The sequence below is a fragment of the Myiozetetes cayanensis genome, unplaced genomic scaffold, assembly GCF_022539395.1.
Source record: "Myiozetetes cayanensis isolate MyiCay16 unplaced genomic scaffold, myiCay2020 scf33, whole genome shotgun sequence".
NCBI classification, from domain to species: domain Eukaryota; kingdom Metazoa; phylum Chordata; class Aves; order Passeriformes; family Tyrannidae; genus Myiozetetes; species Myiozetetes cayanensis.
The window spans coordinates 611285-899642 of record NW_026087555.1 but is presented as its reverse complement, the minus strand read 5'-3'; the positions used below and the strand labels follow the sequence as shown (position 1 = coordinate 899642).

Genomic DNA, 288358 nt, shown 5'->3' with positions numbered 1-288358 from the left:
AAAAAAGATGTTAAGGAAGAAAGACAAAAAATTATTCTTACTTAGCTGCTTTGTCTGTATTGCCAAGTTCCTAACAAAGGCTACACCTTCATTTAACTGGTAAATAAGAAATCCATTCTAAACCAGGTATAGCAACAGTGGCATTGCACAACAACACTGCACCTGCTTTAACCCCAGTGCATTTATAGGATTCTACTGTTATTAACTATGATCCAAGCTGGATCATTCAGGAAAAAACATTCCCATTGCTTCCCTGCATAGGGATGCAACAGAAATGTTCTGTGTTAAAATAAGATTTCTTCAAATGTGTCTCTTGTTTGGAAAACTTCCTAAAAGTAAGTCGAACAAGCCCCCACAAGGTGTTAAGAGTCTACTGCTGCCACCTAACGTTGTATTTGAGACTGTTAGCCCAGCATTACACACTTTTAACACAAAGCCTCAGCACGGTATCATTCTCTTCCTCCCCAGGACACCTTTGTATCCAGCAGCTTATACCCCATGCTCTGTCACAATGAAGAAAGAAAGCTGCATCTCGAGGAAATAAGACAGGATAAAATTTCAAAGTAGTAGAAGGGTTTACTTTAAGTCTTGCTTTTTATAAAACCAGAGGTTCTTCAACTTTGCAAAAGCAACTACAGAAGGCATACAATTTACCCAATTTACACAGGAAAGAGTAGCAAATATTTCCTACCCAGTTTATCTGAGACACAAATCAGTTCATTAAAACTTTTCTTTAAAAATGCACTGAGCTGTGCATACATGAGAATTACTCTCTCAGCCAAAATAACAAATGCACAACAGCAAAACTCTTGACCACATAGGTACAACACATCTGAAGCACCTTCCTGGTGATGACATTTACCTGTGGGTTTCTCCTTCCCAACAGAAGGGGACGGACAGGGGAAATAAGCAATTTTAGAATATAATTATGCTGTAACCAATGATGTTTTATTTACCCGAGCTAATAATATAATATTTTCACTCTGTTTTCAATCATTTCGATGTCAGATTAGTCCACTAACATGATTAGCTCAGTTTGTAGTGTGCAGTCAAAGTCCCAGTGCAAACAGAGCAATGCAAGGAAGAATTAGCCCTATGTAATGTTTTTAAATATGGGGGCAAGGAGAATAGCACTATGAATTTTAAATTTTATACTTTTTGGGTTTGATGTATTTTAGAAAGAGCTATTAAACATTTTTTTTTAAAGTACATGCCAAAAATTTAAATTCAGTATCTTATAAAGGGAACAGTCCCACTTTTAAGTTAAACAATTAGCAGAGTTAAATTTTATCCTGCACAACCAGGAAAAACAATTCTACATTTATTTTCTCAGTTTGGTATCCATTCAAAAAGTGACCTCAGTTCAAATTAAAAACAAATACCGCATTTGAACTCCAAACAGTTAAATCACTCAGCTGGCTTTTAAGGTCTCTTCCAATCCAAGACATTTTACGATTCTATGATATCACTGTGCACTGTGCTTCTGTCTTCCCTTCTAGAAATTAAACATATTCCAAAGATGAAAGGCATAAACAAGTCCAATATTGAGAATTTTACCCTTCTCCCAATCTTCACTGACCCATCAAGAGGTGATATAAAAAGGATTGCCAAGAACATGACACCAAACAGGAGTACCAGAGGCTCAGGGAACCACCCTGGCACAGACCAAACAGTGGATATACCCAGCAAACCTGTAGGCCACTGGAAAACTTCAGTAAAGAAAACAGGAGATGGGATAAACGGATTCCTCTGATGAAAAATGCTGACCACAGGGGCCCTTCGCTCCTGAGGAGACCACAAGGTTCTAAGCTTTCTTTCAAATCACTGAGGAAACAAAGAACTACCAAGTTGACTTTTTGCAAGTCAAACAAATTTCAAGACTAAATTTGATCACACTTTAAACAGTGGCTTAAAGGTGCATTTACAAAACCCGGTAGTACTTGTTTGACTTATATTAAATATCTCTATAGATATGACCACAGACTATATTTAAATCCAGACCAAATTCCTATCTTTCCAGTACCTGTATTAGCAGCACTAAATTCTGCCTTTGTTTTAATTAACTTTTTTTCAGTGTACCTTAGCCTGTGATACTGCTTAAGACATACAAGAAAGATATGACTCCAAGAGATGGTTTAATAACATGCAAATTTGTAGCTCCATGCAGAAAATGAAATATCCTAAATCTTTACATCACATCAGATTCATATGTGCATTGAAAGCAAATAAATCATTTAAACCACGATACAGAGAACCTTTTTAAATTTGCATTTATCTACAGTAAATACTGCCATGTTCTTTAATAGCTTGCTAGTGCAATCTTAGCAAAGTAATGATTTATGGTTTTGACATTTTAAAAATCAGAAATCTGTCATTTTATGACATCCAGTAGAAAGTCAGCTCGAGTTACATTACTCTGAATTTAAACTCAAATGCATGAAACACATATAGCAAAGCACTGTACCAACTGTCCATTCATTATTGCAGCACTTCCCTCCCTAGCTACACATCTAAAAGTTATTCTAACATTTTTACTTCAAATAAAAATACATTTTTTTCAGGAACCAGACACGGGTAACTTCATCAAGCACTTAACTTTTTGTCAATTCTAGAAATATCACCCATTAGCAAACAAAACCAATCTGCTGTACACTGAGAGACACAGACCAACCATACCTCAGTCACCAAGCTGCACAGGTCTGCATCATGTCCTGTCTTAAGGAAGGAGCCCAAAAGACAACATTTCTTAATACCACATTAATCCACAAGTTCAGAGTGGGAAACAAACCCTACAGTCAGGATGACTTCACAGGGAATACCCTCCTTGTGCACACCTCCATCAGTCAAGACATTTACAGTGCATGCTGTGGGCAGAAGTGAATTCATTCAGCCCACAGGCCAAGTCAGAAAAAACCCAACACTGACACCACACCTGAACAAATATAACTGTGGTTCACATATACTTAAAAATAAGGGCCCACACAGAAGTTAGACAGGTAGGTTAAAATGATCAAAGACTGATTCCCAGTGGCAAAGAACAGAACCTTCTCTTGCAATGGCCAGTGAAAGAAAAAAAATTCAAGTCCAATCAAAGATTTTGAGACACCTAGAAAAACAAAAAACCACTTACCTGAAACAATTTGTCCAGGCTTTCTTGCAATCAAATTACATTTTCTAACCTGCTTAGTATTCAGCATCTGAACAAACTAACTTTTATTGGGGGTGCATGGTCAACATTGATTTTTACTGATGGGGTAGATGCCAGAGAACAGGCAATATATCCCCATATTTTTCTCCAGAAATGGTAGACCTGTCTGGTATTTTACAGTGGATCGAGGGTCAGGGGTAGGAAGCCACCACTCTTTACAGAATCTAAAGTTTGCATCCTGCAAGTCTTACACAAGCAATTCTTTGCAGAACTTTGTAACTTTTGACTTAAAGTGGATATCCATTTAGTGATACTTGCAAAGTACATTTTTTAAAAAAGTGTGTAGCAGTTGAATTCTAGGAGTAAAAGGAAGGTTATGAGTTTATTCTAGAAAACATGTGTAAAAATATTTTGCCAGCTTGTAGAGACTAAGGAGTAACAGCTACAAGGGGGAAAGGCAAAGTAAACAAAGGAAATCACAGAAAACTAACAAAAGAGAACAAGTTCCAGACACGGAATTGTGTAAGAATAACAAAGAATAAACTTACATGGGAAATAAACTGAAGCTCAAAAAGTCAAGAAAGAACACAGGATGAAGTGATTAATCAGTTTACTTATAATGTTCTGGCAGGTTTTATCAGATTTAGCAACCATAAAGTCAAGTATTTCCCATCCTGCTGAAAGGCACAGCCCCTCCTATAGCACGTGCCAGAAGCAAATGTGTGACAGCTCCTCCACTGCCCTCACATTTCACAGCTCAGCGGACAAGTTGCAGTGAATTTCAGCACAACTAAAGGCACCAGGTTACAAATTCCTACAGAAACAAAGAACCAGCACATCTGCTTCTGTCATTTCTGGCACTGCCTCGATCCAGAGCAGCTGGAAAACACCATACTTGCCTTCTCAGGACTGGCAGAGAGTGCTGCCACAGCTACAGCAGAGACAGTGACGAGTTTGGACGTAAGAAATGCTAAATGATACACTACAGGAAACGTAACATTCAGCTTTCCAATTTTTTTCCATTTTTTAGATTTTCTGTAGCTGTGATCAACATGGGAAAACCGTGCAAATGATCCTGGCTAGAACAAAGAACAATAAATAACAGCCTTTTGTTTATTCTTACCAAGAAATTACTTTTTTTGCCTTCAGATTTCACCCCACCTTCTTGCCCCCCTCAGATTTTTGCCACTCCACTGCTTAGAGTTTAAAAATGGATATTATTGGAAGCCAGTGTATTAAGTGTTCTGAAACATTGCTAAACTAATGATTTCTACTAACTACACCAGAGGAAAAAGCTCCCTTTGTGAGAACAGGTACATCAGCAAAGCCACCGCAACTACACCATTTTATTTCTTTCAATTCCCACGAAACAATACTGAAAGCAAGGACAGAAATATGACCCTGATAATGTTTGTTACAAGTGGCTTACGTTTCTGTCTTTGCAAAACATTTTAAAGCTTTCCCTCCTCCCTGATTTGCCACAACACTGGTTGGTTGGGTTTTTTCCTGCTAGTGTAGAAGCTACTGCTACTAGTACTATTACTCCAAGGCGCCAACCCATCTTGATTTCTCCCTTGTCCCTGTTCTCAGCACGTAACAATGACTGAATGCAAATTGTCTCCAAGGAATAGGTACAACTGTAAAGGAGAGGAAAAAAACCTCACAAAACCATAAAGAAACAAGTAAAGAAAGACGATTAGTGTTGCATATGTTATCACTATCACCTACAAATACACTCTCCTGTTTACAATGGCCCCGCTCTTCTTCAGGTAAGTTCTTCCCCTAATAAATTCCGGTTGTTCTCTTAATCACCCTGTAGGACAACTTTTTTTCCACTTGGCTTTTTCCACTTTCATAGAAAACAATGTATTTCTGACTTAGCTGTACAATATCTGCCCACACAACCTGAAAGGAGGTTGTAGCCAGGTGGGCGTCGGTCTCTTCTCCCAGGCAACCAGCGGTAGGACAAGAGGGAACAATTAAATTGTGCCAGGAGAGGTTTAGTTGGATATTAGGAAGGAATTTTTTACAGAGAGAGTAATCAGACATAGGAATGGGCTGCCCAGGGAGGTGGTGGATTCACCATCCCTGGAGGTTTTTAAGATGAGACTGGATGTGGCACTGAGTGCCGTGGTCTGGTAACCACGGCAGGGTTGGACCAAGGGTTGGATTTGATGGTCTCAGAAGTCTTTTCCAACCTGGCTGATACTATGATTCTATGATTTAGCTAAGCAGCTCTACTCATCCAGTTCACAGCAGTTTCTTTAATTTAATTAATTTAATTAATTAATTAAATTAATTAATTAATTCTGAGTTTCTTAAATATCTGTCTCTCTTATATGAATTGTATTTATTTAATAAATTGGTAATCAAATACTTCCAACAGCAACTGCCACGTATTCTACAGAAAACCTGGCGAGACCCTTCCATTCCCTGTGACCAACTGCAGTTTGGACTGGAGGGAAGTAACAACTGTTAAGACAAAAGGGGTTTGATTTACATATTGAAGCAAGCATTTAGCCAGCAAAGCCAGCATTTGCTTAGGCTTGACCTCTGCTATTTTTAACTTTAGAAGAATTTTTTTAAACACCAAATTCAACAGATTTATCATGAATTCTGATAAAAACATACCATTAATGGTGTTCTCACCGTTCTTTCATCAACACTGTCACATCGTGTATCTGGATTCTAAGGCAAAAAGGCTTTTTCTGGAATTACTACACTCATAAGGATTTAAGTATTTAGAAGAATGCTTACACACTCCCCCCCCAAAAAAAAAAAACAACTGTGAATCAAAACTAAATTATTATCCACAAGTGATAATGCATATAACCTGAAAAAGGCTACATCCAAATAATGTATGGGTATGTGACATGGTGTTTCTTAGAGTACTCTTTTCCCTGTGAAAAGTATGATTAAATGAACAATAAATCTTGCTTCAGTGAGACAGTGAAGGAAAGAACATCTGCCACTGTGAAAAGCTACTCAACTTGAACACAAAGTATCATTATCTAAGGAGAGCTTAATGCCATCAAAACAAAGAACAGTACAATCTTTTTAGCATAATCTTCTATTTCATTCCATATCCAAATTATTTTCCCTTTCCTTCTTTAGTTTTAACAGCCACTGTAGTCCTACAGACTTTCCCTCAAATTCTGTTAGTAAGATCCCAAAATAATAAAAAACCAAGTAATCACCTTCCTAGTTTCTTAAAATCTGTCTCACTTACATGAATTATATTTATTTAATAAAACAAGCTTCAAAGAAACATGTGACATCTATCATAGTCATGGATTCTGGGACTGAAAGGGTAACTACAGAATCTACAAATTAAAAAAAACACTTGGAAATCATACAGGACTTCAAATATTTTTCATCTAAACAATAAACAGAAAAAAAATCTTCAGCTTTTAAATAAAACATTTTGATTTAAATTCTGAGCCTGGAGATCAGTGAAGCTTCTAACAGAGGAGCTATTTCATTCTACTATTGCCTTCTACTGGCATATTATTTCCAGAAATAAAGTTTTGCCAAGCAATTTCAGTGCTATGGAGAATCACAGATGCATTCCCCAAAGCTTATCAAATCAAGCCCTTAGTAACAGCATTTCCCGTGACTTTCCACAGACGTAAATATTTACTTCTAAGAGAAATTTCCCAATACAACAACAGAAAAAGTAATTGCCACAAAAATGATGAAACAAGTTTCAAGAGAGCAACCCGACAACAGTATAAACTGTGGTCTCTTAGGTGTGAAGCCCAAGACCAGCACGAGTATTTGATATCTGCAGTGAGAAAAGGGAGTATGTCTTGAAATTAATGGATATATACGCCTTTAAGAGGAAGATGGGGGGAAAAAAAACACAACAACAAAAAGAACAACAGCCTTTAACGTTTCCTTTTCCTTTCAGTCTGCACATTACCTTTTGTTCCAGTGTAACTCTGGAGAACAAAGCCAAAAGAGCAATACTAATCACCATCTGCTCCAGCACTAACACTGGTGTGTACATACACATTCTTCTGTATAGTTCATCATACTTTTCTGAGTAGAAAGACAACTTTAAGGTGGTGGCTGCAACTTCATGAGATGAAATTACTATTAAAGTTACACCAACTTTATTCATACAGTAAGCTTCAGTGTTGGGTTTTTTTTTTGGTCAAAGGTTAAGTCATGTAGCATTGTTCCAAAACTCCAGAGTCATTCCAGTGTGCCCATTTCTGTGTAAGGCATACCCAAATTCACTAATTACTCTCACATCTCAAGTTCTCCCAACTTAAAGGATATTTGTCTATTCCCCTTAATTGCGCAACAAAGCATACAGCTCACAGTATCTGTAGTTTTTCCACTCCTTCTGTTTCTGCACAGAAAACATACGTTAAAAAAAAAAATAGCCATTTCATCGGTACTATTTCTGTTGCTGTTTGGAATACAGAAAACTCTTCCCAAAGCCAAGATAAATGCAAAAAGTAGTTTCCTGAAACTTATAATTCCACAATCTTTTCCCACCACTTCGGAAAAACCACTTGCAGGGGGGAAAGCACATTGCTTGCTGAAACTGATATCATCATGGCTATGTTTCCTGCTGCTCCTCATTGACTGAATTATGAACTTGCCCAAGACAACAGCCCTGGTTTCCTGATGTATTACCCAGGAGACACCTGAGGAACCCACAGGTCTTGGGACTCTTCAGTTGTGAAACAGCTGGAACACTCACTGAAACTGCAATCCTTAGGACTTCCACACTCCCAGACCAACCAGGTACTCTAAAACTCAGAATTCAGAGCTGCAAATTGCCTGGGCTCAGGCTCTCAGGGAAGTGAACAAAAAGCTCTTAAAGAAAAAAACAAAACAAAACAAAGAGCTGGCACAAACTCACATAATAAATAAATAAACCACTTTGATTACAGTATAATCCTGTCAGATTATCATCACACTTTTTTTCTAAACAGAAACATTTCTTTTTTTGTCAGAAAAGTCAATTCATCAACAGCTTGCTTCATTATAAAATTCTGAAGTGAAACAGTGAAAAATCACTCAAAAAAGACTGTTGCACATTTAAAGCCTAATTTCCATACTTCAGAAGTGGAAAAATCCACAGTCTCATCTCTAGTTATCTAAAAAAAAAGGTTCAAATAGGTATAGCAGAAATCAACCACTGCAAGCAATTGTTTTTCCCAAGCTACTCAATGTCCAGTTGTAGGGAGGTATTACCACAAGCACTTTTATAAAGTAAGGATGGCTTAAAATGATTAACACAAACCTACATCAAACCTGAGGTACTCTGCACACAAAATAAACTCAAGTACAGCAACCCAGCTCTTCTACCTGTGCTTGTTCTTCCACACAAGTGATAAGCTCCTCTTTATGCAGTTACACTGTGATGTGACAGCAACCTGAGTAACTAAAAATATAATTTGCTTCACACTGTAAAGACTTGAAAAGGAAAATTATCAAATGATATGTGATGTTCTCTCCCAACCCTTTTATAATTAACCAATAATGGTAAGGAGCTTCATCTCAAATTCAAATTCCTCCAAAACTTCACGCAGAAAGTGCATATGCCAGTGTAGTCAAACATCATGCCAATGCAAAGTTACTGCTTTTCATTACCTAGTCCCTCTTACTCTTTTCATAATGCCCATTATGACTGTCATAGTGTCTCTACATAGAATTAGTTTAATAGCTGCAAATGAGATAAATATAAAGAATTACTAGTGAACTGTCACATGTGGTCAGATCCACAAAGAGACTTACTTTTTTCTTCTGTTTTTTTAAAACACTGATAAAAGAGTGTTGTAGCAGCAGGGAGGAATAGGGATTGCAGAAAGTTCAAAAAAGCAAATGTGGACCTGATTCACTTACATGCTGTTTGAGGTATAAGGAAAACCACAAGGTCTTTAAACAAGTTTCCTAAAAAAACCCGAATATTTCATTTATATAGATGACGTAATCAGGATGTAGCACATGAAAACTGATCCTACCAGCATACAATTAAATTCTTGACTTTATATTCACATTTGGTTTTGCCGTTATAATAAGTTATTCACACTTCAGTCTGAAAATATTTCTAGGGTGGACTGTAACAAAAAGAACACTTGCTCCAACTTCAGGTACTTCTCAGAAGTGACAGGCACTCATGAGGTTAGAGCAAGGTGGGGGTTGATCTCTTCTTCCAAGTAACAAGCAAAATGAAAATGGACAAAAATGAAATGGAAGAGGAGGTTTATCTTGGATACTGGGAAACATTACTGCACAAAAAGGGTTGTAAAGCACCAGATTATGCTGCCCAGGGCAGTGAATGAGTCATTTTCCCTGGAGGTATTTAAAAGATGTGTAGGTTTGGCACTTGGGAACATGGTTTAATGCCGAGCTTGGCAGTACTGGGTTAATGGCTGGACTCAATGATCTTCAGGGTTTTTTCCAATCTAAGTGATTCTGTGTATTGTAAACAGACAGGAAATTCTGCCATTTGATTTTATTTTTTTTTACATTTTAAAACTCATTGAATGCATTATTTAGTTGCTAGTGAAAGATTCAGACCATTCACTTAAGAGTTGAACTCGATGATCCTTGTGGGTGCCTTCCAACTCAGGATATTCTGTGATTTCCAATCACTTATTCTACACCTGCTTAAACTGATCCCTCCAAAACCTAAACAGGCTTGAAATTACACACATAGGTCCAATGCCTTCTCTGCTGCTCAAGACAAGAAGCCATTAATGCTGACAGCTGAGTCAGCCATAGTGGTTGGAACAGCTGGAGAGCTGCCCTTTCTGAAATACTAAATTTCAGGACGCTGCCTTCAAAAATTAGTTATTTTAATAAGGTAATAATTCATTTTAAATAGTTGATTAAGAAAACAATAGCCATTTGTTGTAGCTGGGATAACATTGCTTCACAACTGCTGAAGAGGATACAAGACTGCTCACTCCAAAACCTATTTTCATCTCAACTACAACTTATTATATGAATTGCTTGTCTCAAATCATAAAAACATAGAAAGAAAAAGCAGTTCTTAGTGTAAAGCCAAATCCACACAAGTACTTCAGTAATCATTTCATTGTACAGTAGTTTTCTTAATGTACAATAAACAGAAAGTGCAAAATAGGTGTTTTCATTTTGGCAAAACTTTGAACTTTGTGTTTTAAGCTTTATTCTTAACAAATTTAGAAGTTCTATCATCAGTTCAGTAATTTATTATTATTACAAGACCTCTAGTTCTCTTTACACACTCCTATGAGAATGAAAATACTGATTCCTGGGGAACTGCACTTAAACTTAATTCTCTGAAAACCTGAAACCTGCTTTCTTGGAATTGTTCAATATGAGGTTTGTACTCCTTGAAAAATACCAGTATCTGATGAGAGATGAGTTTTTCTGGGCCATGAAACAAAAACACTTTTTGGAATAAAACAATTCTCAGAGATGTCACTTTTAAGAATTGTCAAAATGGTTGAGGTTCAAAATTGGTGTTTTCGTCATATGAGTTGTAGGTACACATTCTCCTCATTTATACTTTCAGCAGAGGTATTTTTTTCTGACACCAACACAACAATCTCCTGGATTTATTTCATAGTCCATCTTCACTTCTTCCATAATCAGCAACTTCCTTGAAGCACTGCAGCATTATTTCTTGTAAAATGAAACATTCCAAAACAGGGCAGGTAAACCAGCAAACAAGTGAAGAAGAAAGGAAAAAACAACAGATCTGAAGGCACACAGCAAAAGGAATTATTTTTAAGAGACAACACATAGAATGAGAATTACAGACTTTCATCTCAGTGAAACAGTATGTCGAGAAGACTAAATCTGAAAGCAAATTCCCTAGGTTTCTCATAGAGAAGGAAAGTTCGCCAGATACAAAGGGTTTCAAGGGAGCAATGCTGGAGTCTGAAAAGGAGAAACCAATACTGATTTTTCACTATATTTTCATATATCATAGAATCGTATCGTAGAAATAGTTACAAAAATCATATTACGTTTGCACCTCTCCCTGGTTTCCTCTTCTGCTCATGCTGGTATTTACTACTCCTAGCTGTTGGGTACCAGGCAGACATCAGGCCTGGGAAAGCAGGTGCAGTTGCTCAGCAAGAGGCCTTGGAGATAAGGATGGAATCCAGCAAACAGCCATGGACACTCAGTGAGAGCGAGAGAAGAAGCTACTAAACTTCTGCAGAAGAACATCATGCAGCAGGCACCTGCAGCTCAAGTTAAAACTGAAAGAAAAGGACTTTTAACCCCTACTTTACCTGTAGAAAAAATATAGCCTTATATGTAGCAATACCAGAGTGCCATATGACAGTGTAAAAGTGTTTGAATAGAGTGAGTAAGTTTTAAAAAATTGTATAACTGTGTGCCAAGTAGTTCCTAGCATGCTCCCTGCCCTGCAGCCTGTAAGACCCCTGTGCCAGGTGTGATAAATATGCTTAATGTCAACATTGCATTCCAAAATTGGCTCTTCAGCCATTTCTGGTGCTGCTCTCCACTTCCCCCACCCTGCTGCGCACAAGACGAAGAGGATGAATAAAGAAGAGGAAGAGTAAAACCCTCATTTTTGCTGCTGCAGTCAAGTTCTCTTTATTTCACCACCAAGCCTGCAAACAGCTAGGTACCAAAAAAGTCCTAGTTAGAGAGCTGGTTTAGGGAAGCGGACATTGGCACCTAGCTTCATTCAGCTTTCCCATAAATATTCTTAGAACAGAAATCTCCTTTGTATAGGCTTGCTTGCTCATTGTGGAGTTAAAAAAACATTTGTTCTTGCCCTACCTCTTCATTCTTAAATCTTATCTGACCTTCAAATACCACTCATTCACATACTTTATCAAAGAATCACAGAATTATCATATGCAGCTTATAATAAGGAGAGAAGGGAGAAACGTTAAACTCTTACTAACTAAGGCAGGAAGAATCAGAGAGTCATAGAATGGTTTGGGTTGGAAAGGAGCTTAAAGCTCATCCGGTTCCAATCCTCTGCCATGGGCAAGGACACCCCCCGCCCCCAGACCAGGTGGCTCAAAGCCCCATCCAGCCTGGCCTTGAACACTTCCAGGATGGGGCATCCACAGCTTCTCTGGGCAACCTGTGCTGCCAGTGCCTCACCACCCTCACAGTAAAGAATTTCACCTAATACCTAATCTATACCTGCTCTCTTTCAGTCTAAAGCCATTATACATTATTCTATCACTAAACAGCCTTGTAAGAAGTCCCTCTCCATCACCCTTGGAACCTCTTTATATACTGAATAAAAGGCTTTTGTAAGGTCTCCCTGGAGCTTTTCCTCCTCCAGGCTGAACAACTCCAACTCTCTCAGCCTTTCCTCATAGGAGAGGTGTTCCATCCCTAATCATCCCAACATATATGATTCAGCATCACTACACAAATGACAGAGCTGCTTCTTTCACTATCATCATCAGTTTGAAAATTAGCCAAAAAGACTTTCAGAATCCTCCTTGCTCATCTCTCTCAGCCTCCTATACAATGCATCTCGGACTGTAACTTGGCATCATTTGAAACTGTCTGTCCCACTCATTTCAGCACATCCATACCATTTGTGAATCCTTCTGTTCCAGATGAAGTTAGACATTCCATAACGGTAACTTTTAATTCCATTTTCTCAAAGGAAATTCAGCCAGAGCTTACTCTTCCCCCCCCCCCATAAAAATGGAAGAAACTCTTCCTTTCAGTTGGTACTTGTCTTTACTTACTCTGTGTCCACTTCTGATTTTGCCTGTGTTTTTCTATAAAGGTGCTCTTCTCAAGAACTTTAGTGTCTTATATTTATATTGCCCTAATACTGCCTTTAGCAGTCACTGATAGAACAGAACATGGAGGCAATTACAATTCAAGTTTCTTATTTCAGCAAAGCTACAGTAATTTGAAAAAGAGGGGGAAAAAAAAAAAACCCACAAACCAAAACGACAAAAAAACCCCTATAAAACACACAATAGAAACATTGATCATAGCACCATTCACTGAATTTGGAAGGGAAAAGAAGTTTCCAGAGGAAAAAGATTTTTCCTGTCCTCTTGTTGTGATCTAATTGAAGTAGCCTGTAGAAAGACTGTCTTTGTACAAAACCAACCTTTGAATACCTCCACTAGATCAACTCATCAAGTTTAAAGCTGTCCTCATTTTCAGAGCCTGTAATCTCTGCTAATAATACTTAGCAGATACTTTCCTTGAGTGTGTCCTAGCTTAGTCAATTATAACAGTGGTGCTGGTCACTTCATTCCACTTTGCATACAACCAAACCCTTCTTTTGATATCCATGTCTCAATATTGGTAACTCCTTCCTTGGGAGTTCATCTACGTCAGTTGTGTCCTCTTGTGTCCTGGATTTCCTCCCAGGCCCCCCAGACCGTTCAGGTTATAACTCTCAAAATACCAGTAAAACCAGTTTGGAACAGAATGAAAAATAACATATTTGGTTCTACTGTGCTACAGCCCACTCTTAAGTATTTCTGTAAACTTACTTCAAAAAGATGACTCTCCCGACCTCCTCCTCTTATTTTGCTATTTCTGCCCATTTTGCACCTGAAATTACACAGTGCACTTTCAGAAAACAGCACTGGAGCTTCTAACACTGAGTGCAGCTCAGTGAAAGAGTATCCCCTATGAAAGCAGGTTGAGAAAGTTGGGGCTGCTCAGCCTGGAGAAGAGAAGGTTGCATAGAGGCCTCACAGCAACCTTCCAGTATCTGAAAGGGGCTTACAAAAGAGGAGCCAGAGGGGTAATCTTTGTCAGGGACTGTAGTGACAGGGCAAGGAGTAACAGGTTTAAACTGAGAGAAAATTTAGGTTAGATACATGGAAGAAATTCTGTACTGTGAGCGTGGTGAGGCCCTGGCAGAGGTTGCCCAGAGAAGCTGTGGATGCCCCATCCCTGGAAGTGTTCAAGGCCAGGCTGGATGGGGCCCTGAACAACCTGGTCTAATGGAAGGTGTCCCTGCCCATGGCAGGGGGGTTGGAACTAGATGATCTTTAAGGTCCCTTCCTACCCAAACTATTCTATGATCCTCCCTGTCTTAGTTAATTAGGAGTCTAACATTTCTCCCTTCTCTCCTTGTTCTAGGCTGCCTGCCTAAGTCAAAGGAAAACACAGACAAACTAATCAAACCCCTACAAAAAGTCATTACAGAGCCAAACACAATAGTGTGGATTAGTAGCAGAATGTTTCCTGAATAATAAAGAAAACTTCCATGGATCTTTGAAGAAAAAAAAAAAAAAAAAAAGGAAATAAAGCAGCACAAAAATGATATACGTCTGTAAATTTGTCTATCCTTTGGTTATTTAGAAGCGGGTTTTTAGTATAGAAAAATGAGGTACTAACCTATCATTTGTGTAAACTAGCAACAAATACATCTTTCCAAAAATAACCACAGATATCAAGACTGTTTTTACACATACTTCAAAATAGTACAGCAATGGGTATTTTACTGCCAGTTGATTTTTGTTCTTTTTCCTCCTCTTAGAAAGGCAAGAATGCTATCCAGTGCATCCTCACTTGAAATTCAGAACAATACACAGACCTGCTGCTACACAGAAACAAGACTGATGAGCACCATCTCATGGGCATTTCGGGTAACAGATTTTGAATAGAAAAAAGAACTTTGTATATGGATCTACCTTCCAAAATAAACACATTGAAATTATGCTTGCATGCTATTCAATTTCAAAGTTTCAGATGCTTAGATGTGAAAATGTGGCACAAGTTAATGGAGTTTTCTAAAAACTAGTCACTGTAAATATATCAGACAAGAACACTGACACATTCACAAAGGAAGAATTTCAGAAGTATTTAAACACTAAAAAAGGTATTTTTAAGGAGTTATGTACATTAAATTAACTTCACCCCCATCCCAAAGAATCCACTTTCTGGCACAGGAACTCTAAAGTAAAGTTCTCAAACAATGAGAGTAGTGCAAACAAAATTCTTATTTTCCCTTTTAAGCCTGTACACAACCCAAAGAATAATTTTAAAAGCATGATTACGTACTTGTATATTTTCTTTTCAGCTTTACAATAATTAATGAGAATCTCACAGATTGTTTACCTCTATTCCTGCAGATCCTAGAATGACTATAACATGACTCCTTAAAAACAGTCTTGTGGGCCGTATTACTTCGAGTACTTGACATTCAACAATACAGTTGAAATTTTACCCAGTAATAGCAGTACCTCAGAAAGAACATCCCCTTTCACTTGTCTACTAGTTCAGGTTACAAAGATACTCCTGTTGTAGCATATAACACTTCGATCTTTCTTCAGGTAATTGAAAAGTTTAATACCAAATAAACTTACAGACAACTCACCTTGCTAAGCACATTTCTGATAAATAAAATTTTGTTCATTACAATTTCTGTAAGATTCATAGGTAAAATGTCTTGTAATAGTCACAGTCAAACTAGTTTTGTTCCTTTAAGTGCTTTCACCAGCCCTGCACATCAAATGAAACTTTGTTTACTGGTTTCATTTATTGGATACCAGTTAACAAACAAACCAAGAACCAAAACAAAATATTAATCACAGCATTTTAAGTATCTCTGCAGTAAATAGAGTAAATTGTGGTAGTGTATACAAAGCTACTCCTGGCTAAGTACTCCACTACAAAAAACTAGACTGTTAATTCTAGAGAAACATCATTTTTTTGAGAGCTATAAAAGCACAGTTTTGTCCCTCCCTGCCCTGACCACAATCTAATTCTGGGAAAGGCATTAATTAGAACATCATGGTCAGCACGTGGAAGAGGAGGCCACAGTTCTCCAACCAGTGACTGTATTGTCACTCGGCTGCACCAGCTTTGCAATCATTTCACTGCTGCTGAGGGTCAAACCAGATCTAATATTTCAGATGCAGATCAGAATGACTCTGTGTAATCCTTCCGAGCAAACCCTACAGTGTTTCCTTGGCTTCCTTCCAAAACTCACTACAGTGATCTCTGTGCACAGCCTCCTCCAGCACTGAGGCTCAGCCAGCTCCCACTCACAATGTCTTAATAAATTTGCTGGTCTAGATCCTTCACAGATGATAAGGAGGATAATGTTATAAATTGCTGTTACAGAATTTTTCTTATTATCACATGAATCTCTGTGAAACTATCAGGATCAAAACAAATGTCTTTTCCCAAGGTCACTTTTAGCAGGACAAGTGCATAAACTCTCAATCAGCTGAAATAATTCTCAGCAACTCACCTGTAGAAATTCAGCACAGAAGAAACTAAGTTTGGTCACCAACCCTGCCTGGTGACAAACATTTCAGCTTCATCCTATGAATTTCATCTCACATCAAAAAATTAACCCTAGGGCAAGACATATTTTGTATGAAGGAGAACATAATTATCAGAGCCACTTCAACATCTTTCTGCTCCTGACCCAGGCAGGTCCATACCAGTTCAAATATCACATAACTGAGGTTTCCAGATTTCCCTAATAAAGAGGACAGATTACTGCAAGGCCAAACACATAAGTTCCACCCAATGTATTGAGTCAATTTTAGCATCTTTGGCTGGGCTTTCATTAGAGCACTGAAATTTCTTTCCTTTACAGTTTATGCATCATTTATTGTAGTATTCCACAAAACCCGGCTATTTTTAGTCTACAAGGGTGATCTGCACTCCTTAAGACCCCATGGAACTAATTTTAGTACAGTGTTTCCAACATCTCCAAATCTCTGGCAGAACACCTCATATAAGAAACACTTGGCTATTGTTAAGGTTTTGCACTGTTAAACTTACTGCCACTGAAACCTGAACAACTGCTTATTGGCAATTGTTCTAAGCTGTCCCCTAATCCACTTTGCCAAGATTTATTGGCAACACTTAGTCTGCAGACTAACTGCATAAAATATTAGTTGGCCTTATGGCTGATGTTATGCAGGAGGTCACATTAACACATTGATCGCTCCCTCTCATAATCTATACCTGACACTCTTTCAAGGGAAGCCTTTATTGGCAACTGTCAGTTTTCAAGTGCTATTCCAAGACAGCCCTTTCAGTACCTGAATTTTAGGAAGAACATTGCTCAAGATATCAAACATTTGTATCTTGTTTTTTAAACACTTACATGTTTGATTGCTTAGATATTACAACACAACAATCCCTGCCCCCTACCTTTTTATTTCAAACACCACAGTTATGTCACAGAATACTACATTTCTAACTCTGTACCACTCTGCCTCAATGGAATTTTACTAACTGGTTTTGTTAAACAATATTATGGTTCTCTTAGACTTTTATGTAGGACCACAAATAAAAAAAAAAAAAAAAAAAAAAAAAAAACAACAACCAAAAAACATACCTATAGACACCACGTGTGTACAAGACCACAGAGAATAAGACTTGCATCATATGCAGGCAAGCTTAAATAAAAAGCTAAAATATAAGGTTTTATCATAAATTCAAAAAGTTTGAAATTAAATACTTTTCCTGTGTAAATTGCTATGTCCTAATGTACACTAAGTACATCATAAATAGCTTTATACACTTCACTGCAAATCTAACCCAGCTCAGTCTCTAAGTGTCAACATCTCCACTGTGTTACCCAGATAGAGTTAATACAAAAACCCAAAGTAAACTTCTCCTGTCCTCCTACTGGCATGACAGGTGAGCATACTATTGGCATTACAGAACACTTCACTTTCTGTAACTGAAAACTGAAGAAAGAAATACAAATATAGATTTTGGCACAACCACCACATTATTCCAGCTCTATCAATTGCTAAGTTACAGAAAGACAAACTGCCTCTATTTACTCAAACACTTGCACTAAGTGCAACGAGGTCTTGAGAAGCCAACTGAACTTACAAACCCTGTTTCCTGTAATACCCTTAAAATGTTTGGAAAGTATGGTATTTTCCACCCAGCAAAGTCTCAGTTTTCCTTCTGAGATTTATGATATAGTTTTTTCCTATTTAGTATTTACTTAAGACTGAATTATGCAGCATGGGTGAAGCAGATTAACATTTTATCCACATTAATCCCTCTTCAAAGGAATAAGTCTGTGGAAGCACATGGGTGCCCCATGTATGACTACTTAGCTGTACAACTGTAGCATTCTTACTTTATACAATGACATCACTACTTGCATGTATTTATACTGTGAAATTACACACTTCCAAAAAATCAGGTCTTGTTTTAAACAAAATCAGTTTAACTGAAATAGTAAAAAAAAATATAATTCTATACCAAAACTGGGGAAAATACAGTGGCAGCGGATGGAAGGTGAAAGGAAAAATAGTATTATTTTCTTCATGTATAACTTAAAAAGTGAACAATCTCATCCTTTTTTAATTTATTATTGGACACTTTTAGCAAAGCATTCAGCACAGAATACAACTCTTACTTAAGAAACCATTCTTATTTCAAAATGAACCCAAAACTTATTTCATCCTTTCTGCCATTCACCTGTTTTCTTTTATATGCAGTGCTGTCTTTGGCAAAACTTCTACCTAGACACAACTGGCCAATCTAAAATACAAAAGGCTGCTGTGATACAAGACACCATTATTCATAAGTACTTCAATATGAAAATTTCAGCTGTGTCTTCATTCCTTCCTCTCATGCAAATTTTGAGATGAGAGACAGGAAAGGGACATGTGAAACACATTTATGTTCAGCCCAACCAAATCATAATGAAAGATTTAAGGAAATGTTCAGGAAGTAAAAGCTACAGAAAGAAGAAATTCAAGTGACACTTATTTGTAACCTCATCAAGATATAAAGGTAGTGTCAATCATACTCAGACAAAATGCTGCCAGCTACAGTTTGTAACCTTTGCACAAAGCCATTTACAGACAAGCCAGGAAACAGCTTACGGCATCTAGATTAATTTTAGCAAATAAGCATTTGACTGCAACAGTGACAAAAGACTTTTAATACCTATGAATGAGTTGACATAATCAGTGGAATAGTAAAGTTCCCTTTTTTTCAAAAACAAGGTGAACAAAGCTGTAACTAGAGATCAAAATCCCTTTAAATGTAATTGTCAATCCACCACATTACTGAATCACAAGCATCTTGGTGACTTGTCACCACCCTTCCAATTCAAAAGGTCATATGAAGCAAGGTTCTATTTTTGATTTAAGTATTTCTCATTAAGACAACTAGCCAGAGTTGTGAGCATTATATTCACCACTGTTTCTTAAAGTCCACAGGCTGTTTGCAAAAGGCTGGAGCTCATTTAACTGTTTAATTCTGGAGACCGATACAACTCCTGGTGCCACCAAAGTAAAGAACAATCATCACAGTGGTTCTCTCTCCTTCAGCAAAGAAGAAGCTGCAGAAAATGACACCTAAAGCACTAACACAGCTCTCTACTGAGCAGAAAATAGAGACTAAACAGGCAGCAAAAGCATTCTCTCCAAGAAAACTTACCAGTGACAATCACTTCACTGCCACCACAGCTCTGCACTGAGAGAACCAAAGGGGAAAGCAGTGGGTTATGGCAAACAAAGCTACATATAAAAACTCCCTCTCCATGGTAGACTCTTAAATTCCTAAAATATTACACACTCATTTGCTTAGCAACCATTTTTAATTTAACTGTGTTTATCCTATTATACTACTTTAACTGTGTTGCACATGGCACTACAGATGGTGCTAAATGACTCCAGGTAATCAGAAGAATGCTCTTGTGAGATAATAACATTTAAGAAGAGACAAAATTAGATTTCTTTTTCTTGTTATGTTTCAGTCCTATTCCTCTCTGTGTTTAATATAAAACTAATTTCAGATTTATGGAGCAGTAACATTTCTGGAACCTAAAAATATGTGAATGAAGTCGATCATGCAAAAAAAAAACAAACTTTGTAAGAATGTCATAAATAAACTGAGAAATGCATCATTAAAGGAAGAATTTTAAGGAACTTGGTGGGGAGACAGGAGTAAATTCCTTTGCTTATCCCTCCAAAAATTAATAATAGCTTTTATTCACACTACATAACAATGTTACATTTATGAAATAATCCAGTCCACGTATTTCAATATTTAATATGCATTTAGTCCACAAATCGCCATGCTAGCCCTTAATTCTTTCCATGAATTCCACAAGTAGACACTCATAAATTCAAGATCATCCTAGTGGACAAGAGACCTTAATTTTTTCAACTTACACTAGGCCAGTTACCAATTTAAGAAACTTTACACATTGGGAGTGTATAACATAAAAGCTCTTGTTTGTATCCTCAAATGGTTATTGGCAGTAACCGTGATTATGACCATCTGCAGTGATGGCAGTGACAACAGCTGCACCCACAGCAAAGCCACCTAGATACTTCAAATTATAACACATCTGTGCTTCCTCAGACATCCTCCTTCACACTTGGCATGTGCTGCACAGAACTAGGCAACTCACGGATTTGCCCACAACGGATCTATCTCACATAATATACAGGGACTCTGAAGAGCTTTAGCTGAAAATTACACGTTTCTGACTTCACATTTGAAAAAAATGAGAATTTTCATTTCCACGTTGAGATCTTTCTCCATTCCAAGCTGCTTCTTCAGTACATACACTCCAGAGAATCAGCAGGTAGAAGAGAAAAACAATTCCCGCTGTTATTATTCTCAGGGCCTAGTAAATAGGACTAACTTCTGTATTTTCAACATGCTTTCTTTAGTAATTATTTTCCAATACAAAAAGTATTACTTCTACGGATACATGGTATTCTTCACTTTAAAAAAAAAACAAAAAGAAAAAGAAACATTTCTCATTCCACACCTACTGATATTGGGTTTCAAGGAAGTATCACATTGAAGTTCTCCCGTGAATTGACTTCAGGATACCCTGCTTCAGAAACCTGCCTGTACAACACAGCCTTCACAGAACCAAGCCTCTCATACACTGTCAGTCACCAAGAACAGCTTTTGTGTTCACTTCCTCCTGCATAACCAAGCATTATGAAAAGTAGTGGTTGGCATTGAGATTCTCAATACAGAAACATGCTAAAATCTCATCGTTCACTGCAGTTAGCAGAAGGTTAACTTTAGGGGACAATAACCTGAGAATAACAAAACACAAAAGTCTGTTGTTTTCCCAATAGATTAAATAAAAAAAAAAAAAGTAGCTCCTCAGCCTCAAGAAGTCTCACCAGAGGACTGGAGTGTTGAATTTTCTGCAGTGACAAAGAACAAAGGCATAACTGTGAAATATCTCTTGGTGGAGCTGCACAGAAAGCACAGCCCAGGAGGAAGGTGTCCTACAGCTGCACGCAGCTGCCCTGGACAACCCCTGTTACGGCACAAGCGTGATGGGTGCTGCTGCAACTCTTAATTTTTCATTCCAGCTGGGTGGCTATTTATCGGTATAGTCATGTTCTGAGTAACAGCAAATACATTTGGAGCCTTAATTCAGCATTAGCCACCAAATTCAGAAAGGTACCAGCACAGTTGTTTTCCTTCAAGATTATGACTGACAATACTCTGTTTGCAACTTCTAATTAGGAACTGTAACTACTTACGACTTCTAGTTAGGATAGTTTTTATGTCACAATATCTTTCGGTGTTATTAAGTCAAGCACACTGAAAAAATTAAAAATATATTTTCTCCAAAATCAAATTACTCTTTGCCAAAAAAATGGACATATAATTCATAACCAACAACAGTTTCAGCTGTTTCCTGGAAGAAGAGGTTGTTTCCAAGGAAGGGTCACTGGTTCCTTCTCTCAAGTTTCAAAAACTAAAAGGGAAGAGGAGGATCACCATATTTGCTAAACTCTTCAAATTATGAAGATACTTCATGTCTTTGCATATACAATGAGGATGAAGAGTTAATTCTCTAAAAGGGAATTCTCCCTGTCCAAGCAAAGCTGTCTTTTTCAGTACTTTTTGGAAAGAATACCCTGCTGAGGTAATATGAAATGAAGACAGTAGCAGAAGGTGCACAGAGGCTGCTATTTTGGCTCATGGAAGCACTAAAGCTACCAAAATTTTGAAAAATATTTCAGGGCTTTGGAATGAAACTTAAGTCAGGGTTTAAAGCCTTCAAGTGCCACTGGAGTTACAGAAACAAGCACCACAGCAGATAACAGGACACAGATAACACCCCAGGTATCACTGGACCCAGGCTATTATCATATCTCTCTTCTCAGGAGGTGAGGCAAGTGCAGAAGAAGGAAACAGAAATATTAACAGAGTTACACACTGTCCCATGATGATGGCTGTAAGATGCCTGAATTGGATACAACTTCCCTTCTTCCTTTTAGAGGCAAAAGGAGTTTAGCTTCACATAAAAACACAATGCAACAAACGTAATGAGGCAGCTAGAGCCAGGTACTAAACAGTCTTAACGTTCCTTGATTTCCAAGTAGGAAGTGTAGGAACCTGCTGGGCTGAGTAGTTGGAAGGCCAATACCACTGTTCTCCTTTTCTAGCTTCCAATTTAGCTTGGTGCCTGACCCCACCAACAGAAAACACATATTTGCTGCTGCGCTGAAAGCACAGAATCATAAAATGGTTTGGGTTGGGAGGGACCCTAAACATCACCTAGTTTCAAACCGTGGACACAGATGCCACCCACTAGATCAGGTTGCTCAGCTTGCTCCAACCTGGATTGGAGGCAGGGATAGGGCATTCACAACCGCTCTGGGCAACCTGTTCCAGTGCTTCACCATCCACTGAGTAAAGAATTTCCTCATAACATCTAACCTAAACCTACCTGCTTTCAGTAGGGACAGCCTGTGTGCAGCAAGAGTCTGTGTGTTAGAAGAGGTTATCTGAACAAAGGCTGAACCCACACGTCTCTGGGGCACAGTGTCATACAGTAGCTGTAAAAAATCTGAGTAGAATTTCAGAGAAAATCCTTGGAAATTGCTAGAAACAGAAGACATCAGGTAATCTTAATGTATGAACCAATGACCCTTGAGAGTAACTTTTCAATTACTTCAACATCTTCCCTATTTTTTATTTTAAAAATCCCAAGATTCCATCTTGAGGAACTAAATTGATTCTTTCACATTTTCAGAGCTTAATTCTGAAGATTTTAAATTTAACCCAAGTGATGCAGTCCAGGAGAAGTAAAGATGCCATTGATTTACATCTGGACCAGGTCACATGAAGAAAATGGACATTCCAAGTGTTTCTGTAAAAGAGTTTATCTATAAACTCATAAAAGCTTTTGAAGATCAAGCTCTTTTTTGCCAATGCTGAATCTACATTGTGGACTGTAAGAACAAACTATACAAAAATGCAAAGACAGAACTTCTCACTGACTTATGCTGCCATTAGATCAAGGGCATGACTTAGAAATATCTCTTGATGGAGCTGCACAGGAAGCACAGCCCAGGAGCAATTGCATGCAGTTGGCTCGAAGCGCTTTAGCTGGCATCACCTACCCAGAATTATCACTAGTTCTACCAGTTCTCTGCTGCCCTATGCCTGAACGCTTCCAAGGGCAATAGTTCCTGTACAGTAGCAGTTTTTTCTAGTCCTTTGATACCCTAAGTATCCTTAAAGTCTTGTAGAAAATCCTGACTTTCATTCCTCATCCCAAGAGACTTAAATTTAATGAATGTGCAGTTATCAGTCATGGCCACCTGCTTCGAGGAAGTAAAACTTAATTCTGCCTGCAGACATTTTGATGCACCTGATGGATGGAAAGAGTCCAGTTTGACTCTTAGGGGCCCTGCTTATGTTTACGGAATTAGTGAGTAAAAACATCACTTTATTCTCCTCGTTTTTATACCACCCATCTTTGATATGGGAATCATTCAAGCAAGAGGCACGAACATCTGTTAAAGAGGAATATTCTTCTTCATAATACCAAAGGCAGTGACTGTATAAATACCTTACAGGGTCACAGCACCAGAACATGGAAACACGACACAGATCACAACTGCAGCATCACACATAACAAAACACTGCCTGAAGATGAAAACCACATGCTTGGGTAATTAGTATTTAATTCATACAGTTGCCATACATACATTTGATTATTATATTTTCTTTCTGGTAATGGACAACAGCTCCTCTTGGCCAAATTGTTGACCTTCTTAAACAAAGGCATCTTTTCCTTCAAAATTCTGGATTAATATTGAGGTTCATGCACATTTTAATATAGGAATTTGCACATACAATTACTGCAACTGAGAAATCCTTTACTCTGCATTGATCCCATTGTTAAAGTGATCAATACCTATTTTAAGAATCCATATGTGCTTTCAAGCATTTTTTCCAATGGACACAGTAAGGTCACAAGCAAATAAACCCATTTAGATAAACAAAGCTCCTAGACAAAGTTGAGAAACAGGATTCTAACTATGTCTCCAGGCTCATATATGTGAACTACAGAGCTGTAGGAAACATTACGGCTGACTATTAGAAGTTGTCAAGTCAAACACTCAACTGGAAGAGAACTACGAATAAACATTTAAAGCTGTTCACCTCCTTGAACAGGAAATGGAAGCATCAAGATCAGTCAGTGCTACAGAACTCAAATACCCTACCAGAGCACAGAAGATACACAGTATTTCAAAACTAAAGAGCTATTCCACAAAATAGATGTAATGGATGCCACAAAATGGTCATTAAGCTTGTGTCTCACTAGTCCTATTGCCAGTACTACGTGGCATTACTATATTGCAATGCAGAGAAATATCCTATTCAGGAAGATACTGGCCTTCAGCTACCAGAGTAGGAAAGAGCCATGAAACCCTCATTAAACCCTTCATGTCAGCAGCAACAGCTACGGGACTAATATACAGTGTCACACTCCAGAGCAAATGAAAACAGACTCTAAGCAATACATGACAGAGAGGGACACGTCAAAATCCACTGAAATAATTCCCCTCCCCGTGACTCCACATGTAAGTTAAGCTTAAATTTCTGACACTCTTGTGTACTTAAAAGTCATATCTCCCATAGAGATCAACAAAGAATCACCAAATTACCAAATCACCCAATGGTCTGGTTTGGAAAGGACCTTAAAGATCATCTAGCCATGGGCAGGGCAGGGACATCTTTCACTACAACAGGTTGCTCAAATCCCCATTCGACCTACCTTTCAACATTCCAGGGATGGTGCATTCACAACTTTTCTGGGAAACCTGTGCAAGTGCCTTACCACCCTCACAGTAGAGAATTTCTTCCTTGTATCTAATCTAAATCTCTCTTTCAGTTTAAAATCATTACCCCTCATCCTCTCACTAAACACCCTCATAAAATGTCCCTCCCAGTTTTCTTGTAGTCCCCTGGAAGGCTTGTAGCCATACTGGAAGGCTGCTCTAAGATATCCTTGGCAACTTCTCCAGCCTAAACAACCCTAGCTCTCAGACTGTCCTCCTACAGGAGGTGCTCCAGTCAGTTGATCATCTTCCTATCCCTCCTCTCGACCTACACAAGCATGTCCACATCCTTCTTATGCTGGAGGCTCCAGAGCTCAATGCAATACTCCAGGTAGAGTCTCATGGAAGTCGAACTGAGGGGCAGAACCCCCTCTCTTGACCTGCTGGTCACGCTGCTTTTGATGCAGTCCAGGACACAATTGGCTTTCTGGGCTGCCAGAGAACGTCACTGAATAATGTTGGGCTTTGTGACCATGAACACCCCAAAGTCCTTCTCCCTGGGGCTAATCTCCATCCATTCTCTGCCCAACCTGTATTTGTGCTTGGGATTGCCCTGACTCAGGAGCAGGACCTTGCACTTGGCCTTGTGCAGCTTCATGAGGTTCACAAGGGCCCACCTCTCAAGCCTGTCCAGGTCCCTCTGGATGGCATCCAGTTTGTGAACTGCACCACACAACCTGATTTCACCAGCAAACTTACCGACCACTCAATCCCACTGTCTGTGTCACCAACAAAATGTTAAATACTACTTGCCCCAATAACAACCCCTGAGGAACACCACTTGGCACTGGACTCCATTTGGACACAGAGTCGCTGACCTCAACTCCTTGTGTGACATGTCATTCCAGTCAATTCCTTATCCAACAAGTGGTCCGTTCATCAAATCTACGCCTCTCCAGTTTATAGAAAACAACTTTGTATGGTACAGTGTCAAATGCTTTGCACAAGTCCAAACAGACAACATCAACTGTTCTTCCCTTAGCCACCAGTGCTGCAATCCCACCACTGAAGCCACCAAATTTGCTAGGCATGATTTGTCCTTACTGAAGCCTTGTTGGCTGTCACTGATCACCTCCTTATTTTCTACGTGCCTTAGCAGAGTTTCCAGGACGGTGTGCTCCATGATCTTGTCAGGCACAGAGGTGAGACTGAACAGCCTGTAGTTCCCTGGGTCTTCCTTCCCCCACACCCTTTTAAAATTAGGAGTTACATTTTCCTTTTTCCAGTCACTGGTAACTTCACCAGTCTGCCAGGACTTTTCTAATATGATGGATCGTGACAAGATCATGAGATATACAGAGTCAGACTTTGAATTCAGAAGTTTGAATTTGAAACAAATAGTTTATAATCAAGTTTTACTAGAGTAGGTTACAGTGATTAAACTGAACTATTCATTTGTGATGTTATTTTAAGATCACTTCTTTGGGCAGAGTTAGGTTGCTCCTCTAAAATTTTACCTCTACTTCTATTCATATGACTGAACTGAAAGAGATCCAAACAACTCTTTGCTAACCTAATTAAAAATCCCTAGGAACATATCCATCTTTAAAGTGCTAAGAACAACAAAGACATCAAGACTAAGTTAGTTCTCAAGTGAAATTTCAATATTTTTCTCCCATTTCCAATCTCTCAGGCCTCTCAATTTGCACACACAAACTCTAGCTGAGGGAAAGCCTGAACCAACAAGTTTCCTGGTTACAGTCCTCGACATCATCTGACAATGTGAAAATTTATTTTCACCCTACACTTTTGGGGTTTTTTTGGGGGGTGGAGAGGCAGACTATACATGACACTAATTTGTTTCTAAAAGCCTTACATGAATTTTTTTCAGTTTCCTCGTGGCTTCTCTCAAGACAGGACACAGAAGTACCCAGCACACTCCTAAAACTAGATCTAGTTGGAAACAGGGATATCACCTGAAAAATGATAGCTCTATGCAGAAGCAAGAAATCGAAGCTTCTGCCATTTGAATTCCATCTTTCTGAAGTATGTCTAAGCAATTCTGGTGATTGTTCACTCACCAGACAAACCCCTTCACCTGGAAATAATTCACTTTCCAGGAAGAAAATCAGGATTCTGTACATCATAAAGAAACCTTTGGTAAAGTCCTAACATGTGGGTAAGAAATGCACTGTCTTCCAGCTCCAAACCTTCCCTGTCGTGCATGAGTGACTGGAGAACTTGATTCAAACATCTTCACCACAAGGTCTGAGACTTGTTTCTTTCTGTGCCTTCTCTCCATACTGATGAATCTGGCATTCTGCCCTGTATTTGAGCCTGGTCTTTGCAGAAGAGGTGTTACAAATGTCCCTCTACAAGTCACACCACCATCATTCTGCACCCCTGACAAACGGCAATTTGAATTCTCTTCCTGCCAAGGACAGAAATCAGGGTGGCTTTCATTTCCTGAAAAGGTGAGACTTCACTAAACCAGTAAAATTCCTGAAGAGCAATACACATTTCACTTTAAAGGCAGTACACAGGAAGAGCACAAGCCTTTAGCACCAAGTCTGAGATGAGTCATGGAATAAACATCTCCCCAAAGGCAATGCCCCTGACAATCAGCTGATCCACAGCAAGTGCAGCACACAGTGGCATTCACAGCTTCCCAGTCCTCTACAGAACCCAGTGAATGCTCAGGACTCGTTTCCGCAGCCAAGGATGGAGGCAGCAGGTGCCGGGTCACAGAAGAAGAGGCGAGGAGGCACAGAAAGGACAAAGCAGTGTCCTGGGGTGAGGTCAGACAGTAGATAATTTAGCATGGCACAAAACTTTTGAGGAAGAAACGGGCAAGAAAACATGGCAATATTTGGCAATATTTTCTCCATAAGCATTTATTGATTTATATATAAAGATAGAAAACCACTGGTAGTTTCTGATCCTGAGAACTCTTCACAGCACTTTACTGTTAAACTGGGACACCACTGTCTAACTCAAGGAAATGTGAATTGTTAAGAATGTAATAGCTTCAGAAGGTGACCCGTGGCTGTAGATTACAAATTGGGCAGAGAACCTTTAGCAATCCCAATGAAATATCCATTCCCAGCATCTCAGTGTTCTCTCATTCTGTAACAGCAGTAATACATTAAACATACACAGCTCCCCATCTCATGTCAGGTGTTTCAAAATGCATTCTAAAAAAACACAGTCACAGTTACTCAGCTTCATACTCCATATCAGACACCTAAAAGCCAGGCATTAGGGAACTTAAATTATACTCTGGAATGAAATCCTACAGAATAACTAAACTCCCACTAGTGAGGGACAAAAAAAAAAAAAAAAAAGCTTGCAAGTTCTTTTCAATCAAGTTCACAACAGCAACTACAGACAAATCACATGCTTAGTTTCAACAAAAACATTAGCAGGAGGCAGATGCTGACTGAGCTGATAGTTTCCATTTGTTTATTTAACAGTCATGCACCATTACCAACATTAGTCATTTGGTTCCTATATTCCCCCCAGTTGCATTGTTTTAAGGCTTATCAGCAATTCTACTTCTGTATCATTGGCCATTTTGTGTAACTTAAGTCTGTAAGTCCACATAAAGAACCTCTTGGGGGTTTTTTATTGGGTTTTTTTTAAGCACTACTTGATTCCAAGGTCCACCTGGATCATTAATAATCCTGCAAAAAACAACTGCCCTTAGGAACGCTGTTTTAATCCCAAGAAGTGTAAACAGCACAACTCAGAGATTTCTCTAATAATGGACTACTAAAACTTAAAAGTTTATGATCTGTAAAAGCAATTCAGCAATCCTACAGCAACAGGGTTTACCTTACTGCCCCATCTACCCTCATCTTAATCATATTTGGGAAAGCAAACAGTACAACTCCCACCCAAATCTATGGATTTTGGTAAAGGAACCACTCCATGAGATTTATCGAGCAAACATCCAGTTTCCTGGACTCAATAATCACATATTTCCCAGTTCACTGCAAGATGCTGCTGGTTCTCTTGTTGGTCGTCTTATTACAGAAATTGCTCTCCTGTTGCAGTTACCATCTTACCTGCTCCTTCCTGGTGCCTCTAGTCTTTCAGCATTCCCAAAGAAAGAAAGAAGAAGCTGCAGGTCACCACATGCAGTCTTATAGTCACTGTTTTACAGGCCTAGTCCAGTACAAACCTAGAAATTTGGAGTATCTAAGTGGGGCAAATAGAATAGGCTCAATTTCACGAATTTATTTCTGTAGCTTCTCACACCTCAGAGAACATCTGCTGATGCAAAAGGGAGACGCTGCCACAAACACACATAACACACTTTCACAGAACAGATGAGTCCTACACAGTTACTCTGGTTTTGATTTGCAGCTGCAAAGGAAAGATAACCCAGCAGATTTCTTCAGCTGCATCGACAAAATAGAACAGGCTTTTGGTTGAACAACTCATTTCCAAGTTTTCAGTCACACAAAAAATAATCTGAATTTGCTGTATAGTACATACGAAATTTTTTTCCCAGATATATTGTAGAATACAAAACCAACAGAACTACTCATACTCAGGCTGCAGCGGAGGGACTTGCAGCTCAAACTCTCAGAGCACTTACAAGAGGCAACAGAGCACATCCTATTCCCACTAGCAATTCTCATTTAAATATCTTCTCGAGGCAGCTATTAACAAGAAAATCATGCCTGGGACATAGCTGCTCCCAGCTCCCCGGTTACTACTAGGGGAATCCAGTGCAACAGAAGGCATTAGATTTTTTCCTCTCCACAAATTAGTTTCTATTTAGAAACTACTTATGCCTATTTGTGACGCCCTGGAATCTAAAGCACTGTAGCAATGCAAGCTCTTCACAAATTACTCCAAGCTTCCAGTATCAGCACAAAGACTACAGTGTCTCAGGGAAAGGTGCTATTGCAACTCGTGCAGTATCATTCTTTAGAGAATTTGCTTACAGCAGTTCCGCAAGGCTGCATCTCGATTGCTATCTGCTCTAAATACAGAGTACTGCATGCTGGAAACTACAGTCTCCACTGGCCACACACTATAAAAAAAAAAGCAGGTGGCAATAGTATCCTGTTTTACGCATATTCATTTGAGCCCTCAGACTCCTGGCATATGGCCAGAGCTCCCAGACAAAGCCTGGAGGGTTCCCAGAGTAAAATAAAAATGGTCAAACTAGTTTTCGGACAGGTAATAACATTATGCTCCAGCCCAATATCAAGTCTAACAGAAAAATCCAGAATGAGTTAAAGCAGAAATTTAATCTAAATTAGGACATTAGTAATTAGGTCAAGCTAATACCAAAAACCATCATGCTAAACCTTACGAAGAGGCCAGCAAAGCCTCTGGGGGCTGGGGAAGACACTTGAATGGCAGAAAGTTAGCTAACTGTAATTAGCGATTATGAACAAAAACCTTCTTCCAGATTGACCCATTTAAAATAAATAGAAGTTCTTTAAAAAGATATGCATAAATTTAATGCACGCAAGACTGAATCTGACAGAATAGATTCTTAAAGGGTTTTATACACCAAAACACCAAAGGTAGCAAGAAGCTATTTCACATCCAGTGACTAAACTGTAGAGCTTATTTCATCTGTGCAGTGGAATAAAGCTTCCTCCTTAAGGCTCATAAAGAACTTCATGACTGCGTGAAGACAGAAGCTATCAGTGCTTTAAGGTGGAAATTTATCTAGCAAAAAATAAAAGGTCAGAACACCATCAGGTGAGACACAGTTCAGAACGACTGCAGGTTAGATTCCCCAATAGGTGGTAAAACAAATGTACATAAAGTGAAAGAAACCAAACATAAAACTCATTTTTATCTTTCAGAGTTCATACCTTAATATACACTCCAAAAAAAAAAAAAAGAAAATCACACAATGATTTTTCAAAAGAGTGAGACTTCACAGCAAGGTTCAGCATCCTCAGCAACCGAGTAGCCACTGAGAACCAAACACTGAACCAAACCAACACTACCTCAAAAAAAAAAAAAAAATTAAGCATATACTTCATATTTGATTTTCCTCAATTTCCCATGTTCATCCAATACAGTCACTTCAAAAAACTTCACTCACTCCTCTTGAAAGAGATTATTGAAGAGTCAAACCAAAGTGTACAGATTCAACATACATGAATAATTATCTATTTTTATCTCACTCTGCCATGCCCAGCCTTTGAGGCAACCTTGACATGCCATCCACCTGTTTCCCTGATGCTTTTGACTAATTTCATTCTATTCCCTAATCCGCAAATGCTTTTCCTGAGCCAGTCCATATGGCCACTACATTGCTGTGCTCTCTGCACTGCTGGGTCAGGCCCATGGTCCATCCAGCCCAGTACTGTCTGACAGAAGCAACACAAAATACGACCTAGAGACAGCAAAGCAACCACAGCAGAAACCTGACTCTCTCTCCTTTGTTACCAGACACCAACTAGAAAAATCTGTCATTGAACTGATGCACTCACCTCCAAAGGGGAATTCTAAGCTAGGCTATGAACACATTTGGAACAGGATGCTTATTAAAAACTGTCTAACAAATACTGCATTATTAAGACATGATATATGTAAATGCCTAGTTCAGACTTGCTTTTTTAGCTTTATGTTTGTACAGAGCCTACTAATGTCAGTACAGGATGCCAACGCTTCTGAAAAACACAGAGTATGTCATTCGCAGGCTTTCACAGACACCTGAAACCGCAAATCAGACATGAGAAGCCCTAAAAATCTGGTGAGTTAGAGTAAGAAAAACGGAACATTTTCCCACGGGGTCTTAAGATTTTGTCCTCAATATTTTGCTGTCCTATACTGTGTTTTAAGCAGCAGTGAAAGAAGTGAGTTGATGCTATGGCCAAAGTACAAATCAGCTCTTCTTCAGAGAGGAAAACTGTCTAGACCATTTTCTGAGCATGCCTAATTCAAGACTGCCATTACCACCTCACTTACTACATTCCAAAGCTTTCTCTCCTGACCACAAGATTTCCCTCAATTCCTACACCTACTATCCAGGGTGATATTTCCACTAACTACAAAGTAATGTCTGAGTGGCATCAACACCTGAGAAAACCCCAGTTTGCATCACTTCAATACTAGGTGTATCCACAGCTACTCAGAACACATCCTAGCAAGATCAAGTCATTAATTCCCGTTTTAAGGGAAAAACGAGTTACTCCCATTACTCAACAGTTCTGAACCAGATAACGTCTGGTCAAAGACATCTCAGCCTCATTTGGTCAGCTAAACTTATCAAAATCATCTTTTACTGTTACCAGATCCCAGGTCAGATGTCTTCAAAAGCATAAAGATGGACTTGGAATCGAGGAGCCTAAATTCATTCCTCAAACTGGGCACAAGCCTCCCACAGTGAAGGGGTCAGCAAGAAGTAAGTTTGCACCTGAAGGGCTTTGAGACAGATTTGGAAGCAGTAGAGATATTTTGCTGAATTCCACTCACTCAACAAGAGTAAAACCATGCACGACCACTAAGACAGCTGACTGTTCGATTTACTATGATTTTTAAAAAGAAAAAAAAAAAACAAAACTATGAGCTTGACCCAGCTAAAGCCCCAGACTTACCTTATCATCTACACTGTGAGTGGACAGAAGTGACTGAACTAGGATAACTGTAGCCAGAGGTGCACCTACCAGGGAAGTCTGCATATATTAAGAAATCCAGTGTTCAGCAATGCTTTAGAAACTACTTGGTTACTCTCATTTGCCATCAGCATTGGTAACTTCATGTAGAAAATAAAGTCTAGCACTCCCTAAAAACACAGAGTAAAGTAATGGAAAAAATGCATTGTTATAAAGACATTTATGGTGCAATTTTACTACTGCAATATGTCTAATTCTATCAGCATTAGCTTTGTGGGTTTTCTACAAGATGGTACATGCAAAATGAGTCTATGACCAGAGATGAGAAAAGGGGAATTTATACTTCATAGAATCCATTGCACTAGCGTTCCAGAAGCACCCATACCAAATTAGAAACCTGTTGTATCAGCAGGAAAGTAAACTGTAAGAATTTTTAACAGTTACATTGACTTTTGTCTGTGGTTTTAGTAAAGTCTGGCAGAAGTGAAGGTGACAAATGAAATTTACAAATAATTTTAGTCTGTGCTCCTCAGATCTGATTATTTTTTCCTCCAAAGGTGATAAAAACTAATATTTCTTTTGCTTGCACTAGGGAAGTCTTGGTGAGGACCTCATAATCCATGAGTAGAATCAGAAGCAATAGCACGTTCTCCTCACCAGAGACAGAACATTTAAAAAACAGGCCTTTGCAACACGGACTGAGGGGAAAAAAATTGAACTAAATCAAATAACTATCTATTCTATACTCAATAAAACAATTAGAAGCGTTAAAGCTTTTTAAAACAAAATTGGTTTAGCTCAAGGCACGGCACTTCTTTAGAGAGGAGCAGAATATACACTAGTCGGCTTGAGACCCAAGTAAATTCTGGCGTGAAGTCCCCAAACTGAATTATACCGACACCACAGAGAAGGACAACAGTTGCTCAGTCATCTGCTTGAAGTGTAGCAGATTTTTTCCAGAACATCCCTGTCCCTTGGCAAGCCCAGTAATGCAGCACAGTTAACCCTGCACATACAGCACCCATTATGCACAAAACACCTGCCAGTGAGAGCCCTTTACCTACTGAAAGACAAGGATATCCAGTGGTCTAAGTTTTATATATAAACAGGAAACTTGCAATAACTTGGACAAGACAACACTGACATATGATACAACATAAGCCTGTTTAGAGCAGAGTAGATGAGAAGCTCCACTGAGAATTTCAACCTTGAAAAGACTTTGCAGGATCTCCTTCATTTCCCATGCAGGTTGTGTAGCCTTCAGAACAGAATTTATACTCTACACCTGAGAACTTCAGATCCTAGAAATCTAACTTTTGCTAATTGCTGAATTATTTCTACTACTCCATCTAGAAGGTTTTTTTTAATAGCAAGTCAACTTGTCTTTCTGTTTTCCTATGAAAGCCACAGTTATTTTAAGTCAGTAACAGATCCCACTGTAAGTAATTTATTTTTCCATTCTATCATCTTCCCCTACCAGTAGGTTTATTTTATTTTAATAAACAAAGGAGGGAGGGGCAAATATGAGGTCTTTTCTGTCATGCACAGAAATTCACCTGATTTGTATACAAAGGAATTTTGAGGAGTTATTGCTGCCCAAAGTCAATTAAAAACAAGCCCACAATGCATGAGGAATATATATCCATAATATAGCTCATTCTGTCAAAAAAAGTAACAGAACAGATTAATACTGGAACAAGAATATGCTTTCAAAGTTTTTCACAGAATAATCATCCTCTTTAAATTCTCTATTTCCCTCTTCAATTTTAAGAGGTGCTGAAATACACAAAGCCACATCTAACATGGGCTGGAAAACTATGTTCATCAAAAATACTGACCAAAACAAAGCAGATCTATTTAAATATTTCTAAGAATAGAATTTCCAAAGACAGTAAAATGAGACCACTTTGATGCATGCTGGAAGTGAGCTCCCTAAGCAATCTGTTACACTGCTGGACAGAGAAAATGTTGTCAGTGGTTCCCAGCTCCAAGATCCAACACTGCTGAACTAAACAAGGTATTTGCTTGGGCAATCAGGACTACAGAAGTTTAAATTTCTTCAATAAGCAGCAGACCAATTACTGTGCACTTTAGATTTTTGACCTTCTGAGTCTTTCACATATAGAGAATGACCATCTCTTAAATACTTCAAGACAAACATCAAGACAGCACTTTGTGCTTCCCTGCATGTGCTACAGCAAGCTTGAAGGGCATAACTAAGAGCAACATGCTTTCTCAAGAAATTAAAATTAGGTCAGCTAACACCCCTTTTTAAAAAATAAACCCTTCCTATTTAAGGGTGGTTACGCTATAAAGAATATGTAAAACAACCTTTCGACAAAGATTTGCCCAGCCCTGCCTGCACTTTGGTTTAAAGACATCTCACTTGTCACTTTAGTGATCAAAAAATCCCCCAAATACTGTATCTCTGCTCTTCTCAAAGTACAAGAAGCAGGGCAGCTGATTTCTGCTCACACCCCTGAGGTAGTGCAGTTATGAGTCACCAAACAGAACGAAACCCAACAGGAGGGGATACCTTGGGCTTAACCCCATTAGTAATAACAGATTACAGCACGATTCCAGTTGAACCTGCACACACATGAGCAAACCCGCTCTGAAAGCTATTGGGAAACAAACTACTGGAAAAGCCATAGCTAGAGAATCACTTCTTCATATAAAAGTTACATATTTTCTGTACACACAGAGAGAAAAATAAGTACACCGCTGCTAACCAATACTTCACATGCCTTAAATTCTGATCAGTGTGATTTCAGTGGTACTAACTGACAAAATGGTCACAGCTAACAACTGAACAGAGGTAGAACTCAGTGACAGGTAAAGGAGTATTGCTTTGTAGGGAGATTTCATATCCTGAAAAGCTACATCAAAAAGTCAGTTTAACAGTCTTTACCAAAAAAAAACCTACCAAGCTATTGGTTGTTTCACGGTACCTATCAACTGATACAATAATGTGGGGCACAAGCTTGACCTTTAGCCTCCCACACTGCAGGCAGGTGTGCTGAAATGGTTGAGGAACCTTCTCAGAGAGGTCAGGGATGTTGTTTCACTTGGAGAAAAAGTCAGAACGCACTTTCAAAAGCTTCCAGGGACAGAAACTCTCCCTTATCTATTTAGAAAATGAAGATCCGGGAAAATACATTCCATAGGTCAATTCTCCAGACCTCTTAAACCAAAAATTAAGGATTCTCTGAATCAAGCTTAATTTTTTTGCTCTTCTCTTGCTCAAAATGGAGCAGAACAGGAATCCAAGGAATAAAGGAGTTTTTACATTTTTTATTATTCTGCTGAACCTCTTTCCACTGATGCCATAAAATACATCTCCAGTACACCACTCAAAAGACCACACTAGAAACAAGGTAATGCTCATGAACAATTTCCCCTCACACAAGTGTCCTAAATCATAAACTATTCAACAGAATTTCCTTTTGAACTTCATGTCCTTATATCTGAGCACTAGCTTTTGTCCAGGACAATAGCCAAGCAGACTCCAAGTAACTTAAATCACTTCCTCATACTTGAAGCATCCATGAAACCTCTGATATGCACTTTATTTTTGTCACTACTTCAATTCCTCTGTACTGAGACTTCCATCCAAACAATTCAGAGCATGACTCTGTACAAAAATATTCAAAAAATAAACATTCACCGTAACCCAAGAAGATAACACCAAAAAAAACATTAAATAGACACAGCACACAAATATTTAGTGACCATGAAAATTTGCATGTAGCAAAGAATGCTATTAACAAAATAACTGAAATGCAAACAGCATTTAAAAAACCCAGTATGACTTTTGCCTCAACTTTCCTTGTTACTGAGCTTTATACTATTACACGTTCTCACTTCCTGGTTTGTCAGAAACCACATTGTTTCAAAGTCAAAGCTGCTCACTTAAAGGAAGGAGGAGCGGTGATAGGTATTTTTAGAGAGGCAGTAAGACCTCTGATAACAGCAGAGTATCTTTGTAAACTTAAAGACAGGTTTTCTCCTAATGACTGGTCTCCTGCATCAAAGAAACATTATTAACTAACCTAATTGCTTTAAACTGCAACTTAAAGCAATTGACCCAAGAAATTCAACGTATATTATGTCTGCAGCTTCAGCAGGAAAAGCTGTATCCTCAATTTTTAGTGAGATCTGCTAGGAAGTATTAAACACATCCACGTGGTATTCAAAAAATAGCAGCTGACTGACTCCCTAATTCATTAATAAAAAAAGGACACTGAAACCACATTCTACTCTTCCCAACAAGCAGACTATGTAACGAATTTGAATTAACTGCTCCCTGAAACCCTCATTCCCTGTACATGGAAGTTCTACCTACTTCCAAAGTAAATGAGAAGCACAGAGAAGCAAAGAGGGGCATAAATATCTTCGTGGGAAAACTTGTTTTGACTTAAAACAACAATATGTATGTTTTGATGACAGTTTGAGTTACTAAATCAACATTTAACTTTCTTGTTGAGCACGCCTGTTAAATGTTTAAACATAACAATACGCTTCCCAGATCTAAATAAAGCAACAATTTCTCTGAGGCTAACTAAGGAGGATGCTGTTTAGAGTTGTTTCAAGCTTAAGTATGAATGTTTAGAAGCTCACATCCTTTTTCTTTTTTTCAGTTTTTGTGATAAGTAAAAACAATTTAGTTGAAATCCAGTATGGAGAAAGTGTAAACATGTAAACAATTACTAACAGAAAGATAACATCAAAAAACTGTGGGATTCTTTTGCATGCCGGTGCTGTTCTTTTCCTTCATTCAGGCAATCAACTTACCAGATTAAACACAGTGTCGACTATGTCTCTGTTGGACACTTCACCAACTTCCACCAGCCCTGTCAGCACAGCAAATTTCATCTTGATACCTCGGATGGGGACTCCTGGATTCAAAGGCTGCAGCACACTTCCCCCTTCAGCAGCATTTCCTTCTTTTCCCGCTCCTCCTCCTCCTCCATCATCACCTGTTGGCTGAACAACTTGTTTGTCCTCACTCGCCATGGCCAGTTCACCGCAGGTTACGGCTTCCAGCGCCAGCTCCGGGAAAAAGGAGCGACCTGTGCAGCCGGGAAGGTGAGCAGCGGGCCCACTCCTTCCTTCCCTTCAGCCGCGGCTCTCGGGGAAAGCGGCGTCCGGCGGGGGAGGGTGTCAGGCAGGGAGGACGCGCCCTCGGAATCCCGGCTCTCTCCTCGGCAGGAGGCGTCTGTCACAGCGCTCTGCCCCCGGGCAGGTACTTACAGCCCTGAAGGACAACGCGAGGGGTGTTTCAGACCGCGGAGCTGCCCCACAGCCCGCGGGGCCGCCCCGGGAGCGCTCACGCCTCTCCCCGCGGAAGTGCTCCGGGACGCGCCGCGCTCCGAGCCGGGGCGCCAGGGGTTTAATCTCTCTCTCTCTCTCTCTTTAATATTATAGTTGTTGTTATTACTATTATCTTTTTCTTACAGGGAATCCGCTCCTCCTGCCCGCCGCGCCCCCACCCTCTCCCCCGCCCGGCTCCTGCCCCGGCACCGCCGCAGGTGCAGCGCCCCAGCCAAGTTCGCACTCACCGCGGGCTGCGCAGGGGGCGCGGGGCTGCCCCGACGCGCCGCTCCGGGGCCGGGAGGCGGCTGCGCTGCCGCGCTGCCCGCTGCGCTGGGCTGGGCTGGGCTGCGCCGGCCGCCCCTCCGCCCGCCGACAGGCGCCCGAAGTTCCAGCCGCCGCCGCCTCCGCCGCTGCTGCTGCTGCCGCCGCCACCTCACACAGCGGTGCCGACCAGCCCCATGTCCTTCCTGCCGGCGCTGCCGCTCGCTGCCGCCATGACAGCGCGGAGCCCCCGGAGCGCCTGCGCGGGCCGGGCGCGGGCGGGGCCGGCGCGCGGGGCGGGAGCGGCGGGCTGCGCGAGCGCAGGTGAGGCAGGTGAGCGCAGGTGCCACAGGTGAGGGGCGGGGCGAGGGGGGCACGGAAAGGGAGCGCTCCGGCCTGCCCTGCCCTGCGCCTCCGGGAGCGTCCCGGCGGGCAAGCTGCTCACCCCCGGGGATGAGGCGGCACCTGCGTGCGCCCGGCCGGTGCCGCAGACTTTATGGCGCTGTTCACAGAGTCACAGAATCGTTAGGGCTGGAAGGGACCCCCGCAGATTATCCCGTCCGACCCCACTGCTAGGGCAGGCTCACCTGGAGCAGGTGACGCCGGGAACGCGTCCAGGTGGGTTTGGAATGTCTCCGGAGAGGGAGACTCCACGACCTCTTAGGGCAGCCTGTTCAGTGCTCGGCCGCCCTCAAAGCAAAGACGTTCTTCCTCGTGCCGAGGTGGAACTTCTTGTGTTTTACTTTATGGCCATTGCTCCTCGTCCTGTCGGTGGGCACCAGTGAAAAGGGTCTGGCACCATCCTCTTGGCACCCGCCTTTGAGATATTTATATGTAATAATGAGATCCTCTCTGTCTTCTCTTCTTTAGACTGAAGAAGACCCAGCTCCCACTGCCCCTCCTCGTAAGAGATGCTCCAGACCCCTCATCACCTCTGTGCCCGCTGCTGGAGCCTCTCCAGTAGCTCCTTGTCTTTCGTGTTCTGAGGAGCCCAGAACTGGACACAGCACTCCAGATGTGCCCCTCACGAGGGCCGAGTTCTGTAACTGCTTGAAGTCTGCCGCTCCTGAAGCATTTTTTTTTCCAGAGAGGGGTGGGTTTGGAGTTATTTTTTTATTTCTTTATTTCTTTTTTTATTTATTTATTTGTTTTATTATTTATTTAAAAATAAACCATACGCGAACAGCGGGTCCCAAGCTGCGTTCGCAGCTCTAACCCCGAGGAAAACCAGAGGGGGACAGGGAGCGCCTGTGCTGGGGTGGGGGGGAGAGGAGCTTTTCCAGCTCCAGCTCCTGCCGCCGCAGCGATCCCGGGGAAGCGGGTGAGCCGCTTCCCCACCCAAACCTCCAGCATGAGCGGGCGGACGTCCTCCTTCCTCCTCCTCCTCTGGGCGCTGCTCCCTGGGGAGCGCAGGGGGCGCGAATATGGGTCAAGCGAGACGCCGCCCAGACGTGACGAGCTGAGGTAAAAGGGGTGCAGCAGGGGGGAAGGAAAACTCGCCCTCTTCCCTCAGGTTAAAAGCCTGTGAGAGAGAGCTGCGCCGGTTGTTTTGGTTTCCCAGAGCCGGTGTCACACCCGCTCCCACCGAAGGGGCGGCAGTGCCGAAAGCCGGGGCCCCGGGATGGGCGGTGTAACCTCCACGTACAACTGCGGGTCCTGCTCCTGCCTGCTGTTTAGCAAGAGAAGTGGTGCCCTCTCTCTTCTTCCTCCCAGGGTGACCTGAGCTATAAATCCCATCCCATCTCGGACGCGAGGAGGCTTTTGTTTGACCTTTCAAAGAATCTATTTGATATTAACCCGACTATCTGTTAATAAAGAAGGAGGAGGTTCTGCTCCTCCGAACTCTTCATTCAAGGAGTCTTCAGCTCTGCATTTTTAAGGAGACTGCTTGTGTTAATGGGGATTAGACACGCTTCTAAAGACTGGAGGGTCTTGTACCGGCTGTTTAACACGCAGACAAGTGCTTGAGTTTTGTTAACACAGTATCACAGCCAACATGGCAGCAGCAGAGATTTCCAAAGGAAGGATCATCTCAGGGATGTGAGCATAACTTACAGATACACAAACAGATGTTGAAAACAATTATAAGTATGCACACACTTTAAAGCTTCACATCCTCTGTGATACGCAAAGCTGTCATTTATTCTATGGAGGGAAAGGGAATAAATCTTTAAATGGGTTAAAATTTCTGCATTTTGAAATCTAGCATTAAAGAAACTCCAAAAAGTATGACGGGTGTTTTGTTTGGGAAATAAAAAGTGCACCTTATTCTTCATACTACACCATGTTTGGGACAGAATTTTTTATATGTACACCTCCCTGACCTTGTTTACACCAAAAGAAAGTACAAACAAACTCAAACCACAGCTTTCTAGAAAATGCTTTTCTGAAGTGATATGCAATGTTCCTGACAAGCATGTTAAATATGATTGTAATATTTAATATAAACTATTATACGAACTGGATTTATTATTAAATAAAATTTTAACTTGCCTGTGGCCTGATTTGGGAATGCCATACTTTGTGTGTGTTGGTATCCAGTTTCCCATGGTTTTTGGCCAAAAAAATTAAAGACACTCCACAACACTTTCTGTTTCAGTGCTTGTTCCATTCCCTTCCTACATAGTTTTCTCACATTGTTACTTTTATCTATAGAGAGTGTGTCAAGACTAAAATATTTCATAGCTGCTCTCCTGTTTGAATTTCCAAGTCCTAAAAGAGGACTAAGCTCCTTTTTTCCTTTCTTTCCTCATTTCTCTTAGTTATATACATACATACGTTATGTTGGTTACACACATACATACACATATGTATGATGATATCTAATTTGAACTGCAAACATCTGCAGTTTCTTCCTCGGAATTAGAAATGTTTAAAACTGTAATGCTGACACATTCAGCCTCTACAAAGCTACAGTGAGCTTGTGTGGTTATACACGTGCTGTGTAATCTTGAAATTTTAATCTTAAGAGTATGCTGCTGCCAGCATTTCTTAGGCATGTTTTGGATTCCTCACATCTACTGCTTGAGCTTCCTTGTCTTTCTGAGTCACCTGTAGTTTCCTAAACTATTGTCTTCCCTATTGTAAGGAAAATACAATTATTTGAGCCTTTAAACTGGCTAAGTACACATTTTCACACACCAGTTTTACCTGCCTGCTTTTAAGTATTCCCTGGTTGGCCTTTATCTTTAAGCTTTCCATCAAGGTATCTGCCACCAGGCAACAGCAGAAGTGAAATAAAGTTTGGAATTCTTTACGTACCTAGTGACTGGGAGTATGAGTTCTATTTGTGGCCCCTCCTGTTATCTGAATAGAATGTAACATTTGTTCTTAATATTTTCTTCTTTTTTTTTCTTTTTTCTTTGTTTTAACATCACACTGTAAAGGAAATAAATAAAATAATATTAATTGCAAAAATCCAGCTTAATGGATTTCAGATGTTTTCATCTAAACTGCATACTCCAATAGCCAGCAAATCCAGTTTGCCAGTACAGACAGTATTGTCACGCTGAATCCTGTCAGATCTTCCTGTATTTCATTACAGAAAAATAAATACTTCCTGACTGATCTTGGTTGTTAAAGGCAGTGGGGTATGTGCATTAGTCAAGGCAGGTAAAGTTCAGCAGACTGCCAGTTTAGGGTTCCAAAGACAATTGTTTTAATTTGATTTTTCATTAGATATAAGTTATTTACACTACAGCTGAGAACTGAGAATGAACCCTGCCTTAATCCTTTGTCCTGAGCTTCCCTAGTGTGGGTTACAAGTTTAATGCTGGTTCTGCCTCCCACAAAAAAGTGGAAATGTTGAGATAAGGGAATTAAAAAATGTTTTCTCTAAACCTTAAAACCCAAAAGTATGGATTAAAAATGAACTTAAACCCCCAGATTGGGAATGAACCCCATACTATTTTATGGCAAGTACTAATAAAGTCTCTAAAGTACAAGGAACACGAGGACATACTGGAGCAGGTCCTGTGGCAGGCCACAGACATGGTGAAGAGACTCAAGCATGTGATGTAGGAGGAGAGGCTGAGAGAGCTGAAGGAAGAGAAGTCTTGGGGGTATCTTTTCAATGTTCATTAATAGCTAGTGTGGGAGTGAAGTACAGCAGCTGAGGAACAGACCCACTGCCAGCTTCACTGTATCTGTTGTAAGAGCAATTTTTGGCAGCTGGAGCCATTACCCTTTTAAATTGCTGCAGATAAATCTGAACAGTGCTCAGGGATCAGATCTTTTACGTAGAAGTCTCCATTTAGTTCATATAGGGAAAAAAAAAGCAAGTGTCTACAGTAACTCATAACTTTCTTCTGCTTACATAGCCCAACTAAATTAACGTGTTCAGTTTTGTTGGGCTTTGGGGGGGCTTCATGACACCAAGCAATTGCAGACAAAGTTTTAAATTAAGTACATTTCAGCAATTAAGTACTCTGCCTTTAAGCAAAATGAGGGAAAAGAAATAGTATATAATATTATAACTTTTTATGACAAAATGCTTCCTTATCTTCATCTCAAACATTGGATGACAAGAAACGGCCTCAAGTTGTGCTAGGTTTAGACTGGATATTAGGATGGAAGGGTTGTCAAGCACTGGGACAGGCTGCCCAGGGGAGTGGTTGAGTCACCATCCCGGAGGTATCTGCAAGACATGTAGGTGTGGCACTGGGGGGGATGGCTTAGTGGTGGACTGGGCAGTGCTGGGTTAAGGGATGGATGGACTCAATGATCTCAGAGGGTTTTTTCCAACCTAAATGACTCTAAGATTCTGTGAGTAGGAGCTTTTTTAAAAATCCTTGACAAGAAATAAAAATGCAAATTGAAAAGCTGCTTTTAAATACTGTTGACCTTAAACATGAGAGGCCCACTCAGTGTTTACAGGGAGCATAATACTTCAAGAGAGCAACATCATCCCAAAACAAAGATTAGGAAGCTTTCTTTTGATTAAGTGTGAAGGCTTTTTCAGCATGTGTTAGATGGTATTGTTTTATTTTTAAAATATACTTCAGTGCATTTTTATAATGTAGAACTTTACTTTTTTTAATAATGTATTTTTTAAAATGCATATGGTGATTTTTCCTCATTTTTGTTTAGAAGTGTAATCAGTTTATCCCTTCATTTGTCAACATTACATTTTCAGCATTACTGCATTGCTGCTATCAGTGTTTTTAGAATTAATTCTGAATTAATAAATGAATGCCTAATGAATCTAAAATTAATAAAGGAATGCCTAATGAATCCCAGCTAGGTGGCATTGGAAAATGCATTTCCATTCTCTAAGGAAATTATGCAGGTACTGAGCTGAAGAAGCTGCTTTAGCTCATCTCTTTAGGGTCTTCAAAATGCCAGTGTAATTCCTTACACTATCCAAGCTATAGCAGGAAATATCTCATGAACTTTTACCACAGCAAATTCTGAATAAATTTATGAAACACCTCATTGTGCACTACTTTTAATGAGAACTCCTTACTTTTCCTTTAGATTGTGCACCCTGATTTTGTTACCCTTTTTTCCACTCTCTCATTTGTACTAAAAGATATAATTGTAGTCATGAAAATCCCCTTAAGAATAGGGTTTCTGGCAGCACTGTAAGACACGTTTGCTCTGTTTTCTGCTTTGGGAGTAAACCCTACATTGTTTTTGGGCGAAACAAAGGTGCATGGCATTAGCAAACAGCAGACACTACAAATCATGTTTCTTCACTGAAAGCCAAGTTTAAATGCCATATTCATCAGAACAGACATCTGTAAACTTGCAGAGTGTGCTGCAGGGAGGTATCTTTGCACCTGTGCTTACCTTGCTGCGGAGGACCCAAAGGGTTCTGTGAGCCTGTGGAAGCAGCTGCTCCCAGCCTGGCTGCAGCTGTGCCCATCCCTCATTACACACGGCTTGCACTGCAGTCGTTTCACACGTACTGTTCGAACTCTCCAGCCAAGCCTGTTCCAAAAGACGCATAAGATCCAGAAATAGCTCCATATTAGACTTTTGAGAGGGATTATGAGAGGTTTTCTGCATAAAACTCTAGTATGATCTCAGAGGATGTTTTGAAATCCCCAACAAATTACTTCTCACAGAGGCTGGATTAAGATCTGTGGAGTAAATGCAGTTGCAGGCCTGTGCTACATCACAGAAAGGAATAAGTAACAAAAACTGGAATTATTATCAGTATTACGGAAACAGCTCATTGTTGGTATGTGTTGCTTCAGTCTTTCAGTTCTATTGTATAGTTTGAACAACAAAGATTAGAGATGGTCCTGTAATAAGCAATGAACATGAAAGTTGTATAATCTCCCTCTGGCTTTAAGTACTTCTCTGGATCACAACAGTGAAGTAAAAACAGTTAGAAGAGAACACACAAGCCTGAGGATTTTGGCTAAGTCATTGTTTCCCAGGGACTGCATAGCAACTGGTGGCTACACAGAAAGGAAAGAAAATAAGGGAGATGGGGTGTCTCTGAAAATTCATGCTGTATTTCATTTTCTTCTTTTTAAACCAGTCTATGTACATTTTGGATGCTGTATTAATTTTGGCTCACCTGAAACCTTTCTATTATAACTACTAATTCCTTCTATTTTTATCCGTCACACATTTTTTCGCTATCTCATTTTCTTTTCAATAAAGCTCCCCCTGAATTAATGCTTGTGTAGGATTCAGAGGGAGGACGGCTCTGTTGGAGGGAGGAAATTTAATAGGGCTGTGTGTAGGAGGATGAGCAGGTCAAGGAAGAGGAGGTGAACCTTATGCTTTGTAAGGAAGGATAAGGATGGTATCAAAATAATGAGGTGCATTAAACAGAAGAGAGAACAGCAGAAAGTGAAAGGAATGGAATGACCTTGTTTTAATAGAAACAGGGATCAATGGCAAGGGAAGTGTTCAGGGAGACAATCCATACAGAGCAGTAATGAATCACGGGAATCAGTGCTTTAGGAATAAGATGCAAACAGGAATAAAATATTTAGAAGACTGCCGCATTTACCAGGCTCTTCCAAACTGCAGTGTCTTTCATGAGATTATTAAAACAGTCGTGTACTAAGGAACATTCTTTTACATACTTACTTACTTTAAGAAGTCACAAAATGATCAAGGATTGTCTGACTAGATTAGCTGTGGTATTTTGCATATCAAGGCACTCAAACTGACTACTTTGCAAGGCAGCCAGGTGCTGGAAGACAGGAGCTTACTGTTAAGGATCAAGCACAGTGGAAATCAGTATTTCCTGAAGATACAAATCTTTTACATAATCCTTTCTGTATTATCCCCTATATCCTATCCCCCACTAGATTTATGAAACCAGCGATTCACCACTGATCCGATTACGCCAGTTAGCACCAACTGAAAACAAAACAAAAAAACCACAACGTACCTTCACCTCAAAATGCTGCCAACATCCAGCTGACTCTGGGGAAATAAGAGCTCCAAGAAAAATCTGGGATCTGGCAGCAATTATTGGCAGTAGTATTAGGACACAGAATTAAGGAACTAATTGAGCAAAGGTAGATCTAAATAATTTCCGTAGCATTATGTCCATCTTGGTCTGGTTACACTTGACCAGATGGTAATACATTGATAAGAGGTGCTACTGACATTACAACAAATAATCTGTGGAACTACCAGTAAGGAACACAAAGCCAGTCACAGCTGTTACCTAGATGGATACTCTGTGTGAAATTTTTCTTCTTTATGTTCATGAGAGGTGAATTGTGCAATGAGCCCACTGAGTTAGTGTACTGACTTAAATATGATGTCAAATGATCACCCAAAAACGTTGATCATAATGTTATTAGTAAAAGCTGGACCACTATATCTCTGCAGCTGCCAGCCACCTACTTACCTACTTCAGGGATAAGCAGATCTGTTTCTGTTAATGAGGATTAGACACCGTTATGGAAACTATTGATTTACATATGCCCAGATAAATGAAATTAAACTTGTGATATGCTATTGTACTTCATTCAAAAAACAAAAAACAAAAAACAAACAAAAAACCAAACCAACAAACAAACAAACAAAAACAAAAACAACAACAACAAAAAAAACCAAACAAAACAAACAAACAAACAAACAAAAACCAAAACATAAAAACAGCAGTATCCTAGAACTTGAAAAGCCTGCAAGAATTCTGATCCAGACTATGACACATCGCAGCCACATTATCCTGACTGTCTAGAATTATCTTTTTTACTGCTCTCTGCTGCAGAGTTTCACAAACGTACTTCAGGATTGTTTCATTGCACTGGTACTACAATCCTGATGAACGCAAAAAGGCCCCAAATATCCAGAGATTTTTCAAAAATTAGTCTAGTGGTTCTCATAAATCCTAAACTCACAGAGAAATTTTCAAGAGAAAACGATCCTGGAAGATTTAGCTTTTCACGTTCACGAATGGAAGGCCAGAGAGATGCTCGATAGGATTTGTTTTAACCAAGTGCACCAGATGAAGAAGCTGTACACTTCATGTCAGTGAAAAATGCCAAAGGAAGAGGAAGAGCAGAAGGTTAGCAACGCACAGCTTATTTTCCTAATTTATGGTCCATTTAGGAATGGACATTTTTTCATATGGGAGAAGTAGAGATGGGAGCATTCTGCAGGAACTATTGCGCGACTGTGATTATCTAACAGCTGAGTAGGCACTGGAAACCTTCAGCCAGAGCTTCACACATCATGGCACACAGACCACTGCCAAGCAACATGCTATCCAGGAAAGAGCCAAGAACTGCTGCTGCCACAACAGCTTCCAATAGCAACTTCAGGTACTGCACACCCTCCCCTTCAGGCCAGGGCCCCTGGAGCACTGTGATAGTTCGGATCTGGCTCCCTGCCAAATGCCCGAAATTCACAGTAGCGGCCCCCTTCCCCCCTCCCTTCTTCCCTTAGGGCAAAGGAAAAAAAAACTATAAAAATTAAAGAACCCAAAGTCAAGCTACTTATATAAAAATATATATATTTACATATATTACACTTATATACAGTTAAGATACTATGTACACAGGAAAAGGGGATCCAAACACCCCCTAAAGGGATAGGGAAAGGGGAAAAAGGGACAAAAGGGACACCGAACAGGTATATGCAATCAAACTCAAGAACTATACTAATAACTAGCAAAACAGATCTCACCACGTCCCTTAGAAAAGCAGGATTGGCAGACACGGCCAGCACTCTCCAAACCTCCACGTGGCAGGACAGTGGACGCTGCAGGTCTCAGCCTTAGATAAGCAAGACCAACGCAAGGACCCACTGCTCCTGAACCTCACCAGAAGAGAAGAAAACAAGGTGTCTAATCTCCAACTTATTTATACTCTGGTTTATGTAAAAATTGTGTGGAATACTGGGTACATGGCCACTTCCTTGGTTACAAACTGGTCACCAGGAAGGCCTAGACCAAAACCATCACAAGCACACAGACAGAGGGCTTTGTGTAGGAAGTTGGTGTATCCTCCTCCAATTAACACTTTTAGGTGTGATTCACTTCTGGACACCTCAGATATCTGAGGGAAGATTTAACCATCTAGGTTATTCCACATCCTAGACTTCGATAATTCTGAGGTGCCCAGGGTGAGTATTATTATTTTTTCAAGCATAGCTAACTTCGCATTATAATAATATTTTTTATTATTCTTAACTAACTCTTGCTCTTTTTTTAATTATAATTTTTTAATTTCTCTGCCAAATTCGCCACTAATGGGTTCCCCTTCCACAAAAAAAGCTAGCTTTCTTCTGCATGTTTCCATTCCTTTGTTATGTTCTTATGAGCTTGCAAATCTGTAAGCACTTTTCTCCATTTGCAGGCCAATGCGGGGAGGTCAGGATGTTTATAAGGACCTGGAATTCCAAAAAATTCATTTTGTATTTTAGTTTTGATTGTTGCCACTTAAGCATAATGACAACATCCATCCAGCTAAAAGTTCAGTTTCATTGGAAGTTGCTTTTTTTTTTTTCCAGTGAACCACTGCTAATCAAAAATGTATGAGCAATGCTTTCATAAGTAAAAAAAGAAATAGTAAAATAGTCTCATAAGTAAAATAAAATAAAAAATGGAGAGTGAACAACTTTCTGTTCTAACGTGGCCATCTGTCATTTATAAAGACATCACCCCATTAACCTGTCTAATCAACTCCATTCTTTTTTCAAAGTTGGTTAAGTAAGTTTATGAGGAGACGTAGATGTTCTCTTGATTAAATCTGTTGTAAAACGGCCTCCCTGGTGTTCTGCTTTGTGTGCATTTACACATATAAAGGTAATTACAAGTACATATCACTACTGTAAATTCCATGCTTGTCATATTACAGTACATGACATTTTCATTTCCTCCTGGTGAAAATGAAATCTGATATTTTCTGTTCAAGCAATAATGACCAATTAGAATTTGTTATTATTAATGTTTATCCTGAAGTGTTCCAAGTCATGAGGTGGTTTCCTCCTAGGCAGTTGAATTTACAATGTGGAAAAAAGGGGGTTGACATGTTGCTATACCACCTTCAGCCATTCCCCCTCAAGCCTGGTTATTCCTTCAACAAGCTGGGAGATCCTTACGGAAACCCCACAATGCAAGGGAGAATATTACTGAATTCAAGTTTAAAGTTGAAATTCTGAAACAGAGTTAAAATAGAGCTGATTCTCCCCAGCAGAAATGTCTGTCTCTCAGCTTTCCTGCCTGACATTTTGCTTTTATCACAGGAACCAGAGCTCAGTTCTCCTGCAAGTGCCCGTAGCTCTGGAGAAGTCACAGTCAGTTAAGTTGCATTAGTCCTGATGCAACGTGGTCACTTATCTGCATCAGGATTTCTTCAGGGCCTTCAGGTTCCTCCAGTAATGGGGAAACTATTGCAAACTGACCCTTAGAAGAACTGCCCAAGGAATGAAATCAAATAACTGTGCTCTACTGGAACCACAACAGGAAGGCTTCTATAGCATGCAGTCAAAGTTTATGTAAATACCTGAAATACCAAGTGCGTTTTAAATGCTTTACTAGTCACTTAGATAAGTCCTAAATAGGTTGTATTTGATAAAATGCCAGTTTTGTCACTGCAAATTTCAGCACTAGGATAATTTTTTTTAATTAACTGACTCTTCTTTTGTTTAAAATAAAATACTTGTCCTCAAGTAAAAATAAAATCTTGTCCTCAGAGACGAGTAGATTTACGCATATGGAGAATTTTTTTAAAGATGCTTCAATGGTCATGGAAAGCACATTTATTTTTAAAGGAGTTTGAGAACAAAATCTCTGTACATTAGATGTGAAATCTTCCCTCTAGAAACTCTCCTCTCTAGAGATAACTTAAGAGATAGGCAACGCACAAACCCACGGTGAAGAGAGGAGGAAAGACGGCTCTATATCATACGTGGAGAGAGAGAGTGAGAGGGTTAAAAAGAGCAAGCAGTTGGAATTATGTTGTGACACATCATATGATAGAAAGCAGATGACAACTTTTGAGGTGCTCCATTTGGAAGATGGGAACAGATCTCCTCTACCCTCACTGAAATGCCATGGAGAAAGCTGGTAAAGAATCTGTTGAGGAGTGTTAAGGCTCAAGAGGGACCAGTACATCTCCTGACAGATCTCGGGGTGTTAGAAATTCAAAGGAGCATAAAAATATTCAAAAATTAAATACCCATAACCTTGTATCAAGCACAGAGACACAAGAAAGGAGAACCTGACTTGCCACTTTTTCTCCTTTCCTCTTTCCCAGGCCATAAGTACCTGTATAATAGTCACAAAGAGGCGGTTGTTTCACTCCCTTTTTCTCTCCCTGAAGAAAACTGATGCTTGGAAAAACAAAGAGTAAGCTTACGCCACCTTTACAGTCTGAAGGCAACTGGATATAATACCATGCAGCAGCTAAAACTCTAATCTAGTGCTGGCAATTTTAAAAGATGCGTCGTTTTGCACAGTTTGAGCTTTACTGGCTCTTCCCTTAGAATTTTATTTTTTCTCAAAAGCAAAGGAAGGTAGTAGTAGCAGAAGCAGAGTAGAAGCAACAGTGGCAGACTAAATACTCTGAACTTCAGCTTGTGCAGGCAGCAGGCATGAGAAGCTGTGGATGCCCCATCCCTGGAAGTGTTCCAGGCCAGGTTGGATGGGGTTTTGAGCAATCTGGTCTATTGAAGGTGTCCCTACCCATGGCAGGGGGCTGGAAACAGATGATCTTTTAAGGTCCCTTTCAAAACAAATCATTTTGTGATTCTATGATTCATGGGAGGGTGCTCTGAGGGGCAAAGGGCCACAGAGACTGGTCAGTCTTGGAGGCCAGCCTCCTGAAAGCAGAAGGACAGTCCATCCTGAACTGCAGGAAAATGGGTGTTCACAGCAGGCAGCCAGACTGGTTGAACAGGAAATTCCTAACTCAGTTCAAATGTGAAAAGGAAGTGTGTGGGGCTGGAAGTGTGGATGGGCTGAGCAGTAGAAATGGAAGTTTTGTGGCTCTGAAGGGATGGAGTTGGGTGTTACATGCTGTTGCACATTGCCAGAGAGGCTGTGGAGTCCACAACCTTGAAAATTTAAAAAGCTTGAATGCATAAGACCCTAAGCAATCTGACTGTACTTTCCAAACTAAATTACTCAATCGCTCTACATTCTTCCCAGAATTAAGAGTCATACAGGCCAGCCTAGACCACTTTGCTCAGGGCACTGTCCAGATGAGTTTTTATTATCCCTACAGAAAGGCTACTTGCAATTTTAACTTAATTGAACCCAATTTAAACTTAATCCTTACTGGTTCATTTCTGGCAGCCTTTCTTTTCAATCTGTGTGAAATGTATGTACCAGTACGTGGGTTTCTTTCTTGGAGGGAATGTCATTTTTCAAATCAGGATCTGCATTGTCAGGAACATTTTAAAGATGGAATCAATTAACGCCTGATTTAACATAGAATAAATTTTTTTCAAGTCAAATACAGACTGGAGGCTATCTTTTAGTTGTTCTTTCCTATGGATATAGGCAATTTATAAAAGTATAATGTGATATTTTGAAATTAGAAGTATTTCAAGTTATTGTTAAAAATGGTCTCATTTTGAATATTGGCTGTTATAAAAAATGAGATTTACAAATATTTTCTGATACTCAGTCACATCAGAGGTACAAAAACCCTGTGTGTTGCTGGCATGATTAAAAACAAATTATATGAGAATAGCATGGGTTTTCTACAACATTCACTGCACTTTTTATTCAACATTTTATATAGAATGATCTAAAAATACTTCCAGTAGGGAAGTGAACTAGGTGATTTCTTGATGGCACTTCCTGTAAAATATTTCTGTGGTTTCTTTGTCAAGAAATTATTACAGATCCGAACCCAGCGTTGAGAAGTCTTTCTGCATAAACCCATGCCTATTGAAATGCACTGAGGTCTCTTTAGTTAGATCATTGTATTTAGCTGAAGGAGATCCAAAAAAGAAGGCTTAGGTGTAGAAATAAAAGGTTTACATGCTCTGATAGTGCAGCTATACTAGTTTTGATGACAAAAAAATGTTCTGGGTGGTTATTTCCTGCTCTTTTATTTTAAGCTCACCTGCAGTAGCATGGACAGGGTATTTATCCATTTCAGATGGATCTCTCTTTTTCAACTTCAATTTGTATCTTAAGAGGATACAAAATTAAAATAGATGTTAGCAGATGTCAGCACATAACCTCACTGTTTGAATTTAATAAATATTGCAAATTGGAGTCTCACTTAAAGAAAGGAGCAAAAATTGAATAAAGGGTTTGGGATTCAGCTGTAAAAAATAACCGTAAGTATCCACATGTTTTTAAAGGCTTGAATTCCAGCGTTACAAGAGTGTGAATGTTGTTGGGGACTGGATATAGTATTATTCTAGTGCTAAGTCCATTTTCTGCTTTTTGAAAAAGAATTTTCCACTAAGATTATGACTGCCAGCTTTCCTACACCACTTGCTACCCTCAAATATTTTGGAGGTTCCCATCATCTTAATACAAGCTGTAAAAGGGATGATTTGGCCCTGGGACTACAGACGTGCCAGTTCCTGTGACACTTCAGACACCTGGTAGTCTGAAGAGTGCAATTTGAAAACACTTATGTGAGCAAATAACTGTGCTCTCCACTTACTAAATTAATTTAACGAGCCACATCGTAAAATTATACTGCAAGGCATTCATGATCCTTGAGATGAAACACGTTACTCTTCAAATAATGCTGTACAGTGAAATACTTATGCCTTGAAAGGGGAAAAAAAAGGGACAGAAATATCTTAATTTAACTGTGGCATCTGATCTTTCATATTTTTAACATATTGGCCTCGTACAACTGATGATTGGGTAAATAGACATTCAGGCATATGCCTTTTAGACAAAAACTTCTAAAGTCTCCTTTTCTTAATTTGAAGTGGGTGCTGGATAAAATGCATGAGGAAAGTCAGATTTTACTGCCAACTACAGCATAGTGGAAATCTTCTTGCATAATGAAGTGTTAACTAAGTCATGCTTTTGGAGAATGATTTAAAGTGTGATTCCAGCACCAAGAGACTGTAAAAAAAGTAGGGCTCCATGGTGTCTCAGTAATTGCAGCATAAGATATGCTGAGTTTGCATGGAAAAATGGTGGGAATGTTTGGTTTGGGATTTTTCCCCCTCCTAATTTCCAGTTCCCCAAACTCCTCCTTTGGGCTTTTTACATCTCATGCATCATTAGATGGAATAAATTATCATCACACTAAATTGCATGGTTAACTATGGCTGAGTTGGCAGTAGATGGGGAGAGACTTTAACCTGCAGCATAGGCAAATTTGGTGGGAATTAACTGATAAAGAAAATGGTTAATCACCTCACTAGGGCTCTTTTACAAAATAATCATTTATAGAAGAATCAGAGCTTTCAGAAAAGCATAATGAGCTAAAACAAGTTTGTATAAAAAGGTGCATGATATCCTAGTTTCAGGAAAACTCAATACCAGTTTTATGGGTAAATTTTAGATTGTTCTATCACATATAAGGAAAAAAACCCAGAGAACTGAGAAACACAGAGATAAATAAAATTTTTGTATTCAATCTTTTGCTTAAGAAAATAAAAAAGAAAAAGGTAGAGAGAATACATAAAAATGCCCTAAAACAGGAAAATCTGAATAATCCACTAAAGTATAATCTAAAACAAGCAGAGGATTACAGAGCACTATCTGTGCCCCCTACCCTGTTTAATTTGCAGAAGTAAAAAATTAAGAGGCAACATATAACATCTGTTCTCTATTCCCCACAGAGACCAGATTTAATTGCACTTATACTAAGAGACCATTATTTTTGTCTAAACAGCTTTCTGCTCCTTCAAGCAGAGTACTCTTAGTACCTTGGCTCTGCTTGTGCAGTCTCTCCAGCCCACCCTCCAAAGCAGCAGCAGAAGGGGATGGGGATTTTGTGGGAGAGGGCAGAAGTGGCCCACTCCCAGAGAAGGGAAACTCCCTTCCCTTCCCATTCCCCGATGCTGGGGTGGGGGGAGCTGCATGGAAAAGGCTGTGACCTCAGCAGGCAATACAAGAGGTGAGAGGGGCTAGAAATGCAGTGTGCTTGCTCCCTGTTATTAGGAATGCTGGGAAGTGATCCATGCTAGCAGTAGTTTTTTCTTCATAATTTATGTGTTATGCCGTAATGTTTTGCTACAGTGGGATTCAAACTATTCGAAGTATTTTTAATTAACGAGGACCATAAAGGAAGAAAGCTATATCCGCAGAAGAAAATAGGACAACAGGGAGCCAGGGTTCTAAGGAAAATACTGTCAATGAGGCATAAGGCTGCCTGAGTCTTGACTTACGTTGTGGTGTAAATATTTAGGGCCAGCTAAATAATGTAAATTTGAAGCAAAATCAAAAGCAGAACGTTAAATAGGCTGTAATAGTGCTGTGGAAAAGCATATACTCACCAAGAATGGACACTGCCTGGCAGAGCACTTGAACCATGATTTTTTTCTGCCTAAATTACACATGAACTCTTGACTAATGTTACTCTAGATGAAATTTAGGTTTGATTAATCTGTTCCTTAATACCTGCTTGTTGTTGGCAAAAGTAAAGAGTTATACATAACAAAATTAAATATTTTTCTTCCCTAAATTAGAGGCTTTTAGGTATAAAGCTAGCTGAAGTGAATTTGCCATGGAAGCAGGCCACCAGGCTCTAGCTCACTCTGCAGAGGTGCAGAGTTGGTTTTGCTTTTTTGCTGCGCAAGTTATTTCTGTAGATTTACCCTGTCTGTAAGATTTGCTAAACTGGAAGTGCAAAAACAGTTGTAGGAGTTATCTGAGAAGGAGAGAGGAGAATTTAAAACAAAGAGCTTGTGTTTCACTTTGCTTGTAAGCTAAAAGTAAAGGGAAATTTGGGGATGTATATTATGTATGCTTTATGGCAGCTAAAATGAAAGGGAAGATTGGGGGTTTTTTACATCTGGAAGGAATAATTTTCTTGATTCAGATACTAAGTAAAATGATGATAATTCTTTCCCCAAATATGGAGTACATAAATAAGTTATACAAGAATACTGATTTTGTTGTGCAGTGTATTCATAAATATTAGATAAAAAAAGAATCTCAGTTACAGAAAGTAACAAAAACTAGTGCAGTCTCTTGAGTTTTCCTTTTATTAAAATAAATTAGCAGTCTTGCTTGGATTCTTAAAAATAATTTCTACCCAGAAGTTAAACACATTTAAACAAAGTGACTGCATAGATCTTCCAAAGTAAGAAAGGCCCAACACTACTGCCAGATTTATGCAGAAAGTTTCTTGGGTTTATCTGGAGGATTAAAAAGTATATGTTAAATAAAACATGGTTTCTGTTGATTACCTGATAATAGTTTGTATGACCTGTATATAAAAAACCCTGCAGGTTTCTCTAAAAGAGTCTGTTTTTGCAGGAACTGCAAGTTTGAAGTGGTGGGTTTTTTAAAAAATTAAATAAAAAGGTACCAGAAGGTTACATTTTTTAGGAACACTTAAAAATATCATTGAAACACATAGCAATAAGAAAGTGTTATTCAAAGCTTGATCATTTAAATAGAATTAATAGAAATCCATTTTGTTTAGAGTGGAAACCTGAAAGGACGGGACTGAACAAGACTCTCTTCCCCCCCCATTTTTCTAAAAACAAACAGTCATACCCTGAAGTGTTGACTGAGCTGTGAAGTCTCAGCTCCCTGTGACTTTACATGTGCCCTTCTCTCTGTCTGCACTGTGTGATAACAGAAGTGACTTCTCCTTCCTTGTAACCTGTATAAAGATCCTTGGGACTGAATTGATTTGATTTAGGGAAGCTCAGATCAGGAAAGTTTCCGGTACTTCCACTGTCCTTATCTTACATAATGATTACTAGAAAAAGACACTACAGAACCCCTTCACACTGAGAAAGCTGATGGCAAAGGCCAGTAATTTTAGGTGCTAAAGACAAAATCTCAAAGCAGTTAAACAGTTTCACGGGAAATGGTCAAAGCTAGAGGAGAAGATAGGAGATGTTGTTTCCTCCATGTTTCCAATGATTTACAGGGAGGTACATAACACATCTGGCTTCTGAATTACAAACTCACATTTATTCCTAGGTGGGGGTTACAACCCCTTACAAGGAGACAAATAGTTTCTTTTCCCACAAAGCCTTTCTGCTAGAAAATAGGGATGCTAGACCTTAGTAATTGATTCTTCACAGGTATCTTTCAAACTCAGGAGAACACATAACCAGTTCTGACCACAGGAACTTATTTTGTCTGAGATGGTGGATATAAAAACCACATTGCACAGCTTACCTTCAGTTCTTCTGCCTCCCACCAGTCACCAGGCACCTCCCTCATGGGCTGGTCTGATGGGCCAGTGGACAGGAGTAGCTCTGTTTCTTACAGCCTCTGGTGAAGCCACCTTGTTTAGAGTGGTAGCAAAGTTTAAAGGTCCTTCCCCTTTCTTTACTCTGCACTGGTGATGCCACACCTGGAGAGCTGTAGTTCAGCTTTGACCAGTGGCAGATCTTTCTTGCATCCTGCTGGAACTGGTTCTGTCTGCCACAGGGGCAGTTTCTGGTGTCTTCACAGAAGCCACCCCTGCAGCTCTGCTGCTACCAAAACCTGGACACATGAACCCAATACAGAAGAAAATAATACAAAAACTGAGAGGGTACAAGAATCATAGGCGAAAATTTAAAAATACATTGAACTACATAGAGGAGAACATTGACAGAAAATTTTAAAAGGGACAAGAAACAAAATATAGCGGGAGAAATTTGTCAGTGATCTGGATGAGGTGACTGAGTGCACCCTCAGTCAATTTGCAGGTGACACCAAGTTGGGTGGGAGTGTTGATCTGCTGGAGGACAGCAAGGGTCTGCAGAGGGATCTGGACAGGCTGGATCAATGGGTCAAGGCCAATGGTATGAGGTTTAATATGGTGAAGTGCCGAGGCCTGCACTTGGATTGCAACAGTCTCGTGCAGTGCTACAGGCAGGGGACAGTGTGGCTGGAAAGCTGCTTGTCAGAGAGGAACCTGCAGGTGCTGGTTGACAGCAGCTGAAGAACATGAGCTAGCAGTGTGCCCAGATGGCCAAGAAGGCCAATGGCATTCTGGCTCTGTATCAGGAAGAATGCAACTAGTGTGGCCAGCAGGACCGGGACTGTCCCCCTGTACTCAGCACTGATGAAGTCACACCTCAAGTGCTGTGTCCAGTCCTGGACCCCTCAATAAAAGAAAGACATTAAGGTGTTTGAGGAAGTTCAGAGAAGGACTGGTGAAGAGTCTGGAGCACAGGTTTTATGAGAAGGGTCTGAGGGAGCTTGGGGTGTTTAGTCTAGAGAAAAGGAGGCTCAAGCTGGGGGGGGGAGGAGACGTTTTCACTCTCTACAACTGCCTGGAAGGAGGCTGTAGCGAACTGAGGGTCAGCCTCTTTTCCCGGGTAACAGAACTCCAGCAGGCTCACGGGGAGTAGGCACGGGACAAGGCTGCAGTGCCCCTCTCTGCCAGCAGGCGGCGGCAGCCAGGGCTGGACGGGCGCTGCAGGGCCCCGCTCGGGCCACGGGGCGGCGCCAGCAGCAGCTCCCGCTCCCGCTCCCACCCGAATCCCGCTCCTCAGCAGCCCGCCGGATCGCCCTGCGCTCACCGCAGTCGGAGAAGCGAAAGCTAAATCTCACCTGACGCCGTTTCATCTCCCTCTCGGGGCAGGAAGAGCTCCCAAGACAGGAGGGGGAAAGAATGAAGTGCCGTGGGGATGCCAGTTTCGGGGCCGCGTGGCTCAAGTGCGCTGCACGTAGCTTTGGTGAACATTAAGGGAAATGAATACAAATACGTGCAGCCTGGTCTCTGAGGAGGAAGGCTGATGCTTTTTGTCCCATGTCAACGAGCTGCTGAGAAAGCTCGCTCTAGTGTCCCAGGGAGACCCTGCAGAAAAGCAAGTCTCAGCAATTTCATTCCTCCAGCAAGGCAGACTAGCGTCACAGCTTGGAAGGCAATTCTTACACGGTAATTACTCTGGTACATTTAAATCAACTTACTATTACCATCTTAGTCCTTTTCCCATCTAAGGAGTAGAAAAATTCCCATTTTTGCCACAGTACCATCAACTTTATAAACTGCTGCATGCTACAGACTTCATTTCTTTATTGTTACTTTACTCGCTGGGGAGTTTTGTTTTCCACCTTTCTCCCATAAAGTGGGCAGCAGAAGATGAGCAATCCAAGCAACTTTTTAGGGCTTACTGTAGCTTTCTGTTGTCTTTGTGAGCCAGATGTGTGGGTATGCAGATGCTACACGTGCCTCCCTAGAGCAGAGAGCCTGCACCCAGAGGTCTTTCCACAGCTGTGACCATCAAGCAGTTTCTTCACAGGCAGTGCAGCATCTTGCGCTCACCTGTCCTTAGAGTGGTACTTGCTAGTACTGGGATCTGTGCTTCTCGGTCAAACATACATCTCCAGGGATTTGCATGGTATTCCAGCCTCCTCGTGTCTCTGAGGGTGGCTTTGGCTCTGCAGTCCAGGGAAGGAAATCTTTTTCAACGTTCTCCCCAGGCACAGGCGGAGACCTGACACAAAAGTTCTGCTGTGGCAGAGTTGGCCGAGAGTGGGATATCCAGGGAACCCAGATACCTGAGCTGCTCCTGCCTGTGGGCAGCACTATTCCTTCCTGCAGGCACCTCTCCTGCAGGCTTCCCTCAGAGCCCAAACTGAAGCTGGGAATTCAAAAATGGGTTTTCCAGCCACTGGCTCCTGTGGCACTGTACAGCCAATCCCTAAGAGAGCTGCCGACAGCGGGGAACCACAGCCCTGGCCAGACACGGGACACAACAGCAAAGACACACCTGTCACCCACGGGCTGCAGATCTCAGCAGGACCTGGCTGGTGTTCGTGCTTTGTGCTCTTTTTTATTCCTGTAGCTGGCATTCACAAAGTCTTTTCAATAAAAGGGAAATACTTTCTAATATGGATCAGTGCAATGGGAATTGCAATGCGACTTATTTGCCTGACCTGAGGGTCATGTTTCGTGATGTATTTCTGTACCAGAGTCTGAGGTTATATTTAATGTGTCCTTTGGGTGCTCGCTGGGAATGAGGAAGGTAGATGAGCAGACACATGTCTTAGAAGAACTGCTGAGTTCAGAGCTGGTCCTGATGACTAGCAGCAAGACACAAAGGTAATTTTGTCAGTGGGTAATGCATTTACAAATATATTGCATTTCCAACGGAGCAGGTGTTGGCTGCCCTATACAGACAAGGGCACAAGGGAGGATAGCTCTGTGGGGACCCAGACTGTTGCCCATATAATGACTCATGGAAAGGGCATTAGAATAACTTTGAAGTCCATCTGCCACCTCAAGCCCAGCTTTTTCTGTTGCCCAAGATGTGTATGAGTTGTAAATACTCAGATGCCCTCAGTCTGGCCTTCGTGTGGTTTTTGCTTTCTTCCTCATTAAGGCCGTTTTGTCTTCAGTATTCCCACCAAACACTTCCCATAAACTGCAGTTTTGATTGCAGCACATCTAAAGAGGTGGGTGATGAGCTGGTGTTGTCCAGTGGGTGCCTGTAGCACTGCTTTGCCCTCAGATTGCGGAGAAGCCTGGCTGTCTCATTTTGGTGAAGCATCAGTGACTGGACCAACTTTCAGACTAGCCAGGGAACACTTGCTGAACAGGTAGGAAGGCATGGAATAAAAAGCTGTCTCAATTCATTACTGTGGATGTGTGTTTGTAATTCTGCACCTGTGTTATGGTTTAACCCCAGTCAGCAACTCAGCCTCACTCACTCCATCCCTCCCTTTCCCTGGTAGGATGAGGAGAGAATCAGAGGGGTAAGAGTGAGAAATCTCATGGGTTGAGATAAAGAGTGTTTAATAGGCAAAGCAAAAGCTCCACACACAGGCAAAATGAAACAAGGAATTAATTCACTTCTTCCCGTGGCCATGGAGGTGCTCAGCCATCTCCGGGAGAGCAGGGCCCCATCACATGTAACAGTGACTTGGGAAGACAAACGCTCATCAACCTGAATGTCCCTCCCTTCCTCCTTTTTCCCTCAGCTTTATATGCAGAGCATGTCACCATACGGTGTGGGATATCCCTTTGGTCAGTTGGGGTCAGCTGTCCTGGCTGTGTCCCCTCCCAGCTCCTTGTGCATCCCCAGCCCACTCACTGCTGGGGTGGGGTGATGAGCAGAAAAGGCCTTGGCTCTGTGTAAGCACTGCTTAGCAGTAGCTAAAACATCCCTGTGTTATCAACACAGTTTGTTTCCAGCACAAACCAGCTACTGTTAAGAAAATTAACTCTACCCCAGCCAAAACCAGCACAGCCTGGTCCTATGAAAGGCCCTAGTTCTCGAGAAGAAGGTACAAGGAGGTCCCCTAACAGCAACATCCTAACCAGACCTTTTCCTTTAGCACCCAAGAGAGACCACAATGAGATAATCAAAAGGCATCGTCTTCACCCATCGAGGCTGAAAACGAAACCAAATGGGTAAGTCACCTGAAAATTTCACAGCAATCCAGTCATTCCAGATAAACACCTGCACAGCATGACAGACAGGTTTTCCTGGTGTCAGGCAATTAAATTTTTATCCAGGTATAAATCAAAACACCAGCTTACAAATTACCATCATAAAACATTGCTGGAGGTTATGTTTCCCTGTTTCTTTTCTACCTGTATCTTTCTGGAACGTGCTGGTTTAGATTTGTCATAGAGTAAAGCAGAAATGGAATTCAGGTATACGGATGAGCCTTAAAACATTGGAAACAACATTGTGAACATTTTTTAAAGCTGCTTGTGCCTTCATTCATTGGATATTATACTCACTTGAATCCATTTTGTGTTATTATGGGGATGCATGCACAGACATAAAGCTACCACAGGAGTTACAGCTACTCACTGTGTTCGCCTTCAAAGAAGCTGAAGGTCTGTCCTGTCAGCTGGATTGTCCACTTGTAACTGATACCCCCCTCCCTGATTTACACATGTTGGGAAAGTGCCCAAGAAGGAGCTGGGCCATCCGCCAGTTTGCTGACTTCTTACTGTCATAGACTGAGGTCTGTGAAATTAGACTTTACTGCACTACAGAATGACTTAAGTGCATTACCTCGCCCCTTTGAGACAAACAAATTAAATTTGCTGCTGCTGGTGTATTCTATGCTATACTGGGCACTCTGCCTTTTCTTTATTCTAGCCTTATAGCATCAAAACATTAATTGAAAGACGGTGGTAACATACTGTCTGCATTAAGTGACATTTTACCATGCAGGCCTATCTCCTTTATGTTTTTTCTAGTCAGATGTTTCTGAAATTTCAGTAAGAAATAAGGAAAATATTTTGCATGGCTTTGTCAAATGTTTTGAATGTAGTTTGGGTAAAGGTCAAGTGTTCCTATGTGGTCAACAAGTGACAACCAACGTTTAACAACATGCCATTTAAAATGTGTTAGTTAAAGAAATCTAAAAGTGCTGCTTTTCCAAAGGCTCATGCAGTAATATGCTGAATTCAGAAACAGGTACATTGTGACTGTTGTGGTAAGAAGAGGCCCAAGGGTCAAAGCAAAGAAAAAGGGGATGAGGTGCCTGTGGAGAAGAGAAGGTATAAATCTTGCTGAAACAGTAGGCAACTCAACTCACCTTGCATAGGGTATTAATGCTGATCCTCACTGCTGGTCTTCTGGTCTTGGCTTCCCTGAAATTAAGACCAGGGGCCCATGTCTCCTGAGTGCCAGGAGTACTGGTTATCAGCCCCTTCAGAGACGTCTTGTGGAACAGCTGTGTCTCCTTCCCAGCTGCCCAGAGCCTGCTTATGGATGCTGCAGCATGTGGAAAGGATCCTCCACTCCATCTCTGCAGTTTCAGCCCAGACCTAAAGCAGCATACTGGAAAAGATGCACTCCAGCATCTCATTCGCTGTTCACACTGTGATTTAGGATTAACAGCTGTTAGGATAGAAGGAGAATACATTCAGGGTTTTGTTTGTTGCAAGGGTGTTTAAAAACAGACCTTGTAAATCCTCAAACAACGGAGGCGTTGGCAGGGTGCAACTGCATCACACTGTGCTCTGCGTAAGAGGGAACTCTGGCCAGCCATAGTTGGAGCAAGATGATCTCAGGGAGGCAGGGAGGGAATGGGGCCAGAGAAGGGGGAGATTTAACAGAAGTTAAATGTACTTTCATGGAATATAGGTCTGCCTCCATGCCTCTAAACAGTTTCTGAGAGAAGCCTCACATCAAGGCTTTGCAGCAAGGTAGCAAAGGCACACGGACTGTGGGGAGGCATCAGAAGAAAATTATTCTCGTGCCTTTTTACTCTATGGCAGCAGGAACAATCTCTAAACTTCCAGCCAGAAACAATGAAAAGTCTGCCCCCAGAGAAACCAGCACTGCTGGGGCATCCAGTCAGGCTCTCACAGGGCTGGTGACAAACACCAGGCAAATGCCCTCCATTAGGATCACTGTTAAACACATTTTCCATGAGCAGCACTTGTTTTCTTTAAGATTCTTAGGTCAGTTCTGCCAAAACTGCCTTAAATCTCAGATGTCCATAGCAAATAGGGATGGCAATCCAAGTCAGAATACATCACTAAACCCTTGGAGGAGAGTAGAAGATGGTTCTTCTTTATATTAATGTCACCTCTCCACCATTAATGGCTTTACATTCCTATTGATAATAAATATGGAATATGGGATTGAAAGATAAATTATGGGATGCCCCAGACACTTAAGATATAAGACCAAAAAAAAAGGAATGTGGGCTTTGCTCAGTTAAGAGCTGTACTTGATACTCCTTTGAAAAGGAATCACAAGTCACTAGCATTTTCTTAGGGTGTGGGAGTGGAGGGCAGATGAATGAGAAATAAAGCTCCCCATTCCCTGGAGCTGCTGGATGAGGGAGCAGACAACAGTGAGCACAGCCAGCTTCTCCACCCATCAGGATGCCTATAGGAGATCACCACCAAAAGGTGGTGTCCTTGCTTGTCTGGAGAAAAGTCTGGCAGGCAGAGAAAGAGCTTGCCTCTGTGCTCCAGGGCTGTTGGACAGCGAGGAACTGTGCATGACCTGGCAGCATCTTAAACAAGTGCCTTTAATATTGCAAAGCTGATTCGAATCCAGGAGGATCCTTATTAGTATGCATTGATCTCTAAAGAAGAGTGGTTGCTAAGGAAACCACTTAAAAGCCTGCTTTAAAATATTTGCTACATATTCAAAAGCCAGAACAATTTCCTGCTGTCAAATTACAACAGCTCTTCAAAGATCATTAGGAATATTCTTCAGTCATTAAGAAAGAAATATCCACATGGTTCTTCTCAGCAGACAGATGATGGAATTCTGATACGGGATATTATCTTTGCAAAACTGAACTTTTGGCACTGACACAAAATCAGCTGTGCTACAGCACAGCCATTCCAAGGATCAGATTTTTCAACTACATATTCCTAATACAAAGTTATCATGTCTGACATCCTAATATTTTGAAGTATCACAGCTTCTAACTTACACTTCCCTAGAGTCATAGAATCATTTAGGTTAAAAAAGTTCAAGGAGAAATTCAATTTGCACAGCTAACATGCTGTAAGTGGAGAATGCCAAAGGCACAACGTGAAGGGCTAGAAACATTCTGTTCTAACTCATTTTCCCTGGCATTTAAGAGGACATATTCTTCACTAGGGACACAGAAAGCTCAGCAAAAACCTTTCTTTCTGTTTCCAAATAAACTGCTGAATACTCAAAAGCCATTAAAAGTCAGGATAAACAATTCAACCATATTCTTTTACTTTCAGAAAACACAGTGTATTTGAAGGGTGTGTTAGTTAACTTCACTCGTAGTAGCCCTCATAGTGCTGTGCTTTTTATTTGTAGCTGGAGTGGTGTTTAAAACACAACAGTGTTTTGGTTGCTGCTGAGCAGAGCTGGCACTGCTCGCTGAGGAGGGCAAGTGATAGAGTGGCTTTGTGGGTGAGGTCAACCCACCCGAGGTCAACCCACCGCTCCTGAGATCATCAAGCACAGAAACCTGACTTTGGTTTTAATGACAACAGCCAATCCTCTAGGCATGCTCTTGGTCTGACCTTCCCAGAAAATTTATGGTGTTCATGTATAGGAGCTTATTTTCCATCTTCACCAGGACAGAAACAAGCCATGACATCTGAATTCAGAGGAATCCTCCAGGAACAGATGTACATTTGACTCTCACCTTTCCTAGGAATCAGAACTGGTTTAGAGCCAGCAGTTTGATCTGGGTGCTCCTGGGATTGTGCTGAAGTTACACCATCACCCTCGTGTTTCAGAGTGCCTTCTGTCTGTGTGTAAGTCATGAGTCCCAAATGAGACAGAAACTTATTGAGTAAGATAACCAGAGGAAAAAAGATTACCATGTCACACATCTAGCTCACAAGAAGTGATGTCACATCACCTGTAAAAGTATAGAGCATGAGTTGGAGAATTAGGCATTGCACAACATTTGAACAGTGCCAAAACCAACAGGGTTTCACTTTTCTATTTCTTGTTTCTAATCAGAACACCTGCCAGCTTGCTTAGTCATGTTTCAATGTTAACACCAGGATTATTTATGCAAGGACAGTACTTGGCAAGGGTGCCAAAAAGCACATTTCCCGGGAAGAAGAAAGCTGCTTTTCACCCACACCCTGAGGACTGTGTGCAGCGTCTGTCAGCAAGGAGAAGCATGGTTGCTCCACCAAGGCCGGGATAAGGGTAACGGTGAAGCAGACAGGGACCTCACTGATAGCTCCAGGGCACCTGAACAGGGAGAGCCAGGCCAGTTGGTGACAGCAATAGGCAGAGCCTGCAGAGTTTCTCAGCACACAACAGCAGCCATGCACGCCTTTCCCACAATAGCTCACCTGACCTTGTAGGGCTGCCTCTGGAAAGTGCTGTGAGAAATTACAGCTGCTGCCAGTTATTTCAAAGTCAGGGTTAAGACAGTGGCTACTTCCCTTCACCGCCACCACAGGATGTTTTCTGGTCTCTTCTGATCTGCTAGAGAGATAATTAGCTAAAAGTGTGCCATAAGGCAAAATCCTTCACCTATGAGGATAGAAAGTTGTAAAAGTTCTCCCGCTTGTAATGTCAGGCATTGCAGAGCACGTGCTGGTGAGAAGAGCACAGTGTTCAGACCCAGTTTGCTCTGCATTTATAGCTTGATCAGAGATCTAATACATGGAGATTACAATGGACATTTGTTTTCCACCCAGCCCAGAATCCCAGCTGCTGTGTGTTCAGTTACAACTCTGGGCAGGACAGCTTGCTAGCACATGGGCAAACAACCTGCCCTCACCCGCAGTAGTTTGGTTTGTTTTCCAGTCACTCAAGACAGTTGATTAACGTTTTAGAATCTGATGATGGAAGCATGCAGGAAAGAAGGATGAGTGAAAAAGGGAAGAGAGGTAGCAGGAGAGAAATAATCACAGAGAAACATGTGCAAATCATGAAGGGAAAGGAGAACAAAATAAAGTAGAATAGGTGGCAGGGGAGGGAAAGGTCAGGAACATGACAAAGAAGCAAAACCAGAGGCAGGAAGACAGATAAGAACAAGGGAGATAATCTTTCAGGAGCAGAAATTCTTTATGAGGAGAGCTGGAATCTAGAAAACTTAATTCATCCTTTAGGAAAAAAAAAAATGCAAGGGAAAATCCGAATTAACAGTTTGCAGTCAAAACCAGATGTTGCATAGCTCAAGTTCCTGCCCTTCCGGTTTCTGATTTCTTTTTGCCTCCCATCCTCTGAGTCCTGCCAGAGGCCCCCCAGAGTACCAACTGCTGCACCATAGCCCATCCCCTTGCCCCATGCCCCAATCTGGTCCTCTGCATATCCTTGCTGTTGTGCCCTGGCTTTGTCTTCAAGCCTGCTGCCTTCTCACAGAGCTATTTCTTCTGCTTTCTATTCTTTCTCCAGTCACCTCAAATTCCATACTGCTGCCACTTCAGCTGCCTCCCACTTGCCTTCCAAAACCCCATAAATGTAAGAGTAATTCCACTGCACATAAAGCAGTAGAAACATTTATAACTTCCACGCTGGCCTCTCACTGCAAAGTATATGGGGCAGAAATTGTCTCCTGGCACTTGTGTCCTCCATATCATATACGACCCTGACACTTCTTGGAAGCCCCTGCTGATGCCACTCTGTAAATTTTTGGTTTTGTTTTACAGGTAATGTGCTGGTTTTGTTCTCAATAACTCACTGTGCTAGTCTGGGTCACTTCTGCTCAGGAGATCTGCTGCTCTTTGTCCAATGCCAGGAGAGCTAGTTTCCATGATGCATTGTTTTTCCTCCATCTCACCACAGAAAAATGGGAACCAGGGAAATACAACCTGCAGTGACAGATGACAGCGTTGCCATCCCCAAAGGATTCACAAGGTCAAATTTCATTCTAAATGCTGAGACACCACACAGCTGGAAACCAGAGCACTCTGGTAGGTGCTCCCTGCTTACCTAGCCTCGTCATCTACACGTAGACCTGTACAGTGAGAGCTCTGAGGGATTTTACTGCTGCTTCTCTGGCCAGAAGTTGATGGGTTTTGCAGTCAAGGCACATCGTGCAGTGGGCAATAGGACTGCTTAGCTGTCCCCTCCTGAATACAGAAGGGAGACAGCTGAAATCAAGCTTCTTTCAGAACACAGCAAAGGTGACATTGCAGTGGATGCTAACATGAATGGCAGCTTTGACAGGTTAAGGATTGCCACCTAATAACAGCACTCAGTATAGATACAGAGGTCTAAGTTTTTAAGAATCTGTATCCATAGTCAGGAGACCAAAGAACTTAGTTTCCTGGAATATTGGTGCCTTTGTGAAGTCCCTGGTTGGGAAATTGAAATTGTCAGTTTGTAAACCTATGGGACCAATATCATGTCTTAATGGGCTTTTTACAAGGTGATGTTAATCACAAAGAAAAGTTAGAGGAGATAATGCTCTTAAAACAAAAACAAACAAACCAAACCCCTCACTTCAACAAAACAAAAGCTTTCTTACCTCACAAATATCTGGGATAAACTTGACAGTGGCCCCCTTAAGCTCCCATGGAAACTGCCCTGGCTCTCTTTTTTCTCTTCAGGTGCCTGTTTTCAAGCCCTCTGGTCCCCAGCAGACAGCACAGGGTGGAAGGGACGGCGTGTTTCAAAGGCTTTTGTAATAAGAGCCATCTGATTTGCCAAATTGCGTCAAAGGTCAAAGACTGTGTCGGTAGGAGCACAGCACAAAGCTAATGATCTCTTTATGCTCCCACTTGGACACGGGTCACTTAAGGAGGCAGCAAGGCCTTTCTCATAGAGACGGCCACCTTCGGAGCAGCGCACACAAGGGTGTTTTGAATATGTGGATGTATTTTTCTGTAAAGACGTCACCGCTGTTTCCACAGGCCTCTTGAGCAGCCCTGGGGCAGCAGCTGCAGGCACAGCCTGGCTGTCCCCACAATGGAGCTTCCACCTGCCGACAGCTAAAGGGGTCTGTAGCCAGGTGGGGCTCTGCCTCTTCTCCCAGGACGAGAGGACGTGGTCTTAGAGCTGCGCCGAGGGGGTTTACGTGTGACACAGGAAGACTTTCTTCACAGGAGGGGTGATCAGACACTGGAATGGGCTGCCCAGGGAGGTGGTGGAGTCACCACCCCCCAGAGGTGTCTAGGGAAAGACTGGACGTGGCACTTGGTGCCATGGCCTAGTTGACATGGTGGTGTTGGATGACAGTCCGGACTTGATCTCTTTTCCAACCTATTTGACTCTGCGATTCTGTGCAGCCGGGGGCTGCGCAGGGACACCGCCACCAGCCCGCCTCCAGCGCCTCGGCCAAGGCCATTCCCGCCTCCCGCCTCCCTCCTCCTCCCCTGGCCGCAGCCCCTCTCTCCCGCGTGAGGGGGAGGCGGGAGCCCCGCGGGAGGCGGGGCGGGGGCGGGGGAGGCTCGGCCGCCGCCGGGGCCGATTGGCGGGGCCGATTGGCTGGGGCCGGCTGGGCGGGCGGGGCCGGGGCGCGGCCGGCGGCGGCAGCGGGGCCGCGCTCGCAGGCTCGGCCAGGGAGGTGCCGCTCTCGCACCGCTGGGGCGCTGCCGCCGGTGCCCGGGCGCGGGAGGAGGTAAGAGCCGCCGCTCCCCGGGCCAGGCCGGCCCCCCGGGGCAGCGCCGGGGCTGGGGGTGAGGGAGGGGAGGACACCAGAGGGAGCGGGGCGGGATCCGGGGCGCGGAAGCGTCTCCCGGCGGCTGCTGGGCGGGAAGGGCCGCGGCAGGGCCGCCGCTGCCCCCGCGGGGCTGGCACGGCACGGAGAGGGGCTGGGAACGGCAGGGAGCGGGGCTGGGAACGGCAGGGAGCGGGGCTGGGAACGGCAGGGAGCGGGGCTGGGAATGTCAGGGAGCGGGGCTGGGAATGCCAGGGAGCGGGGGCTCGAACGCCGCTGCCCGACGAACCGCGCGGCTTTTGTCATGATGCACAGAATAAATCCGGCTCCGTGATTAAAAAATGAGTAATTCGTGCTTGGTAAATTGCAGCGGCGGAGTCGTCTTTAAATTGCTGCTGTTTGTGTGCAGTTTGCTGTCCAGGCTGGGGGGAGGCGAGATTAGGTTGTCACCGGTTTGAAAAAAAACAACCAACCAACCAACCCTCTGATTTAAGCCGAGCTGAACATAACAGTTAACATACCCCGCGGTCCTGCCTGCGTCTGTGGGGTTTGGAAGGCGTGCGAAGCAAGTGCACTTGGAGTTGTACATTCCTTTTCACATACGTCGGATCCCCCGGGGCAGCAGGCATGCCTTCGCTTTCTTCCGGGTTTCCTTTTTTTTCCCCCCCTTCTCTTCTGGCAGCCTGGAAAATTTCCATCTGCCGAGCGGCAGCAGCCAGCCCTGTAAAAAGGGGCACCACGCATGTTGAACTACATCGCTCACCGCTTTAAGCATTCTATTTCCCTTCCCGCCTGCAGGAACTGTTTCTCTGAGTTCAGTGTGTACAGGTGAACAGGATCAGATGGAGCGCAGAAATCAAAGCAGATTTCCATCTAGAACTGTCCATCTTGGACTTTGGTTTTAGCAGCAGTGCCTCTCCCCCCCACCTTCCCTCCCCTTTTCAATACCTCAGTTCGTGTTTGCAGACATACCAGCTAGCAAAGCACGGACTGTTGTGTGTCCAGCTGAAAGCAACGCTGTTTACATAACAGGAACTGAAGAGCAGGTTCCTGCTCCTGACTTGCAGAGACGCTTGAAAACCAAAACTGTCGTCAGCATTTATTTTTGGCCAGAATAAGAGGCCTTCTGAGAGTTGAATTTGATAGGGAACAAATGCATGAATTAGCTGGTGAATTTGGACTGATCCTCTGCTTCATGCTGTGGATACAGGGGAATCTAAATATAGGTAGCATTTCATGTTCTCTTCTCAAGCTGACAGAAGTGAAAAGGAGTGTGGGTTTTGTTAATTATCAGGCTTTCTATTTGTTGGTGCTTTGTTTCACAGAAGGAGGTTAATGTGCTCTTGTTATGAGTCAAGGATAACAGGAAGGAAAAAGCAACTCAAGAAGTAAATCAGTTTTTAAATACCTGTACGTACACTGAAATAGGGGTGTGATATTGCCATCACCCTTCAGTAAAATGGAAAATCTTAAATTCCAAGTGGTTCCACATTCAACTGATGTAACAACAGTGATTTCCAGAACATTCAGCCTTTTATCAAGTCAAGAGTTAATTTTTAAGTGCTAAGTAAAGAAACCTTTCCTCTTTCCATGCAGAAATTGCATGAAAGGTAAACAGAGAGCGTCTAAACCAACATGCTTTGAGCTGTGAATGAGTTTAACGAAGACCTCCCAAAAGCTGTGTCACTGCCATTTTCTACTGAAGCAACCACTTACTAAGTTACCTTTGACTGCATGTTTTTTACAACCACACGGATTTTATGTGGCAATTTAAAAACACATTTTTAACAAATATCTCGGATCTACAGATACACTTGTGATTGGCTTGGGGAAAGTACGAGAGCAAGGCATGGCAGCCCAGAATTATGATGTCTCTGGGGTACACGTGTTGCTCTTTTCTGTTTGATTACGTCAGGCTACTCTGCTGCCTTTTTTTTTTTTTTTGCATTCACCATAAGCCTGGATATTTTTAGTTCCTTTATTATGGCATATAATACCTTCCACTCATAATTTTGCTCTCAGCAAACTTTAAGCAATTAAGTTAGAAATCCCTCTCTTAAAATTTTGTATGGTTGGTTAAAGTGATCTGATGGTCCAGTTCAAATTACTCTGGTGCAACAACATGTAGTTATCACAAACTGCATCCCAGACTTTCACTGAGTTAGCTTTTACTGTACAAAAGGTCAAATAAGCCAATCTTTCTACATTTTTCAGCGTGCTAGATGAGTCATCATTAGTGAATTTTTGTCTGTGCTGAGCCAAGGAGAGTGTTTTAATTTGTCTGGATGGCAGAAGAGATTTGAAAAGCCAGCAGAAGATCTTGCTTGCCTGTGTGAGCCAAAGGAATACATTTCAGGGTTATGTGGCAGAGAACTTCAGGACAGACAAAACAGCAAATAGCTACATGGGCTTTGTTTGAGGGGGAAGGTTGCGGGTGCAATTGTGGATGTCCATGGATACACTCTTAGTGGTCATTCTTAGCACAAAAAAAAAAAATCACAATTAACTTTGCAGGTTTGTGATGAAAAGCATTGTTCAAGACCTCCATAAATGTGACAGAACTGAATATCCTGTACAGATGAAAAAATGCTTTAAAATCCAGGCAAATACATTTCTTCCCCCTTTTCCCCTGGGGAGCCACAGTGCGGATGTTTGAAGAGCATGCACGATAAGCTCATTTTCACAACCTTATCTCCTATTTTCACCCACTCATATTTTAGAAAAGTCATTATCACTCTGATTTGCTCCATCACAACCACCCCAACCACTGAAAATTCAGGATGTCATTTTGCAGGTGGCCAGCAGGAATGCCTTACCTTGTTCTGGTTTAGATGTGGGCTGCTGAGTGTGGGATAGTTTCTCAGTGAGTCACACAGACCGCACTGCGCTTGCTTCTAGGCAGAGCTGTGCTCGGCATGATTAGCGGGCTCTGAGGGTGACACTGTTTCCTGAATGATGTAACTGAAAATTCCCTTTCCCGCGCTTCTTGTTTCCTGATCAGTTTCCTCATTGTTCTCCAGGACGTTCCGGCAGCCACAGTATCTTTTACTCCTGATCTTTTTTTTTTTTCCTGAGAATCTCTGTGAAGACAAGTTATGTCAACAGCTACTTTAATTAATTTGGTACGAAATGGAGGGTATCAAGTAAGAAGGAGAGCCGTGCTCACGTCCCGCCTCTTGCAAGACGAGAAGCGCCCGACAGGCGCCTGCTACACCTCCAGCTCTGAGCGCCATGCTTCCCGCTTCGATCCGGATGGGAGTGGGCGGCCGACCACATGGGACACCTTTGGCATCTGGGACAATCGCATTGATGAGCCCATTCTCCTCCCACCAAGCATAAAGTATGGGAAGCCGATTCCTAAAGTGAGCCTGACCAACGTGGGCTGCGCGAGCCACATCGGGAAGCGCAGGGAGAATGAAGACCGGTTCGATTATTCTCAGCTGACGGAGGATATCCTGTACTTTGCAGTATACGATGGACACGGTGGGGCAGCAGCAGCTGACTTCTGTGACAAGTACATGGAAAAATATATTAAGTAAGTGCACATCAAGTGAATGTGTGTCAAATAAATGTCAGTAGAGATTCCATCCTTAGGACTGAGGGAGAATTGGAGGGTTTTACAATGTTGCTAATCCTCCTAGATTATGTAGCCACCTGTCCTAATAGGACAGCAGGAGCATCAGGTGAAACAGACACGCCACGAACTACTTATTCTGTGGTGTGGCTGCCCCATGGAGCAAGCCCATAAGGGTGAGAGAGGAAAACACAATTGTACTCACCATCCAGGAAATGACTGGGAACACAGGGAGAGTGTGAATTGACGTGGGGTCACTGTGATTGCTGACCTACAGCTTGCTTACACTCTCACTGTGATTGCTGACCTACAGCTTGCTTACACTCTTTTATCTCTATCCCATCCCTGGATGCTGGAAGAGGAATTTACATATTTGTAAAATTACTTCCAGTAAATTGCTTCCAGTGCAGGTCATTAGTAAAATCATGTTACCTTTTCACTGAAATGCAGCATTATTCAATGTGTACAAGGAGGAGATAGGAATATGAAGCAGATTAATCAAGATGGGTATTTCTTGGAAAGAAATTTAGTTTTTTGTTTGCTTGTTTGTTTCCAGGGAATTTCTTGCTGAGGAGGAGAACTTGGAGAATGTTTTGAGCAAAGCTTTTCTAGAAATAAACAAAGCATATGAAAGGCATGCTAATCTCTCTGCTGATGGTAGGTAAAAAGATATTCTACTCATATGGGTGTGGACAATAATGTATGTCTTATTTCTCAGTAGTATTGCAGTAAAATGTCTAGAAAAGTGCTTGAAAACAGTTTTACTTAACACAGGATTTAGCTCTGACCACTTAACTGCAAATGAAACAATTATGGTTTACCTCCTTAAAAAAAACCAGCTACTAAAAGTCTCAATCAAATTTACTGTGGGAGTTATGAATCTGAACATTAGCACAATTATCAGTGAATTTCTCTTAATGTGATTCTGTCAAGGACAGTGTTTGTCAACATAGCAAAGAGCAATTTAGATTTGTGAGGACCACAATTTTATTGTGCAAGAAATGTGGAGGGAGGGCTGGTTTTGTTGGGCTTTTTTTTGTGTGTGGGGAAAGTGGTGTTTTTATATGTTTGTTTGTTTGTTTTGAAGCTGTTATTCCTATGGTTTAAAAGCAGCAGTGTCAAAGTTCCCCTTTCTAACTTGGCTGCTGCGCCTGAGGAGGAACATAAGCCACAATTAATGCAATTGATATTGCTTCTGCACAAACAGAATCACAGGAGTAGCTGAGTGTGAAAGGGAAAAAAGCAGTGAAGAGGAAAACAAGTTTGGCTGTGGTAAGGCTGTGGTAAAGCTGACACCAGCCCTTTTAGACTCCGTAATCCTGGCTGTTAATGAAGTTCTTGTGTATGTGTCTAGAGACTAAGTACATCTGAAGTTCCAGTTCCAGCAACTGGAGCTTACGGAGAGTAACTTGGGAAGGGAAATAGAGGTGCCTGTCCCAGTTCTGTCGCAGGAGTTTTCTTGGCCATGATATAAAATTTTGAGAGTCAGTTTAGCCAGTCTTAAAAATAAAACCAAAACCAAGCCCAATTAAAATAAAAACACACCAACAACCTACAACAATAAAAAGACCCCAGCCACCAAACCCATCTTCCCCACCCCAAACAAACAAAACATCTGTCCCAGTGCTGGTGCAGGCTCTGGCAAAAGCAACCTGACTGTGGCTGTTCCAGAATAGAAACTGTAAAAGTCTTCTCTCCAAGAAAGACTGGAAACCAACAAGCCCTCTAGGGACTGAAGTGATACTGTATTCTCAAGCTGCTTTTCTTAAGCAGGGAATGACTACAATCAAGTAATGGAAAGGCCTCCTGCACTTTAACTGCTAGATGAATCTAAGTAGACTCAAATTATTTCCTGGTGGGGCAGGTAGCCTGACTGTTGCAGCACTGTGAGGGATACATACCTTTCCTCTTCCTTGGTATAGGCTAAGGTATCAGGAAAAAATTCTTCAGTCCTGAAATGCAGCCCTTAAAGGTATTAAATCTATAAATTTCATTTTCCCATTGTATTTCAGTGGTAAAAAAGTCAGGAGTCAGTTTTGACCTATGGGGTGAGTTTTAATTGAGCTCATGAGAGACTCATCAGTAGAGCAGTTGTGCTTTTTGTCCTAGAGCCTCCTTGCAAATATGTTTTCTTAGAAGCCCAAATCCAATACAGCATTTGAATGCTAGTTTATGTGCTTCCCTGGATCAGAACCTTTAATTGTCATTAACATGAAGATCTATTCGTCCCCCTCCCTGCTCCCCTTTGAGTAGGACAGCTCTTGGTTTGGCTCATTGCAGTGACCTCTTTAGGTGTCAGAGTGGCTCCTTGATGAGAAGGATTGAGAACTGTGCTTGATATATTATTCTGTTATTCTGAAAATGGTTTCCAATTAGAATATTTTGTACCTGAGACTTACAGAACTGGATTAGAACAGTATTTCACAGACAAGTTATGCAGCAAGCTGAGCATTTTAGAACTGCTTGTAGGATTTTTTTCATATCATTTAACTAACTGGTGCTGCCTAATGCCAGCAAACTTATGCAATGGTTACCAGGGTACTGGACAAGCCCTCTTAATTAAAAAAGCTTGAGGTCAAGCAAAATAGGAGGTAAAAGCGTTGTCAGACATCCACAGGGGCCACACTCTGGCAGGCACTCAGTGTTTCTCAGGTAGGCTGAGCCACCTGCAAGCTCTTGAAGGAGCCTGTGGGATCTAAGTGCCCAGTGCTCTTGGCTGAAAATCAAGGTCCAAGGCAAAGAATGGAGTAACATGGTGTGGACTTATGAACGGATTAAACTTGTTGCATGTCGGTTGCTAAAATAATTCAATACCATGTTTTGACTGCTTTGTGTGGATATTTTTGTTGTTGCTCATGTTTTGAAAGTTACATAAAATTTCAGTGCTTGGCATGTGTCTGGTAGAAGCCTAGTTCCAAACTGATTCACTTTGCCAGCAAAATGTCTGATTAACTGTGGCTATTCTAGATGTGACAGTCAAGACGGTTGCTAGAACATCTTGAAGATAGTGGCTGGTTGTGTAATGGTGTGTCTGGGATACGCTGGATGCTCCTCAGGACTGACCTCCTTTAGAAACCTGGCCGCAGCTGATGAGTGGAGAATGATAGCTTAGTCTTGTTCCCGTAGATGTCCCTTCCAGGGCTCACTCCTTTCTCTGTGTCTGCAAAAAAAAACCAGTGCATGTTGAGGATGTCCTGGTCTTTACTAACACATAGCCAAATTTGACCTGGGTGTGTACCTACCTGGGTGTTTGAAGGAACCTAAGTCCTGGGACAAATCCCTGTAGCCAAGAGTGTATGTTTGAGGCATTGTTTCTATTTACTATTTGAGGGGTAAAACCCTTACATAATGGCACAAATTTAGCAGAACTAGAGATGTCCCTTGTTGGATCCCTAGCTACATCTTCAAGAGCATGGCCCTTTGTAGGTCCACTTTACAATTATAACATATTGGAAATTACAGATGGAAAATGCATAGCATAATAGTTTCTATGAGCTTTCAATAATAATAATAAAAAAAAAGAGGTACTGTACTGTGTTTGGCATGCAGTTCACTAGTGCTGTTGGAGGGCTGTGCTGGCCTGCTGGAGACTGTCACTCTGACAGCGATCTGTACCTGTTATTTCACACAAAAGCATAAGAAACTTGCTGTAGGCGTGTCTGGGATAATCTGTCCTCTGCCTAAATCCTGTCTAATCATTAACAGCTTGGAGATAGGCCTGAGCCCTGGGGCTTGGTGTTTGGTATCTCTTCAAAAATGCATTTTCATTCTCATCCACACATTTAAATATAACCAGTCACTTTCAAGTCACAGCTAAACTTAGGTATAGGACATAGCAAAGGAAGCTCACATCCAACCGATGTCATTATCCATTGGACAACTGCCACAGATGGGCAGAATTTCTGGATATTTTTGACCAGCCATAAAAACTGAAATGTAAAGGCTGAATAGCCTTACTCGGCAAGGGCTGAAATAAGAATGTGAATTGTGTGCCTGAGGGAATGTGAGCACTTCCCTGGAGAAATGTAAGATAAACCCTCTCCTGCCTCAGTGCAGTCATACAAGGTATTGTTACTGCTCCTGTTCACTGCGAGCCACTGCTCAGAGAGAAACTACAGGGATTCTGTCCCTCAACTTCCACAGTCAGTGCATCCAACTCTAACCACATTGACCACTCACTTCTGGAATAGCCATCTTGTTAAAACATAGCCAGGTATTAACTGGTGTATCTATATTTGAAAGGCACCTCTTGAACATTATTATGCTGAGCAAACAGCAAAAGTTATTTAAAAATAATGAAATTTTTAAAGTAGTGGGGTGTGGGTTTGTTGGTTTTTTTCAAGTTGCCATTCAAAAAATGATTTCTATTTCTTTACATATGTTAACCTGCAACACTGAGGAAAAGGGGGAACTGCAGAAATTGTACTTAAGTATTTCCTAAAACCATCAACATTGCAAATGAAGCTTTTTTATCCAAGGACCCTGATTATTACCTAATCAAGTTAGAAGTTTTAAAGGGATGTTAATTTTGCATATTTCCCATGGGTCAGAACAATTCACATACTTCTATTCGGTGCCTATAAGATGGCCTCATTTCAGTTGACACTGGTTTGGACTCCCCATTTTGGTGTTATATATAAATATATATATAAAAATAAATAAATTGAAGAAACAGATTTGGCCAAATTTTGTACTAAAGATGTTCTTCAAAGTGGCCACTCTTGCCATATATGAGGCAGCTGGCCCTCTAGCATTGATAAAATTCTTTAGTTGATTTGTTGGTTGGTTACTTGCCTCCACAGGGGGGGACAAAAAATGTAGATTTCATTTTGTCTGAATTTAAAGTAGTTTTGTCACAGAGATATAGAAAGAAGGTGAGAACAGTGGCAATTTCCCAGAAGCACTGAGGCTGATTTATCTGTGGCCAGAGATGCACATGCAAGCCTGAAGTGCTTCCCATCTGACCTGCACAGACAGTGCAGGCAAACCCAAGAGTGATATATCCCCTTGTTCTGCAGCCCTTACTCTTTCATCTCCAGTGTTGCAGGTTTATTTTGTTTGAACAAAGTCCCTGGGTGAATTTCCTATTTGCCTCTGTGTGCGTGTTATTTGTGGCAGACACTGTACCTGGTCAGCAGCTCTAGAACTGGAGGCCCTGGACATGTGCTGGGCTTCAGTGGAAAGAGAGATCTGCTTAATTTTGTCCCAGGTGAAGGAGTCCGGCGGTTCCTAGCCTGGACTACTGGAAGGTTCCCACATCCTCTTTGTCACATTAGTTGAGATGACTTGCAGTAAAAGTTGTCCAGTGAGTGTTAAGAACCTATTGAAAGATCTTAGTTTTATAGTGATATTGCTAGGAAAACAAAATAAACTCTTTAATTGTTAAAACCAGTACATATGCTGATGCAATGTATTTTGTATTGTTAAATAAACTAGCAGCAGTTGTAGTAAAGCGTTAGAAATGTTATCCCATCATCATTCCTGTGGGTTTGAGCTGTGCTAGAAATCACATAATGCTGCATCCACGTTCTTGCATCCCTACTCAGATCATGAACAAGAAAAGATCATGAGCAGGATTCGTGTTTTTTTCTACAAGTGCTATTTAACTAATAAACAGTCAAGTCACTATGTCCATTACCACAATTCTGGAAAATATCTTGACTTGTTCTTTAATACCATCGCTTGATTTTATGATAGCAGCTCTTTCCTTTGGGAGTTTGCACTCAAAAGATGCAGGTTCACCCAAATGTCCAAATGTTCCCAAGTCTTCTAAGATTTAAAGGCTATGGATCTTAACTTTTCAGAAACAGCTTGTGCTTCTCAGCATAGACCCAAAACCACAGAATGAAATGGGAAAGTAGCAGCAATTCTGCATTAATTTTAATGTCTAAGTAAAATCTATTTTCTGTAAAAAAAAAAAAAAGGTAGTTTTAGGTAGGTTCTTTATTTCACTTCTTTTAACTGTTGGCTAAAACAGGTATTTTACTGGTTCTACTAAAATTCCTAATCACAGTGGTACTTGTTAGCATCTCACTTTCGTAATGTGCCTCAAAGTGAGGCTGCACCAGACTAGTCCTTGCTTCAAATTAGAAACAGGATGTCAGTGTTTGCCTGAATAGTCCAAAGCTGCCAGCCTCTAGTTTGGAATATCACAGCCTGCATGGCAGCCGTGACATAGTCCAAGGTTTGACTTGCCTGATGTTCACGATGGACGTCTTGTTTCAGTGTACAGCTAAACCAAGTCCTTGCTGCAGTAATAATACCTGTTTTAAATAATAACACAAGCTTAGTTAACACTGTTTTGTGAGGGTGTTTTCCCTTTTGATCCATCAACTCGCTGATTTCACTGCACAACAAGGCTCGATGCATCTTCCAGGGCTTTGTGCACTTCAGTTTACTCCCACCTCTGTTTTACTTACAGGGTGCTAAGGCCTCAGAGGGTTGGGGAAAGAGGTTGTCAAGACCCCAGAGCACTTGCATTCCTGTTGCTGTTTGCTGGCAGCTGGTCAGGGATGGGGCTGGCTGGCATTCATTGGGATCAAACATGCAGTCCTATCTCAGATCTGTCTCCATTCTTCAGAGTCAGGGCTGCAGGGCCGGGTAGTTGTAGCTGAGCTCTGCAGAAGCAGTGATGGAAAGATATTTAACTATTACTGACATGAAAACAGGAATATAACAGGGGATTCACATTCCTGAGTAAGCCCAAAACTCACCTCGAATTAGCTTGCTTTGAAAAACTGGAACAACGGGAAAAGCCCAGAATGCAGGTGACCTACAGAGGGCCTTTCAAGGGGATTTGGCTGTGAATGCAAATGTTTTCCAGGCTTGTCCTGGCCAGACGTTTTACAATAATAGCTCAAGTCAGCAGGAGTTACTGCTTTCCAGGCACCTCTTACTGGGTTATCTTTGCAGAATTTGCAGGAAGGGAAGGTACTAACTGTAAAATGGGACTACTCCTTTCAAAAAGCAAAGAAAAAAAGGAAAGCTGAGCAGTTCTTCTCAGATTTTCTTCACTGCAGATAAAACTACAGGTCTTTTCTAAAATATGCAGAGTCACGTTTCTTGTTTTCAAGCACTTCTATTTATTCCTGGGCATTGTAAAAATCTAAATGAAAAGCCCTTAAATTTACTTGCACAAGTAATCCAAGGTCCCTGAGGGCAGTCAGCCAGCTCAGCCCTCTGTAAGAGAAGGAGCACAGCATCCAGGGCTCTGTTTTGCCCTCTAGGCAGTCACTCTACACCCTGTAAATGATCCCAGCAAGGCCCCTGGGCAGGTTGTCTGGGCAGCCACTGCCACCTGACTGCATCAGTTTGCAGGCACAAGGCAAGGCAAAATCCCAGAATCCAGCTTCACCTTTTCACTGGGACCTCCAGCAAGTTGGCAGGATCTGAAGGGAGTAGCGTTCCCCCCTGAAAAAGGTCAGTGCCCTGTTGGCTGAACTCTTCCCTTGGCAAAGCTAGGGGAAGCAGAGAGGGAGTGTAACAGTTCTGACAGCAACAGGAGGGTGCCACAGACTGGTAAAGGAGGGATCTATTGCTTCTCCTCTGCTGACCTACATGGAGCTACAATGACTATTCTCAATTGCCTACTTCACTACCTAACAGAAGGGAAGAGCCATCACCTTTATGGTGAGCTACCTGTGCAGCCACTGTGCCCAGGGATAAGGACAGTAACACTGTAACTCGCGGTGAGCTACTGGGACAGAAAAAACTATTTGCTACAGGCTGAAAGGAAGCCCATGTAACTTGCAGTGCTTTTGTTCCACTTGCCCTGTTTGCATGGAGCCATGTTGTTGCACAGAAATACTTATCCTTTCCACGTCCTCTCTCTTTCCCCAGTCCTACATGCATGCATGTTTGCTCTGTTCTTTTTTTTTTTTTTTTAATGTGTAGATTTAGTTTAAACTTAGAAGCAGTTACTTACTGGTTATGTAGAGCACATGTTGTCTTCATGTTACCAGTTGAAACTGTTGCTGCTATAAACAGTTCCACGCTTTGAGGCAGTGCTAAAACCTCTCTTTCGTATGACATTTATAGCAACTCTGCTGAACTCTGGGACCACTGCAACAGTGGCTCTGCTCCGGGATGGCATTGAGCTGGTGGTGGCAAGTGTGGGAGACAGTCGTGCTCTGCTGTGCCGAAAGGGAAAGGCCATGAAACTCACCATTGACCATACTCCAGAAAGAAAGGAGGAGAAGGAAAGGTACCTGCTGGCTGATGATGGGGCTTCCCAGAGCACGGCCTCAGTCAGGATGGGCTTATGTTCTGCTGCTGGGTTGGGCCAGGAAGAAAGTAGAGATGAACGTAGTGCTCTGAGGCCACCTCTGAGCTGGCAGTAAACAGCACAGCTCCAGTTAACTCATTGGGTTCCATTTAGAGGACTGTGGATGTGGAGAGCCCTCCATGAGCATAAACTGTCTCAACAGTAAAATCAGCATAACTGAGATTCAGTACAGAGCCATGACCACATGGTTCAGACTTGTCCAAGACTGCCAAGTTAGAACCAAGACATGAGGAAATGCACTGTGGTTCCCAGGTCTGGACTCAGCCCACCAAGGCACATCCCTTCCATGGAACCTTCAAACAGCTAAAGCCAACCCTCAGTGTCCCAGCTTAGGCACTCCATACCTCATTCCCCATTGTAGCTAGGGACAGAAAATTGTGGTAAGAGAGGGGGGTAATGGTGTGAAGCACTAACTCACGTTCACTTCTCCTTTTGTGCCTCTGGACAGGATTAAGAAGTGCGGTGGCTTCGTTTCCTGGAACAGTGTGGGACAACCTCACGTGAATGGTAGACTTGCAATGACGCGGAGCATAGGAGATTTGGATCTTAAAAACAGTGGTGTGATAGCCCTGCCAGAAACAAAAAGGATTCAGGTAAAAGAAGGTCTGGTTAGCAGGGACAGCAACGTTCGGACTAAGGGGCATCATAGGTATTTGATGGAGGTGGCAGCACCCACACGACATGAGCCCAGGTGAAGCCTGACGGCCACGTTTTTTACTAAAGAAACCAGAGAGCAATTCTAATTAAGTTGTTTCAGATTAACACTTAAAGGACAGAAAAGAATCTGGTACTAGATTAAACCAGATCAACCTCTAAATCCCATTTCTCACAGAAGAATATGTCAGGGGAGAAAGATAAAGTATGATATCCATTACTGAAATACAGGAGTGTTAGTCCATTTGGGTCTTGTGGTCAAATGAGTAACTTTGAGGTGAGCGCTGGTATAAAACCATCACTGAGAACCAGGTGGGATATGGATGGGCCACTATCAAAAAAAGTAGGATATGTAGAGGTTTGCACAGTTGAGAGGAAAGAGGGAAGAAGGAAAGGGCAGCTGGATGCATCTTACCATAGCTGTAGTTGAGCGGAATACTAATTAACGACCCAGAAGGTATTCAGCACAGTTGCCTTCACTTTGGCAGGAAGGCTCTCCTTTCAGCTCACGTTCTGTTTGTTACTTTTTCCAATGCGCCTCCCAGGACCCCGGGAACTTAAATTCAATTGGTCCTAATAAAATGCCACCCACGAGGCCTGAGGGGTTTAGGGAGGTTACTGCAGTGCTATCTTGTCTCCTTTGAAATCCTGAGTTTCAGAAAGAATTTTGCTGACTGGACAATGTACCTGATCTCTTGTAATGGATCTGGCCTTTTGGCTTCCTAGAACTGGAAGCACCTTAAGACACTCTCCTCCAGTACAGGGAACACAGTCTGTGGGACCCATGGATGTACCTGAGGACTCAAGGTGCAGCCTTTGGCTAGCCAAGAACTGAGGGTTCCAGTTAGTCCTCACACAGAGAGCAGGAGAGCAGGCAGTAGCCCTGGAAAAAGTACTTTGCAACAGTTAATCTGCCTTGCAGCACTCACCCCTTCGTTGTGCATTCCGTGTGCCTTTATTGCAGTTGCATCACGCAGATGACAGCTTTCTGGTCCTTACCACAGACGGGATTAACTTCATAGTGAACAGCCAGGAGATCTGCGACTTCATCAGCCAGTGCCATGATCCTGCTGAAGCTGCCCACTTTGTTACTGAGCAGGTAACGCCAGGGCTTCTCTGGGCACCACATGCTTGTTGTTTTGGTTTTTTGTTTGTTTTGGTTAAAAAAAACCCAAGTATACAACCACACGTCCAAGAGATTTGGACTTTTCTCCTTACCCTGGGTTTCGCCACATCCTTGCCAGGCATCAGGTCAATTAACTTGCTTAGCTCACAGTCCACTGTAACTGCAGCTTGTTCCTGTGCTGAATATGTCATCGGCATAGACAGAAACGGACGGTGTCTCACCGCGGTTCTGGATGGTGGCATATCCTGTGGAAAACTCTGGAGCACACCAGAGCGGAGCATCAGGGCTGACACTGTGTTTCTCCTCTCAGGCAGTGCAGTTTGGCTCTGAAGACAACAGCACGATTGTCATAGTGCCCTTTGGAGCTTGGGGCAAGTACAAGAACGGCGAGGTCAGCTTCTCCTTCAGCCGCAGCTTCGCTTCCAGCGGGAGGTGGGCCTGAAGACCTGCCACAGCCATCTTTCCCTGCCACCGTCCGGACACAGGAGAACATATCCATCTGTCCATAGGCTGACTCAGTGTCTTGTCCGTCTCCTACGTTCCCAGTGTTTAGAAGGTGCCACTGCTCCCTTGGTGCGTAGCGCCCCGTTGTTGCTTACGGCTGACTGTGTTCTGCTGCCTGCCTTCATTCCAGTCGGCACTGAGGCAGCCGTTTGGGATTGCAGTCCCGGCAGCTCCGCACATCACTTTGTTCACATAGACGAGGCTCTGCTGGGCTTTCACCTGAGGCTGGAGGGGTTGCACAGTTGTTCCACACCTCCCTGTATTCCCCAGGACCCTTAGTGACCTGGCAGCTGTGTAAGCCCGAGCCCCACGCCGGCTCCCTTGTACGTTAATACATGGGGGAACAAACGCATAGTTGTTGTTGGGTAGGCAGAAAGAGGGCGTGTTGTCTTCCTCTGCTGCAGCCACCCAAAACTCCCCTGTGCTTCAGGAGAAGTGGGTGAAAAATAAGGGAGAAGTTTCAGAAGTGTTCAGGTTCTGATGCCAGTGGCATTCGTGGTAGCTGTACAGCTTCCCGAGACAGTGCTGCTTTGCAGGGCTTTATGCTCTCACCGCCATCATCCATGATCCTCTAGCTCCAAGGAGACAGACCAGGCTGGAGCCACGTGCTGTTGGACACATGGGAACCTTTCTCCATTGGGTCCAAAGCCTGTACAGTCTCTGTGGACCATGCAGCAGCCCCTGCACTGTCTTCTCTTTGCTGTGTCAGTGCTTGTCAGGAGCACAAAAGAGGGAAAAAGACGCACAGTTTTGATACCAGAGACTCTCATCAACTTGAATTTTTTTTTTTTTTTTTTTTTAATAAAGAAAATAAGCTAATTTCAAAGAGTTTTCTCTTCGAGATTTGATGTGCAAGACAGTTATTTCCTCATGAATACATGAGGATTTTTGTGCCCTCTGCTGAATTGTCTGAGTAAGCTGTGATGTCCCTTGTCTCTGTATGGTATGCAGGCAGATGTAAAATGCCCCAAGCAGGCTAGAGAAAGGAGAGAGCATAACTTTAAGTAATGTTTTTAAGTTGTGGGTGTTGTTTCTAGGAGGTGTCAGATATTCAGACACCACAAGATAGTTTTATACTTGAAGGAAGTGTTTCCACTTCTCTTGTTGGGGCAAGTCTGTGTCCAGTGAGGCATGGGGGGACCAAAGCTCTGAGCCAGCTCATTTTGCTGCTGTGACATGGACTGCAGGTGACAATGTTGGCAGCAGGTGAAGATCTGTCCCAGCATGTCTTGTTGTCTTGTTCTGACATCCTTCTTCCTCCATTTCACGTCAGGTATGCAGCTCCTGTGGCCTCCTGGTCACCCTGTTGCAATGAAATACGGGCAGAGAAAAATTGATCTTTTCTCAGGCTTGCTGCAGTATTTCTCATTCTGTAGATGTTTCCAACTGCACAATTGTAAAATCGAAAGAGGCAAAAAATACTAAGTCACCTTGCAAAAAAAATTTCTGAGGTGCCTGGCCTGATGTTCATTTGCCAGTGTGAAGCACATATCTTCTTTACTTTTATCCCTTTCCTTTTAGTCCAGGGTTACTTAGTCCCTTAGCCCGTCATTCCACAGATTTTTCCGTGCCTCTGTTCAAAGACCTCGCAGCACCCAGCAGAGCACTGTGTTGTACTGACATCATTAGGTGCTTGGTGTTTGGAGTGTGCTGGTTTTGCCCCATCACTTGGTGTGTTACATGGTGCGTATAATGTGTATATTCCGTTTATAAGCACAGAGAGCTTGTGAATCTGTGTGTATAAATCTCTGTTGCATGGTGCCCAGGCCTCTGTAATGAGCACTCCACTGTTGTACAGTCATAATTCCTTCTGTCTCCTCAGATGTTCCCCAGGGCTGTGGTTTGGTGTTTGCCTGAGGTCAGACTGGTTGCTGATCCTGGGCTCAGCCTGGCTCACCTGAGGCTGGGACAGCACTTTTAGCTGGTACCAGCAAGAGCAGGTTCTCAGTCTGCAGCAAGTTTGAAGATTCCCACAACCCATTTGTGGCAAAAACTGCAAAACACAGCCTCTCCAGAGCACCTGAGGAGACACTGCACCTGACAGAGGCTCAGAGAGCTGCTCTGGTTTGTGCTGCAGCAGGAACATCTGACAGTCTTCCTCCTGCTCAAAGTGTCCTGCTAAAACAGCAAGTCTGATAGTTCCTAGCAAAGGGTTAACCACAGCAGGCAGCAGTTACTCCAGGCACAGGGAATGGTTGGAATCAGCCTTTGGAGAGGGAGTTGCTGGGGGTGTGTGGCTTTGGTATCAAGTGTCAGACCCACTTGAGGGGCACTGCAGGGAGCTGGACAAGCTCCAGACACACTGTCCCGTTCCAAATGCTGCTCATTCCAGTTTGGCCTGCTAGCCATCTATCCAGGGTGGCTGGGGGTGTTCGTGACAAGTAAACACAGATTTATTTTTTTTTATGAGCAGTGCTGGGTACTTGCCAAGCTGAATACGTGGTATTAAATGCAGGCTGTTAATGAAAAACTCCGCAAATGAAGAGCAGGTGCTCTGAGGAGTGACCTGGCAGCTAAAACAGCTTCTAAACATTGACCCAGATGTAATATGAAGTGAGTGTTTTCCTTCTCACCACAGATTTTTGGGGCTTTGGTTTTTTTTATCCCTGTGTGGTTGTCTGATTGCATAGAGAATAAAAGCAGCTGGGGCTTTTATTCCTCCTAAGAGAGTAGCTATCCTCTCAGAGGAGGGTCCATCCATAACTTTTTAAGTTTATAAAGGAAGGGATAAGGCAAATTCTGTGAAATAGATGATTAGATAAAAACGTACTGGTGGTTGCTATTACTGCTTTCTTACAATCATAGAAACACTTAAGACTGGGAAGGACTCCTGGGCATTATCTTGCCTCCTGTCTTTACCAGTCCATTAATTTGGGTGGCCCCTTAACAGCTCAGTTCCCTCTCAGTTCACGTACACAGGCTCCCAACTCACCACCATCCCACTTCCTCATGCTCCCCTGCTCACGTGGGAAGAACCAGGGTGCCCCATGCAGCATGTGCCTGGGGCAGGAGAGGAGTGGGGCACCCCTGATAGCCAAGAGGCCCGTAGGGATGAGGAGGCAGAGAGCAGCTTCAGTTTTGGACCCAAGAAGACACTGTCTCCACAGCGGGTGTATCCATACCCAGGCAGCGCATTGCTGCCAAGCTGTTGCGATGCTGGGACACTTTGAATCGCTGTCCTCCACGTGGCCTGTGTGCACAGGACATCCTCTGGATCTTTGGAGACCTCATCTTCGTGTAGATCACTTCAGATGGCTCCCAGCACTGCTGATTCTCTCAGATACTGGATGCCCTCATCTCCATCAGTCCCCTCTGCAGGGGACTTCACAAGACCATCCTCACACTTGGGAAGAGCCACCTCCAGGGACTGCAAATTGCTGCCTCTTTTCCAACTCCTCTCTTAATTCCCCACTTCCTAGCAAGGGATCCCAGCTGTTGGGCTTCCTTACCTTCCAGTTGCTCACTGTCAGTCCTGTTATCCCAGCCAGCTGTTGGATCAGCCAAGGCAGCAATCAGCTCACTTGGAGTCCTGTAATCTTCCCACATGTCTCAAAGCTCCAATGGGGTCAGGGACAGGGTAGTTTCTGCTTCTTGTCTGAATTCACTCACTCCTTCCTCCAGTTTATTTGCTGGAGGACCAGCATCTTGATCAAACCTTTCCTCTTCTTCCTCCTTCCTTAGTAACTGATGACGTGGACCTGTTTTTTTCCTTGACCACAGCTTCTTTTTCACTCCTGGGGCAATTCCTGTAGTTGCTCCTGTTGTTTGGGTCCTGCCTCAACCACAGCCCCCTGAGAGCACTGAACTGTGGCTCCATAGGCACAGGTGAGGGGCTGCTGGTTTTCACTGGGGTAAGGCCAGGCCCCCTTCCATCAGGTGACACATCAGCTTTCCAGGGTTGCTTGCCTGTTCAGGTGCAAAGTCTCAAGACTATGGGGGTGATATCTGTCCTAGGAACCTGCCCAGATACTTCCCCATGCCCTGCCACCCAGGGAATGCCGCCTCAGGGCACATTTCAGTATTGCCTCACCTAAAACCTTCTCTTACACCATCACAACACTGGATTCCACCAACCCACAACATGCCACCACTGTTGATTAGTACCGTTAAGAGCTCACGTAGGTGTGAACAAGAGCCTCTGGAACCTGCACAGTCATCCACATCAGTCCTGAGTAGGGAGAGGGAGATGAATTCCCCCATCCTCTTGTGGAGATGAGACAGCTCCCACACAACAGCAAGGCCATCAGTGCCAGGGACAAATCCCAGACCCGTTGTTTGTACTAACGTGTTCCCAAGTTCAGCAAAAGAGATAAGCAGTGCAGCCAACACACTCCATGACTCACCCAGGAGCTTCCCACTCAGTAACTGCTGTAGCTGTAGCACACTGGAAACAGAGCTGCCCTTGTCTCGTGCCTCACGTCGGTGCCAAAAAGGACCGTGGAGGGTTGACCCTGTCTGGACATCAGGTGCCCACCAAGCTGCTCTATCGCTCCCCTTCTCAGCAGGATAGGGGTGGGGGGAGAAAATAAAAAGGAAAAACCCCTACATTGGCCAAGACAAAAAAGGATTTTAACAAAGTGGATTAAATAAAGATTCAGTCTTTACCATCAGCTGGAGGTGTCTGGCCACTTCCCGGGATGTAGGGCTTCAAGCGCACGGTGGTTGCTCTAGAAGACAAATGTAATAACAAACGTTTTCCCCCTCCTCCTAACATTTTTTGAAGGGCAGAGTGAGAGGTGAATGTTGGACAGACAGTGCTGATGCTGTGGGAGCACCGCTCAGCAGTAGCCACAACACTGGTGTGTCACCCAGCCCCTCAGTAGGTACCACTGTCCAACCCAGCACCGCGGGGCTGCTGTGGGGAATGAGCTCCATCTCAGCCAGACCCTGCCCACACTTCTAGCTTTTCTTCTCTCTCCTGCTGCCTGTGGCAAGCTCTGCAAGCAACCAGCTGTACACCCCAGGGACCAGCAAAATGCTCCTGCACCGCAGAGAGCTCCTTTCAGCTTGAGGACAAAGAGCAAATTGTCCTAATGACAGCAGCTGCCTGTCAGGGAGGTTTATTATTCCAGGGTATTGAGGGATCTCACACTTATAACGAAAAGAAACGGAATCTGTTTGCTCTCTAGCTCACTGTCTTTCTCATGCATCTGACATTCCAACAAAAAACATTTTTTGTTTATTGCAGGCTGAATCAAACAGTAAGGGTGACCTACTGAGAAGATCTTAACGAGTGTTTGCTTTCCCCATGCCTTTTAGGGAATGGATTCCAAAGCCCAGTGGATCTGATAAGAGTATTTCTTTGCCTGAACGCTCCCCCTGGAGCAGGGCAATCTCTCATTGTACAGGCACTGCAGGAGGGGGAGTTGTGGCAGCTGAAAGGCAAAAAGTGCTGTCCAGCTGGGTACTCCTTTTCACTGTAAGGATATGGAAGGCAAGGGGAGACCACAGGTTGCTGGAGGATTTACTAGGAGCGGTGTTCATGCAGCAGCTGAACAGAAACAGACAGCAGGTGTTCAGAAACCAGCTTAGTCACTGCCACCTGGAAAGGGGGGTGGTGGTTTGTGCTTTATAGAGGGAACTCACATACATGTCATTTAGAGCCTTGATTTAGGAGAGCTGATCTCTCTGGGTGCTGAACACAGTGCAAGAGACTGAAACGGGGATGAGATCCAGTAGTTCATTTAATATGGGCCTTCATTGCAATCAGTCCCTTTGGACAGAAATGCTCAGGGCTGGAGAATAACCATGGAGCACAGCTTGTGCTTGAGAATGGGGGTGTGGAGAGAAATCAACACCACTGCTTTTTACATACTTGGGGGATATCAAAATTATGGGGAGCTTAGACTCACCACAGGATTTCTGCTGACTTCCACAGGATCAGGGTATCAGGCCACCTTTTCTGTCTCAGCAGGTGGATGAGCTCTGGTCAAAGGCATTGGGATTTCTACCTAAGGGAGAAGCACAAACCAACAGATACCACTGGAACTGGTTTGATATGAAATTTTCTTGAACAACAGTCAGCTGGGCACTGCTAGGTCGTTGGTCACTTGCCCAACAAGCTGAATATATGGTACAGCAGCACTCTGGGTATTCCTTGATTCCAAAACTGCTGCTCTCCATGCAGAGATATCCATCAGGACCCAGGATATCGAGTGCTTGGGCAGTGGTGTGTGTCATAACTTTCTACAGACTCAAGTGCAATTGCATACATTCATTGCATAGTTTGCCTTAGGACCGTGTGTAATTCCTGTGGTTTGATGTTTATCTTTGACGTAATCATTGTCCAAATTTCATCTACATTTTACAGAGCTGTCCATTTTCCCTTTGTGTTTTTTTTTCCCCTCTAAAAATATTTGTACATTTTCATCAACTACAAGCTACAGTGGAGGATATAAGTCTGTACTGGAATGCTTACAAGATCTTGTAATAAAGCATTTGCTTCTAGGAGTTGTGTCACTACAAATGGATTTTTCTCCTTCCCCTGCACTGCAAACTACCAGAACAGTTTCATCTTCTCAAGCTGTGTTACGACTGTCCTGTTAAGCCCCTGTACTCAGCTCCTGCCATAAAAAACATGTGATAACCAAAGCTTTGCCTGCAAAGACGTTCTCCCAGTGATAACCAGTGCACAGTACCTTCTGTCTCTGGGCTTTGCTGCATCAGGGTGACATGTTCTAACTTGCTATTTTTGTCTGCCTGGGCGGCTGTCACGGTGAGCAATGTCATCCTGTGACACAGCACAAAGAAATAAATTGGGCCTCCTCAGGAAAAGAATGTATTTTTGCTTCTGCATGAATTCAAGACTTTCCTGTTACACTCTAAGAGATTTTAAGGAGAAAGTAAGAGCCAAGGGTTTTTAACTAATCTGCAGAAGTAGCCCTGAGTTCACTAGTATTTTTTTTTAGTACAGATTTTTCCAGCTGGGCTCAAACCTATTTTACTCTCCCTCCCTTGAAATAAGCAGCCTTGACGTCACTAAAGTCTTAGCAGCTTCCTTTGGCTGAGCCCCAGCCCTCCCTTTTGGGACCAAAGTGAGTCTTTTTTCCTTTTCGCTGAGCTAATCCCAGGGTCTTTTTTGTTATCCTTTGTGTCCAATCTGCGTCTCAGCTCAGTTTGGAGCTGATCAGCTCTTACATACATGCACATGTCCCGTGGCGGTATCGTAATCACTGCTCAGATGGGTGAATTCTGAGAGCTTGGGTAGTGCGTCGGGAAACCCACTGGGCTGCTCTGCCCTTTCACAGTAGTTGGGAAATGGCTCCCAGGTTACTCTGCAGTCGGAGCACTTGTCCTGTAACGAGCATCCCTGTGACCTGATGCTTTGCCTGCAGGAGAGGAGGAGAGCAGCTGGATCCCAGCAGCACCACGGTGGTTCCCTACCCAGCTTCATCAAGGTGGTCTGGGGAGAGTAGCCAAGCCTTAAGAGCAGCAGTCCTTGATCTCACACGGCAGAAGCTGGCCCCAGGCTGGCTGGCCCCTGGGAAGGGCTGGAAGCTCTTCCCGGTGCTTGTGTCAACACCAGCGCCTCGCAGCTCACCTGCACGGGGCGGGGGTCGAGGCTGATGGCGCAGCGCTTTCGTCACTGCTGTTGGGCAAGAGCCTTGCTACACACCCCCCACACCTCAGTGTTTACAGTGGAAACTTACCCTTGCCCAGAGGTTGTCTCTGCTCTCAGACAGCTCTGCCCAGCACAGCAGAGCAGAGCAGGCAGCACAGGCTGCCGGGAATGGGGAGGGAGCTGCTCCTCCTCCCGGGAGGAGGTGCAGGTGAATCAGCCAAAGGCCCAGCTGGATTTGGGCTATCACTGGCTCTCAGCAGCCTGGGTTTTTTACCCTTTACTTATTTAACGTGGGCATTACTTTTTTTTTTTTGGGTTATTCCCCTCCATGACTTCACAGCTTTCCCTACATGTTGCCACTTCAAAAAAAACCTCACCACATCTCCTGCTGGCCTGCCCAACAGCACAGAGGCCCTTGGCTGGGGGCTGTGGTGCACTCTTGAGTAGGTATGACTGTATTTAGGTTTATCTGTGGCCATGGTTAAGTTCTGGTCCCATTTATTGCCCTTTTTTGGGGGCCAGATACATACTCTCTGCAGTGTCACTCAATTCCCTCAGGAATGGGGCAGGATTTGGCTCCCAGCACATCATCCTGCTTCTGTTCTTGCATACCCCATCCTCTCTGCATGGTGTGGCATGTCCTGACATGGAGACAGATATGTCTTGAATGCATTTTCTACAGCACAGAACACTTGAGCTTGGAAAGCAGCTCCGCCTTTTTGAATTGCCAGTTATTGCAACTGTCACGAAAATCAATTTGGTCACAGCAAATTGGCCACAAATTGGGTTTTACCTGCTAAATTGAAGGCCTGGTCATGGGCGGTGCTTCTGCCTGCCAGGAGCTGCGGTAGAGCCAGAGTTAAAGGCTGGTGCACTCACCATGAGCTGCCCGTCACTCACCCACTGCGTTGTTTCACCCCAAAACTGGCTGCTGGCCCAGCTGTCGCCTGTTGGATTTTACAGTTCTAACACCAACATTAGAGCTGCCACAAATTCCCAGGGCACCTTTTCTGCCTTCTCCTGGACCCAGGTTTAGTGCAGGAAGCTCCCAAAAGGCTATGGCTTTCCTTTTGTTTGGACAGAAGGGAGCCAAATTAACTCTCCCAACAACCCGATTTGCAACAGGGACTCCAAGCAGCACTATCTTAATGCTGACACTGAAGCCTGTGCTCCATGGGGCATGGGTGGGACTGCAGTTCCCCAGTCAAAAGGTCCATCAGGACTGTGGGCCCTGCCCTGTGCTTGTTCCCAGCACCTCCACTCTCCTCCATGCCTGGGGGATGCCAGTGCTGGTCATGCTTTGGCCACGACCCTCAGCCTATGGCTTCAAAACCTGTTTGGGAAACAAAAAGGGCAATTTTTTTGTTGTTGTTTTGCCAAGGCAGGCTCTCTTGAAAGGCCTGTGGAAGGGAGGCTTCAAGCACGCCACAGGTTGGCAGAGTAGAGAGGTGCAGAGGGCAAGGGCTGCAAAATCACCTCATGAGGCTGGATCACCTTCCAACAGCGGAGCCGGGCCCTCCATCAGATGACAAGCTGTGGAGATGAGGCACTGCTGGCACTCTCCAGGCAGGATGGGACACTGTCGGCAAGTTCTCTGTGCCATTCAAAAGGTTGCACCAAGTTAAGCCCATGTTAAGTGCCTTAACATGGCACAGGCCAAAGAAGGTGGCCAATTAATTTTTTCCCAGGGAAAATAGGTTGAAATACTCCTTATACTCAATGATTTGGCTGCACAGCCCAGCCCGGAGCTACTTGTGGTAGGGTATCTCTCCCCAGAAAGAGTGGGAGGTGATGCCAGACCCCACAACCCACAGTCAGCATGGTTACCTGGCTCAGACTGCTTCGGTGAGGTTCATCCATGACCTGCTCCATGACAGCAGAGTGCTGGGCTGCAGCTGTCGGTGCCTGCAGCCACGCTGAGAATCACAGGGACTCCCTCATAACTGTTAGAGAGAAAGTATTTTTTTTTCAGTGTATGAAAAGATTTAAAATGTGGGGATGCCTTGAACCTATGAAAAGGGGATATTACCAATTCTATATAACCAAGATGTGGCTTAGGAAGGGCCATGAAAACGGCTTCTATAACTACTGCTCAAGAGCACACTGAAGTGTAACTAAAAAACCCCAAGAGTTCACAGGAGGAGTTGATGTGAAACACAGTACACACAGACAGTAGTACACATGGGTAGATGTTCCTTTTCTTTTACATCTAAAGAAATCACTTGCTGTCAAATTCCAAGAATGTTCTGGTGCCCATCAGCCAAGGAACATGGCAGGCCCACACGCGTCAAAGCCCAGTTTTTAGTTGGAGATGAACTGGTGGCCACCAGTGCTGGCACATAATTAACTGCCAACAAGAAACCTCACATTCTTTAGCATTACCAGCTTAGAAAAGGGTATAAAAATGGATAGAAGAATCAGTAAAATAATTCAACATTTGGGGATATTAGGCTATTCCTCACCAGACAAGGTCAAGTTCTGCTCTAGAAGTCATATACTCTCCTTGAGGAAGGTAATTTAAACTGGATTTTGACACAACCACCTTTTTTCCACTGTCCTTATCCCAGCATGACTCATACAGTTATTCTGTCTGCTTTCTCTATATTGGCACAGCCTGTTCTTCTACACATCTTCAAATTCTTAGTTCATACTCTATAGTGACAAAAGCAAAAAAGAATAAACTAAGACATATTATTTCATGCTGCATCATTATGGATGGCCGTACCCGCATTCAGAAACCAAAACTGCAACAAGCAATAGAAATTTACTCCTTGTGATGATACAGAAACATGTTACTCATTAGTTACCACACCCGCGTTAAAAATGTTTATTCAGCTGCAAATGTTGCATCTTTCCAACAAATGCAAAACAGCTTTTTGGTGGTAAATAGCAGGTATTTATTTGAAATGAAAAAAAAAATACTTCAGTACCTGAACTATTGCATTTAATCATGTATTGTTGTAATTGTGTTACTCTACCTTTTTGCATTGGAGACAAATATACAATGAACATTCAGATATCACAGATTGCACACTAGATAGTAAATCGTCAGGCCTTTTACGTAACCACCAAAAAACAGATATTGGATTCTGCAATATAGTACAAAATTCCACACTCCAGTCTTAGCCAGTTATCTTCAATTTACTCCCGATGCTGTACAAATAAATGGCCATTTAACTAGGGCTTACAAGTTAATAACAGGACAAAAAAAAATATACATTGCACTGACACAAAAAGTCAGCTGTGTTAATAGTCATGCAACAAGTAACCAAACTTGCTGAAATTAAAAATACTTTCTAAAAACAGTTTTAACTGCATAAGTATTTTATACACAGTTCATTTACTGAAACAAAAGGAGTCTTTAAATGATACAAAGCAAATATAAGTTTCTACCAATTTTATACATAAGAAAGTGCAAAATAACTTATCTAAAGTGTTTTGCTATTGAACTGGTGAATGTTGGCTGGAGGCAGCCAACCCCCTCTCAAAAGCATGACATTACAGTTGCACACTACATACGAATGTTAAGAGTACATGGATAAGTTTACTACAAAGAACAAGGCAGGAGAAGACATGTGAGGTACTTGCAGAGAATACAGTCTACCAATGTTAGTGTACATGAGTATATTTTCGCTCAACAGATTTTTACATGGAAAACAAAGCAAGTCTTTGCCTTAGAAGCTCGAATGAAATGGAAAAATCCCCCACTCCCACGTGAACACAACAGTTGCCCACAGCACCAGCTGCCAGAGGAAATACGAGCAGGTGTGTTTTTTCCCTCCACCTCCAGCAAGAAAGAACGTGGTTTTTTTTTTGGGAACAGCGCAACTGAAGAATCAGGTCAGAGGGCTGTGCTGGTTTGTTTGCAAAATGTAAATTGGGACTAACCTCTACACCATGGAAATCGTAAAGAATAATATTGGTTTTTGTTTTTTTTTTAGTACGCTGCCAAACATCAAAGGTGTACAACACCACCCGTGCTGGACGCAGTTGACCACCTGTGCCCCGATGGCCCGCTGTCCCCCTGAGCCTGCATTAGCACTGCATGCCAACTGCTTGCTTTTAGTGTTACCTTGTTTTTATTAGGGTTTAATGGTGTGGCTGTACAAGTTCCAGCCCACAGAAAAGAAGACTTCCTTAAATTTGGGCTTGATTTGAAATCTGGAGGCAAAGGGAGGAGAAGCTCTGTGGACTCAAAGGCATTTAGGAGTTGTTGAAACAGCCTTTTGCTCAAACGGAAAACATTAAGGCCACTAGCCTGTCTTCTGAACTATGCTGGTTTTGCATCATTTTGGGAAGGGTGAAGGCAACGTTAAGAGAGAACAGCTGAACACAGAAATTCCAGTGCTCTGCACATGCTTACCAAGGACCTTTTCCTGTTTTTAGGGTCAAATCTGTAGGGTAGCCACACAGTGTGGCTACTTGACCATCACTCTTTGGATCCAAAATTTGGGTCAGCTAAGCTCAACAAACCTGCATTTACTCAACAGTGTGCAAGGGCTCTAGAGAAGCCTTTCTGTTCATTTGGGGACCTAGTATACATACCAAAACAGGAATATATCTCATTTTACAGACCAGCACATACATAATAAACAAACAAGTATCAAAATACATATTTAACCTTCAGTGCATAAACATGTGATACCAGGGTAAATAGTAAGTGGTCAGAATTAACAAATTATTCACTGCTAAAAGTTCAAATCAAGAGAAGACAGGTGTGCCCCCACAGTGCCAAGGACCTTCTTGGAAGGAGCTCACGCCAGCACAGAGGGGCCTGGCATTTCAGATGGTGCGATTCTGGTAACAGCGATGGTTTTCATTATTTGCCACCCCAGGGCCAGACTCTGCCCAACTCATTCCAAGTGAAGTTGTGAGTGACGGCACTCACTGAAGTGCTAACAGAGCCAACACGAGGCCACCTGTCTTCTGTTGGTCTGGGCCATATCCTTACTGCTATTTAAAAGAATCCATCGTGAATATATCTAGATCTAGATCAGTCTGTCACCCATTTACAAAATATATACACATATGTTAAAAACCAAAACCAAACCAAACACCAGCCTGCCCGATGCCCTCCCTCTCCACCCTCACCCAACCAAAAACCCACCGGCAAGACCTCATGCAGAAATTAAGTCCACGTCCATGGGCCTATATCCAATGCACGTGTTCCAATCCCAGCAGATATCAGTGTCTCTACTTCATCCCACATGTAGTGCAAAATAAATGACATAGTAGTAAAAAAATACTGCAATTAAATTCATATTGGAACATAAAAAACCATAATGGAAATCTACTGCTGTCCTCAGGTTGATGCCATGTGCTGAAAGACAAAGAGAGCTCCGAGAAGCATTTCTGACATGACTAAATATCACCCTGTTTTAGAGCAATGCCTATTGTTCCAAAAGGTTGGTTTGTTTTTTTTGCAAACAAGCTACAGGACAACAGCGGTTAAATTTTATGCACAAGGAATTCATTCTGTACCTATCTGCAAGCCAATTGCTATTGACTAAAGAAGGTAAAAGCTGGTTCTTGCACTGCATGAATCAGCTGCTAACGAACAGTAAGTAATTAATAAAACTGTAGCTCTGACATATGTATAAAAGAGGCCTTATTAAATATGAACAACACTGAGGTGGTAAATAGTTTGGTATAAAATGCAACACAAGTGTACAATTTAGTTCCTGGTTATCTTACAGCTAGAATAAAATACTCCAAGTTCCTATTCTCAAAAATGTTTTTTTGTTTTTCTTTTTTGAAAAAATCCATGTAATTCTATGAATAGCCTCACTTAAATTAAGATACTGTGGGCAACTGAAAGAACAAACATGCACAGACTGGATTTGTAACAGAAATACACATAATGCCTTCGAGTTTTCTCATTTGTTTGTTTTGTTTTTTGTTTGTTTTTTTTTAAACATTCGTATTTAAATTGGTAGATGAGATAAAGATGCCACACAAAGTACAGTGGTTAATCTGAAGTCCCATGTAACAGGCAGTTAAGTTCATATTTAGATAAAAAGGCCGTTATACCTATTTACAATATACACAGTTGCTTGCGAAGAAGGCAGATTTACAACTATCTTCTAAAAAGCCTTCCCCTCCCCCTCCCCCCCCGGTTAAGATGACTAGCTCTACAAAAACAAGACAAGAAGGGGTGTTTAGGATAAGTGAGGATTTTCTCCATAGCCACGTCACATAGGTTTAGGGGTTGACAGTTCTGTTGGATTTGCGGTTACTAATCGTGTCTTCCTGGGCCTTGCTCTTCACTTCATTTTGCTGTCAGCCTCGTTTACCTTCTGTCAACACAAACCAATTCAATGATCCCTTTTTACTTTTAGTGCTTAAAATGCAGTATAAACGTAAGTGTAAACAGACAATATTCTAATCCCTTCCCATCACCGCACAGTACTCTCACTAGTCCTTGGAGTGACAGCGGGGCTGGGTGAGGTCTCCGTTTGTCAGGACCCTGTCAATTTCTGGGCCCCTCCTCTGAACCCCGCTCGTGCTGCAGGTTGTAGAAGCAGTTCTGGCACACTCTGACCGGTGAGGAAATCTTCAGCCGTTTGATTTCAGACTGGAACCTGCTGCACCTGTAGAGAAAAGGCAAAGCATTGCTGAACACAAATCCCCTCCATTTCTACGTGTTTGCTATCCAGCTGTGGATCATGACATCAGAAAACTGTCCAACATTATCTTGACATGAAAATGCAACGCAAGGTGGCAGAAGCAGAATTTAACTCCTATGATCGCCACAGAATCAGTGCAGTGACTGAGTGGCAGCTTAAACACAGCTGTTGTCACCAATTTAAACTCAAAGCAGAGCTACAGAGATGAAACTAGAAATACCATCCCTGACCCAGTGGGCCAGAAAGGAGCCCTCCACTTCAGTTCGTGGATAAGAGGAGCTCACATACAGACACTTCATATGTCTTCCAGGGGCTCCTAAATCAGCACCCTACAGTCCTGCACAACAGATTAAGTCGGTAAAGGAAACCTCAATCTTTCACCAGAGTTCTGTGGCGTGCAGCAGCTTTACCCAGCCTACAATTCTGCATGGAAAAGAGCCCAAAGGAGACTGCTGGCTGGCTTACTTCTGGCAGAAGAGCTGTCCACAGTTCCTGCAATGGTGCCGCCTCTCAGTGAGTGAGAACCTGACGGTGCAGCCCGAGCAGCTGTCTCCCCCCTCGTCCTTCACCCAGTGGTCAGCTGCGGATCGACCCGGCTGATCGCTTACGGACCAGCTGAACACCCTGCCCCGGCCATCCCCAATAAGAATCCTGCTGTGATCCCTGCAAGAAAAAAGCAAAAGCACTCCTGCAACAACTCCGGCACAGTAACACACAGGCACTGATGGTCGATTTTACATGTCAGAGTCTGTATCATGTTAAACTACTGCACAATAACTAACATACCAGTTGTCCTGGTCTGACTGAGAAATGGAGCTACAACACTCTATGCAACATAATGCAGTTGAATAAGTCTACTTATTTCAGTGTTTCAATCTGTGTTCTTGAAGAAGGCTGCCCCAAAACAGCATTGTGCAAAGAGCAATGGTTGGTTGGTACCACTGATCCCTGTGTGGGTTATTCACCTAAGAGCTGGACTCGATGATCCTTGTGGGTCACTTGCAACTCAGAATATTCTGTGATTCTGACACTTCCTGCTGACAACACACAAGAACGTTTCAAGCAATCGCTTGCGAGTTACTCACTTGGAGATGCCGAGTGCAGTGATTTCTGCTGGGTGTGCGTTGTCTTTGCGATCGAATGCCGTGTGCATAGTTAGTTTGCTTCTAAACACCAACTGGCGCTCCCATCTGTATCCTAGAAATGAGTGGGAAGGAGGAAGGGATAAAGCAAACTTGCTGGTTCTCATTTTTGTTCCCTCCTCCCCCGTTATACTTGTACATGTGACTCTGCAGAAAGAAAAGATGTCCCCCCCCAGAGATCACTCTTTATGGCTCAAGTTTCACTCAGGGAAAACAGTTTTCAACTGCTCTCCAATGCATGTGTGTGTGGAGAGGATACACAACAATGCACAAAGCCTCCAATTTCTCTGGCTCCACTTGGGAGCTGCAGAGAATGGGGACATCTTGAAGCCCTGTGCCAAAGCCTGACAGGACTGGGAGAGTCTCTCTTTTTTTATTTATTTAATTTATTTTAACCATTTTATTGCATTTTTCAAGTAAAGACTTAGATTTCCAACTGTCATTAATTTTCTTCATAAAAGGTCACATGATGCTGCGTTTTGGGTGACTGCAACAGTTTTGATTACATTCCAGTTCTTTGCCTGTTGTTCAGTAGTTCTTGCAGTGTGTCAAGGTTTTCTCTTTCTCCCCACTTGGTAGCCCACCCCCTGTGAGGGGTTTGGAGGCATGCAGAAAGCTGGAGGGGGCACAAGGTGCACAGCTGACTCAAACCAACCTAAGGGGTCTTCCACACTGTATAACATTACACTAAATGGGGAATAAAAACCAAGGAGTGTGCCCAATTTCTTTTACCTGGTTTAAGCTTGCTGTAGTGCCGTGCTTCAGCATAGCTGGGGTGTGGGTGGTTAACCTGAGCATGGGGATGTATTTTTGCTTGTCCCTCAGAATAATTCACAAAGATAAAACCATCTTTCTCATCCAAGCTGAGCTGGTCTGACCAACGCCTGGAGTCATCAGAGCCGCTGTCTGCTGACCACGCTGCTGCTGCTCTGTTGGATGATGACCTGGGCCTGTGGCTGGTGCTGCTTGGTTGACTCTGGCACTCCTGCAGTTTTGTGTCCTGGCCTATGCATGGATCATCTGCCTCGGAGTCACTGCTGTCTTCTTCGTGGGCTTCCTGCCCTGGATTCACACAACAAGAGAGATGTTGATAGTAAGGCTGCACATGGCCTCAGCTTATGCCCTGCTCAGACACTGCACTGCCCACAGCCCAACAGGTACCACCACTGCATGGAGAGTGGGAAATGGCATGCAGGTATCTCAAAGCCTTTGCAGAGATTCAGCTCCTGCCAGGAATCCCACTATTCATCTCTTTTGCACTGGTCTGTCAGAAATCAACACTCCTTAGCTGAAGATATTTCCTGCAACAGTCCATCTGAGATAGGCTATGACAGACACAAGGAGTGAAACCTTCAAAAATGCTCAAGTTGGCAAAACCTTTCAGCAAAACTTGCACAAGTAAGCACACTCAGCTAGACTGAAACTTTCTGACTGAAAAATATGATGCAGATTTGCTAATCCAAAAAAGCAATTACCAAAGACATTTATACTCCCAGTGATACAGCAAAAGAAAGTTGCTTTTATATAATGATTACTAAGGAGTATCATGAGATCCAGATCCAAATCCAGACCATATCTTTAATATGAAGATAGCAGGAGGAAAATGAGATGGCTAAACAAAACAATCAGCAAGAACAGACCAAAATCTTCCAACAGGGGAAAATAATATCATTGCTTGCCTAAACAGCATGCTGTTCCATCAGTAGATTTTTTTAACTCTGTTGTTATGCTACAATTCCATTTCAGACTAAAAGAATAAGTAGCTTCTGGACAATGGTAGCATCTATTGGGTTCACTGATAGCAGAAACAACCACACAGAGAAAAGTTCCATCTTCAGGAAAAAAAGCTATGACAGGCAACACTTTTTCTTACTCACAGCAACGTGAAACTACCTTGGGCAAGGTGCTGAACAAAACTCAGATACTCTACGTACTGTGCCCACTGGATGCCTACTGTCTTTAAGATAAAATCTCCATCATCCATCCTGCACTGTGTAACCACAGGATTTCACCTATATATAGTGAAGATCAGATAAAAGGCAAATACAAAACATACCTATTTGTGCTTCCTGACAATCCTCTGGCATTTCCAGCATCTCTACAGGCTCCGGAGCTGGTGTTTCTGGTACTTGCAAGAACTCCATCCGCCAGAACTGAAGGGACAAGGGATAGGCAAAGTGGCACTTACTGAGCTCTTGTCTTTCTTCTGAGCTACTTAGAGAGTTAAAACAGGTTAGTAGAACTGTGTATTTGCACTGGTAGCATGCGAGGCAGGTCACATCCCCCTGATTTTGGGGATTAGATACTGTAAAAGGATGCCTGAACCCAGTCCACAGAGCCATCTCACCAGCAGACTCTGTTTAAGGCAGGCCCAGGGCTGCACACAAAAGTACTGAAAATTGAGTTAGACTCATTTCTCTTTTCTTTCTAGGCAACAAATTGAAATGTCTCAAGGTGTGTAAAACAAAAATGGTGAACAAAAAATGCAACCTCCAGGCACGAAAGCTGGTGACCAAAAAGTGATCAAAACAGAGCAGGAAGGAAGACGTATGCTACTGACAATTCCCTAGTTACCACATCCCAATGGGTGCATCAAAGGGGAGAAAGAACTGCTCAGGTGAAACACCCAAGTACAGCAGGACTGCTTTTATTACTGGCCAGGACACTGTGTTGGACAGACATGGCTTCTCTAAATACTGTTACTACTAAGGTGTAAAATTAATTTTCCAAGTGGCGATTCCTGGTACTTACCCGGACAACTCCGTCCGAATGCCCCGTTACTATGACATTCTGGGTATCCCACTCATTCATCTCTGACACAAAGCAGCACATAATTTGCTGGCTTCGGCCAGTGAAAGTGTTGACACTTGCAGTTGGGCTGCCATTAATGCTCCACACGTGGATGTAAGTGCCAGCACAGGATACAATATCTCCCTGTAAAGACAAATTAACACCTCCGTATTACAGTATAAGTCGCAGGTGTTCTTCAGCAAAAATGTAAGCCAGGTTCAATCATAAGCCAAGTTCAGCCAAGTTCAGGCTGGCACTTTTCAAGAAGTTTTTAGTCAAGTTGAGTTTGGCCACCTGAAGGAACTTTTGGGATTATATGCATTTTTTTTTAAATTGTACCTATAAAACTAGATTTACTAGCAACCTATTTGTTGTATTTACAGGGTACAATGAGTTGACCAATTCCTCCACTATTCACAACGTAACAATCCAACAGCACATTTTCAGTATTTTCCGTTCTCAGTTTCCAAAGACGCTGCTCATGTTGACGCTTCTCTTTTTCACAGACAGGTACCACCTTAAATTTCATTTGCTTCCTTACTGGGAACAGTCCAAACTAGTGCAAAGAGGAAACAGGAGCTGCAGTCTAAAGCACTGTCAACACTACAACCACACCACTAACTGATAATAAACTGTGCCTCTTGCTACCCCCTCTGTGCATTACAGCCCCATTTTGTCTTGATTTCAACCACTACATCTGCTCCAGTTGCAACAGGGCCCATCCAGCCCTGCTGACCATGCATGGAAGCTGGATAAATGATGACCTGTAACTCATAGGACCACCACCACAAGCTTTTAGGATATGTCCATTTCCACTACAACTCACACTGCAGCTTCACCCAAGGTATCTTCTGCTTCCTTTAAATTAAGCTCAAGAGAACTCAGCCAAGGTCACATATCAAAACCCTTTCTTAGCTCCTGTGGCAGGTCTGACAACCCACTCTGAATGCCACACTAGCTGTACTGCTTCCAGCACTGTTAATAACCTCTCCCGAGCTCAAGCTACACTGCATAGAATGAATCCATGTGTGACTCTGGACAGAAGACACAAATTATTCCCTAAACCAGCTAATTAGGTTTTCAGGTGATTTATATGAGTTTTGCCAAACTAACAGAAGAGCCCAGTTTGTTTTCCTTCGGTTTAATGATTTCCGACTCTTGCTACTGTTCCCACAGGGAATGGCATTGAGTGAGTGGCATTTGGTTCTTACCGTTAATTCATTTATACAGAGAGCTGAAACTGGAGCCCTGTGACCTCGAAGCTGCGTTAGAAAGGAGAGTTTATTCAAATCCCAGATGATGCAGGTGCGATCCCGTGATCCACTCACAATTATGTGATAAGCCAGTGATGCAGTTAAGCACGTGACAGTGTCAGTATGACCCAGTAATGCCTGCAAAACACAAGTCAGGAAGAACCAGCTGAAATCAGGAGAGAGCACAAGAATTGCACATTAAAGCCTCTTATCTGGAAGATTCAGATAACATAACATGAATATTCTACCAGAAGATGCAGCTGCGTTACAAACATTCAGTTGATAACTATTTTCATAATTGAAAATGATAGATTAATAATTTTTTTGCATTTAAAAATTACTTTGTCAAAACAACATTTCAAGAGTCTAATGGCATAGATCCTTCCACTGAAAAAAACCCAATTCTGCAGCAATGGGCTGTTTATAGGGTCAGAATGTGTTCCAGGTTGCACCTGAAATTACATTCTGAAAACACAGAATGTAATGTCCTTTATAAACTTCTGTTGATGTTTAAAAGAAGATAAAAGAGACAAGAAAGAGTTGCAAAAAGGCAAAGTCAATTGGAAGAAGGAGTAAAACACAAGCATCTACTCATATGAGGCCCTACTTCTACATTTTAGGCTTAACTGCAGCTTACTCAGTCACAAATCACTGGCTAAGGTACAATAAATGGCCTTCAATGTGCTGCCCTGAAGTTTAAGATACAGTGTTTTATCTTGCACTGCTCTGAAGCAAAATGCTTTGGAAACACAGCTTTGTACAGTTGTTGGATAGAGAGCAAGGGAAGTTATTAAATAATTCTCTAAATTTCTTAAGTGAAAGCTTTTCTCTAAAAAAAAGTCCTAACTACCTATAATAATTTACACACAGCTGCTAGAACATTTTGGTTTAGTTGGAGTTGGTTTTTTTGGTTTTTTTGGTGGGTGCTTTTTGTGATTTTGTGTTTGTTTTTTCTTAGTAAACACACAAAACTTACTCTATACTTAGCTGCAACTAAGCATGGCTGCTTCTTTACATTAAAAGTTGCTGTTCTAAATTAATAAAGCAAGAAAAAACTTAAGGTGATACTAAAGAAGTATACTCTGCTTCACAAACATTACTGCCAGAAAGACAAAAGTTTTGCACAGAAATGTAATTTAAACATATATATTTTTAAAGAAAAAGTAATTAAAAAAAATTTAAAAAGAGGAAAATTAACCTTCAAGGCAGCCTCCCTTCACTGTCCTTCCTGACACAGTTTTTAGAGGTTACATATAACACTACAATAAAGCAGATCATTTGCACAAAACACACCTGTATAATTTTGTTAACACCACTACCAAAAGCTCCTGGTGTTCCACTACCCTTAAATATGATGCAATTTTAAAGATGCATTTTGCCCACTTTCGATGTAGATTAGTACTATTCCCTTCTCCACAGATCTGCTGGACTCATGGCTTCAAAGGTTACTGAGGGAGAAATAATTACTTTGATCTTGTAACATTAATTTAAATAAAAGTAATTTTTACTATATTTTACCTGTTTCAGTGTGAGAGCTTTAGCTTTTTCTTTGGAGACACCCATTTCCCACACACACACGGCTGTGCTTGTTCCTCCAGTGATAACAAGTTTGGGGTTGGGGCAAATGGCACACAGTATCTGACCCCATTCTGACAAACATTCATAAACAATCACTGCCTAAAAATAAAGAAAACAAAGAAGAATTACTTGCAGGACTAGCATTTGGTAGGATACAAAATAAAATCCTGCCGCTTTCCATTCATTAAGTCACTAAGATATCACTGCTACCACTTATGCAGTTTTTCCTCAAACAGAAGCAATTCCAGCCTCTGCCATAAGACCCCTCCTGAGATAATATGAGATGAGCTTTAATTGCACAGATTTAACTCATTCACGTTTTGCAGATCTGGCAAAAAAATTATTATTAGTTGGCGTATGTTTTTCTGCCAGCACTCGTATGAAGAAAACCAGGTAGGGAGCAAAAAACCAAATTTATTTCATTCATGTTGTTTAATTTTTTTCACTACTGAGTACTAATTGCTTTGGTACATTCAGCACTGAAACAGATTATAGATTACCAACCTTGTCTGACTCATAGGTACCCAGTCTGCAGCTGAGGTCTGCATAGCCCCAAGCAAAGGTTTTATTCCACGTCGGTGGGATGAGAACCTTATTCTGTTCTACTGCCAGAATGCCTTTATCAGTGCACACAATCTGTCCCACTGGTTCCTTGAGCTCTAAAAAAGAAGATGGGGTTATGTTTTATTGCTGGGAGAGATAAATACCATCTGATCCCATTAAATACCCGCTGCTCTGCAAAAGCAAGGCCTCTGCAGTGGCTGTTTATACAAATCTTTGTTTCAGCTGCAGTGATGGCAGCTTTTGCTCCATTCCTAACAAATGCAGAGCTAAGCACCATCAGCAGCGGCAAGAATACCCTGAGGGTCACAGACAGCTCTGATCCTACCTATGAGGCTGCACAAGGTGTTCCTCAGACAAGATGCCTGTGGTCATTAAAAGTGATTGCGACATTTTTGGCACAAATAAAAACAAGTTTTTGGTATTGATTCCAACATCTTGGACAAGCATTCCCACAAGCTGCTTTCCCAACTACACTCTGTAGTGTCCTTTTTTTTTTTTCCCAAGCCTTGTAAATATAGATTAGTCCTTTCTAATTTCCTGATTTAAGAGTCTACACTTAAGGCCTACTATGGCCTGTGTGATAGTATGTCCTCTCTCTTTACAGCAGGCAGGCACAGTCACTTACTCAGCTAGGAAAGAAATCACTGTACAGCGTTTACCTGCCTCACAGACAATTAACTTTTGCTCAGTATAATGTCAAAAATGAAGTCAAAAGCCACCTTCTTTTGTTTCTGTGCAGCTACCAACACCATCCTTTCCTGCCAATACTTCTCAGTGTTTCTTGGCACTGCAACAAAGAATCCTTTTGCCATGAAAATCACAAAAATTGAGGCTATTGCAGGCCCAGAAGCAAAATACCCTGAATGCTGTTTGTTACACTAAAACTCTATAAAGAGGTGCTTGGGCCCCATTTTATCCCTCTATTTAAACTAAGTTATATTAAACTGGTAGAGATTTGGTGTTTCCCAAGTACACTGTAAGGCAGCCAAGAACATAATCTTACATCACTAGGGTATTTTAAATTTGTCCTTCTCACAAACCAACAGGCAGTACAATTATCAGAACTAACCAAAAGATGGAAAAGGACTATCTTGCTGAAACTCTGAATGCTTGGGTGATAAAACAGGAACAATTACTGCAGCTTTAAAGTTTACCTTTCACTGGAGCAAGAGATGGACGCAGGTTGTCCAAATGGTGGAAGAAAATCTTGTCACCTGTGGAACCAGGAGGCACAGAGGTGCCCACAGCCTCTCCATTCAGTCGGCTTCTAACACGCTTTGGTGGGTGTGGTTTTTTGAAGAGCTGAAATTCATCAAGAAACTAATTATCATCAAAAATTACAGGCTTACATGGGCACAAGCTGAAAAAGATCATAAACGAGTCTAATTTACCAACAAAAAAATTCTGCAGGTCAGCAAATGATACTTAATGCTCTCAGTATTCACCAATAACTTCTGGTGACCATTTTCAACAAACAATACAAAATCCTACAAGGAGCAACATTTTTTTTAAAGATACCTCCAGTTGCAAAAGCAACTGAAGTAAAGCAAGCAAAAACCCCAAAGCTGATGCATAACACGGTAAGAAATTCTAACCCATGGTAAACTGAAAGTTAAGTTTTGGCGTTGAGACAAATTGTGCCCCACAAAGAGCAGCTCACTTTTTTGGAGGTGGTAAGGCCACCAAAGAGCAGAGTAACAGAATGGGTGGGCATGGAATGGGACCCCGTATGACAATCATACACAAGAAAGGCATCTTAGTCCCTGATTATCTTCTGCATAGCTTTTCATTATAAGGGACTGAATTTCCATTTTATCACTTCCGTGACCATTCCAGTGTTAAACAAGGCAATCACTGCTTCCAATGAGCCGTGATCATCAGTGACACACACTAAGGTTTATGATAAATTAATAACAAACATCTTAGGTGGTAAATACTATGTATTACAATATGTAACTGGCAAATACAAACACTGAGTGGTATTTTGCAAGATTTCAACAGCTCTTTTACAGAGAGGCTACTACAGCATTGAAAGGAGAACTGAAATTCCAGTGCTGAAACTTGTTTTCCTTTGAGCCCCTCGAAATGTGCTACCTGTTTTGCCTTTCCAAAGCAGAGGGAACATGCATAAGCCTGAGGTCACTGAACTATGACTGTGTAGACATGTTTCTACGGCTTGCACCAACCCCCTGGGTACAAATAACATGGCCTACATGCCACCTCTCTCCCTGAATGACAGCATGCCTCCCATCTGGCTGGGCTATGGGAAGACTGAGAGAGAAGGTCCATCCTACAGTGTTTCACAACAACTGTTCTCAAAACTCTCCAATTCCAGCAACAAAAAAACCCAACTCCTCCTTTCAGTGACTGTTCCTCTTGCTTATTCATTTTGCTCTGCCCCCTCAGGCTGTGGCACCTTGGGCCCATTGCAGAGTCTGTGAGAGCTCTCTCCCACACACAGCATCAGCTCTGCAGTGTTTTGCATCACAGCCTTTTAAAATGGAAAACCAAACTACAAAGAGTATTACTAGTGTAAGGGATGAGATAAAGAAGATGTGGTCCCCATGTTACATCTCCATGCAGCAAAGAAGTGAAAAAGGGCAGAGCAGACGCGTCACTGAGACAGCCTGCCCTGGATCCTCCATGGAAAGTCACAGGGTAACAGAAAAACTCAACCATGACATAAAAATGTGCTCTAAGAGCACTCACCACCAATAATGACTTAAGGAAGTTCTGAGTTTCCTGCAGTTTATTTCCTCATGCAGTTGCTGGGAGATCTCGCCACATTTATATCTAACAGGCATCGGAGGATTCAGGCAGACCTTTGGACTCAGCTGCAATGCTCTTCCACGGCCCTGCCCCACCCCTGTCTGTTCATCTGGCTTTAGCTGGGCCATGTCTGATTATCATCACAACCCACTGATTGGTTATTATGTAAGAGGAGAAAACCCTGCAGCCACTACATAATTAGATTACTGAGAGAGAGCAAGGAAGGGGAGAAAAGCCACAGAGGACAGATGAACAGTTCTTAGCCTTCCTTCCAAGCTGTGAAAGACACACAGCTGTCAGTGGGTTGCCACAGGAAATATCCCGTGGCTGCCCTGAAACATTAAGTGCTGAGAGCCGAGTCTAAAGTTTCCAACACTGGGTTGGGTTCCCAGCGAATTGCTGAAGGTACCTGTGGTTTCCACCAGATCTAGGATTGAAAAAATTCATCAATGACATTTGAAAATTTCACTGGATAGTACAAAGACTTTAAAGAAATACCCAATTAAAAAACCAAACAAAACCCACAAACAAAAACCAAACAAAAACACCAAACAAAAATGCAAAAAAAAAAAAAAACCCACCAAAAAACCCCCCAAACAAAAACCCCACAAAACCCAAAAAACACTCAATCTCTCCAAACCTAAACCCTCATGAAGTAAAACTTTAAACTTAATATTACATTTATTAATTTAATCTCTTAAAGAGGACAAAAACACTAAAGCTTTAAAATGTGTCTATCTCAACTACAGTGGTCCTAGAAGAGTCCTATCTTCCTAATTTAAAGTCTTAATTTTTATTTGCAGCATATTCTTCAAATAAAAGATGTGGCCAATCCCTGCAGGATGGCAAGAGACTGGTGTAAAAAAGGGAAGCATAGTTAATATAGAAATTATTTTATTACAGGATAACCTAAAATACCTAAATACTAGGCTTTACTTTGAAATTACACTTTCACTCCTCCACTCTGACTTTGCAGCAAGAACATACTTTTTTTTTTTTTTGATACTGATTTTTAGAGTTGAGCCATAATTCATTTTCCCTTTTATTTTAAGGATGTAAAGGGGAAAAAAAGACATTTCTAATCTCACAGGGAAAGCCCAAAGTTAATCATTGCATCATGTATGACAGAAATGTAAATGATTTCATATCACTGGAAGAACAAGTTTTACCCCTAAAACACCTTCTTGCTCCATATTGATACGTTTCAATTTAAGTGTTAACTGCAAAATAAAATTATAAAAAGGGTATACCTGCTTTGGTATCTGTCCAAAGTTATTAATGAATCCTATCGTAGCTGTCTCTTTTAATGGGTCATTGATGTTATATATGTCCACTTGCCCCTCATAGAAGAGATGGTGAAAGACATTTACAGCTTCTACTGCAGCAGGACCTTGCTGTTTATAGCCAAAGATCAAGTCAATCCACTCATGCAGGTGTGCGCTCACAAAGTCACATTCCAGAGCCTGAAATTCAAAGGGCACGCATTAAAACTAGACAGACTGGTCATTGGTTGAGCTTACTACCCCTGCCACAAAGAAAAATGCAGAACATATTCGGACACGTTTTTGTTGTGTTCTGATACAGCTTTTCACTGAAGCAAGTCTTGCCTCAATGTACTCCCTGGCCAAAAAGGAAGGGGAGGAAACGTTGGGTCTATAGACCTTGACAACAATCAGCCATCAACTCTGAACTCACAAACTGGCTGCTAACTGCGACCACACAAACTGAGCTTAGATTTATAGGTATTGGAAAGTCCCAGCTGAGGTTTTCTATTGTCACTACTAAAGTGAAAATTACCTCCCGATGAACTCTGATAAATTCACGAGGATCTCCTTTTGCCCATGGAGGGAGTATTACATCACCAAGTTTAGTGCCATTTTGTTTGCAACCTAGTAAAAAAACAAAAATAAGAAAAACGTTTGGAGAGAAGCACTGAAACACACTGCAACAGCAGAGGTGAAAAAATATTATGAATTTTTAAAAAAATTCAAATTCTAACACCTTTCCTTCACCAAGGAAGCTATTTCAGTCTTTTCTTTAAAATACTATGTTGTTTTTAAATGCCAAGTAATAAAATATGAAAAATTCTGCCTTGGTTGTTCATGCAAGATTGCTTGCAGAAGGAAGAATTCAAATATTCCATGCTAAGTTTTCTGAAGAAGTGATTCAGCATATGGTCTTCAAAACTAACATTACTCTTTTAGCCAGTGGTCTTGATTAGGTTACACATCCTCAGTCTTCACAACGCTGGAATGTACAGTCTGAACTCAAAACCTTTATGTTTCTCTGTTAAGTGCTTTTGGAACATGATTATTTTGTCTATTTTTCTATTTATGCTACATTTCTGCTTATCTCTTCCTGTCATGGGAAACACCCACTGCCATGCATTAAAGCTAATGCAAACACCAGCCAGTAAAACAGCCCTCTGTGATCACTGCACAGCCAGAACCTTGTTGCGCCAGTTTAGCTCACACCTGAGCAGCCAACCCTGCTACTGGGAACTGCTACCATAGCAGCCGCCCATTTTGCACCCAGAGGAATCAGCACAGCAAGTTTCATTTTCTTATCTCTCTTTTACTCCATTGTTCTCATTCTGTGAGGAAAACTGGAATAAATGTGCTGGCCCCAACTTAAGAGAGGGCAATAACTTGTACTTAGGCATCTGTTTAGCATGTATATAGGAATTACATGTCAAATGAGTGTGTTTTGAAGAAAAAGCCCACTATGAGACAGTGTAACAGCAAACTGTACTGAGAGGCCTTGGGGGAAAACATCACAATACTAACATTCTGTACCATGTAGTGGAATTATTGTTTATCCATGAGAATGGCTACACATTACAGGAGTACAGGCTAAATAGTTATTTCCTAACAGTGAAGAGCTAACTAGTATCCCCCCAAGCTCCATGTCCAAGGATATAAGTGATTCCCCTGGGCACAACACACTCATCCTGTCCTGGGCAGACCCATTCCCACTCTGAACATTAAGTAGTGTCATGTTGTGATCACCAAAAATGCATTTGGTAAGACTTCTGTTATATTCTTATTCTGCCACTTGGTAGATTCACAGCACAGAGCTCAGAATGTAAGAGCTTAATGCCACTCTTAAGAGTGACAAAAAACCCTAAGTAACATGCATGTCCTACAGACAACAGGTGTGAAATTTGACTCCTGTTGAATATCACTGTCACAAAAGTTGTGACATTTCAACAAAACCATTAGGAATACTTTAAAATAAAGTTCTAAAAGCAAAGACTGTCAAATAGATTTTGCAAAGCTTAAAAAATAAGCACACAAAGATGGTGAACGCCATCATGGAGTAGCAAATTACATGAAGAAAAATGCAAAGCAGAAAAACTCCAACTAAAATATGATTATCTGTGTATTTTGAATGGGAAACATCCCCCCTCCTGCCCCCCCAAATCGACTAAAACACACCACTTAAAACAAAAATCCTTTCTGGGTATTTCAGAGACTTGTTCAGCAATTCTCAAACTTTGTATGAACTGCTTAAAATGAACACTCACTGCTTGAGAAAATATCTTAAGTGATAAATCTGAAAAAATAAATCTGAGGTATCACAGTGGAAAGAACAACTCCTGCTACACTCTTGCCAGTGAAATGATGAGTTGAATCATTCAGACTTTCATATACAATACTGAGTAAACATACAATATCAGGAAATATCGTAAGTACTCCTGATTTTCCTTTCGTGTAAGAATGTGCAAGCCACTTGTTTCAGTTCCACCTGTATCACGAGACACTTTTATCTCATGTTGGACTGTCTGGCACTGTTCTCCCACCCACAGAGATGCTATCCAGCTCTTATAGCCTACCCAGGTCAAAATTGTTGGAATTCAGCAGGAACTCAGGGAGGTAGAAGAACTCTGGGATGAGCTCCTTCACGTCTGCCATGTTGTGCTTCGACGCTGAGTACCAGGCCTCCCGCACGCTGTGGAACATTCGGTCAGCCAGGTCAAAGTGACCACCCTGAGGGACAGAAACAGAGGCACACCAACATCAGAGTTACCTCCCAGCACAACAGGTGTTACCAAGAAGGCAAATCAGAGCATCCTCTGCCTAATAAAGACACGAGAACGTTGCATGTTTCTTCCTCTAACACAGCGGATTTGATCAGCTCTATTACCTTTTGGTACACAAATAATAGTAAACACAGAGCACTGAGATACAGATAGACAGAACTTTAGGAAAAGAGGTATCTAGTCTGACTTCAGTCTCTTCCAGAGAAACACAAATCATTTTTGCCTGATGGCTTCTGTCTAGGAAAATAAGTGATATGTAATATTACAAATTGCATTACCCATCAAACTGGCAAACAATTCCAGGATCTGCAAGCTTTTGTTTATTTTAACACTCAGTATTAAAGTGTTTCTTTGGATAAACATACTGGTTTAAAATAAAAATCTTTCAACACCTGCAGCACAGAACTAAACAACTGGCATATGATTCTTTCAGCAACATTAAAATAAAGCACGGCTAGCAAAGAATTTTTCACAATGAAACTTGCTTTGTTTTTTGTCTGGTGATATTTTGTTCTGCATACATTTAGAAAAATGTTCAAACTACAAGGAAAAAAAAAAGTGTATTTCATGACATCTTTTTAAAAGACATCAGAAAACTGCCAGGCAGTAAAAACTCTGCCAAAATGTATTTCTTCCATGATATTTGATGAAAACAAAGCTGGCTGATCATATTTTTCAGTTACGTCTGAAATACGCATCAGGCAAGAAATATGAAGTGATGTCATTTTTACCTGTAACCGTAAGAAAATCTGAGTAAAAGGCTCCATCCGGACCAGGTAGGAAGCCACTATCATGGCTGATGAATAGTGGGTCCCATAGTGATAAGCTGGGGTTTCCCCTACAGATTAAACATCAGAAATATAGAACAAATAAAGCAGTCAGGTGACAGATCCAGTACTAACTGGAAAAAAAAAAACATTACTGTATTTTAATTACTCTGTGAACTGTGGACACACATAAAATTGGAATCTGTAATTTTCATTCTCAGAAATCTGAAAGCTTTATATTTTGTCAAGGCCATCCCTTGAGTTTTGGCCGCACTCCAGTAGCCCTAATTCAGTGGGCCTCTGCAAAGCAATACTGAATGGTTAGTCATTTTTAATTTTAACTAACTGAAGTGTTGCAGTGCAGCTGTGGAGATTTCTGCTGAAGAAACTTTTAAAAAAACCCACCTGTAATTTTCATTTTACTTTTAGACTTATTGGTTACTGTGGAATTAAAGCCTTAGGCAGAAATACATATCAGAATTGTTGCCTACATATTTTGTACAGCTTTCACTTTCTTAATTTCCTGGTGAAAAGTCATTATAAACACACTTGGAAAATATTGAAACATTTCTAGAAATGAATGTCTCTGCCACCTACTGTTGTGTTTGATATAGAACAGCACTGCAGTAGTTAAACAGGCCTCTGTCTTCGATAAAAACACATAAGAGTTTCCTTGCCAAAAAAAAGGTTTTTTTCAATACATAAGGAAGCTCTAAAATCATGAATATGTAGCTTAACTGCATCTCATTCTGAGTTTTTCTAGAGAACAAACTGCTGTTTCTTTAGCCAAAACACATGCATTAAGACTAGAAATGAAAAAGGTACAATACTGCTAATGCAGAAGTATTCTCATTCTTTGTAGTACTTATGTTCATGAAGCAGCACTCAAATTGTATTAGCAGACAGAGCTGGTTGTGCTTCATGTGCCTGCCCATTACAGTCTTCAGACAATTTTAAACTCCTCTAAATGTGCATCTGTTTTGTCTTTGTTTTTACATATAAACAAAACCTGCCATTTGTATTTAAAACAAACAGCAAGAAAACCAACACCCCTTTGCTCTAATTCAGTGTTGTTGGGCAGTCACTAAAAAACATAGTAGAGTTCTGCACATCCATATCCAGACCTCTTTGCCCATAATGTAAAAATCCTCAAGTCTCTCCCATGACATGATAGGCACATGTCCCTTTGCTCTTCCTGAAGGATGGGTCAGTACTTACCATTGGGATCCTCCCAGTCTTTGTATCGCTTCTTGTACTGGGCTAACCTGTCTTCTGTTTGAGCTCCCATGGGCTTCGCCAGGTTTCTGAATGTTTTGGGATTTGTAAGATCCAGTTCCTTTAAAAATAAAACAGATAACAATTTTATCAAACCAAACCAAACCCTTTCAACACTGTTGATTACTAAATTTAACGCCACATACCTCCTGAGCCTGTTACCTTTGCTTTTGACACACACAGCACATGCAATGTCGGATATGCTTAAAACAGTCCTTCAGTCTGATCCAAGAGAGTCAGTGTGTTTTATTTTAAATCACATCTGGGCTATGGATAATTTTTGTCCTGCTCCCCTCATCCTGTCCCCAATTCCCCCTAATTCTGTTCTTGAATACTCCACAAGCACCCTAACAATATTTTATGTTATGGTCTGTCTGATGGCAATGCCTGCCCACAAAAGCATTAATAGGATGTTTCATCTTTTTCAGAAGCAAATTCTTCACTGTGTGGCCAGATTTCATTGTAGCCTCCACCACAGCCTTCTGGAGAAAGATGCTTTCTCTGCTGGGCTTAGCAGACTTCAGGGTATTCAGTAGAAAGCTAATGCAAAGACTTACAGGAACTAATGCAACCTAGAGAGGCAAGTGCCTCTCTACAAATCCCAAGCCCTCACCTATGTACCGTAACATCTGCAAAATCAGCACAGGCAAGGACCTGCACACATGAAATAGCCAGGAATCTCTCCTACCCTACCACTGGTAAGCTGGAGGAACAAAATAAACTGAATTAAAGAAATATTGATAAAGGTAAACCTTGGTTTTACCTGGGCATGAGCCAACTGTAATATCTGCAAAACCACCAACTTATAAAAGATTACTAGCAAGGCTGGCAAGATACTTTATTTACCTCTGAGTCGTAGTCTGCGAGGATCCAGGGAAAGACAGGGTACTGCATGAGATCATTATAGGATCTGCCGGCCAGAGTGTTTAAGTGCATCAGGTACTGGAAGTTACTGATTTCTCCTCTCTTAAGGAAGACAGATAACAGCACTGTAAAGTTTTCACTTTGCAACAACCAAATGTCTACAATGCCAGACTGTCAGTGTTCTCCCCCAAACATATGAAACTTATTTCAATATTACAATGCTCACCTTACTTTGACCACGGCCGCACCCCACCCTGGCTGCATTTTCAATGGCACAATCGTTTCGTATTTGAAGATGATGCAATGAAATACTACAAACTAAAATGCTGAGATACACTTTCTATAGTAGTATATTCCAGCTGATTGAGTAAGAGGATGAAGCTTATGTGTACTGATTACATATCACTACAAAATGTAGAATTTAATACAAAATAACCCCTAAAATTTTCATACTTACTTCCCATCTTTGAGTAACAGATTTTTCTCCCACTAAAGTGCTAAGCAAGCCAGACCTAATGGGAAGAAGAACGTGCATTTTCTGACTTAGCAGTAAGATCTGGGTTACATCTTCACAAGACAATCCAAAGTTTCAAGAATAAAACTTGTAAATTGAAACAATTATATAAAAAAATGGGTCTTTAGCAGTACTCTTTTTTACATCCAAACACATACTGTAGAAATTATGTAGAATATGTAGAAATTATGCATGCAATAACTTGTGTAATACAGCTGTGCAATTCAGTGCCTGTGGTGTCTGATGAGGAAAATATTTTTAACAACTTGGACAAATCTAATGGCTTCAGGACTCCAATTCCTTTCAGAATGTATCTGTATACTGACAACATTAAGCCTGATAGTCTATATTAATTAGTAAGAGGATACACCAATGCTGCCAATGACATTAGTACGCTTAAAAGTAACTGGAACACATCATCACTAGTTACTTATTTTGATGATGCCCAATTATAAATGGAGGTTGTAGAATTCCCCAGATAATCCTGACATTAATGCAATTGTCATTTACTGGAAACTGATGAGTTCTAGAGCTTGTGAGGAACAGAGTCACCTACCCTTGCTCTACGCTGGTGTTTGGCCTCTGCCCAGACACCGACTCCGAGCTGTCGGTCAGAGACGGCACCACAGCCAGAAACCTGCATCAGCAGTGAAAAGGAGATTACAGTTAGTGCTTCTGTCCCGGGTATGTCATCTCCTGAGAATCAGAGTTTATTTACTACAGTTAAAGACTTTGTTTTGAGTCTGCTACGGAACATCTTCAACAAAATCAAATGACAGGTTTCTCACTGAAGGCATTTAGCGCCTTCTAGTGGTTCTTTCGTGCAGCACTGAGATGCTACCACGTATCAAAACCGGCTCAACACATATTTGCAAATACTCATTTTAAATGTTCCAACTTATTTTACAATACCTTTGATAAACTTTGTTTCTAACGCCTTTTTGGAAAGCTAGAAGATAGTTTCGTCCATCTCCTGAGAAAACTTCAATTGCAATTGGCTGAAAACAAAGAGGACAAACCCACGTCAACACTAACTTGTCACCTCTGGAGGTCAGGTGCAGACCAACTTAGTCATATTACATCTGGCACCAAGATAGGGAGAAGCAGATTTTGCTTAGTGCAGCCAGATGTTTTATTTTTGAACCACTTATATTGACTGACACACAGAGTAAACTAAACCATGGTGAGCCAACAAGGATGCTCAACTTGAACACAGTGAATAGCTTCACTTTCCAAATACTGATGAGTTACATACTGATTTTACTTATTGAAAATGACAACATCACAAAACTTCAAAGTTGTCTTCTCAATGCAAATGTGGTGTTCAAGTTACCTGCAAAAGGTATCTCCTTTTATGCACTTCCTTGATATCTTCATATGCAAAAATGCTGCAAGTTCTTTTGAGCTGACTTGGACCTTGCCTTGCTCCTCTAGGTATGATTGGCTCATGCATCCTGTAAATCAACATAAACAGGCAAGAGAGAAATGGTTAAAAAGAAGAGAAATTAGAAGATTATTCTCTTAATTCATGAGAGTCCCGTTACAGAAGAATCTGATTTTCACAATATACCATACTACACTGAGCAATTTATAAGCTGAGAGGAAATTGCACCTGAGGTCTTCCTGCACCTTGCACTGTTTTGGAGTTGCCTCCTCAAAAATCCCATTAAATACTTCTTGTTCAGCTATCAGAGAGTGAGGAAACTCTGTTAATCCACTCACTTAGGAGGCAGTGTCTCGATGTCCCGTATTTCTCTGGTGGCTGTCATGGTGAATCCGTCAATGACATAGAAGTGCTCCTTCCCAAAGAGCAGCAGCCCTTCACTGGTGTCAAGGCCCTGGACCCGAGCACAGCGGTACATGTGCTGGATCTGGAATCAAAAGCAAACAGAGAAAACCCTTTAATGAGCTCAGGCTCAGACCACCACCTTGTTAGAACAAGCCACAGACCTTTGTCACTTGTAGATACAGCAAAAATCCTGTCATTTTCTCCCTTAATCAGAGATAATGCCTGCAACTAGCAACTGGGAAGTTAAATAAAGCTTTCTCAGTATGATATAGATTTATCTATTTATCAATTTATCCACTTGAACTATGCTTCCTGAACACATTTCAGAACCTGCAGACCACTCAATTATGATCACAACTGTATTTACTGGGACACTTCAGATGGACAAAGTCTGAATACACAGCATGGTAAATCAAAATTGTTCTTGGGAAAAAAATACTAGTGATCAATGTTTTTCATTCTAATGAAGGCAACAACTAATTACAGACAGTGTGCCATGTTCAGCATTCATATTTTCACTATGTATTTTCCCTCTAGACTCAATAAGCTGAAACTTTATTCCAAGCATGGGATAACTCATAGCTTTCATTTCAGGACATGTTCATTTTTCCCTTTTAGGCAGAAGTTAAAAAACCCAGAATGTTCCCAGTACAGGGTTTTCAGGGTCAGGATCTCTTTGAACCAAAGCTCAGATTTGGTTTCAAAGAGGAATCTGATAAAACATACAGCAAATTCAGCTGCAGATCAGGGAAGTTATATAGGACATTATTCATGCTTGTGACATGTAATGCAGAAATTCCAATGCAGTAAGTTCTTAGTGTGTTTGAAGTACACAGTACCTTCTCTCCTTCTTCAAGAAGTCGAAGCAAAGTTGTATTGTCAGTCTTCTCCTCTTCATCAATCGAACTCCCCTCAACAATTTGATCCTGTGACTGGTCCTGGTTCTCATCATCTCCTCCATCAGGAGCAGAGCGAGATCGTTTCAGGGGAGGTTTCACCAGGCCTGGAAAAGAAGAACAGAGACAAATAAATAAAACCCTGAAACATAAAAAATTAACTTCACAAAACCTTTCAAATTACTGACCCAATGCCAAGACAAAAAAACCCAAGAGTCCTACAGGTTCCTTATGGTTATCTTTACGCAAATGCATGAGAAGATATAAAGGCAGATAAATTGAAAGAAAACAGTTCAGGACAACCCAAATATCTAACCTTTGACTCTTGCAATAGTGTCCTCCCCGTGTTCTGGCTCCTGCTGAGTTGTTTCACCCACTGTATTCTCTTCAATAGCATCCTGGAAGACTGCAGGGTTTCCAGAAGCCAGGCGCATGTAGTACTCCTTGCTGTCATAGCTTATGGCTCTTCGGTAACGAGCAGGTTTCTTGGAAATAATTGAAGAAATTGCTTGGTCAGTCAACTCCTCACTCAGTGAAGGTGTTTCAGGAACATGGGGTGCAGCACAGTGCATGCCCATCAAGTGCTTTGTGCGTGCTCAGTCATACACCAACACATACAGGAACAGAGACCCCTCAGGAGACCTGATCTGTCAGCTAATTTGCAAGGCAGCTACTAAGCCACTCAAGTAATAGCAGGGTTGCAGAAAAGCCTGCAGATAAATCTACAACATGGGAAATAGGAAGTGTAGCCAGTATGTTATGAAGTGACACGAAAGGCTGGGATGCTTGTGCTTAAAACTGATTGATCAGGTGGCCATTTTGTCACCTTTCATAACTCCCTACAACACATGCAGCTTATTTGTTAGCCAGCTGACTTCTTCGTAAGGTAATAGTTTGAATAAAAAATTGCCTCAAGGAAAGATATAGATATGTGGAAGCTGATATGAACTAAAAGCACTAAAAGGATCTGCTTTAAGGCTCAAAAATTCTTCACTAATTCAGGTGTTTCTTTTTTTAGAAAAGATTCTTATGGTTCATGGGCAGTAGACTGGCACAAGAGTATGCATTTCACTGAAGCAATTCTTTAAACGCTGTTTGTACCTGTGGCTGGTGGTTTTGGTCTTTTCTTTTGGTTTGGGGGTTTTAGTTTTGTTGAGGGTTTCTTGTTTTGGTTTGGAATTTTTTGTGTGTCTGTGGTGGTTTTTTCCCCTCTTTGTCCATCCCATCCCCCATCACAGGCTAATCCTTATGTTCCTCTCTTGATTATGGAGGCAACATTCAGAAGAACTAAATGAGGACAATTTATATGTCAGAATGGCCACAGAAAGTATAGGTGAAGATAGAAGTGTTATTAGGGAGCCAAGGGTCTTTCCAAAATTGAAACACATGGATGAAAACCCATTGATTTTATATTGCAGTTGGAAATTTTCTTCTCTGACTACTGTTTAACCCCACACTCAAACTCTAGAAAGTTTTTATAATTTGTTCAGTTCTCCATTACAATAAATTTTTTTTTGTTTTGTAGCCTTATCTCCCATTAATTGCAAAATTAGGTTGAGATAATGACAAAATATTATTATTATAAATCCAGTTCAGTGCTTTACATTATGCTGAATTGTAGAATATCACTGTCATTTAAGTTAAGATCTTCCCTTCTCCACTTTTGCAGTATTAACTGGAAATACATAAAATAAGAAATTAATTACTTTTTTTTTGGTTGTTTATCTGTGATTAAGATCAGCAAGATGGAGATTTATTGTTTCATGTAAAATTGGTTGTGCCCAAAGTAAAAAATGGAAGGCACTGTGATCTAATTTGCTCACTTATGTTCAGCTAAGTCTTCACCCCTAATCACCACAAAAATGCCACTTAAACAATGCTTAAAACGCCTGTGGAAACAATTTATGTATAGCCTACAAAGAGAAATCCTAAAAAGCACTGCTAAGAGGAAGAAAGGACAACAGCAACAATTTATATTAGATATTCTGTATAACAGAATTACTTTCATTTATATGTATTAGTTTCTTGTTGAAGGTAATTCAAAATAAGTGAACGCACATTACACATTGTACTTAGTGATGGGCAAGACTGCAAATCTAATTAACAGAGAAGCACATAATACTCAAAAGAGTAATACTGCAGAAAAGCCACTTCCAAGCAAGTCTGTTCTTTTCAAGGCAGGATTCACGTTTTTTAGACAAATATGTATATTTCATTAATAGTAAAACTGAGAAGAGCCAGCTAAGACAAAATTAATAAGGGTTTTAATGGAGCAGGCCTGTTACAGGCCATTAGATGGCTCAAAAGGAGAAAAACTGCTTTCCAGATCCTCTCTTACGAAGAAACACTTTCCCACTAAGTGCTTCCCAGTGATTGTGTTGCCCATTACTAAACATGTTCCACCGACCATTAGTTCAGACCCCAAAGCCACAACACTTCACACAGTGAGAACAGTGGTAGCACAGCCCAACACAGCCTGTTAGTGTGCAGCAAAGAAGGTAAGATCTACAGACAGTTTTATTAGGTGAAGGTTGAGGAGAGCACAGTAACATCTTCTAATGTGATTACTGAAAAAACCCTCAGGCCTGGAATTATTTACTGAAAGAGCAAGTTGAAAGCCAAATGTAGAAGCCTTGTTAAGGTTGCCTAACATGCAGGAGGAAAAAAAGTTATTTCTGTTTTACATTCTTTCAGTCAGTGTGCTTGTTTCTTTACCTTTTGAGGAATGGTATCATCAGATGTCTCAGGAAGTCTACTTGAGAAGTCAGACTGAAAACAGGGCATCAATTACATAAGCATCAGAGAAAGAACACTTTTGAGAAGAATGCATGATGGCATGTTCTCTACTTCATGTGAAACAGACTGTCACCACAGCTACTGCGTGTCAGATCACAAGCAGGCAAGATATACCTGATGGTTTAAAACTGACAGACTGCTATGACTGACTTGTTTTAAGTACTTTGGCACTCAGGCTTCATTTGAGGAAAAAAATTCCTGCATGCATACTCAAATGCCTAACAAGACACAATAAAGACTGTTCCATTTCTTAAAAATCATGCTCCAAAATGAAAAGGAGCTAACTGTCAAGCTTTCAAAGGCCACACATTTCTGCTACACAGCCCACCTTCATAATCACAGATGGATGAAAGTACATTTCACAGACTAAGGCCTATATCCTCTTTGGTTTTTAACTTTTTTTTTTTCCCCAGATCACTGTTTAACACATTATCTAGAACAAGGAGGAGAACTCAGATGAAACCTCCCATAGTTATGGTACTTCTCAGCCTCTAGAGGCTGGTGAAGTTGCCTGTGCTGTTTGCTGGGAGGATCACTCAGCATACCTCACCTGATGTAGCAATTACTAGTCTTCAAGTTTGATAATTTTGAGCCAAGTGATTCAGTCCCTTCCCTAAATACACCATGAGGAACACCTGGACTTTACCAACCATTCAGGACATATAGACAGAACACCAGGTAATACCAACAGAGGAAAATACATTGCTTAAGAAAAACTTATATTAGAAAAGAAAATAGGTTTTGCAGCAGGACATAAAATTACCCATCACAAACTCTTGAATACTTACCAGCAAGTTTGTTTCTTGCTCAGCTTCAGGCATGTAGGGATACTGAGTATAAAACATGTCATTCCGCACCATCTTCTTCCTCATTCTGCAGGGACCCTCAGTCATCTCCAACATCCACTTGTCCAGATGGGAGCCAATGGGGGGACCCCACAAGCCTCGCTCTCGGAGTAACTCGTATTCAATCTGAGACCACTCCTCTGTCACGTATTTTAATGCATTCTGCTGACGCTGAACACAAAGACATCGGTAAGTGCATCAGGAGCGAGGCTTTTAAACCTGTCTCTGATATGAGCAGAGGTATCTTCACTACACTAAGGAAAGACAAATATTAAGTCATAATTCCAGCACCACTTTCCAGTATTGGTGGTGTCAGTTAACATGAAAGCAGCGCTCAAACTGTAATCTTCTCAAAAAAAAGAAGGTGGTAAAAGCTCTGCTTTTCGGTTTGCATTGTTAATTGAGTATATTTCTAAATGGCAAACATGAAAGAAATGTTAACACTAAAGCACCGAATTTGAAAAAGGACTTTAAGTATGAAATCATTTTGGAGGTCTTCCTGCCTATTTCTGCACTGTAGAGAGAAGTTTAATGAAGCAGAGTTTGGTAATTTTAAAGTTTTTTTACTAATTGCTTTCAATGACCTGTTTCTCTCAGAAGTTGATTTCTTAGGATTTATAGCACGCAGCTCAGCAACTACTTTGAACCAAATGTCTTTGAGAATGTTTGGAAGAAACCACAGGGTGCAACACTTTCATTCTGGAAAGCACAGAGCAGCCACTTATTATCACTGCACGATACCAGAAAATTTTACGCCTCTCCACATCTTCTCTTACTTCTGCACAATGTTTTAGAAAGTGTATCTCCAATATCTCTCTTTCTGTTCCCTGCTTTTTATTTTCTTCACACTTGCAAGGAAAGACTATTTAAGCTTGAAAAAAATTAAGATTTAAACAAGCAACATTGCTACAAGAGTTTCAATCTACAACCAAATCAAAATTAATTTCCTCACTTGTTTATTTGATTGCACTTAAAAACTCCTTAAAAATGACAACTGTACCTAAACATTTCAGTGCTTCACCTATGACAAGCCAGTATTTTATAAGCCCCATGCTGAGAAATGGCATTGGCATAACCTAACAGACCAAAGCAGCAGTGTCAAGTAACTAATCCTCTAAGCCACCATACCTCCTGGTATTCTTTATACTGCATATCAACCAGGTCCCGAACCACTGCAATGTGAGTAAACATCCACTGGGAAATTTCCTAATACAAAGATAAGAGAACAGATAGAATGACACTTTATAAAGATCTTGTTTGAATGAAAATGTGTATTAATAAATGTGTATGAAAAGGTGTACTAATTCATCCCCTTGCTAAACTTGCTTGCAAATAATAGTTTCTTTTAAAAAATTACTTAGATAATTAATTTCAAACTGCTGCACAAGGAAGTATTTAAGGTTTTGTTTGGTGTTTTCTTGTTCCTTTTTTTAAAGGAGATAAAATTATGCGTATGAATATCCTTAAAAAAAAAACAAACAACTGGTAAACATTTAGAAAATATTTGAAACACATGACTAACAGCTCAGAACATTCCCAAACAGTCAAAGATTGACACCCATCCCTCCTCACTCTGTCCCACAATATGCCTGTTTTCAATTATTACTTCCTCTACTGACACAGTCAGCAACAGTTCCCATCAGCTCTTGGTGAGTTTCCTCCCTTTCAGTGTATGCCTACTCACCAGGAAAAGGACTGAGAACACAGAGTTCTCTACTTTATCAAAGCTATTGGCTAGTTTTCAGATCAGAAAGAAAACCAGGAACGTGTTTTTTCCAGAGGACACAAACTCAGATTAAGTCAAACAGGAGTTAAACATTTCCTTGTGACAGGAATACACCTTGAACCAACATGTCCCCAACGTTTCAAGTACTAAATACAGTAAGAACTTAATCCTCCAAAACTTTCACATCCCTCTTTCCTTTGTTTTCAATGCCCCAATTAATTTACACTAACTCCTTGCACTGCCCCACTAGGTACTGTTCTATTGAGAGCACCAGCACCATGGCTCTAGACTTCTTTTTACATTATTTTTTTAAAGCAAGCAGGTTTGCAAAGCAGATGTCCAGTTCTACCACGACATGTTGCTTTGCTGAACTCTTCTTTGTAATACAATAAAAACAGCACAAAGCAGCATTTGTTTATTCATGATACATGCATAGTCACACAGGGATTATTCCTAAACCACATAATCTTGAGGGAAGGATGGAAAAAAAGGACAAACATCTGTCTCACAGCTTCCATTTCAGTGCAGTAGAGCAAACTGAAGACCCAGACTAGCAAAACCATAAAGCACATACATATCCAGAAGCAGCTGAGCAGTCTGACCAACAACAAAGAGTTTAACTCTTGGCTTAATGTTACAGATATGCAGATGGACCTATTACATGAGGACACACAGTAGGAAGATGCCCAGTCCGGACAGTCAAAAAAGGGAAAGAAAACAAAACACCAGATACCACTTTAAACTCTGGAAGATTCCCTCCATTGGGATATTTATCACAAGCCCTCCACATACACTGCTGGATTTTAGACTGCATGTTATTAACTGACAGAAATTACCTGTGTAGAGAGGTTGTGTTTATTCAGCCCACTCTCCTTGCGGTTTCTCCGGGAGCCAGTTAGTTTAGAGAGGCCAAAGCCACTGCTAACTCGTGAAAGTTTGGACTGTGTGGTTGGAACCAAAGCCTCCCCTCTACTGATGCATTTCTTCTCATGAGCTGAAAAACAAAGTGTTGGGAGCACTTTTTAGATATTTTTCCCCATTATATATATTTTTTTTTAAATAGAAAACCTTTTCTGTTGCTTCAAAAAGGCCTAACTCCACTGAAAACATGTCTGCAAATATACTACCAGGGAGATACTGGAAAACTGAGCAAACATCAGCCAGGAACAAAGCACATCTAAAAATACAGAGACTACAAAAACAAGTACTCCAGGTTTCCAGAAATTCTTTCCGTACATCCAGGTTAACCTCAATTATCTCAGAATTGTGTAATCATCAAAGGAGTCACATCTATAGCATTTTATTGTCTGCTCTCTAAACTCTTGCTAATTCAATCAAGCATCAGTTGACCTTCTTTATTATATGGGCACAGAACTAACTTGTGCTTAACTTGTTGTCCACCAGGATTCCCAGGTCCTTTTCCTGGAAAACTGCTTCCTGAACAGGTTTCTGAGCCAAAAAGTAGCTATAGCATCACTGCTGCTAGAGAAGGACCACTCAGTCACCCATTTCCAATCTTATCCCTAGACCAAGAGTTTGCAGGTCTCCCTCCCTCGCAGGTTCACTCCTAGGAAATCCACTGTTCAGGACAAATGAATCCTCAGTTACACTTACCCAAATGATTTTGCCAACACTTTAAACTCGCTTCCTCAATAAAAGGTCTTGCAACGGTTATGTCCACTTGGCCACGATCATTGACAGGCAGAGTCACTTTGAAAACTTCTTCTAAAACTTGCTTTTTACTGTGGATCAGCTCTGTCCACACTCTGTTTATGGCTTTTAAAAGAAGCTGGCGACCTGCATAAGTACAAGATCACAAACAGCAAGCTCTCTACAGTGCTTACAGTACTGGTATTTTTACAGTAGTGAAATGAATGATTTCTGCAATTATACTCTACTTTCTTCCCCTCTTGTCTGATGTGGGAAATGCTTTGGTCAGACTGTCTTTTTTTGCCATTACTATGCTATCAATTAACTTTGGCCATTTTCCCCCCGTGAATTTGAAACGCTGGCTCTGATTAGCTGTGATTCATCTCCCACACGCATCTATTAACAAAATGACATTGAAACAAACCTTACAGAAGTCTGTGTCTGTATGTATGTTTTCCATACATACTTTAAGCTTGAGTATTTTTACATGACTGTATGCCTAAGTACACACACGCATAAACATTAAACATACATATGTAAGAAAAAAAAGAATCACTGAATATTTTCTTCCACAGCTAGTTCATAAATTTCCTTTGAGTGGAAGATCCTGAAGATGCCACTAAATAATAATTTTATAGTTTATACCAACCCACTTTCTATTGCATTTAACACTGTGCATATAACACAGTATTTCTAATTCTGCTGCACGTCTAGACAACAATAAATAGCTCTTACAATTTTAACAAAACACTAACTTATCCTGGATATGTCTATCTTGATATTTCCAACTGTCTTTTCATTAATTTTTAACATATTTTTATACACATACATACCCCTCCAGAGAGTAACTGGGTAACACCCCCACCCCCCGCCACAACCCGTTGCCCCAAGTAACTGGGGTAGAAGATTAGTGACGACAATACAGAAGCACCATTATGAGACATCTGTGGCTTTGTCACTCTCAGATTACCTTCACTGACATCTTGATTGTAGACTCCATCTGGTTCTATATCAGAGGGGATCATAATGTGCCAAGTTGTCATCCTGGCTTCTGCTTCCAATCCAAACCCATCAACATTGCTACAAACACACAATGAATTAACAACTACCAGAAAAAAACCCCAAAACAACAATAACACACCAAGCTAAGGCATTTGATCCCCTCTAACAATATCACAAAGACTAATACATGCTACTACAGCAAAGTATCTTCACTTCTGTCCACCTGAGTCCTGACAATCCGTGGTCACAAGCTGAACTGCAAGTTTATGAAAAATTGACATGCCGTGGACACTGGTGTCACTAGAGGAAGATAGTGATATTTGAAGAAACACAAAATAGACAAGGCCAGAAATAGAGAACAGAGTTTGATGATGCTTGCCAAGTGTCTTTGGATGAAACACAAGTTGTGCATCTTTTTGGAAAGAACAAATGAAAATGCCAGGTTGGCATTTGAAGCAATACAGAAAAGTGGGTGTCTACAGCATTTGTCATGGACACTTGATTTAATGCATGACTGGACTTACCCAATACTATACATAAAAGTACTAAGATACTGAATTTGTATGAAATTATTCAGTAGGTAATAAATCAAGTGAGGGGACCCTTTATTAATTACCTAGCACCAGTGTTTCTATCTTTAAAACATTTCAAATTACAAAAGGATAACAACAAAATGGTTAGATAAACACTTGTCAGCACTTTAAAATACCTCTGCAAAAGGACATAAAAACGGTCTCTACACCCAAGATCTTCAAACCTGATTTTGTTTCAAAATGAATCTCTTCAGACTGTTTGCAAGTCACTGGCTGGAAAGTTACAACCAATTATCCAGCATTTGCTGACTTATTTTCAAGGTGAGAAAGAACAGGACATTTTGGTACTTCACAGCCCTGGTTCTGGAATGAACTCCTGTCTGAGATATTTACCTTCCTCCATGCAGATTAATCAAGCAGTGAGCCAGGCAGCTGATGAATTCTTGATCGTGATTCCCAGGTCCCAAAATTAAGTTTCTGTTCACAGTAAGGACCCTTAGAGAATCAAGGAGAGCCACTTGCTGAGGAACAGTTTTGTGCGCTCTTGAGAATTGATACAGGATGGTTCTGTTCAGGCAGTGATAAATGGCATCCAGCGATAGTCCCTGAGATCTTCTTTTTGACTGATGTGGAGCAAAAAAATCAGAGTCAGATAGCAGCAGAAAATCATTTTACTGGCACAAAATCTTCCCTTGAATTGATCCATACTCATTTTTCACGATTGGTATTTTACCAGAAGTGCCAATTCCATGAATTTCAAGGACGAAAATGACATTAACAATAATACATTTATAATTTTAACATCTGTAAAGATGTTGCTGATTTCTAACAGGAATAGTATTCTAACAATCTCCAATAAAAGTATATGAGGAAGCTTTCAAAAATACCAAGATAAGTTTAGGAAGCTTCCAAAAATTCCTGCAAGGTGTATTTGTTTATTTTGGTGGATTTCTAAAAAATAATGTCATCTGAGAGCAATTTTTACTCAGCTGCCCATATTAAAGGACTCCACAGTGACAAGATGAGTTAAGAAAGCTCAGTAAAGAGAGAGGAAGCCGGGGGAAGAAAAGAATATTTCTGTGCTGACCTGACATGTGTCACTAGCAGGTTGCTTAGTGACACCACTCCATGCATTTCAACCTGACCTTCAAAAATAGTTTTGCAAGCAGGCTAACAGAACAACACTGTTACCTGTGCAATGAGCTGGATTATGAAGTCCACTAGAAGCTTGGACTCTTTGTTGAACATGCCCTGCCAAAGCTTATCTACCACACGCTGTGTAAAATAAAACACATTGTTCACCAGGACTTGATAGCTTCCTCCACTCGTTATAGGGAGAGATGCATCTTCACCTAGGTAACAAAAAACACAAAAGTTTTCTTCATTTATCAGAAAAACCCATCTGCATAAATACACTTACATAAGTTTATGCTTTCTAGACTTCCGTAAAAGAGATTCAGTCAAAGTTAAAGGTAAAACCTCATGGCTTCCAATAAGCTTTGACAGTAAGCAAACATAATTCTGGATTTATTTTATTAAAGCACTGCACCCAGAAGAAGACAAATCACTGCTGCGGCAAGAAATGGGGAGCCTTACAAGCACTTTTGAACAGAAATGCATACAGCCCCATGACACCTAGGATGGAGATACAGCAGACCTAGAGCTCCTGGGAAATCAAGCAGGCCACCATGAAGTCCAACTGGATCCCTGAGCAGCCAATACTCCTACAGGCCCCTTCCTGATCATCTAAATCAAAGCACTGGTGGAACAGCCTACCCTACTGCCATCCAAGCTACAAGCTTCTAATTCTCTTCCTGTCCATTTATCAATGGAGTGCTAATCCTTTTTTCTGGGGTGCTGCCTTCATAATAAAACTACAGTAGGAGGGAATGGAAACAAAGCTAACTTTTAACCCATGATAAATTGACCAAAGTTCCAGATCCTCTACCAAGGTAATAAGGACATGAGAGATGATGCAAGATCCAGTTTCAGTTCTTTTTGATGTGACTGCGATTTGTCTGACTTTCACATCCAAAAGATTTATGCAATGTAATTTTTTTGAATAACCTATTTTACAGCTTTGGCACAATCAAGGTAGTGAGGGAACATGCAAGCACAGCAACACCATTTACACATCGAAGGAAAGGAAAGGGCAGAGAGCAAAATAAAGACAATCAAGATGCAAAATAACAGGACAACAAAAAAGAAAACATCATAGAATCAAAACCTTGTGTTCCAATCAATAAATTGATAATTAAAGTTTGTTATATTACCCAATAAAACATCAGCTGCAAGTAAGTGGTCCATCACTCCATCCAAAACATATGTCTGAAACTCCTTCTGCTGTGTTCGTGTTGATCTTTCAGGGGAAGCCTGAAAAAGGATATTAAGATAATATTCAGATAATTAATATCTCTGAGCAAAGAAAGAAGGAGAGGAAGGCTGTCCTAGGTGATTTCCTCTTTTTCAGCTCTTGTGAACTACTTTTATTTTGTCTTAACATTCTGTGCCAAGCAAAAAGTTTTGGCTTTATCTAAAAATTTAAGCAGGCATGTCAAGCATACACTGGCTGCAGGCAACCTTAACAGAGCAGGCATTATTTCTACTTAAATTCAGTAAATTTACCTTCTGCCATAATAGGAACTGGAAAAGAACACTTTCTGAACAGGTGAACAAAACTAACTATAGTTAAACATATGGTTAAACTGTGATCTCCTCAGTTGACACAGTCATCTTCTTCAGTAAAATATGAGTAAATGGGACAGATCAAACATGTAATCAATCATTGTTTCTATGTGGGGTTCTGCATGTTACTAAATCAGCCTTGATAAAGTCATATAATAAATGGATGGGCTAAACTAAAGGGGAAAATGACTTTATCATCTTGTGTTGGTCAGTGAACACACACTCACTCCTAACCGAACATTTCACTGGAACAGTCCTAGAAAGCAATACAGCATTAAGTTTAGCAGTTTACATACCCAATTCTCTTTATTCTAAGGGACCAGTAACACTGATGAGTGACAACAAGTTAAAACAGCTGTAAAGCAATGGTAACCCACTGAACACGGTCTCAAACACGCTTCCTGATGTCAGTGGATAACTGCATCTTTTGACATTTCATATTTCGCTTTGTGACAGCACAGAGGTGCCCAATTGCCCCAGGAAATTTCTTAGGAAATATACAAGCATGGTCCAAAATTCCTGCAGCTTTCAAAAAAGATCAGGGAGACTCAGCAACACATAAGATGAGGTGACAAATAGGTAGGTCAAGGAAGAATGAGAACTGATGTGACCTGAACGTTTCAAAATATTCTGTCTGAAGAAGGTGTGGGCAGTTAAACTCCTCACTGCCTGAACTCCTGCAAGTAACTGAACTCCTCACCTCCCTGCCTCAGCATTAACGGGATGATACTTTCATCAAGTGTAACAAGCTTTAAAACAGTTATTTTGTGACGTTTTATAGCATATGGCACCATGGTCTTTTTATCTAATTGGTGCAATCTATGGCACCATTTCTTTTTATCTAATATGAATAAAACAGAAACCTTAATATTTCTGCAGGGATTTTATATTCTCAATGAAGTCAATACAGCTGTTATGGTCGGAAAGGTGTTTAACAAATGAAACATACTTCACAAAACTAAAACTTGGAAGAAAGCTACGACTTCACAAGTAGTTCAAATAATAAAACCAAACCAAAACACAAACCCCAAAGAAACTCTACCTCTAGCAGAAGATCCACCAGTGGAGTCTGTTTGCTGGCTGGTGTGAGACACAAGTTATCAATAATCATCACACGCATGAAGTCAAACACAAACTTTTTGGCAGGATGGTTGGTTAGGTATGTCTTGGTCCCAACATTGCAGTATTCTGACTGGCTCCTGTTCATGCCAGAATCAGCTGCAAAGGCTTTAAACTCTTCAGCTGGGGACCCAACTTCATCATCAAGATCAGTGACCTGTGAAAAACAGCATGTTAAAACTGTAGAGATCAGCAAATTAATGGCAGCTTTTTCACTTTTCTATTCTTTGCTTGTCTAAAGCTTTTTAGCTTCATATTTTGCTTCTTAAGAAGCATTTTTACAAGATTATGATGTTCAGGATAAGTTCCCTAATACACAACAGGAGAAACATCCAGTTTCAGGTTCCCAAGGTAAACAAGAATCAGTGAAGACTGGTGAGAGTTACATTTCACATTCACTGACCAACAGAAGTACTTGAGCAATTTCTAAATACTTGGCAAAAATAAATTTTCCCATTGCAAAAAAAAAAAAGAAAAAAGAAAAAAAAAGTTTTGAAAAAGTTATTAACTAAAGTAGTTAAAATAAAACCAAGACAGAAACCAACTAAAAAAAGGCCATCAAGCTTACATAACAGAAAACAAAAAAGTAACTGAGCCTTTTCTTTTTTTAATACGATACCTTCATCAGAGTGCAGTTATGGGTAAGCCGGTTTCCCAAAAATCTCTAAAAAAAGAGAAAAAAAAAAAGGGTCTCCACAGCTTTCCCATTTCTGATGAACAGAAACCTTTGAGAGGCTAGCTCTTAAAGAGGACTGCAACAAAAGCACAAACAGTAATGAAAGCTGTCAAATCCAAGAGACTGACTCTTTTTACGTAACTCCCTCCTCTAAGTGAAAGAAGATACAGTATGATTTACCTCAACAAGCTTATCCATCACCAGTTTACATGTAAAATAACCAGACATTTTGAACATTTGGTCTGCTTTAGCAGGAGAGTTTTCTCAAGAAATTAAGAGAAGTCCAAATGTGTGTTCTTTCTAGTTTTAATAGCTGTCTCAGAAAAGTTGAAAGACCAGTTAAGAATTTTCTCTCAAGGTTGAATTTGGATTCTAATGTTTTGTTGCAGAAATCTGGCTGGTTTTCAGCTATACTTCACAAGGGATTTATTTAGGCAGGGGGAATACCAATTTGGAGTCACGAGAGCCTTCAAACTGCGAAGAGCTCAAGTTGTCAGGCAGGTACAAAAAGTTTCAAGGGATCTAGCAGTTAAAACAAAACCTGCTCAGAGACACAAGGCTTCTCCAAAAATTCTACAGGTGAGCATCAAATCAGCATAACTAGTTTGTTAAGTAGCACTTTTTTGAGAGGTACCAAGCTCCTGTTAATATAAAAGCAAAAAATCCCTTATTTTTTATGAGAGACTCATCAGTGTGCTCTGTTAAAAACTGATCTCCCACTTTTATTGACAAAAACGATAATATGCCACCAGCAAGTATTTCCTGAAGTGTTTTATCATACCCTCCATTGTTCTAGCATTTGGCAACTTGTAGTCCAACTATCCTTCCATGTTCTTAATAAAATTACTTTTAGATGTTGGCTAGCAGTATCTGTTTCTTTCCATTCATATTCTAGAAATAGTATTATTTGTAAATGGCACTAAGCTCAAAGAACACTTCAGGCAGCAATGTCGAATTCACACCCTCTCCTGGCCTGAACTCAGAAGTTCCAGGAAATGCAAGAACACTGTTTTGTGGTTAGACCACAAAAGCAGAAATGGGAAGTGGAAGAAAAAAGAAGTTTTAGATTTTATCACATCCTCCAGAGCAGAGGGCTGAATGCACAGGCTGACTCAGTCTTTTTTGCTTCTGTAAATCTGAGCTAACATTTTTCATGTAATTGAAAATAATGGTCCATTAGAAAACAAACGAGTTGTGTATGTTCCCCCTGAAATGCTGCTCTGTTGAACAAGCATTTCTCTCAGCTCCAAAACCCAAGAACAAAATGTCCAGCCCAGCCTTGACAATGCCCTCTTTTGCAGGGTGAGTTATGAGTGTTAATTGAGAAATCCTCAAAAGTAACATTCAGGGGAAAAATAAACCAGCTAAATAGTTGGATTTCCTACCATCTCCGAGTAAGGTCGTATGTTGAAAGGGAACACTGTTGCTGCCAGCGCACACAGGAACTCTGGACTCATCCACAAGGAAATGAGGTCTGGCACATTGTGATACAAATACCGAAAGAACTGCATCAGGGTGACTGGATATTCTCTAAGCCAAGAGCCTTCCTCCTCTGACTGCCAAGGCTGGGTTGAAAAACAAACACCGGATTAGCACAGATAGCACTAATTGAAGAATGCTTATTTCAGAAAGGAAGAGAAGCTGCAGGGTCAAATACGCAATCAAACACGCTGTCAAACATGCAATGACATACACGATGAGACGTGATCAGAGATGGGGCCAAATGCGATCAGCCACATGGACAAGCACTTGTTCAAGCAGAGCAGAAATAAGTGATTGAACAGGGGGCCAAGCACATGACCAGCTGTGAAAAGCACATCGAGAACACGTCAATGTGTGTTGAAGGACTTGTCAGAACACCCGACTGAAGACATGGTGTCTGAACATGTGACCTAATATCTGATCAAACAAGTGACAGAAAATGAGTTTGAGCACATCACCAACACAAACCCGACTCAATGTGACAGAACACACATCTGAGCACGTCACCATACGATAAACACCCGACCAAACATGTGACCACGCATCATGACAGATCACCAGTAAGAGACAGACCATATTACAACATGAATGTGCCCTGCAGCAGGTCATGAAGGCATAAACAGCACACATGTCCAGAGGATGCTTCTAAACGTGTTAGCATGGGGGAATCATGCAAGCAGAATCACGAGCACATCACAAACACATGACCACCAAACAGGTGACCGCCAGACAGGTGTTGCCTTTAAAACATTGGGAGAGATAATTTTCAGCAGATAACACACTCAAGCCTCAAGGAAATACAGAATTTTCCCACTGAGAGACCAACTTCCACTACTCCTGACATTAGATTCAAAGATGAGAAGATGACACATTTTTCTGGCAGTAAATTCATTTCCTCCAGCATGTGGCTATTCATAGTCAGGGGACTTCTCTGCATGTGGAAGGTTCATGTACAAAATCTGCAAGTCGCACAGCTCTGAGCAGATGGGATATACTCTCTCTAACATGCCCCCACGATGTTAATTGGGAAAGAAATTCAATTATCTCTGCCAAGGACATTTTATCCTTCTGCTTTCTTGTTTTGTTTTAATTGCAGCTAAACAGAAAGCCCAGCCTTTTTGTGGCCACTAATATTTCCACAGACACTGGAAAAAAGTAACATAGAATAACCCACTAAAATGACAGTTTTCACCCAATTATTACGAGCCTATCTCACAGCTGGTTTTGTCGTGACACTTCACAATTTTCACCACATGACAAACTCAAACAACTCACAATATTCAAATACAAGTAAAATTTTTTTTATGCTTACAGAATTCAGCATGCTCCGCAGCATTCCCAGTAACAAGAAGGCAGCTTCTGTGCAAACACTGTGTATTGAAGAGGTAACAGTGCCACAGGAGGCAGGAACTCCAAATATGAACGTCCAAATAGAGTCTAAATCAAACTGCAAGAGGTGAAAGGGAAGAAGGAATACATGAAACAATCCCTTTCTCGTATTCAATTGGATACTGCTTTTTATTACACATGCAATGCACTCATTTGGCAGTATCTAAAAAATTGTTTTGTGTCCTCCAAATTTTATCATCACAAGTTTCATATGAAAGTCACATGTCACTGAGGAAAATTTCTTTCAACAATGGGTTAATGTAACTGCAACTCTTCTCAAAGTATTTGTTTTGAAACAAAAGAGCACACATGCTGCACAATCCCCTCAGTTTACTTCACTCACATCTAGCAGTAAAACCCACATGGTATCCCACAGAAGAAAAAAGATACAAACAGCACAAAAAAATCAAGTTGCAATTTCCAGCAAGTCAAAATAATTAAATCAATTAAAAAATAAAAGAGGACACAGTTCTCACTCCTGAACTTAGGAGTTGAATTTAGTTTTGATTTAACTGTGTCATATTTCAATGCTGTAAGCAGATGAGTGAGCTTCATGCCTCTACTTCATGGTAGCACCGTGCTGAATGTGCTGTCAAGTACTGCTCTTGAGAACACAGGCAGGCAGAATACCACCTGGTCTGAAAACTTCTACTTTTCAGTTCTCACTGATAAATAAGTGTTAGCACTGCATCCATTCTAAACAGGCACTTTGTCTATCTCGAGTGTGGCTTTTCATCATAAAGCACTACCCTAGGCCTTCTAGGACTCTGTTGTAGACTTTATAATATCTACTCATTTACACACAATTCCAACAAGCCCAAAATCAACCTTCTCAGAATAAGAGCAACCAACATTTTCCAGCAACAACTGGCTTGTCTCCCTAAAGAAACCACAGAGACCTTTTGAAATAAAAGCTACTTTGTTTTGTCTGTAACCTTGTGAACCCTCTTTAACACAGCAACTCTCTACTTCTTAAAACAAAAACCACAAAAAAACCCCCACAACCAAAAAAAGCAAGCAAAAAATGATGTCCCCTTCAATGCCCACACCACATCAGATTGAACTAGGGATCTGGTTCTCATTTGACCCCAAAACGGACTAGAATGACACCAGTGACAGCTAAGCCATAACAGCCTGGCTTCCACATGCTCCCCAGGGTACCCTGTCCTCCCACCCCAGACAGCTCAGCACTAAACGCCACACCCTGACTGAGTCAGCTGCAGAGAAGAAGGAGGGAGTCTGGTTAATTCATTATTTTCTTTCATGACAGACAGAACTACATTTATATCTTACTAGATAATCCCTACCTGGCAACCCTGATTACACTGGCTGCTGATGACAGGTGCACTGACCTGCAGGTTTTCAGGCAGTTCAGTGACTGGCTGCTGCAGGAAAAGGGCCATGAGAAGGAAATAGAGTGCAGGTACATTAGTGTGCTTCGGGAGAAGGGACTGCAGAACGGGAAAGCCTGGGAAGTGACAAGCATCCCGGTTGATCTCCCGGACCGTCGATCTGCCACCAGCACTCCTGCCCACATTGAACCCTAAGATGAAAAACAAGACACAAAGACAGGAATGTTAACAGGGTAAGAATGAACATTCTTACCCATGTAGTGAACTTGAGAGGGTGCCTCCTCAGAAACTCATGCTGTAAAAAATGAATGTGTGCATACAGACTGTCACACACATATGCCACCATTCTGCTTCAGATGACTAATTTTTTGAAACAATTAAAAAAAAAAAAAAAAAGGAAAAGATTGCCTTCCAGTAGCACACAGATGACACTGCTCCATACAGACTGCCTATTGCTACTACTTACACACACAGATCCATTTTCTGACTGCAACCACGATTTCTGACTTCTGAAATACCCAAACTTTTGAAAAAAATATTTTGCTGGCTAAGAGGGAAGTTATCACCTTAATCTCAGTTACAGATTTATATTACCAAGCAGCAATTCCATGGCCCATTTAAGTCTATGGGCAGCTAATTTTTCTCCAAAGATGTCTCAGGGGCATCTTATTTCAGATGTTTTGTTAATGATTAATCAGCCGGTATTAAGCATTAAATGCTCTTATTTTGTGCCTTATTCTAATTTAAGTGCTGCCAGAGCCACCTTTTGTGACCCTGCTGCTGCCTAGGTATTTGAATTTCCTCTTTAATGAAAAAAAATCCCAAAACATCAGGATGGTAGAAGCTCTTATTTTCAAGTAATGAAGAAGGCAGGAAGACAGTTCAGTTTCCACATCAGCAGAGCGAGTCATTCTTCTGACACTGCCAGAGGTCAGGTTGTTTTTCTGAGACTCAAATACAGATACGCTTTCCACCAGAAATTGTCTTTTTAAACAACATCTATCAGGAATCAGACCAATGAAATCTGTGCCACAAAGTTGCGGGAATTCCATCTGTAACCTTCAACAAAAATGGCTCGTACTTCATTCCATGAGAAATTTTGGAGCCAATATGTTATGATTTACTAAAAAATACAGGGTAAAAAAATTAGATAATCTGTCACTATCAGTTGATGAGACACAGGTTTAAAAATATCTGTTTGGACATAGTCTAGGCTAGATTCAATAAAGTGATACTATAATAAGAAAAACAGGAAAACTCTACAAATGGTCTTCAAATGTGATTGTATATAAAAATCTTATTTAGAGAGATTTTGTGACTGAAGAAAGTGTTTATGATATTGGACGTTTAAAGCAGACACTGAATAAACAACAGTCTATTCCCTAAGGTACCAAGGGTTTTCAAGTTTTTAAGGCACAACCATGCAAGGGAAATGCTCGCACAAAAATTGTTTCTTAAACAAAATGCAGAACATTAATGAAAAATTAGTCAAACAACAGGTGCTTTTTGTGATAACAATAAATATTTGCATGTGTTATATGGCTTCAGAAACACTGTTTTCCCTAATCTTCCTAATTTTTAATGCAAATCATTATTAATGCAAAGAACCATCCTATGCTCCTAGCTGAATATCCCAAGGGATATATTATGGGAAACTGTAAACATACAAACTTAACAGAGTTTTATTTATGCAGAAAAATAACAGGATGGCATACTTTGAAACCTATCAAAGAGATAAAGAAGAAAAAAACCATTTAAAAAATATTTTTATACTTTCGTTTCAGGAAGAGCCCTCTTCCTGAAGTAAGATCACTTTCAACAACACTTCACAATTATTTCTTTATAATAAACCAATGCAGAAAAGCCTTTGGCGCAGAAACAGATAATATACTGCTGCAACACAGAGAAGTGGCTCCTTGTACAGTTATTTTAGGAACAGTATTAAGCTGAAAGTACTATGATACCAGTGCCCTGGTCTAAAGGCTACTCAACCTCCTGAAAGACTCCCTTTAACATCAATCAGCATGTTTGCACCAGGGCCTGAATGGACATTCATCAAAAAAATTCCATCTTATTTGGACTGAAAAAACCCCCCAGGTCCACGGAAAATTGCTGCTACACCTGTCTACAAAGAACTGACATCCATTACTTCAGGTGTTTGGAGACGCATTTCAGACAGCTGAGAGATGCTCAAAATGGGTACAGCAGACTGAAGTGTTATACACTGAATTCTAGGTCACCTGGGGTAACTGAGAGTTCTGATAACCCTGGTAAATGAGGCTTTGAGAACGTGCAAAAAAAGTCTTTAATAAGACAGAGAGCATGTTTGTGTATGGAGGAACATAGGAGAGGGAAAGAAACCTTGAGATGATACCATGAACACAGGAATTCCTAAGGTAAGAGAAGTCCAAACAGGTAAATCTGATTGACACAGAACTCACTAGACAAAGCAGCTCAGGTATAACACCACACAATGCTCTAACTAATAAAAGTAAACAAGCCAGTAAATTTTACTGAATCTTTGTCAGCTGTGTACACAACGTGCTATGCTATACTACCTTTGCATCTATAGCTTAGACGTGCCTGCCCATGGGATATATTTAACTTACCATGATGGTAACAGAAAAAAACAATTGGCTGCCCAGGCCTTGTGCAGATGACGAGCCAGAACTGAACCACAATGACATCTATGCAATGTCAACTGGAGGGCAGTTTTGTAAAACCGCTCCCTTTTGCCCAGGAAACCTTAAATCTTAGTTTTAAGAAAAATGAGGAGCAGAAGATTCTGATTGCAGCAGAAACAGTAAGAGAAAGGATGCACCTCCCAGACAGCATCCACACAATAACCCCCTCCTCAACACATGAGCACAGGCGCTCCCAGTGACCCCTAAATCCCGCGGGGCTGAGATGCGTACCTAGCACAGTACCAATCTTATTGGTCAGGACAGAATCCGTCTGATCCAGCCAGCCTCCACCACTGAGACCCTCCTTAAACTTGATAAGGATGGACTGATTACTCAACAGGACCACAAGAATTCGCATGGCTGCTGTGACTGTGGTGGAATGCAGATGTTCTTCCATAAACATCATAATCCAATCAAAACCCAGTGTCTTGACCAGTTCTTCACAAGCCCTAAGTAAAGAGAGTAAAGAAAAGAAAAGGTCACATTTTACAGCATTTAGTTTCCTACTAGACAGCAAAAAACAACGTCCTTCAGTGCAGGGCAAACTTCAAGAGCAAATTCAGATCTATGAAAGAGTTAACTGAATCCTTGTTAAGTTTGCTACAAACACGAAATGTCACTCATTGAATCTTGTTAGATGGAATAGGTAAGTTGCATTTATTTAGAAGAAAGGAAAAACTAACTACAGCTCCTGGGACTATTATATTGCATGATATTTTTCTAATTGTTGCTTGTGATAACAAATATGGAATTCTGAACTGGAAACTTTTTGTTAAGCCACACAGGAAGTGTTCACGAGTCTTCTTAATAAACTGGTATTAAAAAAAGTGAAGGAAGGTTGTTTGTTTGGTTTTATTACAGGAAGAGTTGCTTGGAAATATTTGAAAATATGTGCGGGTTTTTTCCCTTTTTTTAAAGCAGTATTCCTGAAAAGCTTAAACAGGTTTGAGTTGTGTGTCCATCAACACTCAGTCAACTACTACATAACTACAGATTCCATATATTCCCAAAATGCTACCAACAGACTTCAGACAGACTACTGGGTTGAAAGCTGTATTTTGTCAAGGTTTAACTTGAGAGTGATTCAATGTCTCTTCTCCAACTTCCCATATGACTCTATGGACTCATTAAACTAAAGTATTATTCTTCCCTCACGTGCAATTTTAAGTAATTTAGGGGCATTCTACGGTCAATGATCCCAACAATAACCCCTCCTGGAGCCGTTTGATCTCAACCAAATGAGAAGCTGATTACCCCAGTTCTCTAAAAACACAAGTTTTCTCTTTGACAGATTTTATTTTCTCTATAGCCACACACGAAGTTATGAGAAAGCAGCACCATGAATCACGTATTCCATCCCTACTAGCATACTTAAAGGTAATTCAGTGAATCAAATGGGGGCTGTGTAATTCTCACCCTTGATATAAAAAATTATAACCTTTCTCTACCTCAAGGGGGTTTTTTGTACTTACTGCAAATTAACAGTTGTCTTTTCTTTAGATGTATATAGAAGCTTCAGAAGGATATCTAAAAGCCTGTTCCGTAGCAGAATAAGATTAGCTGACACGAGTCCTCCAAAATCATCCTCTGTTCCTAAATATTATGAAAATAATAAAAAAACCCAACAAAATTAGGTTTTTGGAACTTGGGCATTTTAAAGGTTATTCATAAATTCCTATCCATAAGCAAAGGAAGGTGTACTTAAGTGCTCCTGAGAAGTGTTTGGTGCCCCATTACCACTGTCACACACACAGTTTGGGCAGTTTGAAGAACAGGCAAAAGGGAATCACAATTCCTCAGAAAATAATCGAAAGCAGTAACTTCTGGCAGGCAGAGGTACAAAAACAATCAAACACCACCCCATTCATATTCCCCTCCCTTCTCTCAAAACTGTATAACGTGGTAACTAAATGAACATTTAGCATTTTGAAAGCTGGGTGGGTGGGGGTGGGAATCCTGATACTTCCCAAATCTCTCCAAATCTAAGAAATTGAGAGAAAAATTAGTTTTCTTTTCTTTCAACAGATCCCCAAGCTCATCATCAGATGAAAAACACACTTACTGCAGCCAAGCCAACCTATGTAGTTCAGGACCAGCTTTACAGTTATTTTGCAAATCCCTCTTTCCATACCTTATACTATCAGAGGAGGGTCATGCTTTTACATTATTTAAAATAAATAAAATCACAACTTGAGGCAACATGTGCAAAAATAAAGACAGATAAATGGATACTTTCTGAGTCAAGGTTGTGTGCACAAAATGCAGACACAAAGCATCTTCTGTGGCAGAAATACAGCAAAACTGGTGAACACCACTAGCCTAAAAGTTTCTCTTCCTCTGCCTCAAAAGCTTCTCTCTCCATTCCTGCCACATCCTGAATTTCTCCCCAAGGTTCTTCAGTCCCCCAGACAGGCAAAAAACAGCTCAGGCTGTGGTTAGCCTGGGAAAAAAAAATCATGGCTGGTCTGTAGTGAGAACACCAATCCAGATCTCTCTGCAATATCCACAACCTCTTTTTTTATTAAAAAACTCAAATTTATTCATCTTTGAGACGACAAAAAGCAAAAGTATTGAGAAGGAAGAGGTGAGGCACAGCAGAAAAATGATGAATCCCACTGGACCACAGAATGGTTTGGGTTGGAAGGGAGCTTTAAAAATCATGTAGTTCCAAACTCCTCTGCTATAGGTAGGGACACCTTTCAGTAGAGCAGGTTGCTTGCTCAAAGTTCCATCCAACTTCCAAGGATGGGGCATCCACAATTTCTCCAGGTAACCTGTTCCAGAGCCTCACCACCTGACAGTAAAGAATTTGTTCCTAATATCTAATCTAAACCTACTTTCAGTTTAAAGCCATTCCCCCTTATCCCATCACTATGTGCCCTAGTGGAAAGTCTCTCTGCAGAATGTGCAGACTGTCTCAACCTTATTTGTCAGGAAACCAGACCAATAAAACTAAAGCAGAAATACTTCTCTCTCACTTGTCCCTGTTCACCAGTATATTCCCAAGAGATGCAGAAATATAGCACCTTTAGGTACTCCTTCTAGTTATGTGGGTGACATCCGCTGTGGGACTAAAGCACTTCTGTTGAGGGAGACTGACTGAAAATGCAACTGCATAAGCCTTTTATCTTTAGGAAAACAAGGGCAGAAATGGTCTCAAAACAACTCAATATAAAAATTATTGAGGACAGTAACTTTTTTTTTGCCTAAGAAAAATAAGTAGGTTGTCTTAGTCAATTCTTTCACTTCTTCCACACCTGGAGGGAAGATGCACTTAGTAACCAGTTGTCTTTTTTTTCCCCTGTCCACATAAAGAAGCAGAGATGCACAGCTGATTTGTAGGAGCAAGTGAAGGAAAGAGAACAAAACCATACAGTGTTAAATGAGGGAAACAAAATAAAAGTAAACAGGTTTTGCTCTGCTTTGCATTCAATACTGAAAACCATACCAGTACTAACTGGTAGCCAAGTTATAACAAAATTACAACATTGCTAATGACAGTATTTCTACATTTCATGTGTTCAAGCACAGAAGAGATCACAAAGTATTTTTATTCTACTGCTTCTAAGCAATGTCAACCCTTACCACTGTCAAGCTTCTCTTCATTGTTTATTTCCATGACCACAAACTTCTCACAGACTGCAAACGTAGGTAAAGTGGAAGAGATGAACTGTCCAAACCTTGATGTATATAGAAAAAACATGACTCACTGATATGACAGATGCATTCTCATCTATCAGTCATTCACCTTAAATATAAAACTGTGACACTAGTGACAGGGTGATATCCAGAAATGTCAGCTTTCTCACATCTAAAGATTGAGGAAAATTGTCTCTAATTGAAGTAACTAGCCAAAACCCAAATTAACTTGTAGTAATTAATGGAATCTTTGCAGACAAGTCTGCAGGTAAGGGACTCAGAAAATGCTAAGATTCAAGAAAGATGATATCTCAGAGTCCTAGTAAAACGAACACCTCAAGTTAAGGAGAGAACAAAAACATTATTCTCAACCCCTTAGAGATGAACAATTATTTCATCAATTGTTACAGTGATTACTCAACTCTGGAATAAGATTTATGTCTATAGCTTGAGGTTATGTAACTCAAGGTCATGGGTTTCTATGACAAGACGTTGATGTAGTCAAAGAAAGGAGATGCAATATATTCCTCTTTCTGCTGCAAATAACCTTAAATGATCCCTAGACAGTGTAACTTTTCCAGAGTTATGCAATATTTTTCATTTTTTATTTCCAGGAAGGAAAACAAGGAAAATTCAGACAGACATCCTACAATCTGTTCTGTAACCATTTAAGCTTAAAATCAATGGTTTTATTCTTGAATCATTTTTTTGTTCTGTATAATTAAAGCAAAGACAGGTCAGATGTTCAGGTTGAGGCTTCTGATACCTTTAATTGTAGTTAAAGTAAGAAGCTGAAAACATGACCACTCATATGCAAAGAACTCCCAAGCCCTGCAATATGTTATCCATTTTCTTTATAATGAAATGGGAGATCAGAAAAATCAAGTTATCAAGGGTTTCAACTAATTTTAAAGCATTTAAAATACTCCTGTATTTATGAATTGCAATAATTTGTGTAATTTCCATCAGTCTGAATTAATGGCACCGTATCTGACAGTCTTAAATATTTTTTTTAATACCGTGATGATTAAGAAAAAATCTGTAACTAAACCTTTCACTCAGGATAGTAATTAAAACTGCACTTTAACCTGAAGTATCATTACAGCTCCTCTCAAGTAATAATCATAATATTCAATAATGGTATTTAAGAGAAGTGCTCAGTGCTTCCCATGAACAAGGGAGTTGCAATTCAGCACCTTTAACTTTTCACCTGTAGAACATTAAGCCAGTTTGATAATCCAGTCATACCTGATCAGATACAAACTGAAAATAATATGCAAATCAAGGCTTTAACATACTGGCTATGTCTAGTTCAGTCTAGTTCTTTGAGAAGCAAAAAAAAGAATCAGTATATGAGTATTCCATATTACACACTCCATGGCCAAATGATCATTTAGTATTTTTGACAGAGATCACAATATAATAAAGACAAGAAAGAGAGAACTATCAATGGTGTGGGCTACCTGAGTAAGTCATAGCTGCTGGGGAAGCCTTGAAGCAAAAAGCTCAGCACATTACTAATTGCAGCAATAGTGGGCTGGGACAGAGACATGTCTCGAAGAGTCAGGAGCAGTCTTGGGATGAGCTGGAATTCTCTCATTAACTTTGCATTCTTTGCTGCTTCGCTGGAAGAAGGAAAGAAAGGAGGTAGCAATTTAAAATTAATTGGGGTATCCTCTACATGTTACCTAATCCTGTAAGTCCCATTACCAGGCTTGCATTGGCTCATACCTTGACTCTGTGAGAAGTTCAATGAAGTGCTCAAATAATGACAGATGAAGCTCGTAGGGTGCATGAAGCCAGACCTGAAATACAGAACAAACAATGATGTGTTTGGTGCACAAACTGACTTCAAGAATAAAAATGGACATTAAAGTACCAAAGTTTATGAAAGGCTTGAAGAGATTAAAACCATTCCTGCGCACGACTATTTACCTGGCCATAAACAAACACACACTTCCAAACATTTATATTCTCTGTCAGCGTATCATGCTGAGAACTTCTAAAGAGTTCTAGACGAAAAGTTACACAATTATCTGGAATGCTTCTTCAAACAGATGGTGCAGAGCAGTTATCAGGGCTGATGTCAAATGCTGTATTAAGTTTATCTGGCTTAATTGAAGATTTTTATCTTTGTAAAATTAACCTACTATCTTCTGCCTAGATTAAACTCAAGGTCTTCCCTGATTTTGATTTTTTTTTTTGCCCAGCATTTCCTGCATTTAAATTATTTAGATTCTCTATAAAAAAGAAAAAAATCAATTGTTCAATCAATAGAAGAAATAAAAGATATAAAACCCAGAAAGCTCACAGTTATAGCTGCAAATCTTAAAATTGACTTGCTATAGAACAAAGCATAATTAATACTCGTGCTCTGGTGTATAAAACTGGCTTAAATGAAAAGCTTTCTAGCTTTTGCTTTTCTTCTAATCTTATAATCTAAAATGATGAGAACAAATCTTTTAATTTTCCTGTTCCGCATGAGTAAGAACATCTAATTTATCCAATTTAAGTGAAATGCTTGGGTCACTGATTTCTGAATGCAGAAAAAATAAATAATTAAAAAACAAAACCAAAAAAAACCACAAAAAACCCTAACTAAGCAAAAAAAAGTTTCTTCTTAGTACTCACAGACCTACTACCTGCACGTTTTTAATTTTTTTTTAATCTGTTGAGTGCATTAATTCTCCAGTTGCTCTTGGTCTTCAGGGAATAAAGAGACAGGCACAAACTAAACAACATGAAATTGCATCTTTTGTAGTTGCTTCTGAGAGGCTATACACCACTGATAAAATTTCTCAGCTGGTTCTTTTACAGGGGAAGAAAACAAAAAGGGGAAAAAAAAAAAAAAAGAGTACTCTTCCACAGAATTAATTTACAGCCCCACTGTAGGAGCTGGGCTGTGATTCACACTCTTCTCTGCTAAGTGTTCACCTAACTTAGGATCTCTACTACAAACATCACCTCTTGCAGATGTAGTAACTTCTATTAAGTTTACGTTTAATTTTCTGCGGACAAAGGAAGCATTTTGTAACTTATAAGGCTTGTTAAAGATTAACTAGTTACATGATACTGAAAAACCTATGTTTAGACACAGCACAAGCTTATTCCTTGTTTTAACATTATATTAAAAAAAAAAAAGAAAAAAAATGGAAACTTTGTTGGATGACAAATTTCCTCTGTTTTATAACCCTACTAAGGTTAAAAAACCCGAGGCTCATTTCCTCTTCCTATGTGCTTCAATTAGAGCATATTGTTGATTTTGACAAGTGGGGACGTGGGGTGACTTGAAGAGGTTGAGAAAAAGCAAACTTAACAAAACCAGCTGATTTTATTAAAATAAATGCTATAGTAAGCAGCAGGAGCTTTTTTCATAGACAAGACCCTTCCAAAAGGTTTTCAGGAGTGCTCTGAAATACTCAAATAGACATCTACAAAAAGGAAGTGGGTAAGTCTGTAAAGTCATTTGTGCAAGATGGACTTGTGATATTAAGTCAGTACCTATAACTAGCTTAGCAGTAGTAGTAGTACTTTTATTTATTTATTTATTTTAGTATCTGTGAGTCAGAATTCCTTTACTCAGCCTGTGTTAGGTACAGATAACACCAAAGGAGCAAACAGTAAAGGACAAGATCTACGAATCGTTTATCAGCCTCTACCACATTAGCATTTCCTTCTGAACTTCGCTACTTTCCTTAGTTTAACAAAACTACACTTAAATATTTCACAGGTTGTGAAAGACGAATTTTAACTCCCTTACTACTCCCTGCAGGAGATATATGATAAAATGATTACCATGTTTCGTGTTGAAAGTTTACCTATTACTGTTACTTTCAGTGCATCTTTCATGCCTTGACACGTGCACTGCAGTAGAACACAAGGGTTACAAGAAGTTGATGAACCAAAAACTACGAAATGTATCCTCTAGAACAACATAAAGCATAAACATCTGTGGCACCCATTCAGTGCTTCTGCAGTGATTCAAGCTATTTCAGCAGCAAAAGTCACCAATAATCTTGTTGCTCAGTTGCTTTACTGTACTATGTAAGAAACAGTAAGTTCTCAGGATAACAACCTAGTTTGCTGTTGTTCAATGTTTAAGGTAATCACTATCCAGCATCACCACCACTTCTCTGTGCAGCTTTACATACTTCAAAATCACAGAGCAGATCCTGGAAGGCAGCAGAATTTGGAATAATGGATGTCTCGTGCCCGCTATCAACAGTTCCCACCAAGGAAAAGGTCAGATGGAGGATGTGGCTGTTCAGAAGGGATCGTTTCTTCTTTAGCAGCATTGCCAGCAACTGGAACAAGTAAACAGAAAAGGAATTAGCAGCCAATGAGCACACAGCAATGTTGTCTAAGCACAAAAAGTACCGATGAATGTCTGCATCCCTTCTTAGAAGGTCCTTAAAGTACACCTGATAAAAGAGCTTGAAAGTGGCATTACAGTTGGCTACAAAAGAGGCACATCCAGGACATCCTCCAGCTCATAAAACATCTGTTTTACACTGCAGACAGTATCTAGGCCCTGAGGATTAGGTGCACAGACAAACACACCTTTCAGCTCTCTGGCAGTCGTCACAGTTTTAGAATCTCTCCCAAACCACACTATTTGGTGATGTCAATACAAGTGGAATGTAAGGTCATATGTGATGATCCACTGACTACTTACGGTACAAGGAGGACACTGTCTCGGTTATTTTGGTCAAAAGTAAGCCAAGGTCTGCAACAGGCTACTTGGAATGATATGTTGTGACATAACTACACCAGGCATCAGCTCTACAGGGTCTGTAAATGCACTGCCCAAACCACAGAGCTTTCTGTTGCAGTAAAGCAGTCTTCATGAGGAACATAAAATTCATGGCTCATGTGAAGATCTTTTCAAATCAGCCAACCAATCCTTCTGCATAACTGACTGCCCTTTCCCCATCCTGATGGAGACGTAATAGGTCTTCAGCTTGAAAGCAAACAGTCTCACCAACCACAAGTCTGTGCAGTCTCCTCAGAATGATGATTCTGGGAGTCCACTTATTGGTCTCCATGTGTCCCTATCCCCCTCTCTCGCTGGCAGATCAGAGAGACAGAAGACTTGCAGAGATAGATTCAAAAATCATGGATAAAGAATCATCTAAGTACCACAGTTGTGCTCTTATGTGCTGTCAATGAAGGCTCAGTTTCACCAAAGCAGCTAAACGTGCACAACGGCTTAGCAAAAAAATTTCCCCCTCTCCTTTAAAAGCCATCCTAAATAACTCATCTGTGCTAATTAGCCAAGAGCTCAGTAAACTTGAGAACAGAAACTCAGGTTACCACAATACAACAGGGAATTTCCATGGGAACTGCTGTGACAGACAGTGAAATTCAATCAGTGTGATCTGTTTTAAGACATTTCTTACATACCTGATAACCCCTGATTCTTTCCATCTCTTTGCTGGCCAGTGGATTGCTCTTTACCACACAGACCAAGGCCTTTACAGCTGCATACAAGCCTTCCACATCTGATGCCATGGCTACAAGTCCCAGAATAGCAGCAGCTCCACCAATGTACTGCAGTGTAGTGGCAACAGGCTTGGGCACAAATGTTCTTACTCCTAAGCATAGGCAGAGAAAATATATTAGAATAAAATAAAATATAATGACCTAAGGTAAAGTAATTATAGTATATTTTCATAATGATACATCATACAAATAAAACAAGTATCCTATAATAGCAAAAAAAGGATAACTATATCCATGGAATTAAAAAATGTTCAATAAATATAACAATGCACCATTCATCAATTACACGATTTATCTTCTAGATTTAAGTTCTTATTGACAAGTAATTAATCATTTTTAAACATTATTCTCCAGTACTCAACTCACCCAAATACCCTATCAAAGCTGCACCAATGGAGCGTGCTGGTCCATTCAAATGCCCTGCTGAGTTATGGAGCAGCTTCACAGGCGTGGCATTTTCATGAGAAGAAATTGCCAGCTGAAGAAAACAAGAAAAAAAAGTAGGGGTTGAAGTGAAGATTTTTTTTTAATGCAAGTCTAGATAGAACTTGTGTATTTTCCTCCTGTGATAAGGAGTAACATGTAACAAAACAGAAGTAGAGTCATTAAGACAATCTCTGAAGTTAAGAGAAATCTCCAGTCTCCAAAGTTTAGGGAAGATGAATCTAACTTCTAAATCAATCCCACTAGACCATAGAACAAGTTTGGGTTGAAAGGGACATTTAAAAATAATCTAGTTCAATCCACTTCCTGTGGGCAAGGACATCTTTCACTATATCAGGTTGCTCAAAGCACCACCCAACCTGACCTCAAACACTTCCAGGAACTGAGCATTCACAGCTTCTCTAGGCAATTTCTTCTGGTGCCTCACCACCCTCACCATCAAAAGTTTCATCCTTATGCCCAATATAAATCCAGCTTCTTCCAGTTTAAAACCACTGCCCCTTGTCCTATCACAACAGACTCTGCCAAAAAAAAAAGTCTTTCTCCATTATTCTTGTAAGCCTCCCACAGGTACTGGAAGGCTCCCATAAGGTCCTCCTGAAGCCTCTTCTTCAGGTTGAGTCAGCCTAAGTCTCAGCCTTTCCTCATAGATGGTCTTTTGAAAAAAAATTCACTGACTTCTAACGCACTTCGAAGAAGAAAGTAAACTAATGTTCTGGTTCCCAGATACGAGTCACGACCCCAGGAGTAAGGTAACAGCTCTGTTCATCTGCAACAGCAGAAATATTGTTCAACAACATAATCTTAACTGTGTTTCAACAGAAGAATAAATATCATCTACATTTAAAAAGACAAAATACCTCCAGTAGGTGCTAAGATACAGGACTAACAGTAAATCCAAGAATGCATATAAAATTTAGGAGTAATTTCAAGGATATGAATAAAATGTAGGGGTACCAGTCTTCCTCTTTCTCCCCCTCTTCCCACCCCTCACCCCGCCCCCCTCCAAAAACAGCAGTCATCATGGATAACTCTCCTGACAAGTACCTTATTGTTCCTGGTTGCATTGACTAACTAAGAAGTTAAAAGAAAGCAACAAGTCACACAGGTTAACCAACTGATTTCCCAACATACCTGTTTGGCAATAGCTTTACTATCCAACTTGTTGTAAACTTTCCTTATTTTTGCTACTGTAAATGAAGAAACTGACAGTGCGTAGAGACCAAAAGACACCTTCTCTTCTGGTACCAAAGATACTGGAGATGGATGGATTCCTTCAGACTTTGAATCTTTGCCTTAAAGACAAAATAAAAGTTCATTTCAGTAACAGCACTGTTTTCCTTTTCAGTTTCAAGAGTAAAATCTTAAGAAATTTATATTGCAGGATAAGTATAGAGGAAAGATTTGCAAATAGCTGAGATGTGATATTGTCCAGCCTAAGGGCTGCTCACTTCCCTTCCCATCTGAAGGAAAACAAAGTAATCGAAAACCAGAGAAGTACTGGGTACATCTGCATCTCAGTGTGTGAAAAGACTTTCTACAATGATTTACTAGAAAAAACACGTTTCAAAAGAAGCAAGACTCAAGAAGAATAGACAACTGTATCTTTAATATTTTCTATCCACTGCTCTGAAAGTGGATGCTTCTTGAGAGGCACTGCAAGCACTGTGATTGACAGTTGTCTACAACCTCAGAGGAAGCATGCAAAACTCAGCATCTAAAAGCTCAACACAGAAATTCACTTCTGCAGCTCCCTTCAGGTCAAAAGGTGCAACCCTGGTGAACCACATGAATGGAATTTAAAAAGCATGAAGGCTCCTCACCTAACACAGAAACAAGAGACAAGCTGGGCATCTACATGATTTGTTGAAACAGAGTCAAGTCTGTCAAACCTCACTTGGGTGAGAATAGTTCACTTGGGCATCTGAATATTTAAAAACAGGGCTATGGACACACACTTCTAACAAGGTTATTTAAATCTTTTTGTGTTGCACTTCCCTCAATTTCAGAGAAGAACACTTACAAAATATAACAGAATTACCCATTTTTGCTAGCTACAAATATTTAAAGGTTTAAATACTTAAAGACTATTGGCTGCACCACAATCTCTCCCTGTTTAACATTTCTTCTCAGTTGACCCATTTGGGCCTTACAAATGACATTTCAAGAGAGCTGTGTTTGAAGTACAGAATAGATTGCAGATTTGCAAATGAGTGTTATCACCAGAAGCTGACAGGTTAAAGTGCCTTTCTAATTTCACTTTCTACAGATAAATATAATATACAGTACAAATAATGACAGCTTTAAGCATTTCTAACTAGTTTAAACCGAAGCAAGGAATAGAAGCACTTCTATCTATCCTATCTCAGTACAAGAACTACCAGAAGTACGTTAAAACAGTAATTTGGATTTCTATCATCCTCTTCAATAGCAGCTACTAATCTTCTTACTATGAACAGCCATGGCTTTTCCCCTCTGCCACTGCATACTCTCTCACCCCTTCTGCACACAAAAGATTTCCACCACACCCAGGCCAAGCTACCAGCTGCCATTTGAACTGTACTTACATGGCACATATACTGCTTGGAAGCTTCCGACGTAATTTGGCCCCAGCTCGTAGATGGTGCTGATTCCTGGGGCAGGCAAAACCTCCTCCAGGAAATGCGTGGGGCCCAAACGCCACACCAAGGACGAGAGCTGGCGCTGTGCGGGCGGGGTGCCAATGTAGGCGTAAACGGTGCTGACCACAGGTGGATTGGCAGAACCAGAGCCACTGGGGCTGCTGTGAATGTAGTGAAGCTGTAAAGGAGAGAAACGCAGGGAAGTTACTGCGAGAGCACGGGTACTGCGGCAAGATCAGAAATTTGGGAAAGCGTTTTTGCACACCAGGGGAGGTATCGAACATCTGCTATGGAACATATGGTCTTCTGATACTGTGCTGAAATAGGCAGTGAAAAACATTACACTGAAAGTAAATGCAAAGACCAGAAGTTAAATGGCTTTCAAAAGATGAAGCTGTATATGGCAGCACAGGGCGAAAATATGAGGATTCTATGATTAAAGAAGCTGTACCTTGATTCTAAAAACATGGTGCTCTATGACCATCATTGTTTTTTGCAAAAACAGTAAGACAATCTCAAAGTTGTGATCTTTCTCCTTTTTCACCCAGTGAAAACATACCTTTGGTAATTATACTGTTTTAAGCTGAAGTGCAAATGTGATGAACTAAATTCAATACGATTTTTCAAACAATAAAGCAAATACATGAGTAAGATCCTGGCCTATATATAATGACAATAATAATCTCACAGGCTTTTTCTATCTGCATTGTAAAAATTCTGTTACCAGCTATTCAACGTAGTCATGTATGACAAGACAGATGGCCAGACACACGCTCATGTATCACAGCTATTAGCAGAACAAGTTACTCTAGTCCTCTTTCTGCAGAAGGAATACTGCAAGGTAAACTTTGAAAGACAACATATGGTTGCCTATGTACAGTAACATTAGCTAATTTACACCCCACACCATGTTTTGCTTTCTCCCTTAAAGCCTACACTTGCCAAGCGATGTTTGGTTATCTCTTACGAGTTCGGAGTACTTTGTGTTCAGTGGACAGGCCCACAGCAATCTTCCCTGCTCTCTGCTTTTGGCCTCCAAGTTTCTTCCATGTAACAAGAAGATACTGACCTTTACAACTAACTGTGGTGTGTCATCTACAATCAATGAATAAAAACACTGGACACCTTGGGATGTTATTTCTGGGGTGGGAATAGGGTTGGGAAAGGAACAACCTGAACAGATTATTCTATAGGCAATGATTAGATTGGCAAAGCTGTGTAATTTTCCTATTATTCAGTCTTAGATCTGCTACATGGTCCTGGGATAAGTCATCTTCTGCTTTTTATGATCCTTCTAATTAGTTAGCAGTATAGCTGTGCCACACTTGCCTCACAATCCATGTAACACGTTTACCTTTTATCTTCTCCTCTTAAGAGGACTAGGGTTGGGTCTGAGCGGTGTAGTGAGCAAAGACTCCTTTTTTCCCCAAGGCTCTTCATTTTGTGTTTTTACTTGTTTGTTGTTTTGTTGGTTGTTTTGTTTGGGGTTTTTTGTTGTATTGGGGGGTTGGTGGGGTTTTTTTGCCTTTTCTGTGTGTTTGGGGTTTTTTTGTTTTGGTTTTTTTTTATTTATTTATTATTTATTTTTTGCTTTTTCTTCTGGTGGTGAGGGGGAGAGGGGATGGTGTTGGTTTGTCTTGTTCATGTTTTTTGTGGTTTTTCTGTGCATAAATTATGCAAACACAGAGAAAAATCACTCCAAGCAGTAAAAATGAGGTTTGAAAGATTTATATTACCTTAACAGTGTTAACAAGCTGTCCATCGAGGTAGAGAGCAGCTGTGCTGTTCTTTAGCATGCCTTTACTCATGACCAGAACTAGGTGATGCCACTGGCCTTCCACAATGAGGTCACCGCAGCGGAAACGGGCACAACAGGGAAGAATTTCATAAAACGATGATTCCTCACTGAAGTCATCAACTAAAGGAAAAATATCAGTTAGTGGGCTCCAGTAAGAGCTTAAAACAGACAAATATGTAATCAGAATTTATGCAATATGAACTACAGCAGTACATTAAAGCCATTTTTCTGAAAGCAAGTAAGTGACAAAAACACAGCAATATAAGAATAAAACCATACAATTAACAAGTATTACTTTCGACTTTCAAATTCAAGGACTGAACGAATGAAATCAGATTTTCTGGGAAAGTATTCCGACCAAATAGTCCCAGTCTGACAGGCTGACAATCCTTAAATACTTGCACATTAACAAACCATTACAGTTTTGGTATTATCAGCAACAGATCTCCACTTCCTTTGAATTCTCTAAGAAAATTCTCAGGATACATTTAGACTTTTGACCTTCTCCCCTCCCTTTGAAACTTTAGCTGGAATTACTAGTTTCCTCAAGTATTTACTAACTTTCTCATGCCACCATGCAAATCACAGAAAGATCTTTTGTTGATTTTCTAAAAACGTTTTTATTGCAGTAGTCACCAAGAAATAAAGATGTCTCCCCAAACCCACAGAGCTTTTTTTCCACTTTTCTCACACTGTGGAGAGAATAATACCGATATTTTCAGTCATTCTCTTCCTAGTTTTCCCTGCTCCACCACGGTCTCCTCCACAGATCCTACTGCGTGCTCCACTGTGGTCCTTTCCAGGGGTCACTGGGAATCTCTGCTCCAGTGCCTGTAACACCCTCTCCCCTCCTTTCCTCTCACCTTCACATTCCCAGGTTTTGTCTCACATTTTTTCCCCTTATTCCTTGCACCATGAAGTGTTTCACTCTTTTTTCCCCAGAGGCACCACCAGCCTGGCTGCTGGGCTCAGCTGTGTCCTGCAGGGAATAAGCTGTGGAGCTGGTCAAACCCAGCCACATGTGCCATGGGCAGCACTGGCCCTTCTCTCACAGAAGCCTCCTCCTGACTCCCCGCACCTGGCCAGAGACTCAGTATGAACTTACCAGTATCTTGCTTGAACCATTAGGTCACACATAAAGGAAAATACAAGTGAAAAGATTGCCTTTCAAAGCCTCTGCATCAGAATCATGCTAAATCACAAAGCATAAGTGAAGTTAAAGATGAGGCTGAAAGGCTGAGACATTTCTCCTTAATAAAAGCTGCAAATAGGATGTCTGGCTGGTCCAGACACATGGACACAGGAACACATTCTCAGCCTCTCCACAAGGGCTGAAAACAAGCTGCTGACCACCCAAGCCCAATTCACCCACTCACACTCCTCAAGCATTTCCCAGGTCTTTTTCACTAATGGGTTCCCAATTCTCCTCTCCTGAATGTTGAAATACTTTTTATTCCTCAAGCATAGAGTTTTTTAATTTCTCCAAAAGGCATCCTTTGACTTCATACCAGAGGGCAAGATTAGTTCGCAGGTGCATTAACTTCTCCATCACAAAACAGAATGACCCACACTCTACTTGAAAGCCTCCTCCAACAAAAAAAGATTGAAAATAGAATTAAAAAAAAAAACAAACAGCCCAGGGAATGGTTCAACAGAAAACAGGAACTTTTCAGATCTCTCTTCATTCTTTCACACTGAAGGAAAAGGAACCATTAATCCTCTTAACCACAACAGCTGCCTGAACACCGAGAACACTCATTTCTTTAGAAATAGCACAAGGGAAATGATAAAAGCAGAGTATTTGGAACTAACTTTCAGATACAAAATTAATTTCAAGTTCTTTTCTCAGCAAAACATCTTTGAGAATAATTCTTGCTTACCCAGTCCTTAAACCACATCATCTATTCTTACAACAGGCCGTCAAGCACTTCCAATCCCTGTGTTGGTGGGCCTGTCATCTCAGTTCCTCAGGTACTCAACTGCTCAGCACTTGATGGTAACACCACCAATTATGATTTAGCCACAACAGGATAGCACTCAAGTAAAGCAAAGTATCGTGGTCCAATTAAAAACTAGTCTTTTAGATGGACACCTTCATATCTTTTCTGACAAAGTCTCTTCAAATCCAATCTCTTTCAAGGAGTTAGATAGTCAGGGCTTACAAACTATAAACATATGATCTATACCTCCACTGCAGGCTAAAGCAGTTAATATGAAGATAAACTTGTTTCATTTCCTAAGAATTCACTCTTCTGAGAAAGAAAACACTGCCAGTACCTTCGTAATTTAATAGGTTTCATTCTACTTCATTCTATGGGTTTTCAGCTCTCAAGTTTCAGATTTTGAATCTCAGTTCTACTGAGGGAGACAGCTGCCATTAAGGACGTGAATGTCTGCTTACAGAATATTCCTTATTTTCTTGGTAACAGTCCATTTAACTGTTTGTGTTGTTTTGTTTGGGGTTTTTTTGTTTTGTTTTGGTGTTTTTTTGGTCTTTTTGTTGTTGTTGCTGTGTTTTTTTTAATAGCAATAGTTGTATAAATTCTTTATTAGTGCCTGCTACTCAAAAGGAAAGAACAGAAGCAGGAGCAGATTTTTGACAACCACTTGTAACCCAGTGTGTTGGTCTGGTGAAAAGCTAAGCCTGAAACACATGCAGAAGGCTGCCCTGCTCCTCTCAGCTCCCTCCATAGGCCCAGCATGTAAACTGGCCTGTCAAAACTGACCACTTTTGGAGGCTCTGATGGAGGACAAGGCAGAAGACAGGAGGTGGCTAATTCTGAAGCCTCTGACTGCACTGATAGCATTCTCTAGCAGATTTACTGGCATCACCAGCTTCACCTAGATCTTCACCTGGATCTCTTGGAATTCCACCTCTGGTCACAGATACTGAATGAAGCTACAAACTATTTCTGAAAACTGACCACAGCATTAAAACATGAAATGAATGATTGCCTTCAAACAGCCCTCCAGACTATCCAGACTGAAAAACCCTTCACAATACTTCCAAACAGTTAAAATTTGTACCTCAAGAGATGATGTCTAAAACAAAAAACACAAGATAAGTAAAAGGCAAAAACGTTCCAAACCCATAACATAGTGAATATACAGTACTTGGGACTTTGGCAAATTTTTTTCTTTATATACAGACATCTTATTTGGAAATTATAAAAGCTCCCTAATTTCTACATGAATGATCAAATTTTGCATTTTTTCATTGTCAAAACCCACTAGGAACTGGTGAAGCTGCAATGGAATTTGCATCAGACAGGATTCTTCTTGACACCAGGTTTAAAATAAACTTGCTGCAGCATCCCCATAATATTGTCAGCATTAGCTGATGACATGACACAACTCTTACCATAATTTTGAAGTAATTCTTCTTTAGTTGAGACAATCAGTGACCGGTCCTTTGCCGAGAGGACAATGGCAAGGCATACGTAATGCTGCTCCGAGGAGTTTGCACGGCGCACTACAGTCAGAAGTCTCACAGGATGGTTATTAGGAGGGGTACTAAAATGTTCAATACAAAACCAAGTGGAGTAGCTTAAACCAGATGGTGGTGGGAAAAATCTTTCACCTAAAACCAAAAAAAGAAAGCCCATTACACAGTTGCAGTAGTTAGTACTTAGGATATCTACCTGTTCCTTTTTCCATATCTGACACCAGCTGTGCCTTCTCAAACTTTTCCTTCCTGGACTTCAGTGTTACTTCTTACATTTCTGGCTCAAGTTTGAAGGAAAAGCCACATAAAGCTAGCTCAGAGGGGTCTCTCTCAAAATGAAGTAAAGCAAGAATTGGCCACTATTCTTTCCTATTCTAAAAAAAAAAAAAAAAAAAAAAAAAACAACCAACCAAACAAAAAAAAACAACTCAACTCTGAAGCTGTAAAAGCAAACACTTTAGATGAGATTTTTTTGGATGATGTGTGCAATTACACCTGTAATAAATGCAGTCAAGAATTCAGCAGTCACAAGTCACAAGTACGGCATCATAATTAATTCCATGTTTCTTATGCTCTTCACACTACTACCTCAATTTCTTCTTAATGCCTCTGGGTTCATTATTCATATGCTTTGCTTGATTACAATTTCACCTGCTGAAAGCCTTGTGTTTTAAAGCAATCACAGGTTTATATTTTATATTTTATATTACTTTTCATTGCCCTGGGGGCAAAAATACACACACAAAAAAAAGACACAAGAAATTCTAGATTATGAGTGCACAGTGTCCAACACCAACTTCATGGCTAACAAAGACATAAGAGAACTAAACATCAGATACAAAACACTGCTGGTAGTCATACTTCAGTACTTACCAGTTCCAATTCCACTGACAACAGCACCATCAACAAGTCCTGTTGTAACAGCATTATTTGTAGGTGCATTGTGGGGAGCCAAACTTGGCAAGAACAGGCAGCTGTTAAACAGAAGACCAGCAACACACCAGAGTTTATGGAAGTCAATATAAGCAGAGTTCATTACAAACAAAATATAGCCTAGGAAAATATACTATAAGCACACAATGACTCTTCATGACTTAATGTATTAATGAGAAATAGAAATGAATTCTCAAGATTGCTCCTTGTGAGAAGTAGAGCCTCCTTGTGAGGCCAAACTACCTCCTGCACAGAGCTCTTGGTCCTTACAACAGCCACTGATGCTGTGGACACAACAGAAACAAACATAAGGAGTCCCTCTCTTAGGTACTAAAAGAGCTCAGTTTCAGTGATCAACCTATCCGAGATGGAGTGAATGCCCACAGGAGTTCAGCTTCCAATGTATATAGATAGTCCTATTGGAGGAAAGATGATGGCTCTTCCACTTACTGAGAGTCATCACTTTGTTGACATTTACATCAGTTTAAGTATATTGTAGTTGATTTGCCTGACAGTGCTAGAAGTTATTTTGTTCTCTCATAAAGAGTTAACTTGACCGCTCATCTCAAAAGTAACAACAACCGAGGGTTCTGGTCACTAGTATCTTTTTTTGGACTACAGTTGTCGTTATATACTTCTTCCTCCCTCTTGAAAATGTTGTTCTCTGGGTGAATTCCCCGTGGTCAATGGTACTACAAGCAAGTTCTCTCTAAGCAGGTAACTTGCAAGGGTCCACTAACTGTGGATTTCATGAAACTTCCTGGTACTTAAAAACAAATTAAAAAGTTTTAGGTTTTTAAGTGATTACCACAGCCTTCTTAAGTGATTTGCTGAAATTACAAGAAGTCACAGCTGCATTATGTGAGTTACTTTTGGACACATTACCAGCACCTACAAATCTCTGGAAGCAACGACAATGACAACTCATTTTGCCAGCTTATTGCAAGTTGTTCTTAGGTCCCAAGTATTTTCTCTTCTCTTATGAAGGATGTAGAACAGAGCTTAGAGTACCATTTGTTATAAAAAAACCCAGTCTGTCCCTGACTATATTGGATATGAAGACTAGATGTAAAATGGGTGTTTCATTCTTGCTTTGCAAAGGTGAGAAGAGAATGCACAGCAGCAGAGTTCCTAAATATTCAGAGGTTTCTATTCAATTTTTATAGCCAAAAAGACAAAACATTTTCCTTAAAAAGACACTAAGAATAGTGTCATGTTTTAATCTTCTGAACAGTCAAGTTAAATCATATTACACGATCCTCATAAAGTACTTCATTCAGTAGGTGTTTAATTAGAGAGAGAAAACCAGTAAGTGATACTGGGTGCTAAAAGAAAAAAATGAGTTAAGCATGATATTCGGGCTCTGCCTCCAGTTAATACTACTTTTCCAGTTATTTGAACTCATCATAGCTGCCTTATCTGCTTTACTTGTATTTCTGATTTGCCCACTTCCACATCTCCGAGTTCCTCAGCAATTTTAAGTGGGTCTCAGAACAACTGGGCCATACAAATGTCACACGTAAATCCCAGTAACCCTTCAAGGATATGTAAGCATTCCTTCGTTTTAAAAGGCACGTGAAACCCAGGACTGAGAGGCTCCTATCAATGTTTAAACACATAACTACTACTACTTTCACACATGACAAGCATTTGCTCTCAAGGCATTAATGAACGAGAATGAATTTATGTGACTTGAAGTATTCCTTTCTCTTCTTTAAAGAACTCATTTGCTCCTTGCTTGCAAACAGTCTATTAAAAATTACAAGTATTCCTCAGAAAACAAAGGAAGTAACACAACATTGCAGCGTGCCCCACGCTATTTGAGAGCACCGCAGGACCTTACCCGAACCCTTCAAGAGACGTGTCAAACTCGATGAACGCCGGCGTGACCGATGATCCGTGAAGCCTGATATCATGTGGGGTTGTCATGGAGACCAAACACTTCACTCTCGTCAGGGGTACTGTGCTCCCTTCTGCTGGCTTGAGCAGGCTCTTGCTTATCCGGTAGTGGCTGTCCTCGTGCACGCCGAAGACGCTGTCAGAACCCAGACCTTCCGTTGAGGTAACCATGCTATCTACAGTGGAAGCCAAGAAACAACACAGCATTGCAAAAGGGAGGCCTTTTCAGACTGTACTCGGACTTTTCAAGTACCGCTTCTGATGCAATAGCTGAACTGTCAATCATCCTCTATTAGTTCAGCCTCTCAGAAGGTAATGAGTTGGGAACTATTGCTCTCATTATAAAAACGCTTGACCCAGGCAGAAAGACAAGCATCTTGTGCAACGTAATATGGAATGTTTGTGGTAAAGCCAAAAAACCGAGCCAAGAGGCCATCTCATTTCCTATCATCCACCCTAATGTAGCTAACTAATTAATGCTCTGGTCAAGAGATAAGTTGAATCTCTTCCTCTCTCCTCTTCTAAAATGTACTGAACACAATGATACAACATGAATTCAGTTAATTAATTCAGTTTATTTATTTCATTATTTAATGCTTAATCAACACCATCTAGGATACGTCCTAGTTCCTTTTTAAGTAATTCAAACATTTCTACTAAGGTATTTTTAACTATGTGTTACAATGAGCCATACAATGACCAAACTGACACACAGAAATAAGTATCACATGCTTTGGAAACTTTACAATAATTTCTTTGTATTACAATTTACTAAGACTCTCCTACAGCATGTGAACAGCTATTCCCAAGCTCTACACCTCATGGACAATAACAGGAGAGAGTGCAGTTATTTTATCTGACACCTTACCAAACCCATGAGAGATGATACTACACAGGTTTAATGACATATGATGTGCATATGAAAGGATCTGAGAAAAAAATAATGTTAAATATCTACAAATGCAAGGTCTTTTCTAGACTTAAAAACAAACTACTACCTTATTAAACAGTACTGTTCCTAAAATAAGAAATGATAATCACCTTGCTGGATATACATTAAATACAAGTACTACATTCTCTCTGCTTTCAGAACTTTTCCAGTCAAACTGTTCTGATGATTTTACATTCATATGAAGCTGGGGTGAAGTTAAGTTTCTATGGATCGTTATCTACAGATTTTACTAAGTATGCAATTGGGGGATGTAAGAGAAGCATTCTTTACACAAATTTTTAGCACTTCAGCACCTACTTCTCATTTCTGGTTCAAAGCTCAGTGAGCTGGGTTTGTGCACTCGGTACTGCTTCAACAGCTTTTTGTCCCAGGCTCCGCAATTCAAAGGATTTCCCAAGCGTAAAAATTCCCTAAGAAAGAGAATAAAAAAATTTGCAAATAATTTTGTCTATTTATTTGTCCATAATTGCACAAAATCTAAACCCACCTTTTTGGAAAGACAGTAATTACTTGCAATGAACATAACTTTCAAGTAAGAAAATAAACCAATGCATAATTAAAAGAAACGTATTTGATCCATTCGAAACTATTTAATGTTTGAACATATGGTCTAAAAAGTTGACATTATTTGAACTAATCAAACAACTTTGATAAAGTTTCTGATTTCCTTCTCTTCATTCCAAAGGCTCGGCAGGAGGCTGCTGCACCCCATCAGGGCACTCAGGGCATGTTCAGCAAGCTGAACTCCTCTGGAGAGGCAGACCACAGGCTGAAGTAAGTGACCTCAGCTTTGTTTTATCCCTGCGTCCTGTTTGGTTGGGGGAATAATTTCACAGATATCAACATGTGCATCTATAGACAACAATATTATCTATATATACAGCTACCTAGGCTATTGCTATCTATGCTTAGAGAAGCCTAAGTCCTGTGATGTTGCAAGCACCAAGTCCACTTGCAGAACCACTTCTGACACAGCTACATGCCACTGAGGTGAACCAAGCAGCTGTCCTGACTGCAGGTCAGCCAGCCAGCAATCCACAGGAGATAATACAATTAAGTTCCTTATTACAGCTGAGATCACAGAATCACAGGATGGTCTGGGTTGGAAGGGACCTTTAAAGGTCATCTAGTCTAAGCACTCTGCTGCGGGCTGGGCTTATATTGATTGCTAAAAGCTCCTTCCAACCTGACCTTGAACAATTCCAATGATGGGGCACTCAGAGCTTCTCTGGACAAGATTTTCCAATGTCTCACCAACCACACTGCAAAAAATGTCTTCCTTATGTTCAGTCTAAATCCAGCCTCTTTCAGTTCAAAACCCATGGCACTGGTCCTGTCACTATGAGCCCTGGTAAGAATTCTCTCCCTGTCGTTATTGCAATCCTTCTTTTCAAGTTGAAAGGCCTCAAGGTCTCCCCAGAATCTAACAAGCAATCCAAACCATCATTCAGCTGTGTGAGCATTTAATTCATAATATGCTCATAAATTTTTCAAGCTTGCTTTTATGCAGACAGATGAACCTTCTAAAGCTATGCATCCCCATATTTTTTCCAGACACCTTTTGTATCGCATTTCTGCATTTCCTTCACAGAAAAAAATAGAAGTGCTGGCCTGAAGGTTTTCTAATCTGACGTATTTAGCATCACACAGAAAAGTCAAGAAATCCATCCTCATATTTCCTCTTCCTGAGGACATAGCCAAGAATGGCATTTTTGATATCCTCGCAAGATTTGCAGGAAGAAAACAATCATTTAACTTCAGTACAGTCTCTGTGAGAAACACCAGATCTCCCAGGCTCCATACTTCTCCCTTCTCTGCAAATACCAGTGTCTCCAGGGTTACATGCTGATTAACAAAAGCGAGACAGTCTATTTGATGAGAAATTAAAATGGGACCTTATGCTATCAACTACCGTATCAGGTCACTCAGGCTCTCTACACTCCGAGTCATTTACAGTGAGCCAGCAACAGCGCGGGCAGGGGGCTCAGTCCACCTGAACTTCCAGCCTATCTTTCTGACCTCAACACCATTGGCTGCAGAGCCTGGGAGGCCAGCCTTTCGAACATCCTTTGGAGTGGTGGATGCAGTGAGTGGTCCTCATCTGCCAGAGCGGCGCTGCATCTCTGCAGAAGTCGTGCATGGAGCCCGGCTTCGCACATGACCTGCTGGTTTCTTTCCGTGTGCACCAGAGACTGCAGGATGTTCGCCACTGCCAGCTGGAGATCCAGTGCATGCTGAAAACAAAAACAGCACAAAACTTCAGAAGTGCAAATTGAAAGGGGAAATAAAATAAAGGCTTTACGCATAATAACAAAAAGGAAAACTACCATTAGCAATAACTACACAAAATGACCTATATGTGCATGCACGTGTGTGTTTTGGGGGGGTGCGTGTCTGTGTGAAGAAACACACTTTACAAAAAAGGGCACTAAGTTATATGAAGGATTATCACAACTATTGTCAAGAAAAACATCTCTACTTTTCACCAGAAAAGAGAATCAGTTTGGAAGTTCTAAGTGCTTGGAGAGAACTACGGACTTTCATTTTTGTGACCTAATAACTTAATATGGAAACATAATCATTTAGGTTGGAAAAGACCAGCACTGCCATGTCCACCACTAAACCATGTTCCCAAATGCCACACCTACATGTCTTTTAAACACCTCGGCAGGCTGTTCCAATGCTTGACAACCCTTTTGGTGAACATATTCTTCCTAGTATCCAACCTAAACCTTCCCTGGCACAACTTGAGGCCATTTACTCATCCTATCATTTGTTTGACTTGCTGAGACTGACCCCCACCTTGTTGCAACCTCCTTTCAGGTAGTTGTAGACATAAAGTCTCCCCTGAGCCTCCTTTTCTCCAGGCTAAACAGTGATAGTTCCCTGAGGCACTCCTCAGGAAACTCTAGATCCTTCCCCAGCTTTGCTGTCCTCCTCTGGACATGCTCCAGCACTGCGCTGTCCTTCTGGTAGTGAGTGGCCCAAACTGAACACGGAATTTGGGGTGTGGCCTCACCAGTGCCGAGTACAGGGGGGATGATCACTTCCCTAGTCCCGCTGCTCATACTATTCCTGATCCAGGCCAGGATGCCATTGGCCTTCTTGGCCACCTGGGCACACACTGATGGCTCATGTTCAGCTGCTGTCAACCAGCACCACCAAGTCCTTTTCTACAAGCCACTCTTCCAAGCCACTCTTCCCTGAGCCTGTAGCATTGCATGGGGCTGTTGTGACCCAAGGGCAGGACTGGGCATTTGGCCTTGCTGAGCCTCAAATCTTTAGCCTCAGCCCATTGATCCAGCCTGTCCAGGTCCCTCTGCAAAGCCTTCCTACCCTTCAGTAGATCAACATTCCCACCCAACTTGGTGTCACCCACAAGCTGACTGAGGGTGTACTTGATCCCCTTATACAGATCATTGATAAAGATACAAAACAGAACTGGCCCCAGTCCTGAGCCCTGGGGAACACCAGTGGTGACCAGCACCCAACTGGGTCTAACTCCATTCACCACCAGCCAGCCAGTTTTTAACACAGCAAAGAATATACCCACCCAAGCCATGAGCAGCCAGTTTCTCCAAGAGAATGCTGTGGGAAACTATGTCAAAACCTGAGTCCACATAAACAACATCCACTGCCTTTCCCTCATCAACTAAGTAGGTTGCCTTGTCATAGGAGACCAGGTTAGTCAAGCAGAACATGCCTTTCATAAACCCATTTTAGCTGGGCTTGATTCCGTGACTGTTCAGTGCATGCTGTGTCTTGGCACACATGATGATCTGCTCCATAACCTTCCCCAGCACTGAGGTCAGACTGACAGACCTGTGGTTCCCCTGATCCTCTTTCCAGCCAGTCTTGTAGATGGGCATTACGTTCACTAATCTCCAGTTAACTGGAACCTCCCCAACTAGCCAGGACTGCTGACAGATGATGGAAAGTGCCTTAGTGAGCCCTTCCAACAGCTCTATCAGTACCCTTGAGAAGATCCCATCAGCCCCATAGACTTGTGTGTGTCTAAGTGGTGCACCAGGTTGCTCATCGCTTCCCCTTTGATGGAAGGGGTTTCATTCTGCTCCCTGCCATCATCATAATAATCGCTACAAAATGTAAGATATATGCAAACAGCACATATGCCCCAAGCTATAACACTCAATCCTGCATCCTCCTCACACTAGGCAGTAACACCTGATACATTGGAGAAAACATGAATTAATCCCAGTGTTTGGAAACATATCTGATGGCCACTTCAGACCTTTCTTTAAATTTACATTGCTGCCAGGAATTTGAAAGAGATAAACAAAACAAAGCCTATGAAATAAAACAATTCCTATCAGGCCTCTATGTCACCAGTCATTCAACTCAAATAGTCTATGAAATATATTAAGTTTTTCAGCACAAAACAAAAGGACATGATCAGCTTTCCTATTTCCCACAGTCATCCTTTTTCCCCGGTCACTCTCAAAGCTTGAAGACCGCAGAATATTTTTCCCTACCTCTGGGTGTGTAGCTGATCCAACAGAGGCCAGAAGATCCAGCATTGCAAGCATAGCACCAGGGTGAATAATGACCGCATCAGAGCTTTGTATGGACGTGGCTCCTGTTTGGAGTTTCACATCAGCTATGTTTTTCTGAGGGCAAACAGGAGGTGTTGAAACAGAATGATATGCGTGCCTGCAGGACAGAAAACATCTCATGGTTACAACACCCATCTATTACGAGCTCTGTTAAATTACAGCTGTAAAATTGTACTGGCCTATAGACTTTACTCCCCTCTCCTTTCTCTTCACTCAGTTAGACCAAGTGTGTTCCTCTTCTCAAACCTGTAGGGCATGTTTCCCTAAAGACAGCCTGGAAGGGTTTCAATTTCTCAACTGTTCTGGAACTCGGAAGTCTTCTCCCCAGGTGCTACACAGTTTGAAGAACCTGGAGGTTGCCTTTATTGCCTCCCTCTTTTTATTCTAGTTGCAGTGGCAGCACACAACAACTGCAGTGTGCAACCTACCACTGCTCCTGTTCTGAGGGGTGAATTCAGCTTTGAATATGTTTCTCTCCTTTTGTTTTTCATTAGCAATTGATTATAAAACTCATTATTACAAAATTCTCAGCAATCTCCAATCAGCTCTGGGAACAGAAAGGTGGTCTCTGTGCATACCTCTGCCAGTAAACCGTATGCTCTCAGTCTTTCCACCACTGCTATGGTAATTTAGTTTCACATTAACCTTCTTTAGTCTGATCCAGGCAAAAGAGGCTTTGACACACTGACTTAGGAGTAATGACTTGTCCTGTGAACTGTAGACATGTTCCCCACTGAAACTCTTGGAGGTATCAGCTTGATGCCGTTCTTCTTTCAGCATGAGGTTCAATACACAAACAGCATGAGCAGCTTACTGAGCTATGCTTTCAAGACCGTACTTTAGAAATAAAAGAGAAATCGAAAGGCTCATGCTCACCTCAAAAAAAAGAAAACAAAAAGAAAAAACCCACACCAACCCTCCCCCCCCAAAAAACCACAAACCAGAAAAACCTCAACCCAAACCACCCATATTCTCACGCTATTTATCATAAACACTTATTGTTAAGATGAAATAGAACAAACTCTGTGTAACAATTTTTCTTGAAGATCACATATTGCCTTCTGTTTTACAAGAAATTGATCGAGCCAAAAAGGGTCTCTTTTTATCAAATCAGTTGAAAGAGGCATTTACTCTCTTCTTTTCTCAGTGACAGAGATTTATCTAAACCCTAACACAAGTAACACTTGGAGACTTGCTGTGTCTCACCCATTAAGACACTTCCAAGGAGGCAATCTTTTCTCCTGGGAGAAAGAGGACATAGACTGGAGATAAGGAATTCTGCAAATGCAATTCTATCCTAAACACACATACACAGTCCACCCACTCAGCAAGAAATATATATGCGGGGGAAGGCTGAGAGAGTGGATTATTTAGCCTAAAACAGCACTAGGAAGTACAGCACAAGCTTCTTGTGCTGACTGAAAAACATGTTCAATAATGTTCCAATAAAGGATTCCTAGTGAAAAGTTTGGCACCTGAACAATCTAAGAGTACTGATTCCTAGTGTTTTTTATAAACCCTTAGCCATTAATTTCCTAAACTTCTCTATCAGACCCATTGATTGAAACATCTGGCAGGTAAGGAAGATTTGTCTCTTTTAAAGTTAAACTGCATTAAGAGAAGCATAACAACTGATAATACTATCACAGAGAGATGTTATCTCAAGTCTTTTCTCTGCCTTAATGCAGAGATTGAAATGCAATTCTAACAGCACTGCTCCTCATCTGAAGGAGAAAACTGCTCCCTCTTTCTAATATCACCTTGAGCATCTCAATGCAAGTTTTACAGATGCAGTTTAAAAAGTAAATATCCATTTATATTAAAAAACGCTCTTCAGTCTAGTGAAATTCCATTCTCCAACACATTCTTGAAGATAAAGCTTCTGTCCACTTTCAAGCACAAATTTTACTTCTCAGCCTGCTGATTTGCACCATCCCATTCAAGTCATTAGGTACATTGTGAGGTTATAACACAATAGTAACAGGGAGAGCATAATAAAAACCTGAGACATTGCTCAGTGTGATTCACAAACATGAATGTGATCTTGGTTTCAAACTGCCTGGACTGAAACCCTACATACAACTGGAAAGAAAATACATTCAAGACTAGGCTTTCTGTTATGTCCTTAATGCATATATTACTCTAAGTTTTTAATGTAATTTTAAAATATCTTCTGTATTTAGTTTTTCCACATAAGGAGTACTTGTATCAATACAAGAGGGGAAAAAAAACCCCACCAGTTCATAAAGATATCTCTAGGTAGGAAAGAGAAAACAGATACTACAAAATCCTGCAAAAATATTAACTGCATGTTATAGGTCTATGGGCCAGTGAGGAACCTGCAATAAATTAATGTAGCCATGCTCCTACATTCTTCATATGACCCCTTTAGAGAAGAAGAAAAGAAGAAGTGGGCAATGGAAAAAGACAGTGTACTGAAGATGACGTACAGATCCGTCTAATTTAACAAAAAATGTAATTGAAAAATACTTAAAACTTTAGCTATATAATTAATTACAACTCTTGATAAGAATGACAACAACATTTTCATCTGAAAAGAAAGGGTAGATAAACCCTCGGCATATGATTTGCCAAGAGTAATCACCATCCAAACCTTCTAAAAACAACAGCTAAAAGTACTGCAAAGTCAAAGCTACATTCTGTTCTCTACGTCATCCTGTCAGGCCCAAAGTATCCTCTCAAAAAAAAAAAAAAAAAAAAAGAGAATGTCCCATCAAGGTAAGTTTATTTCTGCCAGAATTTACAGCAATCAAACAGCTGAAAAAGCTGGAGTTCTTGATTAAAATTATACAGGTGTGGAAGAACAAAGCATTCCAGGTAACAGGGCAGACAGCCATATACTGCCATCCCAATCCTTGTGCTGCAGGAGTCCTACCTGCTCTGCTTCCATAAAGGATAACACTTGGAGGGCACCAGTCCATAGGGAAATACAGCTTTGAGAAGTGGCAGACATGTCCGAGACATTACCATATCAGTCCAAAGAGAACTGTTCTAGACTGTGTGCAAAAGCAGAACTGTACTATTTTTATTTATAAGAGTTATTTGTGTGCAGTGTCTGCTTGCTCTTTTCACCAAACACCACAGAGCTCTCTCCCTCCGGCACCTGTCTTACAAGTCAAAAGGGAGAAAACCAGGCGGCAACAGCAAGGGAGATCCCAGGGATGTAAAGTAAAGAAGACAGAAAACACTAAGAGAAGAGCAAACACTTCTCCCAGAAGAGTCAACTCTGACAGAATCTGACCGTGTCTGACATTTAAGGAGAAAAAATAACATTGCACTACAAACCCCAAGCTGCTTACTTTTGAAAGTAGAAGGATCCCAGCTACTGGCACTGAATTCACTAGGAATGACAAACATGATGCTGAACAACTGTGAGAAAGCAGACAGCTGTTCAAATAGAACAGCTTTTTGGAAAGCCTAGTCCTATTTTTTTGCTTGAAAACATGCGTTTACAGAAACTATTTGAAAAGTCACCCAGTCCAGCACGATCATTTCTGTCCACTTTTGCTTTGAGTCTTACGCAATTTGTTACAACCCAAAGGCCTTTTCTATTTGTGAAAATCCCTTTCCAAGGCACTCTTTACCCCAGCAAGTACGTACATTACTATACTGATGCTTACCTGAACTGCTCAAGGCACACCACAGGGATAATGACTTTTTAAATTGCCCAATCTTTGCCTCGGGTTTTCAAGTAACTGCTTTCATTTTCAGTACTACAAAAAACGAGGGAAGCCTAACGTATCTATTCACATATAGCTATATTTATATTTTAATTATCAGGCTGTGTCAACAACCCATCTGGCACTCTTTATTCATTACACCTTGGAATCAGCTCCTGTTTGGCAGGCACTGTGTGTGTTCTGCTGCAAGCCTTTGCATATCCATGTGTTGGAGTAATTCAGTGAACCTAAGTAGCCATACCTGTTACACCTGGGAGAACAGCAAAATGTAGTGCAGGAAAGGGCAATCTGCAAAAACTGGGGGTTAGTATCAGGGCTGAAGCTGTAAAGAGTCTCCCTAAGAACTGTTGTTTTCTTTCAAGCTTCTTGAATGAGAGGGAATGAGAGGGAAAGGATTTTGGCAGCTAAGGGGTTTTTTTATTTTGTAAACTACAACGTTTGCTCCTAAGTGCCTCAGTGTTAGAAAAGAAAGGAAGTGGCAGTCTAAGAGGTTCTGGATTACTGTGAAGGTGGCCTTTTCCAAGCCACTCCCTGTAGAATACCCAGGTATGACTTGGGTAACAACACTCAGCAAGACAGAAAAAGGGTTCTCTTTACTAACCTGCTCGAGCATCAACATTTCTTTCAAAGCAGTTTCCAAAAGCACCTTTGGTTGCTTCCCTTTGCAAAATATTTTACATTCCAAACATGAAACTTGATGGCTTATTTTTAGCAGTACACCAGGCAAAAATGTCTGTATTTTCCACACATGGCACCTGCATCTCAGAGAACCCTGAGTCTTCCAAATGTCTTTTTAGCATTCAAAAGCAAATCTCTGCCTAACCTACATCTTCAGATGGCAAAGGGCTGCTCCCTTCCCTGGGGACTCTGGGAAAAATCTTTTCATCATTTGCACAAGCCTGTAAGTAACACTGTTGTTTGAACAGTAACCTTTATTTAAAAAAAATAAAAAATAAAAAAAACTACCAGACACATTAACATGCATAAGAAAAGACAGTAGCTTGTGAGTGGAAGTGGGTACTAGGATTTCTGAATTGTGCCATTTGTGCTTTCTTTCCAAACCTTTTAATTTAGCATGTCTCTACATCATTTGGTAGTCAAGTACTGACAGGTTTATTCTTTACTTTTTATTCTGTGCAATTACTAACAAATGAGCACCTTAACAAGCCATCCACTTTTCTACTGAAAATACCTTTTCTTGAAAAATTATTCGAGAAAAATAAATCCTGCTGTATTCATTGGTCTACAAGCTTAGTCTGAATGTCTTTGAACTGCTCATGAGAGTATCATGTATACTGCCCTTAGACTTATATAGGCCTCTTATACTAGGCCTTATTTGGGTTTGAATCATGAACCCAACTTTCAGTGCTTGGGGAGTCTGGAGACACCTCTAATCTCACCCATCAGCATCACTGCCTAAGCCTGGCTATGAAACATGCCCTCACCTTTATCCAGTAAACACACAAGTGAAAATGCAAACCTCAGGAAAAACCTGCAACTTGAGAAAACTGCCCCTCCCCCCCGCCAAACTAAGAAACACAACAGCGAGAGAGAAATCAGAAGTGAAATCAACTTCTCTTTGAAGGGTCGGTACCTTTTCCTGGACAAAGCTGGCGTACCCCAAGGAGAGGGGAGAGAAGTCTCATTTGTCAGGCAAGGAGGGATCTGTTCTGCACGACTACAGACAAAACAGACAGGGGTAGGACAGAGAGGTTAGAGAAGAAACCAGAGGCCATACATACATAAGCTTGTTAGTTTTACAAAAGCACCAGTAAAATCTTCATTAGGATCCATTCTTCAGAAACAACACGGATGACACAGGACACTATGGAACGACAGCATCAGGTAAACATCCAGACATGCAAAGCGTGTACTGCTCTTGTGGAATGACTCTGCAGTGCTTGTTCACTGCTCTGCAGAGATTTATTGACACCAGTAAAGCAGAACATCTTCCAGTGTTAAACAGCAGAAATTCAGAGGAGAAAGTAAAGCCTCAGTAAATTAGGTATAACCAAAAGAGCTAAGACATAAAGTCAATGTAAACTTTACAATGAATGATGATCAGGAAATTTAAAAAAGCAGGAAGAATGCAGTCACTGAAAAGAACAGCCAAAAAACCCAAAGAGGAACTTAGGGTATCTTAAGCAACATCACCATGGGATTTACTTACCCCACTGTTTCCTCATTCTCTACCATTAGCCAGTGTCGTAACTTCTACAGGCTGTGTAACACATTCTTAATATAAATTTTCCTCCCACTATCTGAATGCTTTAATAATACTTTAAAATGAGATCAAATGAATCGATTTCTGGAGTTGGCTTTTAATTTTGTTTTGGGTGGAGGGAGGAGGAGTGTTGGGTGGTGGTTTGTTTTTTTTTTTTGTTTTTGTTTTTTTTTGTTTTTTTTGTTTTTTTTTGTTTGTTTGTTTGTTTGTTTTGTTTTTTTTTTTTTAAAGAAGAAAAAAGCATTAAGATTTGCTGCTTTGGTGACAAAATGTTCCTAACAAGAGCATCAAGTTTGTGCTTTACTAGTCACTGAGTTTTAACTGGCAGCTCTGTTAATGTATCAATATACACAGCCATACCTTCAATATTTGGAAAATCAGACCCTGTATTTGACTAACTAGACAGTCCATCTGATTAAAACAGTCGTACGCATTCAACAGTTGAAGTGTAGAAGCTTCAGAGGTCCCAGATAAGCAGCTCAGGTCTGCATTTTACTATTTTGTACCTTAAATTAAGGTACAAATTAAGATAAATTAAGGGTAAAAACCACTTTAAGACAAGCCGAACTTCAACATACACTTCACCAAGTTTTGCTGTCAATTCGAATCAACTTTAAGACATACATTTGTGTTTTAAAAAATAGTAATTTACAGACTAGAACTTTAAAGAACATGCAAATCCATCTAAAACAAGACGTCAGTCTTGATGTGTTAGCAAGGAGAAAAGAAGGCTCAAGGGAGACGTTACAACTCTCTACAACTACCTGAGAGATGGCTGTAGCACGGAGAGTGTTCATCTCTTCTCCCAAATAACAAGCGATATGGCAAGTGGAAGTGAGCTCAAGTTGAACCAGGGGAGGTTAAGATTGGATATTTGGAAAAATTTCTTCACCAAAAGGGTTATCAAGCATTGGAACAGGCTGCCCAGGGAAAGGGTTGAGTCATCATCCCTGGAGGTTTTTAAAAGACCTGCAGATGTGGCACTTAGTGACACAGTTTAGAGGTGCACTTGTTAGTGCTAGATTTATAGTTAGACTGTTTTCCAACCTAAATGATTCTATGTTTCTGAATGAATCATGTTACCTTATCACTTAAAGTTCTGTATCAAAGGAAACATGAAGTTAAGACGTGACATTCAACAACGAGTCTTCCATTTGACTTAATAAAAGCATAAAAATTTTGTAAATAAAAGCTCAAAAATTTTGTAGTTCTGTACCATAACACAACCTACATGCCTGCCTATATCAACCAACAGGCTGCTTCACAACATCAAACCTAACCATAAACTTGTACCTCTATCTTAACTGATGCCATGACAAAAACATTCAACACCAGAGAGAATGCTGCATACCCTGGAGAACACCGGCAAGCTAAGTCATTATTTGGTCAGATGTTGACACCTTATAATCCCTCTCACTAAAGTGAAATAACAAAAGAATAGATTAAAATGGAAACACAAAACCTTGCAGTGAAGATATTTGAAAGAAAACTATTTTGGGTAACACCACTGGGAGGGCAGGCAGGGTGAGAAGATAAAAAAAAGCAAGGGGGGAGAAAAAAAGCAAAGTTCATACCTGTCAAAAGAATCTGTTGCTACCTTGTAGAGGTAAATAAAAAGTTTGCTGCAGTGTCTGAGAGTAGGTGAAACAGAATCCAGGGATATTAGGTCATCGTCCAAAAGCCTTTGAAATAGTTGTGTATTTGAAGGGAAGACATTCAAGGGACTTATTTTTCTCAAGTCTGAGAAGCAGCCAAGTAATCGAACAGCATCTGCCAGTTTTTCATACTGGATCTCTGTTTTGAAGAAGTGAGAGTTGGCTGGCTCGTAGCGCATCGCTGCAGTCAATGTGCAGAACACAGTGTGAAGCAGTTCAAACACTTGATTCTGGTTTACTTTTTCCCAGCCATTCTTAGGAGGCGAGGACAAAGATCTCTCCATAGCAACGAGTAAAGATGTGACATACACAAATCCACCAACTTTCCTAAAAACTGTTCTTGTGCGGTGACTTTCTCTCAGCACCAAGAGTAGGGCCTATGGACAAAACAAACAATCAAAACAGAGAACCAACAACAAAAGGCAGCAGCATTATAAACAGCTTGGAAAAAGGTGGGAACATTTTTGTTCACAAAATGCTGATGTGCCAGCAAAATCCTCATGTCATTTGTCAGAAGTGGGTAATGCCTGAAGTCTCCACAACCAACTTTGTACTGCAGGAGTCCTCATACTCAAAAGCTTACAAAATAAAAAGAGAAAGAGTGAAGGAGAAAGTAGAGCATTGCCTCTAATTTAGAAATAAGAAACTAAGCAGAAAGAAACCTGTCAGCAGAAAAGATCTGACCAAGCCTAGAACAGAGCCCAAAATTCCCAGGTAATTTTCTTAGTGATAAGGTGGAGAATATAGTATTGGAAAGGAATCTTCTGTGCCATCACACTTCACAATTTCAAATAAGAGTGGGCAAATGACTGCTTGAAGCAATGAGGAATCTAAACCTTGAAGCATCCTAAAACAAGTCTCCTAGAAATCTACAATGCAGAAGCACCTGGCAGCTCTGAACCCAGAATAGCACCCAAATATAACAACTCAGTTAGTGAATTCAGGTAGCAAATAATTAGCCAAAAAAGTTTTAGCTTTCCTCTATAAATCTCTGAATTGAGTGAGACTTCATTCTAAGAGTTGCTGTCTAAAAATAAGCCTGAGCGAGAAACAAAAGTGGATAAAACCTTACTTGCTAAACAAATAAATATAAAGCCACAGTATAGACAGCAGAAAATACATGAACCTGGGTACTAGAGAATAATACACATTTATCTGTGAAATCTGGGAGTGGAAAGGCCTCTCCACACAACCAAAAGCAAGCAAAAAAACCCACTTGTCATGGGAAGTTTGACACACATGTGAATATGGAATACAGAAGAAAAAGTTTTGTATTACAGGAAGCACCATAAACAACAGAAAACTGTCATGTACACACAAAAGTAAGCTAGTGGGGAGTCTTCTATGACCAAAAGTTTACTTCTTCAGAACCATGCTGCTATTTTTTTTAAGCACTGAGAAGATGGGTATTGAAATAGGTAGACTGTCATTCCTATGAAGGCAGGATCTCATCTCCTGACAAACCTGAACAAACAGTAAGAGACATATCACTACACTGTTCTGGACTGCCAGTTCCATAACCAAAACTTCTGAAAACGGCACTGATGGAAGACAAGTACAACAGATCACATGAAAGACAGAAATCCCGATTTTGTATTTTAAATCCTTTGGGGAACTGCAATATCCTTTCTCTTCCCTTAAGTATTTTGAGTAACACATGCTCAAAAATAACTGAATACTTCAATAGACAAACCACTGCAAATTAATAACTTTATTACTAGCTTTCCTTTCTGTCTTTTGGAATAATATGAAGCTGCTCATCTGCCAGAGAATTAGTACAGCTTCTTTGAAAAGAGACAAACCTAGATGTCTCCAAGCTCTCTAAATGAGTAAGACTCATTTACTTATTACTACTTGCCTCAGCTTTTCTACTCTAAAATAAATGGTATTATGTCAATTTACAAAAATAACATGAGCTACTCTGAGAAGAAATTCTGGGTCTAGATTAATAGACAAAAACCCTAATACAATAGGAAACAGAGAAGACTTTTCTCTCTTCTTCCTCTACTCACAGCCTTACTCCCCTCCCTTTTCACTATTTTCCTTAAGCATGTAAGTTCTTTGGCTTTATCTTCTACAGTGATCAGTACAACTCACATTTATATTAACTATTTCAGCATTCATGGCTAAAAAATTGGTAAAATTAAATAAGCTTGCTACAGGAAAATGCAAGCCAGCACTGAAAATAAGCTTATGTTTTACACGCGTGCTTTTTTCTCCCCACACATTCTCATTAATTTTAACTGAACAATACCCCACTAGGAAAAATTATCATAACTGTAGAAACTCATTTTTTATCCACTAAGACTGATTCCAATGATGATGCTAAAAACACACTCACTCTGATTCTGAAACCTACCACGGATAGATGGAAGAAAATAAAAACCATGGATCAAATTGGTACAAATGCACATTTCAGCTCCAGAGATGATCTACATTCAGTAGCTAAACACCATCCACACAATCTAATCCCCTTCTCTGTGTTTTCTTTTCTGAAACAACATCAGGAGCAAGAGTCATGAACAACAATAGTTCACTTACCCTTAAGATGTCTGTTTTCAGCTGCAGTTCTGTAGGTGGAGCCGAGTGCATCAGTCCCAGCAAGGTGCCCATATCATCCTCTCCACTGGGTGATAACACCAGCTGCTGGATGATCATCAGGGCATGCTGGCGGCACTGCGGATACTTCACTATGTTGTGGACACATCTCGCACCACCGAACTCCCTGAAAATACCTAATTGGAAAAAGGGGTGAGGATAAGCACATAAGGAGTGTGAAAAATATGATCAGTAACAAATAAAGACAACAAAACAATGCAGAAGGTGTTTATTTTCATTTCTAGAGACTGCATGGCAGAGTTTCTAGCCTTATGGATGTTTAGTAACTTACTACTATCTTTCCTCTCCTGCAACAAATAAAAATAGAACTTGAAAGCCTTCTAACAATATTTTTCATTAGAGGTGTTAAGTACAGGGATAGTTCTAAGAATTTCCTCAATAATTCTGTTTCTCCATCTCTTTTCATGTCAGAGCTCAAAGAGTCTCAGGATGAAATAAAAAAATATACCAAGCCCTCCATCTTTTGTGAAGACGCTGTACAGTTTTGGTTAAGGGTAGTGTTTATATTACATTTAGCAATGAACTAAATGTAATATGAACTAAAAATATAACTAGGTTGTTTCTGGGCAAGATGAGCAAACTAGGAGCATTGGTTGAGAAGTGGTTCTGTCTATCCATAAGATATGTACGATTCTGCAGAAGTCTTCTTGTGGTAAGACTTACCTCTGCAGAGATTAAGCTTAAGTCAAATAATAATTTCCAAATTTACTGGCTACTCAGAACAACACGTGCAATATTAACTGAAAATTATATGAAAATTGATTCTGAAAACATCATAAAACCCAAAGTGGGATATATCTGACATATATTACATGTGTTTAGTACACTGTCAGCACCCAGAGCACTGCCCTATGTTAATTACTGAAAATGAAAACAGAGTAGGGAAATGGGTCAATGCTGCATTAATGCATCAAAAAGGATCATTTTTATTGTGACCATAAACCAAAAGGGCTGTTTAAATGACCAAATTCAGGATTAACAAGTAAGACAATGTTTATTCCCTTTAACGTACATAAACAAACATTAATCCCACTATGCATTTCCCATTTCCTGCCCCTTGCTTTCTCTGGTGTCCTTTGGATGAGATATGGTCTTAGTGTGAAAGGAGAGGCCTCAGACCCTGAGACACGTAAGGTGGTTCCACCCCCTCATAGGCAAAGTGATCTCCTCAGTGGTCAGGTCTCCTGTTCTCAGAGAGACTGAAGTAACATTACTTCTCCCACTCTTGATGTTGGTTCTCATCTATCCAAGAAACCTGTGTGAGTCTGGACACCCAAATTTCCTATTGAGAATAGTTAGCAGTTATGGAATATGCAGGAAACCTTATCGAAGACACTGGCTGAACAACAGCTTTGAATGTGGTATGAATCACTGCAAGGCTGCACAATGCCTACTTATGCCTCTGTGATGACCTATAAGCCCTGCTGTCCTCTGGCTACAGCGGCACTGAGCCCACATCCCAGTCACACTGCACAGACATTGGGAAATGGTTTCTCAACTCCTTTTGTATACGCAGGGCAGTCCTACTCCTAAACTGGGAGAGCTACTGATGAAATGAGGCCCTTTAACTCTCCAAGAGTCTTCAGAAACAACATCTGTGGCATCATCCCAAAGTCCTGATGTCTTTTATGCTATCCTATGTTGTCTCTCCGGTGCATTAACTCAGAGATTAACTCAGTACAAGTAGCAGTGAGGTACTGATGGCTGATTCATGCTTCCTAGGTGAGGTCAGGAGTGCCATTTAACAGCAGCCAAGGATTTGTCACAAGTCAGGTGGATGCTATCATGGTTGGATCACCATCCATAGATCACAAGAGCAAGGCTCAGCTACCACAGATCCTGATGCTACACAGGTACATGGTCCAGTGCTGTGAACCAAGCCTTGCTGCTTCTAAAATATGAGGCAGCTCTAGTCTTTCATAAATGCTATCTTTACATATACATCACCTGCTCTCATTCATCCTCAGAAAGCAAACAATCCTGAGGTTTTTTTGTTTGAGGTTTGTTTTAGTTTGCTGAATTTCTCCTTATATAAAAGCCCCTGCATTGTACCTTCAAGCCACTTCTTTTTCATTAGTTTCTAATTCTGCCTTTTCTTACATGGCAAAACCATGTATTGGCATGTTGGCAAAACCAAAGATCAGTGACGAATACAATTCACCTGTGATCAATACCAATTCCTCTCTAAAACCTGCTAATTTCAGCCTATTAATTCGCTGCTGTTCATCATAGAACTGAATCCTCTAATAAATCAAAATGATGGGGTTTTTTTCCTTTCCCTTGACAGGAGGAGTAGCTTGGGGGACAAAGGGAAGTGGCAAAAGAGACTCACAATGGCTTCAGCAAAGTTTCTGGCAGTGTCATCCACAGCTTTCTCAAAAGCAACCCAACCAAACGGTCTATGTGCAATCCTGACAGACTGAACGTAACACTAATGGAAATATCTGCTCGGAGCGATCTCTGCTTCGCTGCAATGCCCTTCTGCTTTGACTAAGGGTATGCAACTGGGGTTTATCTCAAGTGCCATGAATAATGCCTTTCCTGATGGAATGAAGAATTTGCTTATCAAGAACGTGGACAAAGCCAAGCTGGTAGATGCTATAAACACTCAGTGGGCAGAATTCAAAAGCCATCTTTGAAAGTGGTTTGAAACCACAAGCTGACATGCAACACAAGTGCAGGAGTTAAACGACACAGACAATACTGGACATTGCTCCAACACTGGGCCTAAATTTAAACAAAAAAATTGCCCAGGTAAAAGCAGAAATGAAATAAGTTACAAGCCTTAAGTCACTAGCCCAGAAATTGATATTTAAACAGTGAGCTATCAACCAAGCTGGAAAATTTTCAAGATTTCTTTCTTAAACATTTATATCAAAGACTAGTTTCTCCTACTTATATGAACAAAGACAGAAGTTAAAAAAACCAGTCAAATTTGAAAAAGAGGAAAAAGACCTGCTAAAATAAAGATGTTTCATGGCCTCCAAGGCCAGAAACATCCTGGTTCCTTAGGGTGGAGTCCGCTTCACCCCACCTGATCATTTTCTTCTTAGTCTAACAGAACAAATGGTTTAAAAACATTTATCATCCTTACTCAATCTGCTATTTCAATCTCCCAGAGACAGCTTTTACCATTATGAAATACACATAGTGTCTATTTCAAAATCACTAAGTCTTGACTAATGGAGCATAATATAAAACTGCCTGATTTAGAAGAGGACAATCATAACAGAGCCCTATTTATATATACTGACTGGGTACAAGCCTTTGAGAATCAAAAAAAAATCTTTAACTAAAAACGTAAGCATTGCTAATCACATTTAAGAAGATGTGACACTGAACACTGAACTACATTTCTAATTATGTGCCAATTTTTTGGATACACAAACTGTGTTAAAAGCACTACTACAGATTATTATAGTACTGTTGGAGTGGTGGGGTGTGGTGGTTGCCTTCATGTAAACGACAGCAAAAAAACACAAGTTAAAACACTATTTTGTACTCCTTTATTTTATGCACTCTAAATTATGATGTCTATTCTCTTTACTCGAAAAACACAGCAAGAGAGAATTACTTGTTTGATTACTTGTCTGAAGACAAAGTGGAGACATGATTTTCTGTGTTACTCTTTTATATCTATTTTGGCAGCAATCTCTACTTACCTGCATTTGTGTTTGATCCTTGTAGTAGTACTGTCAAGGTCTCCATTACCAATAAAGCCAGCTGCTTTTGGTCCTCAAATGAACTGTTTCTTGAATCCACTAAAAAATAATTTCAGAAGCTAAAGTCATAGTAAATATCACACTAAAATGCCTCCTGATACTTTCCATCAACACTTTTATTTTCTCTGCTTCCCCAGACAGCAGGCAGCCTAACCATTTTCCAAAGCAAATTAAGATTCAGTCTACACATGCATTCCTGGGAAAGCTTAGCTTAGCTATGAATCATTTGAGAAGTTAATTTATAAAGACAAGAATTTAAATGAAACTTTTGAGCACTGCGAGCTCAGCAGTCTGACACTACAGCTGTAGGTGTAGTTTCACATCCTCAGCTATTGTTTGTCAAAGCCACAAAACCATTCCACAGCAGAAGAATTAAGAGGATCTGCTCTTGTTCAGTATTCAGTACTTCAAAGGAGAAATTCCACACAAAACTACAGTCACATAATTACAGCAAATATGCTCATGACTCAACAGGTGTAACAGAACAACCAACGCCACAAGCAGCATCTCAACACAGAATCACATTCCCAAAAAAAGTGGGGGTTTGAGTTTTCTAAATTACTCTAATAAAAGAAAAGCCACAACCTTATCTTATCATATGAAAGCTTTGTCCATTTATTTACAAGAACATGAGGACTCGTGTTTTTCAACAGAGTTTCTGGTAAAACAAAGCTTTGTAACTCTAATCTGCAGTTACCACTCAATGAGGCTTCACACAATTAAACTCAGGTGAAACATCCAACAATTATGGTTAAAAAGTAAGTGACACTGATGCATACTAACTTGATCGCAGTTTGAATAAAGAATGTAAAAAATAAAAACTACCAACAATTCTCCGTGTCTGCATGTATGCTCCTATGGCACTTGGCAGTGCCTGCTTAGCAGGCCTAGCAGCTATGCAGCTTATCTCTATGATGTTCAATTCTGGAGATAAGATAGCTAATTTTAATATTTTTTTTTTTTAATGCTTAGAAAAACGCAGATCCAAATTATAAAAAAGTCTGCAAACTTGAATGCATACTCCTATTAAGAGCTTAGGTTTGAGCTCTCCAGTATTTTTTCAAAGCTGGGGCTAGACACAAGAAAACCCCACAAGTATCTTTTGTTAGGAAGAATATGAATGTTAGGCATTTCTCCTTTACTTTTTTCATGTTAAGTAACGAATATTAAGCCAACACATCGAAAAGACATTTAAAAAGGAAAATACAAACTCCTAATATTTTGTATTCATACAGTGTTTTTCACTAAAGGTTGCCTTGAGCTTCTCTGAGGACATTAAGAGAGAAGTAATTCCCATGAGCTTTTAACACGGCACAGCAGCCCCAGCTTGATTCAGCCCTTGGGGTACATGTTCAGACTCTCTTGTTCCTCCTCTTAAGTGACAGACTCCACTATGTCCAGTCAAAAAAAGACATGTATTAGAAAAACAAAAGGGGACACACTACCTTGATCATTCAGCGCCTGAGTGGGATCTTTCAAAAGGGCTGCATATTTATGAAGAAGATTTACCATCACCTCCAGAAGTCCCACTTCCCTGAAGACATCCTTAAAGATGTAGTCATGACGGGTGAACTTCAGGAGTGTCTTCATGGCAATGATGCTACACTGAAAAGAAGTGCTGGATTTTAAAAGGATGCTCACACTGATCAGTTCTTTACAGGGTATGTAATTCAAGCTGAAGACAACCAATTCCAGCATCTCAAAGTATTTGGTCTGCACTTCTGGAAGTCTGGGAATTTTTTCTGCAAACTGAGACAATGTGTGCTGGGATTCCAAAATGAAGTAGTTGGCATTGTCCGCCATATAAATATTCGTGATGGCATCAAGGATGATTTGTGCTAGATAGTTGGTTTTTGCTCTCAAAAATGCATTCTGGAGGACAGAAAACGCTTGAATATTCCTCACACTATGACCTAAATCAGGAAACAAAGTGGGATGGGAGGAAAAAGGAAAGAGAAAGTTCTTAATCATCATAAACAATGAGTACAATTATTAATAACAATTCATGCATTTTAACAAGTGGGAATTAAATAACAATATATGTTATGTATAATAAGAAGCCTCTACACAACCACTTACATTGCAAATCCTACAATCTCCTGCTCATTACAATGGCATCTTCAGCTTTGCAAGTCTTTACATAAGCAGATAAATCAAAGACAATACCTTTAAAATAGGTAAGTATGCTGATTTAGTGCTAAAATGTACAACAGGATAAGTTCCAGAGTCAAAACAAAGCCTGCCTGTCATTTACTCAGGCCATAGGACAACATATTATAGCAACAGTAACATGTTCTATACTCCATAAGGCGGAACACAACTCCGGCAGGTTAAGTTTAGAACAACAGCCACCTACATCCCCTCACTCAATGGAGTGATGAGCAATGACAAGTCTTTGTCAGTCAGTGTCAAAGCCAGGCAACCTACACAGCCACCAAATTCTCTGCTCGCTTCCTCTTTTTGGCAACTGCCTGTGTAGAGAAACTCCACAGGGCAGTTTGTACAAATTTCTTCTCATAAGTACCTCATTCATTTAGCCAAAGAATGCCTCATTTATGAGTGCTTTCTGTGCTCCCCAGAACTTTCCATGGGCAGATATTACTCTTATTCTACTAAAAATGCCTCAAAGACAACTTTTTTAACTTCTGCAGGAACAGTACAAATCACAGAGGGCAAATCCCACGATACAGAAAACAACTAATGGTAAAAAATAATTTTAACAAAATAAACAACCAAGAGTGAGACCTTAAAGACATTCTAAACAAAGCATTTAGAACGTTTTAACAATAAAATCTTATTTTCAAACAAGATCTATGCAAACTGATAACCTGATTTAAAAACCCTTTCATAAACACAGAATTCTGATTTATTACATATTCTCTGTGGAACACTACCTTCTTAATTGTTTATAAACTAAGCTGTCCAATTTAACAACAAATTCAATTATGTTCATGCCTAGCCTCACCACCTCCCATGCCAGTATTTCTCTAGAAAACAACAGGAAACTCCCTTGAAAACGAACATGGAGCAATTTCACATACTGGAAGAATATCAGTTCCATTATAAGTCACAGTTCTTTCTAAAAGAACTTTTTAACATGCTTTCCTTACTACAAAAAATGTCAAAAGGGGGGATTTAGAGCTTATTAAATGTTTCAGGAATATGGTGCCAGATATAATTATTTATATTCTAATTTAGTATCAACAGTTGTTCCAGGCAATCAAGAAGATTAATAAATTAACTTTGATTATTATGAGGACCTCTGAAGAAACGAAATTTTAACCAGCTCTTCAGAATTCAAGAACTAACATGATTTAAATAGAAGCAATTAAAAAAATTAGTATGGTCTTTATGAAACGACAACTTGCACCCAAAATGAAAAGTAGGTAAAAGGAACTGAGACATGTCAAGACATATACGACAACATTAAAAAACTCTTTTGCAAATTGCAACAGGCCATGGTTCTCTTATGCTACTGTATCAGAAAAGCTGATCAGCCTAAACAAAAATTAATATTATTATCAAAACATGGAGAAATTAAACTCTGAATGTATTGCCACCCTTCTCTATTTAGTGCAAAAGAAAAACAAATCCCATGAACAATGAACTCTCTCAATACCTGAGAAAGGAAGTCATTGTCCCAGGAACACGAGAAACAGTGAAAATAAACCCATTAGCCCATAAATCTATAAATGCAATCCTATCACAAACCTTTTTATCAGTGGTATTAGTAAATCTGATAAAAAGTTCAAGTAATAAAGTAGCTCCACAATGACTATGACATTCCAAACTCCTTAGTTACATACAAGACTTGCCTGAATTTTAAGTTTATGCACAGGACATGAAACATAAGCTTATTTTTATAAAACCCTTTCTCCCCTGAGATTTCCTCAACCTTATCTCTCTGTATCATAATTGACTGTGGTTGCAAGCACACCACAGATTTTATCACTCCGTGAACACTGGTGATGAAACAACAGATTCCAGCTCACAAGTTACATTTGTGTACGCTGAAAAAAGCTAACAGAAAGCAAAATGGGGTGGGAGGGGGATTTAAAAATCAAGCCAGCACATCAATCTTTCATATCAGTTTAGTAAGAGCATCTTAAAACACAGTAAATCAACTCAGTGCATCTCTCCACTATGATAATCTCTTACAATGTCCACATAGAAAGTGTCAGCTTTGCAGTGAGAAAGACTGGACTTAGCTTTAGTCCTTGAAGACATAAGCCCTGCACTTTTGTTCTTTGGGTACTAACCCCAAAATAAAATCTTTGAGACCAACATAACTGAGTATTTGATATGCAATCTTAGATAAAGAACCTAGACTCAGTTGCAAACAGTTTGTGTAGTATACAGCTTCCCTGTATTTTATTGTTTATATTTCAAACAACAAAAAGCCAAACAGAGAGAGAGGAAGCAAGCAGACTCACCTTTGCCTGCAGGCTGTGGGACTGCAAATCCAGGTAGCAGGAAAGGTACCCCTGTGGTAACACCTGCTGGCTTTAATTCATTGACACCATATGTTGTTAAGGAAGTGATCAAATTAACTAAGTCCTTCAGAGCATCCTTAGATTCAGCTTCTTTTGCCTGTTCTAATCTAAAGAAAATACAACAGATCAGGTTAGCAAGCACTAGTTTATTTCACCTCAAATAATTTTAATAAGACCCATTTTCCTCAATTACTTTAGAGACCACAGTTTTACTGCCCTATCCTGCAGTATCTTACATGTTCACAGTCATACCATTAAGTCAAACACTGAACCTGTCAGAGCTTATAGTTATTTGCCATAGAAATTCACCTCATAAATCTTCCTTTGAACTCAATAGTCTGTTAAAAAGCAGTGCAGACATGAAAATTACTTTAAAAATCCTCTCACAGACATGAAGCTATTGGATATGAAAGCACATATATAGTCTGTAATTAAATAAATCCATAATGAACTTGCTAGATTACATCTGCCACTTCGAGAGTTAATATTTTATGTTAATGAAATGGTATCTTGGTAGAAGCCTAACACTTAGAACCACTGGATGAAGCACCCTCATTAGAACTCCAAACTTTTACCTTTGAGCACAAGAGAACGGAAATGTAACATCCCATTCCAACCATTGTTTCCTGCCAGCAGCACACCATCAGACCAAACCCTAAAAACTAACTCTGAACCCTAGAACCATGCTCATTTTCTTTCCACTTCATCAAAAAATATACCATGTGTAATTATATGCTAATTGTTTAGCCTCTATAGATCCCAGGAGTAAGCTGGGGACCACGATCTCCCACTTGCTCATGCAACGCAAACTCTGTTTTTCTTCCTGCTGACAAGCAATCGTGGGAGCCCTTTAGAAGCAGCTCATTCTTCATCCTCCATCTTCTTCTCAGTCAGACATGGCTGAGGAACAATCTTCTTTAAACAGGAACCTCCTGCAAACAGTCACTACAAAAGCACTGAGCTCATCTACTGCCATTCTACTGATCCTCCACCCTGCCCTTTCACACTGTCTGGGTGAAATTACACACTTGCTCCTCCAGCCCTCAAAGACCTTCTGCGGTTTCTTACTAGGCCATCTTCTTCACACATTCTTCTGCTTTTCCAGCTCCAAAGCCTTTCTGTTTTGCAGTTTGAGGCCCAGTGTCCAGATTTCACACCCTTATGCGACAATCATTTCACAAATAGTGCCATTAGAGCTGGACAAGTGTCTGTCAGTAGGTTTGACCCAAAACATGTGCAGGGAGAATATGTTACCGTTGTTCATCACCGACCAATACACAGGCTCATTCAAGATGACTGTTTTTTCAAAAATACCTTTATTTGCTCCTAGAAGACCACCTTGGGAAGAAGAGGATAACGCATTTCTATGTTATTAACCTTTACTGATGTCACCTGATGATCAGACATGCAAATCTCAAGTCTTTGCTAGGGATACCCCATTCTTTGATTTAAAGAATGAGCAAGCTCAGGAGAGAGTTTGGTTAAAACAAAAACACATGCTCTACAGAGGATCACTTTTGTACTCGAAGATGAAAATGTTAATGACAGTGCATTCCCCTCATATTTCACCAAAACTTTGGCTTAAAGTTTCTGGGAAACAACTGTGCTTGAATTACACTGCTTTGAATTAATGCATTAGTAAATATAACATACTACAAAACTCCATTTATACAACAAGAAAAATAACAATTCCTTAGTAGGCATTCTAGTTTTTGTGGCACCAAAGATAATTTATGACTAATTTTGACCATGATCAAAAATTTCAAATGCCATGTCTACATCTGGTATCCTTTTAAAACAAACAACCCCCCTCAAAATTATGTAGTGGAAGATCTAGTTCAAATATTTGGGTGACAAAACCCAGTATCCTAGTACCCAAAAATGAATGACTTGAAAGAGGGAGATAACAACATTAACTCTTCTCATTAAGAGCCAGTGTTTTTAAGCACCTTTGGCCCAAGTATACTTCATAAGGTACACATTTGTAGACATAATTTCCAAGTTTCCCTCTCGGACTTGTAAAACAACACATATATATATTTCAAACAGCTAAGCATCCTTCTTCAGAGCTTCATATCCTAACAAAGCAACATAGAGTGATTATGGATTTTACACAAATAGCGCAACAGACACTAATTTGTTGACTGAGAAAGGAAAGAAAAAAGTTTCTTCCATAGAAAGAACTAAAATCTTGGATAGATCATACATCCAAGTTTTGTTTGGGCAGGTATTTTCATTACCATATTTTCTGATGCACTAAAGACCTTTAAGATCATTGACTCCAGCTGTTAAATCAGTAATGCCAAGCCCATCACAAAACCATGTCCCTAGACAAAACAAAACAAATCCCCAACCAAACATCAAAAATCACTAATTGCAGCCAAAATTTTATGTTCTGAATTATTTCTAAATATTTAGTACCAGTTGTTTTTAAGCATCCATTTTCTTTACAAGAACACAGAAATATTTAGTAATAAACCACCACTGAAGACTAAAGAGTTAAACAGTGTAGTTCCATAAATTGAGAGAACCACATAATGTAATGTCTTCATTCCATAATAATCTATAATCAGTCATTTGTTCCAATCTCTTCACCACCTATTCTTTATTATGAAATCTTTTTTTGAAAAAAACCTCAGTGATCTGTCTGCACTTCTTCAAGCACTTTTACATACCTGAGGAGAAGGTCACAGAGGAAGTTGTATCCTTGCCATATCCTAAAATCATCCAACAACGTTTGGGATACATCACTGGAGTCTTTGAGAAAACAAGAAAGTCCAGCAAACATCTCAACTATTTCTAGGGGAGAAAGGTCATCAGACTGCTGCATGTTCTGGACACACGTGGACAAACATTCCTTTTCTGAAAAGAATTGCAATTAAGAAATTTAGGATTTTATTGACATTAATCATAACTAGAAGTATAACTAGTACTATAAATATAAATACAGCAGTAAGGTAACTTATTCAAGTATCTCTTGTATGTATCACTGTATGTATCAAATGTAACACTGAGTATCATAGAGTACTTGAAGATGAGAAGGATCCTCAAGTGGTTTCAGATTTGAACTCTAACCTCTTTTTGCCAACCCACTACTCCCTTTTATAATCTTTACCCTTATAAGGAGGAAACTGGTAGATAAATACTGGTTTTTGCCTAAAAAGTCTGACCAGATAACTCAACATCATAAAAAGACAAATATGGCAACTGTAAATAATTCTAAAACACAGTTTTTTCTTTTAAAATACAAAACTATACTGAACACTGAGTTAAACTGTTATTGTTGTTAGGTAAAACCCTACACATAGGCCTTTATACCGTGTCTTCCTATTGCTGTTCTGGTTAGCATTTCTTTGGCTGGTATCAAAGAGAGGCAGCTTGTCTTGTTCTGCATAATTCTCACACTTCATCAGTTCACTGGTCAGTAGCAAAAGGTTTTCCCAAATCTACAGTGAGATTTTAGGTTGCATTCCATTTTAAAAATGCTCCCCCTTCAATAATTTGCTATTTTACCTTTGCAGCATGCACAACGCAAAAGCACTAATCTTTCTAGCTAGACTGATAACAAAATTTCCCAGAGGCCAAATTAAAGCATAAGACAGTGAAAGGATGCTCCTTTGCATATGATGAAATGTCTAAACTTTTTTCCCTGAATATCAGATGAGCCTCTTCACAGATGTTATCTCTTAAGTTATGTTCATTTTTGTAATCAACAAGCGAGAGGGAATGCCGACTGCTTTTAAGATTTTATTTCCCTTTGTAAAGAACCCAGAGTATCTTCTGACATGCCAGCTTCACTCCTCTGTGCATGAAGCCCATAGAAAACAGATAATAGTAGTAGTTGTAATAGGCCAAATGACACAGTCAAATGTCTAGTTATTTTCTTTGTTGCCCTTCATAACATTTTCACATATGCACATACACCTTCTACACTCACCAAAAACCCACCAGAAGGCTGTTGCAGATGCAGGCAAAAAGCCTATCACCTTTTAAGCCCTCTCTGAAAATACTTCACTGATGACTATGCTGTGCTTTCAAGAGATACTGTACATTCACAGCTTTTTGATTGGAACTGCAAACACACCGCTAGCACAAGAAAAAACACAGACTGAAATTTTCTGTGAAGTATATGAGAGCAGGGTGACATATTTAATAAACTGTCAAAATGGTTCTTTCTGTGGAGCCTTGTAACTACTTGCTTTCCAGGGTGTGAGCAAACTGTGGGTTTCTTTTTCTCCAGTAGGTGTACACAGCCAAAATGTATGATAACGATCTTAGTTCACTTTAACAGTCCATCCAATTAAAAAACTACAAATGCTTCTTTTATGTGGTCCTACAGCCAAAATTATTTTACCAAATTTCCTAATTCAAGTCCTACATACCTGAACACCCACACAGTTTTCAATTAATGCAACTTGAGTATTTTGTATGCAAAGCTGCTTCCAAGCAGCTCCAATACTGGTTTTCATCTTGTTTTGCTCTTCCAAGTTCTTTGTCATGAACCAGCTTGGCAGCCTCCCCTTTACCAGTCCCTTGCAAGATACATGATGAGTAAACTACTACTTTGATTAGCTACCAAAACCTGTAACCAGTTAGAGAAATGCCCCAGTACACCACAGTTTCCATGCCTGCAACAGTCAGGATGCTACTTGTCTCAAAAATGGACAGGAGTTAAAAAGGAATGATTCTGGATACTTTGTTTTTTTGGTGGCTTGCACGCTGGATTAAGCCCATGAGGTATTTTTAATTTGACCTTCAGGATGCAGAAAACATGTAGTCTGTAAGGTGTATGGCAAAGTGGGGAAGACTTGGGGAAGAAATGCAGGTTGTCTGAATAGTCAGCAGTCTAGTCAGACAGCAGGGAAAACAGAGGGGCTGCAAACCCATCCAGCAGCCAGGCTCTTCCTAGTTGTGTCCCAAAATCTCTGCACTCTAGGGTAAGTTTCTTAGGAGCACCAGTCCTGAGAGACTGTCTCACCACAGGTGAGGTTCTCAGTCAAGTGAAGAGCAGCTTCCCTGGGCCAGGCTCTAGGGACAACATTCTTGGGTTGGGACCACAGGGCAGGAAGGCAGTTGCCTGTTCCATCCATCAGCACTTGGAGGTTTGCAGTCAAGTGTTTCTGTACCCATGCTCCCTTGACCATTTCTTAGAGCCCATATTACACAGGTTTTGTTGTTACCAGGGTACATCACTCCTGATGCTCTGGAGAATGGAGAGTACATTGCAAATCAGCGGTGGTTTTAACAGCCTCATCCAGCCTTTTCCCGCAAAAGCAAGATGTCTTGGAGAAAGAATCTTCTCCCAGCATACCCAAATTAGCTCTCCCTGGTTTGCATAATGCACCAGTATTTATTACAGGACAGCAGCTTTCATGGCCTTCTAATAGCTCCAACTGCGTCAGCAGAACACATGGAGCTGGTTCCTCTTCCTGTGGCTTCCTCAGATGTCTCTAAACTTTTATTGCCAGCTATAGTGGTACCCAGACAAGCAGCTGTAAACAGGGCACTGCTACCTTGCCTCATGCCTCTACAAGGGGCTGCTGCTGACAATTCAAACACAGGACCAAACCCAACTTATTCCTACTAAGAATTAATGTTCACAGCAAAAATGACAAATTTATGCATCTTCCCAATTAATATTTTCCATACAGTTACTTAAGTTACTGGAAGCTTTTCCTTTTGCTCATCATAAACTCTACACCAAAATATGAGGGGAAACTCTATCTCCAATGTTATACTGAAAAGTGAATGAAACAGACTCTCTCACTACACAAAAGAGCTTTGAAATTCCACCTGTGTGTAAATATTCACACACCCAAACCAAAAGCCTGTAAGCTTTCCTTGAGCTATTATTTTCATGCCTATTTCCGAAGTACAAAAACTGTGAAAGAAGAAGAACAGAAAAGACCCCAACAAATAATATTGAAGAAAAACGCATACCATGAATGTATTTCACTACATTGACACTAAGGCCATGACGAGATATGGTCATTAGTACTTCTCCTGCACTCTTCCTCCAAGGCAGATTATAGGGAGGGCACCATGAGGTTATTGCACTGAAAAGAAGCTGGAGATCATCCTTTTGAGCCAGTTCTTCCGCCGGGGACACAAAACTGCACAATTTTACTAGGATCTGAAAAAATAATAAGTCATTTAAACAACTAGCATTAACACACTAATCATTGCTACTTTTGCCTAGACTTAGGAAAAGACGAAATATTCTTCCATTTAGCAAGCACATTAAAAAGAGTAACATGCCATTTTCCCTTTGTGTGTTTCTGTATTTGGAATTGAAGACAAGGTTATTCAGCACTTGGTTATTTCCAGTCCCAGTTCAGTTTAAAACGACTACCAAAAGATTAGTAGCAGAGTTCAAATATCTTCAGCTGGCATAGCATACTTATATGGATACCATGTTTTTCCATTCTTGGAGAATCTACCAGTTGCCTAATTTACAGGTCTAAATGCTGCATTAGGTAGAGGTTCTGTGAAGCAAACTGCTGTATCCCTTCCTAATGCAGGAAGAAGGCTATCAATGGGTTGTTGGCAGAGCAGCACCCATTAATATCTTGGTCAAATGAAAACAGCCAAAACAGTGTGTCAGGAAAGGCTACAGCAACACCGTAGACCTACCTCAAAAACTGGCACCTGGATCTGAATTTCCAAGTTGCCATAAACAAGACAAAATGTAGCCACGCAAGTGAACCTACTATGTTGCACTCCCTTTTCTGCGTGTTTTGAGGACATCTGATCTCCATTTTGTGTCTTATGCAGGAAAAGACTGAGACTCCCTATCATAAAACTAGAAGACGACTTTGGAAGGCTGTCAGCATCTGGAAGGGCAGGTTTGGAAGCTATCTGAAACCTCGCCCATTCCATCCAGCCTATTTGTGAGCACCACTTTATGCCCTTTGAAGAGGAACAGAAAAGAGCTGAGTGATAGTAGGTTGGGGGGGACCCTATGTGGTAGCATCGGTCATTAACTCTGCTGATTGAAACACAACAGAGCAATTTCTAAAAGACACCTTGCAGCACATCGTGGTTTCTGATTTGGAAGACAGCACCAAAATGCCTGTCAGATGTTATACTTACAAATCCTGGCGTTGCTGTCAAATTCCTGAAGGATGCAAGTTCTGACAGACCTCTGTGGTTTTGCATACATGGCTACAACAACCCTGCACAGAGATGTAACCAATTTGCACACTGACACTGGGTAGTGTGACCACTGACCCCTTTCTAACAGTAAGTGTCAGCTCCTTCTAAAAGTTTCATCAGGAGAACACACAGGAGTTTCTTTGCAGGATCTCCAACTGGAACTTCAGAAAGGAGCAGGTCCTTGATCTCCCTGGGAAATCTGAGGGATAATTTTAATAGTAACTGCAAGCTCAGATTGCTCCCATGTTTAAATTACTTGTTTCTCCAGTCATGGGGTTTTTTTTCATAATTATAGGGAAAAATGGCATATGTTATATAAATCAATAAATTATTATCAATACTAATGGTTTTTTACTATGTCTATTTCAATCAGTAACAGCCAAAGATACCAAATACTAGGACCACTTAGATGAAAACAGAATAATAGTGCACATGTTGCTCCTCTTAAGCATCTGTGTGGCAGAGTTGCATGAATTTCTGTGGTGGAGGTATTTGCCAAGGACAAAAACTACCAGAGGAGTGGAAATTTAACCTCAACTGTGCTTGCAGGAAAATCCACCTTTCTCAGTGCCATCAGTTTGTGAAAAATTAAGGAAGAGTAAAACCTGGTTCAAGTGAAAAGTTTCTGACTTCTCTCACACGCAGCATTTCCATTCCTCTTGCAAATTCCATGACCTATTTTACCTTTCTTACCTGTACAAAGACTTTCTGTAGTAGCGCTCGGCGCTCTGCGAGAGGTAGTTCATTCTGTGCTCCTCCAACTACCTCAGGCACATGTGGAAGGTCAAAAAACAGATATAGACATTTAACAAGTGTGGAAGGCACTGACATTGTAGTCATGCAGTCCACAGTTTTCTGAGGAAGAAGAAAACAGAACAAAAAAAAAGAACACCAGTTCAGCATATTACTCTATTTAAAAAGTCACGCTCCTATAATGCAGTTGATTGAAATGCTGGTTTTTCTTTCTCACACCTTTGGTGAGGTATTCACATGACAGTACAGATTCACCATCTATTTTTGAATGCCTACCTAAACTGTAACTTTAAAAAGAGGATAATTTATTTACAGGACAATAGTATCTAAAAGCTACAGTTCTGAGCAGTCACTGCACAGGAGAGAAACAAAACCTGCCAGTCTCTGCCAACAGAAGCTTACAAGTTAATTACAAGACCTTCAGCCAAGGCCTCATCAGTTATTTACTCTTTGTAGCAGTGGAAAGAGGAGGGGGAGGAGGACTATTCAATTTATGCTCTCACTTCGCATGAAGGTATAAAGCAGGTGTAAGAAGCAAGGTAGTAGAAAATACGAAAGCATCAGTGGGAAGAAAAGACAAATTGGAGTGGAGGCTGCTGACATACTAAAACACAGATCAAATGATGTGCTGAATTATAAAGGCAGATTAGAGCAGAAATAACAAACCACGCAGCTGTCCAGCAAAGTGCCAGAGATCGGCTCCCTGGGAGGGCAGCACCAGAAGCAGAGGCAATAGTGATTCATGACAATACCCACTCATCACTGCTGCTGGCTTTGCTTTTTTGGAACTGCTGCTGCCCTCCTTCAGTGAGGTGCCCAAAGTTCAAAGTCTGAACTACTTAGGTGAGTTATGTGACACGCATCTCACGGGGCGCTAAGTAGCAGCATGCAAGAGAAGCCTTTGGGAAGCAATAGAAGTTGCATGCATAATTCAAAAGAACATTATGAATTAAAGTTCCAAAATTATCTTTTTTTTTTTTTAAGCAACTGAAACCAAGGAGCTAAAGCAGAAGTCCTGTGGTAGTATAAGAGAAAAAGGATTTTAACACAGTAAGCAGAATATAGTTACATCTTTTAGTGAGTGTTCATGCAGTTCATTATATTATTGTTTTTGTCTCTTCCACCCCACAAATTCTTTTTAGCTTTGCTGTTTAAGACTAACCTGTCCTGACGAAGCTAGTAAATTGATTGTGGTGAGCAGCATCCAACCTCTGCTTGCTTCTTCACTTTGATTAACCTCCAGAAACTGGACTATGGCACGACTTGCAGCCTCTGTAGGGGACAGTTAAAAAAGTACAGTAAGAATTCAGTCCGATAGTCTGCAGAGGGAACATGTCCTCTCCCAGCAGTCCTGAGCACTGAGCATAAATTCACCTCTACAGTATTACTTGAAAAAAAGGACTAGGCTTAGGCCTACACTTTCCAGACACGCGTTCCAGTCTTCCACATGCACTTGGTTTTTGACACCAGCGAGGTTGCGAAAAGTACGTTATTAGGTCACGCATCATCCCGTAACCAGACAGATTTCGGGTACATGCAGCAACTTTTGTTTTGAGTATTTTGGCTTTAATAAATAGAACACAGTCTTTCCTAAAGACATGAAGTTACTATCACTTAATGGTCTCAGTGGAAAAAGTTGATATTCAGATTCTGGAAAAAACCACTGCACTGAAAGAACAGCATGGAGAATAATGGGAAAAGACTGGATGGAAGGAAAGGTGCAGAAAGACAAAAGGAATAAAAACAAGGAAAAAAAGTAAAATTAAGACCGAGGTCAGCAATTACAACATCCTCATCCTACATTTTTTGGAAAAATACTAATGCACTAACAAGGCTAATTCTTATGATCCAGGGACCATTTCTGGAATTGGATCCTATTCCATATCAGTCAGAGCCCCAGACAGATATTCTGCCAAGTAAACAAGTTATCAGCCTAAATAAATAAATGAACAGAAAATGCAATCCTATTTCACTGTTGTCTGAATACACACTTATGTTAAGAAGTCCATAATGCCAGTTGTGATGACTGTCCATTACCTTTAAGGGAAATCTAAAACCAATTTTCATTAATAACTATGTATCAATCATCTTCAGTGCTTTTAGTGTCAACTAGGACAGAAAAGGAAGGTGAACAATATCACTGAAAGGAATTACAAAGGAATTACTAAAGGAGGAATAAATCCACAACTGAAGAAAAATCCAATTTTAATATTGGTTTGTTTGCTTCATCTGCTGTCAAAATGTCCCAGCACATACCTGTGACGGAGCTTATTCAAAAGCAAACACATTCCACAGGGTAAAGTATTTATCAGACTTCTAGCACTGACTACATTGAGAAGATAATTTTCTGAAGCACCAGATTGTAAGTTATGTTGGACTAATAAACCTATGAAGTAGGTGATCCTAGATGTCTACAGTTGTTTGGTTTACACTCCTAATGACAAATTTTCACAAGAGCAACTACAACTATATGGAGTGAACAGCATCAGCCATCATCACGGGTGAATTAACATAACAAAATTCAAGCTGTAAAGAAACCCTCTTATCAGCAGGAGGACAGCTGGTAGATGAAGTGTAGTGACTAAACCCCTCTGCACAACAGCCCTTAGATCACATGTGGAATGCCACGTCCAGTTTTGGTCCCAGTGCAATACAGGGAAGACAATGATCAACAGGAGTTCAGCTGAGAGCCACTGCAATATTTGGGGGTTGGAGCACCAACCCTGTAAAGAGAGGCTGAGGAACCAGGGCTTGCTCAGCTGGGAGAGAGGGCAGCCTCAGGCAAACTGAGCAGCAGCCTCAGTGTCCACGGTGGAGGGAGCTGCCAAGAAGCCAGAGACAGGTTCCTCACGGCACTGTATGGCCAGAGGGCAAGAAAAATTGGCTTAAATCAAGACAGCTTCAGACTGAATGTAAGGAGAAGTTTCCCCCTGCCCCAGGGACAAAGATGCACTGTAATGAGGCCCAGAGAGGCAGTGCTGTCCCCAGCCTTCAAGGTTTTCAGGACATGACAGGATTGAGCCCTGCACAACCTGGCCCCATCTCACAGTTGGTTTGGCTGTGAGCAGGAGGTCAGGCAACAGACCTCTCTTATTCTATGACTTTCTCTCATGCAGAAAAAGCTCTATTTGATGTGAGATCTCCCTGAGATCACCCATGCTGGCAAGTTTCATTCTCTTCCAGTGCAAAGAGGATATATATTTTCCTAAAGCCAAGAAACCCTTCTATAGTCAATAATTATAGGGAAAAAAGAACAACAACAACAAAACCAGAGAGAAACATATTTAAGGTAAAAATTCAGATTTGTTTCATTTGTGCAACAGCTCTTTTGCCATGTTTTTGTTTTGCAGACTTCCTCCTGTAACAGAATTTTGTACAAATCACTGGCTTTTCCAATTGTGATGCTGAAGTAAGGAGAGGCCCCTACTGCTTCCCTGCATGAGACTGAGATAAAACAAAGCTTGAAATACCAATGTGAAAGGTAAAGCAATTTTTAAAACTCACACAAATGTGGACAAGCAGCAATTTCCTGGCATGCTGACCCAAAGTACCTGGTGGGCACTTTGTTTCCCCAAACTACCAGTGCAAAACGTTGGTAAGGTGGTTGGGTGTATGAGTAGATCAACTCAGAAAGCACAACCACCATGCCACAAGTTGTATTTCCTATGCTAAAGGTATAGGTAAAATGCCAGAATTCCTGACAAAAGCCGTTTCTCCTAAATTCTGAGAGTCAAGCATGCCTAAAGCATGCACTGCTTCTACAATGACTGTACCCAACCAGCCCAGAGTTAGGTGTGATTTTGTAGGCCTGCTCTCTTTCTGTCTGCCCACAGACAGAGCTGGGCCAGAGCACCCTCTGACTCCAGGCAGATACAACTGGTGCCAAACAGCGTGTGCACAGCCTCCTTTGGGAATAGTCTCCAAAAGCCACCTGTGGAACAGGGTCTCCTTTAGTCATCTTTGAAAGTGAGACTCAGGGGTTAAGTCCATGCTTCTGAGGAAGTTGTCATGCTGCTGGCATCCTAAATGGCATAATAGTTGAACATTATAAATAGCAGTTTCAAAACTGTCAGTCTTAATTAAGCACTACCTAAAACACAGACAGCATTTTAAGTGCTGGAAGACGTTCTCCTGTCATCTGCTCGGAGCAAATTTGATAGCACTATCATTTAAGATTAATTTCTATCATCAGCACTGGTCTTAATTTATTTCTTGTACCTTTTCCCTGGTCTTGAAGTGCTCAAGTCACCTTTTACTATAACATCTTTTATGTGCACCACTCAGATATCCTTAGCCCTTCAACTTCTGCTGCAGAAGAAACCACTCTAGGATTGGGATATCTATGTAGTAAAAACAGAAAAAAAAAGCAAAGAAAAAACCCTATAAAATAATGTGTAAACATACATGTTGTGACACCTGTGCAAGTATGTATCCATAAGTATGAGCACAATTATGTGTTTATATGTTAATACACAGGAGTCAGGTTTTCCATCATGGATTCAGTGCATACGGGATAGAGGTTTGGATAAAACAGCAGCATTTGCTTTATATGTAAGAGATGACACAGGTCTTTGCATCCTGGGCTTCAGAAAACCGGCAGGTAGAAAGCAACAGGATTAGGCCCATTCAGACTGCGAGTAACAATCAGTGCTGCACTACAAGCAACCTTATCACCTATAGCAACAGTACTAAGGGCAAATTCAGTACATGAAGCTTTTAGTTAGATGTTCTAGTACCTTAAACGGCATATAATAGTGTCATCAGACTTTTGTATAGCTTATTCTTATTCTAGAGTGGAGTAATAATAAAAAATAAATACCTGTGCATATGCCAAGGAGGGTGAAGATGGAGTGGGAGGTATAGGTGAGTGTGTCAGGGGGGGTGGTGAGGCTGAAGTCAAGGATCCCTCCTCTAACTGAACCTTCAAGAAGTCTCTACTACTTCTTGTGGAGAATGCCTGCACACACAGGTATCTAGACTTACAGAATACAAATCACTCCAACTACCTACATAGTAATAGAGAAGTATCAACCCAAATGCAAATGGGATGGCAAAACATCTGCCTTCAATCACCAGGAATCGAACAGGGCTGTCATCACAAGTCACAGATATGAAGTGGCTGATGCCTTTGCAGTGTGTAGAAATGGAGGGCTGCTCATCCAAAGATAAACAACCCAACTGTGCCAGCATTTAGCCTCAGTAACTCAGACGCTAAAAGAATGGGCTTTCTAGGATCTCCTGGAAAGGCTCTGTACTGCACTACATTTACCTCCCATCAGGTCTGTTAAAAAGCACCAACAGTAAACAGAAAGTTAACCAAAAGTACTAAGATATAAGTCATCGATCAGAACTGACTCCTGATGAATAGCAGCTGATAGGACACTTCTTTTTCCCTTTCAAAGCAATTTCAATAAATTCAAAGCAGAATCACCCTGTATAGCAAAGTCAACCACAGGAAAAAGATATATATATATACGAAAAAACCAAGACAATTCTGGTCACAGCATGTGAGATTTCCACAGCACGTGAGATTTCCAACCTGAGTCTCTTCTCTGCAGAAGAAAAGTTAACATACCAAAAAAGTCTGAAAGCTGCCCCCAGGTCCACTTATTTTATCAAGGAAGTTCCTTAACTCTTCAAAGAGAAGCAGAGACTACAACTGACACTATCAGGAAAACTTCAGGCTCCATTTAGGGAGGAGCCCGAAAGGCTGCTTAGTAGTGGAAGATAAGAAGATCCTTTTAACTATCATCTGTAACTCACCCAAATGCAAGATGCACTGGGACAAATTACACTAGCTTTCGTATATTTAGGACAAAAATGAAATTAGTTCTGCTGATGTGATAGAGATAAACTGCAATAAAAATGAACAATAAAAACAGTTTGCAGATCAATAGAATAATTCTTTAAGAAGAATATTCTTTAAGAAGAATAAAGGTAGGCATTGTCAGAGGCCAAAGACAAACCACCAATGTGATTTTCTGCAACAGTTAAACATTATGATGATGAATGTTTATCAGTTTGATCTCCCAAAGCGGTTTGAAGATGAGATAATGACAGTCTTTTACCAGATCTGTTAGAGAAGTGTCTAAAGAGGTTTAAAGCATATTCAGTGGTGAAACAGTTTGAGTAAATCTGTGAAATTAAGAGGAAAAGAAAGCAAGCAGGGGGCAGAACCACAAAAAAAAGCTAAAAAAACCCAAACAAAACAAAAAATAATTTAAAAACCAGGGGAAAAACTCCAACCAACCAAAAAAACCCAAAAAAACCCCACAAAAAAACCCAAAAACAAAACAACACCAAAAAGAACCACACCACCACAACATTCAGAGGATATAAACAGTAACTGAAAGTGTTGTTTCTGGAGGCAGGAAGGATTAGCTGAACAGTCTAGAAGCATAGTAAAAATAAACTTGTCATTAAATAGTAAATACTGAGACAATTGCATACAGAAAATGTTGTAAATACAAAATGAAACATTGACTGAAGTTAATGAAGACGCAACTGAATTGAAGAGGTGCATAAAATAGTGATATCCACAGAATAGCTCATGTAAAATCGTTAGAAAAACCAAACCACCACCAAACTTTTGAAATTAACTTTGAAAGGAGGCTAAGAAGTTCCAGCCCAGTGTTCTACCATTTTGTTTTCTCACTCTTCAATCTTCTACCCTTCTGCACAGTTTTCACAAACACAAATTCTGATTAGGGTATGACCTTCCAGGATTCAGGACTGCCCATCACTAAGGGAATCATTTTGAACCTCCTGCATTGCCTGTGCCCTGTTGTGCTGTCCCTCCAACAGATACTGGGGTTGTTGAAGTCCCCCATGAAGACCAGGGGTTGTGAACGTGAGGTTGGTCCTATCTGCCTACAGGGAGCCTCATCCACTCTGTCTTCCCGGTCGAGCAGTCCTCCACTACAACATCACCTGCGCCTGCTCTCCCTTTAATTCTGAACCATATTATCTTGGTCAGCACATCCATCCCCAGGCAGAGCACCACACACTCCAGCTGACCACTGATAGAGAGAATGACACCCAGCCCTCATCTTTCCTGCCTGCCCTTTCAAAGAACCTATATCCTTCCATTGCAACACTCCAGTCACAGGAGCCACCCCATCATATCTCCACGATGCTAGCAAGATAGCCCTGCAGTGTGTGAAGTCTCCTAATTCCTCCTGTTAATCCTCATGCTGTGTGCATTTGCATAGAGACATTTTATCTGTGTCTCTGATGAAGCCGAACTACTGGTTGGTGTGACTGGAATTCCTTTGTGCTGCTCTTCAGGTGCTTTCCTGCTGACCTGGGATCCCTCTCCAGGCTCTGGGAATCTCTTGCTGACACTGGTATCAAACTGGTAGGAATGGGATGGATTGAGGCTCCCTTTCCCCATGAATTTTAAAGACGTGTTGTTGGAATATCTGCAAAATCACAGAGGAACCAATTGCGTCCAGGATATGTCTTTTCAAAAACATATTAAATGAAAGTGTTGCTTCCCCTCCAGCCAAAGTAGCCATTAGTAACCACATTTATTCAAGATTCCAGATGTCCCTTTCCCTTTTTTCAGAAGTCTATCTTTTTCAGCTCTGAGCCAGATGCACTTGCCCCCAAAAGAAAGATTCATTTCAGAACCAAGACTACCCTAGAAATAGCTGTTTGAACATACATTTTACATAGCACTACCATAACTTTGTGATCAATTCAGACACAAAACTGCATTTATTTGTGGAAAATGTTGCAGCTAAAAATCCCAAGTATATAGGAGTATCTCAGCCATAACCTCACCATCTGCTAAAACAGACTACATATCCCATGGCAAGGGAAACCATTCACTAATCCTCATAGATACAATTATTGCTGCCACCTGAAAATCCTCACTGTTGTACACCAAAGAATTAAATGCAAAAGATAATTCAACTCAGTTTTAACTGCTGCATTTTCCTTACTCCAAGATTACATCCATCCAAGAGAAATAAGACAGTTGAAACTGTAGTCGAACACACAACTACAGTGGCAATGTTCAGAGACCACTCGAGATAAGGTGCTGGCACAGTTACTACTGAATCACAAAACACCGTTCTAAGGAAACTTCGACAGTCTGCCAAGAATAACTGAGATATGCCTCCACGATGGCAGGCATTACTCACACAGTTATTAGCATAAATATTCAAAGGCCTGATGAAAATAATTGCCCTGTGTTCCATTACGGGATGGAGGAGAAAAAAAAAAAGGAAAAAAACCCCAACCAAACCACAACACAATGACAGGTAAGATTTAATCATACCACATTCCCAACTGTAAAATGCTGCCAACACATTTATAGAAATCAAGCTCTTGTAAAGTTCTTCCCTTTCATTAAATATCTGAAGTTGACTTTTGATTATGTTTGTATGGAAAGCTTGTCTCTAAAACAAGCTCAGCAATTTTGTAGACTTAAATGGTGCACTTCACACCATCGGGAATTTGCACTTGTATATTACCAGTGACATTTCCTGCATGTAGTTGTTTCTGAAGTTTTTTTCCCTTTTAAAAACATGCTAGGAGATATAAATACCTGTCAACAGCTATTAAGATATGCTCTACTGTTTTGTTTGGGACACAGAAAGAATGAAAGTTTAGAAAAAAAAATAATGCAAGAACCTTCACAATCCATAGACACAATATTATGCTTTTAACATAACAGTATTTTAAACAGTTCCCGGGCAGGTGGAGCTCGTTAGCCTTTAAAAAGGCAATCCACCTACGTCCTAAGGACCTCGCTGCCACCGTCCAAGCTCGCTTGGCCCCGGCAGATGATAATAATAATGGCCAGCCTTCGCGAGCGAAGATCCGGGGAAGGTCTTTACACCTTCCAGCCTGCGCATTGGATTTTTTAGGTGAGACACAGTGTGCGCGGAACTGAGCCCACCCTTTAATCCTAAGGTTCATCTGCCGGGGCCAAGCAAGCTTGGACGGTGGCAGCGAGGTCCTTAGGACGTAGGTGGGTTGCCTATTAAGGGTTAACGAGCTCCATCAGCCCGGAGAGTGGCCCTGACCGGGAATCGAACCCGGGTCTCGGCGGTGACAGTGCCGCGCCTTTACCACTAGACCACCAGGGGCTCCCATAGATGAACCTTAGGATTAAAGGGTGGGCTCAGTTCCGCGCACACTGTGTCTCACCTAAAAAATCCAATGCGCAGGCTGGAAGGTGGAAAGACCTTCCCCGGATCTTCGCTCGCGAAGACTGGCCATTATTATTTTAAACAGCTAATAATTTCTATTTTTAAAATCAGTATCACAAAAAATGTGTATCTAGCTGTAATCAGGTTAACACAGAATTCTACAAACTATGAGTATTAACAGCTTGTTAATTGGTTATTTTGCAGAGGGAACTGCAATCACCTGATCACAATGCAATCGCAGAACATGGACCTACCAGGCTTTCTTTACAGGAGGTATAAACAGGATTTACTGACCAGAGTAACAGCAATCCTGCTAACAGAGGAAAAACGACTGCTTTCTGTTTTAATAGAAACATTGGTACTCACCACATTAAGGCTTAGAAAAGCCCCAAACTGTCTTTTAAAGTCATTGTGGTCAAGTTTCCAAGTGGGGTAGAAAACAAGAAAAAAATCCCAAACCCACCACCACCAACAAAAATCAAGGATAACAACTGAAGTAATAAACACACAAGAATGGTTATTCCCAGCAGAACATGAGTGTCAAGTGGGCATAACAGATGTTCCCCAGGAAAAAAGGTCAAGCAAACACCACCATTCTGCCAGTGCGGTTGTTGGACATTTATTTCTCCTAAATACCCACATGAAAGACATTTTGCGCCTGTTTACCCATAGAGAACAGGTTTTGTCTATGATATCTGTTTAGCCATCTGGAACATTTCACTGTTAGTCACTCTACTTAAAATGGAAATATATTGTAATTGGCACAGTTTGTGACTCCTGACTTCCTGCATAATAATTTTCACAGCCTTTTCCAGTCCTTATTTACCACCAAATCCAAACTGAGAACTCAGCACAGATCTTAAAATTATCTAGTAGGCAAAGACTTGATAGTTCTCGGAATCGTTCCTCTTCAGAAGAGGAAATCAAAGAGGAAAGCTAATGAACCATGCCTTCTCAGTGCATTGTCCTCAGTTATGCAACTCCCAATAGGAGGTCAGGTTCTCACACATTCAGGGTTCAAGAGAACCAAATCTCACCCTGACATTTAATAATCAGAGCAAAAGAGGAGTCCACTAACATTTTTCTAGGGCTGGCAGCATTGGTCATAATGCAGGACCTGCTGCACTTTCACATCTTATTAGCTTCCAGGCTGGCAACTAAATTAAAATGCATGCTTTTGGAATCTTAACATATCCAAGGAACACAACACACCATCAACAGGCACCTGAGGCAAGATACAGCAGTTGTCCATGCATGTTCTTGGCCCCCTTCTCCTAGTAGGTCATGCAACTGAGCTCTCTCTCTTTGATCTGCTATCAAGATTGTGGAACTCAGCTTCCTCTGCAACCCAGGGAGGAAACCTTTAACCTTCTGTCTCAGTCCAAAACAAAACAAAAATGGCAACACATTTCCCTTGAAGAGACTTCAATTTCTGAGCCTGCACAGCTTCTGTGAATGGTAGCTTATGGTATTTCAACTGATCTGAAAATCAAGATAAACAGATGTGAAAAGCCCAAACTTGTGCCCCACGCAATAAATACCTGTGGATTTATTCGATGCTCTCCGCCGAATTTCAGTCACCATCAATCGTGACACTTGAGTAGTAAACTGCAGGAGGTCGGAAAATTTTTCTGTCATTGTACTTGGAGGAGCATTTCCAAACACCTAAAACAAAAGAAAAATGCATGCATTAAAAAGTCACTCAGTTTACAAGGATCACTACAAACACATTCCTTTCTGAGGAAGTATTCCTACGGAGATTACAAGGTTTTGTTTTCATGATGCAGCATTCATCACTGTACTGGTTTTCACAGTGCATGAACTAAAATATATTCATAGTTGGAATTAAGACATCATTCAGGGAGGTAAGATCTGATGAACAAAAGGGGAAAAAAGAATCTCAAGTTTTCTTGCAAGATGAAAACCCCACGGAGGCCCCAAAGACTGAGATTGCACATAACAGGGTAAAGATTAGATACCAGGTCAAATTCTTTAACTCCTTTACTATTTGCTGGACCTAAACATCCCACAGGGGTGCACTGCATGTACAGAATGACATGTAAAATCTTTTAAAAGGAACTAGGAATTAGAATTGCCCTGTTAAGTAAGCCTTTGCTCAATACACTGATGATGCCAGGAAGCCTCCCACGCTGCTGATACCCCAAGGACTTACTCTCCTCTTTTGAGATCCTCTTGAATGTAACAGCAGTGGGTTTTTTCATGAATTGTCACTTAATTCTAGTAACTTATTCTTCACGATTAAGCATTTATTTGGTTATTAGATCATGTATTAAAGCACATTTTATAGGGAGAAATGTGTTAACGCTGTGGCATTGCACTAGGCTATGGAACACAACATTATCTCAAAATGGAGTTAGCTAGTTACTGCAGTAATTTACTTTTCATTCAAGACTGCACACAAAAAGCAGTCTCCATCCACACTTCCCATGTAAAACTTGCACTAAAATGGTCACTATAAAACCACAAAATTCATTATCAAACAAAGCATGCAGTCCAAATTCTGGTATCATCTCTTGTGTCAGTGCTGAAGAAACAGAATAGACTGCTCAACACCTGAACAGTCTCTGCTCATTTACATTTTTCTCCCTTGTAGCTATTTATGTGACCTTCAGGAGTGTCACCAGATGACAGTATTTTTCTAGTAAAACTTTTGTTCAGCAGGTTATATTGGCCTCTCAGAAAGAGGACGTGATCTACAACAGTGCAACTGATTTGGACTCCACAGTTATTTCACCCTCATCTCCCTTCTCTGGGTGACCCAGTTATACTATTACAGCTGAGCTGCTGACATACTTGGCTGAGGTCACTCTCAAATCCAGGGACATCCAGTGAAATTCGTGATTACAGCCAACAGGGATGAGAGACAATTGTGGTGGTAACTTACCTTGGAACCCCTAAGTTACTGAGGAAAACTCTAAAGGCAGAAGACAGAATGACCTTTGTCTAAATTTGACTTCCTACTCCCCTTAGTATCAGTTGCTCTGGTACATCACAAAACAGGCAAAAATATTTTTCCTGCCTACTTGCACTGCAAAGTCACGATGAAATGGAGCCAAAAATACAACACTGAAATTGAACACTCCATTTCCTCAAAACAAAATTGATTTTCATCAAAGGCATAAGCATTTCTCATACTGGACATTTCAATCACCACTGTCAATAAAAGCAAGCAAATGGGAGCTGAGACCAACCCTTTTCAGCAGATCAAGAAAAACGCCCCTCATTTGGATCACAGAGTACAGACAACCCAAACTTCCCTAAATCTTTCACAAGACCACCTTCTGCAGTTGTCTGCATCAGCCCCCAATTCATCCAAGAATGTCTAACTTCCACAAGGCTGTAAGAAGGGAAGAGAACCCTTGAGGTTTGCATATTCACTGACAGAACATAGGCAAGATTATCTAGACCAGAATGCACACTGGCAGAACACCTTGTCATCACTAATTGTTTAAAGCTCTTCCACTCAGACCAAGGGAAGAGGAAAAACTAATAGCCTTGTTACCTGCCTGAGCTTGCTCAAATTTGTCAGCAGACCCCAGGAAATGCAGAGCTCAAAGTTACGGTAAAAGGTTAACTGAGGTCAACTGAATTTTAATTAGTTGCCCCAAGTTTGCACTAGGTAGAATGTGCATTTCCATTGGGTATTTACATCTGTTTTGACTAAAAATTGTAGTAAAAACCAGGAACAGGATATTACACATTTTTCCAGTAAATCATCTTTTTAACAAGCAAAAGCAAGGCTCTTTCAAGATAATGTAAACAATGCACCACTTATTCAAAACCAGCCTCTTCATAGTTCCATCCACTTTTTTCATAGACTGCAAAAGCGTTACTACTACGTCGATGGAGCAATGCTTCCACGAACTCATGGAACTCTGAAAGGAGCCTTTTGAGTACTCTTCCACAGAGCCAAACTTTAATTGTTAATTATGCACCAATTTATCTTTTCATTACTATGTGATTCATCATTTCATAAGCCTCTCTGAACAATGAAGAAACAGGAAAGGTCTGTAAACCCATTCGTTACCAGAACTAGCAAGATGGCTTTACCTACAGCATATTTGAGACATTCTCTATCTATAAACCAAAGTTAAGAATGATATAGCTCCTCTGGATTTACTGATTAATAATCCTCAAAACATCAGGGAAAAAATGAAACTGCATTTCACACAAAAACTTTGGATATATCTGAAGAGAGGAAAAAACCCCAACCCCCATGGTTAAGCATGAAAGCCTCAAAAGAGCTCCTGGACACACTGATTATTTAACTGGCTGCCTGCTGCCAGCCTATGGGAAGCAGACTTACCTTCCTCACTCTAGATTTCGGTACTCAGTAAAAATAATGCTTCTTCCACAACTGTTTACTGGGTTTCATGCACACATACCCCTCTCCCCTGTTTCCAACCACACATGTGCAGCTCCCACTTCCAACAACTCACTACTGTGGTGTGAGAGACATTCTGGAATATACATCAAGGTATGGCAAAGTTTTGATCTGAGCTCCACAATTTATTTGGAGTCCTCTCCTAACACAGACATCCCAGTCTTGCAACAGATAATGCTTTTATGGTAGATCATCCTCGTCTTTGCTTAAGGCAGTAACACAAAAGTACTCAATCTCTCTTAAAAATCTTCAACAGAATAAAAATAACCATGCAAAGTAACTGAGGGATTCAGAATCTGAATTTGAATCAAGTTATTAACTGATCACTTAAAACATTTGCAGCTAAGTGCTAAGGAAATTTTTAGAAAGGAACTTATACCAATGTTTTCCCTGTCAGCAAAAGTTTTCTTTCTCAGAGGAAAGTCGTCTCAGAATTTAGAGTGAACCAAGATTTACCCTATCTGCCACAGAAAATCTCTTCCAAGACACTTCAGAAAATTAAATTTCTTCTGTACTATTTTTTATTCCAATCAATTTCAGAGTTTGTCTTGTTATGACTTGCAGAGTTACTAAGCTAGAAAGATTTTTCCAAAACAAGCTGTACCATCAACAGTTGACACTCCTTACGAAAAAAAAACAGATAAGCCAAGGAAACCACAGCAGACTCTACAGGTAAACATCGAAAGAATAAGGTGGCGTTAACCAGGAATCTTAAAAGGTAAACTGTGAAAGTAGAAACAGATGACATCAAAACTGCTCAGCCTCTTGAACACAGGATGACAAGAATGCATTTATATGAAATGCCAGCTAAAAAAATCCCTATAATAGCGACAGGGTGAGACCTGAGTGACCAAGAAAAATCAGTTTTGTTTGGGCTACACTAACAGTGTGTGATGAATGATAATGGTTACCAAGGACTGCGAGAAAGGAAGTGAATGCGCACAAGCGATGCCTGTTTCCCACAGCGTGCCAGGCTACGATCCACATTTTAGAGACTGAAACTGAAGTAACAACATCTGGCAACAGCCTGTATTTGTGGTATGAAGGACAACTCCAAGAAGGTCACAGGTTCAAAATCTCTAGAGACTGAAGATAGCGATGTTAAAGCCAAACAACGAAACTGAAAGGGGAAAAAAAGGGAAAAGAGGAAGAAAACAACCAAGGTAGGACTGAAAAGCAAAACATCTGGCAAACACAAAAAAATGTGTGTCTTCAGCATCAAGTTCACTTCATTAAAAAAGGGTACAAAAGAGTCTCTAGGACTTGGAGAAAAGAGCCCATCCACAAAATTAGATGGATTCTGTAATAATAGAATAGAAAAGAGACATAGGGAATCTGGGGAACAAAAAACTACTACAAACAAGGGAAAAACTAGGAACTAGGAGGGAAGAGTAGCCAGGATGTATTCACTCAGAAATCACAGAAACCATTAATCTTCTCAGGAATCTAAACGGTACCTGAGACTACTTAGGCAAGAGCTGACTTTGACAAAGTAAGAAGAAAACTTGGGGCTACTGATTTGTTTTTCAGAATGCTTCAGCACGTGAGCTGAATGAAGGACAGTGAGAGAGAACAAATGGTGCAAAGACATGAGGTAACTACAACTAGGTTTTAACGAGTCCAGCGGAGGGACTGAGAATTAGGACACAGTCAGCAAGTGATGTGAAAGGGGGGGGAGAAGTGTAGTAAGAAAGAAAATAGGAAAAAAGGTAGAAGCAATGGAGAAATTAAAACCTAACTGTTCTTTTTCATCTCTGAAGTCTAATCAAAATCTCTCCTTAAACTGCTGTACAGAAATAGAATGTACACTGCTACGCTAGTTTTACTCAAACCCAGTTATATCACCAACTGCAACTTTCAGAGGTATAATGTTATTGACCAGTAGTTGCCACAAAGGCCAAGGAAAAAAAAATGTTCTCCACCTGCAGATCACAGATAAGTGCTGAGGCAACTCCTTTTCCAGAAGCATCAGCCACCTGTAACCACCAGAGGGAGATTTCTAAGCATAACAGCATCAAAATAACCTTCATGGGCTCAAGGCAAGATTAAGTTTCCACTGTGCTAATTTGTAAAAAACAAATTAAGAAAGTCCATAACTAAAGGGCATATAATCCAAGCAGATAAATTAAAGAGGAAGTAGATGAACTGAGCTTACTTCTCCCAAACTCACGCAACAGGTTACCCAAAGAAATAAGACCTAGGGCAACAGAATGACATTTAGGTGATCTATCCACTAAAGCATACTCCCTATCAGACTGAAAAATCCTATTAATCGTATGTCTTGACTAGGATTAATTTTGCAACACAACACTGTCATAGTTCAACCTCAGCTGGCAGCTAAGCACCACAAAGCCACCTGCTTCACGCCTCTCAGGTAGAGTGGGAGAGAGACTCAGAAGGGTAAAAGTGAGAAAACTTATGAGTTGACATAAAGACAGTTTAATAAGAAAAGCAAAAAAGCCGTGTATGCAAGCAAAGCAAAACAAGGAATTCATTCACTACTTCCCACAGGCAGGCAGATATTCAGCCACCTCCATGAAAGCTCCATCCCACCTAACAGTGTGACTTGGAAAGACAAATCACTTTGAACAACCCCTTGCCTCCTTCTCCTTCCCCATTTTATATGCTGAGCATGGCACTGTATTTATGGGATATCTGTTGGGTCAGCAGTCCTGGATGTGTCCCCTCCCAATTACATGTGCACCCCTAGGCTCTTTGCTGCTGGGATGGGGTGAGGAGCAAAAAGACCTTGACTCTCTGTAAGCCCTGCTCAGCAATGACTAAAATACTCCTGCATTATCAACATTATTTCCAAAACACAGCCCATATTTGCTACTGTGAAGAAAATTAACTCTAGTCCAGCCAAAACCAGCACAAGCATGCAAGCACACAAGCAGTGTCTAATACCAACATAATCCACACTGTCAGCAAAACATCAGTGTAAAAGACAGAAAGCTGTACTGACTTTCCTATGAAGCTTTTGCATTTAGTTTTTAGATTATTCCAGTTCTTTATGGGAGCATATACAAGCACAAATCCATTACCCAAGAAGAACTTCAGGAGTAAGGGTTCAGGTCACAGTAGGTTAAAAAATAAGAAAGCTAGATCTGTACCTGCTGCTCTTTTAAGACCCTAAAACTATCATCAAAATTATTATTCACAATAAAGTGGCAGCATAACTGACTGATATAAGACATCACAAGGATTATTAATTAAATTCAGTGACAGCTGCCACAGTCCTGTCTCCAAATAAAATCTCAGTGCCTGAGCACGAGGGAATAGTGAAATATGAATGCCACTGTACAAGTGACTATTATATTTTCCCTACAGATTGTATGTTCAAAATCTCCCTTTTCCAGGAAAGGGGATTCAAATTCAATACATAGGAGAAAGCCTACAAAGATGATAAGAATTTAGAGAATATATCACATGAGGAGATTAAAACTGTTCAGCTCATGTAGCCTAGCAAAAGCAAGCTGACAGAAGATATTGTGATTGTTATCTCAAAATATGCATTGGTACAATAAATGCAAAGAAGGGAGAAGAGTTATTTAGTCTCAAGGACAGCACTGTCACACAAAAAAAAAATGTGCATAAACTTGCTACTGAAGTTCAGGTTGGAAATCAGATGACTCTGTAATACCAATGAGCTCTGCAGAAAAGCTCAGTGTCAGTCTATGGACATCTGTGGACTGCACTTGAGAAAAAGTGATAACAGAAGAAAATCTCCAAAGTTAAGTTTATGCACTAACACCACAGTGTGATGAGAAGGGGAAAACTGAAAAGATGCCAGTGGAATTTTGCAAACCTTCTGTTGTGCTAGAACCGAAAAGGTCTTGGGAATACAAAACACGAGTAGTCTAATTCAAGCAAAGAAAACACCTCTTGCAGATTCTCCAGCTTACCCTGTTGAACACCGGTAACATCATGTAAAGTTTTTCTTCCTGCTCTTTCTGGGTCATGTGCCGTGGAGGGTGACAGAGCTCTGTGAAGAGCCGCCGCAGATGCATCAGGCCCAGCGCGTTGTCCTGGGGGCTACACTCCTCCTGCCGCGGCCGGGCCATGATCCTCTTCACCATATTCATCTTGACTGACTTCGGGAAGCTCCCTTGTATCCTGTCCAGAAAGGAAAATGAACTTACTGAGTACAAGAGATTGAGGCATTGTTCCATCAAGGTCTTTAAATATATGGCATCCTCTCCCACAGTATGTACCACGCTGCAGTTAAGAGCGTTAGCTAATTTTATACGCTAGGCATTGATCAGTACATGCCTGCAGGATTTAAAGCCAACAACTTCTGGAAAAGATCCGATACCCTTCAGCAGAAAGCACGGCTGGCCAGGCTTTGAACACTGCAAAACATCTTGGTACTTTTTATTAGACCATTTTTACAATTCTTAGGCGCACATTCCACATCTTTTACAGTAGTGTTATCTACATATTGCAAAGTATTCTCAAATTAATTCTAGAATAAAATCAGTACCAGTTATGTACTTTAAAATCTAATCACACAAGACCTTCAAACTGTCTCAGACACTGGCTTTATCACAGAGAGGCATGCTTAAACTTTTTCCTATAGCAAATAGACAAAGTTATCCAATGGAGCTATTGTTCATCTCCCACCTCAGCTACTGCGGGTCTGCAGAATAACACCTCAGTCTTCTCCTGAAGCACAAGAAACTTATTTCATAATCATAGAATGGTTTGGGTTGCAAGAGACCTTTAAAGGTCATTTTTTTCAGCAGACATCAGGGTGGCTGAAGTCCCCTAGCAGATTTCTTTTCTCTATAAGCATGTGGATCCCATCTCTCCCCAGAAGTCTGCATTCTTTGAAGAATGTCCTGTTATCACAGAAGTTAAAGCTCTAGGCCTGTACCACAGTCCCTGACTGGAAAGATAAAGTAGAGGATCACTTGGGCCCTTGTCCCCTTCACTCATGATCCCAGGGCTCTGAAGTCCTGCTTGATCTTGCCCAGCTTCAGCTTTACCACATCACATGTGCCCACATTTTAAAGCACCTCACTGATACAACACAGCATCTGTATTTAGTCCTTTATTAGTCGTCAAACAACACAGACCGAATCTTCCAAATGTGAGACTAAAGCCTATCAGGCAGGATCTTGCACAAGAGTTGTGAGGGTCAGGGCAGATAAATCCCTCAACAGATGAAGCAAACTGGACACTGCAGCAAAAGGGAATATTCCCACAGTGAGGTTCAAGAAAGCCAAAGGGTAAGGGAAAACAAGGGAAACTGTTTCAGCTCCATACCCAAAGTTAAGACCACCATCAACGGAATACTCCACAGAATTGTAATGTCTACATCTCTTTGCTTAAAGGCAGTCGAAAAAACAAAGGTCAGAAGCAGCTGTGAGAATTATTAAAGAGTAGAAAATGCCTCACAGCAAGGAAGTTAGAGAACTTAATTACTTCAATTATCCAAAAGAGATGTTACCATGAAGGGTCAATTATTAAAAGAGAAGTGATGATTCCAAAAGTGCTGTGATTAAAGTAACAGAGGGAAGAAGAACTCAAAAGCAGAGATTAAGTTGTGATAAAAGACGACAGTTGGGTACTAAAACCAGGAAAATAACACCAATAACAAACTGGAGTTATGCTTGTCAAAGTGAAGGTAATCAACTACTAGTAGGAAGCATTAATAAAAGAAAAATATTTTCTCTTTAACCCAAGAAAGAGATACCTTTCTGGAATATGTTCATAAAACATCATTTTACTAACACATGATTCACAAAGTGCTAGAACTCTAAATCTAACACCCAAAATGATATTATCATTGAATCTACCACTGCTGTAGATTTTTGCTAGTGTGGACAATTTCTCTTTTAATTCCTATTGCTTTCTTCAGTATAAGCACACATCTAGAACAGGTATTTGCAGTGGTTCAGCCACACAGTTGTAGTTGTAGATGGGGCAATTATCTTACAGTCAGAGAAGTCCAAGTAAATGTTACACATAATTTTCCTCATGTAACGGGAGCCTACTGGGACAGCATCTCCAAGATGAGATCTTTTTAGCTCCACTGGGGCAGTTTTAACCCAGAGGGATGACAAACGCAGAGAACAATTAAAGTACTCTCACTTTCTTAATACAGTCATGGTCCCTTCCTGTCTGTTTCCCTAGTCTGATCAAGTACTAAACCTCAGTGTAAAAGATGGGGCAGAGATGTGGAGAATGGACATAATACAGTATAAATAATATCCACATTGATTTAATTTTTTTTTCTAGAAGTAACCAAAAACACTACAAAAATCAATATATTCCCTATGTGTACTTAATTCAGTTGGAACTCCACCTCCCAAAAAAAGCCAACCCAGAAACCAAACACCACACCAAAGCACCACAATGCCAAGGAATGTCAGATTTCTGTCCCAAAGTCACACCTGCAATGCTCAAGAAAATCTTCCTAGAAGATACTGCTTTGGGAACACTCTTTACAATAAAATATTCACTTCTTTGATGTTTTTCACAGATACAGAGTCCATGTTGCACTGCACGAAGGGAAGACAGGGTAGTAGCACTGATATTTACACACGAAGATCTTGACGATATAGGATGCTTTTCTTTAGCAATGTTACCTGCCCTCTGGACCTGCTTTATCTGGCAGTAGTTTCTGCTCGGTCTTCAGAATCATGGAAAGTTTACCCTCAACTGATCTACCCTGTGCATCAAACTTGAATGTACACAATACATAAATTTTGGAGTAGATAGTACTTGTGGAATTATTCCAGAGTTGAACCCTACTATGTTTCTGTCCTATTAGAAAAAAGCCAAGTGTGGGCTCCATGCATCATCATCTGAAATATATTGTACCTGAACACTGAAAGAATTTCTGTGATTTATTTTTGGCAGTCCAAATACCATGATATTCTCTCTCATTATCATAGCACAGATTATCCATGGAAATACAAGGAAGAGAGCTGTGGGCTCTGGGAGCTCCAGCATCAGGCCCAAGTCTCAGATATGCGAAAGTGAACAGTGAAAGAACAGCAGTATGTTGCTACTTTTTCCTGTATAAATATTTTGACTTAGGTTTTCTTAGCTTAGCCTTAGGCCTGCAAAGGAGAAGGAAGTACACCTAAACCTTTTCCTACAAACCAAAAAGATGCAGAAGAAAGGGTTCTCTTACTCTACTAAGTGAAAGCATGTGCACAGTCTTCATGGTCAGTTGCAACCACTGCACGACTTGAATTCAGCATTAAGACCTGCATTCTCCTTAATGTCAAAAATGAAAGCATTCCATTATTTTCAGTAACAGTCAAGTCACCTGTTCACCACTGTTTGTTTACAGCACATGACAATCAAGCACCCTGCACAGCAATTAAGAGAAGCAAACTCGCAAGTTAAGGAACGCCTGTCTTGTAATTGCTTGTAGGGCTTGAATTTGGCCTGGCTCTGCACATGCATTACAGTACAGTCTTAAATTGCACACTCACTTCCTACAGTCCCCAAAGAGCCTCCTGCCTCTCTCAGCAGATGCTTCATAAGCAGCTGTTCAGTATTTTGTTACTTCATCCCTCCGATACACCTCAGTTACTGCAACATAGACTGAAAGGCTGCTCTGCACACCCAGCAATGAATTTCCTCATGGATTCTTCTGTCCCACTCATCGCTGCCAGATCAGAATGACTCACAACTAATAAACCAACTTATTTTCACAAACCTGCCCCACAGCACAGGCATGTAAACAGCCTCAGTATACACACAGTGAACCCACCCCTGCCATGCTAAAACCAGTGATGTCTAATAAGTTGGATATCTAGCTTAGGATACTTTGGGGAGCAACTGATCCTGCATGGTGTCTTCCAATGCTTCGATCTTTCTGCTTGCTTGCCTTGTGTCCCTTAGAGACCAGCTGATGTCCCCTTCCTCTCAGCTTGTGATCTCAAAGCTAAATGCCCAGTACACAACGGATGCAATTAGAGGGCAATCCCAAAAACCTCAAGAGGAGTTTTGTGGAGGAGGCAAGGACAGAAACCAGTCCTCAGGACAGGAGGCTCTTCCCTGCCTCATGTTCCCTCTTCCAGCATGTTCAGCCCACTGCAGCCCCATGTTCTTTACAGCATCATCCTGATGAGTTACTTCCCCCAGCAGGTCCAAGCAAACTTCATAGCAAACTTGAGAGCTGGACATTCCAGCTGTTGAGTCTTTGGCTTTTTTGAGCTGAGGAAGAAGTTAGAAGTTATTTTGAAAGAGCGGACTAAGCAAGTGGAAGCTCTATAACACAGCCTCACTTGGACAGGCACATGGTTTATCAGGAGGGTTGAAGCAGTTCAATCTACTGCACCCATCTTCTGGAGATACAAATGTGAATTAATGGCAGCTGTGCTCTGTATGGACAAAAACTAAAGTAAGACACTCAACGAACAGATTTCAGACGTGCACAAAGACAGTGACAATCAAAATACTGCTCTTGTAACAAACATTATTGTTTTCTCTTAGTGGCAGAAGCAGAAATGTCTCCATGGGAAGACCAATGGAGCAAGCAGTGAAGGCAAAGCACAAGCATCCTTACTTTAAAAGCCCTTTGTTTTCTTCTGCTGGCTGTCAGATGGTTGCACATTTCCCCATGAGTGTAAGTGAGGCTGACCTATTTCAGCATCTGTGATATAAAGCCATTCACCAAGTTCTTCACTTTTCTGTTAAATTTATATGAGAATCCCACAAGATGAATGCAAGAGATTCTGAAGAAGCTTCACAGGAGTCCAAGAGGTAACTTCTATGCTTCGAATTAATTTAAAGTTTTCCTACTGTTAGTGGAAGCTGTTGGGAGAAGTGCTCATAAATTACGCTACAGAAAATACCAACAACTTACAAAGCTCAAAAACAGACACTTCCAGAAAAACACAACACTCACACTAATCGTTAACACAGGTTAGGGTATGATAATGTATGGGTAGTATCACCAGAGCTATCAAAACATTTGTGAAGAAAAAAAAGTACAGACAGGCAGAAGCTGCATGAGACACACTCATTTTCACAGTAACTATTACAGGTCCAAGCTGTGCATCTAGTTCCAAAAGGGTGTTATTTAAATAAGCAGCTAGATAATTATCTGCTTCGTAATTACAGTCACAAGTGTCTCTCCAGGCACTGTACTGGTATTACATCAGCAGCTTAGCCGTGAAACAGGAATCAACTTCTTTCTTTGCAGATTATAATGGGACACCAGCACACATCTCCACCCCAACTATCTTAGAAAAATGAAATTAAAGTCTTCTTGTTATAATGAATCACAGAAGTCCATTACTATCAGTAAATTCCACACCTGCTATTTCCCTCCACACTAGGTCTGTTACTTCTTAATTTCAGATTCCCTAGCCATGTACTTAATACTAACATTCTGAAGATGATCATCAATATGCACTATTCAAAAGGACATTGTCTGGCCTTCAAAGGAAACAATAAAGAGCTGTTCCTGGCTAGATACACATCCATTTGTGCTTAGAACTGAGCAGGAATAAAAAATTCTCTTTGTAGACAAAAACATCAGCGGGAGGGGAGGCGAAGAACACAACTGCTTCCTGCCATTTCACCACCACCAAAACAAAACAGCTATGTACACACAAAGAAAATCATGCACAGGGAAGCTGTGCTGCTGAAAAGGATGCCATGAACTCTCCCTGACAGACTGAACTAGCACACCCTCGTTTGGGGAATATCGTCTGGTCCCTGTAAGACAAGAGCTTGAAACAAATCCCGTGTGTTGCCCTAGTAATAAAAGTGCCTATTCCCATACTGTGTTTCCCTCTTGTCAAACAGCTGGTCATCTGGTTAAAACAGGAATTATTTCAGGCCAAAATCTGCAAGGTTGCACTGTTATTTCAGGGTGATGACTTATGGTGTGTGTTTTTCTTTTCTTTTGCACTGAAATAATTTAAAACTTACCTCAAGGAACCTTATGTTATCACCTAAAAGTTTAAACTTCCCATTCTTAGATGAATACAAGAGTGCAGACGCCAACCAAACTAATGAAACACTGGTTTGTTTCTACAGGTTGAAGAGATGCTTACAGAGGTGTCTCAGTTCACAGGTACTGTCCAAACCTGAGAATTCAATGAACTTATTTTTTGCTTTAACACCTCTAGGAATAAAAAATACTACTACTAATAATAATAATTAAAAAAAAAAAGGAAAGAAAAAGAAAGGAAAAAAAAGAAAAGAAAAAAAAAGGCTTGCTATCCTAATTCAGGACATGTTTTTCCTGTTCTCTGAACTCAAATCAGATGACAGTTACAGATACAATTCCTTTGTTATTTTGCAACATTAGAAATGCTATTTTATGCTCAATCTGACCTTAATGTCTCGAAATCCCTGCAAACAAAAATTCTTTATGCTTCAACAAATATGAAGAACTTTAGTAACTGGTCAGGCAGAAAGATAAAGATATAAAACATGGACTATCAGTCTTCTTTGCAGGTCTATTTCCCACAAATTATTCATGATAATGACACATAATAGCAAGTGCTGATAGAATAGATTTCCTGTGGTTTGTACCCTCCTGAAGGTTAATGTTTTATATTCAGTGTAAAAGGACAACAATTAAATAACACTGATACTTTTGACCTATGCTGCAGGGATGGAGGAAAGATGTCTGCTAAAGACTAATAATGCACATATTTCTTATTTAGTATTAACTTAATGACCTTTAGTTCTATCAACTTTTTGAACTTCATTTTGTTCCAATAAGGAAATAAAGTACTGCTTTTGATTTCTGTAAATAGCCTATTCTTTTCTTAAATTACCAGTGTAGGAGCTTACATCCAGAAGATAACCCTTTCATTGTATTTTCAAATGCCTTAATTAATAACCACAAAAATTCCAAACATTCCTTGCAGTGCTATAACAAAATATTTCCATGCTACAAACATTTCTTCCGCCACCTCAGAAAAATAAAGCGTGTAAACCAAAGTACTGAATCCCACCACAGCTGAAAATACTATGTAGTACTTCTCCAAACCACAGTTCAAGTTTCATCAATTTTCTTCTTTTCTATTTCCATACACAAAAAGCACAGACAACTTCAATATCTCAAATGGAGGCCCACCATCCAGTGTGCCCTTGCAACTGAAGAGCCTACTTCAACATTATTTTTTAGTGCAGTAGCACAGAACCACAGCTACCCAGCATGAAGGACTCCTGATGCACATGTGGAGCCCAAGGATGTGATTATAATCATTGTTCACAGATATCTGGGGACAGTGTTCAAAACTCCTAACTTGATGAAACAGAAAGGAATAACAAGTTTGTTTTAGAGAGAGCAAAGAGGAGACAGCACACAAGGAAGCAAACATGAGGATCGCTTTTTCCTACGAAGAACAAATCTGTCCACACTGCCTCTAGAATGGGATTTTTGGCTGGATGATGATAAATTTGCTTTCTACATCTTCATTTAGCACACATTACGATCTGCCACTATCACCAACCCAATTCTCAGTATTGCTTTTCTTTAAGGAAGACTTTAACGAGACTTGAGGACATCCACTTTCATCAGTAATAAACTGATAATCAAGCTGTAGAATTGCAAATGACCACAAAGCAAACTGCCAGAAAGCTCAAATACAGGCTCTTTAGACGGACCACACATATTCATTTAAGGTTTCTGCCTTTGTGTATTTTACTCCACATTTTCTTCAACTAAAGTGAAAGATGAATTCTTATTTTGTCTTGATGTACCACACACAAGCGTGAGAACCAAAAGGTAAATCTGCATTGTAAGCATTTGAATAGGTACACCCACCACTTGTTTAAAAGCAGCTTTCGAAAAAGGTCAGGGAAATTGAATGAGTAATTTCCCCTTTTCAGAAGCCAAATAGCATGCAATAAATATTGCACCAACATTAAACTCGGTTGTACAGAAAACCTCATCTTTGAGGTACCTATAACAGCACAGACAGTCCTTTATCTCTTCACAAAATAACACCAAGAAATACAGTCCAACCCTAAGGCTACCCAAAGTCTACTTTTAACTGCTGGGTTCTACACAGCTTCATCTCTGAATTTCAATGCAAAGTCTTAAACCACCTCATCTGCATATAAACACAGATCAAATCTCCAAAAACCAGTTTGGGTTTGCTAGCCATCAAGGAAGTCTGAAACTCCATACCTCAAACTGTTCTCACTACACAGTACCTCCTCGTGTTGGAGAAAAAAAAGATAATATTTGTACCAGGAAGAGGTTTTAAATAATTTGTGCAAGGCAAAATATATTGCCATTGTAGGGCAGAGCACCAAAGAAAACTCTTCACGCGTAAAAGAAGCCCTTCTGCTTTACAAGATGAGGAATGGTCACTCCAGAAAATAAATATATCTTGCCATGTTTCATTAAGCCTAATCACAGGTTACAGTAAAGATTAAAGTACTGGCTCTACACAGGTATTGTGTTGGAAAGGAGACACCTGCAATAGCACGTTCAGGTGGTTCATTCATAGACATTCAGGCTCCAAGAAACTATTTGCTTGTGCTTGTGCAATCACACCACTGCAGCATTTTTTCCATTCCCCTGACTTGTTCCAATGTGGTCTCAAAGCTGACAATCCAGCTCTGACCACCACGAAGCCTGAACTAGCTTTGGACATACAATTCTTCCTCTCCTTCAAGGAGTGCAAAGGACGCTGTTTGCCAGAGAAATGTGGGAACTGAGGAGACAAAAATACATGTAACAGAAAAATCCTCGTAGGCAGAAGCGAAGTCCCACTTGGCTGGAACAGACACAAAAGATGACAAAAATAAGAGAAATGTCTCCACCAACATGTATTTTTGGAACACTCATTTACAGGAAAATTATGCCTAGTAAGTTAACAGGTTTTGGACTTAGGAAATAAAAATTTTGGTTTTCAGTGTTACCGTATGCATATACTGTAAACACAGCAGATCACTTTTGAAAATTAAGATTTACCAGATTAGTGTTAATCACAATTGCTAAACTGGCAACACAGCAGATAAGCAAACTTCTATTATCCCGCAAACCTCAATACTGCTATAAGCCCCTACAGCTGAAAAATAAAATGAAGAAAAGCAGGAACTGAAATATTGTTCTGGTTTTGAACACACGCTGGAGGAACTGAAACATCTCAGAAACATTTGCAGCTCAGCAAAATCATCCAAAATGGAGAAATCAATCCGAGCATTACACCAGAAGCTTATAAATCAACTAACCTATGCAGTGTCAGGAAAAATATGCAGAATAAAATAAAAATGGGGAACAACTGGTTCAAAAACCCAAACCAAAACAGAACAGGCTATTTGCTTCCCCAGTATTCTTGGTGAGCAAATTCTAATTGAATTCTTGATATGTTCCATGGCAAAATATCTTGAGTATCTCTGAATGCTGGTTTTCTCATTTTGGTTTGGTTTCAGAAGGCCTATATAAACTGATTTGCATTAATAGGACAAACAGAGTACTACAGCCCGTTGGGGATAGAGCAGAACTGAAATTTTAGTGTGCCAACCTGACCTGCATGGCAATGACTAAACCATGCAATTCAGGAGAGGAAACACTGTTAAGAAACTCCTGATAAATTAAAAAAAAGGGGTGAGGGGGTAGGAGTAGAGTGGACACACACACAGAGAAACAAACAAAAAAGTAAAAAAAACGTCTGGGATCTGAAGAGACAAGCATGTGTGCTTGGCTGGCATGCAGACACTAATAAATGTGCAGGAAAAAAGCAGTGTTCCAGAGGGCAGCTCATGCATTCGCAGTAAACAAGTAAAGTAAAAAAAAGCCTTCCTAGAAAAGTTACTGCATTAGAATCAATAATGAAACAATGAGTTGTTATTAGGAATGGGGAAGAGTGCTTTGGTCGGTTTGCCTTTCCAAGTAGTGGGGGTGGGGGTGTGTGGTCATGAAAATGAGGAAGCAAACTTGGAACAGGAGAGAGTCTGTACATCCCAGCAGCAAGGCCATGCACAAAGCACTGTAGCCCCACACAGCAAGTTCAGTAATGACAATAGCAAGTCTAAGCTCAGTTTTGATATTTAGCTAAAAAAGCCATCAGACTTTTTAAAAAGGACCATGGTATTACACAAAGCAGGTCCCCATCTCTGGTGGTGGTTGCAGTGATTTTTCTTCCCAACAGCAATCTAAAAGCATGAAGTTCCTCCAGCCATGTAAAACAGCCATTTATATACCCAAAAGCAGAACATTTCTTCTGCCTTTAGGAAATTTGCATATGAAAGAGCAGCAAGCAGAAGCCCATTACCTGTAAAATTTGTCTCCATAGAGCTGCCCTTGTTTCTAACAACATGGATAAGAAAAACAACAAAGTGATCCTACCAGCACATGTTTGGCTGATGTAATAAAATTCCTCTCTCTGCTACCATCTAGTCAGAAAGACTGCAACAAAACCAGCAGCATATCAGTATTTAAATCAGCATTAAACCCTGGGCACAAATGCTTGTTTATTTCTAAAGCAATAGGAAGTAATTTAATGTCTTAAGCTGCACGTTCATAGTATTCCTAAGTGCAAAACAAAACAAAACAGCCCAAGACCTTATAATTAGCAGTTCAGGCCAGAGATGAATGGAAAAGCAGCAGAAGTACTTGCACACACAACTCTACTGTATTTTAGACAGTAACCGATCTCTTCCAAATACTACATTATTCCATCGTCTGTGTGCACCTAACAGGAAGCTGCAGAACTTGACCATTCCCTACGCATCCCTAGGCAAAGGTCCCTCTATAAACATCATGAAGAAGCTGGGCACCACAAACACAGCATTTAATGGACTCTTCTTGAGATGACATTTCCTAGATGGGGTTCCTCTGCACTGAAACTAGAATAGTCCAGAGACATCCACTGGGCTCCACTGGAATCAACTGCAGCAAACCATACGGCACAGAATCACAGAACTATTTAGTCTGAAAAAGACTCTTAAGTCCAACCCTTAACCCAGCACCGCCAAGCCCTAAACCATGTCCCCAAGCACCACATCTACACTTCTTTCAAGTACCTTCAGGGATGGTGACTGAGGGTCACCATCTGGTGACTGGCCACTTCTCCTGGCTGCCTCTTCCAATCCCTGACAACCTTCTCCATGACAAAATGTTTCCTAATAGGCAATCTAAACCTCCCCCGGCACAACCTGAGGCCATTTGATGGCTGATGCTACGAGCTGGGGGGAGTGGCTGATACCCCTGAAGGCTGTGCTGCCATTAAGTGGGATCCTGGTAGGCTGCAGAGTTGGGTGGAGAGAAACCTAATGAGGTTCAACAAGGGCAAGTGTAGGATCCTGCACCTGGGGAGGAATAACCCCAAGTACCTGCACAGGCTGGGGGCTGACCTACTAGAGAGCGGCTCTGCAGAGAAGGACCTGGAGGTTTCTTGGATGACAATCTGATCATGAACTGGCAGTGTGGCCATGCAGCCATGGAGGGACAGAGTGCAGCCAGCACGTTGAGAAAGGTGATCCTGCTGCTCTTCTCTGCCCTAGCGAGGCCACATGTGGAGTGCTGTGTCTGATTCTGGGCTCCTCAGTACAAGAAAGATGAGGAGCTACTGGAGAGGGTCCAGCGGAGGCCACAGAGGTGATAAGGGGTCTAGAGCATCTCTTTTGAGGAGAGACTGAGGCAGCTGGGCCTGTTTAGTCTGGAGAAGAGAAGACTGAGAGGGGATCTCATTAATACATCTAAATATCTCAAAGGTGGGTGCCAAGAGGATGGTGCCAGACCGTTTTCAGTGGTGTCCAGTGACAGGACAAGTAGCAATGGCCATAAAGTAAAGCACATGAAGTTCCATCTCAGCATGAGAAAGAAATTTATACTAAGGTGGCAGAGCACTGGAACTGGCTGCCCAGGGAGGTCATGGTCACGCTGAAGAAACAAACAAACAAAAAACCAAACACCACAAATACAAAGCAAACTAAAACTGAAGACTTTTAAAGCAATATTAACTGCTTCAGTGAATGCATTCTTCCAGTTCCCTCTAGTTATCCAGTCAAAATTTTTTTCTGATGTTCACTGGCATACTTATTAAATGAGTGGGTGTAGATATTGGACATTAAAGTTGGTGTCTCTCATATAGGGACAAAACTGCAACATTTTAAAAAATCCATAGTTATTTACCTTACTTTTTATTGCTAGCAGAGGTGTTGGTGTATTTATTCTTTACCATAACTACTTTCAAAACTGTTTTTCTTCTTCTCTTCATTAGCCATGTTCTATTCCTGCTTGGCAATAATGCTAAAATAAAAGTTATATTTCACAGTGAATATGTTCCTCCTCAACTGAAGTTTTCAATATACTACAAAATTAAATAGGACAACTAGAAATCCCTGAAAAAGTGTGTTTCTCTTATTCAAAGAGAAAAACTGTAGCCTCTAGCACTCAGAGATGGGGAAAACACTATTTTAATATGATCAGTGCTTCTCCAATTTTGTTAAATTCCTATGAATACTGTCTAACATAAGTGGATAACACGCTTGCTTCACAGCAGAACTACTGCACTTGAGAAAAGGCTCATATTAGCTGTATTTCGAAAACTATGCATGTGTCAAACTAAAATCAATTATTTTCATCCTTAGGTGGAATGACTAAATCTCAGTTTGTCATTTGGTTCTGCTTCTCCTGTAACAGCAAGTACAACTCCAGAAGAGTCTGACAAGAAGTACAACTTCACACAAGCTAGTCACGTAACTAAATGCTAATCTAAGGGGGAGAAAAAGCATCATACAAAGAAATAAGAGTAGCTGGATTCATTTAGGTCTCATCCTACCTTGAATTCTTGAAGTTCAGTGCAAGCATCTTAGCTTTCAAATCCTCTCCTTGCAAGATACCACTAATAGGAGAGAGCACGTTCCTCTGCCTACAAGCCACTGCCAGCCCTTCGTTGGTAAACATCCTTCTGGCAGTCAGCTGGACCTCCCGAGCTTTGCACCGACATCCCCCAGCGCCAACTGTACCAGTGCCCGGGCGGGTGTGATTGTCAGGGAAGGAGCAGCTGGTCCCTCCCAGCGGATGAAGGGAAGGGATCCCTCCTCCTGCCCAGGCCACAGTAACTGACACAGCTGCTTTACAAAGAATAAACCAAAAATCACACAAGCAGCAGATCAAGATGAAAAAACAGTATACTCGAGTAGAGAGACATCTGGTCTGCAACACAGTCACTGCAGATGAGAGTGATGTATCACAGCTGACAAATGAATTTGTAAGATGACATTTTCCTGCTTTACTTATCTCATAGAAAAGTAAATATGTTTCAATTTCTGTTACAATAGAACTAATTTTTATGGGAAAAAATAAATACAAGAGACACGCCTTACTAGAATCTGTATCGGATACAATGTGGATTTTTCTTAACTTTTCTGCTTTTTGGGGGGTTGTTGAGGGGCTTTTGTTGTTGTGGGGTTTTTTTTTCCCCCAGTGCTTACTACTGTAGCTTGCAATGCTACTTTCATGCACAGCACGATACAATCTAGAACTGCCATGTGTTTTCTTTTAATAAAAACAACTATTCAGAAGTGGTAGTATTTTCCAAGGAGATCCATTATCAACAACTATGGGTATAGTGTCTTGACACTATACTAGCCCCTTTCCCCAGTAATAACCAAAGGTACAGAAAACAAATTAGAATTGAAGCTGTTGCTCTCTGAAAAGAATTCTCACAGTGCCACAGGAGGATGCTCAAATGACTCCAGTGGACACTGCTTTTAGCTAAATTTATCCCAGAAAAGAGCCTAAACATCCACTTAGCAAAAGCACAACTTACTAAAGTGGAGTTTACTTACATCCTCCCCTTGGATTCATCTACACATATACACAGCAGACGCACTGAGGAAATATACTTCCTTGCTAGAGGAAAAAACACCACCAACATGAAAAAGAAAAAGGCAGTAATTATATTACAAATGCACTCTAACGTCATTTACAGCTACAGAAATCACTTACTAGTTATTTAATTCAAGTCCTGGCCTCTGCAGTGCACCTGTGAAGGTGTATGGGCTCACCTGGATGACCTGCACAGGGCTTGGCTGTTTCTGGATGAAAAGAACCCAGGGACAGAACTCGCTCTCCACAAGGGAGAAAACAAGGCTTTTTCAATGCTATCCCTTTTTCTCTAGTTTTGTGTCCCTTTGAAGCTTTGACAGTAAGCAGTGGCAGTGCACAGAATGAGGATAACTGCTCTTGTTTATTTTTAAGACAAACACAAGGCAATAAACAGAGTGAAACCCAGCAATATGTTGACAAAGACACATTAAAGAATTAGGTAAATAAATCCTCAATACTAGGATTTAATTGCAACAATAGTATCACAGCAACGGCTTCTTCCCTTATACATCCATATATTCCTTTACATTTTTATCATACATTCCTTTCTTTGATTTGATTTTACTCCTCTGTCAGAATTTTCAGATGCTGCCTAAAATCCACACTCCAGGTTGCTCCATCTGGGAGTAAGAGAAAGAGGAAGGTGTTCAGGATTTTTACATCAACTTGTTAGATAACAGCTGTTATTCTGAACAGAGAAAAGATGCTCTAAAAGCTGAGTAATTTACACAGAGCTCAGAGGGGTAGCAATGTTCAGGTACCTGAAGTAAAGTGATTTACTGAAGCATCATTATGTATTACATAAAATGTGTACAAACAGACACACATATTCCCACAACCCATCCAGGTAACAACAGCCTTTGGCACCAGAGTATCCTGCATGCTGAAAAGTCAGCATAGTCACAGTGACAACTTCACTTCCATTACCACGTTCAAGAGCATCACTCAAAAGAGCAACCAGTTCAATTCTGACAAACTGCACAGAAGCAACAAAGTCAACCTGACTAGCAAAGAGCACTTTGGTGTAAGGCACAAGGTCTTTCAGAGTTGCTGCACTTTGCCTTTTAGAGAGACTATTTCTGCAAGGTGAACCATGGAGCAAAGTAGAGAGTAACAGTTTCTTCCTAGCACTTCTCTCATGCAGATACTACAGGGGTGACTTTGTTGTCTTCCCCTAAGGCGACCTTCCAGCAACACTGAGGAGTAAACAGTAGTTGAATATACTCTCACTGCAATACAGCCAGACAGCAGCCCACTTCTCCACTGCCCACTTCTCCACTATTATCTCCTCACTTATAAAAACAGCTGCACAAAAGTTTCATCTCCCAGCTTTGAACAGCTATTCCTGCACCTACAGGAACTTGCCTTTGAAATTTCTCCCAGGCAGCTTTTTGAAGTTATAATCAAACAAGAGAAAGCTCTGAAACTAGGTTTACTGTGCCTCCAGTTGTTTCAATTCATGGGACTTAAGAGTCTTTCCAAGGGACTGCCTAAGGCTTGCCTTTCTCAGGCTATCACTAATCAGTAGTGGCTCTTCCAACACCCTCTACCTGGGACAGAAGATGGGGCATGAAACACTCACAGCATTCTTATCATTCCAATTACACCACTGGTGCATCAGGTCTCTGCTGCTAAAGTATATCTACCATGAATTTAATTTGAAGTTTTGCCAGAAAAACATTTACTAGGATACCAAAGAGAAAGAGCCACACTACAAGAAGTCAGGAAAAGAGCAGCAGGGATCACAGAAACAGCATCTCCAGAGAAATAACCTCAACAATTTTTTCCCCTCACTATGCTTCACATCCGTAAGAGACTACGGCATCACCAACAGATGGGAACATGTCAAAAGGAGTTTCAGGCATTAATCCATCACTAGCAAAAATTACTGACCCAGTGTGAAATATTGGTGTTTACCTCTAAGGGAGCCAGGAAATTAATCTTTCATGATAACCTGACAACTATGGGAAATGCATTGTGTATACAAAAGCACGGCACACAAATATCCCTTTCTATCACAGGGAATTTAAAACAAAGCAGTATGTCAGACTTCCCTAACACCATCCCAGATGATAGTTATTTCCACATTTCATATCTTACTCTACAAAAGGTCTTAAAAAGTATGGTCACTCCTCCCTACTCATGCATTTTCTCTCTGTGGCAGAAAGGAACTATTATAAATAAACAAACATTAGGGCAACATCCTGCAAGGAAAAAGGCTTGAGGTGCTGAAGGAAGCTCTGATAACTCCTCCAGCAACATAGCAATAAATGATATAGAAGTTATTTTTCCATAATGTACATCTTCAACAAGCAAAACGATAACTCACAGCTTGAACACCTCAAGCATTGCTTCTCCCCATCCCCTGCCCCTCCATCCTTCCTGAACCTCATACGGCAACTAGGATGGCAGTGTGTGTTCTGGACTGTGCTCACAGAAATGCAGGAAGAGAAGAGGGGCTGCAGGACCACCTGCTTTTAGTCGAACCAGCTGCTTTAGCTGCATTATGGAGACCAAGCAGAGGGAGGCAGCCCCTGCGTCAGGTTCCCAGTTGGATCTGTTTGCTATGCCAAGGGTGAAAAGACAAGGAGGTGGCACTGCTAGAAGCCTTCAAGAGCAGCTGTGTACTCTACAGTGCCCCACCTTCCCTCCCCTCTGGCACAAGAGAAAAATCCTGGGACTTTCCAAAAGTGTTGTTTACTTTCCACATGTATAATTCAGTGATGCCCCAAGATCCCAAATGCAGATACACTATTTTGTTGCAGTAACAACCACTTCCACTCAAGTTCTGGATTTCAGTGCTGTGATTTTACTAAAGGATACAGAAGTATCACGACGGTGTTGGAAGAGGCCATGCCACTCAGTAAACTCAACCTAACATAGGTTATATACACTGACTGAGCTACTGTAGTATAAAAAACAAACATTGGGTGGGGCAAGTCAAATGAACACACACGAACACTTCGTTTACCCCAATTACAAACACTTTCATATAAACTCTTTGTAGTGCCCTTCTACTCCCAAGCTGACATCATCTGCTCATTTTGTAAGTAGACTCTACTCCATGATCTAAATCATGGATGCCATTATTGACAAATCCAGGCGTGGCAAGCAACTAAAGAAGCCTACTTCAAACGCCTTTCCAAATGATCCTGAATCCCTGCTAATCAGCCATTTTTAATAAATTTTCCTCTTGCAACATAGTAATTTAGGGAAGACCCCATTTTTTAAAAAAACACTACACATACTACATTCAAAAGAACATCCTTCAAAACCTCATACACTTCTGTTTGTATCACTTCTATCCCTTCCCTCCCTTATGCACTAATCTAGTTCATCTGTCAAGGAAGCAAACTAATCAGTTAGACACAATTTTCTCCCTGGCAAATTCATGTTGGTTGGCTGTCTTCCCCTATCTCATTATCTTCTATGTGCTCATAAACTGCATCAAATGTTTTACTATTATCCACGTAGCTGCAGGTAAGTCATGCCACAGCCGGAACGAAACTCAGCACAGCCCCATGGAGAGCTCAACCAAATCAAATACAGCAGGCTCAGCTCTGAAAGGGACAGAACCACAGCAGTGCTATACCCAAGCTGTTAAGCTCTGCCAGTTCTTGCATGTCCTCGGAACTGGAAGAACAGGATGCATTAAGTTCCAAGGAAGTAGTTCCTACATAAGTATCCGAACAGCAGATCATGATACTAATAAGACAGTCTTCGCAGATTCACAAAATAGCCTGCATTCAACAGTCTGCTTGAAATTTCTACTAAGTCAGGAGGGAGGCTAACAAGAAAGGAAATGAGCCTTTCATCTTCTTTTTTTTCTCCACAAAGTGGAATATATATATACATACAAAAAGAATCTAAACACAATAGGTTGAAAGGAGCAAGGTATTTTCTATGAAAGTAAAAAAAGGCATATTTCTACTAGACCCCCTTGTGGACAGATTTTTTTTTTTTTCTTGTTAATGAATAAAACATTGGAAACAAAAGCAGCAGCACAGAGCTAGAATGAAAGCATTGATGTTGGAATGCAGGATTTCAGATGGAAGGATGCGTTTGGGGATTTTTGTCTTTCTGTCTGCTTTTGTTAAACTAGAAGTGATAACTCGCCTTGAACACTTTACAGCTCTCAGTTTTATATGAAGTAAGATAAAGATGGTGAGAACATATGAATAACTAAAGCTCTCGATAAGAAATGGCACCCCTTACAAGAGCAGTTGTTGAGCTCTACACGCCTCAAAGAGCAATGTCAGCTAGCATTTCCTTGTACTAATGCCTTTTCCCACCGGGGTCACCTCTTCACTTTCTGCGTCTGTGAAGTGCTGCAGTCCTTCTTCTACTGTGTTGGTTTTCTTTTTGCTCAAAAAGGGTCTATATGTTAAAGGGTGTTCTAGCAAAGCTTTGACACTACTCTTTGGCAGCCACACCACACACATCTATGCTTTTAAAGTAAGCTAACAAAGATTAGAATCCTCAACAGTAACCAGACAGATTTAACAGATTTTTAACTCAACTGTTCCCATGGAAATTCACCCCTTTGCTAAGAAGCACTTCAACAGGGCTACCCCTTCCACTCCCTCTCCCAATACTTCATCCAATTTTACTTGCTACATTTATTTTTCATCAGCAAAACCAAGCATTACAGGATTTGATAGCTATACAAGCTTTTTTTGACTTCACTAGTTAAGAAGAAACCCACTGGGTGATAAATCCACTTAATCCTCTTTAGCTTCCCAGAAAACGTGAAAGCTAACTAGATTGAATATTCTACTCGCAAGAGGAAGCCTCCTGTATTTTAGGCCACAGTATTTGTAGGAGGACTATACAGCTACTGGGAAAAACACTCACAGCAATCAGTCTATACATCTTGTACATAATCCAGAGGAACTAGGATAGAATACTGAAATCAAGTTACTTGAGACAGAAGTAGAAATAACTTTACCTTTGTGTGGATACAGAATGGACCTTTCCTAGCCTGTCAATTCTAGTGAAGAGCAGCAGCATTTTTCTCTCAAAAGTAAAAATGAGAGACTTGAGAAGCTCAAAAACAAATCATGTATTACCATCTCATGAATTATCCTCATTCTGACCCTGGGTATTTTAACCTATCAATTAAAACCTCCAAGTTTATTGCAGCTTGTCTCTGAGCAGGCACTGTACCCACAAAACTTTCTGTGGCCACCCAGCTATGCATTTCTACAGTATTTGCACAGATAAACAGAATCCTAAATTTTGTTTGGGTAGAGCAATTTTAAGCTGACTGTGTTCTGACAGTGCCTGAATTAACTCTCTTTCTGTGACAGGCAAATGAACTGCTGCACAGAGAATTTATTGAAGAGTGTGCCAATTACAAATCAAAAGGCAATTTCCACAAAAGCCCTTCAACATTCATGTCACTAACCTCTATAGCATTCCTGGGATCAGAGCAAACAGCTTCAAGAGAACAGGGCCCATTCCTTTCCGAGGTTTCTCTTCAACACCAAAGCTGCTCTCTCACTAGGTAAAAGAGAAAAAGGTTAGAATATAAATGTGACAATAAAATCACAGAGCTCTGCTATTCTGAAATGGATGAGCAGTCATTCCTATGACAACTGGACTTTCACAAACCTAAGAAATCTTTTAAATAGCTCCTGGGAAAGGAACTGTAGCAAACTAGAAACTGACACACAGCAGTAAGCTTAAATAAGTATTATCTCCCTGATTAAATGGTGCTCGCTGAGAGCACATGAACTGCTAAGAGAGTTAATACAAAGTGCAAGACCGGTAATTAATGCACTGACAGCCCGTGATCAGCAAGAGCATCCCTCCAAGGTACTAAGTGATTTCTCATCATTACAGAAGGAGAATAAGAACTAAGCTGCACTGACCCCAACCCAGCTGAGCAATTGTGAAGCTCCCGAATGCACCCGGCTTTCCCTGGCCTCTCCCCTAATTTGTCTGACTCTTTTTTCAGAGTTATAAAATATTCATCTTAGAATTTTTAAGTGGACACAGACAAGCCAACAAGGGGCACCAGGTCTGAGCTCACTTCAGCATGACTCCATGAATCCATCATGGTGACATACTCCAGCTAACCCAAGGCAGGTGGCAGAGGCAGCAAAACCAGCACTATTCACTGTAGGACCCAGTAAACAATTAAGAGAAATGCTGCACTTTGGTTAATTAGCCATGAGATGGCAGACCTATGATTATTTTACCTCTGATTCCCAGTCAGCCCTATGTGGCACCGGTGGTAGTACAGGTGTTCTGGCAGTGCAGTGCACTACACAGTACAGGACACAGTACAGACTTAAAGTAACTGGGAAAAATTTATACTACAATTCACATCATTTGTTGTTTCATTGTTTTGTACATTAAAGGGAGCAGGGAAGATATTGTGGAGTGGGGGTGAATTGACATGGGTAAAAAAAAGGCAGCACAGCATCAGGCACCTTTGAAAGGATTTGTGAGAGAGATGGCACTAATGTGAAAATCTTGCTCAGAGACGTGTTGCAGAGCTTAAAACAATAAAACATTTTATTACAATGCTGTTGTACACAATAAAAACTGAAGTAACTTGCTGGCAAGTGCAAGAGTTCAGCATTAACAACTAAAGCAGAAGTTCTCTCCTAACTCCATCCTCCATGACCATAAAACCCTTTCCCACCCCTAGTACAGGGATGGGAAGTCAATTAACAAAATATGCCATTTGAGACTCTCTAGAGTTTGTAAATTGTTTATTTTGTTGTAAAGCTAAGAGCCCTTGCTTTTTGATTGAAGCTTGCTTTTAGAAAGAATACTCCTGTTTTAGTCTAGGAAATTGGTGAAAACATCTGAGCAACAAGCAAGAAAAACACACCAATGCCCACCAGTACACAGGATGATGGGCTAATGAGTTCAATTTCCAGAGGGATCCATCCACTCAGGCACTTGATGTGTTCCCCTCACTAGCATTCTCAAGTATCTTTGCTACTTCAACTCACCTACCTTTCCTCCTCACACAGCATCTGCTTACAATTATTTTCTCCACAGATTAGCTCCAGAAACCCACCTGCAGTGGTCAGCACAGATAAAATAAACTAGATAAATTCAAGACCAGCAGATATCCTAGAATCCAGCCACACAGTGTCACTGCACCAATGCCCATGATTTATGCAGTATCTTAGATTCTTTTCTGCCAGTGTGAAAGTCCAGTTTAATACCAGGCCTGGACAACACACCACAGGCTCACGCTGCCACACAGAACTATCAAGCTCAGAGAACCACCCTACAGTATCCTCACTTTATTCAACACAATGTGTCCTTGGAAAGCCTTTATCCTCTGCTCCTACCTATCTTGTCCCCCCCTTCACTTTCATCTGTTCACAGGGAAAAATAAGGAGTGACCAGCCAGTACCAAACTACCACACGTGTGCACAGCATGAGAAACAGTAGAAATTGGACTGTGGAACTCAGAAATACAAGAAGTAGGGTGAGCACTTCTATCTTATCTCTACAGAAGCAAGTAAATATTTAAACTAAGAGGATCAACAAATAGTCCTAGAAACAGTTACTGGGAGGAGCTTGGCAGTAAACCTTAATACAAATAGGGAACTGCAGTTTCAGCTACCTTCAACTACATTTTACTCTATTAAGAACTTTATTATATAACCAACAACCTCTGAGGTTCAAAATAATAGATTTTTATTTTTAAGTACAGGCAATGGAGGTCTCAGGTATGGGCTCCAAATAAATCAGACTGTGACTGTGTCAAACTTAATTAACACTTACTATATTTGCAAGGCTCAAACGACCAGTTACACTGCAAGAACTCAAACCCCACAAGCTTACTTGAGCAGAAATTATAGGGTAGCATCAGCACCTTCTCCAGCTAAAACTGTAAAGAACAACATCAGGAAGTAAAGACCTGAAGACAGCTTGCAACCCTCTTTCACATGTGTTATTTACTTGGTCCTGAACCAAAAGTTTACAGTTTATCTGGTTTATCTGTACTCCCACAGCACACTTGGAATGCCTTGTCTCTAAGTCTTGATTCCCTTACATTTATCCTATTTCCATATTTTGTCAGGGTCACAATAGCTTAAGAAATATTTTATCAAAAGCATCTGCAAAAAACGAGTTGTTTTGACTTGCAGTCTCAAAACCAATAAACAGAGTGGAGCAGGAGGTACTGTTTAAACATAGTTAACAAGAACTAAATGCCTTCCTTTGCGCCAAAAAAAAAAAAAAAAAGCAGCCCTAGTTTACTTATATCAACCAATCTTTAGTATTGCCAAGCTTTAATTCTCCCCATGGTCACCAGCTGAGTTAGCAAAAGTGACTGCAAAGCCAGTAGCACACCCCACCTATACTACAGCAAAGAGAAAAAGGACGATTTCAACCTTGAATATCCCAAAAGACAGACATCCTCCAAAGAAACGTAACTTAACTATGCAACAAAGTAGCTTAGCTTTGAACCCACTGGTCACACGCACTAAAACTCTGTAAGCACCCAAGACAATTCAAGTGACACCAGTCTCCTCACATCCCCCAGCCTAGTGAAGGCTCAGAAGTATCCCAAGCAGAAATGGCAGCTGGCATGCATCCTCCAACTATGCTACTCTCGGACAAAAACCCAACTGCAAGTTCTGAGAAAGGAGAACCCTTTCTAGTCAGTGCCAAGGGGGCAGAATAGCTTGGTCACCTCCCACTTAGAGGAGTCTCTGCCGTACAGGACAAACACCTCTGGCAAATACACTGACTGGCATTAAAAACTGAAAACAAACACTTCCTCTCCTTAGCTGGAGGAAAGGATCTATGTTTTCCAGACAGTCAACTCAAATTTACCTCTTCTAGAAGATTTCTCAAGGTGTTCGCTCTCTCTCCATCCGAACTAAGTTCCTGACTCTCCAAACAGACAATGTGACATGCAGGTATGTATAATACTCCATGGTTGTGCTGCCTACAGGCTTCCTTACCCATTTCTGTCCACTGAAAGGGTGTAGAAAGGAACATAAGTTCCCCCTGCATCAGACTGCACCTTGCCAGACACACAGCACCTTGCTCTCTGGCTAATGGCTTTCCCATTAGCACACTATCCAGAGGCTGCTGAAACCCCTAATGGAAGAGCAGCAGAGCGAAGAACCCAATTGCCCATTTCACATCCGGTGTCTTCTCCTGCCCATTTCAAAAGCGTCTCAAGCGGCAATTACCTCATGAAAAAATAAACGACCAGTAACAAATACAACAGAGAGCTATCGTGGTTCCCCTTGCAGTGCCAAACAAAAGCCTCCATGACTTCTCGTCCCCGGAACACTGCACGGCTGTACACACGGGCGGCGTGTGATTCAGCAGACGGCAGCACGACGGAGAAGCCGCGCTGCCGGCTCCCAGCTCTGCGCCACTTCATCTCCGTGACCCACCACTGAACCCTGGCAGCAGCCACAGCCTTTATTTTCCAGAAATCAAGTGTCATTCAGAAAACAAGTTCCAGTCACCAAAAACACTCCCTCACCCATGGCTTACATAAAGCTCCCTGCTGCACTGAAGGGCTTTCCTTTGGTTCAAAGAGTCAGAACATGTCATTTGCAACTGTTTTCCCAAAACATAGTATTAGAGTGGCCAGCTTGAGTGTGAACAATAAAAACATAAGTGATACTTCACAGCACTAACCATTAACTTTAACAGACATTTGCTTTTTCAGACAAGTCCCAAACTACAGGCACTCCTTGGAGTGTTTATTTATGTAGTTTGTATAATTACGTAAGATTATAAAAAATATTTTTCCATCATATGAATAAAAGCTTTTTGGCTCTTTTAACTGCAAAATGCATTTAGTCAATATGTATTTTATGATAAATGCACTCTTTTACTATAGACATCTTTTTGTTAAGACAAAGGATATAGTCAGCGGAACTTTGACTACTGCTTATCCAAACATCCTTCTCCAGAACAGATGTTGATAAGTTTAAATCAATTCTAATAATATGTATGCATGACTTGAATATTTTCTCTTAGCTGCCATTACTTCTTCGTCCTTGTCATTTAAATAATTTGCTTGCTGTAACAAACATTTGCAGACCTGCATCCCACCAGGTATTCAACTAGGAGCTTAGGTAGGTCTCTACTTTTGACCGAATATCTCAGCACTCACTGTTTCTAGAGCTAAACAAGTCAAACAGAAGTTGATTGCTACCCACACCAGACATCATACAAAAAGAGATGAATAACAAATCTCAGCACTCGCAAACCCCTTGGTTTCAGCAAAGAAGAAAACTGATAATGTTAACACCATAAAAATCGGCTTTTATGTACACCTCGTTTCTGAAAAAGAAATACAAATGTTTTGCAGACTTCCATCTTAGCTGCCTTCCCCTTATTTACAGTATTTTCAAGTATTCCTGTGCAGATAAACTATGTTTATCAAGTTTATGCATACTGCACTGGTGGCATCAGAATATTAAAAAATTGAAGCCCTCAAATAGCATTAAGTTTCTTCTGAGCCACACAGCACAGGTATTCAACAAAAACCTATTCAGACCTAACAAGCCATTTTCCTACCTGCTTCCATGTTACAAAACTCCCATGTTTTATCAAAGAGAAATCAAGGAAGACATTACCTACACACTAAACACACATCAGTGAGAGCTGAACAAAGCACTGATGTTGAAGCCCAAAACAGCTGTTGCTGGGAATTACAGTAATTGAGTGCTAGCACTTACTCCACATCCAACAGGGATAAAATCCTGCCTCTAACTGAAGGAAATCAAAGGGATCATAAACATGATGTGATACAAGTACATTTTCTGCCTTTTCTAGCAAAGGTGTACGCTTAGCATGCATTCTCTAGCTCACTGCAGCACTCTCAGAAGCACTACAAAGGGACATGATGACAAAGACCATCTTTAGCCAGATAAGGTGAGAGGTCAGGAGTAGATACCCGCAGGAGTGAATATCAGAATTCATACTGCCTCCAATGGTAAGAAATAACTTTGGCAACAATTTATTTCTGCTGTACATAAAATTTGAGAGAACAGAAACAAATGTGGGCAATATGTTGTCTAAGTACCTCCAGCTGTTTTAACAGTAGGATCGGGATGAAAGACCCAGATGTTTCCCTCTGACAAAGAGGAGACGCTAAAAGACAACATAAGGGTCACCTTCCTTTGTAAAAACAAACAAATAAAAACCTCAAGGTAGAGAACTCCAGTGCCTGGTTCCCTCTTTTGTTATTGTTGCTTATTCCCTGTTTCTGTTAAAACAAACCCTAGCACTGTAAAACTGCATGCAGAAACAAGTAAAGATACCACATCTGTTTTCAATAAAATTCACAGCTCTAGCAACCCAGGTACTTTCTTCTCCTCCCAGGTATTACTGGATTCCTTTGCTTTTTCTTTTTAAATCAAACTCTTGGCATTCTTGTCATACTTCCAAATGAATGCATACTTCCTACTGAAGACTCCATTAACCTCCTCATGCTCAAGAAAGACGAAGGAAATGCATTAAGGCAACACTTCACCTGCTCATAGATATAAAACAGCAAAAACGACACAAGTCTACAGGCACTTAGTCAACACAGACTGCTTAAAAATTTTCACCAACTATTACTCCATCCAACTTCAACTTAGAATAGGGTCATCCATAACTCGGCGTTTTTGCTATCCCCAAGACCCAGTGTAACCCAGCTTGGAAACAGCCAGTGGTAAGCAGGGAGGAAACACCACCAACACCTTAAACACAAATTTCTGGAAGTGGAGGGGGAATATATAATTCAAGCAATCACTTATGTTTGGAGAGGAAGGAAAAATATATTAGAAAAAAAATTTTAGGTTTTCCCACTCTGTTCAACAACGAGACGAATTCCATGCCAACCCCGAAAACACAGACACCACCTCACGCTCAATAGCAAAGGGGAGGACCCTCAGAAAAGAGGTCTAACTGACAGACCATTATAACCACTCTAATATACAACTCTTAAGTGTTGCTGCTCTCCAATGAAGTCATCCAAGAGCTCAATGCAATCAAACTACAGGCCCCTTGACAGGTATCTTTGGCACCACACACTCCTGTGTCTTTCAAACAACAGTTCCTCCTAAAAAATTCTACTCTGGCATTTTAGCCAGATTCTTTCCAACACAGCAAAGCCTGATAAGATACATAAGCAAAGTGCAACTAAATACAATAAAAGGAGACATCACCCTAAAGAAACTGCTCGAGCTGCAGCTGCATTCACGTCTCCTCCAGAAGCATCCTATACACAGAGAGCAGAACACACACACAAAAAAACCTTGAACAATTTGGCACTAGGTAGAATTTAAAACCAAGGGAAGTTTAACACCAACAATTCAAGCCTTTTTAAAGCAAGAAAATTAAAGTCAAGGAAATAAATCCAGTCTCATTTATTGCAGGCAAGCTCTGTTGGACAGTCCAAATCTTGCCTCAGTAGCTGCAGTCATTTGGAAGAGTCAGGAAGACTTAAAGCAAACCCTGATTTCTATGCCACCGGAAAGAAGAAGAAATGCTCCATAAACTGTGGATTTATATTAAGTCAAAGCCAAAGTCAGTCTGAAAAAGGAACAAGAAAATTGTCATACACGCTTCATGTTCCTTCACCTTTTAATTACTCCCTAATTAAATTTGCAAGCTTTGATAATATCTACTACTATAAGCTGATGCTCCAAATGGAAATAAATGCTAATTCCCCCTCCAAATGAACCATCAAACCCATGTGCATTTAAATAGATTAGTAAAATTTATTTCAAGTTGTCTTCAGAATACTCTCATCTACCGTACTCAATCCTCCATTTACAGAAGTCTTTGCCAAGGATGCATTAATCCACAGTCACCCATAAACAGCCTTCTGCACTTAAGAGCAAAGAAAAGCGCTTCTTGTAGAATAAATCACAATGTGTCAGCGTTAAACTCTAGATGCTCCCTAGGTAGATACGCTGAACTGACTTGCAGGTCACCTGTGACACAAAATTTCATCAAATATATTGCTTGGTAAGAAGCATTATCTTTTCACATAGAGGTTTTCAAATTAAGTAAGGGGGTCTTAATGTTATAGCACTATGATTTCTGTCAACAAAATACTGGATGCTGTCCACATGTAAGTACAGAATGATACAGGATGGAAGGCATCTACGAAGGTCATGTGGCCCAACTTTTGCTGAGAACAGGGTCAGCTTTGATCAGGTTGCTCAGAGGTCTTAGGTGAGCCCTGAGCACCTCCAAGGGTGGAAATCCTATTATCACTGCTTACCTTCATGGTATAAACTTTTACTCTAGTTGCAAATGACCTCGTGCTGCTCATGTCCAGCACCTCTCATCTTAGTCCTGTGCATCTCCAGGAGGATAAGGTGAGTCAGAATTTCTACAGTGGTCATCTCTTATAAAATAAAGATTAATGACTATATAAATACTTTATAAGTTGATCAAATATCAAAGGACAGGGCCCTTAATCAGTCAAATACACATTCAAATAGTGAGTGTATTTTTTATACAAGCTATTATTTTATTTATGAGGAATAAATAAACCTTACTGAACACATATAACATTTTGCTTCATCAAATCAGAAACAGAAACTGGAATAATAGAGAGGGTTTCTCTGTACATTTCAGGAAGCTAATGCCCAGCTAGTCCTTTAGCTTTCCACAGGAATGAATAAAACCCTCTGGATACAGAGACAAACCCTGATTATCTAAATCACTGGTATCTAAAATTCTGAAATCCAAAGGTCAGATACCTGCCTGGAGGACAGATGCTCTGGCATTCCTAAGAACAGATCAGCTACCTTGATGACATTAGGAGGCTTGAAACATGATTTTTAGTACTATGTTCAATTGCCTCGATGGTGGGGGTGGTTATTTGTTTCTTTTACAAAGAGAAGTGTGTAAGTTGTTCCAAACAATACATTCAAAAGTAAAGATTTTTCCCTCTCAATTAGTGTTTACATGCTAGCTTGCTCAGTATAGCTACACTCACTGATGTTATATTGCATAATGTAATCAATATATCACTATGTTATCCCTGCCATTAATTCCAAGCTCATATTCATTTTTATTTACTTTAATTAATCACAAAGTTACAATTTCCTAACATGGACTGAAGGCTGACCTATATTAAAAGGTGCCACAGGCTATTGGCAAACCAAAGACAAAGCCAGGCTTTACACAGCAGTGCATGGTAGGAGGACAAGGGACAACACACATAAATTGATACATGAGAGGTTCAGACCGCATATAAAGAGAAGTTTTTTTCCCCCACCGAGGATGGAGAGGCACTAGAATGGGGCCCAGAGAGGCTGTGCCATCTCCAGCCTTGGAAGTTTTCAACACACAACAGGATCAAGGCCAGAGCAACTTGGTGCCATCTCAAAGCTGGTCTGGCTGCAAGCAGGAGGTTGGACTACAGGCCTGCCAAGGCTTCTTCCATCCTGAGGCATCTTGAGAGGTTCTTTTCCCTGCTGCCATGTATATACTGAGTCTTAATCCCAGTGTCCCAATCCAACAATTAATGCGCAAAGTCAGCTTTCCCAAATCTCACTATTGCATGGATTCTTTTCCCTCTGAAGCCTTCAGCTTCCTGCTGATTCTATTACTCTACAACAAGGAAGGCAACCTTTCACAAGTGGATGTAATTTCCTTTCCAGGCATCTGCTTGGAGGCCAGAAAACCAGTCATTAAGTCTGCAGTGAATGAAAAACAAGAGGAAAAGAACAGAAAGCAGACATACTATAGACCATGGTGGGCAGAGAACAGGCCCTCCCAAGCATACAGACCTCCTGACTACTGACTTGCAGTCTTCTGTATCTGACTCGCACCCAGCTCTAAAAACTTCAAGCAGCTTCCTCAAGAGCTCTACCAGCCACCTACTACAGTACCTGAGTCCTGTCACAAGTTTTTCTCCAGCACCCTCCAGTGCAGGGGCAACATTTTAACCTGTGCTAACAACCCTTCCTTAACAAGGATCACGGAGAATCATAGCATGGTAACATTTGGTGATCCTACCTGGAGTCAAAGCTGAGATTAAGGTACTACCCAAAGGTGTAGCTGTCCTTGGTGAGCTGCCTTCGACAACCGCACAGCTATTTGCATGGTGCTGCGCTTCAGGTAACATGTTCAGAAAGACAAAAGCTGGTCTTGCACCCAGCTAACTCCTGCATCTTTGCTTTTGCCCATCTGCAACATGGAGAAATTGTCCCAGAGATAACAGAGATGTAGCTGTGTTTCCCAGACAGCAGCTTTAGCCGACATGCATCTCTTCAACAGTGTCCTCCCTCAAATGCCTTGGACAAAGCTTCACAACAGGCACAGCACTGAGCCTCTTCCTTGAGTGAAAGGGAAATTAGGGCACCAGGCAAAGAGGAAGCAGACTTCCAGGTACCTGGCCAGTCAGGCTGCTTGACTTCCATCAGCCCTGCTGCCCTGGGCTAAGCACACTGTTCCTGGGCTGCGTGCTGCACAGTTGGTGTCCAGGTATATCCAGGAATCAGAGAAAACAATTTGCAAAGGATCTTTCATTTCTGGGTTTCCAGACAGCTATTTCTGTTCTGCAAGAACTCCTTTCTGGTCAGTGATGCAGGATTCCAAGTCTTGAACTGTACATTTTTCAAGAAACTGCTTCCTTCTTGTTAAATTAAATGTTACTGTTCTGAGAAAATCTGTAGGTCAACATCTCTTTTTGCTAGAGAATTCTGCCAGGTCAGATATAGATAAGGCAATTAGCACCCTGACCACCAAAGGAACAGATCAGTACATCTTTAAATGTTTACAAAAAGCCTAAAGACTCTGTTCAACACTGTAACTGGACAAGTCAAAGTCGATAATATACATAAATCCTAATAATAAAGACTTACTTATTCTATCACACTGTACACCAGAAATCTTCAGCTCCCAGAGTCTGTTTCCAAAGTACATGCACAGCTATAAAATGTTTTGTAGCTACTGTGATGCTGGTCATCTCACCACAATTTGCCAACCTTCACATCTCAGAAGAGTTCTGCAGAACTCTGATTCTCATCTCACAGAAGATGAGCTCAGCTCCTTGAACAACCCTACGTAACCAGTTTTTTGTACTCTGAGTTTGCAAGACTAGTATATATTCAGATAGCTCTCTCCAAATCCAAGTAATTCCTGACTTAAACAAAGTAACAAGGCATGTTAGAAAAGAAGTATTAAGAGAACAACTTGCATAAATGCCTGTTTTCCTGCATAGTTTACCAGCGTCTGATGGTAAATAAGATGATGCCTTATTCTAGTAGCTACCTGGAAACAAATAAATCCATTTAACTATTACCACGGTCCTGACAGAAGACAGACCTTCTGAATATTGTCAAAGAATATTTACTGTGTTCCTGGGAGAGCTTGTTCTGCAGACTGCCTACAAAGTCCTCACAGCTTTGGGTTCTGCCTTCTTGGCAGTTGCCAGGGATCTCATTTTGAATCAAACTTGTCCTGTTCTGACCAGCTAATACAAGTGTTGGAAACAAAATTTTTAAAAATTTTAAAAAAAGTTTAGCAGACTAAAGTGATACTGAATATCCGAGTAACTGCTTCATTCTGCAATGTGAAATCAAAGTGTGTACAAAGTAAAAAGTCATCTTTTCATTTAGTGACTCCCAAGTAGAACAGGACCCCACACACACATGGGGGTTCAGACCTGCCAGCGTGGGCTCATCGTTGGAACTCAATAAATTAAGATAATTGATTTTTTTTTCTTTAACCAAAGGAAAACTAAGGTACTGCAGTAACAGTCCTACCAAAAAAAAAAAAAGTGTCTAAATGGAGTCACTTTTAAAATCATCTGCAAAAATTATGACCATGTACTTCTTTCTCTTCTTTCAGAAAGCAGCACTCAGCACTTGAAACATGTTAGTCTGTTTCTCGAAAGTGTCTCCCTAGATAATCCCTTCCTTCCTCAGTTCATTCATTCATTTCTTCTGAGATGTTAGATCCGAGAGAGAGATCACAGGCCAACAAAGATATCTCATAATATACACTCCTGAGCACGATTAACTTATATCAGATTCTGATCACTAAATAATACCCATTTTTATCCTCCAATTAACAGTGTAACCTGATGTATTGCCTAGCAATCCTAAGAACTCAGAAGTGTAAGAATGCAGATAACACATTTAGTTTTCCATGTTTTCTTTCTGTCCAAGCACGTCCTCCGCACAAAATGTGTCCTGTCAAGACTTCAGACATGATGTCTAGACAGAAAAACATAGGTGAATGTTCAAACATCTGTAAAAAGACATGGATGCAAATTTAAGATCCAGACCATTTCCATTCCTGTACACAGAAAAAAAAGTTAAAGACAGCGAATGACTTAAGGTAATGTCACTTGCCAATATGAAATTACAATGACTCTTCAGTCATGCAGTTACCTCCCTATTTGAGTGATCTGCATGGCCAACCATGAAGAGAAGTATCAAAAGATCAGAATTTGAACTCATTTTCCAGTTATGCAGGCAGCTCTCCCTGTTACACAGGCATAGAATCATATCCTATATTCTATCCAAATCCTTCTAAGAGATTTGTAGTTCATGAGTTTGTGGATGCATGTATTTCATGTTTCCGTCGGGATTTTTGTCTCGGGTTTTTGGGGGAGGGGGTTGTTCAGTTTGGTTTGGATTGGATTTTTTGCTGGGGGAGGGAAATGGGACAACATTTAGGAAGTGGAATATAACAGCTTGATGATACATCTTAATCCTTCCTTGCCCTTAACACATTCTTACTCGACTTGCTACAAATATAATGGAAGCACTTATTCTTCCTCTGCCTGAGAGCTGCCAACACCACCATACTTCTAAAATTTCTTTCTCTACTATCCACCTGGGGTATTTACCAAATGAAAATATCCTACTACTCATGCAATCTAAGTTGATCGCAATTATTTGTCCTATTGCAGAAAATTCTGCATTAGAATTACCAGAGTAAACCAGAAAGGCATGACTGGTTAAAATTTATTGTGTATTAACCAAAGTGTTAACAAAAAAATATGTCCATAATGGAGAAAAAAAGAAACAAACCCTAGCACAATATCATAAAGTTCCATTACCATTCTACTACATAAGAAATAAGTGAACATGAAGTAAAAGGAAAGCTAAAAAATGGTGAGGTATAAAAGCCGTTAACACTATTTAAACTGTAATTTGTGTTTGGATATATTTTTCCAGGGGAAAGGAAGTGTCCCTACAGTTACTTTGAAAAATACCTCTAAAGACACCAGCTGATCATAATTTGTTGACTGTAGATTCCTACCAATTCTGTAAAGAAATGTCACATTTGGCTTGCTGTCCACATCATTAAATAATAAACCAAAGCTCACATTTTGAAGGAATTAGGCTTCTCATGACATAATTGGAAATATTTAGGTTTTCTCTGACAAAACGAGGAGCACAGCTGAACACTGCAAGGTACCAGAATAATGACACTCACAAACTGAGATTTACCTAAACAGAGCTCAAGGAATGTATCACAGAACCAGGAAACAACATAAATGCTTGTCTTATATGAGACAAGTAATTAAACTTATTGATGTCATCAACTTCCTAGTTAATATGGACTTCACTTGTTTCTTTTTAAAAAAAAAGTCTAACCAAGATAAGATACTAGACCTTCATGCTTTTCAATTTCCAAATAACAAAGATTTTCATATTGCAACTCAGGTCTGTCACAAGATGTCAATTCTCTAAAGAGATCAATTAAGGCAATAATATTTTGCTGTCTCTGCAATGAAAAGGTACCACCTCAGTTCTCTTCCCGATCAAGATTTGAAGTGTAAACAGCCTCTAAATACTATGATCAAGTGCCATTCTTGATCAACATTCTCTCAAGTCTCTTCTTACCAGGTAACACAATTGAAATTTACCTCCTGTAAGAGTAAAGGTGCAATGGGTGGATTACTTCGAAGTCTTTTAGGAGAAATAACATTACATGAATATGTCCTTAGTAGTTAATTAGAAAATCTAAACAGCACTTAACAGGAGAGAGTACAGACTGAAAAAGAAATTCTTCAAGAATATTACAGGACTCGAGCTGCTGTTCATTTCCAGCGTGTTCCCAACACCACTGTAAATTGGTACCAACCCTCACCAGCAATTCAATAGAAGCACATGTAGAGTTATCATTTTCCATTGCCTTCAACAGAAAATAAATTCTCCAATAACCAAACTTAAACAGTGCACTAAGGGGAAATGTAAAGGGAGTGGGGAGATTCTTTTCTCCAAAGCAGCAAAGAAACATCTTCCTCCTATATTAATTCCTATGATTTCTAACTCAACAATACTAAGATAAAAAATCTTTTAAGTTGCCAGTCTATACCAGACCTCGTCAAACACACCACTACAACCAGAGAGTCACATGCTAATTTATGTATGTATTCACTGAAACTGCTAAAAAGTCACTGAATGCTTCCGGAGGATCACAACACTTAAACTCAGGATGAATCAGTTGGAAAAAACACACATATAAAGCAGAGACAGGGGGGCAAACAACAAATACTCCAGGAATCCTCTGGGATCAGGACCACAGAATATCTCACTAAGAAGGTCTGAAGAGCAATCTCAAAATTCCCAATGAAGTGTTGGGTCTTACACAAGCATTACTTTTGTGAACTCTATATCAGACCAGGTCATTCCCACCACCACGCTTACAAACAGCCAGCCATGACGTCTGGTTTTTATTTTGATGTATTTTTCCAGAAAAATCTCTTCAATCCTTCACTTCTCACCATTACTTTCTGGGCTTCCCCAGCACCAGGTGCTCTGGTAAAGTACACATGCATTCATAGTGCCAGCTCTGCAGGGCTGAGGTGAGAATTCTCACAGAATCCTCACCAACAATGGAAATAATCAAATGACTCAGTGACAAACATGGCTACAGCATACAATATGTTATAAGCAGAACTCTATCTATATCTCTGTCATGAGAAACTTGGGGGGTAGAGGTATGAGTAGACAGGACTGAAGTATATGTGCTATGCATGCAGTCTTTCGGCTGCAAAAGAGGACATCTTCTGTATGCCTGGTCTGCCAAAAGCAGAAGCACATTGTCACTGGAGGCAAAGAAATTCCAACGCAGATGGCTCAGAAGCAAAGGACCACAAGTTTATACAAATGACAGCATCTTGCCATCTCCCCAAATACCTGATCTACAGTACAGACACCATGAGCAAGAAAATGCATCCTCTGTATTCCCTGTAACTTGTTTAGCATAAGATTTACAAACTAAATAAAGACCTTAAACCCTTAACCCCAATTTATTCCCTGATATAGGACACTAAGCGTTAGAGCCTATTTATGACTGATGCAGATCACATTTGACATGAAACACAAGCAGTGTAGCAAACTGTGTGCTATCACAGACCAACTATGATTTCTCCTCTGCTGGGACTCGTATATGGTGTACTCAGTTCATCTGTAAGATGGAAGAGCACAGCACTGTAGACCAGAAGTCTCCCAGCTCTAGTCCCATCACATAGTACTGTACAGGCAGTTTTCCAAACGTTTATCAGAGATTAAAACAGCCTGCCTTGGTCACTTAAGCTCACAGGAAGCCATGCAATGTGAAATGGAAACAACATGACATAAAACTGTGAACTGAAAATGAAGTGTGAATAGGGCAAGCATTTTTACAATATATTGACTGTCTTTATTATACTGCAGTGAGATCATTTGGCTCTAAAAGCATGAGATTTACAACTACCTCATCTTATACACAGGAGTACTATATTTTATTTGGTGATCCCAGGGCAAGGCTGGGGAGGAGAATTAAAATTTATCTCAGGTCCACCCTTTGAAGGAAGGATAAAAACCCCAAAACCAAACAAACACCAGTTATTTACATATTTCTAATATCATGAGAACAAGAACTTGTAACTTTTGACCTTAGCTTCAACAAAGGCCATTTGCAGCATTTTATTTAGATCCAAGCAAATGCCTTTTCTTATATACCCATAAAATATCAAGCAATTCTACTGCTCTACACATTTAATTCTTCCCATGATACACAAAGACAGTTTGATTTTGCAACATACTGAACTGAAGAATAAACCCAAACGAGCTATTGTCTCATTGGCATTGGAAAAAGAAGGAAACAGAAACGCAGGAAAGAAAATAACTCGTTCGTAAACAAAGCAGGGGGGGCAGGGAGGAAGAAAGAAAAGGGGAAAAAGCAGCAACCAGAACACAAGCAGCTGGTGCTCAGGGACTAGGAAGGACTTTGGCTCCACAATAACAGGATCAGTTGCATAATCGCTGCTGCCTGAAAAGTTATACAATCTCCGCCCTTCTCATCATAAAGAAAACAAATAATTAACAAAAAAGTCCTTTTAGGGCACAGCATCTAATAAATGAAATACTACATGTTAAATCCTACCAAAGAGGAGGAGCTCTGTAGTTTCAAATATTACTTTTTAGCTTACTAAAGCATTAACCATCAAATTCTATGTTTACCCTTACTAAAATCATCTTATTTCCCCTAAAAGCAACATGTCCTTACGCCAGTGCCAAGCCACAAGAATTTACCACCTGGCTTTTCCAGCCCTGCTCTCAGAAGGCATGTCTGCACTGGAGAAAACTGTCTCTAAGGCCAAGCTGCATGAAATGTGACCTCTGTTGTTGCTGTAGAACATTACAACTTCAGTGGCTATCATGACATTTGAACCCAAATTATAAACTACAAAAGAATCCCAAGCACTAATACAAGGCTAACTCTACAACTGGGTATTTTGCAGATACTTACAGCAGAACTGGCATAACACTCCTAAGAGGAATGAAGACAAATCAACCTACAAGGAATGACCCACTACCGAAAAGACAGCAGGAAGGAGGTTTTCCTGAGTGGTCATATATTGTGCAGACCTGTAGGCTGTGGCATTGCACAGAGTGAAAGTGAGGTTTGAGTCAGATGTGAAAGACCGCAAAGATACTGCATTCAGATTAAGAGGCAGTTGAATTTTAGTTTGCCAGCACTGAATCCATAAAGATAATTCTAGGCTAATTATAGCCCTCTTGTAAAGGACTTGGACCAAAAGAACAAAAGCTTTATCTCCTCATCTAAAATTTGCACTTCTCAGTGATTATCGCTCCTATGCAGTTAAGTCTTGTCCATTTGGTTCTTCTTACCTCTGGGTCAGAAGTTTTACATCTTCTCACCATGATTTGGGCTCACAGCCCAATGCTACTGCATTGCAGAGTTAGAAAAGACATGATGCAGCAATATTCCTGAATTTCTTTGGATGTGGAGGTACATGTCATTGCTGCCAATCTCTGATAATCCAATCCCTGCTGCCATCCAGATAAAACTCAAGAGGCTCATGGCATTTCAGAAAAAAAATAATTAAAAAAAAAAGTAACAATGACATTAAGATGACCATCCTGACACTTATGTCTTCTTGTTATTTTCTAGCCAGTGTCTAGAACACTGCAAAATTCACTGACTGTGCAAAGACAGAATGAACATTCGCTCTTCCACTCACCCCTGAAACTCTAAGCAATCCCCCTTGTGCTCAACACAGACCACTTCCAGAAACAATTTCAGGAATCAGAAGTTCCCCTTGAAGTGAAGTGGAAATACCAGGATCTGTTTTGCAGTGGAATCCCAGATGAATTTCAGAAGGAGTCACCTAACCTATAATCCCTTCGCTATCACTCAGCCTGTCAGCTCCTGAGTAAGTAGACAGATGAGAACTGCACCATCAAGGGAAAGAGAGAACCTGATGCTAACCTGGTGGCCTGCACCAAGGAATATGCTGGCCCTGTATATCCAAGATATTCAGGGAGACCAGCAACTAGACAAAGGTCCACTCCTCTCTGCTTAACTCACCAGCCCTGAACTTACCACGAGAAAATTATGTAAATGCTGCTCTGACAGACCATCCTCACTACACTGCACCAGACTGTCCTGACCAGTTACAATTTCAGCAGCAGTGGCCAGGTCACAGCAGCATTTCATTAGCAACCACCTTAACAGGAGAGTAGCACATTCCAGCTCTACCTTTTAGAGTTTTGGGGGTTTGTTTTGGTTTGATTTTGGTTTTGGTTTGTTGTTTTTTTTTTTTTTTTCCCTATTAGGGATTGCTACAGATAGCAGTAATCCAATCCTTAAAGCCCCTTACTGTGAATATGCTACAAAGCAGCATGGCTTTATCCGTAATGTCTCAGTTCTGAATTAAGTAAGCCACTTACCTTTCCTAATGCTTCTGCAACAACTCAGAATTTTGATTAATGACCTGCTCTGCAACAAGCGCCCCTTACCCCAACTTCCGCAGCAGTCCCTTCACTCCCCTCCCAGCTCTCTGGCAGACACTTTGAACAATTCTCATGTTCAGGACTCAGGGGAGCCATTTGACCTGTTCAAAGAGTAAAGCAACTCCAGCCAACTCTCAAGACACTACTGTACACTAATCCAAGTGCAACTGGAACAGCTATTGTGGATAAAGTGTGTGATGACCTTCTTTGTGGAAAGATAAGATATGAAAATCCTACATATCCCCCCCATTCCTTTTGGGTTTGGTGCTAAGGAAGGAGCAGAAGGAGAAAAAAATTAAAAAGTGCTCCAGGACTCCAACAAGCAAAATCTGGTACTGTAATAAATTTACTTACAAGGCAGATACTCAATGCTAAAAACTAAGCAAGCCATAAAGCTCATAGTTAAGATTCCAATGCTCTTTACACTGCTACCCATTTTCTAATGCAGACATTAAGGGTTTACATAAAAATGTGTCTTATTAGTAAATTTACACATCCAAAAGACAATCAAATTACTCACTTCTTAGGTGCCTAGGGTTGCTCTATAGTTGATAACTTCTGATTAAACAGCTCTCTGAAAGTATGATCTTCAAACCGGTATCTAAGGTAATGGGAATTAAGTACCTGCAAATGGCAGTTCCATCCTCCCAGGGCTATAAGGGCGTTCTACACTCCATCTTGATTATGGACAGCTGCGTCCACACACTTATGAGAGGTGAACTCTGCCCTCTGTGCAGCTCAGCTGATGAGCAGTTTCTTCTAACTCAATCATCCACTACCCAATATCAAATACTTCAAGTCTGAAATGACCTTTTTCTCAATAAAAAATGGACAGACAACTAACCCAGACTTACTGCAAAACCCCTCATAAGATACTAGGCGTTTTACATCCAGGTAATTTGTCTTTAGGCTTTGCAAATATAATTGAGACTCATTCTGGGTCCTGAAAAGTCTTCCCCATTAAATTAAATCTACTTCTCTCTTCAGAGGGGGAAGAGAGAAAAGAACAAACTAGAAGAGAAAAAAAAGGCAATTATTAGTGACTTGGAAAAAATGACAAAATTGAGCAGGCAAGTTATGCATGCAGGAGGGAAAAAGGAGATGCATCCAGAAGACATGAAGGAGATGCAAAATGGAACAGACCACAATTTTGTGGACACACAAGTTCTGAAAAATCTATTTACTTAAACAACTAGAAGCTCAAATGCAGATGTTCAGATCTGATTATTCCTGCTTTATAACCCTAAAGATTAGTTTGGGAAGAGGTCAAAAAATTAAACCAACAATAGCATAAAGTAATGAAAATAATTGTAATTTGTTTTTCCCTTAAAACCATTAAAAGCCTATCATCTGCTTTGTCAGTAGCATAATCTAGGAAATCCCAAAGCTTACTGTGTTTTGGCCTGAAAAGAACACAAACATGAACATATCACTTCCTAAACTTGTCAAGTCTCAACAACTACTCTCCTCCCCAGAAAAAGAAGGAAACATAAAACTTTCATCCCTATATCATCCCAGTCAACATGAAATGAACACAAAGAAACAAAATTAGAATTTACATATCTTGTATAAAACTGAAGTTGATTCACTGATCATCACTCCTATGTACAAAAGGGAGCCAATCCAGATTCTCTTAATCACAAACAATTATGCTGATCCCACATTACCTGTGCATGTATATGCTGAAACAAAAATAACAGCAAGTGATTTTCTAAAAAAGGTAATAATATGTAGAACATCAGTGATATCCTGGATGTAGACGAACTGAAATTGTAAGAAGCAATTGGAGAGGGGGAATAATTAATAAGATCTCCATATTAAAAAAAAAAAAAAAAAAGGCAGGGAGAAGGGGCAAGTTTTGAAAAGGGTCTGAGTGGATCAGTTCCACGCTGCTATCCGTGGTTTCTCCCCTGCTCTGACGCATTTCCAGGAGGACACTGGAGGAATGCTCTGTAGCAATCTTTTTCCAAATAATATTTTGGCATAAATCCAAAGTATTTGTTTTAAAACAGAAGCCCATCAGACTGGATCAGCAATAGACCCACAGAAAGCCCCCACAAAAAAATTTTCTTTCAAGGGCGCATTAGGAAGAGCATAGAATTGAGATTATGACACATGCGCACACACACAAGACTCCAAAAAATCCCTCATACCACCAGAAAGGATAAATGAATGCTCTGACAAACTAGCACACACACTCTTTTGTTCTCATAAGAAGTGTTTTTTCAAGAGCAAAATATGAAAAAAAAAAAAAACAAACAGGAAAGCAAATTAATGCATTTGTTTCATTTAAAGCACTCCCAGAAGCTTGCCAGACTTAGAGGAACAAACACTGCAAGAGAAACACTAACTGTGAAAGAGAGATGGGTCACTAACCTGGGTTCTCTTACTTGTGGCAAGCTGACACATTCCTTCCGTCTGCCTGTCCAGACTTGTCAGCACAGTGCCTGGAAGCAGCTGAAAAACTTATAACTATGTTGATAATATGAAGTGTAATTCAGACAGCACCTCCTCTGCTATCAAGAACTCCACCATCCAGCAGGAGGTGCCCAAAAGCGACCGGTAACTGGTGTCATCTAACTACAGTGAGATGAAGGAAAGAAGGAAACAAAGAGTAGAAATAAAAACTCAGGGTGACTGAAGAGCAAACAGTGTCAGAGACAGAAAAGAAATATTCCCTCCTCAAATCCCCAGACTTTTTCCTCCAATTAAAGAGCAGGAACAAATCTTTCTCTACGTTCACGTGAGACTGACTAGTGCTGTTTCCTAAACTGAGAGAGGATGAGAAAAAGTATTTTGCATGATGACTGCAACACACTTTTCTTAGGCTTGCAGATCTATTAAAGTAACTTCTCTAGAATGTTCAGAAGAGAAACTGTCTTCCAAGAACTACTGTGGCACAAATGGCACTGCTTTGTCTCCACCTCCATCTCCCTGCCTTATTGACAATACAACTAGCACTCTGGAAGCCAAAAAGAAACAAACTGGTTTAGCACTGGGAGGACCTCATATTATGAAATCATCTGACATGCTAAAACTACAGGGGGAAATAACAAAACAAAAAAACACACAACAATAACAACAAAACACAAAACAGCACCACAAAAATCCACACCCCAAAACAACAACAAAAGCCCACAAAACAAAGAAACAAACGCAAAGAAACAACTCCATCCCAGCCCTCACCTGCTGGGTTGAGTAACGAAATTTCGACCATTTTGAGGCTGAATTGTAGGTGATAACGATAACACTGTTTAGACAAGCTATATTAGTAGCTTTCCAGACATCTTTGAGAAAGATGTCTATATTTGCTTTCTCACCCACATTATTAAATTGATCATTTTGAGATAAATGTGGTATCCTCAGACTCACTATCAAAGCTGCCATGGGCTGCTCAGCATCATTAAACTGATACCTTCAGCTCAGCAACCTCACTTTAATCACATTAAAGGTACACCAGCTAATGCAAGCAATATATTAACAGGAGCCAATAATTCATGCACCTGGATGAGCACACTGAGGGGGTATGTGGTAATTGCAAACTGAAGCAATTATTTGGATCTCTTTGCAGACAAGGCAAACCTTCTACCAACATCCATTTTAGTACAGTGAAATGCATGACTACACGCTAGGAACCGGAGCAGGGAAAAGGGATCCAAGTACATAGAACACACTTCCCAAAAGGACAACCAGAAAGCCCATGGCAATATGAGTTACACGACCCTTGGATGCAGCAGGAGGCATCCCCAAACTGGGGAAGGAGGAGAGGGTTTCAAAGCGGGAAATAAATATTTCTCTACATACCAGGATGCCAACAGACAACCCTGAGACATCTAAAGGTCATTCTTCTTATAGCTCAAGAGGGCAACCAGAACACAAAGACTACAAATAAAGACTACCAAATGCTTAAATGTATTTTATTTTTCACTGAAAGCTGAATTTATTACTGAAGGTAAAGAGAAAGCTAAAAAGAGACTGGAGCATCTCTGCATGCAGATTTACACAGCACAGGGCTCTTTGACCGAGCAGATAATGGCATTACAACATGTACTGGAAGGTGAGCAAACTCACTTTTAATATGAGAATAAAAAGGTCTTAGGAGGGTGGCAATTGGCCAAGAAAACAGATTACTAACCATATAAGATCTCCCCCTAACTCAGAGACATTAATTACACAGGACATCTCTTTAAGTGACACCTCCATTCAAATAAAAGATGTTGCAACCAATACAACACTACTTATGGGGATAATAATTCCTTACTGTAAAAACAAAACAAACCACACAATCATCCAAAGATCACCAATGAAGTACCAGATTCTTCAAAAGGCAGTTGTTTTTAACTAAGAAAGGACACCATAGAGAGTGAAAAGGTGTCAGGCACTGTAATTATACTGCTCCAGTACACACATTTTTCAGATACTGCTCTGGAACGCCCACGTTCTTGGTCCTTTTCTCTTTCTCTCCTCCTCCTTTTCCAAGCCTTTTTATTGAAAAAAAAAAAAATTTAATTTAGACTGGGCTAGCTGTTCTTCAAGATGAAACAACAAGACTGCAAAACAAACATCAGGAAATAAGAGTACCTATTATGAGGTATAAATTTTGAGACAGTACTCTGTATTTAGTACAAGCCTTCAGCTCATGATGAAGCTTTCCATCTTCCTCCCAGCCCTGTTTAACATACTCTTGTTAGGCCTTAGGAGTCCCATCTTGGGAGTACTCATTAAAAACAGTATAATGAAAAGTGAGACGCTTACTTACTTACTAACATCAAAATACTTAAGCACAGCAAAGAAAATCTGAAAGGGAGGGTGACAACACCACTTTCTTTTTGTAAGAGAGAAATATGGAACAGCATTAACACAATACATATAAGCACACAGGCTTCACTCAGCTCTGTCTAAGCATTATTCTAACAGTACCTGATGAGAGAACTGGAGGGCAAGAGAAAACTTCTTTTTTACCCCAGCACTCAGAGACACAGTAAACTGGTCAAAACAAAATCCTCATGTCTTGTTTGCCAGACTTTTTTAATCTTTTTTTTTTTTCCTTTTTTTCTCCCCCACTTAAATGTTGCAAGTGCAGAAACCAGGGGAGGAGGGAAGGGGATCTATTGTTTTTTTTACTTTTTATTGGTAGAGTATTGGCAAACTGGATGTGGCCATTTAAGTAGTCATTAACAAGAAGGAGGAAAGCATTCTACAAAATTTAAAGTATCTGCAGACAATACCTCTTGTCCAGCATAAAGAAATAGCAACAATACTGACATTAATGAAAAATAACACAGAAAAAATAAGTCTTTATCAGGCCTCCATTTTCCATTATGTAGACAAAGCTATCTTCCTGAAAACTACACATGGACTCTTCATATCTTCGAAAAACACAGTACTGTGAGCCTGCTTTTCTTCTTTAAACATCAAAACCATTCATTAATCCCAAACAATACAGGTCTTCAACAAACCTGGGTTACTCAGAGGCTTTTTTCCCCAAATACTATTTAAAGCCTTAACAAGAAGGTACGACTTCTGACCAATGTTCTTTCCATGGCTCAGGTTAATACTAAACTTCCAGTCCAGTCACAGTGTTCCTGATGTCTCTCTCCTGTCCCTGTCCCCTTGAGTAACTACAGGCCACTTCCTTGAACATACACCCTAAGCAAAGTAAAAGGGTCAAAAGAGACTTATTGTTTATAATTAATTTGTTTAAATTCTCAAAAGCAGTTTGCTTTCTGCTCAGCAGAGGTAAGAGCCGTCCACATGCTGTGCTAACTTTCCCACTGCCAGGACCTCACAGCCTCTGACATATCACTGCTGCCCTCCACTGCAAGAGCAAACGCAGAATAAATCTAAGCAACAGACCACTTATAAGCCCAACATTGAAAAAAACATAGTTACAGTAAAATATCCAGTACTTTCACAGCCCATCAAATTAAGAATTATCTTAAAGATTCACATGTTTTCATTTGCTGCTTAAAGCACGCAAGAAGTTCATCTGACACCCTTATCTCTTCCTCCAGAAAGCCAGGCCTCTGAATCCCATGCTCCCAACTAAAACGCTCCAGCAAATGTCCTCCTTCAAGCACGATTAGATGTTCCTTCCAACCAAAATCTCTGTTGTGTTTAAACTGTCCTAAGTGAAATCAAAATTTAAAATAAGTCCGTCCTCACATCACACAACAGTGATGAGTATTCAAAGAAGCACCGGTTAGTCTGTTGAACCCAAGCCTTGCCCATCATTAATGCCAGAATAAACCCCTCAGCATATTCCTGATATATAATGGATAAATATTGGAGAGCCTTTCTCCAAGCATTAGAGAAATTATTACATCCTAAACACACTGTTAAGTTTGCAGAGGCACGCTGTGAAAGTAAAAAAACCTGACATACATACATCCATCCATCCCTCCCTCTCCACACACATACACACACACACACCCCCACCCCAGAACAGTCTCAAACCACAGCTGAATCCTGTGTAACAGCATTAACTATTCACTGAAATAGTTATAAAGCACCGTATTTCAAGGAAGTTTCTATAAATAACCTTCATCCTGTTACAAACACCAGAGAGCAAAAAAAAAGGCCAGTGGTTTCTGGACACAGAATATTTGGCCCTTCATCATATGGATTCACAGGCTGGTTAATTTCTCTGGTAACAATATGGAACTACCAGGAACTTAACCAAAATCAAGAAATGTATTTCAAATTACTATCACCTTGCAGTGCTTGAAGTGCTCCACTTTCCTACTCAAAGGTAGCCTTGTGAGGAATACTATGAGAGCAGAAAACAAGCAGGACTAGGGATTTCCACTTCACCACCACAACCCTCTCAGCTTAACGCAACAAGACAAATCCAAACTGAACTTCACACAACACAAACATCTACTAATGATAGTATCAACTTTGTTCTGCAAAGAATGGTGAAAAAGAGGATAGACAGGAAAACAGAGGAGAGTTTTCATCTTTCAAATTTATTCTGTGCCAGAGGAAGCTAAACCCTCACCTTGGTATATTCTCTACTCAATCTGAGCTCTTTCAGAAAAACATTAACTATGCTGATCTCCTTGCATGAAGAAAGATCACAAGTTAAAGACACACAGCTAGACAAAAAAGATTTTTCCAAGTACATCATTTGCAATACGCACATCTGCTTCATTTCACCAAAAACACCCCAACAAACACAAACAAAAACCTAAACATTCATATCATCCTGTGTATTTGAAGTACACAAATACACATATGTGCTTTGCTAAAATAAAAGTGGTTATAGTTTTAGGTGCTTTAACCGATCAGTATCTGTATCTGTATCTGTTTTGGCTGGGGTACAGCTAATTTTCTTCATAGTAGCTGGTATGGGGCTGTATTTTGGATTTGTGCTGAACACAGGGTTGATAATCTAGAGATGTTTTTGCTATTGCTGAGCAGGGCTTACACAGAGCCAAGGCCTTTTCACACTGCCACACTGGTGACACCGGAGACTGGGAAGCTGGGAGGAGACACAGTCAGGACAGCTGACCCCAAGTGACCAGAGATATTCCAGACCATATGGCATCATGCTCAGTATATAAAGCGGGAGGAAGAAAGAAGAAGGGAAGGATGTGTGGAGGGACTCTGTTTGTCTTCCCAAGTAACTGTTACATGGGATGGGGCCCTGCTCTCCTGGAGGTGACTGGACACCAGCCTGCACATGGGAAGCAGTGAATTAATTCCTCGTTTCACTTTGCTTGTGTGTGCTGCTTTTGCTCTCCCTATTGAACTGCCTTTATCTCACCCCAGAAGTTTTCTACATTTTAGCCTTCTGATTCTCTCCCCAGTCCCGCTGGTGGGGGAATGAGCCAGCAGCTGCTTGGGGCTCGGTGGCTGGCTGGGGTGAAACTACCACACTCTACAACACTGGAACTAAGAAAAAAAATTCCAGCTACTAATATAGCACATCCAGAGCCCTGTCTGTATAGGAACATCACTAGTGAAACTGCATGGGATTTCAGACACCAAGGAAGCCTTTTGGTGTTGTATGCATCCTTGTTGTGTCCTCCATTGTCCCAGTACCCTGATCCAACACTGCTGGGAATGTGTTTATGTTCCTGGTAAGAAACTGAAAGCAAAATATTTCTGTCTCCAGAAATTACTACAGTCAAAGTAAGACATATTTGCTACTGTGCCTTTACACGCTCTAATAACGAAAAGCTTGGAGATACTCCCTTGTTACTTCATGACCCACTCAAAACCTAAATTAAATATTCTTCACTAGCTAAGCCTCACTGCCCAGAACTGTGAAAAAGAAACTTTTGCAAACCTAATTAACAAGCAAATTAGCATTCTCTTAGATCATATCCACAGAGACTTTGTTTTTACATTTCTAGTGTGGCTCACTGCTTAACTGCTACTGACTCAAGTATTAGCATTTAATTTGTGATGCAATACCAAAACTGTTTCTATGTCCATTCCACATGACTGCTTATAAAGAATGTTTACTTCTGCCTGTTCAGGGAGGCATTCTTTCTTCTGTGAGTGTAAAGAAACTCCCAAATAAAATGAATTTCACTTCTCTTCAGTCATCTTATCAGACAGGAAACCAGTGAGTGTTACCATCTCTGATCACGGTTTTCTCAATCTCATCATATCCACAGCACCTCAGTCAATCCCACAACCAAGGGCCTGCACCATGACATTTCATCTCTTAGGTTGGCAACTCTGAGAACACCAAAAGGCTCAACTTTTACATTAAGAAATGTTACCTGCCCTGTCTGTCATTCCGTACCCTGTGCACTCATGCAAACACAAAGCAAGGCCTTGACCTCGTCCCTGTGAAGACACAAGGACCTCCATAAAATCCCATTAGAAATAAACAGGTCTTGGTCAGCATACAACTGCAGAGCCAAATCCCAAGACCATCAATGGCACTATAAATGCTGTGAAAGTGGTGAATTCCCATGTCCTGGTTCCCATTACTCCTTCGGTTGTCCTTCAGACAACTGCTTTCTTCCTTTTTTATGTTTTGGGGGGGTTTTTTGTTGTGTGGGTTTTTCCCCCAAAATTAAGTATAATTTCTGAGCTTGTTTCCATACAACACCTGCCCCCTGCTTGGCACAGTTTGGCTGCTGGAACCACTTGAACTAGTACTTCCACTGATGCCTCCCTATCACAAAAAAAAAGTTTCCCCTAGTACAGCTCACCTTCAGTGAACAACCCAAAGGCCAATACTTCGCACCAGTCTAATAAACCGCAGACAAAACCTGAGGCTGATTACGCCAAGTGCACTTACATCCGATTAACCTTCTTAATGATCTTTACCCTCCCTAAGGCATTCTGAACAGTCCTTCCTTCTCCTTTTCGGGACTGTCCATCATCCAAGCACTTGAAAAGTCTTTTCAGAAGTTTTGTTACCAAGCCAAGTTGATATTTTGTCATATTTTATCCCTCTGTAGGTATTTTTTTTCCTTTAAACAGCCCTAAGCATTTTCCTAGCCCTGCAATTTCTTTTTCTATTTCCCTAATCTCAAATTATACAAAAAAAAAAAGGACATGATTACAGTGCCAAGGAACCAAACAAAACCTTTAGGACATCACTGCTGTACAAACCCCCCCTTCCTGCTACAGCCCACCTGTGAGCTAAGATTTTGGTTCTCAGCAACAACTTGGGGTAATGCCATGGCATTCAAATACACTCCACTTTCTGAACCAAGATCCTATTACCTATTACTTTACACAGATCAAGCCATCCTGTTTTGAATTATACTGAGATTTCTACCATGTCTTCATTTGAAAATAATAAATCCTCTGGTAATATATGAACATAAAACACGGTTCACTTGCACCCACGCTCCACCTGGCAGAATGATAGTGAGAAAAGTAACACCAAGACAATCCAGGTAGTGCTACCCTCTAACACCCAATACTTGGTGACAACTCTTAACAAAACCTGCAGTGAAACAGAAAGCCAGATGTACATTTCTCTCAAGAGCTTCTGATCCACATTCTCAGTGAAGACATACCATTCCAAAAATGAAGGACCCTAAAAAAATTCCTAAGGAACATGGGGGAGTATCTTCGCTTTCTAGCCACGTGTCTATCTCACCATACCAAATTGTCAGCTCTGAAGGTGTTGCTTTTTTTTTTTTACAACTGCTTATTGATAAAGCTGCTTTATGTTAAGGATCAATTTTGGTAACTCCCCCTCTACTCTGAAACCCTTCACTACAAGGTCTCAAATGCACATTCAAAACCAGAACTGGCATGGCCATTAGTAAGAAAATGGATGATTCAATAGAGGAACCAGCTTTATAGTTCAAAGGATCTGACTTCTCTAAGGTAGGTGTCTTAGAACTGGAATAAGAAGCTTAAGTTACCCATGTAACTAATGAATATCCACTCAACCTGAAAAAGTAGGAGTTTACCTCTTACATTCTTCCATGTGTTTTCAGATTCATTATTTTCTGTACACTAAGTTAGCCAACCTGATCAAAGCTTTTTCCTTGTCATACTGTAACAAAAATGCATGACATGGAAATAACAATATTTGTGAAGATATAAGAACTAAACATTCTATTAATGTATATCTAATTGCTGTAATTCAGATGCATCCATCTTATCTTCCTCTGGCATTTCTTAGTATTTGCTCAGAAATGTGAAGCTATCTGCCTTCCTATCATTCAACACCCCTTATTGTTTATTTCTCCCACACAATTCCCTCCTTCCTAGCACAACACTGTTCCATCTCTTTTGAAATTTCAGAAGCTATTTTTTTACATGTGCTGCAGTAAGTTCTGCAAATCTGTTCCTATTCTGTGGTATGACAGAAGCATTAGAAGTCACATGCTTAAGACAGGATGAAATCCATCACTGGATAGTGATGAAATACCAAAACCAGCAAAGCAATCAAGACCATTTTCCCTCAAAAGAGAAAGATCCCAAAAGATGACATGTGGCTCTCAGTGGAATAATCCAATTCCAAAGAAACAGCAAGCTTTTTTTTTTCCCCCCCAAATCTCAATGCAGACAGTTTTACTTCCACAATCACAGCTTTGCTCAACAGGTAGGGAGAGAAAAAAGAAAAAAATTACACCATTAAAAAGCCAAAAATATTCCATGCTGTTCAAGAACATCAGCACAATTGTCAAAAATCGTGGCAATTGCACATTTCCACACAGAACAAAAATCATAAAATTTTGCCCCATTCATGGGGCATGACCTGTTCATGGGGGAAAAAAACAAAGGATGTAGGTCATCTTCACTCATAAAAGACTTAAGGGAAAGAAAGAAAGAAAAAAATATCTCCTGCACATTTAGAGCAAAGCAAATAGAACAGGAACAAGACCTACTCTTCCTTCTTTCAGCTGGACAAAGCTGTGCTTCACACCTGTTTCAAAAACCTTGGTACCAGCCACAAGCTCCAAGCAGGTGTAAGGCAGTGACACCAACACCTGAGACCAAAGCCATGGCCTCTTCACCAAGGTATTGCTATCAAGTCCTCACAGCAATCCCTGTTTGTACCAACTTTTCCAAGAGAGAGGAAGAAAAAGGTATCCAGTGTGTGAGAGAAACTCTATTTCAGCTGAGTAACTAATCTTTGCTACTTTTTGATAACTCTCATAAAAAAGGAGGTACACTGAGCTGGGCAAGGGGCATGGGGAATAACCAAGAACTCCCCCATGCCATTCAGTTTCCATAAGGACCAAGCAGAAAAGCCAAGTTCCCTCAATCCTTACAGTTACATATTTAAACACTTTTACAGGCATGTGTATCACAATCAAATTAGCACCATACCTACAAAAACTCCTTTTGTATCAAATCAATATAGAGGGTTTAAAGGAGCCTCTGAGTCAGAAAATGTCACACAATACTAACTCAAGTTTTACACAGTATTTCCCATTCTTTCTTCACCTATAAGCTCTGACACAGTATTACCATAAAGACTGAGATATGTAACAACTGTGCTACAGATCTTTCCTTAATTATTTAAACTTTGCTTAACATACCTGTCATCTGACAGGTGACCCTTACACGGAGAGTCTGTAAGTCCTGTGTCATCTTCCTCTGTCACAAAAAAAGGAAGGTGGTGTACACACTTACCTGTAATACCACAGAAGAACAGGGGATGTGACCAACAAGCAAAACCTTGCACTACTGCATCACCAAACATAGGTTGCTTGCCAAACAGATCTCTCAAGCCTGGATCACCAATAATGCATACTCAGTTTTGCAAAGCTTGCAGTGCTCTCACCTGAGCCAAGGAGCTGCTCTCATGTCAGCACCAACAACTTCAGTTAAAATGTTATAAACCACGAGCAGAATTTTGTACACAACATCAGCAGCTTTGGCAATGAGAGCACAAACAGGAATTCAGCAACATCTTCTATACTGTCTGTGGGGCAGCTGGTTAAAACCAATGTGCTCAGGGGCCTTAAGTAATTATGTCCTGTCCTCTCCTACCCAGCCCGGACAAGGAGATGTGACAATCTTACATCAGCACAGCTCAGTCCTTCAACACTGGAGGCTTATGGTTATAACTCAAGCTGTTGGTCACTCAGGAGAGGTAAGTAACAAAAAAGTATTTAAAACAATCAGCATTGCAAATAACTCAAAGAAACTAATATTATTGAGTATTTGTCACAACTTGGGCATTTTTAATACTGTACTACTGCAATTAGCAACACCATCACCAAAAAAGAATCATGAAGGAAGCCAGTGAAGTTAAAAGCCTCTGTATTAAAGCCATGAAGAAATAAATTGTTTTCCCCCTACACAATTATCCAAAAATTGTATTATGAACCAACAAAAAATTTATTTCCCATGGCCAAATGAAAGTTTCATTCTAGTAACATACCATACAAATAGACTTCTATGGTTCTAATTATCAGAAAAGCAAGCAAGCAGCAGGGGGTAAGTTGTGAGTTAGATGTATGGTTTCTCACAGCATACTTTATCTGCCCTCTCAAAAATCTGTTTATTTTGGACAAATGACACAAGACTTCCTCATGGCAGGAAGTCCTGCAAGTCAAAGGCCACTGCTGAAACAGTATTTCCACTATTTAGAAATAGGAACTTAAAAATCACTTACAAAGATGAACGAAACTGCTAATTAACACGAGCAAATTTGTCCTTTGGCAATTTACCCAACAGAGAGGAAATTACTGGCTTTTCTTTACATTCTTCAGCTTAGCACATCTTCAGAAACCCAAGTGAATCCCCAGAACCCCACACCACAGAACAGTTAACAACATTTGGGAAGTGAAACTCCATGTTCCAATACCAAAATTTCCAAACAACCTCATGACAGTCCTCAGCATTTCAAAGGGCAAGCAGAACATCTGCCCACACTCACCCCCGTACCCTGCACATAAAGCACCACAGAAGTTTTCTGCACGCTAAAAAATCCCACTGAATGCTTGCAGAAAGCTATGAAATAGTTAACGTAAGGCTGGTAGGTGTGAAATGAGTGGCTGAATTCCTCTAACAGCAACATACATATATACATCCTGAAGACCTGCTTGCCTTGCGTACTTCTGGCAGTTTGGCTCCAGTAAACCAGAGCTAAACACCACGGTTTCCATACCCACAGATGGTTGTTGGCTTACCTTCTTGGACAATTCATGCAGCAAGATGCAACAAGATAACACAGCCTTCTGATCTAAAGCCGCTATTTCCAGCTATTGAAAATACTAAGAATTATAATTGTTTTGTTATTTAGCACCTTTCTGTTACTGTTTTGAAGGAAAGAAATAAGAGTTCCTTTCCCAAGCAGTAGATACTGATGCACTGAACTGCAAATAAACAATTGACCACATACAGCAACTCTAACATGGAGATGTTGTAACACACATTTTAAATGGGTGCTGAAGATATTAAAAATCACAGCAGCACTGTCCTTAACATACTCCAATTAGATAATCAGCTAGCTAAGAAATGCAATATGACCATGTAACTCAAAACATACTACATTTTTTATTCCTAGTCTGGTAGCCTAAAACTGACCAGTAAATTGGAAGAGCAAACATATCAGATCCTAGCAAACACACACCAAACTGAAGAATACTATTCACTGACCTCTGGTCTACCACCACCGAGGTTGGAGGGATTCTTCTACCCAAAACACCTTGCTATTGACAGCGTTAAGAATTCCACAGCTGGCTCCAATTGAGCTCAACACACCCACACCACATAATGAGGAGATGATACCCACTCATACTCCAAACACGCAGCCAAAGTTACATTACCAGCACTTGGAGCAAAGGCACAACGCCACATTAACATGGACACGCGTTTCCAGCACCCAATAAGTCCTGCACCATCAACATGCCTGCCTTTAACCTAAAAGGTCAGAAGGGGATTTGGCTGCCTCACTGCAACCGACCAGTTCCCACAGCAGGTCAGTTTCGTATTTGCAAAGGCTTTGAGTCTACCAAGACTGCACAGAGCGAGGGAAACACTGCAGAAACACTAGTTCATGCAAACTGTACAGTCTGTTCACATAGCCTACTTCAACATACTGCTAGCTTGTCACCAAATGTGCCAAGGATGCAATCAAGCTAGCTCTCTGCAGAGCCTGACTGAATCCATAGGAGTCTGTGAGCTCAGGAAGATCCTACAGCTGTACAGCCAGAACTGGGCACAGGGGAAGCACAAGCATCAGGGAGCAACACAGTTCTGATGCAGAAAAATAACTCCTGTTTGCTACAACACGCAATACATGGACACACACATACCTTGTCACAAACCTAAACTGCCAAGAAACCTAAACTCAATCATTAAAATAAGGCCATGACTCATAGGTCTACACTGAAACCTTGTGAGTTACTCCAGTTATCCAAGAAATTATTCATGAAACTACAGATCAAAACAAACAAATCTAGTCCTCTGCACTAGCTCTTCCATAAGTCTTTCCCTACGCAGGCAGCGTAAGAACAGCTAGAAATTATGGCTCTTATCTTTCAAGGTGAACATCGCGCTGGGTTCTCAGCACCCAGCACCACTTACTGGTTTCTATGCAAACCCCTCCATGTATGTGCATCACCTCCCACAGCTGCAGGGCAAAAACCCACGCTGCAGACAAGCAGCAGGTACCCCGGCACCTCCGCAAATCCCCCCGCACCGTGCCCCGAACCCTCCGGGAGCCACAACCTCCCTGTCCCCGGGGGCGCGCTGGGGACAAACCTGTCGGGTGCTACAACTTCTATGTCCCTGCCGCACCGCGGGGTCGGCAGCTCGGGGCTGCCGCCAAAATAACCCCGTACGTGGGAACCAAAAAATAAAACGAAAGGGGTAAAACCCGACCCGACCCCGTCCCGGGAGCCGCTCGGTGCCCGCGCCGGCCCGGGGCGAAGGGTGAACCCCCCTCCCCCCGCACTCCCCGCCGGTCCTCCCGGGGCCGGGGCCGCCGGGCCCCTCCCGCTCCCCGCCGGGGCTCCCGCGGGAGAACCGCCCGCCCCAGCCACAACAAAGGCGGCCGGGGCGGCCCAGCGCCCGCGGGGCTCCGCCGCGACCCCCGGCCTTCCCGCGGGCCCTCCCCCCCGGCCGCGGCCCCGGCACAGCCCCTGCGCTATAGCTGGAGGTGGGGTGCCCGCACGGTGAAAATGCTCCGCCGCCCCCGGCACCTGCGCCGCCGCCCTCTCCTCCCGCCCGGCCCGGCATCCCCGGGGAGCGGGGCCTGCGCCCGGGCCGGGCCCGCGGGGGGTGCCGGGGCTGCGGGGGCTGCCCGGCCCGCCGGCGGCGCAACAAAGCGCTGGGGCCCGGGGGGGCGGCGGGCAGGGCCGGCGGGCACTCACCGCGGGGCGACGGGTCCCCGGTCCTGCCGCCCGGCCCGGCCCGGCGAGGGGGCGGCGGGCGGCTCCTCCTCGCTCTCCTCTGCTCCTTCTCTCTCCGCTCCTTCCCGCGGACAGGGCTCGGCTGGGCTCGGCGGGGGTTACGCGGCGCGGCGGCCGCGGCCGGGCGGTGCGGGCCGGGCTGGGAGGGCGGCTCCCCCCGGGCGGGCTCCGGCGGGAGGCGCCGCCGCCGCCGCTGCTGCTGCACCGTCCGGGCGCCGGGGTCGTCCCGGCCCCATCAAGGCCGGGCCGGGCCGAGGGGGCCGCGGAGGGAGCGGGGCCGCTCCCCGCGGCGGCTGGTGGCCATCTTAGTCCTCCTCCTCCTCCTCGGCGCCGAGTGCCCCCTCCCCGCCCGGCTGCCAGCGCTGCCTCCTCCCTCCGCTCCTCCTCCTTCTCCTGATGCCGCTCCTGGCTGGCTGCGGTCGTTCCCGCGGCCCGGTGAGGCCGCCCGGGGAGAGCCGGTCCGTCCTGGCAGGCCTCGGGTCGCCTTCTTAGTTCTGGGCCTTTTTACAATTATCTCACCTTTCCAGAGCGGCGGGTTTGGCTTCTGCTCGTTGTCTGACAGAATCCCTCTCCTCTAGCGCTGGCCGCCGGTGTCCTCTCTCCCCTGTCCCACAGCCATCCCCGGCAACACAGGCCCGAGCAGCTGACACGCAGGGAGAAGCCGTGCCGGGCAGGAGCCTGGATGTGGGATGCGGGAGGGAATGCAGGTTACTGCCTGAGCAAATAACCCACCCTCGGATTGGGGTTGAGGTGCTTTCCCTTCGCTTTTAGTCAGGTGTGCATCTAGGGAAAGTCCATTGGATATCCCTAGTGTCGACCACGTCTGTGCTGGCCAACCGATCTCATCCATATGATCCGGATGTTTAGACACAGAAATTACCTTTTTCCTACTTAATCCAGAAGTTTAGTTAAATTCCCAGCGGCCAAAGGACTCCTTTTTGTCAGCAGAACAAAGCAGCAGTTGGGCCATGTGCTGGGCACACAGCACAGGGAGTCACTGCAACCCCAAGGCAAGCTTCATCCACTTGGATAGTCCCGAGGAAGAGTGCAAAGGTGTGTCCACACGTGTGTGACCGGATACCCTTCTTCCTTTTTTCCAGTTACTTATAAACGTGCCTTCTTCAAGAAATCAGCTGCTAAGAGCCATTTACCCCCTAGCAGTTTCGTTTGGGGTATTTTTTTCATTCAATAAATCCCTTCTGAAGTCTTCGTTGAAAAAGCAAAATAGCATTTGGGAGAATCTGGCTGCAGGGGTAAAAGCTGCAATAAACACTGCACAAACCATCCGAGACCTCTGTGTTTCACTGGCAAATTATCACAAGCACCAGGAAGCAGGACCATTGCTTCTTGTTTCTGCTACAGGGGTTTATTAAACAAAGCTGTGTACTCTGTTGTGCTTGAGGACAAATGGAGTAAACACCATTTATCCATTCTTCCTTTTCTGGCCTTTAGCATCAAACATGTAAATCCACCTAATGTTTTTACTGGCTGATGTACTGCTGTTCAGCTGGCAGTGGAAATCATCTTGGTCCCCTTCAGGTGGTAAAAACTCTCTGCTTAAGACTTAGAGATGTCTTGAGTGAGGCTAACTCTAATTCAGCTGCTAAGGAGCACTCACTGAAGACAAAAGTGTACCTCCAAACAAACAAAGCCTACTTTTCCCAACTGACAAAACAAAATAAGCAAGGATAAGTGTATAACTTCCTTGCCTACACAATACAAAGCCACCTTTTCTTGTTAAAGGTGTCTTCAGACATCCTAAATTCACTGTATTAGCAGGAGCAACATCCCACCCTACTCAGGAGAACAGCCCAAGCTATAGTTCGGGTTGGAGTGGGGATGACTGTCCCTGTATTTCTTCCTGTGCAGTATTATCAGTGAAGAATAGGCATCAAAACAGAAACTGTGTGCAGTATGTCAGCCATAGTCTTACCACAGCCACTGTAATATGATCAGTGGCAGAAGCTCTTAGACAGTTGATATTCTCATGTCCCTGGAAAAAAACTTAAATATTATGCCATGTATATCTTGTTTTGTCCCTCCTAATGAAATGCCTATTTTTGCCTACCTTTTGGACAGCTTCTTCCCAACCCCCTTTGCAGCCTCTTCTTCCCCATCACATGCTAACACAAGTAATTGTCACTGTCTGCTATGGAAAAAAAATATGGTGTTCAATGGCTAAGGTCATATGAGAAATGTTACAAGAACAGGAAGGGAAAGTGAGGATGGTCAAAGCACGAAACTACAGATTTGTTTTCAGGGCATGCCTTTTTGAGGGCACTCACCATGTTTTGTATGCATCATGGAGTAACTTATACAGAGAAGGAAAAGTGTTTGTGTTGAGTTACATACCAGACTCAAATAATTTGCCCCTGGAGTGAATGCTAAGCTCAGAGTCAGTGGCGAGTATGTTTCTGTTACAGAACAGCCAAGGTCTGTGTCAGCCTGTTCAGAGCTAACATGCATTGAATTTTTACAGCCGCATTCTCCTTAACGTGTAAGCCATGCCGGTCTAGGAGCAAGAATGCAATGCACTCTACCAGGTGGAATTGGGCCCTGTTTGGTCTATTTTCATTCTGGACTGCAGCAAAGGGAAGCACTGATTTCATCAGCTTGTTCCGACAGTTATTTCACTTACTGTGCAAGATGCAGTCTGTGAATGGTACATGGCAGTTACACTTCACAAAACAAACAATCTTCTCTCTGTAATTTATGTGTAGGAGGGTACTTGAATCTTTCATATGTAAAGGATTAACAAGACCTATCTTAGCCAGCTCTGCTGAGTAGGAACCAACGCTAACAGAGATGGTGCTGTTTCTAATTCGTTATCGGTAGTGGGAAATCAGCAAAATCCCCCAGGATGGTAGTGGGAGTGGAGTTGCACAGACAGCTGTGTGCCAGATACACATTTTGCTGCATGCCAGCTTATATTGCTTTCTTCTTCTTGTGCAGCTAATGTTCATTGCATTCCTATTTATAGTTCCCCTCTTTCGGTCAGTTGTCACTGCTCCAAAAGAAATAATGGCAAGCTGTAACATTCCATACTGAGTGACACCAGACACTCCTTTTACGTCCTCAACATCTCTCCTCTTGCAAAGCTCATCACAGGTACATGCTCATCTTTCTCAGAAGAGATGCAAGATAGTAATTACAGTGCTATAGTTAGACAAATGGAAGTGTTTACAATTAATCTTTCTTCCACTTTGCAAAGCAACTGTGCACAAGGGATTGCATCATTCATTAAAAACTGTGGAGATATATTTAAATTTCTTTGCCTCCTTTATCAAAAGGCAAGGTGAAACCCACACAATTGTCTTTCAGTGGTGTAATACCGCACAGCTTTCAGGTGAGATACTCAGACACTGCCATTGCATTTATTTCACATGTCTTTGGCAATGAAGTTACATGTGTCTGGTTTGTGTATCTTAGCTAATACCAAAGTACAGGCAAATCCAGAACTGGAAAGAAATTCCTACAGGAAGGTGAAATAAAATTGGGAAATTTTAGCCAATTTATTCATTAAATTTTTTTCAACAGAAGAAAATAGCACCGTTTTCCAAATTTGCACAGATTAACATTTTCATCATGCAAGATTCTTATGACTTCCTTTGAGAAGTGCTCTTCCCTCTCTCCTTCTTGCTTGTTGATAGATAATTTTTGGCAATAAATAGCAGGAAGGGTGGAGCGGTAAAGGGTCTAGTGTCCCTGTCTTGTGACAATCATGTTGAATTTGGCTGAAATTTGAAAAATAAAAAAAAAGTAAATTCCCTTGTCACTTATGTTCTTCAGAAAAATAATGGCCTACTTGTCAGAAGTTAATACATTAAATAATCCCCAAATAGTCTACTGCTGAGCTCATAGCATTTGTAAAGCATTAAAACAGTCACCACAGCAGAAACACCAGCAACCTGATGTAGTAACAAAGAAAGCAGCAGCCAGGGCTACTCCTCCTTCACCCTCTGGGGCCCAGGAATCCAGCCCTGCTTTGGATAAACAGCCTTTCTTCTACTGTCTGCCTATGTTAGTCACACAGCTCAAATAAATAAACATTTGCATCCCAGTGCTACAGAATCGGAGTTCAAAGGTGGATGATTTATGAGTAGCTTGTTACAGCTGGACGTAATATGTGGGTGTTTTTTTTTTCTTCTGTGGAAAAACCCCTGATAAAGCAGCGTTGAAAGCAAGAACATGAGGATTAGGGGAAGAAGCAGGACAGTGGAGAGTGCAACAACAGAATTCCCAGCCCACAAACCTTTAGGCCACATCTGTAACTGTAAAAGAAACCACAGCTTGCAGTTCTCAAAAAAATCCCTACCCTGCCCCTGACTGTTTGTGCAGAACAGAGTTCTTGCTACAGAGGTTACTCGTCATACATAACTTGCGTACAATGAAATATTATTAGAAGATTCAAAGAATAAAGCATTGATAGAAAAGGACACATGCCAAACTTGCTTACAAACAAGTATTACATTGTGCATATGTGTGTAAGGGAAACAGCATGTAGTTAAAAAGAATGGCAAATAAACTGCATGCTACTTAATATTTAGAGGATATTGAAAATTTAGAGGTCAGAGCCATATTCACTGGGTTTAAATTTTTGCGTGCCTGTACGCTAATGATTCCTATGGACTCTCAGACCTGCACAGGCAAAAGGCAACCTAAATTTCAAGTGCCTGGATTGTGTTCAGGCCACTGGAATGTGATTCTGCACATCCAATGAAAGTAGGAAAAAAGAGCAGGTGGCAACAGAGAAGGTGCAGTTCAGTTGAGGTCATGGTGGCTTACGCAGCCTCAAAGCCTGATGATCCCAGGAGTGAATCCGAGAGGATGAGATCACACTCAGTGAGGGAAAAATGCTGCCATCTGGTGCCTCTGGAGAAAAAAAAAAAAAAAAAGGGATTATGTTGATGATTTGCTTCACTTGCAGTGGTGTCAGTGCTGCTGGTTCAGTCCTACAGACCTCCAGTTGTCTTTCTGTTGTCGTTGAGGTGTTGCCGTTCCGTATGTCATATGAAAAACTAGCCTGTGAAGGCTTATGTTGAATCTCAAAACAAACAGGCTGAAAAAGTGCATTTTACAGCGGTTTGCCTGGAAGAGGAATATCTGTATTAATGTAGTCTTTAAGGCAATTTTAGGAAAGATGGTTTTAAACAAAGTCACTTGTGTCTGAGAGTAACATGCACCTTATTTATTTTGATGAAGTAATGCATATTCACACCAAGAGATTGCAAAATGCTCTCTCATCACAAATCCCATATGTATTTATTTTACTACTGTGTAGCAGAAGAAACATGAAGTCTGTCAAGTACATCTGAAAAAGAATGAAGAGGCTGCTGTTTGCTATCAGGTTTTGTGAAAAAGTTTAACAGAACAAGAATTCAATGCATTTCTTTTGCAGAACTAGCTTTGACCTTGACCATCACTGCACAACCTCTAATGCCCACTATTTTATCCTGTGAGCATTGTAGATTATACTTAGTGCATGTCAGAAGCCTCAGAGGATACAGGACCAGACACTAAACACCACTTATTTTTATGATTTGCCTTTTACATCAACCTATTTTGGATTGTTGTTGATACAGCCTCAGAGGATGTGCCAAATATGTACTGAGACACTCCACAGTGTTAGAACGAGGGAGTGTTATTTTCGTCGAAGATATTTTTATTTTTACAGGCTTCCACAGAAAGCCATAATGGTAGCTTGGAGAGATTGAAATGACTGATCAAATAAAAACCCATACATTGCTCTATTTTAGATGTACCAGTAATAAAGATAGCTCTTTCTGGGAACTTAAATTTGTTTATCCCTTGACCAATGGAAAATCTGAGGGCCACAGGTCAGTTTCCCACTGGAAGAAAACTGAGTAAAGTGAGTTATGTACCTTATTTATTTTTAGACACATCATTTTTGTAAAAAAGTGGTCACAAAACCTCAGGCATGAAATCCACTCTTGCACATAAACTAACTCCCACATCACCATCGATTTCCCAGGAAGATACTCTAATCCAAGAACAGCTTCAAAGTCATGGAGTAATCCAAGGACCAGACAGTCTTCCAAAGGATTTATTGTAAAATTTTGCAGAGCAAAGAGAAAGAACATGTTTGCCAGCAAAGAAAAGAGATTTGTAAAGGTATAACTAAAAGGGCTTTGTTGTAACTGCCTTGACATGTACTTTCTCAGTTCAGCCTTAGTATTTGATTTATCAAGATGCAAATTCACTGCTAGCTTCCTCTCTTCCAATGAGTGACTGATGCAGCCAGACAAAGTCTTTGCCACCACAGTTTTTTGTTATGCATACCTGCAGACAACCCGAGGCTGTCATGGCACAGACTTCAGTAAGTACAGAAAATTGTGAGACGAAATAAATTGAGAACACCCTCATTTCCTAAGTCATGAGGGGACTGCTTTTATTCCAGCTTTCAAAGAGTGGACAGATAATTATCAAGGAATGTGTTAGTTAAAAATATTTATTATTTCTTACTCTTTATTATTATTTACCATGCCCTTTGAAAACAATAAGCCAGGTTAAACTTTTTCCTAAATTACTAACATTCTTGGAAAAAAAGGAAGAGTTACTAGATGAGCTGTATGAAGCTTGATGGCACTTCAGAAAGGCTGTTCCAGAAACTTACTCTTTCCGTGATACTATACTTCTTCCATTTAGTCCCTAGCCTTAGTGTATTTACAGCCACTTTACACACATTTGTTCCTAAACCCCTACATTTTCACTCAAAATGGAGATAGATCCTCATATGATTAATGTTGCACTGGAAGAACTTGGAGTTTCCTCCTCTTTAACAGCATTAGAATTGCTTGTGGGTACACAGAGGGAGTCTGGTGATTTTAGATGTGTACGTAGCTTACGAGAGAGGAGTAATTTCTTTGACAGTTCCTTGCCCACGAATAAATGAAGGAACTTGAAGCCCTTCTAATATTATTAACCATGTCATATAAAACTAGTTTCAAGAAACAACAAAAAAAATTTCTTAGTGCCTGTGGCAGCCTTGTTAACGGCAACTTCCATCATCGATCTCCCTTCAAGTTACAGTTTGGGAAAGGAATTTCATTTCACTTTACGCATAAAAGCATTTTTGGTGCATCCTCCATCTCCAAGTAGAGTAACTGTGTCACATCAGCCAGATGATTCAAAGAGATTTCTTATTAGCCAAACTTATTCCCAAAGGAGATGATAAGAGTTTTCTGTAGTAGATTGCTAGGTAGCTAATAGGTACTTCTGAGCAAGCCTGGAGAGACCTAACTGGAAAGAGCCTGTGCCTTGTCAGAAGGCTTGTTTTAACCCAGTACACAGGGTCCACATCTCCACTGGAAAAATGGAAAAACACCAGGTTAAGATAAGCATAACATCCAGTGTCCAGAGAAGTGGAATTGTAGTAGAGACAAGCTACAGCCTTGGTGTGTTTGCATGGTCTTGAGGATAACAAAACACAGCTCATGCTGTCTATAATCATGTACCCAGTGCCTTTCAAAGGACTAGACGTATTAGTCTCTGGGCCCATGTTACCATGGTGCCATGCTATTTCCTTACAAACCCAATTAGTTTCTCAGAATATTCTAGCAACTGGTCTACAGTCCTCACTCAGTGCACCTCACGCATTGCAAAACATATATTGCAGACTTCAGAGAAATATTTAAGCTTTTCCTTGATTTATGCAGAGGGGTACAGATAATAATCTGTCAGCAACATTGTTCATCTGAACATTATTAGCACGTGCTACTTTAAGCATGTAAAAATGACACTTCACCTTGAGTCACAACAGGAAAGAAGTGACTCCTGGCTTTTTTTATGGTTTTATCACTTTAGCCAACCAGCTTTTGCAAAGTTTTTTTTTCTATAGGGAAAATGAATGCTTAACCAGTTCTGGAAGAAGCCACGTATGAATGTCCCATGGCAAAACTACCACCAGCTTGGTACTTGGGCCATCAGCTTCCTTATGCTTTTCATTTAAATTTTTCATACATAAATACTGCCTAAAAGAATGGGTTCTTCTTTCAACAACCAATCAAGCACTATCAAATGTAAAATGTAGCTTCAAAAACGAACCAGACCCTCAGCTGCAAATTCTGTAACTTTATCTACTAAGACAGAGGAAGAGGTTGCAGCTCGATGTAATCCACTTCTGAAATTCAAGCCAGCCATACAGGTTGATCACACACAGGACAGAGTTTGAACACTGCCTTGCAAGATGTACACTCACCCCAACAATAGCTAATGTGGATTTATTTTATTGCTGATGGATAACATGTGTCAAAATAAGACTTGGGTTTGAAAGGCAGCAGTTTCCCTGCATGATCTTAAGCTTACTTTCTCCCCTCTTAAATCAGCTAACCAAAAAGCACACGTACTAGCTTACATATCCATTTTTATCCTCTTATCTATTCCCCTCCATCATGTGATCCTTTCTTCCTCAAAACACATGACAGTTTTGTACATTGTCAGCAGTAGGGAAACCAAGGGCAGGACCCTCCGGAATTTGATGGGCCTCTGACAGACGACAGTCCTAAGTGTTACTGCACACTTGCCGTCTCTGCATGAACCACCCTGCTCTCTCAAAACATCCAATGAAGGCTCCTGGAAAACAGTCCCTTCCCACAAGCTTTTCCTGAGGGTGTTCCTTCATTTGGAGTTCAAATCTTTCCCCTCAACAGATTAGCTTTCTCTCCTTATCATTTCCTCTTGTGCCCTCTGAAGAGATAACCTGCAAACCCTGCAACTAGCTTTTATTTCCTCATTCAGGCACTGATCAGAAAGGCACAGGGATATACTCTTGTCGAGTCATCAGCAGAAAATGCTGACTGTCACAACTGAGAAAAGAGACAGCAGTTCCTGTAAAATCTGTGTTCTGGGAAGTGGCCAACAGAGCTTGAGTAACCTCTGTCAGCTGGTTAGTGGGAACATCCACTAGTATATCTGAAAGATTACATTTTCCAGCAGAGGTTACAGGAAGTAAATCAAGGTAAAGGAGTGATATCTATAAGGAATATAAAGAACATCATATTCAATTGCTTCTAAATATTACAGAGAAGGACCTGTGCAGACCACACTTCAGCTGCTCCTTCCTCATGTTACCTAATGACAAATCAAGCAAGGACATTTTTCTTTCTTTTTTGGAGGAAAGCCACAAACCACATTTTTAGGAGAGGACTCCTGCTCTGTTTAGCTCTTCTTGTGAAAGCCAAAGAGGTATGACGTAATGCTTGCAGAAACAGTTGTTGCAGTAATTCCCTTCTCCAGCAGCTTCAAGAGGTGCCAATCTTTTGGCTATGCAAAGCTTCAGTTATCCTTCCCAAGGAAGTCCTTGATCTGAGTAGTTTCTATGATTTGTGACACAATATTGAACTGTTACCAAAATGAACTCACCTTCAGTCAGAGATAAGGACTGCAGGAGAAACTGTGCTGGCCTTCAGCCTCTGTGATACAGACTCACCAGTTATGGATGCTTGGCTTCTCATTCTCCTCACTTGGGAATCACAGGTGGTTCTCAAACATACCTATTGAAAGTTTGAGGATAAGACTCCCATGGAAGTGGTCTTCAGTCCAGATTCTACTAGCACAATGACTGCAAAGGAAAAATGAAGCATATTTAAATGAATGCCAGGATTAAAGGAGAGAACATCCTGAGTTCACAGCAGAATTCATGCTAAGAACAGAATTTGTGGTAGACTCATAGTATTGGATTAATTTAGGGGCCTTAAACCTCTTTATGTAGTCTTCAACAAGAAATATTAATTGGGAAGAAAATCAATACAACTTTAAGTTACATGATTTTGTCTTTTCCTCCCTGACTGTCTAAAGATTGGCTAAAGACAAGTTAAAACCAAAAAAATCAAATTGTGTTGGCTCACGTGCCTCCTAATACTCTGAGAAAGGAGTCACATTTCTGTGACAATTTTCCAGGAGTAAAATAGCTTCTAAATTCAAGGTGATATTGCTTTGTCATCAGGACTCAATGGTATAGTTGTACCTCTTGCAGGGGGTTGTATTACATGACCTGTGATTGCCATTCTGTTCCTATTTCTCTGTCACACAAACTGCCCATCAGATTTCCTAAAATTGAAAGGTGACTCAATCTCTCTATCCAGAAATAACGTTGATATTTTTTGCATGAGTGTAAGCTCTATCTTGCACTGCAATGATAAAATCCTTCCTGAGACATCCAAGGAAGATCTCTACCATGTAGGAGTTTCCATCACTGTTCCTAGAGGCTTACTGAGCAATTCACATGCTTCCCACGTACCACATTTCCACCATCTGCAGCTTTCACGTGGTTTCCAGATGTCCTATTGCCACTAGCAGCCGTTTGTAAAGCAGCCTCCAGAGCAGGCCTTTCTCACTGTTTCCAGGGCAATGCAACGTGGCCACATTGTAGCCCCAGCTCACCAAAACATCATCTCTGGCCTCGGCAGCATCCCAGCACCTTCTCACCACCAGCCAGAAGGCAAAACTCAGGCCAGACTCGCCTTAACTGCACAAAGCTGCTTGGTTTCGGATTTACAGTCACACCCTGCTTTTCTGCCTTTTGCCATTCCATGGTGCCTCACCAGGATTTTCAGAGCCAAGGCTGCCCTGCCCCCAGCAGCAGCAAATACTCACACACCCCACACCTAGAGAGGCTTTCCCTAAGTGCCTTTCTGCAGGTGCTATAGTGGTGGCAGTGCCCTGTTGCTGCACACACACACGCCAGCTTATGTTTGTTTCTGCACGGAAGCAGTAATTCAGAGCAAGAGGAATTGTGTCTCACAGGCTACATAGGGGATTTTTTGAAGGTGGGTTGGAGGGGGAGAGAGCTACTTGGAAGAGCTAGGTGCCAGGAAAGGGACAGAGCTTTTGGGGGATGGGAATGTTTTATAAGTTGAGAAAAAAAAAATGGAGGTGGCCTGAAGGGTTATCATTTGTGTGCGTGAGCAGGTCCAACTGGGCTGTCCAGCTTCAGTTTGCTCCTTCCTGGTGGGCCAGACACAGCACTCTGGTGTATGTGAGCAGCATCAAGCAGGGGAACAGGTCTCTGAGTCGGCTACTTTGCACAGCTGCTTTAATTTTGGGTCATCCCAATCCATATGGAAAAACTTTCACCTGCTTCTTCTATCATTCCCTTTCCAAAGTACAGAAAAGGCTTTGTGTGTGTGTGTATGTGGGTTTTGGGTTTTGTTTGTTGTTGTTTTTTTTTTCTCAGTGAGCAGGTGAGAAGCAGAGGTGGACTGTTCAGAAAGATGGCCTGCCCCAGCATTGCAGGAGACATGGAGACATTTGCATGCCACTGTGAAAAAGATGTCATACTTCAATAGATTACTTGATTTTCAAGTTGTTGCACCTAGACGAGTCATAAGTTAGAAACTCACTTGGTGTTTTAAATAGCTAATTCTGGGAAAGTATCATCTTTCCCTTGGGTTTGGGGAGTTTGGTCTGTGAATACACCTAAATTAGGCATTATACTGCATTCTCTCAACTGGGTGGGTGTTGGATCAGGTGCTCGCAGCGCTGTGGGACCACCAGGTGGGTACACTGTGCATCCTCAATGCCAAGGACTGTAGGCTTGCTTCTAGGGTGGCTGGAACCTGAGAATGGCACCTCCAGCACCTAACACCCTAAAAAAAGGAAATTAAAAAAATAAAGGCATTTTCAAGCTTCTGGCTCTGCTTTGAGGCTTTTTTACAATGCCTTGCAGAGGAGATGCCTGGCACGATCTGTGTTTCACAGCTGAACAGGTGGATCCAGCAGGAAAGCTGCAGGTTGCAGACAGGAGGGAATTGGTATCTGCTCTGAAGCTGCAAGCAGCTTCATCTGGGGGAGGGTGCACAACCAAACATCCTCCTTATTGTACTTGACAAATCAGTGATCAGTGTTCAGAAAAACTGGTCTGGTTTTGTGGTATGAAGGCCTGTTCTCTAAAGACATAAGGAGGAGGTATAGCATCTAGCTCGGTCCTTTTATTCAGTCCGAAGGTTTAATTTGAATTATCAGAATATATTCTAATTTTTTTAGTCTGAGTCAAAAGTCTTGTTTTTCAAAATACAGTATTCAGCTGTCAGTGTCTCAGAATCCATGGGAATGTACTTGATTTCCAAGTTTCTCCTCAACTGGTGTCTCAAAAGTCTTGCTGTAGGGATTTTTGCTTTAGTGTTTTGTGTATTTGTTTCTAAATAAAATAATTTAAAGAAAACCAACAGACATCTATCTTTACAGCCTGTCTAAAAAGGCATACAAATATAAAATGGTTAGATAGAGAACAAAGCTTAATGCTGAGCAGGTTGATTTAGAATGTATTTTCCCAAAAAACAATTACTGAAACAAGAATGTGAGAACCAGGCTTAAGCAATGGAGGAGTTGCATACCATTTATTTTAAAAAAATAGTTACTATATTAATCTTCAGTAAAACAATAGTTTAGTCTTTCTCCACTCTGAAAGTCTGAGCAAACATAATATTATTCACCCAACTGTATTCTCACTTAGGTCAAGTTTAATTAAGACTTGTCTTAATTCAAACAGTAATATTGCATCCGTGATAAAGAGCAAGTTAAAATTCCCCTTGCATTGAACACCATCTTGTTCCCAAGAGTTTCAGTGTTAGCTCAAGTTAATTATGTTTAAATTATTTCCTTTGGTGTGCCGATGTAAAGATCATCATCTGACCCCTTAGTGCAGGAGCAGCGAATTAAAGCTTTCTGCCGCTTAAAGCAAAACCTGCCTTACCACTGCACCCTCGTGGCGGTTTGCCTGCCTTAAACTCTAACGCTGGAGGACTACATCACTAAAAAAAAGATCATTGCTTAGTAACATTGCTTGGTTTTCTATCTCTTAAAATTCTTCCAGGAAGGTTTTCGGAGTTCTCACCTTCCAAATATCTTTGTCTGGCCATGGCTTGAAAGCAAAAATGACTGAGCATAAATGCTCACCTGTGCAAGTTTTCAAGCATAGGATTAAGTGCGTAAATTGGAAGCAATTTCTGTCTTACAGCACAGACCAATAACTTCCACATGAGGCAGTTAAGAAAATCCCCATGTTTCTTAGGCAGCATTCCTTTTTGTTTGTTTTTAAATGAGCCCTTTAAACAAGGAAGGGGCTGGAGTGGAAGACACTGGACAAAATTGCTTTCGATTAAGTCTGTTTTACAACAAATTTTTGAAGTTTTTAGCCCGGGAACATTCAAGTTACCAGGCAATTGGGACCTTTTTCTTATACTGTGAGTATAAGGATGCTCTTGCCACAAAACCAAACCAAACAACCATGAACCAGAGGAATGTTTTTGTAGTTAGTGTTATCAAGCCACTGTGAATAAACCATCTTTGTGTTAAAGACATGCTAAATCTCTGCACAAATTAAAAAGCAGCCATGAACTGTACAAAGGGACCTTGTCTGACTCTGACAAATGTTTTCTTCTGACCTTTCGTGGTATGTGAGTTTCTACAGATTGTAAATAAATAAAAATAATTTAAAGCTTTCTCTTACAGACTTCCAACTTTGTGATCTGGCAGCTAGAGATGATGCCACCCACAGCAGAGAGGCCATTCTTTTGTCCTGCTGTACATGGGTCTTCACAGAAAAAAAGCTTAAAAGTAGTAGAAATCCATAACCTTTTTTTTCTGCCTTACAGCCTCTGTTCGAAAAGGGTGCACTCAGTTCCACCATGTCCATGTCACCTACAAAGATTTTAAACACCTTCTTTTATAGATATGCTTTCTGTTTCCCTTTGGATAGGAAGTGTTTGTAAACATGTATTTTTGCAATGTGAAATTACTTTGGTTGCGTAATGACTATAATTTGTCAGCTTACAGCAGAGCAGGCTAAGGTCACATTTACATGCTGCTTTTAAAAGTACATCTGGCATTAGAAGAGCTGAGGATGCTGCAACCTAAAGAAAAAGTTCCCCTCACCTCCATTCACTTTGATGAGTGATGTCCCTAGTTTTTGTTTGAAGCTGAAATTAGTGATCCTCAGACTGGTTTGGAAATTCATTTTTGCTGGGCAGAGGAGGGCCATGCAAACATGGGGAAAGCTGTTCAATAATAAGGTGTCAGATAGTTTTGAGCCCAAGCTGAAAACCTGAATTTTTCCTTTCTATACACTAACTATGCTTAGCCTTGAAGAACTACTGATTGCATGGGGTGGGGGCAATTTGGTCACTTTGCTCATGTGCCTGGGTATAAAAGCCCTTAGGAGAAAATCCATCAAGATATAAAAGTCTTTCAGATCAACACAATATGTTTTGATTAGGCCTACTCCAGTTAATGTGAAATCTAGAGTTAGCAGCCTTTGATGCTAAACACCCTCAGCTCCCTCAGCTGCTCCTCATCAGACTTGTGCTCCAGTTCCTTCCCCAGCTCAGTTGCCCTTCCCTGGGCACGCTCCAGGACCTCAATGACCCAAACTGAACACAGGATTTGAGGTGTGGCCTCACTAATGCCAAGTACAGGGGCACTTGCCCAGCTTTAGCGTGGGCTCCTTTACCTCTCAGGAGTGTCTCCAAACCCCGTTGCACCGTGCCCTGTGTGGCAGTCCCCCGCTGCGTTTCTGTCCCCTGCAGATGTAGGGATCGATCCCGCTCTCCGCCCGCCGCTGGGGAACCGCCAGGCCCGTCCTCCTGCAGCGCATCCCAGTTCGCCGGGCGGGACGGTGGGATGCGGCAGGATGTGATGGGATGTGACGGGATGCACCGGGATGCACGGGCAGCGGGGACCCCTAGTGGTACCGCGGCCCGGCCGGGAGAAGTTTTAGGTCCTGCTCCTTGGCGTAGGTGCCTGGTGAAATGCTTGTGGAAAAAGTAGAGTCTGTTTCTTTGGACCATGCAGCCTGCTTTGTTCAAAAGAGATAAAAACAAGTTCAGTGGGAGTAAAAGCAAAAACCTAGGTCCACAAAGTGAGTCTGTTTGCAGGTGACACACTCTTGTTATTTAGCCTCACCCTGTTTGAGTCTTACAGACTGAGGCTAAAATGGGAGAGAGCAACAGTTAGAGAGGAAAAGGTAAATGAAGAAACAGGATGCATTCAATCCGACAAAGGCCTCACCTGAGTGTCCTCTGCCTGATACAGACATTAAGCAGTTGGCAACAAAAGCACTTAAGGCACTCCAAATACTCTTCTGGCCTCAAAATTTTCAGCTCATCCTAGGCCACGTACTGGTGTATGACCAGACATGCCTTATACCCATATGCATTTCTGATATTCACAGAACTCAGTTAATTTGGCAAAACTGACATTCTTATTGAAGAACAAGTATAATAATTTCTTGAGATGTTCTTCCTCAATGTGAGGAAGAACTTCTTTACACTGAGGGTGGCAGAGCACTGGAACAGGCTGCCCAGGGTGGTCATGGATTCCCTCTCTCTGGACACATTCCAAAACCCACCTGGATATGTTCATGTGTAACCTGCTCCAGGGGACCCTTCCTTGGCAGTGGGTTTGGACTGGATGACCTCCAGAGAGCCCTTCCAACCCTAACGATTCTGTGATTCTGTATGATTCTGTAATTCCGTGATTCTGTGATTTGTAAATATTGCCTAATTCCCAGCAGGAAATACCTGCTGGGGGACCTGGCAGTGGCTATTGGAATAGTGGTCTTCTTCCCCCATCACTTCTCAGTTGTGGAGACAGTTTTCTGTGGCAGCAGTTGTGGAGGAATGTGATACGGGCACTTTGGCCACTAAAAGCTACATGGAAAAATACGACTAAATTTGAACAAGAAAATAATTTCATTTATGACCCTACCAATAATTAAGCCACTTTCTGGGTTTGTGTCATGATTAAATTACAATGGAGCCATACTCTATCCCCTAGAGAATAAAGTATGGCCTGATGGAGGGTGTGTTTGCATAAGTACTTTTTGCATGAAAATGTTTTTGTATATTGTATGAAAATTTTGTACACTAAAAGTTAATTTTTCATAATATATAGAATTACTCAGCAGAGCAGGAGCATTACTTATAAAATTCTTCCAACTATATGTGGATGGGGTTGAGAGAGAACCCAATGAATTCATCTCCTCAACAAACCCATTCACACTTGTTCTAGTGTGCTAAAGTAACCAATTTTACTATGGGACCTAGTGTGTATCTTTATATCTGTTGGGTATATCCCTCTATGAGATTTAAAAATCAGGATCCAACGTGTGATTCTGTGGCTAATTTCAAAACATTTTGGGCCCACATCCAACAGACACAGTATTATGGAATGCCTCACACCCACTACCTTTTAAAGAAGACTCCGATCCTTGGGACTCATGGGATGGAGACAGTGACAAATGAGAACTGGGTTAACAATTGCAACTAGATTTGCATTTTTAATGATGGGGGTAGTTATAATACACTGTATGATCACTCATTTTATTGCTTCTCCTGTTTCTCTCTTTTGTTTCTATCTCTATCTATCTTCGTCACCTTCGTGGAAAAAAATGAGAAAGAGTTCCTAGGAAAGAAACACTTTGTTAAAATGTTTAAGCCACCGGGGTGGTGTGAGAGACTGAAATGTTACAGCTAATGGCTTAAACACTATTAAAATCGCCAAAGTAATTTTGTCCACTGTAGCAAACTATGCAAAGGAGCAACTGCTTGTCTTGGACCACCAAAACCCACCCTCCCCAAATATGCCTCCTGAGAGGAACTGGTCTGTGATTTAAGCCACCTCAAGGGAACTTGAGATAAGATAAAGGTGTTACTATTGTCCAACTATCACAGGTCTAAAGGGAAGTACACAAGCCTGAGGGGAGAAGAATGTATCCACAAAGAAAGCTTGAAAAGGCTTTCTCTCTCTCTTTCTTTCTTTCCTTCTTTCCTTCCTTCTTCCTTCCTTTCTTTCTTTCTTTCTTTCTTTCTTTCTTTCTTTCTTTCTTTCTTTCTTTCTTTCTTTCTTTCTTTCTTTCTTTCTTTCTTTCTTTCTCTTTCTTTCTTTCTTTCTTTCTTTCTTTCTTTCTTTCTTTCTTTCTTTCTTTCTTTCTTTCTTTTTCTTTCTTTCTTTTTCTTTCTTTCTTTCTTTCTTTCTTTCTTTCTTTCTTTCTTTCTTTCTTTCTTTCTTTTTCTTTCTTTCTTTCTTTCTTTCTTTCTTTCTTTCTTTCTTTCTTTCTTTCTTTCTTTCTTTCTTTCTTTCTTTCTTTCTTTCTCTTTCTTTCTTTCTTTCTTTCTTTCTTTCTTTCTTTCTTTCTTTCTTTCTTTCTTTCTTTTTCTTTCTTTCTTTTTCTTTCTTTCTTTCTTTCTTTTTTCTTTCTTTCTTTCTTTCTTTCTTTCTTTCTTTCTTTCTTTCTTTCTTTCTTTCTTTCTTTCTTTCTTTCTTTTCTTTCTTTCTTTCTTTCTTTCTTTCTTTCTTTCTTTCTTTCTTTCTTTCTTTCTTTCTTTCTTTCTTTCTTTCTTTCTTTCTTTCTTTCTTTCCTTCATTTCTTTCATTCCTTCATTTCTTTCCTTCCTTCATTTCTTTCATTTCTTTCTTTCCTTCATTTCTTTCATTTCTTTCTTCCTCTCTTTCTTATTACCTCCATCCCCTGCCCCCATTAAGTGTACGTGTCCCATGGAGGACAGAAGAAACCACATATCAACCACTATAGAAAACCACTCTATTTTAGGATTCTTATATCTTCAACAGATATTAGGACTAGAGGAAACACAGTTCTTCTACCTGCAGCAGCTGCGACCTGCTCAGAGGGAATCAAAATGCCCTCTGAAATTTAAAACTGGACTTCATCTCAGCGTTTTGGATTTGAACCCCTTCGTTCATATGCACACAACTCAGGAATTTGGATGAAATCGAAGGCTTAATTGAAGAAAAATTATAATCTATTAATATCTATCTATCTATCTATCTAATCTATCTATCTATCTATCTATTAATCTATCTATATACCTATGATTCTATGAATCTACATATCTATCTACAAATCTATCTATCTATCTACATATCTATCTCTCTATGTATCTATCTATGTACCTATCTGTTTATTTAACAAGGTCAGAGTGGAAGCTGGGTGGGTTTTGGTTCATGTCCTGGCTGCCAGTCTGGGGATCCTGATTGGATTTTCATCAGAGAGGAGCTGTTTCACCAGGTTTTTTCCCCTTCCCCGTTTGTTTCTTTCTTAGCAGTGGTTCTTGTGCATATCAGAGGGAGAAGGAAAACTATACCGCACGAGTCGGCCAGCACAACAGAGTGAGTTTTTCCCATTGGGGAGGACTTCTTTGTTGTTGTGTCTCTCCCTCCTCTCTCTCCCCTTTCCCAGTGTGTGTGGGGGGAGGGAAACCCATTTTCGGTTTCTCCAACACACCCCGGAGGTTGTCACCCCACGTGGCAACGACCGGGGATTCCAAAGCCCCCCCAGCCGACCAGCAGAAAGGACTGCAGGCTCTGCATCTCCGGTCATCCAACAGCATCCCCTCTTGACTGGGCTTAGAATTGTACCAAATGAGGCAAAATGAACAGTTTCCTCTTTTCCTTGCTTTGTTTATTGGTTTGTTTGGAAGGGGTTACTTTTGGGCTTAGCAGTGTTGCTTAGTTGTTTCCTTGTGTTCTTTTGTTGTTTCTGCCAATACACATATAGCTTTTAGAAAAGGGGTGTTATTTCTTTCCTTTTTTCCACAATTTTCCCCCTCGATCTGAGGCTCTTATTTTCGGATTTACAATCGCTTAGATGGAGGAGATTGGGTCTTCCTCATAACTCATCCTCAGTAAAAGACCTGTGTCTCATTTAAACTGAGACAACCCCTTTGTTCGTCTGTGCACAGCTCAAGAATTTGGGTGAAATTGAAGGTTTGATTGAAGAAAAATTATAACCTATTAATATCTATCTATCTATCTATCTATCTATCTATCTATCTATCTATCTATCTATCTATCTATCTATCTATCTATCTATCTATCTATCTCATCTACCTAATCTATCTATTAATCTATTTATTAATCTATTAATCTATCTATGATTCTATGTATCTACATATCTATCTATCTATATGACTATCTATCTATGAATCTCTCTATGTATCTACCTATCTCTCTACCACTCTATCTGTCTATCTACTAATCCTAAACTACCTACTCGATGTCTATACTTCTTCCTAGGGGCACACTGGGTGAAAACTGTGAACCAGCTCCGGTCCTGAGGTGTTTCTTTCGGGCCATCAGAGACTGGTCACAGGAATGACTGGGAGAGCCCAGTCTGGCAGTGTGCCCCTGAGGCAGCCAAATGCCGGAGGCGCTGTCCCTGCACACACGGCTGCGGTGCCTCCCTGTGCCGCGCTCTCAGCCGGCTGCTGCTGAGGCTCAGCAGGGTGACCTGCAGGCAGCTGCCTGGCGCTGGCAGCCCGGCGCTGCTGCTCCTGCCCTGCTGGGACATGGGTGCCCAGGAACAGCCTGCGCACAGCCCTGAGCACCCTCCCGAACAGGGAGCGTCGCTGCCGTCGCGCCGGGTTGGCAGTGGCCGTGGCAGGAGGAGAGCCGTGGTTAAGGGGCTGAGCGGGCCACAGGCAAGCTCCTGCTCCCACCGCCGGCGCCGAGGTCTCCTGCCAGGCAAGAGCGGGCAGCGCGTGGCCGGCAGGGACTGCGGTGGTGGCGGTGCCGGCCTGGCCTGGGTGCTGCTCTCCGGGACGGCTGGGCCAGGCCTGCCACCACTGGGGCAATGCTGGACATTGGGAAGCCTGGCTTCTTCTGGCATCTCCCAGGGCACTGGATGTTGGTAGCCCACGGGACAGCCCTTCTTCAGTGCCGGAGTGCCACTCCAAGACCCAAGTGTCCAAGGGAAAATGGGCTTGGAGCCACTCCAGCACCTTCTGGGAACTTGAGATGACTTCCAGTCCCTCCAGGCCTGTCAGCTCTGGCTTCCCGCTGTCCAGTTTAGTGTTGGCCTGGCAGATGAGAAAGGAGAGAAGGACAATTCTTGAGGAGATCTCCATCAACATGAGGAGGAAGAACTTTTGGACCCTGAGGGTGGCAGAGCACTGGCCCAGGCTGCCCAGGAAGCTTCTGGAATCTCCATCTCCGCAGGCAGCTCTCTGAAGGCATTGTTGTATGACCTGCCTTAGGGGAGCCTGGCTCTTGGCAGGGAGGTTGGAGTGGATGATCTCCAGAGGGCCCTTCCAACCCGAACGGAATTCTGGGATTGGGTGCTTTGCCAAGGTCTCCCGATTACCCAAGGAAATGTGCACCGGGGACCTGGCAGCTGGAGCTGCTGGGACAGGGCTGGCCAGGGCAGATGAAGGGGCTGCGGCGCTGCAGTGCAGCAGCCGACCCCGAGAGAGGGAGGCTCATCCCCCTGTGATGTCTGATGCCATCCCATCCTTGGTATTTACCTGCCCAGCTCTGCCGTCAAGCCATGTCAGGGAGGCAAGGTGGTCCTGGTCCTTCTGCAGGAGCAGGAGCTCCTTCTCCTCCAAGCTGAGCTGCTGCCATGGCAGGGTGGATTCGCCACGGGAAGCCCTCAGCTTGGGGTGGGCCGGGCCGCTCATCTCCTGCCCCTGCGCAGGTTCCACCTTGCTTGCCACAAGGCTGGGGTGGCTCCCGCTGCCCTGCAAGCTCTGCTGGCCGGGCAGCGGTGACAGCCCGTCCCCAGGGAGGGACGAGGCCTGGCCCAGGCTCTCCGCAGGCGCTGCCTGTTGCTGGGGCTTGCTCGCCTGCGGGAAGGCAAAGGAGGAGGTGGCATGGCATGGAGGCAGCTGCCTTGGAACAGCAACCCCCGTGCCAGCAAGCCCTGTCCCAGCCCTGTCCCACCAGCAGCCTCTCCCTCCTGCCCCATCCCTCACTTGGCGCCTGCTCTCTGGGCTCTCCTGGCGGGGCTGAGAATTTGCCTTCTGGCAAACCTCCTCCATCTCACTCTTTTCCATACTTTGGCACAGATGTGCCAAAGCAGCCAGGGGAGATGCTGCCTCCTGCGGGAGCTGCTCTCCTGGCAGTGGGCACTCCAGGGATCCTTCCATCTCCCCAGCAACAGCCAGGCTGGCTGGCCGCCGTGTCACAGTGGTCTCTGGGCCCAAGGCACTCCTGCATCCCAAAGCCCTGACAGCTCAGCCCTGAGCCTGCTACCAGTGCAGGTGCTCCACGGCAGATGCCTGAAACTCCATCCAAACCTTCTAGGCCTTCAGTCTTGGAGCTTAACCAGAGAGTAGAACTAGAAGAGAGTGAGTTCTTCTACCTGCAGTAGCTTTTGCCTGCCCAGAGGAAATAAAAAAGAGCCTCTGAAACTGAAAACTGCACCAGATCTCCTCTTTATCTCTTTCAATCCCCTATTGGTATGCACACAACTGTCCTGCTTCCTGCCAGGAAAGGCTGACTTTTTTCCATTAGCCACAAAGCGGTGTGCTTGAGGAGATGTGGGTGTAGCCTACTGTTCCTTGGTACCCCCCGGCATCATTGCCAGTGCTGGGGGCAAGTGACTCGCTGACTTCCAAGAAGAAGGACGAGGCTTCTGGTGGAAAAGACAAAGGGAGACATCCAAGATTGTTCAGGGAAACCCTGGCTCTGCAGGCAGCATTTTGGCATGGGAGTCACTCTCCCCTTTGGATGCTTTTGCCTCTAGACTGTCACTGTCACTGTTTGTTTTCTTCTCTCCTTGCTGTTTGCAGGAAATTGTTCTTCTCACACTCGGGGACCTTCCTTCCTTTTTTGTGCCCCAAGTTTGAAATCAGTGCTGCTGCAGAGGGAAGGGGGAGGAGAAAAGAGAGGGAGAGAGCAGCCCTGGGGTTAAGGAGAGTGGCAGCGAGGGCACTAAATTGGGGAGTACCCTTTCCAAACCGCAGTCACACAGTTCCTTGGGCTAAATCGAAGCTTTTCTTGCAATAGTCGGACAGCTGGATGCTCTCTGAGCACCAGGGACCTCGCATCACGCAACTTGGGAAGCTGATCCCAGCCCCTGCCCCCACTGCAGGTGTCCCATGGCAGAGAGAAGAAACCCTAGAAAACCATTCTATTTTAGGATTCCTATACCTTCAACAGGTATTAGGAGCAGAGGAAAGACAGCTGTGGTAGTTTTAATCGAGGTCTTTCTTGGTGACCACTTTGGAACCAAGGAAGCGGCCACGTTCCCAGTATTCCATACGATTTTAACAGCAAATCAGGGTCTAAATAAGAAGGGAGGAGAGGCCTTGGCTCTCTCTTCTCTTCCGGCCAGGTCCAGGAGCAGCAGGTCCTTGCGTTGCTCTGGCTTCTCTAGAGCCTGAGGCCTGCAGTGACCGCTGGTCTGCCAGGCGGAGATTGGAGAGTGCTGGCTGCGTCTGGGGATCTGGCTTTTCTGAGGGACGTGGTGAGATTTGTTTTGCGAGTTCTTTCTTTTGCTAGTTCTTGGGTTTGATTGTGGAGACCTGTTCTGTGTCTCTTTTGGTCCCTTTTTCCCCTTTCCCTTTGGGGGTTGTTTGGATTCCCTTGGCTGTGTCCATAGCATTTGAATTGGATAGAACTGTAATAGACGTCAAACTAGATCTTTTTCTAGAACTAGCTTGATTTGGGGTCCTTCAGTTTTGATCGTTCTTTTTTCCTTTGCCCTAAGGGAAGAAGGGAGGGGAAGGGGTTGTTCCTGTGAGTTCGGGCATTTGGCAGGGAGCCAGGTCCAAACCATCCCAACAGCTCTTCTACCTGCAGCAGCTGTCACCTGCTTCAAGGGAATCAAAATGCCGACCGGACATGTAAAACTGGACTTCATCTCAGCGTTTTGGATTTGAAGCCCTGTCATGCTTTTGCCGGTTCTTCAAAAGTAAGCCGGAATTTTCTCCCTTCCCCCTGCCCACTTCCTGGAGTGCTGGTAAGTGGACAGTTAAGGAGCACAAAAGAAGTTGCCTTGTAGTTAATGGCCCTCAGATTCTGGTGAGGAGCTCCTTCTTCCTTTTTTTTCCTCTCCTCTCCTGGGAAAGCTGGGGGGGAGGAGTTCTGGCTGGCTGCTGAAGCTGGAACAAGGTGGGAGTGGAAGTTGGGTAGGTTTTGGTTTACGTCCTGGCTGCCAGCTGGGGATCCTGATTGGATTTTCATCAGAGAGGAGCTGTTTCACCAGGTTTTTCCCCTTTCTGGTTCCCGTTTGTTTCTTTCTTAGCAGTGGTTCTTGTGCATATCAGAGGGAGAAGGAAAACTATACCGCACGAGTCGGCCAGCACAACAGGGTGAGTTTTTCCCACTGGGGAGGACTTTTTTGTTGCTGTTTCTCTCCCTCCTCTCTCTCCCCTTTCCCAGTGTGTGTGGGGGGAGGGAAACCCATTTTCGGTTTCTCCAACACACCCCGGAGGTTGTCATCCCATGTGGAACCGACCGGGGATTCCAAAGCACCCCCAGCGGACCAGCAGAAAGGACTGCAGGCTCTCCATCTCCGGTCATCCAACAGCATCCCCTCTTGACTGGGCTTAGAATTGTACCAAATGAGGCAAAAGGAACAGTTTCCTCTTTTCCTTGCCTTGTTTATTGGTTTGTTTGGAAGGGGTTACTTGTGGTTTTAGCAGTATTGCTTAGTTATTTCCTTGTGTTCTTTTGTTGTTTCTGCCAATACACATATAGCTTTTAAAAAAGGGGTGTTATTTCTTTCCTTTTTTCCACAGTTCTCTCCCTTGATCTGAGGCTCTTATTTTTGCATTTACAATCGCTTAGATGGAGGAGGTTGGGTCTTCCTCATAACTCATCCTCAGCAAAAGACCTGTGTCTCATTTAAACTGAGACAACCCCTTTGTTCGTCTGTGCACAGCTCAAGAATTTGGGTGAAATTGAAGGTTTGATTGAAGAAAAATTATAACCTATTAATATCTATCTATCTATCTATCTATCTATCTATCTATCTATCTATCTATCTATCTATCTATCTATCATCATCTATCTATCTATCTCATCTACCTAATCTATCTATTAATCTATTTATTAATCTATTAATCTATCTATGATTCTATGTATCTACATATCTATCTATCTATATGACTATCTATCTATGAATCTCTCTATGTATCTACCTATCTCTCTACCACTCTATCTGTCTATCTACTAATCCTAAACTACCTACTCGATGTCTATACTTCTTCCTAGGGGCACACTGGGTGAAAAGTGTGAACCAGCTCCGGTCCTGAGGTGTTTCTTTCGGGCCATCAGAGACTGGTCACAGGAATGACTGGGAGAGCCCAGTCTGGCAGTGTGCCCCTGAGGCAGCCAAATGCCGGAGGCGCTGTCCCTGCACACACGGCTGCGGTGCCTCCCTGTGCCGCGCTCTCAGCCGGCCGCTGCTGAGGCTCAGCAGGGTGACCTGCAGGCAGCTGCCTGGCGCTGGCAGCCCGGCGCTGCTGCTCCTGCCCTGCTGGGACATGGGTGCCCAGGAACAGCCTGCGCACAGCCCTGAGCACCCTCCCGAACAGGGAGCGTCGCTGCCGTCGCGCCGGGTTGGCAGTGGCCGTGGCAGGAGGAGAGCCGTGGCCAAGGGGCTGAGCGGGCCACAGGCAAGCTCCTGCTCCCACCGCTGGTGCCAGGGTCTCCTGCCAGGCAAGAGCGGGCAGTGCGTGGCCGGCAGGGACTGCGGTGGTGGCGCTGCCGGCCTGGCCTGGGTGCTGCTCTCCGGGACGGCTGGGCCAGGCCTGCCACCACTGGGGCAGCGCTGGACATTGGGAAGCCTGGCTTCTTCCGGCATCTCCCAGGGCACTGGATGTTGGTAGCCCACGGGACAGCCCTTCTTCAGTGCCGGAGTGCCACTCCAAGACCCAGGTGTCCAAGGGAAAATGGGCTTGGAGCCACTCCAGCACCTTCTGGGAACTTGGGATGACTTCCAGTCCCTCCAGGCCTGTCAGCTCTGGCTTCCCGCTGTCCAGCTTGGGGTGTGCCTGGCAGATGAGAAAGGAGAGAAGGACAATTCTTGAGGAGATCTCCATCAACATGAGGAGGAAGAACTTTTGGACCCTGAGGGTGGCAGAGCACTGGCCCAGGCTGCCCAGGAAGCTGCTGGAATCTCCATCTCCGCAGGCAGCTCTCTGAAGGCATTGTTGTATGACCTGCCTTAGGGGAGCCTGGCTCTTGGCAGGGAGGTTGGAGTGGATGATCTCCAGAGGGCCCTTGAAACCCGAACGGAATTCTGGGATTGGGTGCTTTGCCAAGGTCTCCTGATTACCCCCAGCAAATGCGCGCCGGGGACCTGGCAGCTGGAGCTGCTGGGACAGGGCTGGCCAGGGCAGATGAAGGGGCTGCGGCGCTGCAGTGCAGCAGCCGACCCCGAGAGAGGGAGACTCATCCCCCTGTGATGTCTGATGCCATCCCGTCCTTGCTATTTACCTGCCCAGCTCTGCCGTCAAGCCATGTCAGGGAGGCAAGGTGGTCCTGGTCCTTCTGCAGAAGCAGGAGCTCCTTCTCCTCCAAGCTGAGCTGCTGCCATGGCAGGGTGGATTCGCCACGGGAAGCCCTCAGCTTGGGGTGGGCCGGGCCGCTCATCTCCTGCCCTTGCTTGCCACAAGGCTGGGGTGGCTCCCGCTGCCCTGCAAGCTCTGCTGGCCGGGCAGCGGTGGCAGCCCGTCCCCAGGGAGGGACGAGGCCTGGCCCAGGCTCTCCGCAGGCGCTGCCTGTTGCTGGGGGTTGTTCGCCTGCGGGAAGGCAAAGGAGGAGGTGGGATGGCATGGAGGCAGCTGCCTTGGAACAGCAACCCCCGTGCCAGCAAGCCCTGTCCCAGCCCTGTCCTACCAGCAGCCTCTCCCTCCTGCCCCATCCCTCACTTGGCGCCTGCTCTCTGGGCTCTCCTGGTGGGGCTGAGAATTTGCCTTCTGGCAAACCTCCTCCATCTCAGTCTTTGCCATACTTTGGCACAGATGTGCCAAAGCAGCCAGGGGAGATACTGCCTCGTGCGGGAGCTGCTCTCCTGGCAGTGGGCACCCCAGGGATCCTTCCATCTCCCCAGCAACAGCCAGGCTGGCTGGTCGCTGTGTCACAGTGGTCTCTGGGTTCAAGGCACTCCTGCATCCCAAAGCCCTGACAGCTCAGCCCTGAGCCTGCTACCAGTGCAGGTGCTGCATAGCAGATGCCAGAAGCTTGATCCAAACCTTCTAGGCTTTCATTCTTGGAGCTTAACCAGAGAGAAGAACTAGAAGAGAGTGAGTTCTTCTACCAGCAGTAGCTTTTGCCTGCCCAGAGGAAATAAAAAAGAGCCTCTGAAACTGAAAACTGCACTAGATCTCCTCTTTTTCTCTTTCAATCCCCTTTTGCTATGCACACAGCTGTCCTACTTCCTGCCAGGAAAGGATGACTTTTTTTCCATTAGCCACAAAGCGGTGTGCTTGAGGAGATGTGGCTGTAGCCTACTGTTCCTTGGTACCCCCCGGCATCATTACCAGTGCTGGGGGTAAGTGACTCGCTGACTTCCAAGAAGAAGGACGAGGCTTCTGGTGGAAAGGGTGGGGAGAGACATCCAAGATTGTTCAGGGAAACCTGGCTCTGCAGGCAGCATTTTGGCATGGGAGTCACTCTCCCCTTTGGATGCTTTTGCCTCTAGACTGTCACTGTCACTGTTTGTTTTCTTCTCTCCTTGCTGTTTGCAGGAAATTGTTCTTCTCACACTCGGGGACGTTCCTTCCTTTTTTGTGCCCCAAGTTTGAAATCAGTGCTGCTGCAGAGGGAAGGGGGAGGAGAAAAGAGAGGGAGAGAGCAGCCCTGGGGTTAAGGAGAGTCTTGGTGAGGACACTAAGTTGGGAAGCACCATTTCTAAATCTCAGTAATGTGTGCCGGGGACCTGGCAGCAGGAGCTGGTGTCCAGGGGAGATGAGAGGGCTGCAGCGGTGCAGTGCAGTGCCTTGCCCCAGGAGAGGGAGGCTCATCCCCCCCTGTCCTATCTGTTGCCAGCCCATACTGTCCTTGTCCTGCCAAGGTCATTTCCCTCCTGCTGTGGGAGCTCTTTCCTGTCCAAGCTGTTCTCCTGCTATGGCCCGGCATCTTTGCTCCACAGAGCCCTGTGCTTCAGGCAGGCTTGGCCACTTGTCTCCAGCCTCGGCGGAGGCTCTGTCTTTCTTGGAACAATGGTTGGGTGGCTCCTGCTCTTCTGCAAGGTTTGTTGGCCAGGGAGCAGTGGCAGTCTGTATCCGTGGAGGCACGAGGCGTGGCCCTAGGCTGTCCTGAAGCCCTGCATATTGCTAATAGTTCTTATAGCTGCAGTAGCTGTCACCTAGTTATAGGTAATGAAAATATATTCAGAAACTTAAAATTTTACATTTTCAGAGAATTTTATTTTTTAATCCACTTCTGGTATGCACAGAACTCAGTTAAATGGGCTAAATTGACAGTTTTATTGAAGAAAAATTAGAGGGGCATTTCTTGAGGAGTTTTTCCTCACTGTTGGGGAGAACTTCTTTACATTTAGGGTGGCAGAGCCCTAGAACAGGTTACCCAGGGAGGTTGTGGATTCTCCCTCTTTGGATACATTCCAAAAACATCCAGATTCACTCACGTGCAACCTACTCCAGGTGACCCTTCCTTGGCAGGAGGGTTGGACTAGATGATCTCCAGTTCCCTTGCAACCCTAATGAGTCTGTGATTCTTTGTGACTCTGTGAAATCTCATGCTTTTAGGAGGTCCTTTTGCAAGAAATTCTGGTTTTCTCTCAACTGGCTGATGCCTTGAGAGAGGTTCTACCTGTCCACATGGCATGGGCACCCTGGTTCACACCTGTTCAGTTCAGGCTTTCCCCTCTCCTGTTTCCTCTGCTCTGCCCTGGTGCCTCCCTAAGCAAACTCAGCTTTCAGGGTTTCACCCCTGTGCTGGCCAGGGACTTGCTCAGGAACAGAAGCACCCCACCTTCATTTTCTGCTTATGAGTCTCTTAGAGTTGGTCTCTCTCTGGCTGTGCTCAAGATGTTTTTCTCCTCCAGCCCATAAACCCCAAGTTAATTTACCTGGTGTGTGCTACAAGCTCCCCATGTGCAACAGTTCCCCCAGAAAAAGTTGTTTATTCTCCTTGACTGAGGTCTGGCCAGGCTTAGAGCCTGGTCTCTTACTCAGGTGGGGTCTTAGGAAGACCCGTACAAAGGGAGAGCCCTGACTTCTCCAGCGACCCAGCGCAGGCAGCTGCTCACACACAGGCTCACACAAGGCTTCAGCAAGACAGGCAGTGAGAGGGATCAGGCCTACCCTACCAGGAGCGTGCTCCCATGGGCTGAGGTACTCCAGGGTTACAGCCTTCCTGACATGCCTACAATGTGTCCCCCATGACACAGTCGTTCAGGGAAGGGTCTCCAGCATTTTCAAAATGGACGTTGCTGATCCTTTGCTGTGATAGATCCCCTTGTTTCTGGGCAAACTGCACCTTTCTGTAGCTGACAACAGAACAACCAGTAACTTGTCACTTCCCACCACCAAATGCAACCACACTGCAAACTTCGCAAGAGCACCTATTTATTTATTCCTAATACTTGTTTTGGTGCAGCTGGACATGGCACAGCAGGGATTCTGGCAGAGCTTGCTTCTGACTGTTTTGGGATAGGCTATGTTTGTATCATAGTTTGTCAGATCAGAAACAAGGTCAAAGTTTGCAGAGCTTAACACACCCTTCAAGTACATACAAGCCCAATGATAAGCCACAGTTCGGTAGGTAATGTAAGCCACAATTGGGCAATTAGGGCTCTTGGCATGTTTTCTTTAGAGGTGTGCACGATTTCTGCCAGATAGCACAAGTATTTAATTTCCTGCAATCAAACAGGAGGGTCCTAACAGCAGAGGTGAAAATCCAGCCTCTTGCTCTGAAAGCTGTGTGTGGGATTAGCACAAAACTCTAGTCCCTGCTGAGCAAGGGGTAGTTGGCCCAGTCACTTCACACAGGAGCAGCAACCACTTGAGGAACCAAACTGCTGCTATTGCATCTCCACACAGGCAAGTGCAAGGCAATTGGTGGCGATTAAACAGAGAGCTGAAGCTTTACACGTTGGCTGCCCTATGAAAATATGCTGCCTTTTTACACTCAGTTGCAAACAATACGTTTGCGCTAACAAAATCCTAATAATACCAGTCTTTCTCACCTCTTCCTTTAGAGAGCTAAACATGTCCCTGCAATTCACAGAAAAAGCATCAATGTTGGGAAGTCAGGGTGCAAATCACAGTGTCTTTAGTATTCAGTGCTACATTAATGGAGGACTTGGAATGCTGGGTTTATGTCTCGACTCTGTGATCTCAAAGGCATTTTCCAACCTCAGTGATACTTTATGGGTGATCCAGATTCCTGTCAGATACAGGACTTATGCCTCAGTTCATGCAACTTGAAATTGCTAAACAAGGAACTGAATATCCATGTTACAATTGGGAAACTATTTGCAAGAGAAAGAGCAATTGTAACTTCGCTATATACAAGTACTAGCACGATCTGGACAAAGGGATTCTGTACAAGTAACAGTCCAAATGTTATCTGTCTAGTAGAAGAAAACTCACTTCTAACTTTCCCCTTCCTTTCCTCAGAAGACAACTAAGAAGTGGAGGCAGACCACAGGAAAGCTCTGTGCTTCTCCACAAGTTTTCTAAAATCTGAGGAGGTGTGTAGCACACACAGGACTTGGTGACAGTGAGTGTTTAACAGACATTACAGTCTTCTTCATAATTTAGAAATTAAATGCATTTCTTACCTAGTT

At 41.4% G+C, this 288358-nt stretch overlaps 4 protein-coding genes and 1 long non-coding RNA gene across 21 annotated transcripts in view; 2 read left to right on the top strand and 3 right to left on the bottom strand.

Annotated features, from left to right (window-relative positions):
• The window catches only part of LRBA (LPS responsive beige-like anchor protein), a 402779-nt gene extending 364941 nt beyond the window's left edge, over positions 1-37838 (bottom strand). For all 4 annotated transcript variants that reach the window (XM_050327298.1, XM_050327300.1, XM_050327299.1 and 1 more), the window contains exon 1: positions 37530-37838. In XM_050327298.1, the coding sequence (XP_050183255.1) occupies positions 37530-37751 (222 nt within the window). In that variant the 5' untranslated portion in view covers positions 37752-37838. The remainder of the gene's footprint in view (positions 1-37529) is intronic.
• On the top strand, positions 37750-38640 carry LOC126646156 (translation initiation factor IF-2-like). Its single transcript, XM_050327254.1, has 3 exons — positions 37750-37756; positions 37801-37980; positions 38195-38640. Exons 1-3 carry the CDS (start codon positions 37750-37752, stop codon positions 38638-38640), a joined length of 633 nt encoding a protein of 210 aa, XP_050183211.1.
• Positions 38641-61683: 23043 nt separating this feature from the next.
• LOC126646180 (uncharacterized) lies at positions 61684-67177 on the bottom strand. Of its 2 annotated transcripts, XR_007630245.1 has the most exons (4): positions 66700-67177; positions 66162-66298; positions 64574-64706; positions 61684-64125 (listed from the first exon to the last, which is right to left on the bottom strand). It is a non-coding gene; the product is annotated as an uncharacterized LOC126646180 (long non-coding RNA). The 2 variants fall into 2 exon arrangements; XR_007630244.1 differs by having other exon boundaries at positions 66162-67177.
• A 503-nt stretch (positions 67178-67680) lies between these two features.
• Positions 67681-88422, top strand: PPM1K (protein phosphatase, Mg2+/Mn2+ dependent 1K). 3 transcript variants are annotated; one of them, XM_050327322.1, is made up of 7 exons: positions 67681-67791; positions 70851-71365; positions 71961-72061; positions 79442-79607; positions 80137-80281; positions 81307-81441; positions 81779-88422. In XM_050327322.1, exons 2-7 carry the CDS (start codon positions 70926-70928, stop codon positions 81908-81910), a joined length of 1119 nt encoding a protein of 372 aa, XP_050183279.1. In that variant the 5' UTR covers positions 67681-67791; positions 70851-70925; the 3' UTR covers positions 81911-88422. The 3 variants fall into 3 exon arrangements, with proteins under 3 accessions (XP_050183279.1, XP_050183278.1, XP_050183281.1); XM_050327321.1 differs by having other exon boundaries at positions 67686-67791; positions 70832-71365; XM_050327324.1 differs by having other exon boundaries at positions 67715-67791; positions 70906-71365.
• A 3914-nt stretch (positions 88423-92336) lies between these two features.
• Positions 92337-259375, bottom strand: WDFY3 (WD repeat and FYVE domain containing 3). Of its 11 annotated transcripts, none has more exons than XM_050327291.1 (68): positions 259357-259375; positions 225223-225317; positions 205942-206152; positions 199173-199296; positions 189633-189742; positions 188411-188572; positions 186503-186695; positions 183238-183424; positions 180503-180669; positions 177515-177982; positions 176010-176108; positions 172270-172463; positions 169648-170105; positions 167444-167527; positions 162068-162245; positions 159594-159808; positions 157872-157984; positions 156567-156798; positions 154664-154764; positions 153707-153925; positions 150284-150465; positions 148494-148725; positions 147061-147221; positions 145849-145960; positions 145384-145574; positions 144132-144284; positions 141712-141785; positions 141444-141605; positions 139927-140021; positions 137814-137934; positions 136573-136790; positions 133613-133848; positions 132229-132363; positions 130820-130999; positions 129378-129422; positions 128682-128915; positions 127228-127327; positions 126146-126306; positions 125348-125577; positions 124390-124499; positions 123384-123566; positions 122606-122763; positions 121172-121249; positions 119987-120214; positions 119118-119171; positions 116719-116887; positions 116346-116509; positions 115440-115588; positions 115051-115171; positions 114630-114715; positions 114274-114354; positions 113661-113715; positions 113186-113305; positions 112283-112400; positions 111029-111135; positions 110091-110244; positions 108053-108144; positions 107506-107718; positions 104641-104788; positions 103427-103581; positions 102863-103021; positions 101303-101482; positions 100053-100235; positions 99358-99454; positions 98034-98363; positions 97245-97356; positions 96625-96822; positions 92337-96123 (listed from the first exon to the last, which is right to left on the bottom strand). In XM_050327291.1, exons 3-68 carry the CDS (start codon positions 206119-206121, stop codon positions 96003-96005), a joined length of 10629 nt encoding a protein of 3542 aa, XP_050183248.1. In that variant the 5' UTR covers positions 206122-206152; positions 225223-225317; positions 259357-259375; the 3' UTR covers positions 92337-96002. The 11 variants fall into 11 exon arrangements, with proteins under 11 accessions (XP_050183248.1, XP_050183247.1, XP_050183249.1 ...); XM_050327290.1 differs by lacking the exon at positions 259357-259375 and adding an exon at positions 258799-259152; XM_050327292.1 differs by lacking the exons at positions 225223-225317; positions 259357-259375 and adding an exon at positions 258799-259152.
• Between the last annotated feature and the right edge of the window lie 28983 nt (positions 259376-288358).

Bases quoted from the DNA above. Each gene is read 5' to 3' on its own strand.
- LOC126646156 (XM_050327254.1), top strand. The intron at 37,981-38,194 runs GTACTTACAGCC...TTTTTCTTACAG, and splicing joins AGCGCTCTGCCCCCGGGCAG to GGAATCCGCTCCTCCTGCCC.
- PPM1K (XM_050327322.1), top strand. From the start codon at position 70,926: ATGTCAACAGCTACTTTAATTAATTTGGTACGAAATGGAGGGTATCAA. The intron at 72,062-79,441 runs GTAGGTAAAAAG...TGACATTTATAG, and splicing joins TGCTAATCTCTCTGCTGATG to CAACTCTGCTGAACTCTGGG. The intron at 79,608-80,136 runs GTACCTGCTGGC...GCCTCTGGACAG, and splicing joins AGAAAGGAGGAGAAGGAAAG to GATTAAGAAGTGCGGTGGCT.
- WDFY3 (XM_050327286.1), bottom strand. From the start codon at position 218,792: ATGCTTGCACTGAACTTCAAGAATTCAAG. The intron at 140,022-141,443 runs GTAGCCCACACC...ATATACATCAAG, and splicing joins AGCAGCTATGACTTACTCAG to GTTTGGACAGTTCATCTCTT. The intron at 133,849-136,572 runs GTACGCATCTCA...TTTTCATCTTAG, and splicing joins TAAGATTGGTACTGTGCTAG to GGTTCAATGTGGGCAGGAGT.